General features: G+C 51.0%; 7 protein-coding genes and 2 long non-coding RNA genes across 17 annotated transcripts; 3 read left to right on the forward strand and 6 right to left on the reverse strand.

Moving 5' to 3' along the window:
• Nucleotides 1-37,738: 37,738 nt before the first annotated feature.
• LMNB2 (lamin B2) lies at nucleotides 37,739-86,432 on the reverse strand. The gene is made up of 12 exons (XM_081846207.1): nucleotides 86,054-86,432; nucleotides 84,640-84,776; nucleotides 46,179-46,335; nucleotides 45,055-45,180; nucleotides 44,148-44,318; nucleotides 43,742-43,867; nucleotides 43,157-43,377; nucleotides 42,704-42,992; nucleotides 42,472-42,579; nucleotides 42,041-42,160; nucleotides 41,767-41,871; nucleotides 37,739-41,106 (listed from the first exon to the last, which is right to left on the reverse strand). Exons 1-12 carry the CDS (start codon nucleotides 86,294-86,296, stop codon nucleotides 41,065-41,067), a joined length of 1,845 nt encoding a protein of 614 aa, XP_081702333.1. The 5' UTR covers nucleotides 86,297-86,432; the 3' UTR covers nucleotides 37,739-41,064.
• A 78-nt stretch (nucleotides 86,433-86,510) lies between these two features.
• Nucleotides 86,511-93,759, forward strand: LOC309333115. The gene is made up of 2 exons (XR_014152395.1): nucleotides 86,511-86,587; nucleotides 89,599-93,759. It is a non-coding gene; the product is annotated as an uncharacterized lncRNA (long non-coding RNA).
• Nucleotides 91,206-154,370, reverse strand: LINGO3 (leucine rich repeat and Ig domain containing 3). Of its 3 annotated transcripts, none has more exons than XM_081846214.1 (2): nucleotides 154,350-154,370; nucleotides 91,206-96,372 (listed from the first exon to the last, which is right to left on the reverse strand). In XM_081846214.1, the coding sequence occupies exon 2, from the start codon at nucleotides 96,336-96,338 to the stop codon at nucleotides 94,515-94,517; it is 1,824 nt and encodes a 607-aa protein (XP_081702340.1). In that variant the 5' UTR covers nucleotides 96,339-96,372; nucleotides 154,350-154,370; the 3' UTR covers nucleotides 91,206-94,514. The 3 variants fall into 3 exon arrangements, with proteins under 3 accessions (XP_081702340.1, XP_081702338.1, XP_081702339.1); XM_081846212.1 differs by lacking the exon at nucleotides 154,350-154,370 and adding an exon at nucleotides 118,556-118,676; XM_081846213.1 differs by lacking the exon at nucleotides 154,350-154,370 and adding an exon at nucleotides 104,583-104,858.
• LOC309332780 lies at nucleotides 133,038-135,778 on the reverse strand. The gene is made up of 2 exons (XR_014152332.1): nucleotides 134,484-135,778; nucleotides 133,038-133,589 (listed from the first exon to the last, which is right to left on the reverse strand). It is a non-coding gene; the product is annotated as an uncharacterized lncRNA (long non-coding RNA).
• A 2,042-nt stretch (nucleotides 154,371-156,412) lies between the features above and the next one.
• Nucleotides 156,413-175,526, reverse strand: TMPRSS9 (transmembrane serine protease 9). The gene is made up of 19 exons (XM_081846035.1): nucleotides 174,984-175,526; nucleotides 169,036-169,211; nucleotides 168,415-168,542; nucleotides 167,474-167,541; nucleotides 167,197-167,363; nucleotides 166,365-166,406; nucleotides 165,928-166,041; nucleotides 164,916-165,087; nucleotides 164,130-164,404; nucleotides 162,709-162,845; nucleotides 162,281-162,596; nucleotides 162,013-162,184; nucleotides 160,898-161,169; nucleotides 159,930-160,066; nucleotides 159,257-159,605; nucleotides 158,814-158,930; nucleotides 158,508-158,679; nucleotides 157,700-157,965; nucleotides 156,413-157,461 (listed from the first exon to the last, which is right to left on the reverse strand). Exons 1-19 carry the CDS (start codon nucleotides 175,265-175,267, stop codon nucleotides 156,932-156,934), a joined length of 3,894 nt encoding a protein of 1,297 aa, XP_081702161.1. The 5' UTR covers nucleotides 175,268-175,526; the 3' UTR covers nucleotides 156,413-156,931.
• Nucleotides 175,527-184,069: 8,543 nt separating this feature from the next.
• On the reverse strand, nucleotides 184,070-202,839 carry SPPL2B (signal peptide peptidase like 2B). 3 transcript variants are annotated; one of them, XM_081846210.1, is made up of 15 exons: nucleotides 202,624-202,839; nucleotides 198,928-199,047; nucleotides 197,245-197,427; nucleotides 194,408-194,497; nucleotides 194,077-194,216; nucleotides 193,358-193,500; nucleotides 193,173-193,269; nucleotides 189,602-189,718; nucleotides 189,165-189,246; nucleotides 188,874-188,948; nucleotides 188,555-188,617; nucleotides 187,987-188,086; nucleotides 187,554-187,631; nucleotides 186,410-186,570; nucleotides 184,070-185,513 (listed from the first exon to the last, which is right to left on the reverse strand). In XM_081846210.1, exons 1-15 carry the CDS (start codon nucleotides 202,693-202,695, stop codon nucleotides 185,202-185,204), a joined length of 1,833 nt encoding a protein of 610 aa, XP_081702336.1. In that variant the 5' UTR covers nucleotides 202,696-202,839; the 3' UTR covers nucleotides 184,070-185,201. The 3 variants fall into 3 exon arrangements, 2 of the variants coding, with proteins under 2 accessions (XP_081702336.1, XP_081702337.1); XM_081846211.1 differs by lacking the exon at nucleotides 202,624-202,839 and adding an exon at nucleotides 201,544-201,832; XR_014152348.1 differs by having other exon boundaries at nucleotides 185,378-185,513; nucleotides 186,335-186,570.
• Nucleotides 202,840-203,061: 222 nt separating this feature from the next.
• Nucleotides 203,062-207,294, forward strand: LSM7 (LSM7 homolog, U6 small nuclear RNA and mRNA degradation associated). The gene is made up of 4 exons (XM_081846509.1): nucleotides 203,062-203,231; nucleotides 204,169-204,259; nucleotides 204,525-204,596; nucleotides 206,517-207,294. Exons 1-4 carry the CDS (start codon nucleotides 203,208-203,210, stop codon nucleotides 206,657-206,659), a joined length of 330 nt encoding a protein of 109 aa, XP_081702635.1. The 5' UTR covers nucleotides 203,062-203,207; the 3' UTR covers nucleotides 206,660-207,294.
• Nucleotides 207,295-207,414: 120 nt separating this feature from the next.
• LOC309332902 (kelch-like protein 23) lies at nucleotides 207,415-213,996 on the forward strand. Of its 2 annotated transcripts, XR_014152349.1 has the most exons (4): nucleotides 207,415-209,068; nucleotides 210,086-210,500; nucleotides 212,294-213,046; nucleotides 213,199-213,996. XR_014152349.1 is itself a non-coding variant. In XM_081846238.1 (3 exons), the coding sequence occupies exons 1-3, from the start codon at nucleotides 208,156-208,158 to the stop codon at nucleotides 212,604-212,606; spliced, it is 1,641 nt and encodes a 546-aa protein (XP_081702364.1). In that variant the 5' UTR covers nucleotides 207,415-208,155; the 3' UTR covers nucleotides 212,607-213,996. The 2 variants fall into 2 exon arrangements, 1 of the variants encoding a protein (XP_081702364.1); XM_081846238.1 differs by having other exon boundaries at nucleotides 212,294-213,996.
• A 149-nt stretch (nucleotides 213,997-214,145) lies between these two features.
• ADAMTSL5 (ADAMTS like 5) lies at nucleotides 214,146-242,175 on the reverse strand. Of its 4 annotated transcripts, none has more exons than XM_081846230.1 (12): nucleotides 242,000-242,175; nucleotides 237,086-237,146; nucleotides 228,264-228,400; nucleotides 226,714-226,774; nucleotides 225,522-225,630; nucleotides 223,037-223,164; nucleotides 222,372-222,495; nucleotides 217,706-217,789; nucleotides 216,962-217,125; nucleotides 216,619-216,862; nucleotides 215,472-215,543; nucleotides 214,146-215,184 (listed from the first exon to the last, which is right to left on the reverse strand). In XM_081846230.1, the coding sequence occupies exons 1-12, from the start codon at nucleotides 242,158-242,160 to the stop codon at nucleotides 214,868-214,870; spliced, it is 1,662 nt and encodes a 553-aa protein (XP_081702356.1). In that variant the 5' UTR covers nucleotides 242,161-242,175; the 3' UTR covers nucleotides 214,146-214,867. The 4 variants fall into 4 exon arrangements, with proteins under 4 accessions (XP_081702356.1, XP_081702358.1, XP_081702359.1 ...); XM_081846232.1 differs by lacking the exon at nucleotides 242,000-242,175 and adding an exon at nucleotides 241,157-241,502; XM_081846233.1 differs by lacking the exon at nucleotides 242,000-242,175 and adding an exon at nucleotides 241,157-241,502 and having other exon boundaries at nucleotides 228,264-228,403.
• Between the last annotated feature and the right edge of the window lie 1,618 nt (nucleotides 242,176-243,793).

The following is a 243,793-nucleotide window of genomic DNA, read 5'->3' on the forward strand; positions in this document are numbered from 1 at the left end:
GCAACGTCGTTGTTGGCTTCAGACATTCCAGTGTTCCTGTTCCCGCCCAGCTCCCAGCTTCGGACCTTCCAGTGTTCCTGTTCCCTGCCCGGCCTCCTGCTTCTGCCCTTCCAGCGTTCCTGTTCCCCGCCCGGCTCCCTGTTTCGGACCTCGCTTCTCGCCTTGTGAACTCGGACTATGGTAACGGTACCTTCCCCCCGGGACCAGCACACTCTGGCTGCGGAAGCACCAGCGGCAGTGGCAGAGGCCCATGCAGTATAGGCTCTGGCTGCGAAGGCAGCAGCAGCGGCAGAGGCCCAGGCAGTAGAGGCTCGGGCTGCGGAGGAACCAGCGGCAGGGGCAGAGGCCCAGGCAGTAGAGGCTCGGGCTGCGGAGGCACCAGCGGCAGCGGCAGAGGCCCAGGCGCAGAAGCTCGGGCTGCGGAGGCACCAGAGACAGTCCCAGGCGATGCAGCCTGGGAGGCGGAGGAACCAGTGGTAGCGGCAGAGCCACAAGTGGAAGAAGCTTATGTTGGCGAGGCACCAACGGCAGCTGCAGAGGTCCAGGCGGCAGATCCAGCAAGTGCAGCAGAGGCAGTAGAGGCTCAGGCTCTTCAACCAGCAGCAGCGGCAGAGGCCCAGGTGGTAGAGGCTCTGGTGGCGGATGCACCAGCATCAGAGGGAAGTGTCCAAACGGTAGAGGCTCTGGAGGCGGAGGCACCAGCGGCAGTGGAAGAGGCCCAGGCGGTAGAGGCTTCGGCTGCGGAGGCACCAGCGGCAGCGGCACAGTCCCAGGCAGTAGTGCCTCTGGTGGCGGAGGCAACAGCGACAGTGGCAGAGGCCGAGGTGGTAGAGGCTCTGGCGGCGGAAGCACCATCGGCAGTGTCAGAGGCCCAGGCGGTAGAGGCTCTGGTGGTGGAAGAACCAGCATCAGAGGCAAGGGTCTAAGCGGTAGAGGCTCGGGCTGCAGAGACACCAGCGGCAGCGGCAGAGACCCAGGCGGGAGAGGCTCTGGCGGCGGAGGCAACAGCGGCACCGGCAGAGGCCCAGTTGGTAGAGGCTTGGGCTGCGGAAGCACCAGCGGCAGCGGCAAGGGCCCAGGCGGAAGAGGCTCTGGCGGTGAAGGCACGAGCGGCAGCGGTATAGGCTCAGGCGGTAGAGGCTCAGGCTGCGGACGCACCAGCGGCACCGGCAGAGGCCTAGGCGATAGAGGCTCGGGCTACGAAGGCACCAGCAGCAGCGGTAGAGGCTCTGGCTGTGGAAGCACCAGCGGAGGCAGCAAGTGCCCAGGCGGTAGAGGCTTGGGCTGCAGAGGCACCAGCGGCAGAGGCAAGGGCCCAGGCGGTAGAGGCTCTGGCGGCGGAAGCACCATCGGCAGCGTCAGAGACCCAGGCGGTAGAGGCTCTGGCGGTGTAAGCACCAGCATCAGAGGCAACGGTCCAAGCGGTAGAGGCTCGGGCTGCGGAGACACCAGCGGCAGCGGCAGCGACCCAGGGAGTAGAGGCTTGGGATGCGGAGGCACCAGCGGCAGTGCCAGAGGTCCAGGCGGTAGAGGCTCGGGCTGCGGAGGCACCAGCGGCAGTGGCCGAGGCCCAGGCAGTAGAGGCTAAGGCTCCGGAGGCACCAGTGGCACCGGCAGAGAACCAGGCGGTAGAGGCTCAGGTGGCGGAAACACCAGCAGAGGCAGCAAGCGCCCAGGCGGTAGAGGCTCTGGCGTCAGAGGCAGCAGCGGCAGTGGCAGAGGCCCAGGTGGTAGAGGCTCAGGCTGTGAAAGCGGCAGCAGCAGCGGCAGAGGTTCAGGCAGTAGAGGCTTCGGCGGCGGAAGCACCAGCGACAGCGGCAAAGGGCCTCTGCCGCTGGTCCCTTCGCTGCCAGAGCCTCTACCGCCTGGGCCTCTGCCGGTGCCGCTGGTGCCTCCGCAGCCAGAGCCTCTACCCCCTCGGCCTCTGCCACTGCCGCCTTCGCCGCCAGAGCCTCTACCACGTGGGCACTTGCTGCTGGTGCTTCCGCCGCCAGAGCCTCTACTCCATGGGCCTCTGCCACTGCTGCTGGTGCTTCCGCTTCCAGAACCTCTACTGCCTCGGCTTCTGCTGTTGCCACTGGTGCCTCGGCAGCCTGAGCCTCTACTGCCTTGGCCTCTGCTGCACTTGCTGGATCTGCCGCTGATGCTTCCGCCACCAGAGCCTCTACCCCTTGGACACTTGCCTGTGATGCTGGTGCTTCCGCCGCCAGAGCCTGGGTCTCTGCCGCTGCCGCTGGTCCCTTCACTGCCAGAGCCTCTGTCGCCTGGGCTTCTGCCGGTGCCGCTGGTGCCTCCGCAGCCAGAGCCTCTACCCCCTCGGCCTCTGCCTCTGGTGGCGAAGGCGGCAGCCTGAGCCTCTACTGCCCTGGCCTCTGCTGCACTTGCTGGAACTGCCGCCGCCCAGGCTGCATCGCCTGGACCTCTGCAGCTGCCGTTGGTGCCTCCGCCGCCAGATCCTCTACCACCTGGGCCATTGCCGCTGCCGCTGGTGCTTCCGCTGCCTGAGCCTCTGGGTTCCGTTAGTTCCTCCACAGCCCGAGCCTCTACCGCCTGGGCTTCTGCCGGTGCCGCTGTTGCCTCCGCAGCCTGAGCCTCTACTGCCCTGGCCTCTGCTGCACCTGCTGGAACTGCCGCCGCCCAGGCTGCATCGCCTGGACCTCTGCAGCTGCCGTTGGTGCCTCCGCCGCCAGATCCTCTACCACCTGGGCCATTGCCGCTGCCGCTGGTGCTTCCGCTGCCTGAGCCTCTGGGTTCCGTTAGTTCCTCCACAGCCCGAGCCTCTACCGCCTGGGCTTCTGCCGGTGCCGCTGTTGCCTCCGCAGCCTGAGCCTCTACCGCCTGGGCCCGACCCTCTTCTGCCTTGGCCTCTGCCGCTGGTTTTCTGCTGCCTGAGCCTTTACCGCCTGGGCCTCTACCACTGCAGCTGGCGGCAGAGGGACCAGCAGCAGTGGCAGAGGCCCAGGCGGTAGAGGCTCTGGCTGCGGAAGCACCAGCGGCAGCGGCAAGGGCCCAGACGGTAGACGCTCTGGCGGCGGAGGCACCAGCGGCAGTGGCAGAGGCTCAGGCTGTAGAGGCACCAGCGGCACCTACAGAGGTCCAGGCGGTAGAGGCTCAGGCTGTAGCACCACCAGCGGCAGCGGCAGAGAACCAAGCGGTAGAGGCTCTTGCAGTGGAAGCACCAGCGGCAGCGGCAGAGGCCCAGGCGGTAGAGGCTCTGGCGGTGGAAGCACCAGCATCAGAGGCAAGGGTCCAAGCGGTAGAGGCTTGGGTTGCGGAGGCACCAGCGGCAGTGGCAGAGGCCAAGGCGGTAAAGGGATAGGCTGTGGAGGCACCGGCGGTGCCGGAAGAGACCCAGGCAGTAGAGGCTCGGGCTGCGGAGGCACCAGCGGCAGGGGCAAGCGCCCAGGCGGTAGAGGCTCGGGCCGCGGAGGCACCAGCGGCAGTGGCAAGGGACCCAGGTGGCAGAGGCTCTGGTGCCGTAGGCAGCAGCGGCAGAGGAAAGGGCCCAGGCGGTAGAGGCTATGGCGGTGGAAAACCAGCGGCAGAGGCAGAGGTCCAGGCGATGCTGCCTGGGCGGCGGCAGATCCAGCAAGAGCAGCAGAGGCCAAGGCAGTAGAGGCTAAGGCTCCGGAGGCACCAGCGGCACCGGCAGAGGCTCAGACGGTAGTGGCTCTTGCGGCGGAGGCACCAGCTGCAGTGGAAGAGGCCCAGGCGGTAGAGGCTCGGGCTGCGGAGGCACGAGCGGCAGAGACTCAGGCAGTAGAGCCTCTGGTGGCGGAGGCAACAGCGACAGTGGCAGAGGCCGAGGTGCTAAAGGCTCAGGCTGCAGCGGCACCAGCGGCAGTGGCAGAGGCCCAGGCGGTAGAGGCTCTGGTGGCGGAAGCACCAGCGGCAGCGGTAAGGGCCCAGGCGGTAGAGGATCTGGCGGCGGAGGCAACAGTGACAGCGGCAGAGGTCCAGGCGGTAGAGGCTCTGGCGGCGGAAGCACCAGCATCAGATGCCTAGGCAGTAGAGGCTCTGGCGGCGGAAGCACCAGCATCAGTGGCAAGTGTCCAAGCGGTAGAGGCTCTGGTGGCAGAAGTATCAGCGGCAGCGGCAAGGGCCCAGGCAGTAGAGGCTCGGGCTGCGGAGGCACGAGCGGCAGCGGCAAAGGCACAGGTGGTAGAGGATCTGGCGGCAGAGGCACCAACGGCAGCTGCAGAGGTCCAGATCAAGCAAGTGCAGCAGAGGCCAAGGCAGTAGAGGCTCAGGCTGACGAGGCACCAGTGGCAGCGGCAGAGGCCCAGGCAGTAGAGGCTCTGGAAGTGGAAGTACCAGCAGCAGTGGCAGAGGCCCATGCAGTAGAGGCTCTGGCGGCGGAAGCACCAATGGCCAGTGCCCACACGGTAGGGGCTCTGGCTGCGGAGGCACCAGCGGCAGTGGTAGAGGCCCAGGCAGCAGAGGCTCAGGCTGCGGAGGCACCAGCGGCACTGGCAGAGGCCAAGCTCTGGTGGCGGAAGCACCAGCAGAGACAGCGGTAGAAGCTCGGGCTGCGGAGGCACCAGCGGCAGAGGCAGAGGCCCAGGCGGTAGAGGCTCTCTTGGTGGACGCACCAGCGGCAGCGGCAAAGGCCGAGGTGGAAGAGGCTCTGGCTTCGGAGGCACCAGTGGCACCGGCAGAGGCCCAGGCAGTAGAGGCTGTGGCAGCGAAGGGACCAGCGGCAGCAGCAGAGGCCCAGGCTCAGCATCAGAGTACCAGCATCAGAGTAATATGTCCAAGCAGTAGAGGCTCTGGTGGCGGAAGCGGCAAGGGCCCAGGGAGTAGAGGCTTGGGGGTCGGAGGCACGAATGGCAGCCGCAGAGACCCCGGCAGTAGAGCCTCTGGCGGTGGAGGCACCAGGGGCAGTGGCAGAGGCCCAGGCGGTAGAGGCTCTGGCGGCGGAAGCACCAGCAGCAGTGAGAGAGGCCCAGGCAGTAGAGGCTTCCGCCACCAGAGCCTCTACCGCCTGGGCCTCTGCCGAGGCACCAGCAGCAGCGGCCAAGGACCAGGCGATGCAGCCTGGGAGGCGGAGGAACCAGCGCAACGGTATAGCCAGAGGCGGAAGAAGCTCACTCTTCCAAGGCACCACCGGCAGCTGTAGAGGTCCAGGCGTTGCATGCTGGTCAGCGGCGGAACCAGCAAGAGCGGCAGAGGCCCAGGCAGTAGAGGCTCAGGCTGCCGAGGCACCAGTGGCCATGGCAGAGGCCCTGAAGGTAGAGGCCCAGGCGGTGAAGGCTCAGGCAGCAGAAAACCAGCGGCAGCGGCAGAGGCCCAGGAGGAAGAGGCTCAGGAAAACCAGCGGCAGAGGCCAAGGCGGAAGAGGCTCAGGCGGGGGTGGCACCACCGGCAGAGGTCCAGACAGAAGCAGCTCAGGTGGGGGAGGCACCAGCAGCAGAGACACTCTGGCGGCAGAGGCGGCAGCGGCAGAGGCGCAGGCGGAAGAGGCTCAGGCGGCGGAAAACCAGTGGCAGCAGCAGAGGCCAAGGGGGAAGAGGCTCAGGCGGGTGAGGAACCAGCGGCAGCGGCAGAGGTCCAGACGGAAGAGGCTCGGGCTCCCCAGGAACCAGCAGCAGCGGCAGAGGCCCAGGTGGTAGATGCTCTGGCTGCGGAGGGGGTAGAGACTCTGGTTGCAGAGGCACCAGGGGCACAGGCAGAGGCCCAGGCGGTAGAGGTTCTGGCAGCGAAGGGACCATCAGCAGCGGCAGAGGCCCAGGCTCTGGCGGCGGAAGCACCAGCAAGCGGTAGAGGCTCTGGTGACGGAAGGATCAGCGACAATGGCCCAGGCAGTAGAGGCTCGGGCTGCGGAGGCACGAGCGGCAGCGGCAGAGACCCCGGCAGTAGAGCCTCTGGCGGTCGAGGCACCAGGGGCAGTGGCACAGGCCCAGGCGGTAGAGGCTCTGGCGGCAGAAGCACCAGCGGCAGCGGTAAGGGCCCAGGCTTTAGAGGCTCTGGTGACGGAAGCATCAGCGGCAGCGGCAATGGCCCAGGCAGTAGAGGCTCGGGCTGCGGAGGCACGAGCGGCAGTGGCAGAGACCCCGGCAGTACAGCCTCTGGCGGTCGAGGCACCAGGGGCAGTGGCACAGGCCCAGGCGGTAGAGGCTCTGGCGGCAGAAGCACCAGCAGCAGTGGCAGAGGCCCAGGTTTCCGCCATCAGAGCCTCTACTGCCTGGGCCTCTGCCGAGGCACCAGCGGCAGCGGCAAAGTCCCAGGCGATGTAGCCTGGGAGGCGGAGGAACCAGCGGCAGTGGTATAGCCACAGGTGGAAGAAGCTCACTCTGCCAAGGCACCACCGGCAGCTGCAGAGGTCCAGGCGATGCATCCTGGGCAGCGGCGGAACCAGCATGAGCAGCAGTGGCCCAGGCAGAAGAGGCTCAGGCTGCCGAGGCACCAGCTGCAGTGGTAGAGGCCCAGGCGGTAAAGGCTCAGGCAGCAGAAAACCAGCGACAGCGGCAGAGGCCAAGGCGGAAGAGGCTCAGGCGGGGGTGGCACCAGCGGCAGAGGTCCAGACAGAAGCGGCTCAGGTGGAGGAGGCACCAGCAGCAGAGACACTGTGGCGGCAGAGGCGGCAGCGGCAGAGGCCCAGGCGGAAGAGGCTCAGGCGGCGGAAAACCAGCGGCAGCAGCAGAGGCCAAGGGGGAAGAGGCTCAGGCAGGGGAGGAACCAGCGGCAGGGGCAGAGGTCCAGACGGAAGAGGCTCGGGCTCCCGAGAAACCAGCAGCAGCTGCAGAGGCCCAGGTGGTAGAGGCTCTGGCGGCGGAGGCTCCAGCGGCAGGGGCAAGGGCCCATGTGGTTGGGGCTCCGGCTGCGGAGGCACCAGCAGCAGCGGCAGAGGCCCAGGAGGTAGAGGCTCTGGTGGCAGAAGCACCAGCGGAGGCAGCAAAGGCCCAGGCGGTAGAGGCTCTGGCGGCAGAGGCAGCAGCGATAGTGGCAGAGTCCCATGCGGTAGAGGCTCTGGCTGCAAAGACAGCAGCGGCAGTGGCAGAGGCCGAGATGGTAGAGGCTCTGGCTGCGGAGGCACCAGCGGCAGCGGCAAGGGCCCAAGCTGCAGAGGTCCAGGCAATGCAGCCTGGGCGGCGGCAGATCCAGGAAGTGTAGCAGAGGCCAAGGCAGTAGAGGCTAAGGCTACCGCCTTCGCCGCCAGAGGCAGAGACCGAGGGGGTAGAGGTTCTGGCTGCGGAGGCACCAGCGGCACCGGCAGAGGCCCAGCCGGTAGAGGCTCTAGCAGCGAAGGGACCAGCGGCAACGGCAGAGGTCCAGGCGGTAGAGGCTCAGGCTGCTGAGGCACCAGCGGCACCGACAGAGGTCCAGGCAGTAGAGGCTCAGGCTGTAGAGGCACCAGCGGCACTGGCAGAGGCCTAGGCGGTAGAGACTCGGGCTGCGGAGCCAAGAGCGGCAGCGGCAGAGAACCAAGCGGTAGAGGCTCTGGCAGCGGAAGCACCAGCGGCAGCGTCAGAGGCCCAGGATGTAGAGGCTCTGGCGGTGGAAGCACCAGCATCAGAGGCAAGGGTCCAAGCAGTAGAGGTTCGGGCTGCGGAGTCACCAGCAGCAGTAGAGGCTCTGGCGGCGGAAGCACCAGTGGCAGTGGCAAAGGCCGAGGTGGTAGAGGCTCAGGTGGGGGTGGCACCAGCGGCAGAGGTCCAGACAGAAGCGGCTCAGGTGGAGGAGGCACCAGCAGCAGAGACACTCTGGCGGCTGAGGCGGCAGCGGCAGAGGCCCAGGCGGAAGAGGCTCAGGCGGCGGAAAACCAGCGGCAGCAGCAGAGGCCAAGGGGGAAGAGGCTCAGGCAGGGGAGGAACCAGCGGCAGGGGCAGAGGTCCAGACGGAAGAGGCTCGGGCTCCCGAGAAACCAGCAGCAGCTGCAGAGGCCCAGGTGGTAGAGGCTCTGGCGGCGGAGGCTCCAGCGGCAGGGGCAAGGGCCCATGTGGTTGGGGCTCCGGCTGCGGAGGCACCAGCAGCAGCGGCAGAGGCCCAGGAGGTAGAGGCTCTGGTGGCAGAAGCACCAGCGGAGGCAGCAAAGGCCCAGGCGGTAGAGGCTCTGGCGGCAGAGGCAGCAGCGATAGTGGCAGAGTCCCATGCGGTAGAGGCTCTGGCTGCAAAGACAGCAGCGGCAGTGGCAGAGGCCGAGATGGTAGAGGCTCTGGCTGCGGAGGCACCAGCGGCAGCGGCAAGGGCCCAAGCTGCAGAGGTCCAGGCAATGCAGCCTGGGCGGCGGCAGATCCAGGAAGTGCAGCAGAGGCCAAGGCAGTAGAGGCTAAGGCTACCGCTTTTGCCGCCAGAGGCAGAGACCGAGGGGGTAGAGGTTCTGGCTGCGGAGGCACCAGCGGCACCGGCAGAGGCCCAGCCGGTAGAGGCTCTAGCAGCGAAGGGACCAGCGGCAACGGCAGAGGTCCAGGCGGTAGAGGCTCAGGCTGCTGAGGCACCAGCGGCACCGACAGAGGTCCAGGCAGTAGAGGCTCAGGCTGTAGAGGCACCAGCGGCACTGGCAGAGGCCTAGGTGGTAGAGACTCGGGCTGCGGAGCCAAGAGCGGCAGCGGCAGAGAACCAAGCGGTAGAGGCTCTGGCAGCGGAAGCACCAGCGGCAGCGTCAGAGGCCCAGGATGTAGAGGCTCTGGCGGTGGAAGCACCAGCATCAGAGGCAAGGGTCCAAGCAGTAGAGGTTCGGGCTGCGGAGTCACCAGCAGCAGTAGAGGCTCTGGCGGCGGAAGCACCAGTGGCAGTGGCAAAGGCCGAGGTGGTAGAGGCTCAGGTGGAGGAGGCACCAGCGACAGCGGCAAGGGCCCATGCGGTTGGGGCTCTGGCAGTGAAGGCACCAGCGGCAGCGGCACAGTCCCAGGCAGTAGGGCCTCTGGTGGTGGAGGCAACAGCGACAGTGGCAGAGGCCCAGGCGGTAGTGGCTCGGGCTGCGGAGGCACCAGCGGCTGCGGCAGAGGCCCAAGTGGTAGAGGCTCTGGTGGCGGAAGCACCAGCGGAGGCAGCAAGGGCCCAGGCGATAGAGGCTCTGGCGGTAGAGGCCCATGCGGTAGAGGCTCTGGCTGCAAAGACAGCAGCGGCAGTGGCAGAGGCCGAGATGGTAGAGGCTCTGGCTGCGGAAGCACCAGCGGCAGCGGCAGAGGCCCAGGCTGCAGAGGTCCAGGCAATGCAGCCTGGGCGGTGGCAGATCCAGCAAGTGCAGCAGAGGCCAAGGCAGTAGAGGTTCAGGCTGCCGCCTTCGCCGCCAGAGGCAGAGGCCGAGGGGGTAGAGGCTCTAGCAGCGAAGGGACCAGCGGCAACGGCAGAGGTCCAGGCGGTAGAGGCTCAGGCTGTAGAGGCACCAGCGGCACTGGCAGAGGCCTAGGCAGTAGAGACTCGGGCTGCGGAGCTAACAGTGGCAGAGAACCAAGCGGTAGAGGCTCCGGCAGCGGAAACACCAGCGGCAGCGGCAGAGGGCCAGGATGTAGAGGCTCTGGCGGTGGAAGCACCAGCATCAGAGGCAAGGGTCCAAGCGGTAGAGGTTCGGGCTGCGGAGTCACCAGCGGCAGTAGAGGCTCTGGCGGCGGAAGCACCAGTGGCAGTGGCAAAGGCTGAGGTGGTAGAGGCTCTGGCAGCGAAGGCACCAGCGGCAGACGACCAGGCAGTAGAGGCTCTGGTGGCGGAAACACCAGCAGAGGCAGCAAGGGCCCACGCGGTAGAGGCTCTGGCGGCAGAGGCAGCAGCGGAAAACAAGAGGCAGAGGCAGAGGCCCAATCGGTACAGTCTCAGGTGGGGGAGGTACCAGCGGCAGAGGTCCAGGTGGAAGAGGCTCGGGTGGCAGGCACCCAGCGGCAGTGGCAGTGGCCCAGGCGGAAGAGGCATGGGATGCGGAGGCACCAGCGGCAGTGGAAGAGGCCCAGGCAGTAGAGGCTCAGGCTGTGGAGGCACCAGCAGCAGTGGCTGGGGCCCAGGCAGTAGAGGCTAAGGCTCCGGAGGCACCAGCAGCACCGGCAGAGGCCCAGGTGGTAGAGGCTCTGGTGGCGGAAATACCAGCAGGTGGCAGGCACCCAGCGACAGTGGCAGTGGCCCAGGCGGAAGAGGCATGGGATGCGGAGGCACCAGCGGCAGTGGAAGAGGCCCAGGCAGTACAGGCTCTGGTGGCAGAAGCACCAGTGGCAGCGGTAACGGCCCAAGCGGTACAGGTCTGGCGGTGGAGGCACCAGCGGCAGTGGCAAAGGCCCAGGCGGTAGAGGCTCTGGTGGCGGAAATACCAGCAGAGGCGGCAAGGGCCCAGGCGGTAGAGGCTCTGGCGGCAGAAGCACCAGCGGCTGCTGTAAGGGCCCAGGCGGTAAAAGCTCTGGCGGTGGAGGCAACAGCGGCAGTGGCAGAGTCCCAGGCGGTAGAGGCTCTGGCGGCGGAGGCACCAGCGGCAGTGGCAGAGGCCCAGGCAGTAGAGGCTCAGGCTGCGGAGGCACCAGCGGCAGAGGCCCAGGCAGTAGAGGGTCTGGTGGCGGAAGCACCAGCGTCAGCGGCAAGGGCCCAGGCATTAAAGGCTCTGGCGGCGGAGGCACCAGCGGCAGTGGCAGAGGCCCAGGCGGTAGACGATCAGGCTGCGCAGGCACCAGCGGCACAGACAGAGGCCCAGACGGTAGAGGCTCTGGTGGCGGATGCACCAGCGGCAGTGGCAGAGGCCGAGGCGGTAGAGTCTCAGGCTGTAGAGGCACCAGCGGCACTGAAAGAGTCCAAGCGGTAGAGGTTCAGGCTGCGGAGCCACCAGCGACACTGGCAGAGGCCTAGGCGGTAGAGACTCAGGCTGCGGAGGCACCAACGGAAGCTGCAGAGGTCCAGGCGATGCAGCCTCGGCGGCAGATCCAGCAAGAGGCCAGCATCAGAGGCCTAGGCAGTAGAGGCTCGGGCGGCGGAAGCACCAGCGACAGCGGCAAAGGCCCAGGTGGTAGAGGATCTGGTGGCGGAGGCACCAACGGCAGCTGCAGAGGTCCAGGCAATGCAGCCTGGGCGGCGGCAGATCCAGCAAGTGCAGCAGAGGCCAAGGCAGCTCAGGCTGCGGAGGCTCCAGCGGCACCGGCAGAGGCCCAGGTGGTAGAGGCTCTGGCAGCGAAGGGACCAGCGGCAGCAGTAGAGTCCGAGGCTCTGGCGGCGGAAGCACCAGCATCAGAGGTAAGTGTCCAAGCGGTAGAGGCTCTGGTGGCGGAAGCATCAGCGGCAGTGGCAGAGGCCCAGGCAGTAGAGCCTCTGGCGGTGGAGGCACCAGCGGCAGTGGCAGAGGCCCAGGCGGTAGAGGCTCGGGCGGCGGAAGCACCAGCGACAGCGGCAAAGGCCCAGGTGGTAGAGGATCTGGCGGCGGAGGCACCAACGGCAGCTGCAGAGGTCCAGGCGATGCAGCCTGGGCGGCAGCTGATGCAGGAAGGGCAGCAGAGGCCAAGGCAGTAGAGGCTCTGGAAGCGGAATCACCAGCAGCAGAGGCAAGGGCCCAGGCGGTAGAGGCTCTGGCGGCTGAAGCACCAGCATCAGAGGCAAGTGTCCAAGCGGTAGAGGCTCTGGAGGCGGAGGCACCAGCGGCAGTGGAAGAGGCCCAGGCAGTAGAGGCTCAGGCTGCGGAGGCACCAGCAGCAGTGGCCGAGGCCCAGGCAGTAGAGGCTAAGGCTCCGGAGGCACCAGAGGCACCGGCAGAGGCCCAGGTGGTAGAGGCTCTGGTGGGAGAAACACCAGCAGAGGCAGCAAGGGCCCAGGCGGTAGAGGCTCTGGCGGCAGAAGCATCAGCGGCAGCGGTAAGGGCCCAAGCGGTAAAGGTCTGGCGGCGGAGGCACCAGCAGCAGCGGCATAGGCCCAGGCGGTAGAGGCTCTGGTGGCAGAAAAACCAGCAGAGGCAGCAAGGGCCCAGGCGGTAGGGGCTCTGGCGGCAGAAGCACCAGCGGCTGCGGTAAGGGCCCAGGCGGTAAAGGCTATGGCGGCGGAGGCAACAGCGGCACAGGTAGAGGCCCAGGCATTAGAGGCTCTGGCGGCGGAGACACCAGTGGCAGTGGCAGAGGCCCAGGCAGTAGAGGCTCAGGCTGCAGAGGCGCAAGCGGCAGAGGCCCAGGCAGTAGAGGGTCTGGCGGCGGAAGCACCAGCGTCAGCGGCAAGGGCCCAAGTGTTAGAGGCTCTGGCGGCGGAGGCACCAGCGGCAGTGGCAGAGGCCCAGGCGGTAGAGTCTCAGGCGACGGAAGCACCAGCGGCAGAGGCAAGGATCCAGGCGGTAGAGGATCTGGTGGCCTAGGCACTAGCGGCAGTGGCCGAGGCCCAGGCGGTAGAGGCTAAGGCTCCGGAGGCAACAGCGGCACCGGCAGAAGCCCAGGCGGTAGAGGCTCGAGCTGCGGAGGAACCAACGGCACCCAGAGTCCCAGGCAGTAGAGGCTCTGGCGGCGGAAGCACCAGCATCAGAGGGAAGGGTCCACGCAGTAGAGGCTCTGGCGGCGGAAGCACGAGCAGTAGTGGTAAGGGTCCAGGCGGTAGAGGCTCTGGCGGTGGAAGCACCAGCGACAGCGGCAAGGGCCCAGGCGGTAGAGGCTCTGGTAGCAAAGGAAGCAGTGGCAGTGGCAGAGGCCCATGCGGTAGAGGCTCAGGCTGCGGAGGCACCAACGGCACCCAGAGGCCCAGGCAGTAGAGGCTCTGGCGGCGGAAGCACCAGCGTCAGCGGCAAGGGCCCAGGCGGTAGAGGCTCTGGTAGCAAAGGAAGCAGCGGCAGTGGCAGAGGCCCATGCGGTAGAGGCTCAGGCTGCGGAGGCACCAACGGCACCCAGAGGCCCAGGCAGTAGAGGCTCTGGCGGCGGAAGCACCAACGTCAGCGGCAAGTGCCCAGGCGTTAGTGGCTCTGGTGGCTTAGGCACCAGCTGCAGTAGCAGAGGTCCAGGCGGTAAAGGCTCGGGCGGCAGAAAACCAGCGGCAGCGGCCCAGGCAGAAGAGGCTCAGGAGGCGTAAAACCAGCGGCAGCGGCAGAGGCCCAGGCGGAAGAGGGTCAGGCGTCGGAGGCGTCAGCGGCTGTCGCAGAGGCCCTGAAGGTAGAGGCTCTGGCAGCGGAGGCACCAGCAGCCGTGGCAGAGGCCCAGGCAGTAGAGGCTCTGGCTGCGAAGGCAGCAGCTGCAGCAGCAGAGGCCCAGACGGAAGAGTCTCAGGCGGCGGAAAACCAGCGGCAGCGGCAGAGGCCCAGGCGGAAGAGGCTCAGGCGGAGGAGGCGGCAGGGGCAGAGGCCCAGGCGGAAGAGGCTCAGGCGGCGGAAAACCAGCGGCAGCGGCAGCGGCAGAGGCCAAGGCGGAAGAGGCTCAGGCGGGGGAGGCACCAGCGGCAGAGGCCCAGGCAGAAGAGACACAGTCGGCAGAAAGCCAGCGGCAGAGGCCAAGGCAGAAGAGGCTCAGGCGGGGGAGGCACCAGCGGCAGTCGCAGAGGTCGGGACGGAAGAGGCTCATGTGGAGGAGGCACCAGCGGCAGCGGTAGAGTCCCAGCCAATGCAGCCAGGGAGGCGGAGGAATCAGCAAGAGCGGCATAGGCCCAGGCAGTACAGGCTCAGGCGGCGACAGCACCTGCAGCAGCAACAGAGACCGAGGTGGCAGAGGCTCTGGCGATGGAGGCAACAGCGGCAGCAGCAAAGTCCCAGGCGGTAGAGGCCAAGTCAGAGGCCAAGACAGAGACCCAGGTGGCAGAGGCTCTGGCGCCGGAGGCAGCAGCGGCAGAGGAAAAGGCCCAGAGGCAGAGCCAGAGGCCCAATCGGTACAGGCTCAGGTGGGGGAGGTACCAGCGGCAGCTGCAGAGGTCCAGGCGGAAGAGGCTCAGGCGGCAGACAACCAGCGGTAGCAGCAGAGGCCCAGACAGTAGAGGCTCTGGCGGCGGAGGCACCAGGCGGTAACAGCAAAGGCCCAGGCGGTAGAGGCTCTGGCGGCGGAGGCACCAGTGGCAGAGGCCCAGGCGCGAGAGGCTCAGGTGGCAGAGGCAGCAGCGGTGGAAGCACCAGTGGCAGCGGCAGAGGACCAGGCCGTAGAAGCTCTGACGGCGGAGGCACCAGCAGCATGTACAGAGACCCAGGTAGCAGAGGCTCTGGCAGTGGAGGCACCAGCCACAGTGGCAGAAGTCCAGGCAGTAGAGGCTTAGGCTTTGGAGTCACCAGCAGCACCGGCAGAGGCCCAGGTAGTAGAGGCTCGGGCTGCGGAGGCACCAGCGGCAGCGGCAAGGGCCCAGGCGGTATAGGCTCTGGCAGAGGAGGCACCAGCGGCACCGGCAGAGGCCAAGGCGGAAGAGGCTGAGGCGGGGGAGGAAGCAGTGGCAGAGGTTCAGACAGAAGCGGCTCAGGTGGAGGAGGCACCAGCGGCAGAGACAGTCTGGCGGCAGAGGCGGCAGCGGCAGAGGCCAAGGGGGAAGAGGCTCAGGCGGGGGAGGAACCAGCGGCAGCGACAGAGGTCCAGACGGAAGTGGGTCGGGCTCCCGAGGAACCAGCAGCGGCGGCAGAGGCCCAGGTGGTAGATGCTCTGGCGGCGGAGTAACCAGTGGCAGCGGTAGAGCCACAGGTGGAAGAAGCTCCCTCTGCCAAGGCACCACTGGCAGCTGCAGAGGTCCAGGCGATGCAGCCTGCACAGCAGCGGGACCAGCAAGAGCAGCAGAGGCCCAGGCGGTAGAGGCTCTAGCTGCGGAGGCACCAGCGGCACCGGCAGAAGCCGAGATGGTAGAGGCTTTGGCTGCGGAGGCACCAGCGCCACGGTAGAGTCCCAGGCGGTAAAGGCTCAGGTGGCAGAAAACCAGCGGCAGCGGCAGAGGCCAAGGCGGTAGAGGCTCAGGCGGGGGAGGTACCAGCTGCAGCGGTAGAGTCCCAGCCGATGCAGCCTGGGAGGCGGAGGAACCAGCAAGAGCGGCATAGGCCCAGGCAGTACAGGCTCAGGCGGCGGCACCTGCAGCAGCGACAGAGACCCAGGTGTTGCCTCCGCCACCAGAGGCTCTACTGCCTGGGTCTCTGCCGCTCGTGCCTCCGCAGCCCGAGCCTCTACCGCCTGGGCCTCTTTCACTGCCGCTGGTGCCTCCGCCGCCAGAGCCTCTGCCGCTTGGGCCTCTGCCAGTGCTGCTGGTGCCTCCGCAGCCTGAACCTCTACTGCATGGGCCCTTGCCACTGCCGCTGTTGCCTCCTCAGCCAGAGCCTCTATCACCTCGGCCTCTGCCACTGCCGCTGCTGCCTTCGCCACCAGAGCTTCTACCCCTTGGGCCCCTGCCGCTGTCGCTGGTGTTTCCACCGCCAGAGCCTCTACCGTCTGGGCCCTTACCGCTGCCGCTCGTGCTTCCACCGCCAGAGCCTCTTACTGCCTGGGCCAAGGTGGTAGAGGCCAAGGCGGGAGAGGCTCAGGCGGGGGAGGCACCAGCGGCAACTGCAGAGGTCCAAACGGAAGAGGCTCATGTGGAGGAGGCACCAGCGGCAGCAGCAGAGGCCCAGCCTGGGAGGCGGAGGAAGCAGCAAGAGCGGCATAGGCCCAGGCAGTACAGGCTCAGGCGGCGGCAGCACCTGCAGCAGCAACAGAGACCCAGGTGGCAGAGGCTCTGGCGATGGAGGCAACAGCGGTAGCAGCAAAGTCCCAGGCGGTAGAGGCTCTGGCGGCAGAGGCACCAGCAGCAGTGGCAGAGGCCCCGGCGGTAGAGGCTCTGGCGGGGAAGGAACCAGCGGCAGCGGCTGAAGTCCAGACAGAAGAGGCTCAGGCGGCGGCGCCACCTGCAGCAGCGACAGAGACCCAGGTGGCAGAGGCTCTGGTGACGGAGGCAACAGCAGCAGCAGCAAAGGCCCAGATGGTAGAGGCTCTGGCGGTGGAAGCACCAGCGTCGGCGGCAAGGGCCCAGGCGGTAGACACTCTGGTGGTGGAGGCACCAGCGGCAGCGGCAGAGGCACAGGCGGTAGAGGCTCCGGCTGCGGAAACACCAGCAGCATTGTCCAGGGCCCAGGCAGTACAGGCTCAGGCGGCGGCGGCCCTTGCAGCAGCGACAGGAGGGGGAGACACCAGCGGCACCGGCAGAGGCCCAGGCGGTAGGAGCTCAGGCTGCGGAGGCACCAGCGGCACCGGCAGAGGCCCAGGCGGGAGAGGCAATAGTGCCAGAGGCCAAGGAAGAGGTGGCTCAGGTGGGGGAGGCACCAGCGGAAGCGGCAGAGGTCCAGACGGAAGAGGCTCGGGCTTCCGAGGAACCAGCGGCAGTGGCAGAGGCCCATGCAGTAGAGGCTCGGGCTGCGGAGGCGCCAGCGGCAAGGGCCCAGGCGGTAGAGGCTCAGGCGGTGGAGGCACCAGCGGCACTGGCAGAGGCCCAGACAGTAGAGGCTCTGGCGTCGAAGGCACCAGTGGCAGCAGAAGAGGCCCAAGAGGTAGAGGCTTTGGCGGCGGAAGCACCAGCGGCAGTGGCAAGGGCCCAGGCGGTAGAGGCTCTCGCGGTGGAGTCACCACCGGCAGGGGGAGAAGCCAAGGTGGTAGAGGCTCAGGCTGCGGAGCTACCAGCGGAAGCCGCAGAGACTCAGGCAGTAGAGGCTCTCGAGCAGAGGCAACAGCGGTAGCAGCAAAGTCCCAGGCGGTAGAGGCTCTGGCGGCAGAGGCACCAGCAGCAGTGGCAGAGGCCCCGGCGGTAGAGGCTCTGGCGGGGAAGGAACCAGCGGCAGCGGCTGAAGTCCAGACAGAAGAGGCTCAGGCGGCGGCAGCACCTGCAGCAGCAACAGAGACCCAGGTGGCAGAGGCTCTGGCGATGGAGGCAACAGCGGTAGCAGCAAAGTCCCAGGCGGTAGAGGCTCTGGCGGCAGAGGCACCAGCAGCAGTGGCAGAGGCCCCGGCGGTAGAGGCTCTGGCGGGGAAGGAACCAGCGGCAGCGGCTGAAGTCCAGACAGAAGAGGCTCAGGCGGCGGCGCCACCTGCAGCAGCGACAGAGACCCAGGTGGCAGAGGCTCTGGTGACGGAGGCAACAGCAGCAGCAGCAAAGGCCCAGATGGTAGAGGCTCTGGCGGTGGAAGCACCAGCGTCGGCGGCAAGGGCCCAGGCGGTAGACACTCTGGTGGTGGAGGCACCAGCGGCAGCGGCAGAGGCACAGGCGGTAGAGGCTCCGGCTGCGGAAACACCAGCAGCATTGTCCAGGGCCCAGGCAGTACAGGCTCAGGCGGCGGCGGCCCTTGCAGCAGCGACAGGAGGGGGAGACACCAGCGGCACCGGCAGAGGCCCAGGCGGTAGGAGCTCAGGCTGCGGAGGCACCAGCGGCACCGGCAGAGGCCCAGGCGGGAGAGGCAATAGTGCCAGAGGCCAAGGAAGAGGTGGCTCAGGTGGGGGAGGCACCAGCGGAAGCGGCAGAGGTCCAGACGGAAGAGGCTCGGGCTTCCGAGGAACCAGCGGCAGTGGCAGAGGCCCATGCAGTAGAGGCTCGGGCTGCGGAGGCGCCAGCGGCAAGGGCCCAGGCGGTAGAGGCTCAGGCGGTGGAGGCACCAGCGGCACTGGCAGAGGCCCAGACAGTAGAGGCTCTGGCGTCGAAGGCACCAGTGGCAGCAGAAGAGGCCCAAGAGGTAGAGGCTTTGGCGGCGGAAGCACCAGCGGCAGTGGCAAGGGCCCAGGCGGTAGAGGCTCTCGCGGTGGAGTCACCACCGGCAGGGGGAGAAGCCAAGGTGGTAGAGGCTCAGGCTGCGGAGCTACCAGCGGAAGCCGCAGAGACTCAGGCAGTAGAGGCTCTCGAGGCAGAGGCACCAGCGGCAGCGGCAAGGGCCCAGGCAGTAGAGGCTCTGGCAGCGGAGGATAACCAGCGGCAGTGGCAGAGGCCCAGGCGGTAACGGCTTAGGCTGTGGAGGCACCAGCGGTCCCGGAAGAGACCCAGGCAGTAGAGGCTTGGGCTGCGGAGGCACCAGTGGCAGCGGCAAGGGCCCAAGCGGTATAGGTTCTGGAGGCGGCGGCACCAGCAGGAGCGATAGAGACAAGAGGAACCAATGGCAGCGGCAGAGGTTCAGACGGAAGAGGCTCGGGCTCCCGAGGAACCAGCAGCAGCGGCAGAGGCCCAGGTAGTAGATGCTCTGGCTGCCGAAGCACCAGTGGCCGTGGCAGAGGCCCTGAAGGTAGAGGCTCTGGCGGCGGAGGCACCAGCGGCAGAGGCCCAGGCGGAAGAGACTCAGTCGGTCGAAAACCAGCGGCAGAGGCCAAGGCGGAAGGGGCTCAGGCGGGGGAGGCACCAGCGCCAGCAGCAGAGGTTGGGACGGAAGAGGTTGGGACGGAGGAGGAACCAGCAGCAGAGGTTGGGACGGAAGACGGAAGAGGCAGCGGTAGAGTCCCAGCCAATGCAGCCTGGGAGGCGGAGGAACCAGCAAGAGCGGCATAGGCCTAGGCAGTACAGGCTCAGGCGGCGGCGGCACCTGCAGAAGCGACAGAGACCCAGGTGGCAGAGGCTCTGGCGACGGAGGCAACAGTGGCAGCAGCAAAGTCCCAGGCGGTAGAGGCTTAGGCTGTGGAGGCACCAGCGGTGCCGGAAGAGACCCAGGCAGTAGAGGCTCGGGCTGCGGAGGCACCAGCGGCAGCGGCAAGTGCCCAGGCGGTAGAGGCTCGGGCTGCGGAGGCACCAGCGGCAGCGGCAGAGGCCCAGGCGGAAGAGGCTCTGGCGGCAGAGGCACCAGCAGCAGCGGCAGAGGCCCAGGCGGAAGAGGCTCTGGCGGCGGTGGCACCAGCTGCAGTGGCAAGGGCCAGGCAGTAGAGGCTCTGGCGGCAGAAAACCAGCGGCAACGGAAAGGGCTCAGGCGGTAGAGGCTCAGGCTGCAGAGGCACCAGCAGCAGTGGCAGAGGCCCAGGCAATAGAGGCTCTGGTGGCGGAAGCACGAGTGGCAGAGGAAAGTGCCCAGGTGGTAGAGGCTCTTGCGGCAGAGGCACCAGTGCCAGTGGCCAAGGCCCAATCGGTAGAGGCTCAGGCTGAGGAGTTACTAGCAGCAGCGGCAGAGGCCAAGGCGGAAGAGGCTCAGGTGGGGGAGGTACTAGCGGCAGAGGCCCAGGCTGAAGACGCTCTGGCAGCAGAGGCACCAGTGGCAGCGGCAGAGGCCCAGGCGGAAGAGGCTGTGGCGGCAGATAACCAGCGGCAGCAGCAGAGGCCAAGGGGGAAGCGGCTTAGGCGGGGGAGGCACCAGCAGCAGCGGCAAGGGTCTAGGCAGTAGAGGCTCAGGTGGGGGAGGGACCAGCGGCAGCGGCAGAGGCCCAGGCGGTATAGGCTCAGGCGGCGGAGGCACCAACCGCAGTGGCAGAGGCCCAGGCGGAAGAGGCTCGGGCTGCGGAGGCACCAGCGGCAGGTGGTAGAGGCTCAGGCGGCGGAAAACCAGCGGCAGCGGCAGAGTTCCAGGCGGAAGAGGCTCAGACGGCGGAAAACCAGCGGCAGAGGCAAAGGCGGAAGAGGCTCAGGAGGGGGAGACACCAGCGGCACCGGCAAGGGCCCAGGCAGTAGAAGCTCGGGTTGCGGAGGGACTAGCGGCAGCAGCAGTGGCCCAGACAGTAGAGGCTCAGGCTGTGGTGGCACCAGTGGCAGCGGCAAGGGCCCAGGCAGTAGAAGCTCGGGCTGCGGAGGGACTAGCAGCAGTGGCAGAGGCCCAGGCGGTAGAGGCTCAGGCCCGACCTGAAGAATTTGGAGCAAAAAGCTAAGGAGATAGTACAAGAATACTTGGCTGGTCTAGATGTATTCAAGTCTCCAGGGCCAGATGAACTGCATCCAAGAGTATTAAAAGAACTGGCAGATGTGATATCAGAACCACTGGCAGTCATCTTTGAGAATTTATGGAGAACAGGCGATGTCCCGGTAGACTGGAGGAGGGCAAATGTTGTCCCTATTTTCACAAAGGGGAAAAGAGAGGACCCAAATAATTACCGCCCAGTCAGTCTGACATCCATACTAGGGAAGATTATGGAGCAGATCATTAACCAAACAGTCTGTGAGCACCTAGAAAGGAATGCTGTGATCACCAATATTCAGCATAGATTTCTGAAAAATAAGTCATGTCAGACGAACCTGATCTCATTTTTTGACAGAATTACAAGCCTGGTAGATGAAGGGAACGTAGTGGATGTAGCCTACCTTGATTTCAGCAAGGCATTTGACAAGGTGCCCCATAATATTCTTGTAAATAAGCTGGTAAAATTTCCCTGCCTGTCTCTTTACCACCTAGGCCTGTGACGCTGCCATTGGTGCTTCTACTGCCTGTGCCTATGCCGATGTGGCTGCGCCTGATACCTCTACCTCTTGTGCCTATACTGCTGCCACAGCTGCTGATGCCTCTACTGCCTGTGCCTCTACCACCTGTGCCGCTGCCCCTGCCTCTTGTATTTCCCACGCCTCTGCTTTTACCACCTGTGCCGCAGCCGATGGTGCCTCCATCACCTGTGCATAAGCCAATGCCGCTGCCACTTGTGCCTCTTCCGCCTGTGCCTATGCCTATGCCGATGCAGCTGCCCCTAATACCTCTACCTCTTGTGCCTATACTGCTGCCACAGCCGCTGATGCCTTGACAGCCTGTGCCTCTACCACCTGTGCCACTGCCACTGCCTCTTGTGCTTCCATTGCCTTTGCCTCTACCACCCGTGCCTCTAGCGCCTGTCCGCTACTGCTGCCACCTGTGCCTCTTCCACCTATGTCACTGCCTCTAGCACCTGTGTCTGTGTCTGTGCCTCTGCCGCTGATGCCTCTACCGCCTGTGCCTCTACTACCTAGAATCATAGAATCATAGAGTTGGAAGAGGCCACAAGGGCCATCGAGTCCAACCCCCTGCCAAGCAGGAAACACCATCAGAGCACTCCTGACATATGGTTGTCAAGCCTCTGCTTAAAGACCTCTACAGCTTATGCCTCTGCCACTGCTGCTGCTGCCTCCACAGCCTGTGCCTCTACCAAATGCCTCCACTGCCTGTGCCTTTACGCCTGTGCCGCTGCCGCCTATACCTCTTCCGCCTGAGCTGCTGCCATTGCTGCCAGTGCCTCTGCTGCCTATGCCTCTGCTACTGCCGTTTATGCCTCTGCCACCTTTGCCTTTTCTGCCTGTTTCCATGCCGTTGCTGCTGATGCCTCTACCCAAAGTGCCTATACTGCTGCCACAGCTGCTGATACCTCAACCGCCTGTGATTCTACCGCCTGTGCTGCTGCCCCTGCCTCTTGTATTTCCCCTGGCTGTGACTTTACCACTGGTAGCTCTGCCTCTGCAACTGATGCTTGCTTGTGCCTCTGTGCCTGTGTCCATGCCGCTGCCACCTGTGCTGCTGTCACCTGTGCCGCTTCCACTGCCTCCTGTACCTCTACCGCGTATGCCTCTGCTACTGCCGTTGATGCCTCCACTGCCTGTGCCTCTACCAAATGAGTCCTGTGCCTTTACCACCTGTGCCTCTACCGCCTGAGTTGCTGCCACTGCCACCTGTGCCTCTACCACCTATGCCTCTACCACTGCCTTTGTGCTTCCACTGCCTGTGCCTCTGTCACATGTGCCTCTACTGCCTGTGCCTGTACTGCTGCTGCCTGTGCCTCTACCACCTCTGCCTGTGCCTCTACCGCCTGTGCCGCTGCCACCTATGCTTCTTCAATCAGAGCTACTGCCACTGCCGCCTATACCTCTACCGCCTATGCCTCTGCCAGTGCCATTGATGCCTCCACTACCTCTGTCTCTATGAAATGCTTCCATTGCCTATGCCTCTTCCGCCTGAGTTGCCGCCAATGCCACCTGTACCTCTACCGCTAAGCCTCTGCCACTGCTGTTGATGGCACCACCGCCTGTGCCTCTACCACCTGTGCCTCTACAGCCTGTGCCGCTTCCACTGACGGCTGTACCTCTACCGCCGATGCCTCTGCCAGTGCCGCTGATGTCTCCACTGCCTGTGCCTCTACCGCCTGTGCCACTGCTGCCTATGCCTCTTCCGCTTAAGCTGCTGCCACTGCCGCCTGTGCCTGTGCCTCTGCCACTGCAGTTTGTACTTCCACTGCCTGCGCCTCTACCACCTGTGCCTCTACTGCCTGTGCCGCTGCCGCTGGTACCTCTACCGCCTGTCCCTAAGCCTATGCCCCTGCCACTGGTGCCTCTTCTGCCAGTGCCTGTGCCACTCCTGCTGATGGCTGCTCTACCTGTGCCTAAGCCACTGCCACTGCCACTGCCGCTGGAGCGTCTTCCATTTGTGCTATGCCACTGCTGCTGATGCCTCTACCTCTTGTTCCTATACTGCTGCCACAGCCGCTGATGCCTTGAGCATCTGTGCCTCTAGCAACTGTGTCACTGCCCCTGCCGCTTCTGCTTCTACCGCCTGTGCCTCTACCACCTGTATCTGTTCCTCAGCCGTTGATGCCTCCACCGCTTGTGCCTCTAATGCCTGTGCTGCGTCCACTGCCGTCTGTACCTCTACCACCTATGCCTGTACTGCCTGTGCTGCTGCCTCCTATGCTTCTTCAACCTGAGCTACTGCCACTGCCACCTGTACCTCTACCCCCTATTCCTCTGCCAGTGCTGCTGATGCCTCCACCTCCTGTGCCTCTACCGCCTGTGCCGCTGCCACCTATGCCTCTTCCGCCTGAGCTGCTTCTACTGCCACCTGTGCTTCTGCCGCCTCTGCCTCTGCCGCTTGTACTTCCACCACCTGTGCCTCTGCCACTTATGCCTCTACTGCCTGTGCCTCTACGGCCTGTGCCGTTGCCGCTTGTGCTGCTGCCGCTTGTGCTTCCACCGCCTGTACTGCTGCCCACCTGTTTATCTACTGCCTCTGCATCTGCCTCTCCCACCTCTGCCTCTGCCACTGCCGCTGATGCTTCAACCGCCTGTGCCTCTACTGTCTGTACCGCTGCCGCTGCCATCTTTGCATCTACCGCCTGTGCATCTACCACCTCTCCCACCTTCGTCTCTCCCACCTGTGCTGCTGCTTCTTGTGCTTCCAGCGCCTGTGCCTCTACTATGTTTACTACTGCCACTGCCACTTGTGTATCTGTGCATCTGTCTCTCCCGCCTGTGCCTCTGCCACTGCCACTGATGCGTCCACCGCCTGTACCTCTACCAAATGCCTCCACTGCCTGTGCCTCTGCCGCCTGTGCTGCTGCCGCCTATGTCTCTTCTGTCTGAGCTGCTGCCTCTGCCGCCTCTGCCACTGCCTCTTGTGCTTCCACCACCTGTACCTCTAGTACCTGTGCCTGTACCGCCTGTGCCGCTGCCGCTGCTACCTCTACCGCCTGTGCCTAAGCCTATGCCGCTGCTGCTGCTGCCTCTACCTCCTGTACCTATACTGCTACCACAGCTGCTGATGCCTCCACCGCCTGTGCCTATGCCACTGATGCCTCTACTGCCTAATCCTATTCAGCAGCCGCTGGTGCCTCTACTGATAGTGCTTATACTGCTGCTGCTGCTACTGCCGCTGATGCCTCTACCGCCTGTGCCTGTACTGCTGTTGCCGCTGCTGCTGGTGCCTCTACGGCCTGTGCCTGTACTGCTTCCACTGCCGCTGGTGTCTCTACCCCCTATGCCTATGTCTATGCCACTGCCACTGGTTCCTCTACCACTTGTGGCTATGCTGCGTGTTCCCTTTATGCCTGTGCCTATGCCTATGCTGCTGCCGCTGCCGCTGATGCCTCTACCACCTGTTCCTAAGCCGCTGATGCCTCTACTGCCTAAGCCTATGCAGCAGCTGCTGGTGCCTCTACTAACAGTGCTTATACCGCTGCTACTACCGCTGAGGCCTCTACTGCCTGTGCATATGCCGCTACTGCTGCCGCTGGTGCCTTTACTGCCTGTACCTATATTGCTGCCTCTGCTGCTGGTACCGCCGCTTGTGGTTCCACCACCTGTACCTCTACTGCTTGTACCACTGCCACTTCCGCCTGTGCCTCTACCACCTTTGCTGCTGCCACTGCCACTGCCTCTGCCACCTGTGCCTATGCCTCTACTGCTGGTGCTTTTTATGCCTGTATTTATGCTGCTGCTTTTGCCGCTGCCACTACTGCTTGTGCTTCCTGTTGAATGGTCTCTTTAAATTTGAAGGTTCATTATTGTTCCACAAGATGTGTATTTCTTTAAGAGCAAATAACCTGACCTAGTTTTACAGCTGTGAGGCAGGTACTGTTAAGTTGTGGTGATTAAGCAGTTGGGTATAGTATATAAAGAGCAGCACGTAGTTCTCTCAGTACCCTGGTGGTTGGGTTGGTGGTTGGGCCATGCTTATTGATATATTATAATTAATGTAAAAGGAGTTTTTGTTATTGAAACCTAGCAAAAGTTATTCTTGCGTTCCTTGTAATGTGTAGTCTCCCCAGCACGCCTTCTGCAGTGCAACTAATCTGCAAATAGCCAAAACTTACACCCCCTGTGCCTCTACCTTCTGTGCTGCTGCTACTGCCACTGATTCCTCTACCGCCTGTTCCTCTACTGCTGCTGCTGCTACTGGTGCCTCTACCGCCTGTTCCTATGCCACTACCGCTGGTGCCTTTTATGCCTGTGCCTATCGCTGGTGCTGCCACTGCCTGCGCCTCTACTGCCTGTGCCGCTGCTGCCTATGCCTCTACCACCTCTGCTTCTGCCACTGCCGCTGATGCCTCCACCGCCTGTGCCTCTACCACTGCCGCCTGTACCTCTGCCATTGCCGCTGCCGCCTATGCCTCTACCACGTATGCCTCTGCCACAGCTGCTGATGCCTCCATCGCCTGTGCCTCTACTGCCTGTGCCACTACCGCCTGTGCCGCCTGTGTCGCTGTAGTAGATGAAGCTGGGTGCAGGGCAGGGAGTCGAGTGAAGTCAGGGACAAGCATGCAAGCAGGGAGCCAGGACGGGTCAGGAGGTCAGGCAAGTAAGCAGGACAGGGTTCAGGCAGGAAGTAGCAACCAACAATGTTGCTCCCGCAACTTGGGACTGGCCGGCTTTTATCTGCCCCGAGGCTTAGGGCAGCCCCAATCCTCTGGTGACTCGCCTCTCCTGGCCTGGAGGTGAGCACTCCTCCTGCGGGAAGTTAGTTCCCTCCACCTCTCTGCAGCTCAGGAGAGGCTGGAGGGTTACCGGACCCAGAGGCAACCTCAGCTTCCTCTGATGGGGCTGAGAGTGGAGCACCTGCAGGCAATGGGTCCTCCATCACCTCAGGAGCCAGAGCAGACTCAGCTGGTGCCTGCACCTGAGGATCCAGCACAGGTGAGGACCCTTCAGGCTCATGCCCCAGCCCTGGCTCATCTGGTTCTGGAGACGGGGACTCCTATGCAGGCTGGGATTCCTCAAGTTCAGCATCCAAGTCTGAATCCCAGGCCATTGCACCACCCTTGCCTCTACTGTCTGTGCTGCTGCTGCCTGTGCCGCTACCACTGCTGCCTCTGCCTCTACCGACTGTGCCTCTGCCCCTAGCAATTGTGCCTCTACAGCCTGTGCTGCTGTGCTTCTATTGCCTGTGCCTCTGCCACTGCTGCTGATGCCTCCACGGCATGTGCCTCTACTGCCTGTGCTGCTGCCACTGATGCCTCTATCACCTGTGTCACTGCCACTGCCGCCTCTACCCCCTGTGCCTCTACGGCCACCTTTGCATTTACCACGTCTGCATCTGCCTCTCCCGCCTGTGCCTCTGCCACTGCTGCTGATGCCTCCACCGCCTGTGCCTCTACTGCCAGTGCCACTATCGCTGCCACCTGTGCCTCTACCACCAATGCCAATGCCGCTCATGGTTCTACCGCCTGTACCTCTACTGCCTGTACCGCTTCTGCTTTCACCTGTGCCTCTACCGCCTATGGTGCTGCTGCTGCTGCCTCTACTGCCTGTGCCTTTAATGCTGCTGCTGATGATACCTCTACTGCCTATGCCGCTGCCACGGGTGCCTCTACCGCCTGTACCTCTGCCACTGCCACCTCCACCGCCTGTGCCTATTCTGCAGCCGCTGCTGCCTCTACTGCCTGTGCCTCTACCACCTATGCCACCGCCGCTTGTGCCTATACTGCCTGTGCCTCTGGCACTGCCGCCTGTACCTCTACCATTGCTGCGAATGCCTTTACTGCCTGTGCCTTTATCGCCTGTGCCTCCACCGCCTATGCCTCTACTGCCTGTGCTGCCGCCTGTGCTTCTACCACGTATGCCTCTGCCACAGCTGCTGATGCCTCTACTGCCTGTGCCTGTACTGCTGCCACCTGTGCCTCTACCACCTGTGCCGCTGCCTCTGCCACTGATGCCTCCATCGCCTGTGCCTCTACTGCCTGTGCCACTGCCACCTGTCTCTCCCCTCACAGTTCTTCCTCCAGGAACTTATGAGGACTTCTAGGGCCAGAGGGTGAGGCAAGGCAGGTGGAAGGAGGCCTTGCCTGATGGAGTCTCTCCCCTCCACTGCCTGTGCCTCTACTGCCTGTGCCGCTGCCACTGTGCCTCTGCCACCCCTGCCGCTACCAATGCCTCCTCTGCCTCCTGTGCCTCTATCTGTCCCTCTACCACCTTTGCCGCTGCTACCGCCTGTAGCTCTATCAACTGTGCCTCTGCTGTCTGTGCTGCTGCTGCCTGTACCTGTGCCACTGATGCCTCCACTGCCTGTACCTCTAATGCCTGTACCTCTGCATGTGCTACTGCCACTGATGACTTCATAGCCTGTCCCTCTACCACCTGTGCTGCTGCCATTGCCTCTTGTGCCTCCACCGCATGTGCCACTGCCACCTGTGCCTCTACCTACTGCCTGTGCCACTTTCACTGCCGCTGATGCCTCTACCGCCAATTCCTATGCCGCCGCCGATACCTCTACTGCCTTTGCCTATGCCGCTGGTGCCTTTACCACCTGTACCTATACTGTCTTTGCCGCCTGTGCCTTTGCCACCTGTGCCTATGCCGCTGCCTCTACCTCCTGTGCTTATATTGCTGCCGCTGCCGCCTCTACTGCCTTTAGTATACTGCTGCCGCTACCACTGAAGATATCTAATACGGGAGTCTGTTGCTAGCATGTAATGTGGTTTATCCAGGTACTAAAAGACCTAGATTTGCCCATCCAAATGTATGAAGATAGCCAATCGTGCACTGCATTAGTGAACTTGGAAATAATGAAATCCGCATCAAAACAAATGTGTGGTAATCAATCACAAGATAATACCTCAGGTTACAGACGCTTCAGGTTACAGACGCTTCAGATTACAGACTCCGCTAACCCAGAAATAGTACCTCGGGTTAAGAACTTTGCTTCAGGATGAGAACAGAAATTGCAGCAGGAGGCCCCATTAGCTAAAGTGGTACCTCAGATTAAGAACAGTTTCAGGTTAAGAACGGACCTCCAGAACAAATTAAGTTCTTAACCTGAGGTACCACTGTATTGATTTGTTTACCAAGCTGTTGCCAGGAACATGCCATAATAAATTGATGACAAAACTGGGTTTATGCATATAAGAAACAAAAGGGGTGTCATGGCTTAAAATTAGTCATTGCATGCATATTCACCCCAAAAACGCAAAAAGCACGTGTTTTACGGGTCAAAGAAAGAAGACGAATTAGCTTTGTTTGGGCTTATTTCACTCCTGTCAGGGGTTCAGAAGGAGAGACACAGGAGGGGGAGCAAATGGAGAGTGAGGAGGAGGAGTCCGAGGGGGGTGCAGGCAGTGACAGTGGCCAGAGTTACTCCACAAGCCTCTCTAGCGAATCGGAGGACTCACAGAAGGGAGCGCCGATGGCCAGAGCGAGGGGGGTTCCAGGGGGGAAGCCCCAGGAGGAAGGGGCCAGCGGGGAGTCCCTGAGCAGCAGTTGGAAATCAGGACCAGCTTCTCCACCAGAGCGCAGTGGGGAGGGGGAGTCCCAGGAGTCGGGACCAGTGTCCTCACCACCAGCGGGAGGAGAGGAGTCAGGTTTGGCAACGCCCACATCAGGAAGCGGGGGAACGGTCAGAAGGAAAGTCACCGGCTGGGCGCGCGCGCCAAGTTCAAATGTACAGGAGCGCGGCACAGCGGGGAGCCTGGGAAGGGAGCCAGGTCCTAAAGCCCGCCGGAAGGAAGGGCAAGACTCAGGGGGCTCAGCGTCAGAGGAGTCCAGGAAGGAGGAAACCCCAGAGGGCAGAAGGACCCAGCGAAGGAAAGAACAGCGTAGGAGGTGGAGCCGGGCTAGAATCTTAAACTGGTGTGGGAGGAGCAGTGAGTCAGAGGGGACTTAGCCGATCTAGAGTCAAGACGTGGGTCTGCGCGCCCAGAGCTTTGAAATGGAAACTAAACTTCAATAAAGACTTTTGTATATTACATCCACCGGGCGTTGGTCCTCTGTGAGCTGGGACCTAGAGGCAGTACCTGACAGTAAGTCCCCTCTCTCAAAACTCCACCAATTTTACAACCTCGTGACGTGAGGGAAAGCGGGAGGGGTGAAGATTGGTGCTTCGCGAGCTCACGAATACCAGGCAAATGACTACTGAAGAGAAGATAGCGAGCCTGCAGAACGCAGTGACACAGCTGAACGCAGAAATTTTGGCGTCCAGAAAGAAGGAGCAGGAAGCAGCTGCTGCCTGCCAGGATCTGCGAACCAGGTTAGAAGTGCTGACTACACAAGGGCTACCGGCCACCAGACCAGAAGGGATTGGGCTGGGGAATAGAGGAGGGAGCCTTGTGTCTCATTTCGATGGGGACCTGCAGCAGTATCCTAACTTCAGAGCAGATGTAGTATATGCACTGCAACTGCTTGAGAAAGACTTTAGAAGAGAGGAAGAGAAAGTGGGATTTATAGTATCGCATTTACGGGGAGAGGCTAAATCCTGGCTGCGCAATCTCTGGAGAGATAAGGATCCAGCCCTCCAAAATGCGGTTGCCTTCATTAAAGCCATGGATGCGTGTTTTTTGTCTGAGATTGATGTTGATATCGCTAGGAAACAGATTCACGGACTAAGACAAGGCAGAGCCACTGTAAGGCAATATCACTCACGCTTTTTTGCATTGGTGAATGCACTGGGCTGGGAGAGAGAATCGTCTGCCGTCAGAGACCTGTTCTGGGAGGGGCTGAACGGAGCTGTGAAAGACGAAATTGCAAGGGGGGAGAGACCCCATACCACCAAAGACGTGGTGGAGAGGGCACTCACGATTGGAGTTAGGCTGGAAGGACGCCCTTGGGACAAGGAGGAAGGGCATTGGGGACGCACGCCAGCAAGAGCACCGCCCCCCTTTCCCAAGGAAGCGGCGCGCGCTCGATCCATGCCTCAGCTGGGAGGGGGAGAGGAGCCGATGGAGATAGGTGGTGCTAAGGCTCAGTCCACAGCCGGAGCCCTAACGCCGGGAGCAGTCAAAATGAAGCCTCCTAGAGGGACCAGGAAGTGCTACATCTGCGACAGTGCTCAGCACATGGCGAAAGAGTGTCCCCAGAGGTTTCACAAGCACACTGCAGCCACAGCGACAGTAACAGAAGCAGTTCAGCAAAGTGAACAGCAGCAGGAAAACTCCACTGTCTGGCTGGAAATAGAGCCACTGGGGGCCAGCCAGACAAGTCAGTGAAGCAATCCCCAGGAATCTTACAGCCCACGGATCCCCTCCCACCCAAACCAGTGGTGCAGCTCACCGCATCCCTTCAACTTCCCAATGGGCTCACCGTGGAAATCCCCATTACCATTGATTCGGGAAGCAATGCAGATTTTATAGGCATGGAGTTCGTCCAGCAACATGGCATAGCCCTTCTGCCAGCGACGGTACCTCTGAACGTCATAACGGTGGACGGCAGGGAGCTACTGGGAGGGCAAGTGCTGCAGCAGACGCCGCCAATGGTGATGCGTATTGGTAATCACCGCGAAGTCATCAGCTTCAACGTCACCCGCCTCTCAGACACGCCCATAGTGTTGGGCATGAGTTGGCTGGATAGGCACAGCCCGGCATTGGCATGGTACCAACGCCAACTGACCTTTTGCTCTTCCTACTGCGCAGCACACTGCATCCTAGCTGACCTGGAAGATGAGGGGCACGAGGATGGACCACAGCTAAACTTGGGCATGTTGCAAGCGGTACCCAACAAGTACAAAGAGTTTTTGGAGGTCTTCTGCGAGAAAGAAGCGGACAAGCTGCCACCCCAGAGACCCTACGACTGCAAGATTGACCTCCTGCCGGGGGCGACGCTGCCGACGGGGAAATTATATTCCATGTCTGAGGATGAACTGCAGGAACTCAGGGAGTTCATAGATCACAATTTGAGGCGGGGATTCATCCGGGAGTCCAAGGCGGCGGGGGGCAGTCCTGTGTTTTTTGTAAAGAAGCGGGACATGCCCCAGAAGAGGTTGATCGTGGATTACCGCGTTTTAAATTTGAAAACCAAGCCCTCAGCCTTCCCTATGCCCAAGATCGATGACCTGCTGGCGACGGTAAGGAAGGGTCGTATCTTTACCAAGTTGGATCTGCGCGGAGTGTACAATCTCATTCACGTGCGGGAAGGAGACGAGTGGAAAACGACCATGTTTACGCCGCTGGGCGGAGTTCTTTGCAGATTTCGACTTCAAAATAGAATACATCCCAGGAAACAACAACGTCTTGGCAGACGCGCTGTCCAGGAAACCGCAGTATCTTGAGGCAGAGGCACCAGCGGCGGCCAAGCACATTTTCGCACCAAAGGCGTGGGCATGCGCGTCAGCCACGGTGGACCTGGACGCGGTGCGCCGCGCGCTACAGACGGACTCCTTCGCTCGAGCCAAGATGGAGGAGGTGCGCAGCGGCACGGCGAGGGACGGCGAATTCCAAGTACGCGACGGCCTGCTCCTCCGCAAAGGAGTCCTCTACGTACCAGGAGACAATCTCCGCGCGAAAGTCCTGCAACAGCTGCACGACGCGCCCAGCGCGGGGCACTTCGGCAAGGAGAAGACGGTGGACTTAGTGGCCAGAAACTTTTGGTGGCCTAAGATGCGGGGGGATATCGCGGACTACGTCAACAGGTGCGACACCTGCCAAAGGGCCAAGCCTGTACACCAGCCGCCGGCGGGCCTGCTGGAACCGCTACAGACACCGTTCGAACCATGGGAGAGGGTGGCCCTGGACTTTGTCACGGATCTGCCCAGCTCGAGAGGCAAGACGGCAGTACTCGTGGTAGTAGACTTGTTCACCAAGATGGCCCACTTCATTCCTTGCGCGAAGGTGGCCACGGCCGAGCAGACCGCTAAGCTGTTTATAGACCACGTGTTCAAGGTGCATGGCCTACCACGGTCTATTTTGTCCGACTGGGGGCGCCAGTTCATCTCCAACTTCTGGCAAAAGCTGATGAGCTTCCTGAACGTCAAGGTCAGCCTGGCGTCGGCGAGACACCCGCAGACTAACGGGCAGGCGGAGAGGGTCAACGCCATCATGCAGCAGTACCTGAGATGCTATGCGAACCAGCAGCCCTCGACCTGGGTGGACTATCTACCGTTGGCCGAGTTTGCCTACAACAACACGAAGCACGGGTCCACCGGGGTGACACCGTTTTTCGCCAACAACGGGCGGCATCCCAGAACCTTCCCGGGTTTGGAGAAAGTGCGGGAGGGGGAGCCGCAGGGAGCAGAGGCCGTGGCAGCGGAGTTGCAGGAGATCCACGAGCGGCTCAGGAGGCAGTTAGAGATGGCGAAACAGGCTTACAAACTGCAGGCAGACCGACACAGGAGGGTTGGGGAAGACATCCAGGTGGGAGACTGGGTCTGGTTAGCAGCCCAGGCAGTTCCAGCCAGATCGTTGGCCAAGAAGAAACTAGGGCACAAGCAGCTAGGGCCTTACCAAGTAGAGGCGCAGATCAACCCAGTGGCCTTCCGGTTGACACTCCCGGAGGGGTCCAGAATGCACCCGGTTTTTCATAGATCAGTGTTCACACCCTACAGAGAGCCCCACAGGTTTCAGGAACCAGGGACAGCACCAGGCCCACTCAGGGAAGCGCCCAAGAAGGGGGGGTCACCGAGAGGGGGGCCACTCAATGAAGCCACAGAGATTTTAGACTCAAGGTGGGGGGAGGACGGGATTGAATATCTTCTCGTCACAGAGGACACCCCGGCCAGCGCCAACAGGTGGGTGCCGGACTACACTTTGGAGGAGCAGTGGCTCAAGGAAGAATTCCATACACTTTTCCCGCACAAACCCATGCCGGCGGGCTTTTTCGACGACTGTCTGTTTACACCCACCCTTTCAGCCAGCACTTTCCGGGGTTTCTCTTCAGCTGAGGAATCGGCTCCGGGAGGCAGTTCCCCAGAGGGATTGCTCTCGGGTTTTGGCACGGGGGGATCTTATTGGTGGGAGGACCAACCCGAAGTGGGCTGGCGCAGAGACATGCCGAAGGGACCCTGGGAAGTGGAGTCACCTCAGACGACAGGGGGAGAAGGGGTCTTGGGTGATTTGGGAGCGGCCTCAGATTTCGAACACACCGCCCAGGAGATGGAAGCGGAGGAAATCGCCGTCGACGAGCCCATGGAGGACTTCCTGGACTTATCCCGATGGCTGCACGCCTCAGGGGACGAACTGTATCCTGAACTCACCCCCACAACACTGGAGCACCCGGAACCTGTACCGGAAGAGGGGGAGGGGGGAAGGGGGGCTTCGAGGGGGGATGGATGTCAGGGGTTCAGAAGGAGAGACACAGGAGGGGGAGCAAATGGAGAGTGAGGAGGAGGAGTCCAAGGGGGGTGCAGGCAGTGACAGTGGCCAGAGTTACTCCACAAGCCTCTCTAGCGAATCGGAGGACTCACAGAAGGGAGCGCCGATGGCCAGAGCGAGGGGGGTTCCAGGGGGGAAGCCCCAGGAGGAAGGGGCCAGCGGGGAGTCCCTGAGCAGCAGTTGGAAATCAGGACCAGCTTCTCCACCAGAGCGCAGTGGGGAGGGGGAGTCCCAGGAGTCGGGACCAGTGTCCTCACCACCAGTGGGAGGAGAGGAGTCAGGTTTGGCAACGCCCACATCAGGAAGCGGGGGAACGGTCAGAAGGAAAGTCACCGGCTGGGCGCGCGTGCCAAGTTCAAATGTACAGGAGCGCGGCACAGCGGGGAGCCCGGGAAGGGAGCCAGGTCCTAAAGCCCGCCGGAAGGAAGGGCAAGACTCAGGGGGCTCAGCGTCAGAGGAGTCCAGGAAGGAGGAAACCCCAGAGGGCAGAAGGACCCAGCGAAGGAAAGAACAGCGTAGGAGGTGGAGCCGGGCTAGAATCTTAAACTGGTGTGGGAGGAGCAGTGAGTCAGAGGGGACTTAGCCGATCTAGAGTCAAGACGTGGGTCTGCGCGCCCAGAGCTTTGAAATGGAAACTAAACTTCAATAAAGACTTTTGTCCACCGGGCGTTGGTCCTCTGTGAGCTGGGACCTAGAGGCAGTACCTGACAACTCCATTTCGTGTTTTTTGAGTGTGCATGCATATTCACCCCAAAAACGCAAAACGAAGTGAAGTAAGCCCCCCAAAAAGCAAAATGTGTTTTTGGGTCAACATGCATAGAAAGAAGACAAATAAGCTTTGTTTGAGCTTATTCCACTTCATTTAGCGTTAACACAAAATGAAGTGAAATAAACCAAAAGAAAGCAAACAAGTGTTTTGAGAGGAACAGCCACTTCGTGTCCCTCTCACCAGGAATGAAATGACCCAAGCAGAATTTTCAACCTTTTGCTCTCTTGGCAAACTGTATTCTTTCTGTGGCATCAATGTCAGGAGTCCCGCTTCCCAGCTTGATCACACAGTAAGCGTAGGTGATTAAAAAGGAGGATTTATTACCAAAACGAACAGCTATCTCCAGATGCTCCAACGAAGCGTCTTGCACCATCAGTCTCCTGAATTTGAGGTGTCAACAATTTTGGTCGGCCCTCATGCATTTTTCCTTCATGAAATCCAGCCCTCTTTGGGCACCCCTACTGTAGGCTCTCTGCCGAATGCTTTGCTGGGCAGTCAACTCTAAATGCTCTATCCCTATCCCTAACCCCAACCGTTTACTTAACCCTAACTGACTTCTGGGTTAGCGCAATCGACTAATGGCAGATTCCCTCTGAGCTCCGGAGGGAATCGGCTCCGCAGGATCGGGTCTTGCTGCTGCGGCGACGCGGGGACCCTTAAAAATCACAGGCGATGAAGCCTGTGAGCGTGGTGACTCGGCGGGCACCATTTGCGCCCCCCCAAGCTGCGAAGGAGCCTTTTTAAAGGATCCGGAACAGGGATGGGGTGCTGAGAGTAGACTGCTCCTTCTGGGGTATAAATTCTACGAAAATACCTTCTGGAAGATTCCTCAAGCTCAATATCATATGAGGTGGCCAAATTTTGCACTTTAGTAATCAGGAAGCGTAAATTTCTTCTGTTGAATGGCACACTGCGAAGTTCCCTTGTGTAATCTTTTTTTTTTCTTTTCTGATGTTGTTGATTTTTTTTTGTTTGATCTTGTGGTGTTCAGTGTCACTGGCTTTTGCCGCAATAAAACTTGGTCTGGTTCACAGGAAGAGAGCCCAGAAGTCACATATTCAGTCACCAGATATTGCGCTGCCATGATAGATATTTGACGAAGAATGATCTATGCTACAATTCAATCCTAAACTGAAGGCCCATATTATTAGATCCGCACTTCTGAAGCCCACCCCATATAGCTGCGTTAACTGATCTTTTAATCTTTCTTATAAATTTTTATTCACCCATTATCTATCCTTAATTAAGTATTCTATGTATATGTTTAAATTTATGTTTGGTTCTAGCTCCTATTTATTTAATAATTATTCGCCTGGATTCATACTGTTATGCTATTTATGCATATGTTTTCTCTATGCTGGTCTATGACCGTAATAAAGTACTTGAAAAAAACTGCTCCTTCTGCGGAGTGAAGCCGCACTGCCATTGTCAGAGAGTGCTGAGTTCTTCTTGTGAGTAATCAGACTGTATAGTAACCATCTGTAATTAGTACGGAAATTGGATCTTTATAGAAAATTTTTTTATGAATTAGGCACGATCGGGGAAGGCTTAAACAGGAAGTCCGCCTCCCCGTTTTGTAAATAATTTAAAGCAAAGGACCTGCTAACTAGGGTAGAGAGAACTCTTCTTTTTTGGTCAAAGATTTTAATTTTACGGTTTGGCAGTATAAGGAGGAGGATAAAGAACTAATTTTGGGAGCTGAAGTGTCACCCCCCCGGACCCGGGAGTGCCCCGTGAGAGAGCCTGTTGATTGAGCCTGTCAAATTAGCTGTCAAGACGGAAAAAAAGAACTTTGTTTTTGTTGTTTCTGCTGGTTATACTTGTTACAATTTGAAAATAAGGAAGAGCTGATACAAACTAATTTGACTTTTGGATTTGAGCTGAAAGGAATATCAAGGAACCAAAATCCCTCTAGAGGGGTTTTTGGGACATTACAATAATGGCTGGAGGAGGGAAAATCCAGGCGGAATTGGACAGAGCATTTGTTCTCTTGGGAAAGATACAAGGCCAACTTGATGTTTTGGCTACAAATGTTACAACTCTGGACTTAACAGTAAACAACATAATTGAGTTTGATAAGGATTTGAATCAGGAAGCCTATTCAACTGGGCAAACAGAGAAACTTGAGAGCTTTGAGAATTTGGAAGAGATAGATGTTGTCTTTGAAGAAAAAGGTGGAGGAGCTGTAATTCTGCAGGTGTTAAAGGAGAGCTTGAGGCCTGACATGATGGCAACAAAGGAAGATAAAAATTTGATGTGGAAAGTCGCCCTGAATTGGAGATTGAAAAATGGAAAGATCTCCTTATGTGGAGATCTGAAGACCTAAGTATTACAAATTTGATGGTGGAAGTCGGAGCTTTGGGGACATTTGGTCTTGAAAGGAGTAAGAAACAAGATTTGGAGTACCCCATAGGCTCCACTTTTAAGTATGGAGGTCTGGCTGGAAGAAACATGGATCCTGTTGGGCCGGAGCCTCTCCAAGATTTGGTGTTCAATATTAAGGACTATCAAAAAGACCGGCAGAGAGGAACTGAGAGAGAATTAAGAGCCTCGGATGTGAGATCTCCAGGCTGATAGTAGATTGAGACTGATGGACACTTGTTGGGAACTGAAACCGGGAAAGGGGGGGTGGAGTTTGGGAATCCAAAGGGGACATAATTATAATTTGTTCTGTTTTTATTCTGTTTTGTTATTGATGTGAAAATTGGGAAATTTGTGGAAGGGAATATTGGTCAATCTTAGAAAAATGTTTTAAGAATGAGTATTGATGTATAAGTATTGATGTTTAAGTTTGGATAAGGCAAAACTGGTTTTTAAAATGAACTAAATCAAATGAAAATAAGGTTAGCAAAAATAAATTGAGGAAATGGACTAAAGAGAAAAAGTAAAATAATAATATGTTAAAATAAACTATTAAGTTAAGGTTGAGAAATAAGTAATAAGGATTTGCTGAGCTAACAATTTAAATTGGAATACAGGAAGGGGAGGTGTGAGGAGGTCCGAGAAATAAGGTAAAAGAAAATAAGCAATTGAAATTTTATGTGTTTTTATTTTTGTATGGTTTTTTTTGTTTTTTTTTTATTATTGAAAATACTAATAAACATTTAATAATAAAAAATAAACTTAACCCTAACCCTAGCTCCAGCCCTAGCCCTAATTTTCGTTCTAACCCTAACCCAGGGGTCAGCAAGGTTTACCTCGCCTGGGCTGGTTCACTCCAGCAGAGATCCCTCTGTGTGCTGGATTGCGTATGCATGTGAGCGCACACGCACGCCTGCGATTTCCAGCAGATATTTCTGTTGTCTGAACAGACATGATTTTTGCACTGCAGAAGTGAGTACCCATGCCGCGCTGGTTTGTGCAGCATGCGGGGACTTGCTGAGCGGGTGGCTTGGTTCAGGGGCCTTAGTTACTTACCCCTGCTCTAAACCTACTTAGCCCTAGCCTTTGCCCTAACCCTAAAGCAAACCTTAACCTTAACCATAGCCCTGACCGTAACACTAACACGAACTCTAAACCTCTAAAGCCCTAGCTCCAACCCTATCCCTAACCCTAGCCCTAAACTAACCTTCACCTTGACCCCAACCCTACTGGGCAGCCCTAGCTCCACGTCCAACCAGTGGCGAGCCAGTGTGGTGTAGTGGTTAAGAGCGGTAGTCTCGTAATCTGGTGAACTGGGTTCGCTTCCCCGCTCCTCCCCATGCAGCTGCTTGGTGACCGTGGGCTAGTCACACTTCTCTGAAGTCTCTCAGCCTCACAGAGTGCTTGTTGTGGGGGAGGAAGGGAAAGGATATTGTGAGCCGCTTTGAGACTCCTTAGGGTAGTGATAAAGCGGGATATCAAATCCAAACTCTTCTTCTTCCAACCCTAATGAGAGCCCTAACCCTACCTCACCCTAACTCAAGCTCTAGCCCTGGTCCTCACCCTAACTCTAAGCCTAACCCTAAGCATAAGCCTAAGCCAAAACTATTCAAAGTTTGAAACAAGTTACAATTTCTTCTACTAGTGGCAAAGATGTTGCTGCAGAAATATCATCAATCTGTTAGAGGACTGGGGGAACCCCAAACATTGTTTTCTAAGGGACAAGGGGGTTGTGTTTAAATCCTTGTACTGACAGCATAACAATATTTCTAGTCCTAATCATCTCAATTTCCAGACTGCTGGATCATGTGCTCCCCTTGTTGCTGGATCAGGCTGAAGAACAGTGTGCACAGAACCAGTTTGCATGCAATGCTGCTCTGCTGGCCAGGGATATTCCTACGTGCGCATGGTAAACCCTTGCCATTCAAACCCATCCAAGCTGGACAGAAACCTTTCTTGCTCACCACTCCTTTGTGGAGAAATTGGCTTTTGGTACAGCAGTTTGAAGCCACAAAGACATTTGGTGGCTGTGAGTTAGCCCGTCTCTCGTGAGGCTCAGCTTCCCTAACATCATAACCTATACTAGTAAAACCTTTGCCTCACAGGAGTTTACCACAATGACACCAGGTAAAAATGCAAAACATTTATTGGAGTGTTTCGTACAAAAGGTTTCCAGTCAGAAAAGGTATATTACAAATCCTTGAAAAAGACAGAATTTGGCATGCATATCCATAATAAAGCAAAACAAATTTGAAATGCTAACGTCTAGATCAGTTTCCTCCAAAGGATGGGCAATGCCAACGCCATCTCTTCTGCAGCATGACTCCGAGTCTTTCCTGTCACCATGCAGAACAGCTGCTTCATGAACAAAACCTGCAAGTCAGAAATTCACTCTACAAAAATAAAAGTTATAATAAGGAAATCCTTTCTGAATGAAGAGAGGCAAAGTTTGCAACACTTCTTTAGAGTTTCAAATAGCTTATTGCTTGTGAATTTAGTGTCAATTGACAGGGCATGGGGCAGGCAGGTGTGTTTCGCCCACAGAGCAGTCTGCCCAAGACATCAGGAAGCGGAAACATGCTCAGTCATCCTACTGCTATGGTGATAAGCAAAGACTCACCCCCACCCCCCAGCAAGCAACCCAGAGGTTTTCCACATCTTTTTTAAGGGTTTGCTCTCTAGACTTTAGCATTTCAAGGCAGCATTAAAATTTTCTAATAACCATATGCGAATAACAGCTCAGAGAGAATATAAATTTGCTTTTTCTAAGGGCAACCCCGCCCCCAAATATTCAGTTTGCAGCCCAACACCTCCACAGAGTGGAACAGAGTGGAAACTGAGGCTGGGAGGGAACTGGCCTCTCAGATGGGCTCCCACCTAGAGACAGAAAGTGGGATTTGGGGACCACTGGATTGGTGGGACGAGATCCATCCGGGCTGAACACAGCTCAAAGTGAGGTGAGGGACCTTGTGGGACCCTAGCCAAGGTCGTCCTGATCGTAAAGGCTGGACACTGCTGGGCTCGGCCCTTTGAAGGCTTTTCACAGCGCTCAGCTCCTGGTTCTGGTTCTGCACTCCCTGACACAGCCCGAGGGAGACAGTGCAAGGAGCGGTTGATACTGGCCTTGGTATTTTCACAGCAACTGTTCTGGAACGGCGGTTTGGGGGGGGGGAGACCAAGAGGAGGGTGCTCTCCACAGCCGGTGGCAACCCTAAGTGCATGGCAAACAGCAGCACTTGGGGACTCTGCTCAGGTCCCTGGCTCTGCTTTGCAGAGCAGTCAGGAACCCCCCTCCTCCTCCCCTGGCTCAAGCCAGCACAAGAAGAGCAGCCTGCTTAGCCCAGTAGCACATTTGCACCTTCACATCTTTAGTATTCACAGGAACAAGGAGACTGGCCTTGGAAGAGCAGCTGTGAGCACAGCAGGTGGCCAAGAAGCTTGTAAGCCGGACCTGAGAAACAGAATTCAGAGGGACAAGAGAGCAATGTCTATGGCAAACACCCTCAGCCCCCTGGTCAAGCTGACCAGAAGGAGCGTCATGCGGTAGAGGGGGAGGCAGAAGCCATACTTCCAAAAGGAATGCTTTCCAAAAGTGGCTCCATGAAACAGAGTTCAACTTCTAAATCTAATATGCTTCTCTACCACGTGGCATCATTAAAATACCTGTGGAATATTAGCACCTCTGGGTTTTTTGTTTTTATTTTTAAATATAAAGTAGGACATTTTGTTCCCCAACCCATCCATTCCCACCCAACGTGCTCTGCACCAAAGCCTTGCCCGGCAACCCTCCCCACAAGACCCTATGAACCAGAATATCTGCAGGGCTATATCTCCTCTCTATACACGTGCCACTAAAAGCATCATGGGCTGAGCCAGAGCCCTGGGGTCCCAGGAGTGGGTGGCAGGAGCTCCGACCCCTCACTGCTGCAAGTGGGATATGCTGCTTGCTGGCGCCACTAACTCTGCCCCAGACACAGCCCTGCTTGCCCCTCAAGAGCATCCAGGGCTGCCGGGAGAACATCACACACCACCTTTGGACAGGTGCTGCTCAGCCAAGGCAGCTTCTTTGGTGGAGAACAGCTGTGCCAAGGATTCTGCAAGACCAAGGGTGGGGTGGGGAGAAGCTGAGCTGCCCTAGGAGGGGGTCACTGCCCACCTGCTCCAAATACTTATCACCTACCTGCCCATACCTTGTCCTCTCACTCTGGGAGGTGGTGCAGATCAGGGCAGAGTAAGCAGCGGCAGCATCTTCCGTAAACTCCCGTTCCAAACAAAGCACCCTGGAACTTGCAAGGCTGCCCAATGGGAGGGACCCATTGAGGCATGGGGCAACACTGCTCACAGTGCAACACTGAGCTTGCCTCTGCCCCCTCTGGGCAGTGTGGAGTGAGCTGCAAGGAAGAGGGACTCGGCAGAAGACGTCCCACATCCCCACTCACCACTAGTCTCCAGTGGCAAGACAAGCAGACAAGTCTCTTCTGGTTTTTTACTGCAGAGGATGGAGCAACACAGACCTCCAAGCGGAATCTCAGCATCCGACATGTCTTGTGTCAGGGCTCAACTCTGGATTTTGAGGGCAGAAACAGTTCCCACAAAATCTAGACTTCGTAAGGGCTGGCCTTCAAGTGAGTTGCATCCATTGGATTCAGTGGGCCTTTGACTTAATTTGATACAACCCTGTTTCTAGGGTCATTCTGCAAGGAAGCAGCAATCTTAACCTCACTTACCTGGGAGTAAGCCCCACTGAAATCAACAAGACCTACTTCCGAGTAGACATGGTTAGGACATTGTTCCCTGCTTGAAAGAACTTAGGCAGCAGAACTTAGGCAGAGGAAGTTCTGCAATGACTTCAAACAAGCCTTGCCTTAAATCAGTGCTTCTCACTTCATCTCAGCTTCTGAGACCTCCACGCTCCACAGAGCTGCCCAAACTGTTTCAAGAGTCATTCTGTCTTAGGAGCTCCAGGCCTTCTGAGGCACACCTAGGGTCAATGGCATGAAAATATCATTCATCCTCACATTTGCCACCTGGTTTTATCTGCACAACCACTGGGGTTGCCCCTGAGGGCACAGGCAGGCTTACACCCAGGGTCACCGCCTGACCACCTCCCCCCAGTACAAGAACAGGAGGGCCACAGAAGCAGACTGTCCACTCCAGAGTGACAACTTCAGCCATGCTTTCTCTTCCCTGGAAACTCCTGGAGCCGCATCACTCTTTGGCTTGCAAGTAAGACAACAAAGTAGACCATGGGCATTGCAAAGGGAAAGCAAATCTTCAAAAGATGGTGGCAGTTCTGGCTGATTCAAGTTCTCTCTTTAAGAAGTTTACTAAGGAACCATCTCCAAGAAAGAAAGAAAAAAGGAGTGATCATATGCAATGTATAAAAATAATTTCAGTGACTCTGGGCAGAGCAAAAAAAGGAGAAAAGACGAGCAGAGACGGTTTCCCTTCCTCTCACATGACGGTGCAGCCCCTGGAGGTGGTCCTGGGATCCCCCTGGAGATAGAGAAGGAAGGAGGGGCATCAGGAAGCTCCCCAGGTGGCCCTGGCAGAACCCTCTCTCCTGCCCTGGCTAAAGATCAGAGAGGCAACTTGGATAGAGCTCAGCCTAGCTGTCCTCTTAGCAGCTTTTACCACTTGGGGACCGACCACCCTAGAGAGAGGCAGGGGGTGTGTGCCACAGCCAGTTGGGTGCAGGAAGGAAAGAAGAGCAGCTCCTGGGCACCACCCACAGCAGAGATGAGCAGCTGGGAGTCCCTCCCTCCAAGAATCTACCCTCACAAGCCCTCCCCTTTTCAAAGGGAACGCTCCCTCTGCCACCCCAGGGAGGAAGAGACTCCTGACTTGGCCAATTTCTTCACTTTCCCTTCTTGAGCAGAGTCAACTCCCAACTCCTTTAGTTACCTTTGATAACTAAAAGGCTGGGCCTAAGCTGCTCAGCCTCGCTGTGTGTGTGTGTGTGTGTGTGTGTGAGAGAGAGAGAGAGAGAGGGGGGGAGGGAGGGAGGGAGGGAGAGAGAGAGGGCGCAGCTGCCCCTTGGGAGAGACCAAGGTACCCCATTGTCTCCTTGGAACCACCCCCAAACCATGGCTGCAGTCAGGCCCCAATTGATTCAACCCTTGGTGGGTGGGTGGAAGTGTTTTTTCTTCCAGCTACCTGCTGGTGAAAGAGGTCTTCCTCCCCAAACTCTGCCTCCTCATCTTCCTCCCCGTTGTCCTGCAGCACAGCAGACGACTGAGTCAAACTCCTCACAGCAACTTCCTGAGAAGAAGTAGGAGAAACACAGCTCATGTTGAGTGTAGCAGGTGCTCAGTGAATGCTCAAAGGCAGCTTCTTCCTTGCATCAAAAGCAAGGCAACCTTTTCTTCTCTATTTGGCTTCTCCAGCACCCCACCCACCCACCCACAGTGCCCCCCTTCGGAGGACCTACCTCTCCATCAGAGTTCACCAGGTAGGTACGGACACTGGTCCCGGTGCCCCAACTGGTCTGGTGCTTCCACACAAGGACAGAAGGTGGGCTGTGGGCCACCCCAGCATCAGCTGCCCAGATCTAGCAAGAAAGAGACTCCCTCATTCACAGGCAGGGCACCCTTGATCCTTCACCACGCCAGAGGGAGCAGCTCTCCAAGCTGACCCCAATGGCCAGCCCTTCAAGTGGCAGAGGCATCTGGACTTCCTGCAGGGACCACCCCTCCAGTCGCAGGGAGCCTTTTCTCCACAGGCTGCAGGAAAGAACCAAGGAGGTTCTGCGTCGGGCACGGAAGGTGGGCAGAGTGTGATCAGGTCTCTGGATACTGGGCAACCAATACCCTCCCTCCCAATGGGGAGGCCTTTTCTCCCGAGGAAAGAACCATGACTTACTGTGACCGCCTGCCCAGCCCGGAGGACATATTTTGGGGTAAATTTGTAAGCCACCTCTTCTCCCTCGCCAATCTTTTTCTTCAGCCTCCAGTTCCCAAGAGACTGATCCTGAGGGAGAAGCAGCGGGACTCAGGGAGCAGCAAAACCAGCCCCAGGGCCAGGCCAGCCAAGAAGGGAAGCCTGAAGGCCCCAACAGTGCTTCTGAGCCAAGACCTCTCTTCCCGCAGCCTACCTTGTCAGAGCGGTTCTTCAGCTGAACATACTTCCCCTCTGGGTCCACGTCCTCGATGCTGATGCTGCCCTTGGCAGAAGCCTGCTGGGAAGTCTGGAAGGTGCTGCTACTGCTGGCACTGCTGCTCCTGGTGCCCAACCCGCTGGAGCCACTGCCAGAGAGCTCCTCTGCTATTTCCAGGCGCTTCCGCTTCCCCCGGGAGGAGCGGGTGGCGGAAATGCCGCTGCTGGATGAGGAGGTGGCCCGCGAGACAGTGATACGGGCTGAGGGGCTGGGGGACAGCTTCAGCCTGGCGGGGAAAGGCAGGTGAGGGTCAGCGGGCAAGAGCAGTGAGGGAAGGGCCTGCAGCCCATCCAGCCAAAGAACCAAGCTGCTGGCGCCACTGCCCAACACAGAGGAGCACCCATGTGTGCCCTGCTCCTTCCTCTCTCTCCCTGCTTCCTCCCTCTGTACCTCTCCTCTTCCCCTTCGAGGAGCTTCCGGTAGGCGCTGATCTCCATGTCCAGGGCCAGCTTGACATCCAGGAGCTCCTGGTACTCCATCAGCTGCTGCTGCATCTGGTCCCGCATTTCTGTCATCTCCCTCTCCTTGGCGTCCAGCATCTTCCGGAACTTCTCTCGCTCACCAGCCATCAGATCCTCCAGCTCCCGTATCCGGTCTTCTGCGGTGTTCGCCTGCAGGAGAAAGAATAGCGCTGGCCTGGGACCCAGAGAGAGAAAGCCTCCCGGGTGGAAGGGCACTGTGAAAGGAAAGGGGGGCAAGCACCCCCTCCCTCACCCAGCCCAAGGGCAGGGCCAACCCCACAGGGAAGGCCTGGCTCAGAAACAATCAACTGGAAAGGAACACTTGAACAATCCCATATGAGAAACACTGTCCTGAGCTGAAAGGAGTTACTACAAATAAACACAGGAGCTTCTCCAGGAGGTATAAAAGGGCACACGTAGTACAAGGTAGCTTTGTGAGACCAGGACAGCCCCGGGCAGTCCAGAGCTGAGACTGGAAGGCAGAAGGGGGTGTGAGAGGCTGCCTTTACCTCACCTGCTTCTGCAGCCCTGAAAGCTGGTAGCTGAGGGATTCAATCCTCACGCGGGCCTCCTTCAGCTCCTCCCGAGCAGCACTGGCAGCTTTGTCGTTCTGATCGGAGCAGAGTTTGGCATTCTCCAGCTGAAGGGAGATGGAGGAAAGCGTCAGGCTGCTCCCAGGGCTCTTCTGCCTGGAGATCTGCTGTACAAGGCACTGGGCACTCCCCCCCAGCCCCCAATGCCAAGGAGCACCACAGAGAGCAACAGATTCCAGGAGGAGGGAGCTCCTGAAGCCCCTTGAACAGAGCTGCCCAGAAGCACTCCTGGCCGCTGACGTGGAAGGAGTGCAAGGCCAAATGGACAGCAGCCCCCTCCCACGTCAAGCCTTTCCCAGCCCCCTCAGCATCTGCCTCCTCCCTCACCTTGGCCTGGTAGGTCTGCTCCACCTCCAGCTTGTAGAGCCGGACCTGCTCGTCATGCTGCCGGCGAAGGTCTTCTAGCGTCTGGGAGAGTTTGGACTCGCACTCCTGCTGGCGGCTGCTATCCACCTCCACCAACTGGCGTTCGTGCCGCTTCCGTGTCTCCCGCACCTCCTGGGAGTGGGGAGCAAACCCAGGCCAGGGCTCAGGCTCGCAAGACCCCCTGCAGCAACCAAGGCCCTCAAGGACCACCCCTCAAGGCGTCCAGGAAACACCAGCCCAAACACAACAGGAAGACTGACACACTCACTTTCTCACGCCCATTCGGTGTGGAGAGTGCTGGCAAATGCCTATTCCAGGAAGATTCATAAAATGCAGGGAAACCTCAAGAGGGAATTGGGTGGTAGGAGAGGTCTCCTGCCTCCCAGCCCCAAAGCAGCAGGTCCCAAGGGTGGGCATGACCCACTGCAGACATCCAGGAAATCCAGTCATCGGGTGCCACCGTCCCCAGCTCACATCCAGCCCCAAGATCTGGGCTGGGGAGTGATCTGAGTGCTGGACCAAGCCTGCCCTTTGCACCTCTGAGCTGCCAGTACAGGGTCACACAAGTGCCTCCAGCATAAGAGAGGGACTCGGAGGAAAGGAATGAAGCTCCTTGGGTGCACACCCCTGGTGACCAGAGCAAAAAAAGGCATCAGGGAAAACGCTCCTGGTGGGGACAAATGTGAGGAACAGGTGGCTACTTTTCCCTGGCATGCTCAAAGGGACCCTTCTCCTTCACAGCTCAAACCCAGCAGGACCGTGATGGAGAAGGGGGCCCTGTCTCCTCTCCCTCGCTGCCCACTCACCCCACCCCACCCAATGGCAGCCGCAGCCCAAGCAACCCAGAAGCAGCAGCAGCAGGTTCTACCTCTTCAAAAATGTTCTTCCTGAAGTCAAGCTCCTCTTGCAGACTCTGGCAGCGATTCTCCAGGTCCACCCGCATCAGAGTCTCCTTCTCCAGCTGCTTCTTTGCCACAGCGTGACCATCTTCTGACTGGGAAAGGCAGAGTGTGAAAGGGGAGCAAGTGTCCAAATGTCCAGGGGAGTCGTGCTGGAGATGGGTCCTGCACACTTCCCACTCCCTGCCCAACCTCTTGGCTCAACACGAGACATGGTCAGCCTCAATTCACACATGCAGTTCTAGCAGCTGCATTGGGGCCTAATTCTGACTGTGCCTTTTCCAAGCCCATTCAGAGCCAAGGCCTCCGCAGCCTTCCTGGATGCAACCAAGCAGGGTGGCTGGGGGCTCTGAGAAAGCACTTCGCACAGCACCTTATGCTGTTGGCAGCACTGCCGCAGACTGGCATCCCAATTTAGACATGCAAATACTGGCTATGAGTACTCCTTGTGGAAGGAGTTACACTTCAACCATGTAGGCGGAGGGAGTCCCAGATAGTGTGCCTCCACCCCCAAAACAGACACCAGCAGCCAGCAACTCCTAGAGAAGCCCTGTCCCCGTCCAAGATGAGCCTCATGTGGCACATTAGCACCATCAGAGCAAACAGGAGGACAAATTTCAGCACCTGACAAAGAATAATTTGGTCCAGAGAGGAACAGCTTCCACACAGCTCCTGGAGTGAGAAATGGTGTGGGGGGGGAGGGGGGAGGGGTGAAACCTGCCAACGTGTCCCTTCGGCTACAGGCAGGTGCTGAAACGCCAGCATTTCTTAGGCCTTGTTCAAGTTTGGGACAACCCCAAGGACTCAGCCAAGGATTCCCATGGTTCCAAGTAGGCCATGAGGGAAACAGCCTCTGGCTTCCTCACGCTGCCAGACTACTGGAGCCAAGGAACCTGGTGCCGGGACTTCATTTTGGCATCTTAGCATCAGCAAGAGACTCAAAGCAGCAGGAGCTCAGCCCTTGCACACAGCTGACCCACAGCCAGGCTATTCTGGGATCAGGAAATCGGGAACCAGGGATGAAGATGACTGCAGAAGGCCCCTTCCCTCAGGATGCTCTCTGCCTCTGCTGTGGTAACCCCCCCCCCTTTACCTTGGCCAGCTGTGCACGCAGGTCGGCCACCTCCGCCTCCAGGTTGCGCTTCTCTGTCAGGGTTGCCGTGAGTTCTGCTTCGCTCCGATGGAAGAGGACTTCCAGCTCCTTGATGCGGCCCTGAGATGTGGACCACTCCCCATCTTTCTTTTTGTAGCTAAGGAAGGAAAGAAAGGAAGACTCAAAAGCAGCTTCCGCTGTCATCTGAGTCATAACAAACTTCTGCAAGATCTGGCCCCTCCTCACCCTGGGGCTATGGGCAGAGCACCTCCTCAAAGCATTGCAGCACCAGGTCATTTTGCCTCTAGCAATCAGAGCCGAACTGACAGACAGCAAGCAAGGGAAGTGTTCCTGCATAGCAAACATGTGACCTCTGTGTCTTTCACGTGCATATATACACACACACAAAGGGTGACAGGAAAACTACCTCCTAGATTTGTGGGGAACGGCTACATTTGGAAATTACCGTATTTTTCGCCCTATAGGGCGCACTGGCCCATAGGACGCACCTCGAGGGTTTTTTTTGGGGGGGGGGGGAATGAATAAAAAAAATTTATTCCCCCCTCCAGCCCTTTACAATTGTAAAGGAGGAGTTCAGCCCTTTACATTTGTAAAGGGCTGAACTCCTCAATGCCTTCTTTGCCTCAGTCTTCTCCGATAAAGAAAACAATGCCCGACCTGAAGAATTTGGAGCAAATGATTCAGCAGAGGAAACACAGCCCAGAATAACTAAGGAGATAGTACAAGAATACTTGGCTAGTTTATGACTTCCGGGTTGGCGCCTCCAGGCAATGGCAGAGTTCCTCCAATCGAGAGGAATTTGCTCCGTGGAAATTAGGATCTGACCGCCACGGCGAAAGCGGAGACCCACTGAAATCACAGGCGGGAGAAGCTTGTGAACCTGGGATTTGGCTGGCACCTTTTGCACCTCCCCTACTCGCGGAGAAACCCTGATTTGGGGATCCGGAGCAAAGTGGGGTGAGCGGTGCTTCGAATTGACTGCTTCTTTCACGGAGTGAAGCCGCATCACTGTTGCCGGAGAGCGCTGACTTTTTCCTGTGGACAATTTGACTTTAAACAACTACCCGTGAGTAGAACGGAAAATTGGATCTTTAAATTTATTAATTTGGCATTGAAACGGGAAGGTCTTAAACAGGAAGTCCGCCTTCCTTTTTTTGTAAATAGATTGAAGCAAAGACGTTGCAAGTTAAAAGCCTTGGAAAGTCTTTTGTAAAGGATTAAATCTCCATTGGTTAAAACTATTAAACCCCCCTTGGGGGGGGGAATTTTGGACCTAGCGAGCCTGCAGGAGAGAGTGAAAAATAAAATTACCACTGCTCTGAACCTGGAAACGGGCTGCCAGTAAGATTGACGTCTTGGGAGAGTTCATTGACTGTGATCAGAAAATTGTTGACAGATGGCTAAATAAGAGAAATATATTGTTTCCATTGTTTCCAATTCTGCAAATAAAAAGGAGGAAAAGTAACTGAAAACTAAAACTAACTTTATAGTTTAAATTGGGTTTGAAAGGATTGATACAAGTGGAGACTGTTTCCCTCCAGAGGGAGCTTTTGAAACTGTTACAGGAGTGGAGCTGGGGATTTCCAGCTGCAAGATAAGAACTGTGAGAATCAGAGATTGACCTTGGATTTTAAAAATGTCGACAGAAGGAGCCTTAACGACTGTATTATGTAAGACAAGCTATTTGTTGCAACAGCTCCACAAGAAGACGGATGTTATGTCTACTAAACTTGAGAACTTGGGACAAAAGGTGAGTAATTTGGGACAAAAAGTGATCATCAGTACAGAAATTGTTCAGGATTTGACACAGGAACCTACTTTGACAGGACAAACTGGGGAGAAGACGAAGGAAAAAGTTGTTGTTGTTGAACCTAAAGTAATACAAGTGGGAGCTCCAGCCTTACAGAGGCAAATCGAGGACTATAAGTGGAGGCCTTTTATGAATGAATATAGAAAAAATCAGAATTTGAAGATTGGAGCCCTGCTTGGACTGGAGAAGGAAGGTTGGATACTCTTTCATGCAGGGATTTACTGACCTTTGGGTCCTGAATTTGGGTCAGGAGGAGATTGGAGTGGGGGCCTTTGGATCTGAAGGAGCTATGAAACATGATTTGAGATATTGTATGGACCTTGGTTCTAGCTGTGGAGAGTTGGCTGGCCTGTCGAGAGGGAATGGGGGCATGGTTGGGTCGCCCCCCCCCCGGGACCTGCTCTTCAGTATCTTCAGCATCAAAGAATATGAAGAACTGCAGAAGGGACTTGGAAAAGATTTAAGAGCCTTGGACAAAAGATCTCCAGGTTGATGAACTATGTGGAATTGACGGAAATGACTGGCAGAATCCAAGACCAGGGATAAGAGATGGTGGTAGAAGATTGGGAAAGTTTAAAGTTTATATATAGAAATATTGTAAAATTAATGAGTGTTAGAAAATGGTTGGAATGAAACTTTATGGCTTTAGCAGAAATGTTATAAGGAGTTAAGTATAAGTACTTTAGTATTAATGGAAAAAAGGTTAAAAATATGTTAAGATATTCATAATGATAAAAATAGAGAAAGATAAGTTATGGGAAGATTCGATGTGTTATTTTTTTAATGGATTTTATTTTTCTGTTTTTGTACTTTCTTTTTCTTTTTTTCTTTTCTTTTTCTTTTCTTATTATGATGTGTTGTTTTTGATGTTGTTTAATATGATGTTTTTACTTTTTCTTTTTGTAACCTTTAAAACCTTAATAAATATTATTTTTAAAAAAGGAAATAGAAAGCAGAGAGATGAGAATCAAACAAGCAGACATTGAAGATTGCAACAGACATTTGTTACAGAACGGAGGGGGGGGCATATTGATGAGGTCTTACTTCCAAGGATGACTGTGGAGGGCTCGAGGCAATGACTTCAAGGACACCCTGCCCTGCAGAGATCCCCTAATCCCTTCACCAAGCACCACACGAAACCCAAGTCCCAAAAATAAAGGTGTCTTTTCCCTCCCTGCGCCCCATTCTTTCCATGAGTAGACCGGATAAACAGCCAGTGTATTTTGTGAATGAACATTCTATTTACATGAGGATGCGTTCTAACCAATCAGACCGCGCCGAATGCAGCATCCAGCCAATCAATGTAACGCTTTGGTTCTGCAGAAGCAGCTCAGTTCGAGCTCTTCCACGCCTCATTTGCTCTCTGATAAGTTGTTGACAGCTCCCCGCTGAGAGAACAATGGACTGAGTCTATTGAAACCTCGTAACCTTGTTAATCCAATCAAACTTGATACAGCATAACCAGTTGTCAGGGGTTCAGGGAGAGAGGCGCAGATGAGGGAGGAGACCGAGAGCGAGGGGGAAGGATTCCAGGGTGACGAGGAGGAGGACGACAATGACCCGAGATGGTCCATGAGTCCGTCCAGTGAATCGGAGGACTCCCAAAAGGGAGCCCCCCTGGTCAAGCCAAGGGGGGCCAAAGGGGGAAGCAGTCAGGAGCGACGGACTGTTAACTCGCAAAGGTGCCCTCTACGTGCCGAGCGACGAGCTCCGCGCAAAGGTTCTGCAGCAGTTGCACGACGCTCCCAGTGCGGGCCACTTCGGCAGGGAGAAGACAATGGAACTGGTGGCCAGGGACTTTTGGTGGCCCCAGATGCGAGGAGAGGTAGCGGATTACGTCGCCAGGTGTGACACTTGTCAGAGGTCCAAGCCAGTACACCAGAAGCTGGCGGGGTTACTGGAACCACTGGAAACACCACAGCAACCGTGGGAGAGGGTAGCGCTGGACTTCGTCACTGACCTGCCCAGTTCCAGAGGTAAGACGGCGGTACTGGTGGTGGTGGACTTGTTCACCAAGATGGCGCACTTCATTCCCTGCGCGAAGGTGGCGACGGCGGAACAGACCGCCAAACTCTTCATCGACCACGTGTTCAGGGTGCATGGGCTGCCGCGGTCCATCCTGTCCGATAGGGGGCGCCAGTTTATTTCCAATTTTTGGCAGAAGCTTCTAGGTATCCTGCACGTCAAGATCAACCTAGCGTCGGCAAGACATCCACAAACCAACGGCCAAGCCGAGAGGGTCAACGCGATCATGCAGCAGTACCTGAGATGTTACGCAAATCAGCGACCCGCAGCTTGGGTGGACTACCTGCCGATGGCGGAGTTTGCCTACAAGAACACGAAGCCTGCGTCGACGGGGGTGACGCCGTTCTTCGCGAACAATGGACGTCATCCCAGGACCTTCCCGGGGTTCGTAGCACCGGGAGAGGGGGTGCCGCAAGAGGCCGACCAGTTCGCTGCAGAACTACAGGAGGTGCACGAGGAGCTGCGGAGACATTTGGAGCTAGCCAAACAAGCATATAAGGTGCAGGCAGACAAAGGCAGGAGAGTGGGAGAGGACATCCAGGTGGGGGACTGGGTGTGGTTAGCGGCCCAAGCGATGCCAGCCAAGTCGTTGGCCAAGAAGAAGCTAGGGCACAGGCAGCTAGGACCATACCAGGTGGAGGCTAAGATCAACCCTGTGGCTTTTCGACTGGCCCTCCCCGAAGGTTCCAGAGTCCACCCGGTCTTTCATAGGTCGGTGCTCACTCCCTACAAGGCCCCACACAGGTTTCAGGAGTCTGAAACAGTACCGCAGCCACGCACGGAGTCACCTAGGAGGGAGGGGTCGCCTAGGGTCGAACCACTCAACGAGGTCACAGAAATCCTGGACTCGAGATGGGGGGAAGAAGGAATAGAATACTTTCTAGTCAGAGAGGGTGCCCCAGTCAGTGCCAGTGGTTGGGTGCCGGACTACGCTTTAGACGAACCTCTTTTAAAGGACGAGTTCCATGCCCTTTTCCCACATAGACCCATGCCAGCCGAGTACTTTGATGACTGGCTCTTTACGCCCACATGTTCAGGCAGCACTTTCCACGGCTTTTCTTCAGCCGAAGAAAGAACGCCGGACTCAAACTCGCCCAGGGGATCGTGTTCGGGGGTGGACACAGAACCTTCTTATTGGTGGGACGAGCAACCAGAGGAAGACTGGCGCAAGAAATGGCTGACGGGGCCTTGGCCGGCAGCACCAGACGGAGTAGCAATGGAAGAGGGAGCTGAGAACACTTTGGGTGAAAAACCCGAATTCGAACACACGTACACCGAGCTGCTAGCAGAGGACATTGACGTAGACGAACTGTATCCTGCATCTACCTCCGAGGAGCTGCAGTTCCCACAACCTGCACCTGATGGGCGGGAGGGGGGAAGGGGGGGCTTCGAGGGGGGGATGGATGTCAGGGGTTCAGGGAGAGAGGCGCAGATGAGGGAGGAGACCGAGAGCGAGGGGGAAGGATTCCAGGGTGACGAGGAGGACGACGACAATGACCCGAGATGGTCCATGAGTCCGTCCAGTGAATCGGAGGACTCCCAAAAGGGAGCCCCCCTGGTCAAGCCAAGGGGGGCCAAAGGGGGAAGCAGTCAGGAGCAGGGGAACGAAGGGGGAACCCCCAGTGGGAGTTGGAGATCGGGACCGGCTTCTCCGCCGGAACGGAGTGAAGGGGGTGGAGTTACCAGTGTGTCAGAAGGAGCAGAACAGGAAGCAGAGAGGGGAAGGAGATCGGGGCAAGACGTCCTGCCGGAAGGGGCGGAGAGTAGTACCGAGAGCAGTGTAGCTGTCGAAAGGAAGGTCAGGAGCAACGTACGCGCGCCAAGTTCAAATGTGGAGGCGCGCGGAAGTGAGGAGAGCCCTGGGGAGGAGCCTGGTCCCAAAGCCCGAAGGAGGGGGCAGGAAACGTCAGAGGAATCAGCCTCTGGGGAATCCCGGAGGGAGGGAACACAGGGGGGCAGAAAGACCCTGCGGAAAAGGAAGGAGAGGAAGAGGTGGACCAGTACAAGCCTCTTAAACTGGTGTAGAGGCGGTACTGATTCAGAGGGGACTTCAACGATCTAAGAGTAACAGACGTGGGGCCACGGAGTTCGAGTGTAAAACCAATAATGATCTTCAATAAAACCTTTTGTATATAAACCGGACTGAACTTTGGTCTCTTGTGAGCTGGGACCTCAGGTGGCTCTGACACCAGTCATTTCTGAATGGACAGCTACCATATTTAAAAGCCTAAAAAACACATAGAAATTAATAGAAAATCACTAGTTTCACCAATTCTTTCGCTTCCACCGCCAATCTGCTTTATTATCCAAGGACTTGGAAACCACCTGGTACTCGCCATAATCCCCAAAATGAGAGAACACTTACACACAGGAAAGACCCTATTGATGCCAAATTCACCAGCCAAGCCCTTGCAAACCAAGTTCCTATTGTTTTCTTATTGTAGGTACTTAGAATGTGCTTCTCAATACATATCCTGTATTTGCATGTTTTCCCCTCGTACCCCATATGCTAATCATGTTTAACCCTCTCCTTTTCTGATGTAGTGATGATGTAATAGCGATGATGTTTTTCGAACTGTATCTTGGGAGATAGTGTGAAGTTTTAAAAAGTCCTTGTCACCCCATCCTTGAGGTTCAATCTCCTTTTGAACCTGTTGCTCAGTAAATGTGGATCTTCACCAATTTGCTCCGGTTGTTGGCTGAGCTCCTTCTTTGTTCCGCAGGGACCCACGGGCTCTGCCCGACGAGCTAGATGGCTGAGCAGCCTCGCACCTAGATTTTTCCATAACAGTTTGGCACCCAATGTGGGGCTGCGGTTCTCCTGTGGCTGAAATCTTCATCCGGCACCGGGCCCCTTTTGCCTGGGAAGATCCCTTTGGACCCCCGGCCATCTTCAGGGGCGGTAATCAATTAGCCTTGAGAGGCCAAACCAGGGAGCAATGGGAGATCTGGCTGGCTTATTCATCAATCCCAGGATCACAACAGAAGACGCGCGAGTATAGGTTAAAATCCAGTGCACTGGTGGGAAGGGGGTGGTGATCTCCTGGCAACTGAATTCTCTGCCCTCTTATCTATCGTTCTTCCTCACCTTTCTCTTGGTACAGTTTGTGAGAGAGACCATGGACCACTGCTCAACTCGAGAGGGGAGTTCTGAGCTCCATCTCTTTATCTTAAAACCTCCAGCCTACCGCACCAATCGAGAGCCCAAAAGTAAGACGGAGAGGAATGGCTCAAAAACCCACCTCACCGCAACGGGCATCTCATTGAAAGCAAGGGGCTGGAGCTCTTTTTCTGAACTTCCAGCCAGCTGCCCCATTAGGAGCCTGAAAATAAGACGGAGAGGACCGGCTCAAAAACCCACCTCTCTGCAAACGGGTGTCCTATTGAAAGCAAGGGGCTCGAAGGGACTGCCTTTTCTGTCTGAACCCCAGCCACACCAGTCGTGCCATGTAACGTGTCTCGTGCATGAGCCCGCTTCGGAAAGCAAGGGGGGTATTCCGGATCAAAAAGCCATCCAGGGGTTGCCAGAACTGTGTGATGGCCTGGGATTCCGATTCAGAGGCTGAACCAGAGGAATCCCAGCCTGCACAGGAGTCCCCGCCTCCAGGGCCGGCTGAACTGGGGCAAGGCCTAGATTCTGAGGAGCCTGCACCTGTGTCAGATCCTCAGGAGCAGGCACCAGGTGAAACCATTCTGGCCCCAGAGGTGCTTGAGGACTCAGTGTCTACAGGTGAGCCTCCCCCGGGGCCCAGTAACCCTTCGGCCTCTCCTGAACTGCAGAGGCTTAGGGCAGAGAGGCGAAGGGAACTGGTTGCTCCCAGGAGGAGTGCTCGCCTTAAGGCCAGGGGAGGAGGGGCTCCTGGGGGCCAGGACCACCCCTGGCCTTAGAAGATGATAAAGGTCAGTCAGCCCAGTCCCAGGTTGCGGGAGCAACGTCGTTGTTGGCTTCAGACCTTCCAGTGTTCCTGTTCCCCGCCCGGCTCCCTGTTTCGGACCTCGCCTCTCATCTTGTGAACTCGGACTATGGTGCCGGTACCTTTCCCCCGGGACCAGCACAAACTGGCACCACAAGGCACGGGCGTCCAGTAAGTTCCCTTTTCTTAAGTTTGCGATGATAAGTAGATTACCAGGAGGGATAACTTGGGAGGAACTGAGCAGGACAGGGCAGATTGAGAAAACACCCTGGAAATAAGGAAAAAGGAAAGATGAGTGCCAAAGGTCTGGGGAAGAGGCCAGATAGCTCAGGACTCAAGGGAAACCCTGTGAAACTTGTTAGTTAACGGAGGATAGAAGAATCAGTGAGAAAACCCCATACAGGTTAACTGGAGCCCTTACCGACTGACCCCTTTTCTTTTCCCCTTTCTATCCTAGACACGCATGAATTAAGAAATGGGTACCCAAGCTTCCAAACATGAGTGGGCTCCCTCCAGGAGGAAGGCTTCACGGAAGCCATCCCAATCCCAGAGGGACCCTGACTCCCCTCTTGAATTTGTACTAACTTATTGGAAATTGATACTGGGACATAGACTATTGTCTAAGCAGAAGTTAGAAGATCTATGCAGAGAGTCCTGGCCCACCGGTATAGCCTCCGCGAAACCCGAACTGCACTGGCCACAGGATGGATCCTTTAACAGGGACCGCTTAAATTCCCCAAGAAAGCACTTGATGGAAGAGAAACCTCGCCAACTAGAGTACCTAGCCGCCTTTGAGGCAGTTAGAGGAATACTTCAGGCTCCTCACGAAGCTCCATCACTACAACTATCCTGCTAAAACCAGAACTCCCCCACCACCACGAGGGACTCCCGACCGATGACTCCATTGAACAGGCTCTGATCCCAAGGGGCAGCACCATCAGCCCCTACCAATGACTCAGACAGTGACACTGAACAAAGGGAAGGAGGAGCAGGGGGGCACCAGCAACAAACCAAGGCAAAAAAGGGCGCCACGCCAGAAAACCTTATCCAATGAGAAGAACCAATTGAGTCACCGGGAACCTCTAGCCAGGCAGCGGTTCAGATGCCTCTAAAGGCACTACCAATCCCACCTTTAGAAGCTAGCGGACCTCCTTGAACGGTATATACACACCACCCCTTTTATACTGCAGACCTAGTCACCTGGTCAAACCAAATGCCCTCCTTAAGAGACGACCCAGATAAATGCCACCGGCAAGTGAGCACCATCTTCTCCACTCATAAACCCATGTGGCCAGACGTTCACGTTCTCTTGAACGCTCTCTTTAATGAAGCTGAGAAGGCAGACATCCTAACAAAGGCAAGAGAGGCACTAGAACTCCCAGACTATCAGACAAACCGACCCCAAGGGGTGAAGGCACTCATGACTCAAGTTCTGCGAAATGAGCCAACCTGGGACTACAACACTGAAAATGGGATCTGGTGTTTAGATATCTCCAAAAAAGGCTATATTAGACAGTATAAAAGCTGTTGGGCAGCATACTGTCAATTGGACCAATGTCTACAACACTGAAAATGGGATCTGGTGTTTAGATATCTCCAAAAAAGGCTATATTAGACAGTATAAAAGCTGTTGGGCAGCATACTGTCAATTGGACCAATGTCCAATCCGTCCTACAAGGACGAAATGAACGTCCCTCTGACTATTATACGAGGCTTGTATCAGCTATTAAGACTTGAGGATGAATAGACCCGGAAAACTCCCAACATGAAGTCATAGTGAAGGGTTTCTTCAAAGATCAAGCCAACGCAGATATTAGAAAGGCTCTCAACCTGCAGATTGGCTACGATGGAAAAAGTATAAGCGAGATTCCATCTATCAATAGCAAAATCTATCTTAAACACCCGCGACGAGAGAGAAAGAGCCCAAGCAGGAGAGCGAACATGTGCTAGCCCTGAGCATGGAACCCACTTCCTACTGGGGTAGGGGCACCAGACGATGGAGAGGGACGAGGAGAACCCCCTAGTATACACAGATCCCGAGGCCCTTCCGGAGGGGGTTGCTATCATTGCCAAGAAGAGGGACACATAAAGAAGTTCTGCCCATACCTCAACACAGGAAACTTCCGGGGCAGGAATTTAAATCTCCTCCCCATGAGAGGCAATAATTATGCCTCTTTCCCATACCACTCATACCACTCAGGGATACGGAGGCCATTCGGCTGCACCCTATCACCAACAAGCACCTCAACTCCTCCTTTCGATATAATGATGGGAGGAGAGTTTTATTGACAATTAGTGGGGTATCCCTACTGAACCCAAACCATCTGCCCCATCCGTGCACTATCACCTGAAGACCCTATTTGCACGATTGAGATCAATGGGCTGTTGGAAATTCAAGCCCTTCTCATGAGAAACTGGCAGCAGCCCAGGCACCCGGCTTGATTCCCTTTTGACCTCCCTGGCTGCATTCCCCAGCATACGCAGGCAAGGTCTCGATCGCAGATTCTTCTCAAACGTGAGAAGAACACACTCCTCTTTTTTATGCCTCCCCCAGGCAAGGGAAAGAGATAGAAACGTATTTACATGCTTTTATTTCTGTCTTTGCAGCGTTACAGAAAACCTGACTGCTCTCTCCATACTCCAGCAGTTGTTGAAACAAACACTCCCTGTACATCCTGTACAGCTCATATTACACTCTGAGGTAATTCCGGTGCTGCGCACTGTGAAATGACTGCCCCTCTGTTCCCACAGCAGTCCCAACATTCCCATCATGTTTACACTTCAAGCTAGGACTTTGCAGCTGCATTGCTTCATTATCGTAACATGGGCATCCCTACGAATGGCTGCTGGATACGGGAACCACATACTCAACCCTAGCAAACAGTCAACTTGAACCTGAATTGGAGACCAGGAAGGTTATGGGGCTGGACAGGATACCCTGCATGTGTCCACTCTCCCACCCAGCAAAGGTTACTTTGGGAACCTTACTAGCGGAACACACCTTCCTTCTAACCAGTAGCCTGGTAAACCTCCTTGGCAGAGAATTACTTGACTCAACTTAAATCAACTTGTAATACGCCACCTGCTGTTGGGCAACCCAAATTCCCTCCTAAATGCCATCCAAGCAGGAACCACATTGTACAGCGCTGCTGATCTATGTTCTGCATTCTTCAGTATCCCTCTAGCCCCTGAAAGTCAATTCCTCTTCACCTTCACCTGGGGGCCAAGCCAATTGACCTGGACAAGACTACCCCAAGGGTATGCAGAATCACCCGCTATATTTTCCGCAATATTACACCAAGATCTACAGGATGTACCTCTGCCTGCTGGGTCCACGTATCTATTGTATGTAGATGATATTTTAATATGTTCTACCAGTGAGGAAGCATGCAAATTAGACACTAAACACCTCTTCATTGAGCTAGCATACAAAGGACATAACGTATCCCCCAAGACGTTACAATACTGCAAGCAAGAAATAAAATATCTCGGACATATCCTGGGGGTAGGCACCTGAAGCCTAGTAACCGATAGGATAGAAGCTGTCACCAAGATTCCCCTCCCCAAGACAATTGCAGGGCTTCCTTGGTAAGGCAGGTTTCTGCAGGGTGTGGATTGCTGGCTACAGTGAGATAACCAAGCCCCTGTCCGCTATGACACAACAAGATCATCCTGACGAATTAGTCTGGGGAAGAGAAAGCATACCAGTCCTTTGAACGTCTTAAGAGGGAATTACGATCTGCCCCCGCCTTACGCCTCCCAGATTATCGTATTCCTTTCAATCTATTCATCCACGAGCAAATGGGGGTAGCCTCAGGGGTCCTCACCCAGCCCTTCCAGGATCAGGAAAGACCAGTGGCCTATTACAGCTTACAACTTGGTAATGCGGCAAAGGGGACAGTGAGTTGTTTGAGAGCCATCACTGCTGCTGCAATCCTTCTCCAAAAGGCACAAGAGATTGAAAAAAAGTTTTGATGGAGGAGATTCATAGAGACCAAACGGGCTTTCTCCCGGGAAGACACCTGTCAGATAACGTGAGGAATATAATTTACATTTTGGAAAAGCTAGAAGTGAATATAAATACTAAAGCAGTTTTGATATTTGTAGACGCGGAGAAAGCCTTTGACAATATTTCTTGGAGCTTTATGAGGAAGAATCTTCAGGGGATGGGGGTAGGCCAAGGGTTTGAAAATGGTATAGGTGCAATATATTCTGAGCAAAAAGCTAAACTAATTGTAAACAATGCGGTTACGGAAGAATTTAAGATAGAAAAAGGGACACGTCAGGGGTGCCCAATCTCCCCACTACTTTTTATATCAGTCCTGGAGGCTTTGCTGAACATGATCAGAAGAGACCGGTTGGTTAAAGGTATACAGGTCAGAGCCAAACAGTACAAACTGAGAGCATTTGCAGATGATTTAGTACTTACATTACAAGAGCCAGAATCTAGTACTAAAAGGGTTTTAGAATTAATTCAAGAGTTTGGTCAAGTAGCAGGATTTAAACTGAATAAGTCAAAAACTAAGGTTTTAGGGAAAAATTTAACAGTTATTGAAAAAGAGAGGTTTCAGAATGAGACAGGTTTAACTGTGGTTAAGAAAGTGAAATATTTGGGGATTAACATGACAGCTAAAAATGTGAATTTATTTAAAGATAATTATGAGAAATGTTGGACAGAAGTGAAAAAAGACTTAGAAATCTGGTCAAATTTGAAGCTTTCCTTGTCTGGTCGAATTGCGGCTATAAAGATGAATGTATTGCCTAGAATGTTGTTTTTGTTTCAAACATTGCAAATTGTGGACAAGATGGAATGTTTCAAGAAGTGGCAGAAAGATATTTCTAAATTTGTCTGGCAGGGCAAGAAACCCAGAATAAAATTTAAGATTTTAACTGATGCAAAGGAAAGGGGGGGATTTGCCCTGCCAGACTTTAAACTCTACTATGAATGAGCAGCTTTCTGCTGGTTGAAAGACTGGCTGCTTCTTGAGAACACAGACATTTTGGATTTAGAAGGTTTTAACAATATTTTTGGGTGGCATGCATATTTGTGGTATGACAAGGTTAAAGCTCACAAAGCTTTAAAAAATCATATTGTCAGGAAAGCATTGTATAATGTTTGGATTAAATATAAAGACTTGCTGGAAAATAAAACCCCAAGGTGGTTGTCGCCAATGGAGACAAAGGCTGTGAAAAGACTCAATATGGAGTCCAAATGGCTGAAATATTGGGAAATTCTGGAACAAGAAGGGGACAAACTGAAATTGCAGAGTTTTGAGAAATTAAAAGATACAGTGCGAGACTGGCTTCATTATTACCAAATAATGGAGGCTTACAAGTTGGACAGGGAAATTGGCTTCCAGGTAGAAAAATCAAAATTGGAAACAGAATTGTTAGAACCCAAAATTAAGAATTTGTCAAAAATGTATAACTTGCTGTTGAAATGGAACACGCAGGATGAAACGGTTAAATCAGCTATGATTAAGTGGGCACAAGATATTGGTCATAACATTATGTTTGCTGACTGGGAACAGTTGTGGACCACCGGTATGAAATTTACGGCATGTAATGCCCTAAGAGTAATGTAATGTAATGCTTATTTAACTTATATGCAGAATTCATAATGCGAAAGGTGGGGCTGGATGAATCCCTAGCCGGAATTAAGATTGCCGGAAGAAATATCAACAACCTCAGATATGCAGATGACACGACCTTGATGGCAGAAAGTGAGGAGGAATTAAAGAACCTTTTAATGAGGGTGAAAGAGGAGAGCGCAAAATATGGTCTGAAGCTCAACATCAAAAAAACGAAGATCATGGCCACTGGTCCCATCACCTCCTGGCAAATAGAAGGGGAAGAAATGGAGGTAGTGAGAGATTTTACTTTCTTGGGCTCAATGATGACTGCAGATGGTGACAGCAGCCACGAAATTAAAAGACGCCTGCTTCTTGGGAGAAGGGCAATGACAGGCCTAGACAGCATCTTGAGAAATAGAGACATCACCTTGCCAACAAAGGTTCGTATAGTTAAAGCTATGGTTTTCCCAGTAGTGATGTATGGAAGTGAGAGCTGGACCATAAAGAAGGCTGATCGCCGAAGAATTGATGCTTTTGAATTCTGGTGCTGGAGGAGACTCTTGAGAGTCCCATGGACTGCAAGAAGATCAAACCTCTCCATACTGAAGGAAATCAACCCTGAGTGCTCACTGGAAGGACAGATTGTGAAGCTGAGGCTCCAGTACTTTGGCCACCTCATGAGAAGAGAAGACTCCCTGGAGAAGACCCTGATGTTGGGAAAGATGGAGGGCACAAGGAGAAGGGGACGGCAGAGGACGAGATGGTTGGATAGTGTTTTCGAGGTTACCAGCATGAGTTTGACCAAACTGCGGGAGGCAGTGGAGGACAGAGGTGCCTGGCGTTCTCTGGTCCATGGGGTCACGAAGAGTCGGACACGACTAAACAACAACAATGCCCTAAGAGAGAATATTATGAAAATGATTTATAGGTGGTACATGACCCCAGTCAAGCTCGCAAAAATTTACCACTTGCCTGATAATAAGTGTGGGAAATGTAAAGAAAATGAAGGTACATTCTTTCACCTTTGGTGGACGTGCCCAAGGATTAAGGCTTTCTGGGAAATGATATATAATGAAATGAAAAAGGTATTTAAATATACCTTCCTGAAGAAACCAGAGGCCTTTCTCCTGGGCATGGTCGGCCAATTGGTGCCAAAGAAGGATAGAACATTCTTTATGTATGCTACAACAGCAGCAAGAATACTCATCGCAAAGTATTGGAAGACACAAGATCTACCCACCTTGAAGAATGGCAGATGAAGGTGATAGACTATATGGGACTGGTAGAAATGACTAGCAGAATCCGAGACCAGGGAAGAGAGACGGCGGAAGAAGATTGGAAGAAATTTAAGGACTATCTTGGGAAATATTGCAAAAAAAATTTTTTTTTATAAAATATTTATTAAGGTTTTTTATAAAAGAAATACAAAGATAATAAACAACATTGCTTTGTTTTAACAAAATTTCATAACTTCTTTGGACTTCCTCACGTCTCCCGCTCCCACTTACATCATTAATAAGTTTTTTTTCAAGCAAATTATCATCTTATTTGCAAATTCATAACCACTGAATTCAATATAAGGGAAATATTGCAAAATTAATGAATGTTAGAATGATGTTGGTTTAGAAAATTAAGGGGTTTTTCAGCTGTAATGATTAAGTAAAAAGAAAAGAAAGGTTGAAAATTAAATGAAAATTAAGGGAGAGGATTTGCTGAATTAATAATTAGAAATTGGAATACAAAAAGGGGAGGTATGAGGAGGTCGGGGAAGTAAGTTATAAGAAAATAAGGGAATGAAACTTTACTTGTTTTTAAATAGTTTTTAGTTTTGTATTTTGTTTTTTATATTTGTTATTTTTTGTGTTTGTGTTTTGTTTTTATTACTTTTTTGTATAATGTCTGAAATTTCAATAAATATCTTTTTTTAAAAAAACCACAAAAGGCACAAGAGACAGTATTGGGACACAAGAGCACCGTGCTCCTGAAGGTAGGAGTCTATCAATTGATGAAGATGATCATCCAAATGTCATAGATCGAATGGAGCAAACAGCACGCAGACCTAGTGGTGGGAGGAAAAAATCCTTAAATAAGAGACACGGGGGAATGATTAATGGACTTCAATGTCTGTACACTAATGTGCAAAGCATGGGAAATAAACAAGATGAGCTTGAGCTCTTGGTACAGCAAACTAAATATGACATAATAGGCATCACTGAAACCTGGTGGGGTAAGTCCCACGACTGGAATGTAATGGAGGGATACAATCTATTTCAGAGAAACAGACCAGACAAGAAAGGAGGAGGAGTGGCGTTATATGTCAGGGATGTGTATACCTGTGAAGAGATCCAAGATTTAGAACCTCAAAGCCAAAGTGAGAGCATTTGGGTCAAAATTAAGGGAGAAAAGAATAACAGTGACCTCATTGTGGGAGTTTACTATAGATCCCCAAGCCAAACGGAGGACATAGATGATGCCTTCCTGGAACAGATGGCCAAGCATGCAAAAGGAAGGGAGATAGTAGTAATGGGGGACTTTAATTACCCGGATATTGTTAGGATATTTCCGTTCCACCTTAAAAGGGAGCAGGCTTTGTGAGTCACAGCCTGCGCATTTCCTGTTCACAGGATGTTTATGTTTGCTATTGCTTTCGTTTTCTCTCTCGGTGCCTGAACATGCTAGCAGGCGGTCATGTTTTTCGCTGAATAAACTTGTAAATATGCTCTCCTGCTGTGCAACTTTCGCTGTGTGAATTCTGCTGATAGAGTGTGCATCAGCCCAGGAATGTGGCAATCTATTTCTGGAGCTCGTGTCACTAATCGCTGATACTGTATCTACGGGAGGTCGATGGACGTCCGGAGTCCGGAGTCGGCGTGGAGGCAGTGATGGCCTTTGTCTCCCTGGCAGTATCCCAACAGATATTTGTTGGCTGTCAAACTCAGCCAAGAGCATAAGGTCAAACAGATTCCTCACTGGCCTTGCAGACAACTTCATTGTCCAGAAAGTGGGAGAAGCAACAAGAGGAATAGCCATTTTAGATCTGGTCCTAACCAATGTTGATGACCTGGTTAGTGGGGTAGAAGTGGAAGGATTATTAGGCGCGAGTGATCATGCTCTTCTGAAGTTTACTATACAGCAGAAAGGAGCAGCCAAGCATACTAGGACTCAATTTCTTGACTTTTAAGAAAGCCGACTTCATAAAACTTAGGGAAGTGCTGGGTGAGATCCCATGGACAGTAATACTAAAAGGAAAGGGAGTTCATGATGGCTGGGAGTTTGTTAAGAGGGAGATAGTAAAAGCACAACTTCAGGCAATACCAATGAGACGGCAATACTAAAGAAGCCAGGGTGGCTATCTAAAGAACTTTTAACTGAGTTAAGATTAAAAAAAGGATGTGTACAAAAAAATGGAAAAGGAGGGAAACCACCAAAGAGGAATTCAAACAAATAGCCAGCACGTGTAGACACAAAGTCAGAAAAGCTAAAGCACAGAATGAACTCAGGCTTGCTAGAGAGGTTAAAAGCAACAAAAAAGGCTTTTATGGGTATGTTCATAGCAAAAGGAAGAACAAAGAAACAGTGGGGTCACACAGAGGAGACGATGGTGAAATGCAAACAGGGGACACAGAAAGGGCTGAACTCCTCAATGCCTTCTTTGCCTCAGTCTTCTCCGATAAAGAAAACAATGCCCGACCTGAAGAATTTGGAGCAAATGATTCAGCAGAGGAAACACAGCCCAGAATAACTAAGGAGATAGTACAATAATACTTGGCTAGTCTAGATGTATTCAAGTCTCCAGGACCAGATGAACTGCATCCAAGAGTATTAAAAGAACTGGCAGATGTGATCTCAGAACCACTGGCAGTCATCTTTGAGAATTCCTGGAGAACAGGCGAAGTCCCGGCAGACTGGAGGAGGGCAAATGTTGTCCCTATTTTCACAAAGGGGAAAAGAGAGGACCCAAATAATTACCGCCCAGTCAGTCTGACATCAATACCAGGGAAGATTCTGGAGCAGATGATTAAGCAAACAGTCTGTGAGCACCTAGAAAGGAATGCTGTGATCAGCAATAGTCAGCATGGATTTCTGAAAAATAAGTCATGTCAGACGAACCTGATCTCGTTTTTTGACAGAATTACAAGCCTGGTAGATGAAGGGAACGCAGTGGATGTAGCCTACCTTGATTTCAGCAAGGCATTTGACAAGGTGCCCCATGATATTCTTGTAAAGAAGCTGGTAAAATGCGGTCTTGACTATGCTACCACTCAGTGGATTTGTAACTGGCTGACTGACCGAACCCAAAGGGTGCTCATCAATGGTTCCTCTTCATCCTGGAGAAGAGTGACTAGTGGGGTGCCACAGGGTTCTGTCTTGGGCCCGGTCTTATTCAACATCTTTATCAACGACTTGGATGATGGACTCAAGGGCATCCTGATCAAATTTGCAGATGACACCAAACTGGGAGGGGTGGCTAACACCCCAGAGGACAGGATCACACTTCAAAACGACCTTGACAGATTAGAGAACTGGGCCAAAACAAACAAGGTGAATTTTAACAGGGAGAAATGTAAAGTATTGCACTTGGGCAAAAAAAATGAGAGGCACAAATACAAGATGGGTGACACCTGGCTTGAGAGCAGTACATGTGAAAAGGATCTAGGAGTCTTGGTTGACCACAAACTTGACATGAGCCAACAGTGTGACACAGCAGCTAAAAAAGCCAATGCAATTCTGGGCTGCATCAATAGGAGTATAGCATCTAGATCAAGGGAAGTAATAGTGCCACTGTATTCTGCTCTGGTCAGACCTCACCTGGAGTACTGTGTCCAGTTCTGGGCACCACAGTTCAAGAAGGACACTGACAAACGGGAACGTGTCCAGAGGAGGGCAACCAAAATGGTCAAAGGCCTGGAAACGATGCCTTATGAGGAACGGCTAAGGGAGCTGGGCATGTTTAGCCTGGAGAAGAGGAGGTTAAGGGGTCATATGATAGCCATGTTCAAATATATAAAAGGATGTCACATAGAGAAAGGTTGTTTTCTGCTGCTCCAGAGAAGCGGACACGGAGCAATGGATCCAAACTATAAGAAAGAAGATTCCAGCTAAACATTAGGAAGAACTTCCTGACAGTAAGAGCTGTTCGACAGTGGAATTTGCTGCCAAGGAGTGTGGTGGAGTCTCCTTCTTTGGAGGTCTTGACAACCATATGTCAGGAGTGCTCTGATGGTGTTTCCTGCTTGGCAGGGGGTTGGACTCGATGGCCCTTGTGGTCTCTTCCAACTCTATGATTCTATGATTCAATCCATGTCCCTCATGCTGTCTCCACTCTTCTAACCTTAAGAGGCTGCTACCACTTTTCAAATCCACGTCTAAATCGTTATGAAGCCCTCCTGTTAACCCCATCTAATGTCACCACTAAAAGAATCAATTCCCTAAATCCGGCAACCCTGTTACCTCTGCCAGATGCTGGCACCCCACCCCACTATTGTGCAAAGATAGTCCGACAAGATGAGAAACCCTGAGAAGATTAGACCACCTCCCTCTGGAAAACCTTGATCTCATACTTTACACAGACGGGAGATCCAAGGTAATAAATGGGGAAAGGAAAACCGGATATGCTGTAGTCTCTGACTTTAACGTGCTAGAAGCCAATCCCATAAACCCTCAATAGAGTGCCCAGGCAGCGGAATTAATTGCCCTCATCAGGGCTTGTGAGATTAGTGAAGGACAAAGGGCATCCATTTATACTGATAGTAAATATTGCTTCAGATTAGTACATACTACTGGGAAGATTTGGCTTCAGATAGGCTTCCTGACCGCAGCCGGCTCAGATTTCCCACACAGCCCTAGTGGAGAGATTATTAACAGAGCTAAGGCTCTGAAAAAGCTCAATATGGAGGCCAACTGGCCGAAATATTGGGAGATATTGGAACAAGAAGGAGACAGATTAAAGCTGCAGAGTTTTGAAAAACTAAAAAACAAAGTACGGGATTGGCTTCATTATTATCAAATAATGGAGGTTTATAATTTGGATAAGAAAATTGGGTTTCAGGTGGAAAAATCAAAATTTGAAACAGAATTGTTAGATCCTAAAACTAAGAATCTGCCAAGAATGTATAACTTGCTGTTGAAATGGAATACTCAGGATGAAACGGTGAAATCAGCTATGATTAAATGGGCTCAAGATGTTGGACATAACATTATGATGGCTGACTGGGAACAGTTATGGACCGCAGGTATTATGTCTACGGCATGCAATGCCTTAAGAGAGAATATAATGAAAATGATATACAGGTGGTACATAACACCAGTCAAGCTTGCAAAAATCTATCATTTGCCCGATAATAAATGTTGGAAATGTAAAGAGATTGAAGGTACATTCTTTCACCTTTGGTGGACGTGCCCAAGGATTAAGACCTTCTGGGAGATGATCTATAATGAAATGAAAAAGGTACTTAAATATACCCTTCAGAAGAAACCAGAGGCCTTTCTCCTGGGCATGGTCAGCCAATTGGTGCCAAAGAAGGATAGAACTTTTTTTATGTATGCAACAACAGCAGCAAGAATACTCATTGCAAAATACTGGAAGACACAAGATTTACCCACCCGGGAAGAATGGCAGATGAAAGTGATGGACTATATGGAACTGGCAGAGATGACTGGCAGAATCCGAGACCAAGGTGAAGAGTTGGTGGAAGAAGATTGGGAAAAAAATAAAATTTATTTACAGAAACATTGTAAGATCCAGGAATGTTAGAAGGATGTTGGAATGAAGTAATGTGGTTTTAGCAGAAACGATATAAAAGATTAGGTAAAAATTGATTTTTTTAATTGGTGAAATGAGAATGTAAAATTATAGTATATTAAGATAAATTATTAGGATAAAAACCAAGCTGGAAAGGATTTGCTGAAATATTTAATTGAACTAGAATACAAAAAAGGGAGGTGTGAGGAGGTCAGGGAAACAAGTAAATGAAAGATAAGACATGGAAAGAAGGAAATGTTTTTAATTGTTTTTATTTTTCTGTATTTTTTATTTTCTGCTCTCTTTTTTATTTTTTATTCTTTCTTTTCTTTTCTCATTTTTGTAACTTTTTTTGAAACTTTAATAAATATTATTTAAAAAAATATTTCCATAATAAAGGACAAAAGTGGAAAGGACCTAACAGAAGCAGAAGACATCAAGAAGAGGTGGCAAGAATACACAGAGGAACTATACCAGAAAGAAATGGATGTCTCGTATACCCCAGATAGTGTGGTTGCTGACCTTGAGCCAGACATCCTGGAAAGTGAAGTCAAATGGGCCTTAGAAAGAACTGCTAATAACAAGGCCAGCGGAAGTGATGGTATTCCAGCTGAACTATTTAAAATTTTAAAAGATGATGCTGTTAAGGTGCTACACTCAATATGCCAGCAAGTTTGGAAAACTCAGCAGTGGCCAGAAGATTGGAGAAGATCAGTCTACGTCCCAATCCCAAAGAAGGGCAGTGCCAAAGAATGCTCCAACTACTGCACAATTGCACTCATTTCACACGCTAGCAAGGTTATGCTTAAAATTCTACAAGGAAGGCTCAAGCAGTATGTGGACCGAGAACTCCCAGAAGTGCAAGCTGGATTTAGAAGAGGCAGAGGAACCAGAGACCAAATTGCAAACATGCGCTGGATTATGGAGAAAGCTAGAGAGTTCCAGAAAGACATCTACTTCTGCTTCATTGACTATGCAAAAGCCTTTGACTGTGTCGACCACGGCAAACTATGGCAAGTTCTTAAAGAAATGGGAGTGCCAGATCACCTCATCTGTCTCCTGAGAAATCTCTATGTGGGACAAGAAGCTACAGTTAGAACTGGATATGGAACAACTGAATTGGGAAAGGAGTACGACAAGGCTGTATTTTGCCTCCCTGCTTATTTAACTTATATGCAGAATTCATAATGCGAAAGACTGGGCTGGATGAATCCCTAGCCGGAATTAAGATTGCCGGAAGAAATATCAACAACCTAAGATATGCAGATGACACAACCTTGATGGCAGAAGGTGAGGAGGAATTAAAGAACCTTTTAATGAGGGTGAAAGAGGAGAGCGCAAAATATGGTCTGAAGCTCAACATCAAAAAAACGAAGATCATGGCCACTGGTCCCATCACCTCCTGGCAAATAGAAGGGGAAGAAATGGAGGTAGTGAGAGATTTTACTTTCTTGGGCTCAATGATGACTGCAGATGGTGACAGCAGCCACGAAATTAAAAGAGGCCTGCTTCTCGGGAGAAGGGCAATGACAGGCCTAGACAGCATCTTGAGAAGTAGAGACATCACCTTGCCAACAAAGGTTCGCATAGTTAAAGCCATGGTTTTCCCAGTAGTGATGTATGAAAGTGAGAGCTGGACCATAAAGAAGGCTGATCGCCGAAGAATTGATGCTTTTGAATTCTAGTGCTGGAGGAGACTCTTGAGAGTCCCATGGACTGCAAGAAGATCAAACCTCTCCATACTGAAGGAAATCAACCCTGAGTGCTCACTGGAAGGACAGATTGTGAAGCTGAGGCTCCAGTACTTTGGCCACCTCATGAGAAGAGAAGACTCCCTGGAGAAGACCCTGATGTTGGGAAAGATGGAGGGCACAAGGAGAAGGGGACGGCAGAGGACGAGATGGTTGGATAGTGTTTTCGAGGTTACCAGCATGAGTTTGACCAAACTGCGGGAGACAGTGGAGGACAGAGGTGCCTGGCGTTCTCTGGTCCATGGGGTCACGAAGAGTCGGACACGACTAAACAACAACAAATTTTAAAAAAGAGAGATTATTAACAGCCATCCACATGCCCAAAGCAATAGCAGTTGTCCATTGCAAAGCACCTACAAAGGGGAGGGACCCAGTCTCCAAAGGGAACAGACGAGCAGACAGGGCAGCTCAAATGGCTGCAATACGCCCCCAGGGGATGAAACTGAGTTTCAAGGCATAGAGCTCCCTGTCAACATTGACTTTGAACAAATGTACCAATCAGCTACCAAAGAGGAAAAATCAATGTGGGAATCCATTGGCGTTAGCAAAACGGACGGGATTGGTTCCTCCCGGACGGCAGAGCCGTCATGCCAAAGGCCTGGATTCCAAAATTTGTGAGGGTCCTCCACCAGTGAACCCATTGGGGAAAGGAGAGACTAATAGACTATGTCTAAAGGTGCTGGTATGCTCCAGAAACAGCTACTGTGGCCACAGCGGCTTCAAAGAACTATCTGCCAAAACTTCAACCGCAAACATGAGCCTAGACGGCCCCCAGGAGCCAGACCATGGGCTTTTGTCCCTTTCGAAAGTTTGCAGCTGGATTTCATCGACCTTCCCCAGTGCCAAGGGCTCAAACAAGCTCTAATCATAGTGCATAAGTTCTCTTCCTGGGATTCCCTTGCAGGAAAGCAACTGCTTCAGTAGCCACCAGGGCCCTTTTACAGGACATCATTCCCCGATATGGGGTACCCCATCGACTGGACAGCGACAGAGGAACCCACTTTACAGCAGAAGTAATCCAACAGGTGGCCTGAGCTCTTGGGATAAAGTGGGAGCTCCATACACCCTACCACCCAGCCTCATCAGTGCAAGTAGAGTGCATGAACCAGGAGGTAAAGGTTCAACTGGAAAACCTTTGTAGTACCACCGGACTAAAATGGGTTAATGCGCTCCCACTAGTTCTCCATACTATTCGGAGCGCTCCCACGTGACTTTTGAAACTATCCCCATTTGAATTCTTGTTTGGGAGATCTCCCCTGTGTTTTTTGTTGTTGTTGTTGTTTAGTCGTGTCCGACTCTTCGTGACCCCATGGACCAGAGCACGCCAGGCACTCCTGTTTTCCACTGCCTCCCGCAGTTTGGTCAAACTCATGCTGGTAGAGAACACTGTCCCACCATCTTCTCCTCTGTCGTCCCCTTCTCCTTGTGCCCTCCATATTTCCCAACATCAGGGTCTTGGAATCTTCTCTTCTCATGATCTTCTTGCAGTCCATGGGACTCTCAAGAGTCTCCTTCAGCACCATAATTCAAAAGCATCAATTCTTTGGCAATCAGCCTTCTTTATGGTCCAGCTTTCACTTCCATACATCACTACTGGGAAAACCATAGCTTTTACTATACGGACCTTTGTTGGCAAGGTCTCCCCTGTTTATAACACGCTATTTCCCCTCTCACAACTTGATGTGGGGGAAGCAGAACTTATTAATTATGTTGTTCAGCTTAACAAATGGTTGCAACATCTCCACAAGTATGCTGCTGTAGAGGGACAGAATCTACCAATTGACGTCCCAGAACACTCCTTCCACCCAGGGGACTGGGTAAAGGTGTACCAGAAGCTATTTTGGGAGGGTCCGTTCCAAGTGCTTCTTACCTCACCCACTGCCGTGAAGGTTGGAGAAAAGAACGCACACACCACACGAGGTGCAAGGCAGCCCAACCACCTCAGGAGGTGCAGGAGAGCCAGGGAGAAGACTACACCTGTCACCCCATCTCCTGCTGCAACCTCCTACATAGACGAGGAGAAGGAACAGACCGGACCAGGTTGGGGTCAAGATCGGACCAGATCGGGGTCAGGATTGGGCCCTACAGACCAGACCAGATACCACCTCCGAGCCCAGCTGGACCTCCAAAGTTGTCCCAGATGCAACTGCGATCAAGCTATGCCTCAAACGCCAGTGACCGCTCGCCGCTTCATTTGCTTCATTTGACAGCTGCTTCACCTGACAGCTCGCCGCTTCATTTCCCCGCTTTGTTCTGACAACTCGCCGCTGCATTCTCCTTGCCTTGCCAGCTAATCGAACATGGAACTGATCCTCGGCCTTTTAATCAGATTCAGGGGACAAATCCAATCCTGACTGAATGGGGGACTTTGCCTTCTGTCTCCCTGAATCACGAACTCTGTTGCGCCACTCATTACTACCCAAACTTAGTAGTACCCAGTACTGGGAACTCTTTATACAGGGGTCTGCCATTCTCACCCTTGACCATCAGTATTACCACCTGAGGTGCACCAACGGGACCTATCTACTTTATGGTCAGGGGGAGATCTCCAAACACCCGAATTGGACCGAGGTTGAAACCGGAGGGGCTACCCACGCTTATACAGATTCTCACCACCCATCCGAAAATCTGATCTTTGGCTTCCAATGTCTTTATATGACCCCTGAACTAAGGAAACCTCAGCTGCAAGGACTTTGCCTAAGACGATTCTGTTGCTTATGGAATCTCGGACTTACTCGGGACTGGAAAGGGGCAGAGTACATAGAGGGCTGGTACCACCACATAAGCCCCTCCCACACCCCTGTGTAGGACAATGCTGGCCCTTTCAGGTATGGGGGAATTGCTAAGGACAGACACCTCCTGAACACCACCGACCCATTACACCCAATTGGCACTGCACCTTGACAACTTGGCGCTGATCCTTCTTTCCTAGGGCAAGACCTCCTTTCGTCCTGGGAACAGAACTCCTACATCCAACTTCTTGGTCAGGTGGCTAAGGAAGCTCCCTACCAGAACTGTTGGATCTGCGCTCACGCATCCAGCCACCTCCAACAAAGTCTTCCGCTAGTACCAGTAGCTGTAATGCTGGAACAATACCGCTCTGGAGACATTGCCTCCTGGAACTTAACTGCTTTGAACCTTACTCACCAATACTCACCTAACAGGTCCAACCAAAGGACACCTTTGCCGCCGCTTCACCGGAAAGGGGACCTCCACAGAAACTAGTACCCGTAACATCAACCTTGAGATCCTAGCTACTGGGAAAAGTAACTGTCGCTGACCCAACAGATTCCCAGACCTTTCCAAACCTCACCCTCACCTGGGCTGCCACAGTGGGTCACCCATCCCCATGGAGGCCAGAGCACTTGGACCTTATGCTTTTACAGACTTTTGCGTCTGGTAGAATAGTGTCATTCCTCAGTAGCTTGTTCTGGGTGTGTGGACATAGAGCATATACAGTGGTACCTCGGGTTAAGTACTTTATTCATTCTGGAGGTCCGTTCTTAACCTAAAGCACCGCTTTAGCTAATGGGGCCTCCTGTTGCCAGAGGATTTCTGTTCTCATCCTGAAGCAAGGTTCTTAACCCGAGGTACCAGCATACCTCGATAAGTCCAAACATGTCAGGATCCTGCTTTGTGGGGTACATTGTCCAAGAGAAGGCAGGGTCCTACTGGATAGTGGAAGGATCCTGAGTGAGAAGCAGGGAAGGGAAGACCTCCCAAGGTCAAAGACTGTCCCTTAGAGGGTGTAAGAGAACTTATGGTAATCCTTAAAGAGGAGTCAGGATTGGGAGTAAATCTGGAGAAGTCTGAAATTTTATTTTGGAATGTAAATAAAGAGAAGGAAATTGCAAAAATGAGAAAGATGGATATCAATAGGGGGAAATTAAATACTTGGGGGTAAATATTATTAAAAATATTGCAAGGATTTCAGATGTAAATTACAAAAAAGCGTGGAGGAAGATCAAGAAGGATATAAAATCATGGAAAAATAAGAATTTATATATTCTATGTAGGGTTAGAGCAGTTAAAATCTTTCAGGTACCGAAATTATTATATTTATTTCAAGTAATTACACTATCCATTAGGAAAATATGGTTCAAAACATGGAATAAGGTATTTAAAAATTGGATTTTTGGAAGTAAATGGGTTAGAACCTCAGACATAGTAAATTATTCATCTCAAGAAGAGATGGGATGGGAAATACCGAACTTAAGAATTTTACTATGAAATGTTCCAATTGAAAAATCTAATAAGATATTGGAAATAAGAATGGGATTAAATGGATAAGGCTGGAGAATGAAACAAATGAAGGAATAGGAAGAGACGGGATATTTAATAGAGATATTAAAGTGGCTTTTAAGAAGACAATAGGACCAAGGAAAACTGGATTAGGAATCTGGAAGAACCGGAATATGAAATGCATGCCAACATACTCAAGGTGGATGCTGTTAAAATATATGCAAGGGTCAAAGGTGGAAGAAATTAGAAGATCAGGGATTTTATAAATTAAAAGATATGTTTGATGAAGAAGGGAATTTAATTACAAAAAAATGGTTTTTTTTAGAAAAAATAGGAAAACAATATTGGCTGAAAGTGCAAGAACTTTATGATTTAATAAAAACAGAAAGAGCAGAGGAAACAATGAGGACAGAAATGAAAATAGATATGGTGCTGAACAAAAGACAAATAACGGAGAAAGGGATAGCAGGGGTGTTATATAAACTGATGATAGGCGAGAAAGAATGAAAAGGACAATTCAGATTAAATGGGAGCAGGAAGGTATGAGCCACCAAACAAGGCCCAAGAACTGATGAAGAATATAAATATTAAAATAGAAAAGTATAAAGAATTAAGTAGAAATTTTTTATTAAAATGGTATAGAACTCCGGCACTAATGGTGAATATAGTGAAAGGGTTTAGTCCCAAATGACGGCATTGTGGTCAGGAAAAAGGACTATATTCACACATGAGGTGGGAATGTAATCTGATTACGGAATATTGGCAAAAGATTACAAAGGTATTTTTTTGATTATTTCAAATAAACATAGAAGTTAATAGGGATTTGTTATTTTCGGGAATACTGGGAAATAACAAAGTAAAAAGTAATAAGCAAGAGTTGTACAAGATTATGATTCTAGCTGGAATGGCAGTTATTGCTCTGGGATGGAAAGAAAAGGCCAAATGGAATATGGAAAAATGGAATGATTATGTTTTTGAATACGTACAGTCAGAAATATTTGCACAGATAGTGGCAGAGGATAGATCGGAAAATAAATGCCAAAAAATCACAAATAAATGGGCATTTTACAGGAACTGTAAGGGGGGAAGCCAACCCTAACATACAAGCTCGAATGAACAGATTGTGTACATGGATGAAGAAGGAAGGCCTGACTGGGGGGGGGGGGTTGGAGGATTTTTTTTATTTTTTAAAAAAAATTGATTGATTGAATTGATTTTGTTATGTAAGCCTTTTTTCAGAAACCATATATATTAACGTTATGTAGTTATGCACTGTAGTATGAATTTTGTTTTATATTCTTTGTCTTATAGAATATATATAATAATGTTATGTTACAAAGCAAATTTAATATTACATTACAAGAGCCAGAATCTAGTACGAAAAGAGTTTTAGAATTAATTCAAGAGTTTGGTCAAGTAGCAGGATTTAAATTGAATAAGCTAAAAACTAAGGTAGTGGAGAAAAATCTAACACCTATTGAAAGGGAGAGTTTCAGAACCAGACAGGTTTAACTGTGGTTAAGAAAGTGAAATATTTGGGGATCAATATGACAGCTAAAAATGTGAATTTGTTTAAAGATAATTATGAGAAATGTTGGACAGAAGTGAAAAGGGATTTGGAAATTTGGTCAAATTTGAAGCTTTCCTTGTTGGGGCGAATTGCAGCTATAAAGATGAATGTATTGCCTAGAATGTTATTCTTATTCCAAACATTGCAAATAGTTGATAAGATGGATTGTTTTAAGAAGTGGCAGAAAGATATTTCTAAATTTGTCTGGCAGGGCAAGAAGCCCAGAATAAAATTTAAGATATTAACTGATGTAAAGGAAAGGGATGGATTTGCCCTGCCAGACTTTAAATTATATTATGAAGCAGCAGCTTTCTGCTGGCTGAAAGACTGGCTACTTCTGGAGAATACAGATATTTTGGATCTAGAAGGTTTTAACAATACTTTCGGGTGGCATGCATATTTGTGGTACGACAAGGTTAAAGCCCATAAAGCTTTTAAAAACCATATTGTCAGGAAAGCATTGTATAATGTCTGGGTCAAGTATAAAGATTTGTTGGAAAACAAAACTCCAAGGTGGTTGTCCCCTATGGAGGCAAAGGCTGTAAAAAAAAATTAATATGGAATCTAAATGGCCGAAATACTGGGAGATTTTGGAACAAGAAGGGGATAAATTGAAATTGCAGAGTTATGAGAAATTGAAAGACAAAGTGCGAGACTGGTTTCATTATTATCAAATAATGGAGACTTACAAGTTAGACAGGAAAATAGGTTTCCAGGTGGAAAAAGCAAAATTGGAAACAGAACTGCTAGAACCCAAAACTAAGAATTTGTCAAAAATGTATAACTTGCTGTTGGAATGGAATACACAGGATGAAACAGTTAAATCAGCTATGATCAAGTGGGCGCAAGATATTGGTCATAACATTATGTTTGAGGACTGGGAACGGTTGTGGACCACCGGTATTAAATTTACGGCATGTAATGCCCTAAAAGAAAATATTATGAAAATAATTTATAGGTGGTACATGACCCCAGTCAAGCTTGCAAAAATTTACCACTTGCCTGATAATAAGTGTTGGAAATGTAAAGAGAATGAAGCTACATTCTTTCACCTTTGGTGGACATGCCCAAGGATTAAGGCTTTCTGGGAAATGATTTATAATGAAATGAAAAAGGTACTTAAATATACCTTTTTGAAGAAACCAGAGGCCTTTCTCCTGGGTATGGTAGGCCAATTGGTGTTAAAGAAGGATAGAACATTTTTTATGTATGCTACAACAGCAGCAAGAATACTTATCGCAAAGTATTGGAAGACACAAGATTTACCCACTGTGGAAGAATGGCAGATGAAGGTTATAGACTATATGGGACTGGCAGAAATGACCGGCAGAATCCGAGACCAGGGAAAAGAGACGGCGGAAGAAGATTGCAAGAAATTTAAGGACTATCTTAAGAAACATTGCAGGATTATTGAATGTTAGTGTCAGGGAAGAGTTAGAAGTTTTCAGTTTCTCAGAGGGAGAAAGCATTTCCCCAAGGGGGGAGGGAGAGCAGTGAATCTAATAGAAGGGAGCAAGAGGAACAAGAGGGAGGGACCGGCTGTTCCCAGGCAAGGCAAGGGTTCAGTTCTAGCTCAGATTCAGAGGAGGGGAGATACAGGCCAGCTCTAGCCAGGAGGGTAGAAAAAAGAGCGGGAAAGCGAAGGGAAGGGCGCCTTCGCCATTTTGAGGGTGGCTGGTCACGGAGAAGCAGAGCTCAGAAGGGATTTGAAAGAAGTGACTCTGAGGAATGATATTTAAGAACCGTTTATAAGATTGTTTTGTTAATACGCAATAAAAAGTTATAAAAGAACAAGAAGTGTTTGTGTGGTGATCTGAAGAGGACAACGACCAGGCCTGACAGTTAGAACGATGTTGATTTAGAAATTAAGGGGTTTCTAGCTGTAATGATTATGTAATTAAGACAAGAAAGATAAAAAATTAAACAGAAATTAGGGGAAGGATTTGCTGAATTGGCTTGATTAGAGATTGGAATACAGAGAGGGGAGGTATGAGGAGGTCGGGAAAGTAAGTTATATGACTATAAAGTATTGAAATTATACCTGTTATTTTGGGGATAAATATGACATCTAAAAATTTGAATTTATTTAAAGATAATTATGAGAAAACCTGGACGGAAGTAAAAAAAGACTTAGAAATTTGGTCAAATATGAAGTTTTCCTTGTTGGGTCGAATTTCAGTTATAAAAATGAATGTATTGCCTAGAATGTTGTTTTTGTTCCAAACATTGCAAATAGTGGATAAGATGGATTGTTTCAAGAAATGGCAGAAAGATATCTCTACATTTGTCTGGCAGGGCAAGAAGCCTAGAATAAAATTTAAGATATTAACTGATGCGAAAGAAAGGGGCGGATTTGCCCTGCCAGACCTTAAACTGTACTATGAATCAGCAGGTTTCTGCTGGTTGAAAGAATGGCTACTTCTGGAGAATACTGACATTTTGGACTTAGAAGGTTTTGACAATTCTTTTGGATGGCATGCATACCTGTGGTACGACAAGGCAAAAGTTCACAAGGGTTTTAAAAATCATATTGTCAGGAAAGCATTATATAATGTCTGGATTAGATACAAAGATTTGTTGGAAAGTAAAACCCCAAGGTGGTTGTCGCCAATGGAGGCAAAAGCTGTTAAAAAATTAAACATGGAGGTCAATTGGCCGAGATATTGGGAAATTTTGGAGCAAGAGGGAGATAGATTGAAATTGCAAAGTTTTGAGAAGTTAAAAGGGAAAGTGAGAGACTGGCTTCATTACTATCAGATAATGGAAGTCTTTAAACTAGACAGGAAAGTCGGCTTCCAGGTGGAAAAATCAAAATTAGAAACTGAATTGTTAGAGCCTAGTACTAAGAATTTGTCAAGAATGTATAACTTGCTGTTGAAATGGAACACACAGGATGAAATGGTTAAATCTGCAATGATTAAATGGGCGCAGGATATTGGTCATGACATTTGTTGACTGGGAAAAGTTATGGACTACCGGGATGAAATTCACGGCATGTAATGCCTTGAGAGAAAATATTATGAAAATGATTTATAGGTGGTACATGACCCGTCAAACTTGCAAAAATCTATCATTTGCCCGAGAACAAATGTTGGAAGTGTAAAGAAACAGAAGGAACATTCTTTCACCTTTGGTGGACGTGCCCAAGGATTAAGGCTTTCTGGGAATTGATCTATAATGAACTGAAAAAGGTACTTAAGTACACTTTCCCTAAGAAACCAGAAGCCTTTCTCCTGGGCATAGTCGGCCAATTGATGTCAAAGAAGGATAGAACCTTTTTTATGTATGCTACAACAGCAGCAAGAATACTCATCGCAAAGTATTGGAAGACACAAGACCTACCCACCGTGGAAGAGTGGCAGACGAAAGTGATTGACTATATGGGTTTGGCAGAGATGACGAGCAGAATCCGTGACCAGGGAAGAGCAACGGCGGAAGAAGATTGGACAAAATTTAAAGACTATCTAAAGAAATACTCAAAAATTAGTGAATGCTAGATTGATGTTGAATGAGAAAAAAAGGGGTTAACAGCGATAATGGTTAAGTTAAAGAAAATGAGTGTTATTATAATTAAGTTGAAAGTAAGGGAGGGATTTGTTAATTAATTAATTCGACACGAGAATGCAGAAAGGGGAGGTATGAGGAAGTCGGGAAAGTAAGGAATATGAAATTAAGAGTTTGAAATTATACGTGTTGTATGTCTTTTATTGTTATGTCTTGTTTGTTATGATAAAAAGCTGTGGAAATTTTAATAAAAATGTCAGGGAACTGCCATCGGAGAGAGAGGTGGTGGATAGGCTCCATGAGAATAGAAGAGAATCTGCAGCAGAAGAAGGAACCAGCAGGGGGAGTGCAGGAGTCACAGCGGAGGGGAGGCTCTGGGATACTTCCATTGACGACAGCGAAGAGGTAACAAGACCCCCGTTAGGAACTCCCACCCTGCGCCGGAAACTGTCACGCAGAGAGTCACGAAAGCGCATGTCCGTCAAACAGCTTTTATGTTGGCGTAGGTTCCGTAGACGCCCACTGTCAGATTCTACCAGCGACTAACGGAGTCATGCTTTGGGGAGCTCCGTTAGTGCCTAGGTTGGGATGACCAGCCAAACCCCAGAGGGATCAAGCTTTACGCACAAGCAGCTCATTATCCCATCACAGCAATCTGACAGTCTCTGAAAGCAGCTTGTGCAAGCAGAGGGCATCATGAGCGAACCAGCTGGAACCGGAGGTGCAGGAGCTGGGGCTGGAGCAGGTCCAAGCCTGGAAGACAGGTACAGGGCGTTGGAGGTCCAGCTCGCGCTGCAAACAGCGAGGCTCGAGGAGAGGAGGGCTCAAGATGCGGATAAAGGGAAATCCACCCCACTTGCCAGAAAGGTGCCTGGATTGGTGCAGAAATTTGGGGGGGATCCCAGGAACTATCAAGCCTTTAGGACAGAGATGCAATATGCTCTTAACCTACTGTTTGATGACTTCCCCGATGAGAACTCTAGAGTGGCGTACGTGATCGGCCATCTAGAGGGAGGGGCGAGGGACTGGGTGCGGCCCCTGATGGCAGCCAATAATGAAATCTTAAAGGACACTATGAAGTTTTTTCGCGCCATGGACTTGATGTTTTCCAGTGAGATTGAGCAAGGGGTGGTGCGGAGGCAGTTAATGGCGTGTAAACAGGGGAGCCGATCTGTACGTGAGTACTGGACTGAGTTCAGCATGCTGATTCATAGACTGGGGTGGGACCTTGCGAGTGAACCTATTCAAATACTGTTTGAAGAAGGGCTCTCTCCGGCAGTGAAAGATGAACTTTCCCGGGCGCCCAGGGCGGAGTCTATGGATCATCTGACTAAATCAGCGCTGTCCATAGGAGCGCGCCAGGAGGCAAGGGCTTTGGAAAAGCGGGAAGGAAAAGGGGAACGTTGGAAGGATTTCCGCATTCCAGAGATTCCGGAGCAGCCTTTCCCGCCAGCAGAGCCGATGGAAGTTGGAACAGCGCGCGCAGTTTCAAACACCAGTGAAGGGCGGAAGAAGGAGGGGAAGAGCGCCAAGAGATGTTATCTCTGCCAACAGCCAGGTCACTTTGCCAGAGTCTGTCCGCAAAGGAAGGAATGGCAAGGAATGGCGGGAACTGTTGGGGGGAAGGAGGAAGGAGAAACAAGCAGCGAGCAAGTAAAAGCCAACGCCTGGCTGCCAGCATCAGGGCACCGCAGTCAGGCAGAGGAGAAGTGAATGTGCCCACGCCGGAACCTCCAAGACCAGCGCTTGTGATAGAGGTGTTGCTGGAACTGTCCAATGGACACCCACTAAAGATAAAAGCGCTATTGGATTCAGGCAGCTCCTGTAATTTCATGAGTAAGGAGTTTGCAGCTGAACACCAGATACAGACTATCCCATTAAGTAAGCCTTTGCAGGTTACCACGATTGATGGGAGGGAACTGTTGGGAGGAGAAGTGAGCCAGCAGACTGTTCCAATGGTAATGAGGGTGGCAAGACACACAGAACTGATAGCGTTTAACGTAGCCACTTTGGGAGGAGCTCCCATTATTTTGGGAATGAGCTGGCTAGCACTACACGATCCTCTAGTAGGCTGGCATCAGAGAGTGGTTTCCTTTGGATCAGCACATTGCCTAGAACACTGCAAAGAGGGAGAGGTTCAGGCAGGGGCCAGGGCCACTCTAGCAGGGGTGGAAGTGATGGGCAAGGGCAAGGTGCCACCACAATATGCTGACTTGATTGACGTCTTTAGCGAAAAGGAAGCAGATAGACTGCCCCCGCACAGACCCTTTGACTGTCAAATTAACTTACTCCCAGGAGCACAATTGCCAGTGGGCAAGCTGTATGCAATGTCAGACAGTGAAATGCAGGAGTTAAGGGAGTTCATTGACAAGAATCTCAAGCGAGGTTTCATCAGAGAGTCACGAGCGGTGGGGGGCAGCCCAGTGTTCTTTGTGGACAAAAAACACACGGGCAAGCCCAGGCTTGTATGTGATTTCAGGGCCCTAAATGCAGTGTCAGAACCAGTGACTTTCCCTATGCCTAGAATTGATGACATTCTGACACAGGTGAGAAAAGGGAAAATTTTTACCAAGCTGGACCTTAGGGGGGCATATAACTTGATACGTGTGAGAAAGGGGGATGAGTGGAAGACCACTATGTTCACCCCCTTGGGGGCTTTTGAGTATTTAGTTATGCCTTTCGGATTACAAGCGGGCTCCGCCTGCTTTCAATCATTCATGAATCACGTCCTGGGGCCACTGCTCTACAAGAACTGCGTAGCGTTCTTAGATGACGTCCTGGTGTACTCAGCGAATGAGGAGCAGCATGTGCAAGATGTAAGAGAGGTACTGAGCAAGTTGCGAGAAAATCGGCTGTGGGTGAAACTGGAGAAGTGTCAGTTTCATACCAGGGAGGTGGAATTCCTGGGGTACCGGTTGTCTGACAAGGGGTTGGCCATGGATCCCAGCAAGGTTCAAGCGGTACTGGAATGGAAAACACCAAAGACCAAGAAGGACGTGCAAAGGTTCCTGGGCTTCGGAAACTTCTATAGGAAGTTCATCAAGAACTTTGCCCATTTAACAGCGCCTATCACGGATTGTCTTAGTAGCAAAAAGAAATTTGTTTGGACGGAAGAAGCGCAGCGGGCGTTCGAACGCTTAAAGCAGGCGTTTGCGTCGGAAGAGCAACTGTTGCATGTGGATCTACAACAACCAATGAGAGTGGAGACTGACGCGTCAGACCGAGCGGTGGGGGCCGTTCTTCTCCAGCCGGGAAAAGATACATCTGAATGGAGACCGTGTGCATTCTTCTCGCGGAAGTTGAACAAATCCGAGAGGAACTACACAGTATACGACCGAGAACTGCTCGCCATTCATGAAGCCTTCCGGAAATGGCGGCACTTGCTGATTGGGGCGCAGCACAAGGTTCAAGTCCGAACTGACCACAAAAATCTGGAATATTGGAGAACAGCCCGAGTGCTGAACCAGAGACAAGTACGATGGGCCCAGGAGTTCTCCAAATTCCACTTTGAGATTCGTTACGTGCCCGGCTCCGAGAACGTGAGGGCGGACGCTCTTTCCAGGAAACCTGAGTACTTAGAGGGGGAGGGAGCGCCCGAGGCAAGGCATGTAATCCCTGAAGACCGCTGGGTGTGTGGGGCGGCATTGGTGGGGCAGAGGGAACTGATAGAGGGTACTGAGAACGATGAATACGCCCAAGGGAAACTCAGAGAGCTCCGGAGGGCAGAGGAGAACACAGGGGGGTTTGAAGAAAAGAACGGGGCGTTGTATTACAAAGGGGCACTGTACATACCCGACGGGGAACTGAGGGGCAGAGTACTCAAGCAGTTGCATGACAGCCCCACCGCGGGACATTTTGGACAGCACAAAACCATGTGGTTGGTTACCAGGGAGTTTTGGTGGCCCAAGGTGAGGGAGGACGTACGGGAATATGTCAGGGGTTGCGTCAGGTGCCAGCGAGCAAAAGGAGAGAGGGTGGCGCCAGCGGGGCTATTACAACCCTTACCCACGCCCGAAAGGCCATGGGAGGCAGTATCCATAGATTTTATGACGGACCTGCCAAAATCCAAAGGCAAAACAGCTGTCATGGTGGTGGTAGATCTATTAACCAAGATGTGTCATTTTATAGCTTGTTCACATGCAGTCACAGCGGAGGAAACCGCCAAGTTGTTTGTAGAACATATTTTTAGGTTGCATGGCGCCCCCTTGAGGGTTTTGAGCGACAGAGGGAAACAATTTACTTCCAGGTTCTGGAGGAAACTGATGAGCTTATTACACGTAGAACTCAATTTCTCAACTGCTCGGCACCCAGAAACCAATGGGCAAGCGGAAAGGGCAAATGGGATTTTACAACAATACCTGAGGTGTTATGTAAAAGACAGAGAAAATGATTGGGTGGATAAGTTACCTCTAGCAGAATTTGCCTACAACAACGCGGAGAACGTGTCCACAGGGATGAGTCCCTTTCTGGCAAATTATGGGTGTCACCCCCGGGCATTCCCAGGAGAGGGAGGGGAGAGGTGGAGCGTGCCGGCGGCGGAATATTTTTTTGAAGAGATGGAAGCGATCCACCGTCAGCTTCAACTTAACTTAGAGAAAGCCAAGGAAGAATATAAGAAGCAAGCAGACAAAAATAGGAGGGAAGGTGAAACCATAAGGGTGGGGGACCGGGTGTGGTTATCCACCCAAGGACTACCGTTCAAAGGAGGGTGTAAGAAATTGAGACCCAAAAGATTGGGACCCTTTGAGGTCATACAGCAGGTCAACCCAGTAGCATTCAAACTCAGGCTGCCCAGTCACATGAAGTTACACCCAGTATTTCACAGGTCATTACTGTCGCCGTACCGAGAGGGACGTGAGTGGGGGGAGCATGAGAGAGAGGCCACCCAAACGCCCGTGATAGAAGAGAGAGAGCGCGACATGAACGTGGCAGGAATCATTGATTCCAGGTGGAAGGGGAATCAGGTGGAATATCTGGTAGAATGGGAGGGGGAAGTAGAGTCGGAAAACACTTGGGTACAAGCAGAGGTAGTCAATGACGAGGTTTTAATAGAAACATTTCATCAGCGTTTCCCAAGAAAACCGCAACCCGTGGCACGATTTAGAAGGGAACACTTTGGTACCACCGATGAGGAAGGAGAGTTTGAAGGGTTCCCTGAGTCAGGGGTGGGTGAGGAAGCCGACTCAGACGAAGAAGAGGAAGACGGGGAGAGAGACGGTACGCCGTGGCTAGAAGTGTTTGAATCCTCGGACGACGAGGAGAGCTCCTTCGGGGGCTTTCCGTCCTCACCGCCAGTGGGAGAGGAGGCGGGAGGGGGTGAAGGGGGCCCTGGGGGGGAGGTGGATGTCAGGGAACTGCCATCGGAGAGAGAGGTGGTGGATAGGCTCCATGAGAATAGAAGAGAATCTGCAGCAGAAGAAGGAACCAGCAGGGGGAGTGCAGGAGTCACAGCGGAGGGGAGGCTCTGGGATACTTCCAGTGACGACAGCGAAGAGGTAACAAGACCCCCGTTAGGAACTCCCACCCTGCGCCGGAAACTGTCACGCAGAGAGTCACGAAAGCGCATGTCCGTCAAACAGCTTTTATGTTGGCGTAGGTTCCGTAGACGCCCACTGTCAGATTCTACCAGCGACTAACGGAGTCATGCTTTGGGGAGCTCCGTTAGTGCCTAGGTTGGGATGACCAGCCAAACCCCAGAGGGATCAAGCTTTACGCACAAGCAGCTCATTATCCCATCACAAAAAATTACCTATAAAAAAAGAAATTATACCTGTTATTGTATTTGTTTTGTATGTATGTTTGTTTTATTGTTATTTTTGCTTTCTTTTTTCTTTTTTTTGTTTTACTCTATATAATTTCTTGAAAACTTTAATAAATATCTTTTTTTAAAAAAAGCAAATTTAATAAAACAGGTTAAATTTTTTAAAAAAACAACACAGGTAAAAGATTGTGAGAAGGAAAGCTCTCAGGGGTGAGCTGGGAAGGCCACTCACTTTCTGTGTGAGACAAGAGTTAAGGGTTGATTTTGAGAAAGGACACTGTGATTTCTTTCCCCTTTCTGTTTTGTTCTTATTTAGATTAGGTTCTTTTATATTAATGTATTTTTTAAAACTATTATTAAAATCTTATTTTTTTAAAAAAGGAAGGCAGGATCCCATCAGAGGACTGACTTGGAAGGACCTGGCAAGTAACATGTGCATCATTTTTAAAGTGCATGTTTCTTTGTTTGAAGGGCAGAAAACCTCGTTCTTTCTCCAACCAATATCTGATCTGAGTCCCAGGAAGTGCAAGGCAGAGGGCAAAGTATTTGGAGCCTCATTCCAGGTTTGCAGAAAGCAAGACCTTGATATGCTAAGCATCTGGCAGCTGACCAGAGCAGATTTTCACTTTCAGATGCAGCAGCAAACCACTGAGCGAGCGCAGGATTTTAAAAGCTCACGACCAAAGTCAGCCGGGTCTTTTACTTTCAGTGGGTCTACTCTAAGCAACACTAACCCTGGATAAACCCTAGCGTCCATGCTCCATTGTCTTGCAACTTTAGCTCCAAGCAGAGAATGTTTTATTCAATGTGGATTCCTGGGGGGAAAAAACGGAGATCTGCACCCACTGGGTCCCAACTCTATTCCCCATGTCAGCATGAAGGCTGGCTAACGAACTCACCAAGAGCTTGTGAGAACTTTGGTCCTAACTTCATGTCACACGCAAAAGGTGTGCAGCAAACAGTTCCAGAGAGCCACACCTTCTGCAGGGAAGCAGCTCCTGGAATGGGGGTGTAATTTGGAGCAAAAAACAGTGTATATATGGGGTGGTGGGCTCTTAGCATCCTTTTCTCCAGCCTGCTCCCCCCCCCCCCCGATTCTTTCCGCAATATTTAAGGAAGGGGAATGCTTTCCTGCTGGAAAGCAGGAGGGAGGGAAAGCAGATAGTCTCAAGACCAGCCTTGGGAAGCCTGCAGCCTGGGGTCCAAATTCAGCCCTCCAGCTCTCTCTCTGTGTCCCTTGAGAACCTCTCCCTGGGTGGAAAGCATCCTCTCACGGTGAGAATGCCTTCCCTTCCCTGCACAAAGGGTGGGGGAAGGAGTGTGTGCACATGTGTGTGCAGCAATCTCTGATGTGTGGGTGGCCAGCCCCTCCCACCACAGGCGGCTCCCTCAGAAGGTGGTTCGTGGCCCGAAAAGGGTTTTCCACCCTGCTTCCCTCCCCTGCAGCTGGTGGGCTGGGACAAGCACATCAAAGTACCTTGTGTGCAACACGTGTTCCGGCCCAGACATGCTCACTCCTAAGCATCCTGGCAGCATGGCTTCCCTTACCTCTTGGCAAGCTCATCAAGTTCTGCTCGCAGCTTCCCAATTTCAATCTGCAGCTTGGCCCTCTCTCTGGCCGTCTCATCAAGAACTCTCCGGGCATCCGCCAACTCTGACTCATAGAGGGCCTTGATGCCGGTCACCTGCACAGAGGGGAGAATCAGGTACCCCCACCAGCCTCTGGGGAATATACAGAGCAGCAGAAGGGTGGGTGCCATTTGCCCCCCTCCAAAGCATGGAGAAGAGCCCTCCCCCCAGGCCACAGCAGGAAAGGGGCAAAAGAGGCCAAGGCCACAGCAGAAGAGCAGTGTGGGAGCCACTTTCTCCTCCCAGAGCAGCAACATCTATTATCTTCATCCTCCTGCCCCTATTTCTCCAGAGATGCTTTTTCCTGCTCCTTTCTGAACAGCCTACCTCTCAGCAACTCTGCCATTTTGGGGGGTCCTGCCCATAGAATGATTCAGTGTCATTAGAAGCAACATGAAGCGCTCAGCCAACCACTAAAAAGAAATGTTGCCCTAGCTATAGGATTGGGTCCTTATTTAGCGCTTTGGACGCCTTGGGAAAAGCAGACCAAGCGAGAGTGCTGTCCATATTCCAGTCACTCTGGAAGGGAGGCCAAGGACATCCCTGCGCAGAACTGAAGCTCTGAAATGGCGCAGCTCAAGGCTGCCCCAGGAAACAGGACACTTTGCCACAAGGCTTTGTCCACAGCCAGAGGGGCGGGAAGCCCAGTCTCACCTGCAGGGCCATGGGGTCCCCATCTCTGCTCAAGCAGGAAGCTGGAAGGAAGGCAAGGGAGCAGCTGAGCTAGGGGCATGCAGGCGATGACAAATGCCTCCCAACAAAGGAGGCAGCGGCTTCTTCTTTTCTTGTCCCACTAGGCTTTCCAAACTTTTTGAAGGGACCAGCACAGAAAAGGGGCCTCCCAAGCGCTTTCGACCAGCTCTCTCACCCAAGCCCCGAGGCAGGAGGAGGGAAGAAAAGAGCAAGAGCGGAGCGGAGCAACAAGAGGCAGCAGCTTCTCTGGCGGCAAGAAGCCGGGAGGGAGCGGCTGAGAGGGACCGGCAGCGGGGAGAAACCGACGCGAGGGGAAATCCTGCGATCCCCGAGGACAGCACACATGCACACCCACGCCCCCCCCCCCAATTAGGAAACCACCAGAAGGTTCCGCCCCTTCTGCTCCTGGGACTCCCGGGGTGAGCTAGATGCCCTGGGGCGACCTCGCCAGCAATGGAGAGCCGCCTGGCGTGGCGAAGCGAGGCTGCCGGGGCGGCGGCTCTTCTCGCCCCCACCGCCGGGCTGTCGCGACCCGCTGGATGGCCGAGGTCGCCCTCGCGAGGTGGGCCGCCAGAGGGGCGGGACTCTCTCGCACAACAGCCCGGCCAGGTAGGCCGCCCCTCCTCCCTCCGGGGCGCACCTCTCTCGTGACCACCTCCTCCTTCTCGGAGACGCGCAGCAGCAGCCGGTCGTTCTCGAGCTCGAGGGCGCGCACCCGCTCGATGTAGTGGGCCAGGCGGTCGTTGAGGTGCCGCAGCTCCTCCTTCTCCTGCAGCCGCGAGATGCGCGTCGGCGACAGAGGGGTTCCGGCCGGCGGCGGCGGCGCTCTGGGGGTGCCCGGGGAGGGGGCCGGAGGGGCGGCCGAAGGCGGAGAGGAGGACATGGCGGCGACTCCTCATTCAATCCGCCCGGGACTGGGCAGGAAGGCGAGAGCGAGGGCGGCACAAAATGGCGGGCCCGCGCGCCAAGCTCGGAGGAGTCGCCGCCTCATGCGGTGCACCACGGGAAATCGAGTCCTCCGCCCGGGCCAATCGGAGGCGGCGGCGGAGCTTCGCGGGCCTTGCGCAAAGCACCCTGGGGAACGTAGCCCTCGCAGCCGCCATTTTGCCGCCTGGAGGCGGTTTTGTGTGTTTTCTCCTCGCGCGCTCGCTTCGAAACGCGTTTGTTTGTTTGAGTTTAAGAGACACGCTATGGCGCAATGAAAGGGCTCTGTTGGTGGAGATGAAGTTTCCCGCCTTCCCCGGAAAGAGCGAGCGAGGCTGGCTCCTCCTCCCGTGCCTCTCTTTGGGCGCCCTTCTCCACGTTGTCCCTCAGGCACGGGCTCCGCTGGAGGGGCCTCCTGGTGAGGGAGCTGGCCTGGGGCCGAGGAGAGAATCCGGCGGCCTTTCCTGGGGGAGCCGCTCATAGAATCCCCTGCGGAGCACCGCGGCTCTTCCGCCCAAAGGAGGCTCCGCAGGCGAGGCGGGAATGGCGGCCCCGATCCCGCTTGACCCGTGGAGCTCGCAAGGAGGAGGGAGGGTCTCCCGAGGCCGCGTCTGGCCCAGCGGAGAGAAGGGCAGTAGCTCGCGGGGACGGCGGCGCCTCCGCTTCCTTTTATGTTTTGTTTTTTAGCAAAGTAATAACAATAAATAAATGGAAATGTGCACCCCACCCCCGAGACCATTCCATGGTAATTATTCATCCTCCCAAAATTTCAGCAGTTCTTGCGATGGCCCCTTACCGGTTTAACAGCACAAATTCTACAGACACCTTCCATGGGCTACTTTTAAAATTGCATTTTAACCTGTATTTTAAATTGGTTTGTTTTTTCCTATTATGTTTTTACTGTAATTTTACTGGTGTTAGCCGTCCTGAGCCCGGCTGTGGCCCGGGAGGGCGGGGTATAAATATTATTATTATTATTATTATTATTATTATTATTATTATTATTATATCTCCTCCGCCCTGCGGCTTCTGAATCGCTCAGGCTCACCCACTTTAGCTGGGGGAGGACAGGCGGAGCCGCCTAGCGCTTGGTGGGTGTGACACTGAGGAGCAGAGGGAGCTCCTTGGTCCAGGATCTGCCCTCTTGACAAGGAGTTTGTACAGGTCCGGCTCTGCTTGCCAACCTGCCCTGAAAAGAGACCTAACAATTTAACCCCCGTGTTGCAAACAAGACAATGATACAGTATCAATATACACTCTTTATATAGTATGAAATCACATAAACAGAAAACTTATGAATCTCTGAAAGTCACAAAATATCACTCTTAATGGATTCTCTTGAAAACATAAAACCCTATCTGGTGAAAACTTTCATAAACTAAGCTGTACAGCCTGTTTTCACCAGATAGGAATCTGATACATTGCTTCTTTCAGAGACTTGCATAGTCTTCAAAGACTTTTAGAGACTTATAAGACATGTTTATTTGGTTTTGTTTCTTATTATATAAAGAGTGTATATTGATATATCTTTGCATTTGGTCATCGTGTTGCCTTGGAGATTACTGATTGAAGAGAGACCTGGCAGAGCTGTCATGTCCCCAAGAGGAGTGCTGTGCAAAAGGTCCCTCTGGTCTTGTGCAGAGGACAGCACCCCCAGAGCCCATCCCCACAGTTTTGCCTGCCAAAGCTCCATCTGCTGCTTCAAGACAGCAAAAGGGAGCTGAGTGCGCAGCAAAATTCCACATGGTGCCTGATGGGCACCAACCTGTCACAGGGCCAACCTAGGCCTGTTCCCCCACCCCAAAGTCTGCAAGAGCCGCTTTCTATTTCTCCTGGGCAAGGCAGGCTCATGCCACGGGTTGGCTTGTCTTGGTGTGCAAATTGTGCTTTTCGCAACAGTTTCACAGGCTGCACGGGGGTGGGTGGTTTCTGGTGGGGACCAGGCTCACTGTCCCGCAGTTGGGCTCCTCCATAAGGAAGTAGCCTTCGGTGGCGGCTTCCTGCCATGCTGGGCCAAGCAAAGACATCCGCTTGCCTCTGCTTTCCATGCCAGCATTTGGCCTCCCTGCTTGACATTTGGCTCCACACCTGCTTTTCCTAGGCTATCAGGGGCGAGGGAGCTTTCTTGGGGGGGGGCATCTGCAGCTGGACATCAAAGGTGCCCCCCCCAACTAGTCCAACATTGAGAGTGCCACTGGGGCCAACTAGATGCACACAAGCATAGCGGCGTAGCAGCATCAACTCTCCCCCCACTCAACTTATATAAATCTCTGTAATCTTTGTGCAGTTGCCTTTGGCACCAGATAGCGTCAACCCTTGTGGCCAGGAGGCATTGGTAGCCTTTTGGATTTGCCAAAGCGCAGCTTAAAGCAGTTCTCCAAATTGCTCCTGGTCATTTCTGGCTGTTGGAGAAGCAAATTCTAGCATTTCACCATGTGCTGCAGCATGTGCACAGGACGGGGGCTGCAACATGTGCAAAGGGCAGGGGGGCAGCTGTCCCACCCCATCAAGTACAGTAAAGCAATAGAAATACTTATCTAACTAACCAATCTCCCCTAACAAAAGTCCTCCCAACCAAGTAACAACACCCCCCCCCCCGCAAAAATCCTGACTATGCCCATGTGCTGCAATATATCTGCCCTGAATCCCCCAACATTCAGTTTCACTGGGTGCGGTTTGCAAGGAAGGGAGATGCAGCCCCCTTTCTCCAGCCACATGCCCTGAGGCACTTTCCTGTCCTCCTGGTCCCTCTGCCATCCCTTGCTTTCCTTCTAAGCTAATTTACTCCTGTCTTCAGGCCCCATCCAGGCTTCTCCTCTGCAGTTTGGTGCTTTGGCTTGTACCCACCATTGAAATTAATGGACCATAGTCATGTCCATTATTTCCAATGGGTCTACTCAGAGTAGGGCTAACACTGGCTAAACCTCCTGGCTCAGTGTCTTATCAAAGCTGAATGATGCCAAACCATCACAGCCTCTTGAGCAGCCTTATTTTAAGTTGGAGCACACATTTGTCCAAAGGTCAGGCCAGTGAGGTAACCGTTCAAGGCTGCTAAGGGTGACTGGGGCGGAGTCCTGTATGGAACAGAAGTCGAGGGCTTGCAGCTCCAGCCCAGTGCAAGAGGCAGGCTCTCCTCAGTGCTGGCCCCACTCCTCTCTGGGGAGTGACACAGAGCCTTTGCCCTCTCTGCTTTCTCTGTTGAATGGTCACTGTAAAATGTAAAGGTTCATTATTGTTTCACAAGTTGTGTATATCTTTAAGGGCCAGGGCCAGGGCAAATAACGGGACCTAGTCTTGCAGCTGTGAAACATAGCAGGTGCTGCTGAGTTGTGTTCATCAAGCTGTGTCAGCAATTGGGTCTAGTATATAAGGAGCAGCACCTAGCTCCTCTCCCGTTACCCTGGGGGATGGGTTGGTGGTTGGGTCTGGTTTGTTGTTGATGTATTTAGTGTAACAGGAGTTTTTGGTTTTGTTCTTAAAACCTTGTTAAAGTTATTTTTTAGTTCCTTGTCATGCATGGTCTCCCCAGCAAGCTCTCTGCAGCGCTACTAACCTGCAAATAGCCAACATTCTCCACTTGCTGGCCCCCCGCTTCAGCACCTGACCACGTGCCGTTTTTTGTAAATAGCAGCCTGTCTGGGCAGCAGAGGCTCCTTGAGCCTTGTGGTGGCCGCTGCACACCGAGGCAGCTGGGGTTCTGAGCTTTGGGGCTAAACGACTGTGGGGTGTAGTTGGGTGTGTGAAGGCTGAGCTGGAAGTGATTACCAGACATGAAACCAGAGAGGGCTTCCTGTTTCCATGGCACAAAAGTCAGTACCTGGGTCCTTGACTGACAGCTTCTATGCTTCTGTGCAGCATCTGCATGTGGCTTAAACCATAGATGGGGACTCATTGCGCCCCTTCCCACTGTGAAAATTACCTCCAGTTTGGGATTCTGTGACTAGGGCTGTGTGCTCTGGGCAGCTGCGAAGAAATAATCCTGACTGCGCTGCTGCGAGAGGCCCCTGGGCAGAGCCCAGGGAGGCCAGAGACCCAGCTGCTCCAGTCCCACCTGCCTGTGTTTTCTGAAACCAGCTTTCAGTTGAGCCTTTCTCCCTCGCCCTTGCCAACAGTTGGGACAAAGGCCTCTCTTACTGACTGGGGAGGCAGAGGGAGCAGCTGAAGCCCCTGTCAGACAAGGGGCAACAAAAGGAGCACAAAGTTCATGTGCCTCCTTTTAAAGAGACAGAAGCTTTCATGGGCCAGAGCCCACTTCCTCAGACACACATAGGGCAAGTTGGCATTGGACTCCAGGCCTCTGATATAAGGCCTCTTACATAAGACATTTGTAAGGTGCCCAGACTCTGCTGGCTTCCCTCGTCATCCTCGGGATGGTGCCCTTGCCTCACACAGAAGGCATGGAGGCTCCAGATCCACTGCCATTCAGCAAAGGTTGTGTGTGCGCGCGTGTGCGTGACAGAAGTGGCATCCAAAGAGGGGGGTGCCAGGGGGTATTCACAGGAATGTCTGTTGCAGGGAATTGCATCAGGAACCCACCTCCTTCTCTCCTCTCCACACCCACCCACCCCATAGGCAGGGTCTGATCCTTTCACATAGACATGCAAAAACACACAGCCTGTGTGCTTGGCGGTGGCTGCTATTCTTCTTGTAGAACGTGCTAGCAGAGGAAGTCCTGGTTCAGGTGCTGCAAATCTGCCTAAATAATAAATAGCATTTAGATCTCTCAGCCAGCACAGCTTATACAAGCCCACATGGCTGACTGAGACTCCCACTTCCACAAAGGGGCTCAGATTGTGCAAAGGATTCTGTTCTCATCATCATATAACTGAGAAGAGGCACCAAAGCATAAAACAAACAGGAGACGGAGGTGATTATGTGATACATTGCTGTATTGTACATGCAGTCATACATATTAAAAAGTGTGCACATTCTGTATAAACAAGGTATTCCATGGGGACAGTGAATGACTTTCCCATTCTTGGCTTTTTGAGCATCCACCACCCCAAACTCCAGCAAATTTCATCCACCCTCAAAATCAGTGCTGGGCTCCTTTCCTACTTCTTGGGCGGGGGGAATAGTTTCATGGTTGTGATTTCCCCCTTGCCCCTTCCCTGTGTAAGATCTTACATCTCTGTCCAGTGTTATTCCACCAAAATGGAAGGAAGGGCCAAGTGATTGGGACTGTTGGAGAAGTTGTTTTTGAAGTGAGCAGGGTGCGGTGGAGAGGAGTCCAGAAGATGCAGAGGGGAATGGCGTGGGTACTGACAATAGATTTCTTCATGGCCTCTTAAGTCAGAGATCCAGAGAGCCAAAGGCTACTCAGCCCAAAGCTGACTGCTCCCCCCCCCTTTGTCAAACACATTATTGCAGCTCAAATCTTTGTGGTCTGATGCAAGTGGTCTCTAGACGCCAAGAGCCAACGTTGTGTGGTGTTTAAAGAGCCACAGACTGGGCAGATACAGTTTCAGCCCACTTGGCCAAACTCCACCTCTGAGCCTAGCCTACTTTCGCAGTGTTGGTGAGGATAAAATCGGTGTGGGGAGAAACATGTACACAGCTTGGACCTCCCTGGCCAGGCAATAAATAAATATCATAAATTAATTGGTCTATGGAAACTCATGCCACACTAAATCTTGATCTTTAAGGTGCCTCCAGACACATACAGTCCATGGCTGCTCAGTGCCCTCGGGCCAGCACTGCAAAGGAAGCCACTTTCGGACTCTCCGCTTGGCAGTCCACAAGCCAGGATTTAGCTATGTATTCAGCACTCCTAGTCACACTTGTGTTGGCCCTCAAAATAGCTACATGAATTGGCTGCTGTTGCCATTTTACAGGTGGGTGAGAGGAAGAGGGCCAAATGTTCGAAGGCCAGGCAAACACACCTGAGAGCTTGGAGAGGTCTCTATTGCCAAGAGGTCACGGGGAGCAGGCTGAATTTCCCCTGCAAAATCTTTCTCTAGCCAAGCTTCTGTCTTTTCAGCATGCCCTTCAGTGGCGCACTGTCCCGACCCCAACTTTCACGCCTTTTGCTACCCTTTAGAGCAGACCAGGTGGTGGGAGGAGGAACAGACGGAGCGGAACTGAGTGGCAGCCTTCCCTCTATTTTATTAGCATTGATCCAGCAGCATCTCTGAGGAGTTCTGGCTGACAGACGCCTCCACATCTCTTGCCCTGGAAGGTCCAATCAGCACCATCCCAGCAAGCAAATGCGCACTTCTCCATTGCTGACCTGCCTTGCTCTCTAAAATACTAATTTCCTGTTGTCAGGACGATCCCAGTCTTCCCTGCCAGTTGGTGTTTTCATTGGAAACCAAAGCAGATGCCAGTAAATATGTCAGCCAAAACCTCGTTTAGCAGAAATAATACATTATCATCAACAAGCATAATCTTCTAGCTCATGCGTGGATGGATGTGCAACCACACACACACACACCACTTCCCTTGGCAGGCAGAGCCTCGGAAGTTTCTCCTCTCCTGTGCGGCAGGCAGGGAAGGCGCAAAAGGGACCCTGTTCTTGGGATTTGCTGTAAGGCGCCAGCGGCTCCTGACTGCTCAGGCTTCTTTTGCAGCTGGGATCTGCCAGCCAAGGAGGGGAAGGGGAAGGTGACCCAACTGGAACCTGCCATGGGGCTGTGCCTATTTGGGAGAATCAGCCACATCCATCAGGGCCCTGGGCCAGCCACCTTCTTGCAACCTTGCCCACTTCACAGGAAGGTTGTAGGGATGGCAGAAAGCACTTTGTACACATCCCTAACTGGGGCAGCTCAACCCCTTGCTCTGCCTTGGCCTTGGTCCAGCCACCCTTGGCCTTCCTCAGAGTCCACCTCAAGCCACCAGGACTTGCAGTGGGGTCCTTGGTGGGGCTCAAAGGTGGCAATGGATTCTTTCTGTCCAGAGTGTTCCTTCCCCCACTAAACCAGCTAACACTCCTCCAAGTGGCTTCTAGCCTTATTCAATGAAAAGAAGAGGGCAGCCTACATTTCACTTTACATCTCTCTCTCTCTCTCTCATCTACACACTCAAAGCTTGGCTCTCCCTTGGGGAGAGTGCAGGACAGTGCACAGTGCAGGAGCTCAGCCTTCTTGGGTCCGTGTACTGGGCCCTATCCTAGCCAGCCAAGTGGAAGAAGCAGGTTATTGCTTTGTTGAGGAGGGTCTCGGCACAGAGGGCAGTTGTCTGCCAACATACTCCTCATTATTATTAAAAATGTTAGACAGGGTTCTTACAAGGCACTGCGTCTCCCCCAGCATAATCTCCACCTTGCTGGCTCTGGTCTGGTCTGGCGGGCAAAGGTGGGTTGGTCTCCCTCTTCCCTCCCTGCACAGGGAGTCCTCGGCCGCACAGGAAGATGCCTGTTAGGCGTGCATATAAATGGTTTAAAAACAAGCACTCAGCTCAACAGAGATTTCCAAATATGTCACTTAGAAAAATGAGAGAGAGGCGAGGTTCTTTAAAGCCCAAGAGTAATGCTCCCGTTACTTGAAAGATGCATAGTTGATGAAACAAAGGACAAAAGTCAGCTACAGCAAAAAGACCTGAACAGCCCCCTGTGTTGTTTGCGTGGAGCACGTTGTCCATGGGGGATAGAAGCCCAGAGACAGGGAGAAAAAGAGAGAGGCAGAAGCCCCTGGCCAGGGCTGCCCTTCAGCCTGGGGGAAGTCGCATGCAGTGCAGTGCCTGCCAGTGAACAGTGCAGGCTGTGGCACTGAGTGGAGGAGCTCCCAGCTCACTCGGCATGTGGATGGTGCTAACCAAACCCACCCTGCTAATGATGCCGCTCCCATCCACGTGCGAGCATCAGGACCAGGGCGGTGCTAGGTGGCCAGTTGGTGCTTTCCAGGCGAGCTGGAGCTCTGTCCGGTGCTGCTACCACCCGGCCGAGCCGCATCAGGAGGCTCTGGTGGCAGCAGCAGGCTCTGCCAGGGTGCCAGGGTCTTCCCCACCTTGCTGGGTGCTGGCACTGGGCCAGCCACGATGGGCAATGCTGCCACTAGGTTCATGGCACCCTTGGCAAGTGTGGTGTGACAGAGGTGCCTCAGCACGGTCACTGCTTGCCTGGTCTAAGCCCTTGAAGTTGAACTGAACTGATGGCAGAGGAGGGGCAGCAGCACCCACAGCCCACTTGGTTCTCCTTGCGGGTGCTCCCAGCAGGGCCCCCCTCCCAGCCTGCCAGCAGTTCAGATCATCTTCATGTTGAACTTCCTGGCGCCCCCTTGCCCAGCCGCTGTGGTTGGGCCGTCCACCTTGCGGAAAGAGTACTCCACAGAGAAGTGGTTCTTGTGCTGCCCACGGCCTCGACTCCAGACAAAGAGGAGGAGGAAGCAGAAGAGCACCACGCCCAGGAAGGTGATGCACCCCATGGCAGTGGACACCAGGATAGTCTTGAGGTCAAGTGTGAATTTCAAGAAGACCTGTGTGCTGTTGTGCAAAGTGTCGTTGAAGTCACTGAGGTGCAGGGTCCGGTTTGCATAAAGGGCTCCGTTGGCCAAGTGCCCCTTGATGGTCAGCGTGGCAAAGTATGTGTCGTTGCCACCGGCATTGCTGGCGATGCAGATGTAGGTCCCACTGTCTTGGACCTGTGTGTAGCGGATCTCCAGCGTCCCACTGGGCAAGACGGCAACTCGCCCAGTGCTCCTGGTAGTGATCATCCGATGCTGAGGAGAAACCCAGACGATGGAGGGGGTGGGCTCTCCGTCCGCCCGGCACAGGAAGGACACAGCCTGCCCTTCGTAAGCAGTGATGTGCTGGAGCTTCCGGTCCCTGATTTTTGGCTTTTGGCAGGTGAAGTACTCAAATAGCACAGAGTCTGGGAAGTCGCGCAGGGCGTCACCCTGGATCTCGGGTGGTGAGGAACACATTGGCGGTTGGCCGTTGAAGTTGAGCGTCTTCCGGCGCTGGAGGATCCAGAGGAGGCGGCAGTCGCAGACTAAGGGGTTCCGGTCCACCCTGAGTGTCTCCAGAGTGTTGACAGAGTGGAAGCTGCTTTCCTCCAAAGTGGACAAGAAATTGTTGGAGAGATTGAGAAGGCGGATTTGCCTCAAGCCATACAGCGCCTGGGGCTCTACCAAGACCAACAAGGCACCCACCATGTGGAGCTCTCTGAGCCGGATGAGGTCCCGGAAGGCGCCCTTGGGGACTGTGCTGATGGGGTTGTAGGAGAGGTTCAGGTACATGAGATGCGCCAGGTTCCTCAAGGCAGCTGTTGGGACAGCAGTGATGTTTGTGTATGTGATTGAGAGTGAGGTGAGGTTGAGTCCTTGGAAGCCATTTGGTGATATGTCCTCCAGGAATGGCCAGTTGTCAATTTCTAGCTGCCAGAGGTTGCAAAGCTTTTTGAAGTTTTGGTCTTCCACTGTGGCAATGCTCAGGTGCCTGAGCCGGAGGGCCTGTAGGTTCTGGAGGCGAGAGAGCGACTCTGCGGAGATGTCTGTCAGGTTGCATTTTTCTATTGTCAGCTGCTGCAGGCCCAGGAGGCCAGAGAAGGCCTTCCGAGAGACATAAACCAGGTCATTGTCCCCAAGGTCCAGGATCCTGAGGCTCCTCAGGTCTTGAAATGTGTAGTCCAGGAGGATGACAATCTTATTCTCGCTGATGTCCAGGACGGTGAGGTTGGAGAGCTTGGTGAAGACGCCCGGGGGGAGCAGCTTGAGCTGGTTGCCACGAAGGCGCAAGACCTGCAGGTTCAGGAGGTTGCTGAAGGCACCCGGCTCTACACTGGCGATGATGTTCTCACTGAAGTCCAGCTCCTCCAATAGTGGAAATGGGGACAGGTCCCCCGAGTTCAGGCAGCGGATGCGGTTCTTGTTAAGCTCCAAGATCTTGGTCTCCGTGGGAATCCCCTCAGGGATTGCGGTGAGGCGCTTGCGGTGGCAGCTGACGGACTTGATCTGGGGGATGCAGTCACAGCGTGCTGGGCAAGCCGCCACTGAGGCTGTACTCAGGAGGACACAGTGAAAAACCAAAACCAGAAAACAGCAGCAGCATGTCATGGTGCAGTGCATGGTCCTACGGACATCCTACCATCTTCCCACGCACCTGCAAGAGAGAGGGAGAGGAGGGAGTTACAGACATAGATGCAGCTGCCCGGCAGCTGCACCAAGGCCATTGGCATAGCCAGGATTTTTGTTATGGGAGGCAGGACTTACTTAGGTGGGGCAGGACTTTTCTGGTGGGTGGCAGAACCAATGGGATTGGGCAGTGAAATATTTCTTTTGTTTTACTTGATCTAGGGGGCAGTTGCCCCTCTGCCCCCCTTGGCTACTGAGACACATATCAGCAAACAGGCCATGGAGGAGCAAGGAAAGGCAGGTGAGTTGGTGGGGATGAGACCAAGCTGAGTAATATGAATCATTAAAACTAAAGTGTGCATGAGGCCCAGGCAAGAAGAGAAGAGCCTTCTTTAGCCTACCAGTTTCACTTCCTTTGAGGAAGAAGCCCCTCCCCCCGGGCTCTCTAGAGGGGAGCTGCCCTTGCCCTGTTCTGCAAGTCCCTTTACATATGGGTGTGCCATGGCCTTGGGATGACAGCCACTCTCCCCACAGGCAGAGCAGAGAAGATGGGAGGTGCCTTGGGGCAGAGACCCTCCTTTCCTTTGCTTGTGCCCTGTACAAGCAACCTAGCTTACACACACAGCCGCTGTACGATGCTGGCTTTGCTCTTCTGGAAGAAGCAAAGACTTTGCAGGTGTGTGTGTGTGAGAGAGAGAGACATACCATAATTGGGATGCCCACCTGCGTGTTGAAGAGCCCCCCCCATCTTGCCCCCTCTCCAGAACAGAACCAAGCACTTGCACGTTTACATGTAGCAAAGAGGATTTTCCTTTTCCTGCAGATCACAAAATATCCTTGGCAGATTTCACATTTAAAAAACTGGTGATTGCAGAATCCATTCTTTGTAGATTATGGATTAATAGCAGCAAGAGCAGCAGCAGCAGCAGCAGCAGCTCACCCTTGAGGAATAATAATGCAAAGCCCCCTCTTTAGGCAGCTAAAAATAAATTGGACTCATTTTTTCTTCCCTTTTCAGGGAGGGGAAGCGAAGCAGGAATTTGTTTTGCAGCCATTTAATTTCCTCCTCCCTTTCTTATATAATAACTTAGTGTACACTGAGGTCTTGAGGGTGGGAAGCAGAGGGGACTCAGGTGGTTCTGACTCAAGTGCAGTCCCGGTGGCAGAAGGGAGGACCCCTCCCCAAAGAATCTCACTGAGTTACCCTAGAAAAGTCTCTCTCTTCCTCAGTGGTCCTCTAATGTAAAATCAAAGGGCAGGAACTGATCTCCCAGCACTGCATATTGGCTCCCACACTCTTCAACTTTTACATAAATGATATGGCGCCACACGTAGCACTGGCGCAATCCCCTACCCCATCAATTAGCAATAGGAAAATATATTGTCTGCTGTATGCCAATGATGTGGTGCTCCTATCACTCCCGATTAGGTCTTAACAATCTGCTTAGCATTATTGCAAGCAGGAAGACCTCGCCGTGAATTACCCCAAGACCAAAATTATGCTCTTTGGGAAGCGTAGTCCCAGATTCAAATGGAAAATGGATCAGCAGGATCTGGAGCAAACACACTCCTTCAGATATCTGGGAGTTCTCTTCACTGAGACGCTATCGTGGAAGGGGCACATTGAGGCTACGAAACTCAAAGCGCAGAAACCTTGTGGCCAGTTACTGGAACCTGTGCTGAAAACCTTTGCCAGCAAAGTGGTTTCCCAGATGCTCCATGGAGTAGCAATGTGGGGCATGGACCTAAAGGCTAACAAAGCCTTAGAAGTAGTGCATAACGAATTCCTCAAGAAAGTGTTCTCACTCCCCAACGGGACCCCAGCTGCTGCTCTTCTTCGTGCTGAAGCTGACGTGACAACAATACAGGCTAGAATTGCCTAAATTTGCCTAAATTATGTGAAAAGACTTCAGTCTCTTTCGGAGGAGAGATTCCCTGCTATGTCTTACACAGAACGGGAACAGACCAAATGCTGGAAGGTTGGCATCCAATGCCTCTTGTCCCAATATCAATTACAAATCTTCAGGTGACCACGAAGATGGATAAGAGGCACTTAAGAGACTGTCTCCTTAGGTCCGATGCAGAAAGCAATCTAACCATGATTGCTTCTACCAAGAGCTCACCATGGTTTCCACTTATCAAAACTGAGCATGCCTGAGCCAGATACCTGACAAAGTTCCCACTTGCTGTACTAAGAATCGCTTTTACAGAACTACGATTCCAATCGATGCCCTCGGTGGTGTTGGATGGGTGGTACAGCAAAGTACATTATGAAGAGAGATTCTATCCATGTGGACAACCCTGCGTCGAGGACCTGTGCCATTATTTATTGCAGTGTCTATATACATAGACCCAAGAGACCGATTTATAAAACCTGTTTACGAATGGAAGACATTTGAATAGGTTGGAAAGGGTGAAATGGCTGCTGAGTGACACCAACGACTTTGTTACTTATAAAGCAGCACTTTATGTGCTGGCAGCTAAGGAAGGAACTAGACACAATAGCGATCAACTGCAAAGGGGATTCGGATATTTAATTTGGCACATCTTAGCTGAGAATCTTCTGCTATTCTATTCCATTTAATGCAACAAATAATTTTAGTAGCCATGACCATGGTTTTATTGTATATCAGTGCCCAAATATTTTTATGGTTATTGGTGTGTGTGTGTGTGTGTGTGTGTGTGTGTTTCGTTCTCCTTCTGAATGATGCCATGGCCTATGGCTAATGCAATAAAAAGTTTAATTGGAGATCTCCCAGCAAGAGCATCAGAGATGGGAGAGACTTCTAAGGGGGGGGGTCAAGAAGAGCCCAGGAACATGAGACGGGGTGTGTGTGTCAAGGGCCAGGAGCAACTAGATGTTATGCACTTGCCCCAAGGTGACTGGCTTCCTGCCTCTACCCCCTGATGTGGCTGAAGGATGGTGGGGAAGAGCTTGGTGTTGTGCACTTGGGCCTTAGTTGTTGTCAGACAGTGTGGGGGGTTGTTAACGACTCACAATATCTTTCTCTTTCCTTCATTGCCTGCATTTAAGCTGCCAAATCTCCCTCTACCACCCCACACAACTGTGTTTTCCTAGGAATGGTAAAAAGTGTTGCAAATACAGACTGGCAGCTGGAGAATTCCTCTGCAGATGATTTGGCTGCTAGAGCCATGAATATTAGTCTTTAAAATAAATCTTATGACTAATTTTCTGAGCTCCAACCAGGGTAGTTGCCACAAACACTGCATTTCTGGCCCCATCACCTCTTGGCAAATAGAAGGGGAAGAAATGGAGGCAGTGAGAGATTTTACTTTCTTGGGCTCCATGATCACTGCAGATGGTGACAGCAGTCACGAAATTAAAAGACGCCTGCTTCTTGGGAGAAAAGCAATGACAAACCTAGACAGCATCTTAAAAAGCAGAGACATCACCTTGCCAACAAAGGTCCATATAGTTAAAGCTATGGTTTTCCCAGCAGTGATGTATGGAAGTCAGAGCTGGACCATAAAGAAGGCTGATCGCCGAAGAATGGATGCTTTTGAATTCTGGTGCTGGAGGAGACTCTTGAGAGTCCCATGGACTGCAAGAAGATCAAACCTCTCCATTCTTAATGAAATCAGCCCTGAGTGCTCACTGGAAGGACAGATCCTGAAGCTGAGACTCCAATACTTTGGCCACCTCATGAGAAGAGAAGATTCCCTGGAAAAGACCCTGATGTTGGGAAAGATTGAGAGCACAAGGAGAAGGGGACGACAGAGGACGAGATGGTTGGATAGTGTTCTCGAAGCTACCAGCATGAGTTTGACCAAACTGCAGGAGGCAGTAGATGAGAGGAGTGCCTGGCGTGCTCTGGTCCAGGGGGTCACGAAGAGTCAGATACAACTAAACAACAACAATGGGACAACAAACATACATGCCCAGGTCATTATGGCCAATGAAAGGATCCTGGATCTGCAATTGAATTGAGGTTGGCTGCTGTCCCATGAAACTAATGCTCTGGAGATGCTTTAAAGAGGAATTGCAGGAAGGGGTGTCATAAGCACAGTCCTCCCATCAGAGTACCATACTTAGCTGCCCTTTTGCAGAACAGCCACTTCTTTGGTTAGGAGCCATGGCAGTCAGAACAGGTTCAAAGGCAGATTCAATTTGTTTTGTGGACACATCCTCAGTGACTGCCTTGCATACTTTGCCAGACAGCGAAGATGATCCCAGGGGCCGCCTCAGAAGGACTCAAATCGAAGGATCCCCAAAGGCAAAGCATTATTCTTGAACAAAGGAGGTGTCTATTTGCTTCTCTGGTAATAGGGAAATTCCCCCCCAACCTCATTTCCTCCTCCTTCTCCTCACCCACAGCCTGCTCATCTGTTCTACTCTTGGTTTTGAGCTCTCCAAGCATGTAATATGTTCAAGAGAATTGGTCCTCCGGGGTCAACAACACTTTGCTTCCAACAGAATGTGCTTTTCTGCCTTTTAATTCATATTAACATTTCTCTTGGTGTCCAGGCAAGAAAAGGCCCTTAAGGGCTTCCTGGCCAGCGGGAAGAGGGGCTGGAATTTGAGCGGGGGGGGGCAGTTGGGGAGGCTTCTCAGCCCCACAGGCTCTTCTGCCTTTTATCTGCACCAAGTATCTGGTGGAGGAGGAGCAGGGAGGGAGAAAGCAAGGGAATGCACCTAAGCAAAATTTTCTGTCGCAAAAACAAAGCGAACCCCCCCACTAGGTACAGATGTCCTTCCTGCTTCTTAAGTGCAGCCTTGTGCTTACATTTTGCTGACTTCCTGGAAGGAATCCCAAGGTGGGTCCACCTTTTCCAAGGCAGGGTGAATGTCAGCTAGCTTGATAGGCTAGGCTTAAGTGGAGGAAGAGGATGTGGCTCAGCAGTTACCAGATCTGGAGCGAGCCTCTGTGGGCCCTCCCTCCCTGGGATTCCCTCCCTGTTGAAGCCCTCGTCTCCCATAGGTGTCTACCCTAAAGGTGCAGAGTGAGGACCAGGAAGGCATCCTGCATTTGTCATACAGAGGGGCTCAGATCCCAAATGCTGCCAAGGGGGCTGCACTCCAGGTGGAATGGGCTGTGGTGCCTGAAGGAGCGCACCCCCCCGGGCCCTCATAGCACTTTATCCAGCAAGTGAATGATGGGGGGGGTGTGCCCCCTGGATCTTTGCTGGAAGGAAACAAAAGTGGGCTCAAGTTCTAGAAAGTCACCCTTTGATCACCCCTTCAACTCCTCGATAGGGACTCTCACATTCTTGGCTGAGACTGGAAGCTGTTGCTTTCATTGCCCCCCCCCCCCTTGGAGTTCTGGGACGGGAAGGGTCTTGCCTCTCGCACTATGATTTGGGTTCTGGAGGACCTTGCAAGCAGCAAAAGCCCCTTGGGCAAGCAGTGATGGTTCCTTCCTGGCATTATTCCTGTGGCCACCATCTGGGACCCGGGTGCTGCATTTGTGGAGACACCACCCCCCCTCTCTTGAATCAAAGATGGATGTACAGAATTTGCTTTGCTTCCCCTGCAGCTCCTCCTCCGCTGCCATTTTACAGTACTGTTGCTTCTTATGTATTTAATGTTTCTTTTAATTATTTGGTTTTATATTGCTAGCAGTTTGCTTCTCAAATTCCTCCTCTGTCACTGTAACACACACTCTTCTTAATGGTGCCCTCGGGTCCCATTAAAAAGTATTTAGCTTTTTAGTTCCATTTGTCATACAGCCGAGCAAAGCAGTGAGAAAGAAAACCAGAAGCAGGGAGATGGAGCCAGGCTGCTTCCTGGAGCAGCAAACTTTCCTGTGTCCAAGCGCTCAAGTCTGCTCCTTTCCCCACTGGGAAGCCTCAGAGCAGAGACCCAACCAGGCCCTTGGGCTCCCTGGAAAGCCCCCCCCCCGCCCAAACTGGGGACGGGCTCCTGTCCCCTCCAGCTGCCTCCTCCTCTCATGCACACAATGAGACAGCACCCCATTGACAGCTCCAGCTCTTTGGGGGCGTCCTGTCTCTAGCTCCCTCCACTCCCTCTCTGTCTCCTTAGCCTTCTTTTTGACACACCACAAATACCTCCCTGGTCATATTTAATGGAAAAAGCAACCGCTTTGGGAAAAAGTCCCCCTTTCTTTGGGTAGGACATTCAGCAGCTCACATTACGGCTAAACAAGGCGAGGGAATTGAATTAGGAGGCCGGCTGCTCTGGGAAGGGGCTTTGCGGGCGGCGGGGATTCTTTGCAAAGCCTCCGCTGAGCCTTCATTGATTAAAAGCTAAAAGAGGGGGGTGGTCCGCCTGCCTTCGGCCAGGCTGCTCCTGATCCCGGGGCGGAGGGAGGGGGCCAAACGCCGTGGCGCTTGTCAGGCTTGGCTGCTGGCCCTCCGTGGCCTGGCAACGGACTCAAGAGACCGGCCGTGGCGGCGCTGGAGGACTGGTCTGGGGCGCGAGAGAAGCCTCGGCAGCCTGGGCTACCCTGCGGGGCTGCTGTGAAAGGCGAAGGCGAGCGGCAGCGTGGCTCGCAGCGGAGCCCCTTTGCTTGTGCCCCTTTGCTGCGCTCCTTTGCGGAAGGTCCCCCGGGAGCAGAGCCCGCCGCCTGCGCTGGCCAGGAGGGTGAGCCCAGCTGGCCGGCCGGCCCGAGAGGAGCCTCGCGGGCAGCAGCCGGGCCGGGGACCTGCGGCCAGGAGCGCTGCCTCTTCCCGCGCCCAGCCACCTGTGGGTCCGCCGCCTCGCATCCGCTCACCTTGGTCGCCTCGCATCCGCGGGGGGTTCGCGGCCAGGCCCTGGGGCGGGGGCGCTCCCTGCTTCCACCACTGGCCCCTGAACCCCAAGGCTGGGGCTCATGGCGCGCCCCCCGGCTTGCAGCTCCTCCGCCGCCCTTCCAACGGGGCAGCGGCGCGCAGGGAAGAGCAGGCGCGCTCTCTGTCCCCAGCCCAAGCCGAGGGGGGCTTCTGGCAGCCCCGGGGCGGGCGGCGGAGGGGGGTCGCTGGCTGCAGCCGCCTCGCCTCGCCTCGCCTCCGTTCTCCTCTCGAATCAGACACAGACGGCTGCTGACAGCGAGGAGAAGGGGCGGGGGCGGAGAAGCGCGGCGGGGGCAGCGGGAGGCGGCGGGGGGGGGGGGGCTCGCAAGAGAAGCGCGCCCCGCGGGACTGAACCAGGTGCCTCTCCTCGTGTTATGTACTGAGTTGAATAGGATCCAAACTGCAGCAGTCTGATTGGTCCTAGAACAATAGGCTCCAAAAGGCAGCAGTCTGATTGGTCCTAGAACAATAGGATTCAGAATGCAGCAGTCTGATTGGTCCTAGAACAATGCAGCAGTATGATTGGTTAGCAGGAACCACCCAATCATGCTCCAGATAGAAGTGAATCCACAACCTGATTGGCCTACAGTAGAATCCTGGAATTAGCCAATCATGTGCAGCCCATTGTGTAAATAATGTATATAAAGCAGATACTTTGAGGGGACATTCATTCATTCCTCCTCACCACTATGAGCTGAATAAAGAGCATGAAATCACTTTGCGACTCTGAGTATATTTCACTGGCGACGAAGGTGGGATCCCGCTGAGCTGACTGCCACACACAGCACCGCAGCACCGCCACCTGCCGCACCGCTGCCTCGCACCGTGTATCCAGGCTTCAGCTCCGGGACACAAGGAACTCAGAATGGCAACTGACAGCAGCTTCTCGCCGTTCAACCCAGCATCTGGAGACTGGGAAGCGTACGCCTCCCGTTTCACCTTCCTCCTAGAAGCCAAAGGGGTCACCGATGAAGAAGACGCCAAGAAGAGTATATTTCACCTCGGCTCCCGCAAGGCGACGTGCCCGTCTTGTGCTCTCCGCAAAAGGCGCCAGATCAAAGCGGCGAAGGGTACAGATCCACGCCCCGCCCCCCGCGGAACAGTCGTGCCCCCCACATCACAGGCAGCTCAGAATTAAACTCTGGAACTAACTCCCTCCCACAGGAGGCAGCGAGAGCCACCAATCTGGATGGATAAATTCATGGAGGGGGAAGAGGGTTATCGAGGGCTTCTAGCCACAGTTGTCTCTGCCCTACATCCACAGTTTGAGGCAGCAAAACTTCCAAACACCATTTGCTGGAAACCACAGGAGGGATTCCCTTGCGAGCATCTGGTTGGTCCCTATGAGAACAGGATGCTGGACCAGGTGACCCCTCTTTGGCCTGATCCCGTAAGCGCTTCCGACGTTCTTGTGCCCCAGAAGTGTCACACACACACCCCAATATGGACTCTGCGTTTGTGAGCAGGGGCTGGGCGGTCTGGATTTACCGGGTGATTTTGGAGTAGGTTAGGACGACTCCCACTTGTTGAACAAGAGGAACGGTTCGCAACACACACACACGTTCCAGATTGTGCTGCTGAAAATAAGAAAGTTTCATGGAGTGACGAGTGGAAGGAACAGGGGATTCCGATTGTCAGGCTCTTAATGCTAAATGTATAGTGTTAGTCCTACTCTGAGTAGACCCATTGAAATTAATGGGCACAGCCTGGAGATTGTTTCAGAAAAGAAAACTGAACCATTGCTTCTTCAGGTAGCTGTTCCATGGCTGTGCAAAGCGAAACACAGGATTCCTCTGGGGTGACCCAGAACTTAGCTCAGACATCAGTGCTTCTTCCTTCCTCCTCATCCTGGACCACTTTTCTCCATTTACTGCGAGAAACATGGAAGTTGGGTCCAAGCATGGGCAGGTGCCTGGGGCAGAAGCACCGAGGATGCAGCTGTGGGCTGCTCTGGCCTGGCAGGGGCCTCCACACAAGACAGCTTTGTATTCTGGATTTCTTTTTTTTTTTTTTAAATAATATTTATTAAGGTTTTCCAATTAAGAACAAATTAAAAAACAAAACATCCAATTTATAATCTTTTTCCGTTAACATCTTTCCAGGACTTCCCCTTCCCTCCCCCTCTTGTATTCCAAATCTTGCAAAAAAAAACAAGTAAATTCAACAAGTTCTTATCCCCAGTTTAAACTTATTATCATTGACCCAATTTTTTTTTTAAAAAAAAATATTTTCCCATCCCCTAAGATCGACCTGTTTCCTTCTACGAGTTCCCCCCTTTTAAAATGTAATACAGATAAAAATAAGAAAGATAAAAAATAATTTTACACCCTTTGGATTCCAAATTTCCCTCCCCCCTTTCCCGGTTGCGTTCCCAATGTTCCTCAGCATCTGATGTCTTCCTGGAGTTCCCACTTCTCGCTAGACCGTAGTCCTTTACCAGTCATCTTTAATTTCTAATGTCCAATCATGGAAGGAGTCTATCTCAAAAAGGGGCCCATTTCTTCTATCCAGATTTTTATATCTAGGAGTAAAAACTCCAATTTTATTTCTTTAAGCCTGTCAAATCTGGGTGTCCCAAATGTTCCCACTTCCAACTTTATCCAATTCTTATTATTTTATTATTCTTGTTGATCAGACTCCTCCTTCCTTTTTTTTTTTTTCCTGCTCTCCTGCACAAATGTTCTATTTCCAAAAGCTTCTAGTTCCTCTGCAGAGGCTTGTTATTCAGGAGCAAAACATTACGTCAAGACCCTTTCATTCTTCAATAGATAATTCCATTGTTCTCTTTAGTGTGAAGACCTCTGTAGACAAAATAGTGTTCCATTTCTGCAGTTTCCCAGGAGATAGAAAGTTCTGTTCAAATTTCATGTCAAAAACACTTGTAGTATCCCTCAGCTCCTCTAGATGGATTACAATAACTGAGTTCCCTTCCAGATCACGTCCACCAATCCAAGTAACTTATTAATCCTTATTTAAAACAATTTGTATCCAATTTATAACAAATGTAACCGGCAAAGTCCTCATAACAAAGTCTCTATTTTGTTCTTCCGTTTTGACAGCTCTTTGACAGCTGTCAAAAACTCCGTTTCTCTTCTCCAGGCGCTTTCACAGATCGCTCCCAGGGTTCGGGGGGGGGGTTGCTTTTTAGTTCAAAATTCCACTTTTCTCCTCCAGCTCAGTCTTATATTTTTCCCTCGCGAAGTTAGTAACTTATCAAGGTAAGGTTACTCTCGATCTTAGTTGTCAGATCCTTTGCTTTAGCTCTTCTACAATAGAGGGGGGGCTGACTTCCTTTTTGTGCCTTCCCCGCTCGCTCCGAATTTTGAAAAAATTATCCCCCTTTTTAGTCCATGTTCCAATTACTCATGGGTTGTTCTTTTGAGTCCAGATTTTCAATGGAAGAAGTCAGCGCTCTCCGTCGAATGGCATGCGGCTTCGCTCGGGAAGCGGCGGACTCAAAGCACCACCCCCCCGGCACCCGCTCCGTAGCCTTTAAAAAGGCTCTTTCGCGGGTCGGGGGGCGCAAAGGTGCCACCATGTCCATGGGCTCTGTGCCCATGGTTTTTGAGGGTCCCCGCGTCGCCGGCGCGGTAGAACCCAGCCCCTGCCGAGCAGGCTCCCTCCGGAGCACGGAGGGAGTCTGCCATTCGGCGATGGCGCCAACCTGGAAGTCCGTGTATTCTGGATTTCTGACATCCCACCTGCCATGTAGCATCTTGTTCTCATGCTGTGACAAACCCAGGGAAATCATTTTGATGGGAAATTGAGCCCCAGTTCCTGGGAGGCCCAAACAGCAGCTGCTCCCCATATGGTCCGGACCACTGATGGGTCGATGATCCTTTCCAGTCAAATGTGGTGGGACACATTCCTTGAAGGGATGCCACAGGCCCCTCAAGAGCAGTCATCTTGCAGCACTTCTTAGGTCTCTCCCCATCACACACACCTTTGCCAACTTGATGCTGGCCATCTGCTACACTGGCTGTTTGCACATTAGATCTGAACTCTACAGCAGTAGAAATTTAATAGTTTATTGCAATGAATATACAGAGTAGGTGACGTCTTCTAAAGAGACACATTTCAGGAGGGATCAGCACTAAAACCAGAAGCAGTGGCAGATCAGGGGAATGAATCATAAAGATCTGTCATCTCAAGCACTTTAGCTGAAGCAGCAGCAAGGAGCAAGATTGACAAGGCCAGGCAAGGGAAGGCTCCCTCATTTGTAACCCTGAAATGCTGGGCTTGGCTGCAGCCTGAGGTGGCCTTGAAAACATCAGCACTTGCCCCCTAGAGCCCCGCCCCACAAAGACCTCTGTGCATAGGAGACCAGGAACTCAGAGCAAGACAGTGATGGCTAGGAGGGGTCCTACGATAGTTGCCCTCTGCTTCTGCTGAGTCTGGAAGGGAAGAAATTGAAGGGTGGATCTCTCCCAACACCTCGCCTTGGTGTGCCAACAAACTCTTGGCTGAAGTGGTGATGGCGGAAGCTGGAGTAGAGTTACGGCAGTTCATCCATTATGCAGACACCAGAACTTGGCACATGGCAGGACAGAGGGAAGGCAGAGAGGTCCCTCATTACGCTCTCCTTGTAATGGAGACCATTGGAAGGGAGCCCAGCAGGTTCTTCGGCAGAGAGAACAAGCAGCTCTTGCAACGTGTGCAGAGCAGGGAGCGAGTGTCCACCTAGGCACAGCCGTGCATGCTTGAATCTTTGGGAACAGGAAAGAGTCCAATGTACAAATACCATTATTGTCATCACCCACTGTGCTTTGGCTGGGGCATGGACCAGAATTTAGCACCTTGAGAAACTCAGCGTTTGCATTTCACAAAGAACATTTAGAAATTCACCAATTTCCCAGCCCTCATGACTGTAGAGAAACAAGCCGGAAACTTCAGCTGTGTGAGATCACAAGGTGGATATCCATGTGCATGTGTTTTTGATGCCCAGAAAGCCAAAGCAGCGTCACACCAAGTGGAGTGCAGACTCCTTGGGGGAATGGCAAAGAGCCACCAAAGAACAGCCAAGCCATCCTTGGCCACAGGCACTGAGGCTCACAGTCTTGGAGGCTGTCTCCCCGCTCCCCTCCCAGCCAACCTCAGCAAGTCATGTTCCTTCTCCCTCCTCCCATCAGCAAAAGTCAAGGGGAGATGAGAGGGTCCAAGACCACAATAACAGACTACAAAGTGAGGAAAACATCCTTGTGGACAGGGAATGTTTGAACAGGATACCCCTAACACGCTGAATGATTTTTTTTTCTTCTTTCTGTTTTATTAAATTTGCTTAGTAACATAACATTATTATATATATTCTATAAAACAAAGAATACAGAACAAAATTCATTCATACTACAATGCCTAATTACATAACATTAATATATATGGTTTCTGAAAAAAAGACTTACATAACAAAATCAATTCAAAATACCATCCGGTTTACTTTTTCTTTTTTTCTTTTCATTTTTCTTTCCCCTCCCTCCCCACTCCAGCCCTCCCCACCCCCTGTCAGGCCTTCGTTCTTCATATCTTTATCCTTGTACACAGTCTGTTCATTTGAGCTTGTATGTTAGGGTTGGCTTCCCCTCTTTCTATCCAGTTCCTGTAAAATGCCCATTTATTTGTGATTCTTTGGCATTTACTTTCCCATCTATCTTCTACCACTATCTGTGCGAATATTTCTGACTGTACGTATTCAAAAACATAATCATTCCATTTTTCCATATTCCATTTGGCCTTTTCTTTCAATCCCAAAGCAATAACTGCCATTCCAGCTAGAATCATAATCTTGTACAACTCTTGCTTATTACTCTTTACTTTGTTATTTTCCAGTATTCCCGAAAATAACAAATCCCTATTAACTTCTATGTTTATATGAAATAGTCCAGAAATTACCTTTATAACCTTTTGCCAATATTCCTATATTCCACATGTGTGAATATAGTCCTTTTTCCTGACCACAATGCCAGCATTTGGGACTAAACCCTTTCACTATATACGCCATTTGTGCCAGAGTTCTATACCATTTTAATAAAAAAAATTCTACTTAATTCTTTATACTTTTCTATTTTAATATTGTTTATATTCTTCATCAGTTCTTGAGCCATGTTTGGAAGGATCGTACCTTCCTGCTCCCATTTAATCTGGATTATCCTTATTCTTTCTTTGTCACTTATCATCAGTTTCTCCGTTATTTGTCTTTTATTCAGCACCATATCTATTTTCATTTCTGTCCTCATCGTTTCCTCTATTCTTTCCGTTTTTATTAAATCATAAAGTCCTTGCACTTTCAGGCAATATTGTTTTCCTATTTTTTCTAAAAAAACTTTTTTTGTAATTAAATTCCCTTCTTCATCAAACATATCTTTTAATTTATAAAATCCCTGATCTTCTAATTTCTTCCACCAACCCGGTTCCCTTTGACTCTCCTGCATATATTTTAATGGCATCCACCTTGAGTATGTTGGCATCCATTTTGTTTTCCAATTCTTCCAAATTCCTAACACAGTTTTCCTTGGTCCTATTGTCTTCTTAAAAGCCGTATTAATATCTCTATTAAATATCCCTTCTCTTCCTATTCCTTCATTTATTTCATTCTCCAGCCTTATCCATTTAATCCAATCCTTATATCCAATATCTATTAGATTTTTCAATTGGAATGTTTCATAATAAAATTCTAAATTCGGTATTCCCCATCCCATCTCTTCTTGAGATGAATAATTTACTATGTCTGAGGTTCTAACTCTTTTGCTTCCAAAAATCCAATTTTTAAATACCTTATTCCATGTTTTGAACCATATTTTCCTAATGGGTAGTGTAATTACTTGAAATAAATATAATAATTTCAGTACCAGAAAGATTTTAACTGCTCTAATCCTACCTAGAATTGATAAATTCTTATTTTCCCATGATTTTATGTCCTTCTTGATCTTCCTCCACGCTTCTTTGTAATTTACATCTGGAATCTTAGCATTCTTTTTAATAATATTTACCCCCAAGTATTTAATTTTTTTTCTATTGATATCCATCTTTGTCATTTTTGCAATTTCCTTCTTCTCCTCTATATTTACATCCCAAAATAAAATTTAAGAGTTCTCCAGATTTACTCCCAATCCCGACTCCTCTTTAAAGTCCTTCAAGATTATCATAAATTCTCTTACACCCTCTAAGGGGTTTGTAAATAATAATAAGATATCATCTGCATACATGTTTAACTTTATTTCTTCCTTTCCTTTCTTATATCCTTTTATCCTTACTGAGTTTCGTATTCTATCTGCCAAGTACTCCATACCCAAAACAAATAGTAGTGGTGAGAGTGAACATCCTTGTTTAACTCCTCTTTGGTATCTGAAGAAGTGTGCATGCACACGAAAGCTCATACCAAGAACTGACTTAGTTGGTCTTTAAGGTGCTACTGGAAGGAATTTTTTTGTTTTAACTCCTCTTTGTATATTGAATTGATCTGAACCCCCCTCATTCACTCTGACCACAGCCTTTCCTTCTCTAAACAATTCCTGGATTGCTTCCACAAAGTTCTCTCCTAATCCTACCTCCCGCATAATATTCCATAAGAAGGCCTTATACACATCCAATTTTAAGACCACCAATTTTCCTTTTACCCTGCTTGTTAATTCGTTTAGCACATTTCTTATAGGAGGGCCTATGTATCTTCCTTTAACAAATCCATATTGATCTTCCTTAATTATTTTAGGTAGTACCTTTTCCAGTCGCCTTGCCAGGATCTTTGTAAATATCTTATAGTCTTGATTTAATAGGCTAATTGGTCTGTATGACCCCACCTCTGTAGGGTCCTTTTGCGGTTTTTCAATCACTACTATTTCCGCTAGTTTCCAAGTGTCTGGGGCTTTCCCCCCTTCTAAGATATTATTAAATACTTTTTAAAGTTCTGAGCCCAGGATATCCGTTGTTTCTTTATAACACACTGAATGATGTGCCCCATTTCCAGTCAGATTTCCAGTGGGTCTGAGTAGCCAGGAGAGAACCTGGCAGGGATTGAAGGAGCTTCAGAGCTGCTCTGGGGCACAAAGAGAGAGGCATCTTCCTGTGACACCTCACGCCTGGGCCTTTGATTCTGTGGCCAGGCTACAGCATCAGACGGCAGATTCCAGCAGAGAAATCCAGCAACTGACAAATTAAGTGGGTCTCTCTGCCCCGGGCTTCCCTTCCAAAATAGATTGCCAGTCCCTTTCTGGCTAATGAGGGAAGCACCCTGGGGGTGATTTGCTCTGGAAACCAAGCAGGGCGGGGGAGCTCCTCTGACACATCTGCTGCGGTTTCTGATAACCTCATTACCCAGCTGTTATTAAGGCTCCTCTTGCTTCAGGAGAGCAACCAATGCACACTGGCTTTCTATCTGGTCCCCCAGTGCTTAATAACAACCACCACAAGAGGGTGCCTTGGAAACCACACCAAGCCACAACCAGGAAGCAGAGCTATGGAGATCCCTGCCACCTCTTCCTCCCGCTGATAGACAGGGAACAACTGGCAACTCGTGGCAGCTGCAGCAACCTTCTTGCTCAGCACAGATCCCTAGGCCAACCCTATCCCTTAGGGAAGAGTCTGGTTCAGAAGCAGGTCACCTGCTTTGTATGCAGAAGGTCCTGGGTTCAATCCCCAACAGCACCTCCAGGTGGGGTTTGGAGAAACCCCCTCTCAGAAACCCCAGAGAGTTGGTTGCGCTGAGCTGGGTGGACCAGTAGTTTGGTTCTGTTTCTATGCTCCCTTCAGGCAGTGGCTCCTTGAAGGACATCAGAGGGCAGCATCTGCCTAATTTTACACAACTCTCACCTTTTTTTTGTCAAAAGTAAAAAAAACAAACCGTTTCCAGAATGAGATGTGCTGGAGCTGCAGCCAATGCTGGAAACATTCTCAGCCCTACCTAGAGATGCCGGGGGTTGATGCTCTCCACCCCAACCCTTTGTTCTAGAACCCCAAACATGCACATGCTCAGAAGGCCTTTGTTGCATTCGCTCACAGCTGAGCCTGACTGCAGAAATAGGCTGTCTAGTGAGCATAGATGGTATCTTCATTTTGATAGAGATGCTTCCCCTCCCCTTTCTGATTTAGAAATGGAGGAGGAAGAGAATTAAATTACACTGGCAGCAAGAGGTCCAGAGTTGCTTAGCAATCAGAGGTTGTGGGTCTGTGATGCTAGAGCAACAGGCACCTTCTCCCACCAGGTGAGCACTGGGTGGGTAGAAGGAAGAGGCAGGCATTTTTACCTGGTGCATCACTCTGTGACCAACAAGTTTCTGTGGATGGCCCATTTGAGTGCCTACTGTCCCCTCGGATACTTACAAGGCAAATGCCATGCAATTACACCCCCACCCCTCACCGATATACCCACTAGATTCACAGAAGGCCAGTCTCACACCAGACCCAAATCCCATGCAGTCAGCTTTCTCTATGATCATATCCAGGAACAAACAGGTCATGGAAACCAAACCAAACCTATTATTCCAAACAAAACCAGCCTTGCTGAAAAAACAATTTACAGATAAAACAGCCCCAAATTCATCCAAGCAAAAGGGCAGGTGTTCTGGATGAGCAATGATGCTGTAACTGTTAGAAAATCAGGAGTCTGTGACTCTGATGGACTCTGATGGTGTTTCCTGCTTGGCAGGGGGTTGGACTCGATGGCCCTTGTGGTCTCTTCCAACTCTATGATTCTATGATTCTTGCTTGGTCAGTTTAAAATACTTCTGTTGCCCACAGTGAGGCAAAGAAAGATTAAACTGCAGAGCAGACCCTGCAAGCCTGGATCCAGCCCATGCGTGCCCGGCTGAAAATCGGCTGCCCAGATAAATTTGTGAACATCTTTCAGCTCCTCCATGATAATATGACAGCAACAACTAAAGATAACAATGGCTCTCAGTGAACAATTCACAGTGAGATCAAGTGTTAAACAGGGTTGTATTATTGCCCCAACTCTATTTATTATTTTCATTGCCATGATCCTACACATTGTTGAAGGGAAACTCCTCACCGGGGTAGAAATCATATATCAAACAGATGGACAGCTCTTGAGTAGGCTGAAAACAAAGAGTAAGGTTACCATAACTTCTGTCATAGAGCTTCAATATGCTGATGACAACATAGTGTGTGCACACTCAGAGGATGACCTCCAAACCATCCTAAATATCTTCGCAGACGCTTATGAATCATAAAATCATAGAATCATAGAATCATAGAGTTGGAAGAGACCACAAGGGCCATCAAGTCCAACCCCCTGCCAAGCAGGAAACACCATCACAGCACTCCTGACATATGGTTGTCAAGCCTCTGCTTAAAGACCTCCAAAGAAGGAGACTCCACCACACTCCTTGGCAGCAAATTCCACTGTCGAACAGCTCTTACTGTCAGGAAGTTCTTCCTAATGTTTAGGTGGAATCTTTTTTCTTGTAGTTTGGAACCATTGCTCCGTGTCCGCTTCTCTGGAGCAGCAGAAAACAACCTTTCTCCCTCCTCTATGTGACATCCTTTTATATATTTGAACATGGCTATCATATCACCCCTTAACCTCCTCTTCTCCAGGCTAAACATGCCCAGCTCCCTTAGCCGTTCCTCATAAGGCATCGTTTCCAGGCCTTTGACCATTTTGGTTGCCCTCCTCTGGACACGTTCCAGTTTGTCAGTGTCCTTCTTGAACTGTGGTGCCCAGAACTGGACACAGTACTCCAGGTGAGGTCTGACCAGAGCAGAATATAGTGGCACTATTACTTCCCTTGATCTAGATGCTATACTCCTATCGATGCAGCCCAGAATTGCATTGGCTTTTTTAGCTGCCGCGTCACACTGTTGGCTCATGTCAAGTTTGTGGTCAACCAAGACTCCTAGATCCTTTTCACATGTACTGCTCTCAAGCCAGGTGTCACCCATCTTGTATTTGTGCCTCTCATTTTTTTGTCCAAGTGCATTTCTCCCTGTTAAAATTCATCTTGTTTGTTTGGGCCCAGTTCTCTAATCTGTCAAGGTCGTTTTGAAGTGTGATCCTGTCCTCTGGGGTGTTAGCCACCCCTCCCAGTTTGGTGTCATCTGCAAATTTGATCAGGATGCCCTTGAGTCCATCATCCAAGTCGTTGATAAAGATGTTGAATAAGACTGGGCCCAAGACAGAACCCTGTGGCACCCCACTAGTCACTCTTCTCCAGGATGAAGAGGAACCATTGATGAGCACCCTTTGGGTTCGGTCAGTCAGCCAGTTACAAATCCACTGAGTGGTAGCATAGTCAAGTCCGCATTTTACCAGCTTCTTTACAAGAATATCATGGGGCACCTTGTCAAATGCCTTGCTGAAATCAAGGTAGACTACATCCACTGCGTTCCCTTCATCTACCAGGCTTGTAATTCTGTCAAAAAATGAGATCAGGTTAGTCTAACATGACTTATTTTTCAGAAATCCATGCTGACTATTGGTGATCACAGTATTCCTTTCTAGGTGCTCACAGACTGTTTGCTTAATGATCTGCTCCAGAATCTTCCCTGGTATTGATGTCAGACTGACTGGGCGGTAATTATTTGGGTCCTCTCTTTCCCCCTTTTTGAAAATAGGGACAACATTTGCCCTCCTCCAGTCTGCCGGGACTTCGCCTGTTCTCCAGGAATTCTCAAAGATGAGTGCCAGTGGTTCTGAGATCACATCTGCCAGTTCTTTTAATACTCTTGGATGCAGTTCATCTGGCCTTGGAGACTTGAATACATCTAGACTAGCCAAGTATTCTTGTACTATCTCCTTAGTTATTCTGGGCTGTGTTTCCTCTGCTGAATCATTTGCTCCAAATTCTTCAGGTCGGGCATTGTTTTCTTTATCGGAGAAGACTGAGGCAAAGAAGGCATTGAGGAGTTCAGCCCTTTCTGTATCCCCTGTTTGCATTTCACCATCTTCTCCTCTGAGCTTTTCTGACTTTGTGTCTACACGTGCTGGCTATTTGTTTGAATTTCTCTTTGGTGGTTTCCCCCCTTTTCCATTTTTTGTACACATCCTTTTTTAATCTTAACTCAGTTAAAAGTTCTTTAGATAGCCACCCTGGCTTCTTTAGGCACCTTCCATGTTTCCGTCTCATTGGTATTGCCTGAAGTTGTGCTTTTACTATCTCCCTCTTAACAAACTCCCAGCCATCATGAACTCCCTTTCCTTTTAGTATTACTGTCCATGGGATCTCACCCAGCACTTTCCTAAGTTTTATGAAGTCGGCTTTCTTAAAGTCAAGAAATTGAGTCCTAGTATGCTTAGCTGCTCCTTTCCGCTGTATAGTAAACTTCAGAAGAGCATGATCACTCGCGCCTAATGATCCTTCCACTTCTACCCCACTAACCAGGTCATCAACATTGGTTAGGACCAGTCCTAAAATGGCTGTTCCTCTTGTTGCTTCTCCCACTTTCTGGACAATGAAGTTGTCTGCAAGGCCAGTGAGGAATCTGTTTGACCTTATGCTCTTGGCTGAGTTTGACATCCAGCAAATATCCGGGTAATTGAAGTCCCCCATTACTACTATCTCCCTTCCTTTTGCATGCTTGGCCATCTGTTCCAGGAAGGCATCATCTATGTCCTCCGTTTGGCTTGGGGATCTATAGTAAACTCCCACAATGAGGTCCCTGTTATTCTTCTCTCCCTTAATTTTGACCCAAATGCTCTCACTTTGGCTTTGAGGTTCTAATTCTTGGATCTCTTCACAGGTATACACATCCCTGACATATAACGCCACGCCTCCTCCTTTCTTGTCTGGTCTGTTTCTCTGAAATAGATTGTATCCCTCCATTATTACATTCCAGTCGTGGGACTTATCCCACCAGGTTTCAGTGATGCCTATTATGTCATATTTAGTTTGCTGTACCAAGAGCTCAAGCTCATCTTGTTTATTACCCATGCTTTGCGCATTAGTGTACAGACATTGAAGTCCATTAATCATTCCCCCGTGTCTCTTATTTAAGGAGTTTTTCCTCCCATCACTAGGTCTGCGTGCTGTTTGCTCAATTTGGTCTATGACATTTGGATGATCATCAATTGATAGACTCCTACCTTCAGGAGCTCTGTCTTCCTCCCCCACATTAGTCAGTTTAAAGCCCTCCTGATGAGGTTTCTGAGATTTTTGGCAAAAACATTCCTCCCAACCGTTGTGAGGTGCAGCCCATCTCTTGCCAGAAGTCCATCTTCAAGAAACTGCAGTCCGTGATCTAAGAATCCAAACCGTTCCTGTTTACACCATTTGCGAAGCCAGCTGTTCACTTCCACTATTTTTCTCTCTCTCCCTGGGCCACGTCGTTCAACTGGGAGGACAGATGAGATGACAATTTGTGCATTTAATTGCTTCAATTTCCTGCCCAGAGCCTCATAGTCTCTTTTGATCTTCTGGAGGCTATTGCTTGCAGTGTCATTGGTTCCCACATGAACCAAGAGGAAGGGGTATTTGTCAGTGGGTTTTATGATTCCTTGCAGTCGTTCAGTTACATCTTGGATCTTAGCCCCGGGGAGACAGCACACTTCCCGAGACATTTTGTCAGGCCCACAGATCACTGCTTCTGTTCCCCTCAGTAGGGAATCCCCTATCACCACTACACGCCTCCTCTTAGGTCTGGTCGGGGTTCTTCCATGAGCTGTCCGTTCCAAGGTCGCCTGCACATTCCCTGAGGACTGACTTTGCTGTTCGTCTTCATATACCTGATCGACTGTAATGAGGGAGAGATCCTCAAATGGAGTCTGCTCTTCGTCTTCCATGCTAGGGGAGAGGACCTCAAAGCGATTGTGTATTTCTAAACAATCAGAGTGAACCCTGGGCTTCCTACTTCTTTGAGTCACATTTCTCCATATATCTGGCTCCTGTGTTGGTGAACTAGCCTCCTTCTCAGGGGAGTCCCCTGCCTCCTCCTTGGTGGAGACGGTGTGCTCTGTTGCTTCCAAGAAGAGCTCCAGCTCTCTAATTCTTTGGAGCGTAGCTACACGTTCCTCCAGTTGCTGGACTTTGTCTTTTAAGAGGGCAATCAACATGCAATTGGTGCAGGTAAAGCTGCCTGCAACCTTTGGCAAGATGGCAAACATTGTGCAGGAACCGCAGGCGACTGAAAAGCTTGGCCTGTCGCTCTATATCCAAAAAAACCAAAGTGCTGCACCAACAAGCACAAAACAACCCCTCTGCAGCGCCAGAAATCCAACTCAACGGTGTAACACTGGAAAACGTCAATCACTTCACCTACCTGGGCAGTTACTTTTCCACAAGGGCCGACACTGATGCCAAAATCCAGCATTGCCAGAGCTCTGCAAGTGCAGTTTTCTTCTGATTGAAGTGCAGAGTGCTTGAGGGACATTTGCAGGGAAACCAAAATGCTTATTTACAAACAAAGCTATTGTACTACCAACCTTACTGTATGCTAGTGAAACATGAAACTTATAAACGCCATCTCCAACTTCTTGAAAGATTCCATCAACAGTGTCTCCAAAAAATTTTACACATCACTTGGGAAGACAGGCAAACTAATGCCAGTGTGATGGAAGAAGCAAAGATCACCAGCATCAAAGCAATGATTCTTCAACATCAGCTTCGTTGGACTGGTCATGTTGTTCGGATGCCTGATGATCGTCTTCCAAAGCAACTACTCTATTCTGAACTTAAAAATGGAAAGTAGAATGCTGGTGTTCAACAAAAGAGGTTTAAAGACTCAAGGCAAATCTTAAAACATGTAGAATAAATACCGACAATTGGGAAACACTGGCCTGTGATTGCTCCAGTTGGACAACAGCCTTTACCAAAGGTGTCATAGACTTTGAAGACACTTGAACTCAGGACGAAAGGGAGAAACAGGCTAAGAAGAAGACATGCTTGGCAAACCCACACCGTAATCAACTCCGACCCAGAAACCAATGTCCCCACTGTAGAAGGACGTGTGGATCCAGAATTGGCCTCCACAGTCACTTATGGACTCACTCGGCTATGAGTGATCGCTGAAGAAGTTGCTTTCTCCATGAAAATCGAAAGAAACATTTGCAGATCAGCTTTGTTCATCCAAACAATGCAATCAAAAGCCAGTTTTAGGTAACCCTTTCATCAGGAAAAATGAAATGGTTGCAATAGTAGTGAGCTCTTATTTCTGCTTGCTGTTAAGCAGAAACAACAAACTGGTGGAGGCTTCTGGCCTCTTATCATCATGAGAAGAGACCTTGCCAAGTAAAGGCAGCATCAAAAACTGCCGGGTCAGAGGAAAAGCATTGGCTGCGCCCACTGAAAATATAAAAATCAGGCAGTTCATTGAACTTGTCTTCAACGCACCCAGGTGGGGATGCTTGGAGAAACATAGGCATTCAAGGACCAGGCAGACCTTTCAGCTCCACCCAATGGAAGCCTCCAATTTCCCTCCCTCCTGTCCCCTTTGAAATCTGATGTTGCACACTTTTCGCTTTGAGAGGTTCAACTCCTTTTAGGGAAGGAAGTGCAGGATTGGCACACAGGAAGACTCACCTTTTGTTGCATTCTCCAAGTGGAAGTTTTCATCTTAGGGAAGCAGGATGACAGAAGGGAAGGAAGGAGAGATGTGTTGGGAAGATTTCTGAATTGGTTTTCTTTTAAAAATGAAATCAGAGATGTTTTGCATGTAGGATGCTTCCACGTCTGGGCCACAAAAGATACATGCCTCTTTGCCATCACAAAGTATCATTCTCAGGGTCTGTGAGCTGCCCCCCCCCCCCCCCCGCATCACTAAAAGGAAGATAGCAAAGCCCTCAAATGACTCTACAAGCTGCAGGCAAGAACAGATGTTCTGCCTGGGAGGTTTAACATGCCTGGAACTGATACATAAAATAGGAATGTATTGCCAGGTCAGCAAAGCAGGTTGAGCTCCGTGGAGCGAATGGGCTGAAGCAGCCATGGACAGGCTTGTGAAATGGAGTCTGCATGGAATTATGAGTTAAGGCAGAGGGGCTCTCTGGGTGAATGGAGATCTTGAGCCAAGCCATTCAGGCGGACAGCTGCCTGCTCTGCACCTCCCTGTCATGCAGGATTTGCCCAGCCAGAGCACAGGGCGGAAGAAGCACCACCAGCATGCTCATCACATACCACCCCCAGCCCAGGCGCATGGAGACGTATTTGGTGAATGGGCCTCTTTCTCCACATGCACCCCACTAGCCACCCTAACTGGGTTGTGCAAATTGCCCGATAGCAAATGCAATCAGCTTCCACCACTTATGTGAGAGGAGGAATTTGCTTTGCAAGCCAGCCTGAGCATCCAACACCTCTCTTCTGAAAACACTCACCGCTGAACTGACCAAACATTTTATCCGCTTGACCACATACAGAGGAGCCCTAAAGCCAGATGAGGGAGAGGGTGCCTTTCTTTTTCCTATGCATCACAATCATTTAGAATCATAGAATCATAGGGTTGGAAGAGACCACAAGGGCCATCGAGTCCAACCCCCTGCCAAGCAGGAAACTCCATCAGAGCACTCCTGACATATGGTTGTCAAGCCTCTGCTTAAAGACCTCCAAAGAAGGAGACTCCACCACACTCCTTGGCAGCAAATTCCACTGTCAAACAGCTCTTACTGTCAGGAAGTTCTTTCTAATGTTTAGGTGGAATCTTCTTTCTTGTAGTTTGGAACCATTGCTCCGTGTCCGCTTCTCTGGAGCAGCAGAAAACAACCTTTCTCCCTCCTCTATGTGACATCCTTTTATATATTTGAACATGGCTATCATATCACCCCTTAACCTCCTCTTCTCCAGGCTAAACATGCCCAGCTCCCTTAGCTGTTCTTCATAAGGCATCGTTTCCAGGCCTTTGACCATTTTGGTTTCCCTCCTCTGGACACGTTCCAGTTTGTCAGTGTCCTTCTTGAACTGTGGTGCCCAGAACTGGACACAGTACTCCAGGTGAGGTCTGACCAGAGCAGAATACAGTGGCACTATTACTTCCCTTGATCTAGATGCAATACTCCTATTGATGTAGCCCAGAATTGCATTGGCTTTTATAGCTGCCGCGTCACGCTGTTGGCTCATGTCAAGTTTGTGGTCAACCAAGACTCCTAGATCCTTTTCACATGTACTGCTCTCAAGCCAGGTCTCACCCATCTTGTATTTGTGCCTCTCATTTTTTTTGTCCAAGTGCAATACTTTACATTTCTCCCTGTTAAAATTCATCTTGTTTGTTTTGGCCCAGTTCTCTAATCTGTCAAGGTCGTTTTGAAGTGTGATCCTGTCCTCTGGGGTGTTAGCCACCCCTCCCAGTTTGGTGTCATCTGCAAATTTGATCAGGATGCCCTTGAGTCCATCATCCAAGTCGTTGATAAAGATGTTGAATAAGACTGGGCCCAAGACAGTACCCTTGGAGTTGCAAAACATCCATGGAGGCACAGCTGCTGGCAGGCCTGTGGAAAAGCACGCTGCCTCGACTAACAGTATCAGGAGCTGTAAACTGCTTGCTTATGGAAGCTCCTCCTGGCTCTGCTCTAGGCTCCCTGCCTCACTTGGAGATGGCAGCTAGCAGGCCACCAGCAGCTAATGTTCTTTGGGGACAAGAAAAGAGCTCCTGCACAGGCAGCAGGGGAAGAAACTGCTCCCCCCCCCCGCCATCCCACCATGGCTGCCAGGAAATTGCAAGGATGGCTTGGGGCACCAGGAGTGGCTCCTCTTGCTTGAAGAGAGACCTGGAAATCCAGAATGTGTTTTTGCACCCTGTTCCCTCAGTAATAGCTACCAGTAATAGTTCAGGGCTTAGAGCATTTGCTGTGGGGGTAGCAGGAAGGCTGTTTGTGGGGTGGGCCGTATGAGGCTTGCTGTGGTGTGAACCATTCGTTATCTCAGGCCAGCTCTCTGCCTCCAGGGATTAGGCTTATTCTGGATGGCTGAGACTGGCCATTTGACCTGGGGTGGGCTTTCGGAGACTGGGCCCTGCTGAGTTGTGGGCCTTGGCTGCTGTTGAGTTGCAGTGCTGGGGGTGGGGTGGGCAGGACTCCCTAACCATGGGCCTTTGCAAGGGGAGGACAAAGGCTGCTTCTTTTCACTAACATCCGATGTGTGCAAGGCTGCGCCAGGACCTTTGCCCTGACCTGGATTTGCTGCGCCCCTTTTTGGCTTTTGATGCAGGATCAGGTCAGTGCAGTGAGAGCAGAATCTTGCACTGCAGGAAGAGGGAAAAGGTGGAACCTGGGCAAGAGGCTTGGCCCCCAGTGGCTGCACACCCAAGGCCCAAACTGCAGAGTTTAACAGTTGGACTGGCTGGGACTTCTTGAAGACTCCTCCCCACCCCATGGCAGGAGACCCTTGCCAGGGTCCCGCAATTCTGTGGTGCCGTTAGTTTGAGGTAATGATCAATAATCTTTTTGAAGTAAAATATCTAGGGGTGAATATAACAGCAAAAAATCTGAGTTTATTCAAGGACAATTATGAAAAGTGCTGGTCAGAAATTAAGAGAGATTTAGAAAGTTGGTCAAGACTGAAACTTTCCTTGTTGGGCCGAATTGCTGCTATAAAAATGAATGTACTGCCAAGGATGCTGCTTTTTTTCCAGACTTTACAGATTGTGGATAAAATGGAGTGTTTCGGGAGGTGGCAAAGAGATATCTCTAAATTTGTGTGGCAGGGCAAAAAGCCCAGAATTAAGTTTAAAATATTAACTGATGCTAAAGAAAGAGGGGGGTTTGCCCTGCCAGACTTAAGGTTGTATTATGAATCAGCAGCTTTTTGCTGGCTGAAGGATTGGCTGCTTCTTGAAAACACTGATGTTTTAGATTTGGAAGGATTTAACAATGCCTTTGGATGGCATGCATATCTGTGGTATGACAAGGTTAAGATTTACAAGAATTTCAAGAACCATATTGTAAGGAAAGCAGTGTTTAATGTCTGGACAAAATATAAAGACTTATTAGAAAACAAGACCCCAAGGTGGTTATCACCTATGGAAGCTAAGGCTGTGAAAAGACCCAATATGGAGGCCGAATGGCCGAAATACTGGGAAATACTAGAAAGAGATGGAGACAATTGGAGATTGCAGAGTTTGGAGAAACTAAAAGATAAAGTGCGAGATTGGTTACTGTGATGGGATTATGAGCTACTTGTGCGTAAAAGTTCAGTCCCTCAGATCTTGGGCATGTTTCTCAAGACTCTGTGTACAGCGGAGCCCCTTAAGCATGACTCCCTTAATCGCTGGCAGAATCCGACAGTGGGCGTTTACGGAAACGACTCCAGCATAGAAGCTCCTTAACGGAAACGCGTCGTCTGGACTCTCGGCGCGACAGTTTCCGGCGAGGAGTGGGTGTACCTATAGGAGGTCCTGAAACTTCTCCACTGTTTTCGCTGGAAGATTCCTTGAGCCAGTCTGGCGCCTCACTCTCTCTCTGATCTCCCACACTCCCCCTACTGGTGCCTTCCCCCGCTGCTGAGTCTCTCCTAGTTTCTGAGAGCCTCTCCACCACCTGCCTTTCCGATGGCAGTTCCCTGACATCCACCTCCCCCCCCGGGCCCCCTTCACCCCCTCCCGCCCCCTCCTTTACTGGCGGTGAGGATGGAAAACCCCGGAAAGAACACTCCTCGTCGTCAGAGGATTCAAACACTTCTCTCCACTGACTCCCGTCTCTTCTCCCTGAGTCCCCCTCCTCGTCGGAGTCTATTCCCTCCTCCAGCCCTGATTCCGGGAACCCTTCGAACTCTTCTTCTACATCGGTGGTGCCGAAGTGTTCCCTCCCGAACCGTGCTACGGGCTGAGGTTTCCTTGGGAACCTTTGATGAAACGTTTCTATCAAAACCTCGTCATTGACCCACGTGTTTTCTGATTCCGGTTCCCCTTCCCATACAACCAAATACTCCACCTGATTTCCTTTCCACCTGGAATCAATGATTTCTGCCACCTGCATGTTGCGTTCCCTTTCTTCTATGACTGGTGTTCGAGTGACCTCCCGTTCACGTTCCCCCCACTCCCGCCCTTCTCGGTACGGCGACAGTAAGGACCTATGAAATACTGGGTGCAGTTTCATGTGGTTGGGCAACCTGAGTTTGAATGCTACCGGGTTGACCTGTTGTATGACCTCAAAAGGTCCTAGCCGTTTGGGTCTCAATTTCTTACACCCTCCCTTGAACGGCAGTCCTTGGGTGGACAGCCACACCCGGTCCCCCACCCTTATGGTTTCACCTTCCCTTCTGCTTCTGTCTGCTTGCTTCTTGTAATCTTCCTTGGCCCTCTCTAAGTTAAGTTGGAGTTGTCTGTGGATCGCTTCCATCTCTTCCACAAAGTGTTCCGCTGCTGGGACACTCCATCTTTCCCCTCCTTCTCCTGGGAATGCTCTAGGATGACACCCATAATTAGCCAGGAAGGGACTCATCCCTGTTGACACATTCTCCGCGTTGTTGTAGGCAAATTCTGCCAGGGCCAATCATTTTCTCTGTCATTTACATAACACCTCAGGTATTGTTGTAAAATACCGTTTGCCCTTTCCGCCTGCCCATTTGTTTCTGGGTGTCGGGCAGTCGAAAAATTGACTTCTACGTGCAGTAAGCTCATGAGCTTCCTCCAGAACCTGGAAGTAAATTGTTTCCCCCGGTCTGAGACCACCCTCAAGGGGGCGCCATGCAACCTAAAAATATGCTTTACAAACAACTGGGCGGTTTTTTCTGCTGTGACCGCGTGTGAACAGGCTATAAAATGGCACATCTTAGTTAACAGGTCTACCACCACCATGACAGCTGTCTTCCCTTTGGATTTTGGCAGATCCGTCATAAAATCTATGGATACTGCCTCCCATGGCCTTTCTGGTGTGGGTAAGGGTTCCAATAGCCCCGCTGGTGCCCGCCTCTCCCCTTTTGCTCGTTGGCATCGGTCGCACCCCCTTACATATTCCCGTACGTCTTCCCTCACCTTGGGCCACCAAAACTCCCTGGTAACCAACCACATGGTTTTGTGTTGCCCGAAGTGCCCCGCTGTGGGGCTGTCGTGCAATTGTTTGAGTACCCGGCCCCTCAATTCCCCTTCCGGTATGTACAGTGCCCCCTTGTAATACAACGTTCCGTTCCTTTCCTCAAAACCCCCTGTGTTCTCTCCACCTCCCCGGAGTCCTCTGAGTTTATCTTGGGCATAATCATCGTTCTCGGTTCCCTCTACCAGTTCTCTTTGCCCCACCAATGCCGCCCCACACACCCAGTGGTCCTCGGGAATGATATGTCTCTCCTCTGGCGCTCCCTGTCTGACATTGCATACAGCTTGCCCACTGGCAGTTGTGCTCCTGGGAGTAAGTTAATTTGACAGTCAAAGGGTCTGTGCGGGGGCAGTTTATCTGCTTCTCTTTCGCTGAAGACGTTAACCAAGTTGGCATATTGTCGTGGTACCTCCCCTTTATCTGTTACTTCCATCCCTGCTAGCGTGGCCTGGGCTTCTGCCTGTGCTTCCCCTCCCTTGCAGTGTGCCAGGCAATACGCTGACCCAAATGAGACTACTCTCTGGTGCCATCCCACTAGAGGGTCATGCAGCGCTAGCCAGCTCATTCCCAATATGATGGGCGCTCCTCCCAGGGTAGCCACATTAAACGCTATGACCTCCGTGTGCCTTGCCACCCTCATTATCATGGGAACAGTCTGGAGGTTAACTTCTCCCCCCAACAGCTCCCTCCCATCAATTGTTGTCACCTGCAGAGGGTTACTTAAAGGAACAGTCTGTATCTGGTGTTCCGCTGCAAACTCCTTACTCATAAAATTGCAGGAGCTGCCTGAGTCCAATAGCGCCTTTATCTTTAGCGGATGTCCATTTGGTAGCTCTAGCACCACCTCCACGACAAGCGCTGGTCTTGGGGGTTCAGGCTTGGGCACATTCACTGCTCTTTGGCCCGGTTGCTGTGCCCCGATGCTGGCAACCAGGCGTTGGCTTTTACTTGCTCCTTAACCCCCTCCTCTTCCCCCCCAACAGCTCCCGCCATTCCTTGCCATCCCTTCCTCTGAGGGCAGACTCTGGCAAAGTGACCTGGCTGTTGGCAGAGGAAACACTTCTTGGCGCTCTTTCCCTCTTTCTTCCGCCCTTCGTTGGCGTTTGAAACTCCACGCGCACGCGCCGTTCCAATCTCCATCGGTTCTACTGGCGGTAACTGCTGCCCTGGTATCTCTGGAATGCGGAACTCACTCCAACGTTCCCCTTTCCCTTCCCGCTTTTCCAAGGCTCTTGCCTCTTGGCGCGCTCCGATGGCAAGCGCTGATTTAGTCAATTGGTCCATAGACCTGGGCGCGCGGGAAAGTTCATCCTTCACTGCCGAGGATAACCCTTCTTCGAAAAGCATTTGAATTGGGTCTGCAGACAGGTCCCACCCCAGTTTATGGATCAACATGGTAAACTCAGTCCAATACTCTTGGACAGAGCGATTCCCCTGTTTACACGCCATCAGTTGTCTGCGCACCACCCCCTGCTCAATCTCACTGGAAAACATCAGGTCCATGGCGCGAAAAAATTTCCTCGTGTCCTTTAAAATGTCACTGTTCCCTGCCATCAGGGGCCTCACCCAGTCCTTGGCCCCACCTTCCAGGTGCCCAATGACAAACGCCACCCTCGATTCCTCATCTGGGAAGTCATCAAACTGCAGATTGAGGGCGTATTGCATCTCAGTTCTAAAGTCTTGATAATTTCTGGGATCACCCCCAAACTTTTGCACCAACCCTGGCACCTTCCTGGCAAGTGGGGTGGTTTTGCCCTTGTTTGCATCCTGAGCCCGCCTCTCTTCGAGCCTCGCCGTTTGCAGCGCTAGCTGGAGTTCCAACACCCTGTACCTTTCTTCCAGGCTTGGACCCGCTCCAGCTCCTCCTGCGTCTCCGGCTCCGGTTGGGTTGCTCATGATGCCTTTTGCACAAGCGCTTACAGAGACTGTCGGATTGCTGTGATGGAATTATGAGCTACTTGTGCGTAAAAGTTCAGTCCCTCAGATCTTGGGCATGTTTCTCAAGACTCTGTGTACAGCGGAGCCCCTTAAGCATGACTCCCTTAATCGCTGGCAGAATCCGACAGTGGGCGTTTACGGAAACGACTCCAGCATAGAAGCTCCTTAACGGAAACGCGTCGTCTGGACTCTCGGCGCGACAGTTTCCGGCGAGGAGTGGGTGTACCTATAGGAGGTCCTGAAACTTCTCCACTGTTTTCGCTGGAAGATTCCTTGAGCCAGTCTGGCGCCTCACTCTCTCTCTGATCTCCCACACTCCCCCTACTGGTGCCTTCCCCCGCTGCTGAGTCTCTCCTAGCTTCTGAGAGCCTCTCCACCACCTGCCTTTCCGATGGCAGTTCCCTGACAGTTACATTACGCTCAGATTAAAGAGGCTTTTAAATTGGATAAAAAGCTAGGATTCCAGGTGGAAAAATCGAAATTGGAAACAGAACTGTTAGAACCTAAGACTAAATTACTTTCAAGAATGTATAACTTGCTGCTGAGGTGGAATACACAGGATGAAACGGTTAAATCAGCTATGATAAAGTGGGCACAGGATATTGGGTATAATATCATGTTTGCTGACTGGGAAAAGTTATGGACCACCGATATGAAGTTTACGGCATGTAATGCCTTGAAAGAAAACATTATGAAAATGATATATAGGTGGTACATGACCCCAGTCAAGCTAGCAAAAATATATCACCTGTCAGATAATAAGTGTTGGAAATGTAAGGAAACTGAAGGAACGTTCTTTCACCTCTGGTGGACTTGCCCCAGGGTTAAGGCCTTCTGGGAAATGATATATAATGAGCTGAAAAAGGTATTTAAGTATACCTTCCCTAAGAAACCAGAGGCCTTCCTTTTGGGCATTGTTGGCCAGAGGGTGTTAAAGAATGACAGAACATTATTTATGTATGCAACAACAGCAGCAAGGATACTTGTTGCCAGATATTGGAAAACTCAAGATTTGCCCACGCTGGAAGAATGGCAGATGCAGCTGATGGATTACATGGAGCTAGCAGAAATGACTGGCAGAATCCGAGACCTGGGAGAGGAAGCAGTGGAAGAGGATTGGAAGAAATTTAAGGACTACTTACAAAAACACTGTAAACTATATGAGTGCTAAGAAGGATGAGAGATTTGAAAACAACAGGGCACCATAAAGTTAGTTGAAAAGATTATGAGAATGAGTGAATTTTATGAGAAAAATAAATTTTGAATAAATATCATGTCAAAATTAGGTATTTAAGTTACAGATAGGTAGCCGTGTTGGTCTGCCATAGTCAAAACAAAAAAATTCCTTCCAGTAGCACCTTAAAGACCAACTAAGTCAGTTCTTGGTATGAGCTTTCGTGTGCATGCACACTTCTTCAGATACACTGCGTATCTGAAGAAGTGTGCATGCACACGAAAGCTCATACCAAGAACTGACTTAGTTGGTCTTTAAGGTGCTACTGGAAGGAATTTTTTTGTTTTAGGTATTTAAGACTTAGATAAAAATATTCAAAGTTAGGGACAAAATATTGGAAATGTGTACAATAAGAATGGAAATAAGGTGATAAGTTGCTGGCTAAAGTTTTGTAAATTTGGAACGTAGGAGCGAGAGATGTGAGGAAGTCCAAAAATGAAGAAAAGATGGTTATTACAAGATGTTAAATTTTATGTCTGTTTCTTTTTTGTTTGTTTTCTGTTTATTCTGTCTTTTCTCTTTACTGTATTAACAAAACTCTTAATAAAAAAAATTAAAAAAATAATAATAATCTTTTTGAGCCTGCAGAGTATTCAGTGTTGCAGGCCAAATTAGTAAATGTGCCACGCTTAGTGTGCTGCTTCCTTGACTCAAGCAACAGCAACCAGCTGCCTGTTTCTTGTCATCCGGGTGGTCATAAAGGCCAGGGAGTCCAACTCTAGGGCCTAGGCATAATTTGTACTGGTTTATGTAAAATCACTGCTTTGAGAGTGTAGTTGAACAGCATCTAGAGGACCACAGAGCCATTCCCCCCCCCCCTTGCTCCAATTAGTTCTTACTGGAGTTCATGAAATTTTGGCATGTTTGCTTTCTATCTTTGGAGACTTTGCAGTCAAAAGGTGGGTGATAAATTTTATTTTAGTAATCAAGCAGAGCATTCCAGAAGGAAATGGAGCACAGAAGCTGCTGAGCTTGGCACCCAAATTCACCCCTCCTAAGTACACCCCTTTCTGCCCCTTGGACCCCCTCCTTGCAAGTTGATGGCTCTGTTGGGGGAGGCTCTTCTCCTGACCAGAGGTACCTGCTGAGGCTATATCAGCCATCGCCTATATATGTGTTATCCAGCACAGATAACAATTCTTAGGGAAACTGGCAACATTTTGTTGCATTCTGGGAATAAGAAGCAAACCTCTCTTTAAAGGTGCCCTTGGGCTGCCAAATGTATTTTGGAATGCTTAGCATTAAATATACCCTCCTCCCCTCCCAGAACTCTCAGCCAGTGAAGAATCTCTGAGTGTTGCTTTCCTGAGGGGTGGCCAGCTGACTCCTCCGGGATGTCCTGGCATCCGCTTCTGTGGGCGAAAACTATGCAGTGCATGTAGTTCCAACCTTAGGGGCTCCCAAACACAACTTTCTGGAAACATTGCTGGTCACAGCTGGGAGATGTCAGCCAGTAGCCACCTCTAGCTCTGGGTAGGGAGGCCCTTTTGACCCCACATCCTGGAAGGATGTGCTTGCCCACAAAGGAAAGTAGCCATGGGGCTTGGCTGAGCTGGGGAACATGGCCTGCCAGGGCCAAGATCTCCGTCCAGGTCTCTCAAAGTGGCCACCTTTGTGCTGCCTGCTTCCATCACTCCAGAAGTACCAAGGTGGCATCTGCCTGGAAGGCTTTGTGGTTTTGTGTGTGTGAAGTCTTGCAACAAGCGGAAAGGAGAGCGCTCAGTGTCCTACTCTTGGTCAGAAGGCACAGCTTCTCGGAGAGGCACATGAGCACACACACACACCCTTCCATTAAAGCAGCAACTCAGAAGCAGTGTCTTAAATTGGCTGGGCACTCCTGTCAGAGAGGACCCCACCACTAGCCCTTGCTTAAACCTTCCTCTATTTCCCCCTTTCTGTAATGTGGGTCAGGGTTATGTTACCCCCATATTGCAGAGGGAAGGGCTGAACCCACAGCCACCTAGCGACAGAACCAAGATCAGAACTGGGGGCTTCCTGATGTAGCAGAGCAGAGAAAAACTTAAGGAAGCATTTTTGTAAAAAGCACATGCCTAATTTGAAGGGCTGTTGTGTCTTTGCAGGTTTTCAAAACCCAGCGACAAGTAGGCCACTGGAAGCCTAGTTCTCCTCCCCACCCTTCAAACATCCTGATCAATATGGATCTCTGGTGCCTCAGTGATGGTTCCAGTTTGAAGCTGCAGAGCTTTCTTATCAGAGTGGTGGGGGGAAGAAGCAGTGCCTGGATCCCTCACTCCCAAAAGACGTGTCCTGATTTCAGTCAGCCTTTTCCCATGGCGCTGTCTCCAAAGCATAAATCTGAGGCTGGCTCTTGCATGGATTTATGCAAATCCTCCTCTAACTTCTCAGTCTGCTGCCTTTGTTCCTTACTGGGTGTTGGCAGACATTGGCTGCCTCCCCCACCCCACCCCCAGGCATGGAAAATAAGCACAGAGTTGTCTTACTTTCCTTTGTTTTTATAGTGACTGGATAAAGATTCAGTCTGATATTCAGTCTGGATAAATATTCAGACTGATATTCTTGTAAAGAAGCTGGTAAAATGCGGACTTGACTATGCTACCACTCAGTGGATTTGTAACTGGCTGACTGACCGAACCCAAAGGGTGCTCATCAATGGGTCCTCTTCATCCTGGAGAAGAGTGACTAGTGGGGTGCCACAGGGTTCTGTCTTGGGCCCGGTCTTATTCAACATCTTTATCAATGACTTGGATGATGGACTCAAGGGCATCCTGATCAAATTTGCAGATGACACCAAACTGGGAGGGGTGGCTAACACCCCAGAGGACAGGATCACACTTCAAAACGACCTTGACAGATTAGAGAACTGGGCCAAAACAAACAAGATGAATTTTAACAGGGAGAAATGTAAAGTATTGCACTTGGACAAAAAAAATGAGAGGCACAAATACAAGATGGGTGAGACCTAGCTTGAGAGCAGTACATGTGAAAAGGATCTAGGAGTCTTGGTTGACCACAAACTTGACATGAGCCAACAGTGTGACGCGGCAGCTATAAAAGCCAATGCAATTCTGGGCTACATCAATAGGAGTATTGCATCTAGATCAAGGGAAGTAATAGTGCCACTGTATTCTGCTCTGGTCAGACCTCACCTGGAGTACTGTGTCCAGTTCTGGGCACCACAGTTCAAGAAGGACACTGACAAACTGGAACGTGTCCAGAGGAGGGCAACCAAAATGGTCAAAGGCCTGGAAACGATGCCTTATGAGGAACGGCTAAGGGAGCTGGGCATGTTTAGCCTGGAGAAGAGGAGGTTAAGGGGTGATATGATAGCCATGTTCAAATATATAAAAGGATGTCACATAGAGGAGGGAGAAAGGTTGTTTTCTGCTGCTCCAGAGAAGCGGACACGGAGCAATGGATCCAAACTACAAGAAAGAAGATTCCACCTAAACATTAGGAAGAACTTCCTGACAGTAAGAGCTGTTTGACAGTGGAATTTGCTGCCAAGGAGTGTGGTGGAGTCTCCTTCTTTGGAGGTCTTTAAGCAGAGGCTTGACAACCATATGTCAGGAGTGCTCTGATGGTGTTTCCTGCTTCATCTTGTTTGTTTTGGCCCAGTTCTCTAATCTGTCAAGGTCATTTTGAAGTGTGATCCTGTCCTCTGGGGTGCTAGCCACCCCTCCCAGTTTGGTGTCATCTGCAAATTTGATCAGTATGCCCTTGAGTCCATCAGCCAAGTCGTTGATAAAGATGTTGAATAAGACCGGGCCCAAGACAGAACCCTGTGGCACCCCACTAGTCACTCTTCTCCAGGATGAAGAGGAACCATTGATGAGCACCCTTTGGGTTCGGTCAGTCAGCCAGTTACAAATCCACTGAGTGGTAGCATAGTCAAGACCGCATTTTACCAGCTTCTTTACAAGAATATCATGGGGAACCTTGTCAAATGCCTTGCTGAAATCAAGGTAGGCTACATCCACTGCGTTCCCTTCATCTACCAGGCTTGTAATTCTGTCAAAAAACGAGATCAGGTTAGTCTGACATGACTTATTTTTCAGAAATCCATGCTGACTATTCGTGATCACAGCATTCCTTTCTAGGTGCTCACAGACCTCCTCCAGTTCTTGCAGTCTGCGTAACAGACCTCAGGACGCGGGTAGCACTGTGGTTTAAACCACAGAGCCTAGGACTTGCTGATCAGAAAGTCGGCGGTTCGAATCCCCGCGACGGGGTGAGCTCCCGTTGCTCGGTCCCTGCTCCTGCCAACCTAGCAGTTCGAAAGTACGTCAAAGTGCAAGAAGATAAATAGGTACCGCTCCGACGGCTAGGTAAACGGCATTTCTGTGCGCTGCTCTGGTTCGCCAGAAGCAGCTTAGTCATGCTGGCCACATGACCCGGAAGCTGTATGCCGGCTCCCTCGGGCAATAAATTGAGATGAGCGCCGCAACCCCAGAGTCGGTCACGACTGGACCTAATGGTCAGGGGTCCCTTTACCATTACCTTTACTTTATTTACATATAAACACACACAGAGCACTGGAACACAGTAACACAAACATCCTGTCTCCAATCTCTTCCCACACTGTGGAGTCAAAACATACACCGTCATGTGATAGACAACAATCCCATGACTGCAATCATGAAGCAGGAATTCTAACAAGGTCCTTAGCCCTTGGATGAGAATACCAAGCGTGGGGTGGGGGGCAGACACCGTTCCTTCCACGCTCACTGAATCATGGGTCAGTGAGGGGGGAGGGTTGGCATCCTGAGACTAAGGACCCCACATGCCAAGACAGTGGGAATCCAGGGCCCAGACTTAAGAGGGGCAGAACCGTGACCTCCCTGCCAATTTAGATACAGTGACTGAACTGGAGGCCCCTCGACTGACTTCAGGTCCAGTGTTGGACCATTTCGATCGGATACTCCCTGCTGATGTGGATAGATTCCTCCAAGTTGGTAGGCCCACCACCTGCCTCCTTGATCCGTGCCCATCTTGGCTGATTAGGGAGTGTCCAGATGTTGCGCGGACCCCCCTGGTTGAAATTATCAATTTGTCCCTTGGTACGGGGACATTCCCAGGGGAACTGAAGGAAGCAGTAGTGTGTCCACTTAAAGAAAACTTCATTAGATCCCTTAGACCTATCCAATTACCGCCCAGTTTCAAATCTTCCATATCTGGGTAAGGTAATTGAGAGAGCGGTTGCTGAACAGCTTGGTAGGTTTCTGGAGGAAACATCAGCTTTAGATTCATTTCAGTCCGGATTCCATCCTGGTTTTGGGACCGAGACGGCTCTGGTCGCCCTAACAGACAATTGGATCGAGGCGGGTCAGGACTGCTGATCCTTTTAGATTTGTCAGCAGCCTTTACATGGTCGATCATGATCTTCTGGACCACTGCCTCGCAGACGTGGGGATACAGGGCATAGCCCATAACTGGCTGTGCTCTTTTATCTCTGGTCGGGGACAGAGGGTAGCACTAGGGAGGGAAATGTTGTTGCGTCACTCCTTGGTGTCTGGAGTGCCGCAGGGTGCAATCCTCTCCCCGATGCTTTTTAACATCTTTATGCGCCCCCTTGCCCAGACTGTTCGGAGCTTTGGGCTGGGCTGTCACCAATATGCTGGTGACACTCAGCTCTATCTGCTGATGGATGGCCACACTGACTCGGCCCCAGACACACTGACCAGATGCTTGGAAGCTGTGGCTGGATGGTTTCGTGGGAGCCGATTGAAACTAAATCCTTCGAAGACAGAGGTCCTATGGCTGGGTCGGGATGGCATGGGGATGAGGGACCAACTTCCCTCTCTCTCTTTTTTTTTTTTTTAAATAATATTTATTACTTTTAAACCTTACAAAAGAGAGAAAAGAAAAGAAAAAAAAGAAAAAGAAAAAGAAAGAAAAAACAATACAGTACAATATATAAACAATACACAACACAACATTAACACACTAAACAAAACGAGAGCAAAAACAATTCAAAGAACACACATCATACCATCTCAATACCCTCTCTTTCATTCCCTTGTTTCATCGACCTCCTCTCACCTCCCTTTTTGTATTCCATTTCTATTAATTATTTCAGCAAGTCCTTTCCATCTTTCTCTATTTTCTGTCATATCTTAACATATTTTAGCCTTATTTTCCATTAATACTATAATACTTAATTCCTTATAACATTTCTACTAAAGCCATATAATTTCAGTCCAACATTTTTCTAACACTCATTAATTTTACATTATTTCCATAAATAAACTTTAAACTTTTTCCAATCTTCTTCCACCATCTCTTCTCCCTGGTCTCGGATTCTGCCAGTCATTTCCGTCAATTCCATATAGTCCATCAACCTGGTGATCTTCTGCCCGAGGCTCTTAACTCTTTTCCAAGTCCCTTCTGCAAGTCTTCTTCATATTTATACATGCACTTTACTTTGTCTTCTACTGATCTTGTTCTTACAGTGGTGCCCCGCAAGACGAACGCCTCGCAAGACGGAAAACCCGCTAGACGAAAGGGTTTTCCATTTTGGAGGCGCTTTGCAAAACGAATTTCCCTATGGGCTTCCTTCGCAAGACAAAAGCCCATAGGGAAATCTCCGGGACAGCGGGGAAGCGCAGCGCGTCTTCCCCACTATCCTCGGACCTCCTCCGAAGGCTGGCGGTGGGGCGGAGAGACCTCCTCCCGCCGCCAGCCTTCGGAAGGCTGCTCCGAAGGCTGGCGGCGGGAGGAGGGCTCTCCGCCCCACCGGCAGCCTTCGGAAGGCTGCTCCGAAGGCTGGCGGCGGGAGGAGGGCTCTCCGCCCCACCGGCAGCCTTCGGAAGGCTGCTCCGAAGGCTGGCGGCGGGAGGAAGTCTCTCCGCCCCACCGGCAGCCTTCGGAAGGCTGCTCCGAAGGCTGGCGGCGGGAGGAGGTCTCTCTGCCCCACCGGCAGCCTTCGGAAGGCTGCTCCGAAGGCTGGCGGTGAGGCGGAGAGCCCTCCTCCCGCCGCCAGCCTTGGGATGGCTGCTCCGAAGGCTGGCGGTGGGAGGAGGGTTTTCCTTCCCACCGCCAACTTTCAGAATGCTGTTCTGAATGTTGGCGTGGGGAGGAAAAACCCTCCTCAAACCGCAAGCCCCGGGAACAGAGGAGAAGCGCTGCGCGCCTTCCCCTCTGTTCCCGTACCTGTCCTGAAGGCTTGCGGTGGGGAGAAAAGCCCTTCTCCGCACCGCCAGCCTGGCAAGCGGTCTCCATAGGAACGCATTAATTGATTTTCAATGCATTCCTATGGGAAACCGTGCTTCGCAAGACGAAAAACTCGCAATAAGAAAAAACTTGCGGAACGAATTAATTTCGTCTTGCGAGGCACCACTGTATTTTCCTTCCTTTGATGCTGAAGAGTAGATCTCGGGGAAATTCCCACCTAGCAATGTTTTTATTCCTTCTCGACAGGTCAGCCAAATCTCCATAGTTAAAACTAAGATCCAAAAGATATTTCAGGACGTATTTCAAAGTTCCTCCAAATCTGGAGGTCCCCACAACTCCAGTCTCCTCCTGACCCAAGTCCAGGTCCCAAAGGTCAGTAGATCCCTGCATGAAGGGATCTATCCAACTTTCCTTCTCCAGTCCAAGCAGGGCTCCAATCCTCAAAATATGACTTTCTCTAAATTCAATCATAAAAGGCATCAACTTATAGTCATCAAATTGCATCTGTAAGGCTGGGGCTCTCTCCCTCTGCACTTGTACTACTTTAGGTACAACAACAACTTTCTCCCCTGCCTTCTCCACAATTTGCCATGTCAAAGTAGATCCCTGTATCGATTCCTGAATAGTTTCTGTATTGATATTCACTTTTTGTCCCAAGTTATCAATTTTTATAGTCATCACATCCGTCTTCTTATTGAGCTGTTCCAGTGAATCATTTATCTTACATAATGCAACCACTAAGGCTTCTTCTGTCAACATTCTTAACGATCCAAGGTCAGTACCAGATTCTCACAGTTTTTTATCTTGCAGCTGGAAATTCCCCCAGCTCAGCTCATGTAACAATTTCAAAGGCTTCCTCTAGGGGGAAACAATTTCTATTTGTATCAATCCTTTTAAGCACAGTTCAAGCAATAAAGTTAGTTCAATTTTCGGTTACTTTTACTCCTTTTTAAACGCAGAAGGAGACAATGGAAACAATGTATTTCTCTTATTTAACTAGCTGTCAACGAACGATCTATTCACAGTCAATGAGCATTTCCAAAATGTCAGTCTTACTAGCAGCCCGTTTCCAGGTTCAGGGCGGTGGTAATTTGACTTTCTTCACTCTCTCCTGCAGGCTTACATGATCCAAAATTTCCCCCCTTTTCTCCTGCTTCCAAGGGGGGTTTAATGATTTTAACCGATGGAAGTTTAATCCTTTACGAAAGGCTTTCCAAGACTTTAACTTGCAGCCTCTTTGCTTCAGTCTATTTACAAAAGGGGAAGGCGGACTTCCTGTTTGAAAACTTCCCGTTTCAGTGCCAAATTAAGACGTTTAAAAATCCAATTTTCCGTTCTACTCACGGGTAGTTGTTTTAAGATCAAATTGTCCACAGGAAAAAGTCAGCGCTCTCCGGCAACAGCAATGCGGCTTCACTCCGTGAAAGAAGCAGTCAATTCGAAGCACCGCACCACTCACCCCACGTCTCATGAGACCAGGGCCCTGCAGGATCTGATTTCTTTCTGCAGGGCCTGTAAGACAGAGTTGTTCCGCCTGGCCTTTGGCTTGGAGCCAATTAGATTCCCTCCCTCTCTTTCTTTTTTCCTTTCCTTCTCCTCCTGCAATGAGGCTACATTTTAATATGTTAATGTTTCAATATTTTAATTTTGTTTTTAAGTTGTAATCATTCAACTTGTTTTTATTATTGCTTATAAGCCGCTCTGAGCCCGGCCTTGGCTGGGGAGGGCGGGGTATAAATAATAATAATAATAATAATTAGAAGCCTGGCGAAAGGTGGATTTTGGGGAGCAGCTAAGTCCCCCTTGAGAAAAGAAAGTAAGCTCATTGGTCCTGTTCCAGAGCCACAGGCATGGCTGTGGCCTGCCAGCCTGCCTGCTGAGGGTGCAGCTGTGGGCCAGATGGGCACCTGCATGCAGGCGCAGGGGGGGCTCTGTGTCCCATGGGGACTCCTGCATCTTTTGCATGCTGGAAACTGGCACCTCCTGTTTCAAAGGCTGAGAAAGGAGGTGTCTCTGCCCTCCTCCCACACAGACTGGCAGCTGCCTATTCCCAAAATGGTACGAGTGAGGTGGATGGAACAGTGGAAGCAGCACCTCTAAGGGGTCTTTGGGGCCTCTGCTCAGGTGATGGTGGGAGAGATGCTCTTGAGAGTGGGGGCCCAAAGGCATGGCTGGGTGCTACCAGAGTCGTGGAAAGAAGCCTACATTACACTTATACCGAAAACAGAATCGGAGAAAACACAGCTTAAGAACTACCGTCCCATATCTTTACTTAATGTGGATTACAAAATTTTTGCCGAAATTATGGCTAAAAGATTAAAAAAGGTATTGGTAGAAGAAATTCATAAAGATCAAGCGGGCTTTCTCCCGGGGAGACATTTGTCAGATAACACAAGGAATATAATTAACATTTTAGAAAAATTACAAGTGAATATTAACACTAAAGCAGTTTTGATATTTGTGGACGCGGAGAAAGCCTTTGATAATATTTCTTGGAGTTTCACGAAGAAAAATCTACAGGGAATGGGGGTAGGCCAAGGTTTTGAAAACGGTATAGGTGCAATTTATTCAGAACAAAGAGCTAAATTAATTGTGAACAATGTACTTACAGAAAAGTTTAAGATTGAGAAAGGAACACGACAGAGTTGCCCAATCTCTCCATTGCTTTTTATATCGGTCCTGGAGGTTCTGCTCAATATGATTAGAAAGGACCAATTGGTTAAAGATATACAACACGGAGCTAAACAGTATAAATTGAAAGCTTTTGCTGATGATTCGGTTTTGACATTACAGGAGCCAGAATCCAGTACTAAAAGAGTATTGCAATTAATTCAAGAATTTGGTCAGGTTGCGGCATTTAAGTTGAACAAGCTGAAAACTAAGGTGTTAGAGAAAAATTTAACAGTGATTGAGAAAGAGAGGTTTCAGAAGGAGACAGGATAACATTGGTTAAGAAAGTGAAATACCTAGGTATTTATATGACTGCTAAGAATGTGAATTTATTTAAAGATAATTATGAAAAATGTTGGATGGAAGTGAAAAAAGATTTAGAAATATGGTCAAAATTGAAGTTATCACTGCTGGGCCGAATTGCTGCGATAAAGATGAATGTATTGCCTAGGATGCTGTTTTTGTTTCAAACATTGCAAATTCTGGACAAGATGGACTGTTTCAAGAAATGGCACAGAGATATTTCTAGATTTGTCTGGCAGGGCAAGAAACCTCGAATAAAACTTAAGATTTTAACTGATGCCAAAGAAAGAGGTGGATTTGCCCTGCCAGATCTCAAACTTTATTATGAATCAGCTGCATTTTGCTGGCTGAAACAATGGCTGCTTCTTGAAAACACGGACATTTTGGATTTAGAAGGTTTTAATAATGTTTTTGGATGGCATGCATACTTGTGGTATGACAAGTTCAAAGCACATAAAGCGTTTAAAAACCATATTGTCAGGAAAGCACTGTTTAATGTCTGGATGAGATATAAGGACTTGCTTGAAAATAAAACTCCAAGGTGGCTGTCACCAATGGAGGCTAAGGCTCTGAAAAAACTCAATATGGAGGCAAATTGGCCGAAATATTGGGAAATTTTGGAACAAGAAGGAGATAGATTAAAACTGCAGAGCTTTGACAGATTAAAAAATAAAGTACGAGATTGGCTTCATTATTATCAAATAAGGGAGGTTTATAACTTGGATAAGAAAATTGGCTTTCAGGTGGAAAAATCAAAATTGGAAACAGAATTGTTAGATCCTAAAACTAAGAATTTATCAAGACTGTATAACTTGCTGTTGAAATGGAATACACAAGATGAAATGGTTAAATCTGTTATGATTAAATGGGCACAAGATGTTGGACATAATATTATGATGGCTGACTGGGAAAAGTTATGGACCACAGGCATGAAGTTTACGGCATGTAATGCCTTAAGAGAGAATATAATGAAAATGATTTACAGGTGGTACATGACACCAGTCAAGCTTGCAAAAAATTATCATCTGCCCGATAATAAATGTTGGAAATGTAAAGAGGTTGAAGGTACATTCTTTCACCTTTGGTGGACGTGCCCAAAGATTAAGACCTTTTGGGAGATGATCTATAATGAAATGAAAAAGGTATTTAAATATACCTTCCAGAAGAAACCAGAGGCCTTTCTCTTGGGCATGGTCGGCTAATTGGTGCTAAAGGAGGATAGAACTTTCTTTATGTACGCCACAACAGCAGCAAGAATACTCATTGCAAAGTATTGGAAAATACAAGATCTACCCACCCGGGAAGAATGGCAGGCGAAGGTGATGGAATATATGGAACTGGCTGAGATGACTGGCAGAATCCGGGACCAAGGAGAAGAGTCAGTGGAAGAAGATTGGAAAAAATTTAAAGTTTATCTTCAAAAATATTGTAAAATTAAGGATTGTTAGAAAGATGTTGGAAAAAGAAAATTATGTGGTTTTGGCAGAAATGATATAAAGGATTAAGTAAAAATGAATTGATGAAAGAGAGAACGTAAAATTACAGTGTATTAAAACAAATTATTAAGATAAAAACAAGGTTGGAAGGATTTGCTGAAATAACAATTTGAATTAGAATACAAAAATGGGAGGTGTGAGGAGGTCAAGGAAATAAGTAAAGGAAGAAAGCTATGTAAAGGTTCGATTTGTTCTTTATCTTTTTTAAGTGATTGTGTTTTTTCTGTCTTTTTTATTTTTCTTTTTTCTCTTTTTTTCTTTTTATAACCTTTAAAATTTTGAATAAATATTATTATTATTTTTTAAAAAAGGCATGGCTGGGTGCTAGATGGCTCACGGATTCAGAGAAGTCACCCAGGGGGAGACCCTTGAGGGACACCATTGAATTGGTACTTTGTGCTCTGTGAAGGAAGGAGACTCTTTGCCATTTGGGATTGCGTGCCAAAGCCTGGGTTGCAAAATGGTTGGTTTTTGCTTTAGCAGTGGAGAAAGGATTCTGAGCAACGGTTTGCAAGCACTACGCTGAAAGGAGAGCTTGCAATCTCTATCACATTTGCCCTTCCAACAACCTGGTGAGGTAGACCATTAACCAACATCTCCACTTGGCCCATGAAGAAAAGGAGGCTGCCCCATGCACAGCATCCAGGTCCCACTTGCTCCCGGGAGAGCAGGCTGGGGATCAAAGCCTCTCAGAGAGGAAACAGGGTGAGGTTCACAAGTAACTCAGAGCTCTTTCTCATGGCTAGCAGGGCAACATTAGGGAAATTGCCATGCTGAAGTACAGTGGTACCTTGGGTTACATACGCTTCAGGTTACATACGCTTCAGGTTACAGACTCCACTAACCCAGAAATAGTACCTTGCATAGGCGCCGACTCCATGGGGCCTGAGGGGGCCCGAGCCCCCTCAAAAATTCGTTTGGGGGGGCTCTGCCCCCCCAATAATTTAAGAAAATTATTACCGTATTTTTCCTTCTATAACACACAGGAAGCGGCTGCTTTCCGGCATTCTGCCTCAGGGTCTTACTGCCCACCCTTCTCTGTTTCGTTGCTGTGTTTGCTCAAACGGAACAAAGAGCAGGGAAAGCCCCTCCCCTCCAGGCAGAGGGAAAGCAGAGTGTCTCTGTGCTCCATGCAGGAGGGAGAGAGAGAGAGCGAGAGAAAGCGCGCGAGCTGGCTGGCTTGGGTGGGTAGGTGAGGGAAAACTTTTGCCTTCCTTTCCTCCCTCCTCCTGTTATACCCCTCTCCTGCATTCTTAGCCAGCTGCTTCTCTGCACACCCCTCTCCTGCTCCTTGTCCCTTCTGTGTTTTTCCTTCCCTCCCCACTTAAAATGTGGTTAAAAAGCATGGATCCACATGGATCCTCAGGATCTTTGCATTGGGTCAGCCCAAATTCACCATCAGATCACATAGCATGTCCATGGCTACAGCCTGCCCCCCCCCAAAATCACGCACCCACTGTTGCCTGGGGCTGCAATGGTGCAAAAATGTGGTTAAAAAGCATGGATCCACATGGATCCTAAGGATCTTTGCATTGGGTCAGCCCAAATTCACCATCAGATCACATAGCATGTCCATGGCTACAGCCTGCCCCCCCCCAAAATCACGCACCCACTGTTGCCTGGGGCTGCAATGGTGCAAAAACGTGGTTACAAAACATGGATCCACATGGATCCTCAGGATCTTTGCATTGGGTCAGCCCAAATTCACCATCAGATCACATAGCATGTCCATGGCTACAGCCTGTCCCCCCAAAATCACGCACCCACTGTTGCCTGGGGCTGCAATGGTGCAAAAATGTGGTTAAAAAGCATGGATCCACATGGATCCTAAGGATGTTTGCATTGGGTCAGCCCAAATTCACCATCAGATCACATACCATGTCCATGGCTACAGCCTGCCCCCCCAAAATCACGCACCCACTGTTGCCTGGGGCTGCAATGGTGCAAAAACGTGGTTACAAAACATGGATCCACATGGATCCTCAGGATTTTTGCACTGGGTCACCCCAAATTCACCATCAGATCACATGTCTGTGGCCACAGCATGAAGCACAAAAATGATACATCCACTGTTTCATTCAGAATGTTTTTTTCCCTTGTTTTCCTCCTCTAAAAACGATGTGCATGTTATGGTCAGGTGCGTGTTATAGAGCGAAAAATACGGTAGTTATATTATGCTTTGTAAAATCACAAAATTATGTTGGTATTTTTTATTTTCCTTGTTTGATGATAGTTACCTTTTAAAATACATTCAGTAATGAGTTAAAACAAATAATTATTACGGTAGTAAAAGAGGCGGTGCGAGTAGTTTTGCTCGGTGCGTGCGACTGGCCCAGCCCCTCTTTCCTTTTCCTCTCTTCTGCTCTCCCGCCGGGTGCCTGAGGGAGAGTTACTTAGCGGTTCTGAGGAGCCGCTGTTGTTTCGGCAGGGAAAAAACCGCCGCCCGCGAACCGCCGAGCTCCCTGTCTCTTTCCAGCCTCCCTCTCTCTCTCTCTCTCTCGCTATGGCCAAGGAGGAGGAGAAGCCCTTCAGCCAGTCTATGGCCAAGTTGCGGAGGTTCATCTACAACCCCAACAGCGGCGAGTTCCTGGGGCAAACGGCCAAGAGCTGGGGTGAGGAGGGAGGGCGAGCGAGCGCGCGGGGAAGGGAGGGGAGGGGGCGGCCGGCACGAGGGGCGGTGGGAGGCGAGGCGCAGCGGGCACTTGCCTTGCCCACCACGCATCTCTCTCCTTCTCGGTCTCTCTCCCTCCCTCAGCTGGCGAGGGGGCCACGAGGCGGGCGGCAGCAGCAGCAACGGGCCAGGAGCGGATCTTATAAAACTTCCCGGGGCAGGACCCCGATATGGGCCCCCCCAATATTTTTTATAAGTCGGCGCCCCTGGTACCTTGGGTTAAGAACTTTGCTTCAGGATGAGAACAGAAATTGTGCGGCGGCGGCAGCAGGAGGCCCCATTAGCTAAAGTGGTGCTTCAGGTTAAGAACAGTTTCAGGTTAAGAACGGACCTCCGGAACAAATTAAGTACTTAACCTGAGGTACCACTGTACTGTATTTGTTTTGTCAGAAGAGGTAAACTGCAGATAAACACTTTAAAAATAGCCTTCCATAAAGCTTAGGCAGTCATGGCCAGAAGTCAATTTGATGTTCTCAGCTGAGCCATCCATCCCATCCCTCCCCTCCCCTTCTTTGCAGCACTTTCACCTGATGTGATGCCTTCACTGCTGCTCTAAGCGGAGATTTGAAAGAGATATCGAGTGAATATGAAATCTAGTCTGTTTCCATCTCCCCCACTTCCAAGACACTTACACTCGCTGGTCTCTTCCCAGACTTCTTGTTTTTCAGAATACATTTTTTTAAAAAGACATAATACTTGGACAAAAGCATAGGTCGAGGGAGCTTCTGGGTCATGTGGCCAGCATGACTAAGCCGCTTCTGGCAAACCAGAGCAGCGCACGGAAACGCCGTTTACCTTCCCGCCAGAGCGGTACCTATTTATCTACGTGCACTTTCATAGAATCCTAGAATCATAGAGTTGGAAGAGACCACAAGGGCCATCGAGTCCAACCCCCTGCCAAGCAGGAAACACCATCAGAGCACTCCTGACATATGGTTGTCAAGCCTCTGCTTAAAGACCTCCAAAGAAGGAGACTCCACCACACTCCTTGGCAGCAAATTCCACTGTCAAACAGCTCTTACTGTCAGGAAGTTCTTCCTAATGTTTAGGTGGAATCTTCTTTCTTGTAGTTTGGATCCATTGCTCCGTGTCCGCTTCTCTGGAGCAGCAGAAAACAACCTTTCTCCCTCCTCTATGTGACATCCATCACATAGGAGTCACATCAATACATCAATAGGAGTATTGCATCTAGATCAAGGGAAGTAATAGTGCCACTGTATTCTGCTCTGGTCAGACCTCACCTGGAGTACTGTGATTCTATTCTATGATTCTATGATTCTGTTGCTTGGGTGTCCCATTGCTGAGAAGTTCCCTTTTAATTTGTAAGCCTGGAAAGAGACATATGGTTGTCAAGACTCTGCTTAAAGACCTCCAAAGAAGGAGACTTCTTAATATGGAATCTAAATGGCCAAGATATGGCGAAATTTTAGAGCAAGATAGTGGGAAAATTAAACTACAGAGTTTTGAGAAATTGAAGTCTAAAGTAAGAGATTGGCTTCACTATTACCAAATAATGGAGGTATTTAAACAAGACAGGAAAATTGGCTTCCAGCTGGAGAGATCAAAACTAGAAACAGAACTGTTAGAACCCAATACTAAGAATCTATCAAGAATGTATAACTTGCTGTTGAAGTGGATTACACTAGATGAGACAGTTAAATCAGCTATGATTAAGTGGGCACAAGACTTTGGTTATGACATTATGTTTGCTGACTGGGAACAGTTATTGACCACCGGTATAAAATTCACGGCATGCAATGCCTTAAGAGAAAATATTATGAAAATGATTTACAGGTGGTACATGACCCCGGTCAAGCTTGCAAAAATTGATCATCTGCCCAATAACAAATGCTGGAAATGTAATGTGACTGAAGGTACCTTCTATCACCTTTGGTGGACTTGCCCGAGGATTAAGGCCTTCTGGGAAATGATTTATAATGAAATTAAGAAGGTACTTAAATGTACTTTTCATAAGAAACCAGAGGCATTTCTCCTGGGCATGGTCGGCCAACTGGTGTCAAGGAAGGATAGAACGTTTTTTATGTACGCTACTACAGCAGCAAGGATTCTCTTAGCAAAGTATTGGAAGACACAAGAACTACCTACGCTGGAAGAATGGCAGGCGAAGGTGATCGACTATATGGGTTTGGCGGAGATGACCGGCAGAATCCGTGATCAAGAAAAAGAGACGGTGGAAGAAGATTGGAAGAAATTTAAAGTATATCTTAAGAACTATTGCAAAATTAATGAGGTCTAAAATGTCAGGGGAAAGGAAAATATAGAATTACAGCTGTAACCGATTAAGTTTGAGAATGAAATTAAAATAAGAAAATGTTATTATTGGATTGACGTGAGGAGTTGTTGGAAAAAAGTTTAAAACAGGATGCAGAAAAGGGGAGGTAAGGGGAAGTCCGGGAAGTAAGGTTAATGAAAAAGAGGTTTTGAAATTATACATGTTTATATGTTTTTGTATGTTTCTTTGTGTGTTGTTCTGTTCATAATTTGTGCTGGAAAATCAATAAAAAATTATTATAAAAAAAAACAAAGAAGGAGACTCCACCACACTCCTTGGCAGCAAATTCCATTGTCAAACAGCTCTTACTGTCAGGAAGTTCTTCCTAATGTTTAGGTGGAATCTTTTTTCTTGTAGTTTGGAACCTTTGCTCCGTGTCCGCTTCTCTGGAGCAGCAGAAAACAACCTTTCTCCCTCCTCTCTGTGCCATCCTTTTATATATTTGAACATGGCGTGATATTTGAACAAGGGGTGATATTTGAACAAGGATATTTGTTCAGGATATTTGAACAAGGGGTGATATTTGAACATATCACCCCTTAACCTCCTCTTCTCCAGGCTAAACATGCCCAGCTCCCTTAGCCATTCCTCATAAGGCATCGTTTCCAGGCCTTTGACCATTTTGGTTGCCCTCCTCTGGACACATTCCAGTTTGTCAGTGTCCTTCTTGAACTGTGGTGCCCAGAACTGGACACAGTACTCCAGGTGAGGTCTGACCAGAGCAGAATACAGTGGCACTATTACTTCCCTTGATCTAGATGCTATACTCCTATCGATGCAGCCCAGAATTGCATTGGCTTTTTTAGCTGCCGCGTCACACTGTTGGCTCATGTCAAGTTTGTGGTCAACCAAGACTCCTAGATACTTTTCACATGTACTGCTCTCAAGCCAGGTGTCCCCCATCTTGTATTTGTGCCTCTCATTTTTTTTGCCCAAGTGCAATACTTTACATTTCTCCCTGTTAAAATTCATCTAGTTTGTTTTGGCCCAGTTCTCTAATCTGTCAAGGTCGTTTTGAAGTGTGATCCTGTCCTCTGGGGTGCTAGCCACCCCTCCCAGTTTGGTGTCATCTGCAAATTTGATCAGTATGCCCTTGAGTCCATCAGCCAAGTCGTTGATAAAGATGTTGAATAAGACCGGGCCCAAGACAGAACCCTGTGGCACCCCACTAGTCACTCTTCTCCAGGATGAAGAGGAACCATTGATGAGCACCCTTTGGGTTCGGTCAGTCAGCCAGTTACAAATCCACTGAGTGGTAGCATAGTCAAGACCGCATTTTACCAGCTTCTTTACAAGAATATCATGGGGCACCTTGTCAAATTTTCCAGGATGAAGAGGAACCATTGATGAGCACCCTTTAGTGCTCCTGAAGGTAGGAGTCTATCAATTGATGAAGATGATCATGATTAGGGATACAATCTATTTCAGAGAAACAGACCAGACAAGAAAGGAGGAGGTGTGGCGTTATATGTCAGGGATGTGTATTCCTGTGAAGAGATCCAAGATTTAGAACCTCAAAGCCAAAGTGAGAGCATTTGGGTCAAAATTAAGGGAGAGAAGAATAACAGGGACCTCATTGTGGGAGTTTACTATAGTTCCCCAAGCCAAACGGAGGACATAGATGATGCCTTCCTGGAACAGATGGCCAAGCATGCAAAAGGAAGGGAGATAGTAGTAATGGGGGACTTCAATTACCCGGATATTTGTTGGATGTCAAACTCAGCCAAGAGCATAAGGTCAAACAGATTCCTCACTGGCCTTGCAGACAACTTCGTTGTCCAGAAAGTGGGAGAAGCAACAAGAGGAACAGCCATTTTAGATCTGGTCCTAACCAATGTTGATGACCTGGTTAGTGGGGTAGAAGTGGAAGGATCATTAGGCGCGAGTGATCATGCTCTTCTGAAGTTTACTATACAGCGGAAAGGAGCAGCTAAGCATACTAGGACTCAATTTCTTGACTTTAAGAAAGTCAATTTCTTGACTTTAAGAAAGCCGACTTCATAAAACTTAGGGAAGTGCTGGGTGAGATCCCATGGACAGTAATACTAAAAGGAATTCATGATGGCTAAAGGGAATACTAAAAGGGTTCATGATGGCTGGGAGTTTGTTAAGAGGGAGATAGTAAAAGCACAACTTCAGGCAATACCAATGAGACGGAAACATGGAAGGTGCCTAAAGAAGCCAGGGTGGCTATCTAAAGAACTTTTAACTGAGTTAAGATTAAAAAACGATGTGTACAAAAAATGGAAAAGGGGGGAAACCACCAAAGAGGAATTCAAACAAATAGCCAGCACGTGTAGACACAAAGTCAGAAAAGCTAAAGCACAGAATGAACTCAGGCTTGCTAGAGAAGTTAAAAGCAACAAAAAAGGCTTTTATGGGTATGTTCGTAGCAAAAGGAAGAACAAAGAAACAGTGGGGTCACTCAGAGGAGAAGATGGTGAAATGCAAACAGGGGACACAGAAAGGCCTGAACTCCTCAATGCCTTCTTTGCCTCAGTCTTCTCCAATAAAGAAAACAATGCCCGACCTGAAGAATTTGGAGCAAATGATTCAGCAGAGGAAACACAGCCCAGAATAACTAAGAAGATAGTACAAGAATACTTGGCTAGTCTAGATGTATTCAAGTCTCCAGGGCCAGATGAACTGCATCCAAGAGTATTAAAAGAACTGGCAGATGTGATCACAGAAGCACTGGCAGTCATCTTTGAGAATTCCTTTTTTAAAAATAATAATAATAATATTTATTCAAATTTTAAAGATTACAAAAAGAAAATTAGAAAAAGCAAAAAAATAAAAATAAATAAAATACAGAAAATAAAATACAAACTGTTAAAAAAAAGAAAAAAAAGAAAAAACAGCTGTCTCTCTTGACTTCCGGGTTAGCGCCATCGCTGAATGACGGATTCCCTCCGAGCTCCGGAGGGAATCGGCTTAGCAGGGGTCGGGTCCTGCCGCGGCGGCGACGCGGGGACCCTAAAAAACCACAGGCGCGGAAGGCTGTGGACCTGGTGACTCGGCGGGCACCATTTGCGCCCCCCGACCTGCGAAGGAGCCTTTTTAAAGGCTCCGGAACGGGGGATGGGGAGCGGCGTGGTACTGAGAGTCCTCTGCTTCCCCTGCTGAGTGAAGCCACATGCCATGGACGGACAGCGCTGACTTTTTCCTGGGAACATTCGGACTAAAAGCAACAACCCGTGAGTAATACGGAAATTGGACTTCTAAAAGGCAAAGTTTTATTGAATTTGACACGATCGGGGAAGACGCAAAAAGGAAGTCCGTCTTCCCTTTCTTGTAAACAATCTGGAGCAAGGACTAAATAAGTAAGGTCGAGAGAATATCTCCTTTTTATTGGACTAAACTATTAACTACATGGATTGACAGTATAAGTAATCGTGCTGGAGGATAAGAGCTAACTTTGAGAGCTAAAGTCCCCCCCCCCCGGGATCCGGGAGTGATCCGTGAGAGGAGCCTGCTGAGGAGACATAGAAGACTTTGACAGCTGTCAAATTAGCTGTCAAAGTGGGGAAAAACAGAGAACTTTGTTTCTGATGTTTTTGCTGGTTACATTTGCTACAATATAGTGATAAATTGTTGAAAATAAAGAAGAAATTGAAACAAGTTAACTGGACTGTTGGGCTGGAAGAGTAAGGAATACTTAATAACCAGAATCCCTCTAGAGGGGGTTCAGGGACACTACAAGAATGGAAATAGGCCGGAAAATACTAGCTGATGAGGTTGCCTTTCTCGTGAGAAAATTGGTAGAGCAAAGTCATGTTTTGTCTACAGTCCAGGCAGCTGAACAAGAAAGGAAACTTGAGAAACCTAAGGAAGTGGAGAAAGAGATATTGGTTGAACAGGAGCAGCAGGAAGGAGGGGCTGAAATGCTGCAGAAGGCAAAGGAGAGCCGGAGGCCTGTCAAGATGGATATAAAAGAAAAAAAGGACTGGGTGATGAAAATTTGGATTGAATTGAAGAAGGAGGAATGGAAAGACCTCCTTTTGTGGAGATCTGAAGATTTTGGGACATTTGGACCTAAAAGGATTAAGAAACAAGTTCTGAGTCCCTCCTTTAAATATGGAGGCCCGGCTGGAAGGAACATGGATATCTTTGGGATAGAGCCCTTCCGAGATTTGGTGGTTAATACAAAGGACTATCAAAAAAAACGGCAGATAGGAACTGAGAGAGAATTAAGAGCCTCTGATGTGAGGAATCCAGGCTGATACCAGATGGACTAATAGATAATGATTTAGGGATTGAAACCGGGAAAGGGAGGGTGGGGTCTGGGAATCCGAAGGGTGTACAAATAAATTTTGATTTTTTCTAATGTTTCTTCTTTTTTGCTTTGTTATCAATACAAAGATGGGGAATCCGTGGAAGGGAAACAGGGTCGATCTTAGTAAAAGTCTTTAAGCACAATGACCAATGTTTATAAGTTGAAATTTGATACATAAATTGTATTAAGTATAATTAATAAATCAGGGTTAAAAAATTAGGGATAAGAACATGTTGAACTAATATTCGTACATGGAATACAAGAAAGGGAGGCGAGGGGAAGTCGCGGAAAAAAGTTACTGAAAATCAGGATTATAAATGAGGAATATTCTTTTTTCTTTTTAATTTTTGTCTTTTTTTCTGTCTTTTCTTTTTTTTCTCTTTATATTTTCTCTGGAAGGTTGTTTTTGGTTTTTTGTATATTATGTGAAACTACAATAAATATCATTTAAAAAAAGAAAGAAAGAAAAAACAGCTCGAACCTTTACATAACTTTCTTTCCTTTGCTTATTTCCTTGACCTCCTCACACCTCCCTTTTTCGTATTCTAGTTCAATTGGACATTTCAGCAAATCCTTTCCAGCTTTGTTTTTATCCTAATAATTTATCTTAATATACTGTAATTTTACATTCTCGTCTTTCACCAATTAAAAAAATCAATTTTTACCTAATCCTTTATATCATTTCTGCTAAAACCACATTACTTCATTCCAACATTCTTCTAACATTCCTGGATTTTACAATGTTTCTGTAGATAAACTTTAAATTTTTTCCAATCTTCTTCCACCAACTCTTCACCTTGGTCTCGGATTCTGCCAGTCATCTCCGCCAGTTCCATATAGTCCATCACTTTCATCTGCCATTCTTCCCGGGTGGGTAAATCTTGTGTCTTCCAATACTTTGCGATGAGTATTCTTGCTGCTGTTGTTGCATACATAAAAAAAGTTCTGTCCTTCTTTGGCACCAATTGGCCGACCATGCCCAGGAGAAAGGCCTCTGGTTTCTTCAGAAAGGTATATTTAAATACCTTTTTCATTTCATTATAAATCATCTCCCAGAAGGTCTTAATCCTTGGGCACATCCACCAAAGGTGAAAGAATGTACCTTCAGTCTCTTTACATTTCCAACATTTGTTATCGGGCAAATGATAGATTTTTGCAAGCTTGACTGGTGTTATGTACCACCTGTATATCATTTTCATTATATTCTCTCTTAAGGCATTACATGCCATAAACTTGATACCTATGGTCCATAACTGTTCCCAGTCAGCAATCATAATGTTATGTCCAACATCTTGTGCCCATTTTATCATAGCAGATTTCACCGTTTCATCCTGAGTATTCCATTTCAACAGCAAGTTATACATTCTTGACAAGTTCTTAGTTTTAGGATCTAACAGTTGTTTCCAATTTTGATTTCTCCACCTGAAAACCAATTTTCTTATCCAAATTATAAGCTTCCATTATTTGATAATAATGAAGCCAATCCCGTACTTTGTTTTTTAGTTTTTCAAAACTCTGCAGCTTTAATCTGTCTCCTTCTTGTTCCAATATTTCCCAATATTTCGGCTTCCATATTGAGCTTTTTCAGAGCCTTTGCTTCCATTGGTGACAACCACCTTGGAGTTTTGTTTTCAAGCAAATCCTTAGATCTTGTCCAGACATTAAACAATGCTTTCCTGACAACATGGTTTTTAAACGCTTTATGTGCTTTGGCCTTATCATACCACAAGTATGCATGCCAACCAAATACGTTGCTAAACCCTTCCAAATCCAATACATCAGTGTTTTCAAGAAGTAGCCATTCCTTCAGCCAACAAAATTCGGCTGACTCATAATAAAGCTTAAGGTCTGGCAGGGCAAATCCACCTCTTTCTTTAGCATCAGTTAATATTTTAAATTTTATTTGGGGCTTCTTGCCCTGCCACACAAATCTAGAAATATCTTTCTGCCACTTCTTGAAACATTCCATTTTGTCCAAAATTTGCAATGTTTGAAACAAACAAAAAAAAAACATCCTTGGCAATGCATTCATTTTTATCGCAGCAATTCGGCCTAGCAATGATAACTTCAAATTTGTCCATATTTCTAAATCCTTTTTCACTTCCGTCCAACATTTTTCATAATTATCTTTAAATAAGTTCACATTCTTAGCAGTCATGTAAACCCCTAGGTATTTCACTTTCTTAACCAATGTTAATCCTGTCTCCTTCTGAAACTTCTCTCTCTCAATTGCTGTTAGATTTCTCTCTAAAACCATAGTTTTCAACTTATTCAACTTAAAACCTGCTACCTGACCAAATTCTTGAATCAATTCCAATACTCTTTTAGTACTAGATTCTGGCTCCTGTAATGTCAATACCAAATCATCAGCGAATGCTTTCAATTTGTATTGTTTGGCTCCGACTTGTATACCTTTAACCAATTGGTCCTTTCTAATCATATTTAGCAAAACCTCCAGGACCGATATAAAAAGCAATGGGGAGATTGGGCACCCCTGTCGTGTTCCTTTCCCAATCTTAAACTCTTCTGTAAGTACATTGTTCACAATTAATTTAGCTTTTTGTTCTGAATAGATTGCACCTATACTGTTTTCAAAACCTTGGCCTACCCCCATTCCCTGTAAATTTTTCTTCATGAAACCCCAAGAAATATTGTCAAAGGCTTTCTCCGCGTCCACAAATATCAAAACTGCTTTAGTATTGATCTTCACTTGTAGTTTTTCTAAAATGTTAATTATATTCCTCGTATTGTCAGACAAGAGTCTCCCTGGGAGAAAGCCCGCTTGGTCTTTATGGATTTCTTCTACCAGTACCTTTTTTAGCCTTTTAGCCATAATAACAGCAAAAATTTTGTAATCCACATTGAGCAATGATATAGGGCAGTAGTTCTTAAGCTGTGTCTCTTCAGACTCTGTTTTTGGTATAAGTGTAATATATGCTTCCTTCCACGACCATCTTTGAGAATTCCTGGAGTACAGGCGAAGTCCCGGCAGACTGGAGGAGGGCAAATGTTGTCCCTATTTTCAAAAAGGGGAAAAGAGAGGACCTAAATAATTACCGCCTCGTCAGTCTGACATCAATACCAGGGAAGATTCTGGAGCAGATCATTAAGCAAACAGTCTGTGAGCACCTAGAAAGGAATGCTGTGATCACGAATAGTCAGCATGGATTTCTGAAAAATAAGTCATGTCAGACTAACCTGATCTCGTTTTTTGACAGAATTACAAGCCTGGTAGATGAAGGGAACGCAGTGGATGTAGCCTACCTTGATTTCAGCAAGGCATTTGACAAGGTGCCCCATGATATTCTTATAAAAAAGCTGGTAAAATGAGGTCTTGACTATGCTACCACTCAGTGGATTTGTAACTGGCTGACTGACCGAACCCAAAGGGTGCTCATCAATGGTTCCTCTTCATCTGGAGAAGAGTGACTAGTGGGGTGCCACAGGGTTCTGTCTTGGGTACATGTAAAAAGTACATGTGAAAAGGATCTAGGAGTCTTGGTTGACCACAAACTTGACATGAGCCAACAGTGTGACACAGCAGCTAAAAAAGCCAATGCAATTCTGGGCTGCATCAATAGGAGTATTGCATCTAGATCAAGGGAAGTAATAGTGCCACTGTATTCTGCTCTGGTCAGACCTCACCTGGAGTACTGTGTCCAGTTCTGGGCACCACAGTTCAAGAAGGACACTGACAAACTGGAACGGGTCCAGAGGAGGGCAACCAAAATGGTCAAAGGCCTGGAAACGATGCCTTATGAGGAACGGCTAAGGGAGCTGGGCATGTTTAGCCTGGAGAAGAGGAGGTTAAGGGGTGATATGATAGCCATGTTCAAATATATAAAAGGATGTCACATAGAGGAGGGAGAAAGGTTGTTTTCTGCTGCTCCAGAGAAGCGGACACGGAGCAATGGATCCAAACTACAAGAAAGAAGATTCCACCTAAACATTAGGAAGAACTTCCTGACAGTAAGAGCTGTTTGACAGTGGAATTTGCTGCCAAGGAGTGTGGTGGAGTCTCCTTCTTTGGAGGTCTTTAAGCAGAGGCTTGACAACCATATGTCAGGAGTGCTCTGATGGTGTTTCCTGCTTGGCAGGGGGTTGGACTCGATGGCCCTTGTGGTCTCTTCCAACTCTAGGATTCCATGATTCTAAGAGGCCGTCTCTGTAGCAAAAGCCTAAGGGGGCAAAGGAAGGCTGCTCACGGCACTTCCTTGGAGATCAGACACAACTCAGGCAATCTGCAGTGAGGGCTCTGGAGGGTTCCCCTGCCCCAACTCCGCCATGGGTTCTCCCAATCTCCTCCAGAGCAGCAGCTCTGAGGAAGGGGTGCTGAAGCCATACACAGCATCCTGAACAGCTCTTTGCACACCAAATGCAGCATCTTATCACCACCAGTAACACTCAGGCTTGGAGTCAACAAGCTCTCCTGGAAGAGAAGTGCTTGCTCATTTCAGCTGAATCAGTTTCCAAAGAAGCTGCCAAAATAACCTGGAAAGCTGGACAAGTTGCCAAATGAGAAACAAACCCAAGGCCATCTTCTCACCATTAGAGCTGGTTGGCAGCCCTCAACACTGGAAGGTGCTAGTCCAGGACCACTGGATGTGGAAAGGAAGCCAGAGGAAGCACTTGGCCAGGTAAGGCCATCAAAGAGGCAGGAAACGAAGACCCTGAGCAAGAACAGTGACAGCAGCAGCATCTACCAAAAGGCCAGAAGGCACAAATATTCTCCACTGGGGAACAGGAAACCAAACATCTGTTCCAGCCTTCAGTTAGAATGTGTGGGGGTGGGTAGGTAGGTTGGACGGTATGTATAGATGCAGAATAAAAAAGCAGCCATAAATATCTTTATCAAGGCATCTTAAAATGAAACTTGGAGGGAACCATCTGTGCCCTAATTCACAATTTGCATGCCTCACAGGACTGTCTTGCAGCTCTTTATAACTCACAGGGATTCACAGGGACTCTCACACATGCACCAACCCCTCCAAAAACAACAACTGCTAAGCACACTTGTGGCCTGTTTTATGGCACTTCCTGGTGTACTAACTGTTTTGGGTCCTTCAAAATTCAGTCTTAAATGAAGAAGGGAAGCCACCAGGACCCATGAACATCAGCAATTCAAACTCGACCAGAGGGTCTGATGACTTCCTAGTTCAAGTTATTCTAATTGCAGAAAACGCCACAATCACCAAGAGGCTTGTGGCAGGCAGTTCAGGATGACTGATATACTGCAGGAGAGGGGTTATGGGCTGTATGGGGAGGGGCACGTCCTGCTCCTGTTGGGGGTTATTGTCCACTTTTGGTCGTCGTCGTCCCCCCCCCCCCCCCGCTCTCAGCTCTCACCTGTGGCTCCTGGAAGGTGTCTGCATGTGACAGAGGTCACAATTCCAAGAACGGCCTAGGGAACACAGTGGGACTTAGGGAGGCAAGCAAGCAAGCAAGCAAGCAAGCACCATGTTGATGATCTTGGGAGAGTCTGGATCAGGGCAGATTGTGCCCAGCTGTGACCCCCTCAGTGCACAATTAAAAGAGGTTCCACACAGATTAGAAACTGTTACTGAAGAAAAGTGTGCGCGTGTGTGTGCTCACCCCCCCCCCCCGCACAAGGGGAGAGCTCCCCTTTCACGTCCGCAGCACAGACTTGCTCAAGAGGAGTCCGGAGCAGGACCCAGGAGTTCTGTCTCTCCTCTCCCCTCCCCATCACACCATGCGCATTGGAGCGCACGAGACGCCGCAGAGAACAACCATCTGTGTGCAGGGAGAGAAAAGACCAAGTATTTGCAAGGGGAAGGGGGGGGCACTCAAAGGAGGCAAGAGGGTCCTCGGTCTGAACAAATGGCAGGGAGAATCTGGAAGACCAGAACCGAATGAGGCCAAAGGAGACCCACTTCGGCCAGCATCCTGCATCTCCCCATGGCAAATCCCTGGACACGAGGGCAGCAGAGGCGCGGGCAGGCGGCCCTTTGCGCAGTCGCCTCTCCTCCCATGAGCGTGGCGACGCTGCTCAGGATCGCACCATTGAAAAAGAGCAGGAGAAATGGGCGCCAGATCTGCGTTGCTCGACCAGAGGACCAAGGAGGAGGCCTCACCGAGTCGCGGGGACGCGGAGCCCTCGCAGATCACCGGGGAAAGCAGCTCTCCGAGCACAGGCGAACGAGGAGCCCCGAGTGGTGGCCTCACTTCGAGGAGCGCCTGTTGCTGCGGAAGGAAGGGGCTGCATCCCCCGCCGCCGCCTCGCTTCCTTCCAGGAGACCCCCTCGGGCGCCCGGAGCAGACCAAGACCTGCCCGCCCCCCCCCGCCCGGCCCGGCCCGGCCCTACCTGGGCGGCTGCTCCCCGCCGGCGCCTCCGAGCCCGCCCGGCCTGCCACTCCGCGTCGCGCTCCACGCCCGGCAGCTGCGCGGGGGCGCGCGGCGGCCCGGCTGAGCGCGCCCCGGAGCCGCCGCCGCCGCTCGCTGGCGAGTCCCTCCGAGAGCCCAGGGAAGGGCGGCTTCCCCCAAACACGACGGGGACCGAAAAGAGCACAGCAGAGCGCGCGCCCCGGAGGACTTGCTTGGCGGGGGGGGGGGTCTATGGGGCATCAGTGGCATGCAGAATTCTGCCCGCCCCTCACCCCGTTTGCTCCAGACTTAGCCTCTGGGGAGAAGGAGCCTCGTCGGCAGGAGCCTAAGCCCCGGCCCAGCAGGGGGCGCCCTCGCTCCGTCCTACGGAAAGCGCGTTGGACTAGATGACGCTCGAGGTCGCCTTCCAAGGCTACCATTCTGTGGTTGACCTACGCCCCTGCCTTCCCAGCCCCCCAAGTTGACTTCCTGTGGGCCTGTGCTGAGAAATGGAAGCAAGCTTTAGGTAGAGGGGGCCAAGCTAGGGGGATGAAGAGAAGCCGGGAGAACCAGCCTGAGGCCTGAATTAGCGGGGGGGGGGTGTTTCCCCGTTACTTGATAAATCATTCAGAGATATTTGTGCCTGAGAGTGGGGTCTCCGCAGTGTCCCGCAAATTGCAGGTGTGCCCTGCAATTTAAAATCCATTCTGGGACTCAATCCGGCTCCTGTGGCAGTTTATTTCTTGGGGTCAAATCCCAAAAAAAGCTCAACAACTTGAATCCCCCAAAAGTGTTCAGCAACTTTGGGGTAAAATCGTAAAAAAAGCTCAACAACTGCAAACCTAAAAAAACTCAACAATTTTGGTCTGCCCTCACTCATGTTCACGTAATCAAAAGTTTGGGCACCCCTGCTTTAGGACAACTGGGTCCTAGTCAGCCGCACGCCCGGGCACAGTGCCATGACACCTGGCTTGAGAGCAGTACATGTGAAAAGGATCTAGGAGTCTTGGTTGACCACAAACTTGACATGAGCCAACAGCGTGACGCGGCAGCTAAAAAAGCCAATGCAATTCTGGGCTGCATCAATAGGAGTATTGCATCTAGATCAAGGGAAGTAATAGTGCCACTGTATTCTGCTCTGGTCAGACCTCACCTGGAGTACTGTGTCCAGTTCTGGGCATCACAGTTCAAGAAGGACACTGACAAACTGGAACGTGTCCAGGGGAGGGCAACCAAAATGGTCAAAGGCCTGGAAACGATGCCTTATGAGGAACGGCTAAGGGAGCTGGGCATGTTTAGCCTGGAGAAGAGGAGGTTAAGGGGAGATATGATAGCTATGTTCAAATATATAAAAGGATGTCACATAGAGGAGGGAGAAAGGTTGTTTTCTGCTGTTCCAGAGAAGCGGACACGGAGCAATGGTTCCAAACTACAAGAAAAAAGATTCCACCTAAACATTAGGAAGAACTTCCTGACAGTGAGAGCTGTTTGACAGTGGAATTTGCTGCCAAGGAGTGTGGTGGAGTCTCCTTCTTTGGAGGTCTTTAAGCAGAGGCTTGACAACCATATGTCAGGAGTGCTCTGATGGTGTTTCCTGCTTGGCAGGGGGTTGGACTCGATGGCCCTTGTGGTCTCTTCCAACTCTGTGATTCTATGATTCTATGGATCTTGCAGAACTTGGAGCCGGTGGTGCACGGGGAATGAACCAAGTTAGGTTGGGGGCAGGAGATAGGGCAGGCCTGAACCAAACTGTGCGGAGAAAGAAGCCCTGCCCTCTGAAAACAGACGCTTGGCCACTTCTCCCTGACTTGCTGGATTTCTACAAGAAGGGACCTTTCCCCTCTTGCACAGGGGAGCATTTAGGTGGAGGCCCAGGGAACCTCTTCCAGTTGAGCCCAAGGCCTCGTGCTGCTCGTGAAAGTGGGGGGGGTGTGGTCTCTGTGGATAGCAGGGGAGACATTCCCACCCCATTTCTGCAGATTTTGGGACTGGCTTTGTTTTTAAGGGTAGCTGGGAGAAAGAATCTTTGTTTGCGTAGCACAAAATCCCCAGCACACACCAAACTCCACAAAGGGGTTTGTTTAATTGTCCGTTGCTCTGGCCTCCTCCGAGCGCTTCTCTTGCTCACTTTGCACAGAGAAGGCTTGAGGCCACCCCACATTCAGCCCTTCGGCACAAGGCAGAGGCCCCCACCCAGGGGCCAAGCTAAGGCGGGAAGGGAAGTCGAGGCAGTGTCTCTGGCCAGACTGTCCAAGGGAAACGCTTTCTTCCTGAGGCAAGGATCCCTGTCTGTCCATCCGTCCTTCAGCCTGTGTTCCCAAGAGGCGGCTCGGGGTCACCTGCCCTCCCTTCCACGAGGGCCATGGCCAGAGATCATGGGGTGATAGAGTGGACAGGCCAGGAGAGGAAGGGGGAACCTCCTCCTGCCCTTTTTGTGAAGTCCAAGTGAGGCAGGCGAGCCTCTTTATTCAGAGAAAACATGTTCTAAAAGTGTTTCTGTTGGTTTATAAGGCATAGGGTCTTCCAAAGGAGAGTTGCTTTCCGTCTCCCAGCCAGGCCCCACTTCCCTGCCTCTTCCCTGAGTCACGCCTTGAGGTTCTGCGCAATCCAGCCCCGCACGGCTGTCACTCGGGCGTAGACCCCCGGGAAGTAAGGGCGGGCACAGCCGTAGCCCCAGCTGGTGATGCCCGCCAGGAACCACCTTCCCGAAGCCTCTTTGCAGGCCAGGGGGCCGCCAGCATCACCCTGCAGAGGAGGGAGAAGGCACTGAGTGTCCTTGGGAGCAGGGACGGGGCTCCGGGGCAAGGGGACCCCCCAGGCCCTGCAAACTGCCTTCTCTCCCTCCTCCCCTCTCATAAGCACCCCCAGCTCCAGCCATTTCTGGCCAGCTGTGGGCTTCCCTCCCATCCCACCTGATGCAGCCAGGGCTGAGGGGGAGGTGGTGTGGGCCCTCCGGGAGGGGTGCCCAAGACTCACAGAGCAGCTGTCAACAGACCCCTGCAGGAACCCGGCGCAGACCATCCGGCTGCTGATCTGGACGGGGTAGAAGCGGCGGCAGTCCTGCTCCGCGATGAGGTTGACGGCCGCCTTCTGCAGCTGCCTCGCCATCAGCCCTGCAAGGGAGGGCAGAGTGGAACTGGGCTTCCCGGCAGCGAGAGGGGGCAGGAGACTCACAGCAAGGAAGGCCCAGGGCCCAATCCTGCCCTTTGCCTGTGGGCACCCCATAGAGCCAGCCAGCTGATCTGAGGCTGCTTGGCTGCCTGGGTTTTGAGGGAAGCCAGAGTGGTCCGAGGGCCAGAGCTGCCTCTTTGGGGCGCTCCCCCACCCAGCCAGGAAGAGCTTCCCTCCTACCTCCCTCCTTGGTGGAGCCCCAGCCGGTGATGACGCAGCGGGCGCCCTGGCCGAAGAGGTGGGCGTGGTCTGGCAGGCAGATAGGCTTGACGGTGCTGGTGAAGCTCAGCGGGGAGGCCAGCTCCAGCAGCGCCACATCGTAATCCAGTGTGTAGATGTTGTAGAAGGGGTGCTTGTGGATCTGGAACACCTTCTCCACCCGCCCGTCCAGGCCGCTCAGGAAGGGTGTCCCCAGGATGGCCACCCACATCTTGGGGTCGCTGTAGCTGAGAAGGATGGTGCACCTGGGACCCTTGGCCAGCCCAAGGCCTGCCCCGTCTCCCCAATCTCCAGGGAAAAGGGGGGCAGGGCTGGCCCAAGACATTTTGGCACCTGAGGAGAATCACCCAGTGGCTCCCTCCACTTCCCAGCCAGGAGTAAAGATCTACATCAGGAACAAGGGTGGGAGGAGACCAGCAGCCCCTCCCCTTCACCTTGGTGCATTCCTTGAAGACTGCAGCTGCTGCCCCAATGGATCCTGCCACCTGAGGCAGTTGCCTCATCTCACCTCTTGAATGCACTGGCCTTGCTTGGCGGCTCACAGGAAAGGGGATGCCTGGGATCCAAAGGGAGGGAGGTCTGGCAGTGCCCTCCTGTGCTATGAAAACATTGCTGGCTTGGGGAGGCACAGAGGATAGGGTCCTCTTCTTCACCAGCAAGGAGCTTGTTCCTGGAGCAGGGGAGCAATGGCTGCAGAAAGACCCCCTCCTCCCCGACTCACATGCCACCTCTCCCCACCCCCAGCGCTCATCCCAGCCCCCCAACTCACACATCGAAGCAGTGGGCAGCCGAGAGAAGCCAGCGGTCAGCCACCACCACCGCCCCACACTTGTGCTCCTTCCTCCGCAGCCACAGGCTCGCTTGCCACGGCCACTCCCCTCGTGCTGCGCCACTGCCCCCCACGATCTTGCTGAAGGCCAAAGCTGAGGTTGAGCCACAGTCTAGGTGGGTGGGAAGAGAAGCAGGCTGAGAGGACACCCTTGTGAGCCCCCTGCCACGTTGCTTGCCCCCCACACCGTCTGGTTGGGGGTGAGCAGAGCTAAATGTAGACTAGGGGAGAGGGGAGGTCACTTACTGCAGTTGGCCTCGTCCCTGCCGTTGCTGCAGTCCATGACGCCGTCACATTCGGGGTTCGCTTTCCCAATGCAGACTTTGCCAGAGCACTTGAAGGTGGATGGGGTGCAGGGCACAGCTGGGGGCAGGGAGGGTGGGGAGCAAGTTAATGGGGGAGTTGAGACCCTCCACCCTCTTGGCCTGCACAGGGGTCCCCCAGCTCGCTGGGCACAGCTGTGTGGGCCACAAAAGGGCTGGGCACAGTGACAGGCCCAGCCCAAAGGAGAGGCTTCCCAGTGGGGCAGAGGCCATGTTTAGTCTCTCACAGCAAGAAAGATGACCCCTGCAGTGTCCTGCACCCCCTGCCTTGGAGGGCATCAGCCTTCACCTGGCACCCTGCTGATAATCACAATAATTTATTATTTATATGTTCAGCCTCTGCCCATTTGTGTCCTCGCCATGTACCTGCGAACTGGGTGGCTCTCGGGGTGTTGGTTGGTGGCCTGGTTGTGCTGGGGGTGACCCTGAGGCTGGCCTGGGTGGTCCTTTGACTAGCCAAAGACAGGCTGGGGGAGGAGGCGGCGGCGCTGCCACTGGTTGTGGCCTTGGTTGTGGTGCTGGATGTGGTCGCGGCCTTGGTTGTGGTGCTGGGGCATGGTGAGATAGTTTCCAGGATCCAGGCCTTGAGCTTGGTGATGCGGGCGTAGACACCGGGTCTCCTGGCCTGCGCACAGCCGACCCCCCAACTGACCAGCCCCGCCAGGTAGAACACGCCTGGCGTCTCCTCACAGGCCAGGGCCCCCCCCGAGTCGCCCTGTGGGGAGAGATGGGAGCAACCAGCTCAGCAAGGGCTAACAAAGCTTCCCAGACAGGAGAAGCTCCCTCTGGAGTCTTACAGGGGTCTCTTCTCAACTCCGCCCTCACCAAGTCCCAGAGGCAAAGTGGCCCCTAGTGTGTCTGGAAAAGAGCCCTGGGGCCCCCAAAGAAGGTCCTTTTAACCAGAGTGGCCCACTCTGCAGGGGGAACGTTACACTTCAAAACGGGCCTTCCAATGAGCACCCAGCTCTGTGATCAGGTGCCCTTTGGAAGCTGAGTGGGAATGGGGCGTCCCAGGCTGGCCACCCTCAGTCACCCTCACCTGACAGGAGTCAACCTTCCCGTCCAGGAACCCAGCACAGATCATCTGCTCTGTCAGGGAGAAGTTGTAGAGGACATTGCAGGTTTTCTGGTCAATTATTCCCACAGAGGCTCTCTGGAGGTTCTCTGGCTTGGAGGCTGCAGGGAGGGGAGGAGCGAAGGTCAGGTCAGGGGGCAGAGCAGTGTCCAGTAGCTCCTGGAGGGAAGTTTCCAGGACACCCATGAAAGGAAGAGGGAAGAAATATGGGGGTGGCCATCTTCAAATATCTGAAGGGCTGCCGCATGGAAGGTGGAGGTGCTTGTTTTCTGCAGCTCTGAAGGGCAGGACTCGAACTCACAGGTTCAGCTTGCAGGGAAGGCAATTCTGACTAAACATTAGGAAGAACTTTTTGAAGACATGAGCTATTTGATGGTGGAGCAGATTCCCTTGGAAGGCGGTGGAGGTTTTTGACCAGGGATCTGTCAGGGATGCTTGAGTTGAGATTCTTGCACTGCAAGGGGCTGGACTAGTGGCATGCCTCAGAACCTCTTCCAACTCTACAATTCTGTGAAACAGCCCGGTTAGACTGCTCCTGCACATGGAGGATCCACATACAAAAGTGCATGTGTTGTTTTTAAAGCTGAACGTTCTGGAATATCCCTTCCCTACTAGCTCAGCAGCCTGATTTGCATGCAGAAAGGTTCAGTCGTGGAAGGAAGGGACCCTGAGGGTCATCTAGTGCAATTCTGTGCAATGAAGGAATCTTTTGCCCAATATGCGGCTCAAACCCATGAACCTGAGATTCAGAGTCTCACGCTCCACCCACTGAGCTATTTGTCCTCTGCAGCATCTCCAAGCGGGGTTTGGAAAAGGCTCCCTGCTTGAAACTGCTGCTACCAGTCAGTGTAGACTGCAGGGAGCTAGATGGATCCAACGGCCTGCCTCCTTGGCTCCTGCGCTGCCTGCAAGGGGGAGGGGGAAGTGCTTACCATTGCCTTCCTGGAGGCTCCCCCAGCCGGAGATCATGCACTTCCTGCCCACGGGGAACTTGTGGACGGCCAGAGGGAGGCAGATGGGCTGGATGACCTTGCCGAAGGGGAGGGGGCGCTCCAGCTCCAGGACGGCCACGTCAAAGTCCAGCAGGGCCGGGTTGTAGGAGGGGTGCAGCACCACCTGCCTTACGCTCACCTTCACAGAGCTGCTGTCTGCCGCCGACAGCCAGGTGGTGCCTGCAAAGGCTGTCAGGTACTCCACCTTGGTGCTACCAGCAGGAGCAGAAACGAGACACAGGCGCAGACATACCATTAGTGGCGGCCAGGCCAGGGGCAGGTGGGTGAATGGGGGGGGGCTCATCTCTGGGGGTCACCATGCCCACAAAGGGGTCTCTCCCGCACCCAGCTCCTTCCTCTCCTCCTGAGTCACAACAGCCTGTCAGTCAGTAATCAGCCAGTTCAAAGTTGGAGAGAACTCTTTCTTTGCAAAAACACAACCTCCACAGACTTGGCTGAGCAGGATCCCAGTGGTCTCACTGCATGAAAATCAGTTGCCAAGACTGAAAGTCCCCACAGCTTTCAAGCAATTGGAAATTGCCCACTAAGCCGCCTCCGCCCAACCCAGGACCCTCTTGCTGTGGGTGGAATTTCTCCTGCTTCTGGGGAAATGGGTGGTTTGGTGTCCCCCAGTGCCAACTGATAGTGCGGATTGGTGACATCAATTGCCCTTAAGGTGCCACACTAAGCTACAACCATTACGGCACCTGAGTCCCCATTTGCAGAAGTTCCCAGGATCCATTTCCCAATTTCAGAGAGCGGAGGGCGCTGATTGGAAAGTGGGGCACCCTTCTTCCTCCTTTTAAGCAGAGAGTGGGCAGGCATGGAATCCCAGAACCGTAGAGCTGGAAGGGACCCTGCTCCTCTATGCCAACCCCCTGCAATGTAGGAAGAGGCAACTGTCCCAAACGGGGATCAAACCTGCAACCTTAGTGTTGTCTGGGATTCTTTAGCTGCAGTTCCTACATTGCAGGGGGTTAGCCTGGGTGGCTCCTGGGGGTCCCCTTCGAACTCTACAATTTGGACCTGAGGCAACCACCTTTCTCCCTACTTACTGGTTGAAGCAGTGGGCAGCTGAAAGGAGCCACCGTTCCCCGATGATGGTGGCCCCACAGAAGTGGTGCAGCCCCTCCTTCAGGCTGACCTGCCAGGGGACCTCCCCGCGAGAGGCATCCAGGCCCCCCACAATCTTGATGGGCTTGGAGAAGCTGGGCCGGCGGCCGCACTCTGCACAAAGAAAAAGATGGGTGAGCTTGTGACGGCTGTGCCCCAAGCCCCAGGAGGAGTCCAGTTGGGCCCTGTGCAGGGCAGGGGGCTTTCTACCTTGGGGCCGTGGTACCGTGGCAGCTGGCCTGCCCCCAGCTGTGGTGGGGCTGGGTAGGGGTTTGCCAGTGGTGGTGGTGGTGCCCTTGGTGGACACCAGAGGCAGGAGGGTGGTGGAGGCCATCAAGGGGAGGGTGAGGCCTGGTGGGGCCGTGAACGTGGCCATGGTGTCGTGGATCCAGTTCCGCAGCCTGGTGACCCGGGCATAGACCCCTGGGCGCTTAGCCTCCGCACAGCCAATGCCCCAGCTGACGATTCCGGCCAGGAAGAAGCGGCCTGAGGGCTCCTCACAGACCAGTGGGCCCCCAGAATCCCCCTGTAGGTGAGAAGAGGAGAGAAGAAGGGCACTGTGGCATGCCAGAGGCCTCCTCCCGGAGCTCCCCCTGCAGCCAGACACGTCCTCTCCCAGAGGCTGCTTCTGGCCATACCTGGCAGGAGTCAACCTTGCCCTCCAGGTAGCCGGCACACAGCATCCGGTCGGTGAGGGCGTTGCTGTACAGGCTGGCACATAGTGTCTGGTCCAACAACTCCACCACGGCCTTCTGCAGCAGCTCTGGCTTCACCACTGAGGAGAGAGGGAAGGTGGAGCCCAGTGGCAAGGCCTGAGGGCAATTCAGGTGGACACATCCTGACAGGGACTCCTCCTGCCAGTTCCAGGCACCCTGAGCTCTCCAGGGCAGGGCAGCTGAGGGGCAGGCACTGAACTGAATGGCTATGGGGTTGTTGAATTGCATTCCACACAGGTCCCACTATCAGTATGCACAGCATTCTCACGAAATCATTTGCTAGGTCTGCGTTTGCATAACAAGGCAATGATTTTCATCAGTTCCTATGGGTTCATTTCTAATTTTGACCCAAAAATTATTAGAAAACGCAGGAGGAAATCCTGAAACTTTGCAAAAGGCAAACAAGCAGGAAATGCTCTCTTTAAATCCACACCATGTTTTCTGATGGAATGGCTGCTGTGGACAAGCAAAACAAAAGAAGTCAGGATTCTTTAAGGCTGCTTGTTTCCTTGAAGTACAAAATGCAGCTCTGGCTGTTTGGATATTTGAATCCACAGCTTGTATGGTGAGGTTTTGGTATGAATTTGTCACGTTTGGACAAGGATTTTTTTTACTTTTTTTTTTGTCTGAAGGAGAGTTTGGATAACTGGACCTGTGTGTAATTCTTCTGATGAACTTGCTGCTGCTCTTCTTTTCAAAATGTTGCTGTGCTTTCCCTTATAGTAATTGCAATGTCTGTTCACTCGCTTTTTAAAATGCTGCTGCTATTGCGAGCTCCACATTTCTTGCTGGGAAAGGAGAAGAACAATCTTAAACCAAACCAAATCTGTGCTAAGGGTTGGCTGGTATCTCAGGATTAACAGAGAAAATGGGGGTGCTCAGTTCCTCCTGCCCCAAACAATGTTCCTTTGGGTGAAGCTGGCCAGGGGCAACGAGAGGGAAGAGGAGGTGGGGAAGGGGGTGGAGCAGCAGCAACCTCAACCTTTGTGCAGAAAAGCAACCTTAAGGTCCCCACCTGCCCCCCAGTAGGGAGCAGCACACTGAGGGAACAACTGAGGCTGGAGTGCTCAACCACACCAAGGCTCACCTTTACCTCCCTGCCTGTGGCAAAACTACCCACCGTACAATGCAGTCTGTGAAGCCAAGGAGAGCTCCTCCTCAGATGGATCCCTCAGGGGGACAGTTGCCCAATTCAGTGCAGAGCTCAGCCCCTTTTGCCCCCTGTAGTAGCCCTGCCTGAGCCACACCACCCCCATCTCCACAGGAGCCCGGTGAGGTAGGTTCAGCTGAGCCGTGGCCCCCACTCCTCCTTCCACTTTTGCCTCGCCAAAGGTGGTGCTTACAAAAGTCCTCCTTGAGGTAACCCCAGCCGGAGATGGAGCACTTCTTGCCAGAGGGGAAGATATGGCTGGAGGCCGGCAGGCAGGCGGGCTGGACGTACTTGCCGAAGGGCAAAGGCTCAGAGAGCGCCAGCAGCGCCACATCATAGTCGGCCGTGTCTGTGTCATAGGAGGGGTGCTTGAGGATGTGGCTCACACCAGTCTTCACTGCACTGCTCTCGCTGCCGCTCAGCCAGACGGTGCCTGCATGGGCCGTCCAGGTGCCCGGATCCTGGAACCTGTTGGCAGCAGGAGAGCTTCAGGGCACATCAATGGACTCCTTGCACCCTTCCATCTGCCAATAGACTGATATTGATTCAATGGGGAGATTTTGACATGGGCCACTTTGAACAATGGATAGGAGATGGCAGCTCTGGCAGATACTGTGTGGATAAATACAAATATATCTGGAATGTGTTTATTAAAAGCACCATGACTTGTTATTGTTTGAATAGCCACACTTCCCTCACCGGCACAGGCAGAACCTGCCTTCTTGGCTGCTGGACCCACACTCGGTCTCATCTGCTCTGTCCATCGGAGTCTGTCTTTGCATGCAGGGTGAGCCCCTGTCACACCAAAGGCCTGAGACCCAGCAGCTGCCCCACGTGCCACCCACCCACCTCCAGTCTCTTTCCCTAACCCTGCAAGGTTCTCAGCACCAGAGAGCTGCCCACTTGCCACAACCCAGCAAGGCATGGTGCACTCAGTCTCTTGCGGGAGAAGCAAAGAAATGGGTCCGGCCGGGCTTACTCGTTGAAGCAGTGTGCTGCAGACACCAGCCACTTGGCAGCCAGGATTGTGGCCCCACAGAAGTGCTCGTTGTTCTCCCGCAGGCTGACTTGCCAGGGGAACTCCCCCCGAGTGGCCTCCGACCCCCCGACAATCCGGTTAGCTGCCTGCATGGCCGGCCGAGACCCACAGTCTGCAAGAGACAAGGGGGGGGGGGTCAGCAGTCCCCACTCAGGGGTAGAAATGGTCTGCAGTAACTCCAACATGCCACCAGGTGGCAGCAGAATGGTTAAAAAGAGGCTGCAGGTACAATTATCTGCCCCCAGGTGGCAGCAGTAAGCAGAGGGATTCAGAACCCAGAGAAAGAAAATCCTTCACTGGTGAAACTATGGACTACGGCCACCAGCTTGGACGGCTTTCAAAGCGCTGTTCTTAGGTTCATTGATACAAGGAGGTGCCAGCAGCAGGCAGTAAGAAGCATTCTCCTGGAGGGGGAGTCTGTTTCTGAGATGGCAGCTCCCACCTGCCACTTCCAGTGTTCATCTTAACGCCTTCCTTTTTGCACATTTAATTGTTTAATGCAGGGGTCAGCAACCTAAGGCCCATTGGCCAGAAGCAGCCTGCAGAGGTCGTTTGACAGGTCCACGAGCTGCCCGCTCACATGCTGCGCTAAACTGGCACAGCACGGTGCAGGGACTCGCTTCCACGGTGCCGAAAATTGCATCTGCGTATGTGCAGACGCCGAAAATTGTGGGTGCATGTGCTCATGCACGCGCACGATCCAGCCCACAGAGGGATCTCTGCAGGACCAATCTGGCCCAGGCAAGGTAAACCTTGCTGACCCCTGGTTTAATACAACCACCAAAGAGGCCCCTTTGCTTCACCTTTGAAACCACATGGGGGAAATCCCCGCCAGGATATGGAATGAAGAGAGAGACCCAGGGGAGACCACCCCTGGATGGGAATGTCCCAGCACCCCTAGAAGAAGGAGGGGCAAAGGAGGAAGGAGAGGAAGGAGAAGACTAGGACCCACCGCACTCTGCCTCATCGGAGCCGTCCAGGCAGTCACTCTGGTCATCGCACTCCACGTTCTCACGTGGCACACACTGGCCGCTGTGACAGGTGAAGGCTGTCCCTGGGCAGGTGCCTGCAAGGGTGGTAGCAGGATGAGTCCCAGCCTCTTTCCCCCGAGGCAGCTGCTCTTTGGGGAGGGCCAAGGTCCTCGGGGGAGCCCTGTGGAAGCTGGACCTTGCCTTGCCATGGGAATCCCCAAGCAGGTCCTGAGCACAACAGCCTTTTCTCCTGCCTGCTTAAGATGCCCAGCAACTGGCTGTCTGCTTCCCGCAGAGCCAGCATGGCCAGAAGCCATAGATAGCCCCTTCCTCCCCCTCCCCCATGGCTTTGCAGAGAATAAAACTGTTTTGCTCTCTACCCACGTCCTGAGTTCACAAAATGTTAAAAGAAGCCTACCTGATTTCAGTCCTGATCCTGAAGGGGAGTCGCTGCTCAGCCCTGTGAGAGAGAGAGGGGGGGTGAAGAATGGGGGCTGGTCTCCAAAAGCCCAAATGCTCCCCATGGAGGCCACTCCGGCCCAGAACTGGGACCCCTCCTCTCCTGAAATCCCCAGCAAGTCTCTTGAACCCACAGGGCTCTGGACCCATGCCTAACCCTTAGAGTACGTGGCTCCCTGCCCCCCACCCAAATCCTGGGAGCTGTAATTTAAGGGGGCTGGGGTTGTACCTCCATGAGAGGCAAACTGTAGTTCCTGGGTTCCTTTGGGGGACAACGTGTGCTTAAGGGGAGATTATTGGGTTGTCTTGGTTTTTACTTTTATCATGTATTCTGTGTTTTTAGATTGTAACTTTATCTTGTGCACTGCCCTGAGATCAACAAGTCTAGGGCAGTATACAAACATTTAACAATATCATGATGAGGACAGGTGTGTGTGTGTGTGGACAAAGCCCCTGCATTCATTGCCTACACAGAGTGCAAAGATTTTCTAAGCTCCCTCTGGTCCAGCAAGGCCCAACCTTTTGGCTACCATCCAGTGAGGAACCCTCAGCTCTCCCCTCACCTTCCTGGCTGAGATGCAAAAGCTGCCATCTTGCCCCCAGGGTGAGAAGGTTGCAGTGACTGGCAGGAGGAGTAGGAGGCCCCTATCTGAATTTCTGCACTCAGGCAGGGACTGATCTTGCTTGCATCCTAGCCTACCTCACAGGGGGGTGATGAGAAGAAGGCGAGGCCACCTGCATGCCTGCCCTCCCTACCCCTGGACAATGGGCGAGGGATGATGCCAGGCTACCTGTGAGAGAGGCTGCCCAGATGGTGCCGTAGGAGGGCAGAGTGATTCCTCCATTGCCCAGCGCAGCTGCCAGGCCCCTCTCCAGCGCCTGCTCTTCTGCGTCTGGGCTGAGCGGCTGCGAGGAGAACCATAGGCGGAAGTGGACCAGGATGCTGGCATTGCCCTTCCTGCCAAGTGGAGACACAAGCGCAGGAGGTGGGGGCCAGGCTGCTTCCCCTCACCTGCAGCACCAGGGCAGGGCGGGGCAGGGCAGGACACACTTCATGGCTTAGCCTACCTGTATTGCAAGACGGAGCACCTGTCACAGGTCCCTTCCAGGGCTGAGTTCTGAAAGCTGCTTTTAAACTGAGATGGGACAGAAAAGGGGGGGGGGCAAACGGGTGACTGTCATGAACTGGTTGAACGCAGAGGAATGGTGGGAGGAACCAGCTGGGGGAACCCCCAAGAAAGAAGGCCCAGAGCCTGGGGGGGAAGAGGACGAGGTAGAAGAGGGAGAAGACGAGGAAGAGGTAACAGGGCTTTGTGAGCGGGGAGTCTGTGGCAGAGAGGAGTCCAGAATCGGAGGCAGAAGCTGAAACAGGAGAGGAAGGAGGCCAAGAGGCAGGGAGGAGTCTGGCTGGGAAGTCGGGGGGGTGTCTCCCACTCCTGTGCCAACAAGCTCCCCTCCCCGCTGTTCTCCCAGAACAAGAAGAGGCATGAAGAGGGCAGGGGAGAGGTTGGCTGCATGCAGGTAGAGTCTCTGATTGCTTGGGGGAAACCCTGGGGTGGAGGAGGCTTAGATAGATGTGGGGAGATGGGGACCTTTAGCCTCAGCAACCGCTTCATGGGAGCAAGACCTACCAGAGGTGAGCTGCTGTGTTCATTAGGCCTGACACTTCTGTTTTTGCTAAGAGAGCATGAACTCCAGCTTGCTAAGTGTGATTTACAGCTGGCTCCCCACTGTCAGCGAACCTCCCCCCTGCACGCCCAGCAGGAAAAAGTGGTGATATGGCACCCTGTGCAAGGCCAAAATTTGGCGCCCCCACATGGATCTTATCAGTGATTGATGTTTTCAATTTTGTGTTGCCTCGCCTGCAGCCCCCTAAATCCAGTATTGCTCCTGCCTTGAAGGGATCAAAGCCTGCCATGGCCACCCCAAACCCCCAGCTCCTCCAGTGCTTCATCTGCAGAACCACCCACCCACCCACGCCCCACAGGGGCTCTTCTCTCTGCCCTCACCAGCCTCTCCAGGACGGGCGTCAAGGTGCGGCGATAGTTGGAGCTCGGGCACTGCAGGCTGCTCTCATAACGGAGGCCCTGCAGCTCCACCAGGTGATCTGCCAGGAACTCCTGCTTCACCAGGAAGGCTGCAGAGAGGAAGAGGCACAGGGTGGGTTGGTGTAAAAGCACCAGCGTGGGGGGGGGGGCAGAAGCCAGGACAGAAGCACCCCAATCTGCACCTGTTGGACAGGCTGCCAAGCAGCACATAAACATTACAAAATGAATGAAGTACAGTGGACACTTGGGTTGCGATCCATGCTGGAGGCAAGTTTGCAACCCACAGCATTCGCAACCCGCAGGGTCTGCACATGCGCAGGTTGTGATTCGGCGCTTCTGCGCATGTGCGACTGCCAAAACCCAGAAGTAACCCGCTCCAGTACTTCCGGGTTTCAGCGCGTCCATAACCCAAAAAAACACAACCTGAAGCGTCTGTAACCCGAGGTATGACTGTAATGCTAATGAGATATTGCAATGAATTCAGGTGTAAACGCCTGACAAAGAAGGGAAGCAGGGTACACAAATTTAAGGAAGTAAGGCAAGTTTGAGAAATGAATCAAATTTCCGCAGGGATGGACTCACCCATCAGGATCCCACCACAGCTGGCCGTGATGGCACCCAGGAGGATGGAGACCAGGGTCAGCCTGCAGCGGGTGCTGCCTCCCCCAGCAACAGGGCGGCACTTCTCTCCCCCCAGCACTGGTTTCCCAGCAGGGACTACTGGCGGCTCCATGCTTGTCCTGCAGACTGCAGAAGTTCTACATTGGGGGAAGAAAACGGACTAAAATGGCTTTGGCAAGGGATTCTTGATTTCAAGTATTCAGATTTCTGGAAGATTTGGTTAGACACTGTGTCCCTCCCACTTAGGTCCACCTTCCCCTTCCCGTTTTGGACACATGCCAGTAAGACATGTGGAAAGGATCCTGGGGTCTAAAGTGGACCACATGAGTCCACAGGGTGATGCAGCAGCAAAAAAAAGCCCTAACATTACTCTAGGCTGCATACGCAGAATACAGTGGTACCTCGGGTTAAATACTTTATTCATTCTGGAGGTCCGTACTTAACCTGAAACTGTTCTTAACCTGAAGCACCACTTTAGCTAACAGGGCCTCCTGCTACTGCCGCGCCGCCGGAGCAGTTTCTGTTCTCATCCTTAAGCAAAGTTTTTAACCTGAAGCACTATTTCTGGGTTAGCGGAGTCTGTAACCTGAAGCATATGTAACCCGAGGTACCACTGTAGTGTCCAGATCAAGGGAAGTCCTAGTGCCGCTCTATTCTGCCTTGGTCAGACCACGCCTGGAGTCCTGTGTCCAGTTCTGGGCACTACAATTTAAGAAGGATGTTGACAAGCGGGAAGGTGTGCACAGGGAGGGCAACCAAGATGATCAAGGATCTGGAAACCAGGCCTTATGAGGAATGGTTGGAGGAGCTGGGTATGTTTAGCGTAGAGGGGTCTGAGAGGAGATAGGAGAGCAATCTTCAAATATCTAAAGGGCTGTTCCATGGAAGAGGGAGCAAGTTTGTTTTCTGCTGCTCTGGAAGGGAGGACCTGAACTATTGGCTTCAAGTTACAAGAAAGGGATTCTGACTCAATATCAGAAGATGCGGTGCTGACCTGGTTGCATCTCAATGAGCCGCTTGGCGCTCAGCCCTTCGGTTCAGCCCTTCTCTTGTCCCTGGGAGAATCTGCAGGTGCTGCCTGGGGATGGGGAGCCTTGGGATTGGGGCCCCTGACAAGGCAGCCGAGGAACAATTCTCCTTGAGCCATTTCTTGTGGAAAGCAAAGGAGAAATGGAACGAAAGCCGTCCTGATCATTGGCTGCTGCAGCCGTTACTTGGGGCTGAGAATAATTCCCTTCTTCAGAAACTGTGGGGTTGTTATCCTGCACTTTCATTGTGAAAGGGTTGGGGAAATGCTTCTACTTCTGGGAGGATACTGGGATTTCATGGGGGGGCTGCTTTCAACTAAATGACACAGACAACTGCAGTTTGGGACTAATCCTTGGGAGAGCCTCCAACTCCTAGGGGCTGTGGGGGCTTCAGCCCCCACAATAGAATATTTCAGGGAGCTGGGCCCCCCCAAAGTGGATGGGCATTCCTACTCAGATGGTGTGCACACACTGCATCATGTGGGGAGGGGCTTACCTGGGTCCCCACAATATTTTACTCAAGTTGGCACCCCTGCCTCCAACACATGACAAGCTTGCTGGATCAGGCCAAAGGGGGCCCATCCAGCCACCAGCCACAGCAGCCAAATACCCCGAAAGACCTGGAAGTTCAGATGTTACATAAGGACATCAGAAGAGCCTGGCTGCTGGATCAGGCCAAAGGGGGCCTGTCTAGCCCCGTATCCTGTTCTCACAGTGGCTGACCAGGTGCCCAAAGGGAAATCTGCAAGCAGGAGCCAAGCACAAGAGCAACTCTCCCCTCCTGCGGTTTCAGGAGCCCCCCAGAGCCCTCTTCTCCTCCATGAACTTGTCCAGTTCCTCTTTTAAAGACAGCCAGATTGGTGCCATCCTTGTCTCCTGTGGGAGGGAGTTCCAGAGTTTAACACTACGAGGAGAATGGCCTTTTCTTGAGTGTGAGATTGAGGAGCTGTCGGAAATTTGGAAAGCGGACCCTCCTCACCCACAGCTCCCTGCATCTAAGGGGAGGGACCCAATGTGAGATGGGGGGGGATCAGAAGGAATCAGAGCCCCCAGTGGAAACTTGGGGAAGGCTGGGAGGGCATACCCTCCAATGAAACAACATCTGAAGGCAGCCCTGTTTAGGGAGATTTTTAATGTTTTATTGTGTTTTTAATATACTGTAGGGAGCCGCCCAGAGTTGCTGGGGAAACCCAGACAGATGGGCGGGGTATAAGTAATAAATTATTATTTATTATTATTCTTATTAGGGACATCCTATTCCATAACAACAGCAACAATACCCGCCTATCTGACTGGGCTGCCCCAGCCACACCGAGCGGCTTTCAACATATATAAAAACATAATAAGACATTAAACATTTAAAAAACATCTCTAGACAGGGCTGCCTTCAAATGTTTTCTAAAGGTTGTATTATCTCCTTGGCTCAGGGCTCACATAACTAATCATACCCTCCAACATTTCTCTGTTGAAAATAGGGACGTCCTAAGGAAAAGCGGGATATCCCAGGATCAAATCAGAAACCAGGACGGCGTCTGTATATCTGGAATGTCCCTGGAAAATAGGGGCACTTGGAGGGTCTTTGAGGGCAGGCAAATGGAAGCGCTCAAACATCCTCTGGCACCTGCAAAGTAAGCGCAGAGGATCCCTGGGCACCGTCTGGAACTCTGGTAGTGAAACAGCCCTCTCTGTGTGCAGGCCTCTTGGCCTCCCCCAGGTTTAGCTCCATCAGCGCCAGAAGAAAGGCCTCTCTGATTTCTCTGCCCAGCCCTGCCAGGGATCTCCCCAGAGAACAAAGCCTTTGTGGTTTCTGCTTTGTGAGAAGCGGCAGTTTCGGCCAGAGCAGACTGCTTGGCATGTGAAGGCTGGCCAGAGGGCCGGAGTGGGCAGCCCCGCTCTTGCTTTTGCCTCCATCTTCCAGATCTGCCAGGTGGGGCTGGCGATGCCCCTGCAAGGGGCGCTGGAGGCACTTCTTGGCGTACGCTCCCTGAACTGACTGCCAAACAGCCATGGCCCTCCTGGGTTTGGAAAGCCCTTTGGGCAGCAAAGCATCCCTTCATGAAAACCAACTTGCCACTGCCAGGAGGCATGGGAGGTGTCTCTGCACTCAGACCATTTCAGCCACAGTGCCCCCCACTTCCTTGCACAGAGATCTAACCTCTGCAGAGTGGGAGGGACCAACTCCTAGAAGGAGTTCCCAAGGGTCATGTAGTCCAATCCTCTGCAAGGCAATAATCTTTTGTCTCCGCCTAGTATACCTGAAGGAGCATCTTCAGCCCAGCTCTGAGGGCCTTCTGGCAGTTCCCTCCCTGCGAGAAATGAAGCTACAGGGAACCAGGCAGGGGGCCTTCTCAGTGGTGACACCCGCCCTGTGGAATGCCCTCCCATCAGCTGTCAAAGAAATAAACAACTATCTGACTTTTAGAAGACATATGAAGGCAGCCTTGTTTAGGGAAGCTTTTCATGTTTAATGCTTTGTTGCTTTTATATATATTTTGTTGGGAGCCGCCCAGAGTGGCTGAGGAAACGCAGCCAGATAGGCGGGGTATTATTATTATTATTAATAATACCAACAGTAATTGCTCAACGTGGGGATCAAACCCACAACCCTGAGATTAAGAGTTTAATGCTCTACCAACTGAGCCAACTCTTGTCAATGAAGAATCTGTCCAGCAGATTTGCCGTCAAAGCACAGCAAGGGCCATAATAGCTGAGCTTTGATCGTCAGCAGCAGCTCTAGGAAAGGTTGGCAGAGACCCGCCCTGAAGAGCTGCTGCTGCCAGCCTGTGTGGGCAATATTGAGCCTCATAGCCCAGGGGCCTGGCAGCTTTCCATGTTGAAAAAAAAGATAAGGGGGTCGCTAGTAGTTTAACGTGCAAATGACTGTGCCTGCATGCATCCCCACCAGGTGGGATCCCCTGTCCCAATTCATAATCTACAGTCACACCCCAACTCTGGCCTTTTGCCTCCCCTTGCTAAAATTCCTCCTGGCCAGCTATATGGCTCAGTTGCTTTTGCATCAGCACAGCAAGTTTTGTGGACCCTGATCTGTGCTCAGATTCTTCCCCCACGTCCAGGGGCTTCTTCCTGACCCTTCAGGTACTGAGTCCATTACCTTGATGGACTTTACCCTACTAGGTAAGGTAATAGCTCTGGTCCAAGATGAGTCCAGAGTCAGGGTCACAAGGATGTCAGGAGAGCCCTGCAGGAGCAGCAAGCAGCTGGATCAGCCCCAAAGTGGGGTTGGCTGCTCCAGCACCCTATTTTTACACACAGTGGCCACCCGGTGCCCTCCAAGGGGAAGAAGCCCCCAAGCAAGGCCTGAGCGCAGCAAAAAACCCCATGTGTGGCTTGCAAGAATAGATGGAAGGATATTTTGAACTTTTAGAACACTGTGACGTTCAGGAAGGTTTTTGTTTTTAAGTGGTGGGTCTTGGCAGGAAGAGCTGGATATAAAGTCAACCAGCAAACAAACATTGTTTGCAATGAGGCTGACTAGCTTGGCTGCCCTTTTGGAAACTGTCCTGGACTGGAGCAAAGCACCGTCTTTCTCTGTCTCAAAATGTTAGTTTCCTGATTTGCCATCAAGAACAGTAGAGTCTGACGATCCACCCACTGTTCTCTCTTGCAACCATCCTTCAAGCTTTTGGGAAGGTGAGATCCTTCTAAGGCAACGGAAACAATTCCTGGCTTCTGATGAAACGTCTGAAGGCACCACCAACAGCTGGATCAGGCCACAGGAGGCCCCTCTGTTCCCGCACCGTTTTCACAGTCACTGGCCAACCAGTTACCTCTTCTGGGAAGCCCCCAAGAGCAGTAACTCTCCCCCCAGCTACGATTTCCAGAAACTGGGATTCCACTGGCTTTGGCACTTAAGAGTCCTCCTGGCTAGTAGCCACCAATAGCCTTAGGCCCCATGAATCTGTCTGAGTGTCAGAAGTTGGTGGCCATCGTTGCGTGAAGAAAGACTTCCTTTTGCCTGTCCTGAGTCTCCATGCCAGGCATCGTGTCATGCCAGCGGTTCTCCCAGGGTGTGGCACGAGAGGATGGCAAGTGTGACAGGAAGATTCCAGGCCAATCCAAGAAACGCTGAAACTTTTCTGTGTACGACGGTATCAAAATAATTTTGTTTGGCTCTACAGAGAGAAACAGGACCCATGCCTCTTGTCAAAAGCATTGACTATTCTTCCACAGTTCTCCGCAGCATATTGCTGGAAACAAGAATTTCCAATTCTGACAAATATGCAAGGTCAGAGATGAGAAAGGCTTCTTTGTGTTGACAAGAGGAGAGCTTGCTAGTCTCAAATTAGACCTGATATAAGTGAGATTGCCTAGCCAAAGGAAGCTCACACTGAGTTTGTATTCACACTTAAAGCACACCTGTAAGAGGCTGGTTTATAACTGCATTTGGGGAAAGGTTCTTGTTCTTATGTAGCCACATTGGTTTTTACTTTCTGGATGTGCCATGATCATGTTATAAAGAAGTTGCGTTCTAGGTTATAAATCAAGCACTGCTAGTTGATACGCTGGAAAACAAAACTAAGCAGAAATAATTTCTGTGGCGCAAGCAAATTGTTATTCTGAAAGTGGCCCAGAGAGAAAAGTTTGAGAACCACCAGATTCTGAGGCACTTCTCTCCTGCCTCTGCTTCCTCGCCTTTCCTTTCAGCTGAAAAGCCCCCCAAGGTGGCAACTTTTCCTCGAAGGGGAAATCAACCAGAGGTCCTTGCCGTACATTTCTGTCTCTCTTGGGTGCACCGCCCCTCCCCCCACCCCCATGAGCCTCCGCAGCACCCAAGGGTGGTCTTTAAGGGAGTGAGGCAGGGCGCCCTCAGGTCGGGGACTCACCTGCCTGGCCCAGGGCGGTCGTTTCAGCAGAGCTCACCTGGCTGCAGCCACCGGCCATGCTCCATCCGCTCCCCTCTGTCTCTGGCTCTGGAGGGGAGGTTTTGTTGGGCAGGGAAGGTGAGAGGAGGGGGGGAGGGGGAGGGGGAGGGAGGTGTAGGTGGGGGAGCTTAAAGGTACAGGCCAAAAGGAGCAGAGCAGCAGACCCCAGGTGAGGATCCTTCCCTGGCAGCGCCTGGCCACGTGGGGTGCCATCTGCAGAGCCCAAAGTCCATGGGGCTGCTGCAGCTGCTGCTTCCAAAACATCTTTGTTCTCCCGAGCATTGATTATGGAATTTCCCATGCTCAAGGAGGATGGAGGGACAGTTTTCCCTCAAGGGAAGGCTGAAGATTCTTGAGTGCTTCATTTGGGGATAGGGATGGAGTTTGCGAAGGAGGGTGGGGCGGGGAAGGAGCCACTACAGAAGGTCCCAGTTTCAGTCCCCACTGGCATCTCTAGGTCAGGCTGATAAACCCTGGAGAGCCTCTGCCAGTCAAGGAATCCTAGAACTGTGGAGTTGGAAGGGAGCACCAAAGGTCATCCAGTCCAACCCCCTGTGGGCCCCTGTGCTAGCCGCCTTGTTCACTAGTATAAATCAAGCGGCAATTATCCCCGAGGACTGGCGTTTAGCCATCATTATTCCAATATTCAAGAAAGGAAACAGAACTGAGCCAGCTAACTACAGACCAATCAGTCTATTAAGTATTATTAGCAAACTGTACGCTGCTCATTTATGTGATAAATTAGTGGAGTGGATGGAAAGAGAGCATATTCTATCAGAAGCTCAAGCTGGTTTTAGAGCAAAGCGTTCAACTATAGACCAGGCCCTTATCCTTCAACACCTGGCAGACAAATATTCTAGAAAAGGGGGGTCTTTATATGCAGCTTTTGTGGATTTTAAATCGGCTTTTGATCTAATACCAAGGGACAGACTCTGGGAAAAGCTTGGCGCTACAAATATAGATCAACGCTTATTACGCCTTATCCGTGGTTTATACGAAAACACCAGGGTGAGGGTAAGATGCGATCGGTCGGGCCATCTAACTAAAGAAATTCAAACGCACTATGGGGTTAAACAAGGATGTGTCCTCGCGCCAACGCTATTTAATCTCTAGCAGTTAATATGGCGAAAGAAAATGCCCACCCTCCCAAACTGGCAGGTATGCCCCTCCCGGTGCTTCTGTATGCGGACGACGCAGTCCTACTCTCCTTTTCCTGCGTTGGCTTGAGGAAGCTTTTGAGATCACTTGCTGATTATTGTCAAGCGGAACAACTAACAATAAACTACAGCAAATGTAAAATTATGGTGTTTTCAAAAAAAAGAAGGAAACACAATTGGAGAATTAATGGTCAACCTATTGACCAGGTAGCAACTTTCAAATATCTGGGAATAACTTTTCAGGAAAGGGTCTCGTGGCACCAACAGATGAAAAACGCCATTGCCAACGCAGGAAAGGTCAATAAAGCCCTTACAAGATTTTTTTACGGGAAAGGGGGTAAATACGTTCCGGCGGCCTCCCAGGTTTTTGCTGCAAAACTACTTCCACAACTCACTTATGGATCCCAGGGTTGCAGTTTTAAAAATTTTGCGCCTATGGAGGCATTCCAAACAAAATTCTATCGGTGTTTATTGGGGATCCCCCCCTGTGTATCTAATATAGCTGTCCGCTTAGAAGTTGGACAACCACCCGTTAACGCGCGGTTGTGGATTCTAAAGATACACTACTGGTTAAAACTTATTTTTTCCCCAGCCGGTTGGCTCCTTTAACACTCTTAGACACCTTCCATTCTACCTGGAAAGCTTCCCTGTTTGAAAAGATAAGAAGCTTGGGATTCTCCCCGCAGACCTTGATAGCGGCAGGATATGAGAGAGCCAGAAGTCAAGTGTCCCAACGTATTAGGGACATAGAGCTGCAATGTCATATGGGCAAAATGGATAAACATGCCACAATCAGAGACTTTGGGAGAGGGTTCTCACCCGCAAATTATCTGGCTGATTTACAAATACCTAAGTACAGACACTCCTTTACCTTGGCCAGATTTAACGTTCTGCCCTCTGCCCTGCTGCTAGGCAGATATGAGGGCAAACCATATGAGTCACGTGTTTGCCCATGTGGCTCATCGGAAGTGGAAACAAGTCTGCATGTTTTGCTGCACTGTAGTTACTACGAGGATCTACACCTGACCTTTATTGCCCCAGTTTTACAAAAGCTTAAAAATGGACCAGAACTCCAACGTATGAGAGCCTTGGTAGAAGATAAGGTTCCTGAAATTACGCTCAATGTTGCCAAATTCTGTGTAGCCGCTATTAGGCGCAGGAAACAAGAGCTTTCCAATGTCAATATGCAGGCGAAGGCAAACACTTAACTTTATTTATGCAGTCTAATTTTAAATTGCTGTTATGACCTAATTTGTATTGAAATTGTCCTTGTTTTTTCCGGTGCTATGCTTCGCTGACTAGCTGTACGAGTTAATCTGGTCTGTGACCGTTTAATAAAATTTGATTTGATTTGAGTCCAACCCCCTGCAATGCAGAAATCTTTTGCCCAACATGGGGCTCGAAACCATGGCCCTGAGATTAAGAGACTTACGCTCTACCGACTGAGCTATCTTACCAGCATAGACAATGCTGAGCTAGATGGACCCTGTGGTCTGGCTTGGACCAAGGCAGCATCCTAGGTTCTTGTTTCAACCAGTCTTTTGTTCAGAACCATGATGACTAGAATCTTTCTCGCCTATAATTCTATTTCAGGAGAGTTATTGTCCACTTGATTGCAAAAAACCCTCTTCAAATCTTTGCCTGCTTCATGTGTGGACTGGGGGCTGCCCTGCCCTGCACTTCGTATCAGCACCCACTCACTCACTATATCATCACCTTGTCGTGGGGAGTGGGCTTGCACGTTCCTACGACCCTTGTGAGTGCAGCCGTCAGGAGTCTCATACTCCCAGCAGGGTCACCCAAGGCAGTAAGGTCAAAGGGAAGGAGCTAGATAAAGCATGATCCAAGAAGTCCTCAATGGCAGAACAGGCAGAAGATAACAAGTGGTATGTTACAAAGGTTGTGAAGGCAGATGGAGGCTATAGCAGAGGTCGTCATGATCCTCATGCCATCAGAACAGAGCCTTACTGTGCGTTGGTCAGTGTGCACTGATCTACACACATAAAACAAATTCACACACAGGCATCTTCCAAAAACTCATCCCAAACCCAAACCCCAAAAGTCCCATGGCGATTGGCAAATGGTAACGAGGGCAGGACTGTGAAGTCTGGAAGCCCCAAGTCATGAACCTTAAGGAATGAGACAGTTGAGCAGCTTGGCAGCTTTATCCACAACTGAGCAGCCCTATTTAGGACCAACTCTGCTCCACCCCAAAAAGGGGGATGGGCTAGAAAAGGTGCCCTAAACATAGTCTGCCTCCCTTTTTCCCTGACTGGATTACTGCGCCCAGTGAGGTCACCACCCAGAGGTTATAAAAGACAATTGAACTTTGGAACATGGAATATACAGATAATGAGCATCTCAAACGCAGAACTGCTATCATTGCACGAGAGCTGCAATGTTTTAACATCGATGTTGCAGCCCTTCAAGAAACTCAAAAAGCAGGTGAGGGACAACTGAAGGAAGAAAAAGGAGGGTACACTTTCTTCTAAATACATGGAGCAGGCTTTGCTATCAAAAATGATCTTGTGAAGCTCTTGTCAGAAGTCCCTACCAGCATTAATGAGTGACTTTCAACTCTTTGAATAAAACTCACCAAAAACCAGCAGGCAACTATTCTAAGCGCTTATGCACCAACACTGGATGCTGACGAAAACATTAAAGAAAAAAATTACTCTCAGCTGCATACCATCCTATCCGAGATGCCTAAGGAGGATAAAATTACCCTCCTGGGTGATTTTAATGCAAGAGTTGGACGAGATTTTGATCTGTGGCCTGGGACTATTGGGAAAGAAGGAATTGGCAACAGCAACCAGAACGGAATCTTACTTTTGACAATATGTGCAGCACACAACCTGGTTATTGCCAACACACTCTCTCGACAAACAAATAAATTAAAAACATCATGGAGGCATTCTCAGTCAAACCACTGGCACCTCTTAGACTATTTAATTGTCCAAGCTGAAGATTGCCATGATGTGCTCCTTACCAGGGCTATGATGAATGCTGACAACTGCTAGACAGATCACAGATTAATACACTCCACAATGGCTATCAATATTATACCTCAATACAGGCTTCAAGGAAGGAAACCAAGACGCAAAATGAACACTCAAGCCCTTCAAGATCCCATTAAGCGGGATTGTTTCCACACAACCCATAAAGACCATCTGCTTTCAGATTTCCCAGATAAAATTGAGGAACACCGGACCAAGCTAAAAACATCCATTATTGCAGCCTGTGAACAAACTATTGGTTACCAAACCAAGAAACACCAGGACTGGTTTGATGAGAATGACGATGAGATTGAACACATTATTAACAAGAAAAGGAAGGCCTTTCAGATCTGGCAAAGAGATAGAAACTGTGCCACTAAGGAAAAAAAACCAATGCTAAGGTTGAGGTTCAAAGAACCAGACAACTGAAAAAACACCTGGTGGATAAAAAAGCTCAAGAGTGCTTAACCGACACTCATGATGCACAGTTTCTTTAAAACCAGAAAGACCATCTATGCGCCAATAAATCATGGCATATGCCCCCTATGCCCAGCAGACAGTACCACACTTCTAAAAGATAATGAAACTATTGCACTGCGCTGGAAAGAACATTACCAACATCTCCTTAACCGCAGCTCCCCTGTAGCTGCTGAGGTCCTCTCAAAAATTCTGCAAAAAAAAAAATAGAGATGAGCTTGCAGTATCTCCAAATCTGGGAGAGTTGTGTACAGCTATTAACCAAATGAAAAACAACAAAGCCAGCAGACCTGATGGGATACCTGCCCAAGTCTTCAAAGTGGGTGGAATAGAACTTACACAACAACTTCACATGCTCATCGAAAAAATATGGGAGAAGAGATCCCAGCAGACTTTAGGGATGCCAATATTATCAATCTCTTTAAAAAAAGGAGACAGATTGTGGAAACTATTGAGGCATATCTCTGCGGCTTGCAAAATTTTTGCAAGGATTTTAGCAAACCATCTCTTAACAATATCCGAGGCGACCCTTCCTGAATCCCAAAATGGTTTTAGACCTTCTAGGGGGACAGTGGACATGATTTTCACCACTTGACAGCTTCAAGAAAAATGCAGAGAGCAAAACCAACCCCCATATATGGTGTTTATTGACCTGACTAAGGCCTTCAACACTGTAAATCACACTGTCCTGTGGACTGTCCTTCTGAAAATAAATTTGTGAACATCCTTTGGCTCCTCCATGATATGACAGCCAGATTCACAGATAACAATGACTCTCAAAGTGAACAATTCACAGTAGGATCAGGTTTTAAACAGGGTTGTGTTATCACCCCAGCTCTATTTATTATTTTAATTGCCATGCTCCTACACTTTGTCAAAGGGAAACTCCCCACAAGAATAGAAATCATACCGTATTGGCCCGAATATAAGCCGCACTCGAATATAAGCCACACCTTTAAAATTGGAGGGGGGGATAAAAAAAGGGGGGGACCCAAATATAAGCCGCTCCATTCCTCACTGCTCCTGGCTGCATACTGGGGGTGGGGTGGGGAGTCATGCTGTGTTGCCGGCAGCCTTTCCCTTTCCTCGCTCTCTCCCTTCTCTGGGGGACTACGAACGGGGTGGGAGTTGCTTTGCCGAGCTGCTGACACTGTTTGCCCCGCACTCCTGGCTGCATACTGTAACGTCGTGAATATAAGCTGCACTTTACCTTTTTGCAGTCAGAATTTCAGAAAAAAGTGAGGGTTATATTGAACAGATGAAAAGCTCTTTAACTTGAGTAGGCTGAAAGCAAAGAGCAAGGTTACCATAACTTCTGTCATAGAGCTTCAATATGCTGATGATGATGCATACAGAGAAGACAACCTCCAAACCATCCTAAGTATCTTCGCAGAAGCTTACAAAAAGCTTGGCTCATCGCTCAGCATCCAAAAACCCAACGTGCTGCACCAACAACTACAAAACAACCCCTCTGCAGCACCACAAATCCAACTCAATGGTGTAACGTTGAAAAGTGTCAATCACTTCTCCAATCTGGGCAGTTATATTTCCACAAGGGCTGACATTGAAGCCAAAATCCAGCTTCGCCTAAATTCAGCGAGTACAGCTTTCTCCTGATTAAAGTGCAGAGCGCTTGAGGACCGGGACATTCGCAGGGAAACCAAAATGCTTGTTTACAAAGCTATTGTACTAGCAACCTTACTGTATGCTTATGAAACATGGACCACATATAAGTGCCATCTCCAACTCCTCGAAAGATCCCATCAACAGTGTCTCTGAAAAAATTGACACATCACTTAGGAAGACAGGCAAACTAATGCCAGTGTACTGGAAGAAGCAAAGATCACTAGCAATGATTCTTCAGCGTCAACTTTGCTGGACAGGTCATGTTGTGCGGATACCTGATTATTGTCTTCCAAAGCAACTACTCTATTTCGAACTTAAAAATGGAAAGTGTAATGCTGTAGTGTTCAACAATAAAGGTTTAAAGACTTTCTCATAGCAAATCTTTAAAAAAAAATAATGCAGTAAAAGCATGGATGATTGAGAAACATTAGCCTGCGAGAGCTCCAATTGGAGAACAGCCTTTACCAAAGGTGTCATGGACTTTGAAGACACTCGAACTCAGGACAAAAGGGAGAAACATGTTAAGAGGGAAGCATGCTTGGCAAACCCTCACCATGAACAACTCCTGCCCGGAAACCAATGTCCCCACTGTGGAAGGACCGGTGGATCCAGAACTGGCTTCCACAGTCACTTACAGACTCACTGTTAAAACCATGTTCATTGAAAACAATCTTCCTTGGCTACAAGGATTGCCAAAGTACTGTAGGTCAGCACCCACTGGCTGATCCCCCTTCCTTTCCTTACTATGGCTGGAGCTGAGTCAGGGTCTCCAGCCTCCAGGATGCTGCTATTTTGCAGAGGAATCCAAGCACAACTGGGCACAGTGCAAGCAACCTGAAGCACCTGTCACTTGAGCAGAGCCAATTCCCTTTATCTGTCCTTTAAAGAAACCGCGAAAACCAGTTTGGAAAGTAGAATGCCCTGGGAAGTGTGGGGTGAGCTGCTGATTTGATCAGAAGATGGAGAACCGCCCTGTAATTGGATGGAGAAGGGTCATTGTGAAAAAGATGGTTTTGAGCAAGTAGGCATCAGCTGGTGCAGAGGGAGGAAGATGTGCCCCCCCCCGAAGAGCCTCTTGCTGCCAGAGCAGAGACAGAGGCCACCTGTGTTACCTGCTTATCATTATGGATGAGAACAAGAGATCATTGTCATCCAGCAGCCTTTGATTCTCTGCAGCTGAGATGAGTCACATTCAGGTTCCACCAGTGGAGCCTTTGAACTGGCTGGGATGGGAGCCCCCCCCTCCACCCTCTCTGGGCGCCCTGCCAGGCCACCCATTGTCCATTTCCATTTCCATTTCAGCAAAGGGACCCGGCAGCCCCGAGGAGCCCAGGAGGCTCCCTGAGGAGTTGTAGCACCAATAGCTGAACACTGGGAGCAAGGCAGAAGTGCCCCCCCCCAGAGGGAGGAAGGGCCCCCTGGATGCACTAGGCCAAGATTGGGGGGAAACCTCACAAAAAAGAAAGCCATGCTTCTGCAAATAAGCAATTTCCTGGCATGGGAGAAGTGGTTGAAGGTGCTGCTGTCTGAAGGTGGAACCTTCCGCTGGCAACATAGTCCTCTCCCCAGGGCCAAAGGACGTCACCACATCCTTGTCCAGGAACTCACAAACCTGCAAGCCTGGGTCACAGCTTTCATCTGTGAAGCAAGAGGGAAGCTCTCAGAAGTGCATTTTGGGGTGCGGTGATTTGTTTCTCCAGAAAGCTGTATCAATGCTGGCTCCTTTCCAAATCTCCTGCGGACACCCCCACCTGCAAACAACACTGTGCTCCATGGCTCTGATAAGCAGCTAGGCCTGAAAGAGGAAGTGGAAGATGGCAGACAAGTCCCTAGCTGAGTGTTGCCGTTTCCCCCTCCTTCCTTCTCCTGCAAAACTGGCATTTCTGGTTTCAGGGCTCCCCTGGGCCATGGTGGTACCAGTGGGGCTGCCCTGAACATCCCATTCAAAAGCCAGGCAGTAACCCAAGAAGAGAGCTCAGCTGTGCAGAGCTGCTGCCTAGAGCCAGATTTGAGAGGTGGCGGTGGGACGGGGAGCACAGCGTGTACCAAAGGACAGCTGCAGTCACGTAGCACCCTCCCTGGGACGGACGGGATCTTTCTCCGGGGTTCCCCCTTAAACCTGGGCTGTGGTTGCCACAATAGAATGCCTACTCGCCATTATTGCCCCAGTGAAATTTTTTGTTGTTGAATTCAGGGCTTCCTGAGCAGGAATAAATGGGGCCCAGAGAAGATGCTGCCGTGGGGAATCCCAGCAGAAGAGGCAGCTGCTGGATGAGGCCAAGGGGGGTCCTGCCTCACCCAGCGGCCAACCAGGTGCTTCAATGGGAACCCTGCCAGCAGGATCAGAGCCACTGTTCTCCTGTGACTTCCAGGGATTATTAGGTTGTCTTTGTTCTCATTTTTATTCTGTACTTTGTTTGTTTAAATGGCACTTTTATATTGTGAACAGCCCTGCGATCTACAGGTACAGGTCAATAGACAAATTTGGCCAACAGTTAAAATAAAAAATGCAGCTCCCCTTTGTCAGTCAAGGCAGGGGGGAATTGAGTGGGCAGGGGGGAATTGAGTGGGGAGGGGTCCCAAAGGCCAACGCACTAAGACCACTTGCCCTTGTGGGGAAACTTCACCCCCCTCCCATTTGCAGAGGCCAACGTCCCCTCCCTGCCTGACGCAGGAGAGGGGGCCTCTGCCTGTGTGGCGCCTGGGGGTGTTCCAGCAGCCTAGACCACCCCCTCCACCTCCCTAGGAGATGCTGAGAGGAGCGTCAAGAACCAGAAGACCCCCAGATGGGATGGAGGGGGTGAACAAACAGACTCCGGAGCCCAGACTGTGTCCACGACTGATGCTTTGTCAAGTTTATTCTCCCAACCGGCTTTTGTAAAATAAAAGTCCCATATACGTTATTTATAAAATGGCTTAAATTAAGGCATAATCCTGCAGTGTCTAAGACAAGCGTCCATCATTCTGCACAAGCAAAAGGGGAGGGGAAGGAAGCCCCCCCTCCAGACCCAGGAAGGGGGAGGGGGTGGCTGCAGCCCCCCTGAGATGTGCTCTGCAGAAGCCGGGAGATGTGGCAGAGCTGCTGTGTCTGAGTCCAGAAAACAAAAAAAGGGTCACCAACAACACGCGACGCGATATAATAGGAGGGAGGAGAGATACACAGAAAGACCCACAGAGGGGAAAGGGCCCCCCCAAAAGAGACCCGGATAGGAGGGAGGGGGTGTCCACACAGGATCAGCCCCCTCCTCCCCCAGGGCTGGGCTGCCCTGTTGCCAAAGGTGGGAGAGGGGGGTGTCCCACGCAGAAGATTCCCAGAGCAGCTCCAGAGCGGACCAGCGCCCCCCACAGCACAAGCTCTGAGGTAGTGCCCCCCAAAGGAAGGTGGAGCAGACCCTTCCCAGTGGCCTTTGCAGCCAAAGTGTGCGATGGGAGGGCAAAGGAAGCAAAGCAAATGGCAGAAACCAGAGATCCGGGGGGGGGGGGGAGAGAGAGAGAAGCTCTTTTGGAAGCAACAGAATCCAGCCCAGACACGGCCAGAAAAGAAGCAGGAAGCGGGGTGGGGGTCCCCTCCTATCTTCACCACCCAGTGATCCTAAAGCAACGCCAGCAAATTTCCGTCCCCCCCAAGCTCAAAATACTGCCTATGTTTTCCTAGGAAAAGTTATCTGAATACTATCCCAGCATCATGAAACAGGAAGGGAAAGGCATCTGCTATTTTGCTTTTAAACTATCGCTAAAATTCTAACCGGGACCTTCATTAAGCACCATATTTGGGGAAGGGGGGGATGCCAGAAGAGAAGCGCCTCTCTTCTTCGCACGCAGTTTCCCGGCGCTCGATGGCCAAAGGGACGTGGTGCGCGTCGGTGCTGGGTGCGAAAGGCGGCAGAGTCCGTCTCATAGTTAGTCTCAAGTTAGTCTGTGATGGGGAAGGGAGGGAGGGATGGGGGCGAAAGGGGTCTCCTAGTCAGAGGGGCTCTTGATCCCGTCCTCCCAAGCGCCAGGCTCTTCTATATGGGGCGGCTGTGGGGAAGCCTCTGTGGGCTCAGTCTGTGCAGCTACCGCCTCCTCCTGCTCCTCTCCCAGGAAGGGGACAGAGCCAGACGCCTCTCCTCCGTCATCCGCGGGGCTGCCGCCACCGACCATCTCTTCCACGGGAGTCGGGGTGGCTGGTTGGTCCTTGGCTTCTGGGCGAGACGACAGAGAAGCCTCCTCCTTGGGGGCCGCCGGGCAGCTGACTGGGGAGATCACCAAGGGGGGCTGAAGTAGGTCTTTCTATAAGCAGGAGCAGCCCCACATTACAGGGGAGGGGGGGAGGAGAGAGAGAGAGAGAGAGAGAAGGGTAACTACAACACAGCCGTGCTTTTGTACAGATGCTCCCTTCATCCAGCCCAGGACACCCAGGAGTGTCCAGCTCCCCTCTAGACTGGCCCAAATGGAACCGGGGGGGCTGCCAGGATAGGCCTGAGCTCATGCAGTTCACCCAGGCCAACCCCATCTCCACTTCCAAGCCTGACACCAGCCTTTTGAGGGCATCTGAGGAGTCCAGTGGCTGGATCCTGCCCCAGGCCCACCCAGCTGAGCATTCAGTCCCGCCCCCCAGAGGAAGCCCACCTCCCCCCCCCCCCGTGTGACGGCAGCAACTCTCCCCACATGGGAGCCCTGGGCGGTGGCACTACAGAGGCAGCTGGACTCTGGAAGGCGGAAGGGCTCCTGCTTGCGGGCTTCCCTTGGGGGCGTCCAGCTGGGCTCAGGGGGAGCCCTCAGGCCTGATCCAGCAACACCCATGAACGCCTCTTGCCCCTTTCCAAGACGGCACCCCTCTGCCCCCCGCCCGAGTGACGGAGAAGAACTGTGGAGCTGGAAAGGGACCCTGAGGGTCGTCTAGTCCAACTGCATGCAATGCAGGAATCACAACATGTGGGGAGGAAAGCTGGCCATCTGTGGCTTCTCTGCCCCCCCCCCGTGCCATCCTCCCTCACCCCCAGCCATGAATGGTGGCCTCCTTGGGGGGAGGAGGGAGGTCTGCAAAAGCCACTTCCAAAAAACTCCCTTTTGGGGGGTGGAGGATAATGCCAACAAGAGTTTTACTCAACTTTAATTCTAGTTAGGGGGCTTTTATCCTAACACTGGCCTTTTCTGGAGGAGACTCATATCAAAGTGGTATTCACCGCAAATCCGCTGCCCGTCCAGAACATGGGCAGCTCCTTGCGCCAGAGCGCCACCACGAAGCTGGTGAGGAGTGTGGACGGCACCAGGTACAGCAGCGCCGGCTGCCCCTTCTGCATCAGAGCGAGCGCCACAAATGTCACCAGGAGGCCCAGGCCGTAGGCTGCAGTGGGAGACAGGGGAGAGAAGGCCTGAGAATCCTTTTCAGCTGGCAGTCACCCAGAAAGTGCCCCCCTGTCTTTCTCATCTCATCTCATCTGTGGGTAAATTCTCACATGGGAATAAACACCTCTGCCCCTTCCAGCTCTGCTTCAAGGATTTATGGAACATAATAAATTATAATGGAAAAGGCAGGAAAACTCAGCACAGAGAATCGTTCCTCCTCTCTGCTCTTCAGCCATCTGGGCAGAGGAGCAGTTAGGGCTGGGCAATATTTAGCTTTCAATTTTGTGATGTATCACCAGCTAAATATTGTGACAGACTGATGTGTTATGATGTCTGAAATGAGGATGGAGCTACGGAGAGGCTTCGGCTGGCTTTACAGTTTCTCCCCCATCAGGATTTTTTGCATAGCTATGGTATGCATACACCCACATCATGATTTGTGATATATTGCCAGGTCAAAAATTATGGAACCGATATCACGAGAAGAATGTCAAGCTGATTTTGGATGTTATATCAATTATCACCCAGCCTATAACAGTCACCACCCTTCTCTCCTTCAGAGCCTAATAAAGAAGTCTGATGCTATGGGAACCCCGTTGCTGGGAGAAAACTTGCTGCTAGGGGCAAAACAATGCAGGGATCCTTTCCAGACTGCACTAACACTGTCAGTCCTGTTGCACACGTGGAGATGGGCTGCACCCAGAGGGCTCCCAAGGGACCTGATCCACCCACAAGAGAGCCACTTCTCAGGACAAGAGCTGAAAGGCGGTGCTGTTGCTGAATTTACTGGCAGGCTCTGCAGTTTGAGGCTCTGCACAGCTGCTGCTTTCAGCACAGCTCATGGCAGGAACATGGCACATAAATGAACTCCGCCAGTCCAGGGTGGGGCGAGAGGTAAGAAGAAGGAACTGCTGGGTTTCCCAAGGGTGGAGGAGGAGGCAGGTGTTGGCAAGGATTGGGGGGGGGGGGAGCCAGACATACCAATGGTGCAAGCGACAAAATAGACCCGGGAGGACTGGACCTGGATGTCAAAGCGATGGCAGTAGGCTACCAGGAGCCCTGGGGAGGAAAGAGGAGGGAGCCTGAGGCAAGGGAAGGAGTGACAAGGCCAAGCAGGGACACTCCCTGGAGCCCCCCCCCCAGCATCCTCCAAGTGGGGCAGCAGGGAGGCTGTGTCCCTCTGGCCTGGCCCTCAAAGGTAGACTGCCTCTAGGGGCAGCTGTTCCCTTGAGCTGCCTCAAGGGAGAGGGCAGCATCCCCACTGGGCCAGCCCCAAGGGACCCTGCCCTCTCCTCTGCCAGTCATTCTCTTAGGGCCAGGCTGAGGGGCTCTTCTTTGCCTTCTGCAGGCCGAGTGGGGGCTCAGCCCCAAAGCCACATCGCCCCCCAGCAAGGTGGGAAGGGAGAGGGCCTACCTGGAACCAGAATGTCCCCGAATCCCAGGAGGGAGAAGGGTCGGTCACACAGTGCCAGCGGAGAGAAGTTGAGTCGGGGCACCTTCAACACCATCGGAAGCTGCCGGGGGAAGGGGGTCCATCCATCCAGGTCAACAAGCAGCCCCTCTGCTGCCCCAAACGGGGCCAAAGCTCCCACAAGCCCTTGCCCCACAGAGGAGGGTATCTGGCATTTGAGGCAAGGAGGGGGCGACAGGGGATGGCACAACCCAAAGCCCCCCAGGCAAGGAGAAAGATGGAGGAACCCCAGAAGTGCCTCTTCTCAGGCCTGACCAGAACCCCAAACTGAACCTGCCTGCTCTCCAGGGGGGCTTCCCGACACCTCTTCCCTCATGGCCGAGGAGTCTCTGGGCCATTCTGGGTCTAGATCCGACGGGGTGGGGATATCCTGGACCCACTATGTGTTTGGACCATGACCCCCCCGACCCCTGGGCTTCTCCCAGGTTCATCCTGCATCGCCTCCATTTTGTCCACCAAGAAGAGGCCATCTCCCCCTACCAAAACCCGGGACGCTCTGGCAGCCCCTCACCTTTTCGTGAGTGGCGGAGTCTGTTGGGCCAGCAGCCACTTCCACCATGATGCTCTCTCCTGTCTGGAAGGAAAATGTGAGGAGGGCAAGAGGACAAAAAAAAAGAAAGAGGCCTGGGGGAAGAGGAATGTTTTTGCCTGGTGCCTGAAGACATGCAATGAGGGTATCAGGCGAGCCTCTCTGGGGAAAGAATCCCCATCGGAGAATCGGGAAGGGGCTTCTGATGGCCGCAGCGGAAAGACCCAGCCCAACTCTGACTCCTCCCGATCAGCCCCGCACCCCCATTTGCAATGCCCACCCTGTCAGGCCAATTATGCACCTTCGTCAAGTATGGTGTGATGAAAACGAAGAAGACGTCGTAGACAAAGAGGACCAGGAGGAGCAGCGTGCAGCCCTGGGGGGCAGGAGGGAAAGGGAGGGGTGTCATTCCCAGAGGGTCACTGTTGATTCTGCCTTCCCCCCCTCACCCAGGTTGGCTTTCTTCTGGCTCTTGAGTCGCAGAGTACATTGAGAGGTAGCCTCAGGCCAAGCCAGGAGGCCCATATCAGCCTCCCTCCCCACCGTCCTGGGGATGAGCCCCCCCCCCAAAGCTCCCCCCCCAAGGCCTTACCTTGAAGGTGGGCAAGCGGATGGTCTTGAGCATGTAAAGGCAGAAGGCAACTCCCAGGGCGTCCTGCAGAATCCAGGCCCACCTGGGGGAGGAATGGCCATGGCTCAGGGCAGAGGGCAAATAGCCCTACCCCCTCCAACAGCCGAGGGAGAAGGGTCAAGCCACTTCCCCTTGGGCTCTCTCCGGTCGCCCTTCCTCCCCCCATCCCACTTCCTCTCAAGAAAGAGTCCCCATGGCCAGCTGGGGTGGGGGGTTCTGGACATTCCCTCTGCCCTGCGACACGTCCCATTTCGCCCTGTGCCCAAGAGGACACTGCAGAGCTGGAGAAGGGGAAGAGCAGAGGAGTGCAAAATAGCATGTGGGGGGAGCAAGGGGCTCTTCGAAGGGACAGGTGCCCCCCCCCAAGGGGAGAGCACGAAAAGCACCCAATCACTCACTGGTCCTCATTGCGGAAGACGCCCCAGACCAGGCTGACGGCGACGCAGAAGACAGCCAGGAGCAACATGCGCACTTGGGGGCGCTTGTGGAAGTAGGGCAGGTTGTTGTCGGGGACCCTGAGGACAAGAGGCGGGGTGAGAGGCCTGCACCCCACTTGGCAAGTGGGAGAGGGACCTCGTGTTTTTTTTTATAAATATTTATTGGCGTTTTCAAAATACATATAAAATCAAAAACAAAAATAAACAAAAAATGACAAAAATACAAAAACCCAAAACTTAAAAACAATTAAAAACACATAAAAATTCAAATACTTATTTTCTTTTAACTTGTTTCTCAGACCTCCTCACACCTCCCCTTCTTGTATTCCAATTTAAGTTATTAGCTCAGCAAATCCTTAACTTATTTCTCCATTTTGACTTAATAATTTATTCTAACCTGTTATTATTTTACTTTTCTTCTTTCTTCCATTTCCTCAATTTTACAAACCTTATTTTCATTTAATTTAAACCATTTTAAAAACCAGTTTAAACCTGTCCAAATTTACACATCAATATTTATACCTCATTATTTTTTCTTAAACGTTTTTCCTAAAGTCGACCAAAATTTCCCTTCCACGACTTTCCCAATTTCCATACCAATAACAAAGCAAATTAAGAACAAAACAAACTATATTTATATACCCTTTGGATTCCCAAACTCCACCCACCCTTTTCCCGGTTTCAGTCCCCAACAAAAATCCATCAGTCTCAATATACTGTTTAGCCTGGAGATCTCACGTCCGAGGCTCTCAATTCTCTCTCAGTTCCTCTCTGCCAGTCTTTTTGATAGTCCTTGATGTTAAACTCCAAATCTCGAAGAGGCTCCGGCCCAACAGGATCCATGTTTCTACCAGCCAGACCTCCATATTTAATAGTAAAGCCTATGGGGTACTTCAAATCTTGTTTTATACTCCTTTCAAGTCCAGATGACCCCCAAGCTCCAGCTTCCACCTTAATCAAATTTATAATCCTTCGGTCTTCAGATCTCCACATAAGGAGATCTCTCAGTGCTCCACTCTCCAATTCAGGCCAGGCTTTCCACATGAGATTTTTATTTCCCTTTTTTGTCATCATGTCAGGCTTCAAATTGCAACTCTCCTTTAGCATCTGTAAAATTTCAGCTCCTCCTTCCTTTTCTTCAGGAGCAACATATGTCTCCTGCTCCATATTGTCAAAGCTCTCAATTTTCTCTATTTGTTCAGTTGAATAAGTTTCCTGTTTCAAATCCTTATCAAATTCAACAATGTTATTTACTGTCAAGTCCAGAATTGTAACGTTTGTAGCCAAAACATTGATTTGGCCTTGTAACTTTCCCAAGAGAACAAATGTTCTGTTTAATTCAGCTTGGATTTTCCCTCCTCCAGCCATTCCTGTAATGTCATTAAACCCCTCTAGGGGGATTTTAGTTCCTTAATATTTCTTTCAGCTCAAGTCCAAAAGTCAAGTTATTTTGTATCAACCCTTCCTTATTTTCAACAGATTATAACCAATGTAACCAGCAGAAGCAACAAAAACAAGGTTCTCTTTTCCCGTCTTGACAGCTAACTTGACAGCTGTCAAACTCTTCAGTATTTCATCAGCAGGCTCTCTCGTGGGACGCTCCCGGGTCCGGGGGGGTGAAACTTCAGCCCCCAAAATTAATCTTTCATCCTCCAGTGAAAATTCTTGTAATGTCAAAACTGTGAAGTTAAAATCTTTTACTAAAAAGAAATAAAAGGTTCTCTCGACCTTAGCTAACAGGTCCTTTGCTTTAAGTTGTTTACAAAGAGGGGTGGGTGGACTTCCTTTTTAACCCTTCCCCACTCGTTCCTGATCCAACAAATTTTTCTTTAAAGTTCGAATTTCCGTATTACTCACGGGTTGATGTTTTAGAGTCCGATTGTTCCAAGGAAAAAGTCAGCGCTCTCCGATAATGGCTTGCGGCTTCACTCCGCAGAAGAAGGAGTACTCTCAGCACCGCGCCGCACCCCGTCCCCGTTCCGGAGCCTTTAAAAAGGCTCCTTCACAGTTTGGGGGGGGGGGCAAATGGTGCCTGCCGAGTCACTATGCTCACAGGCTTCTGCGCCTGTGATTTTAAGGGTCCCCGCTTCGCCGCAGCGGCAAGACCCAGTCTCTGCAGAGCCGATTCCCTCCGGAGCTCGGAGGGAATCCGCCATTAATCGATGGCGCCAACCCGGAAGTCTGGGGAGAGGGACCTCTTGGAGCCTCCACCCCAGAGAGCTGCCTAACGCCGAGTCAGGCCTGCTCCATCAAGCGCAGATCTGCCCCCACAGGCTGGCAGCAGCAGGTCTCCAGGGAAGGAGTCTTTGCTCAGCCTGAGTTGGAGATGCTACTACTGGGGAGCCTGGCACCTTCTGCATGCCAAGCAGGTGCTCCATGCCCACGGGCAGAGTCTCCAGGGGAGGAGGTGCTGGGGAAAAGCCTTCCCTGCCCGAGAGCTGCTGTCAGTCAAGGTCACCAAGCCAAGGTCACCAAACTCAGCAGACAATTTTTTTCTATTCTATGGGCTCAGGGATGCTTAAAAAAGACAACCTTCCTTCCTCTTAAGTTGCTCAGTGCCACCCACTCAACCCCCCTCCCCCCACGCTTGGTGTGGAGGCTTTTGAAAACCAAGGGAAAAGGGGTTGGGGGCCAAATCCAGGAGCCCCCACAAACAGGGGCACAGCTCTGTCTGCAGGTATAGGGCAATACACACATTAATAAATAATAATAAATGGCTGCGCTCAGGGTTCATGCCCTTCATTTTTTGTCCTGGGGCAGGACTTTCAGCTCTTCTACGTAGCTCAGAACAGTCCCCACCACTCTCTTTGTCTGACCTGTGCAAGAAAAAGGCAAAACGATCTCAGAGACCCCCGCAGAAGGAAGCAAATACAGCCAGACCTGCCTTGCACCGATTCAAAACCCCACAAGTCAACTGCTCTTGGAAAGGGCATTTGTGCACTTGCAAAACGCAGAGGGTGGGTTTTCTGCCTGATTGCCAGGGGCGAGATCTGATGAGGCACTGTCTTTCATTGCTTTCATCTTTCTGCAGTGGAAGTAAGGACCCTTCTACAACAAGGTCCCTTTTCTTGTCCAGATGAGTCAGCTGAGAGTTGGGAGGGAGCCCAGAGAGCCACAGAAGAGGGGATCCCGCCCTGCCCCACATCTACAAGGAGGAGCAAGAGATCCACGTCTTGCCCATCTAATGCATTTAAGAATTCAGAGCTTGTTTCCTAGATACTGGCTGCTAAACAAGACCAGCAGCAACAAAAACCAACAGCCCACACACATTAATATTTTGCAACCAGGAAAATAAAAATATATTGGAGAGGGAAGGATAAAGCACAGCTGCTCCCAAGTCCCAAAGGAGGAGGGTTTGGGGTTCTGTCCAGCCCCCCACTAGCATTCATGCTCTGATAACATGATTCTTTCCACGGGGGGGGGTGTCTATGGCCAGGCAGGATTTGAACCCAGTCCACTGGCCCCCGCAAGCTTCATGTGCCAGGGCCACTTAGCCAAAGGTGGCAAAGCAAGACTGTCTTCTGCCTCCTACCTGCATTTCCCCAGAGGAAACCTTCGGACAAACGGGGAGAGGCAGCTGTAGAGGCCGATGGAAGCCGCCAGGCAGAAAATCCCAATGATGGCATACACTGCAGGGGGGAAATGGGACAAGGAAAGATGAATGAAGACAAGGGGCTGGAGAGAGGCTGAACAGCACCGAGAAGCCAGTGCAAGTACCTAGGTGGTCATAGAAGTAATAGAGCAGGACGAGCATTGAGCAGCACATGACCACAAAGACGCAGATCATGATGGGGGTGACGTCCACTGTCTCGTCCTCGTGCTTCTCCACTCCGTCATCCCGTTTGTGCTTCATGTACCGCCTGCAAGGGAGACGAGACGAGGTCATCCGAGGCTGGAGGCGCTTGCTGGTACTGCACCACTCATGGAGGGGCCAACCGACAAGAGGGAGGCATCCTACGAGGGCTCAGCAACCCTAAAATGATGCTCAGGGCTGCCAGCCTCTCTCCCCTCCCCCCCCCAGCAAAGCAGGGCCTGTCTCCACGCTTCACGAAATCATTTGCAGCCATGAGATGTGGATGGTAGCCAATGGCTCCATGGGAAACACATGGAGGAGGCAACCTATCAGGCTATTTAAGAAGTCATGAGAGGAACACCTAGCAGTGACTCCCTCCAAGAGCTCAATGATTGGGCATGGATGCAAGGAATCCTACGAATCCTGGATCCTGTGCTGCCTCGACCGCACCAAACAAGTATGTATTCCCAGGGGCTGGTGCCTTGGACTTAGCAGGTGGCAGCTTCTTCAGAGGTCCCCCATGTTTTGATTCCAGAGAGAGCAGCTCTGAACAGCCAAGAATGCAGGATGAGCCCCATGGCACTGCAGGGAGCTGGGCTGGATGACCCTCAGGGGCTTCTACTGGCCCCCTGCCCCAACTCACTTCTTGACATCCCTGCTCCCTGCCCAGTAGCCTCCGACGGCCACCGTCCCCACAGCCATCACGAAGATGATCACCATGTTGTAGTCCAGGACTGGCTCGTTGGGGGCATACATGGCCACCTTGACCGAGGGCCCAAAGCTCTGAGGAAGAGGGAGAGAGAGAAGGGAGCTCAGCTGACCCTAAAAAAGAGTTGCCCCAGGAAAGAGCTACCCTCCGGGGAACAGGACGTCCTCCAGGAAATGCCAGTGTGTGACTGGCCTTGGGGCCCCCAAAAGCAGTGCTGCCCCCAATGCCCCTGTGACCCTGACTGGGAACGCGGACGGGGTCTCACCCTGCCAATATCCAGCATGTCCGCGTAGCTCAGCAGAGCCACTGGGATGTCGATCTCCTCATACTGACTGCGGTTGCCGGCTGGCGGGACCTGGAGGGAATGAGGGGGAAGAGCAAAGTGATGCCACACATGCCCCACCCTCCCAGCCTGCCCATCCCCAAAGCCAAATGGTGTGTCAAACTCAGAAGTGCATGCAGGCCCCAATCCTCCTCTGTTTACCCCAGGCCACCCAGCGCATCAATGGCTGCTGCGCATTTGGGGGCAAAACGCATCACAAGAGCAGCAGCAGGAGGGGGGAGGGCGCCTCCCAGCCCCAGAAGAGGAGATGAACGGCTTCCTTAGAACTCTTAATTGTTCAGAAAAGATTTTGAAGGGGGACATTAATCTCAGAAGAAGGGACGTCATGTAGAAAGCGAAGAAAATTAAAAAGGAAAGTCAGATGAGTAGAACTGCACAGCCAAGGACAAGGCAGAGATGGAGCTGAATGCCCAGGAGGGGGCAGAATGCGTGCCAGGCCAGGGATGGGAGATGCACTTGCAACCTGAAGAAGGGCTTCAGAAAATAAGAAACTAGGCCAAGAATTTGTCTCCTCAGGTATTAAAAAGAAACGATATGGGATGCAGGTAAAGCCTTCATAAGAGGTTTTTATGAAGCACTCAGCCAGTATTGTAACACATGGCCACAATACTACCAAATTGATCCCCTATTCAAGAAGGATAAAATCATTGGATTTGGCAAAGAATAATCAAAATTACAAACAGAATTACTAAAAAATCCCCAAAAAGGTATTATATAAAATATACAATTTGTCATTAGAATGGGAATTAAAAGATGAAGAGGTGAAGGAAGTTATGATTAAGTGGGCCAGAGATAAAGGCCACAGGATCCGATTAGACCAATGGGAGAAATTATGGAGAAATGACATCAAATTCACAGCTTGCTTCACAATCAGAGAAAATATAATGAAAATGATGTATCAGTGGTATTTACCGTATTTTTCGCCCTATAGGGCACACTGGCCCATAGGGCGCACCTCGTTTTTTTGGGGGGGGGGGGAATGAATAAAAGAAACTCTCGCCGGGCTCGCAAGGTTTGCGGATAGCTTCCTGAAGCCTGGAGAGTGAGAGGGGCCGGTGCGCACCGACGCCTCTCGCTCTCCAGGCTTCAGCGAAAGCCTGCATTTGCCCCATAGGACGCACACACATTTCCCCTTCATTTTTGGAGGGGGAAAAGTGCATCCTATAGGGCAAAAAATACGGTAACTCCGGTCAAATTGGCAAAAATTTATAAATCAAAATCTAATTTGTGCTGGAGATGCAAAACAGAAATAGGAACAATGTATCATATGTGGTGGGAGTACATGTATATCAAACAATTTTGGAGTAACATCCAAGAGAAATTTTTAAAAATGCTTAAAATATCATGTAATAAAAAACCAGAGGCGTTCCTCTTGGGAATTATATTGACTGACATTCCTGCTGCTAGGAAAAAACTTTTCTTATATGCAACTGCTGCTGCCAGAATTATTATAGCAAATAATTTGAAGGAAGAAAAAAAAACCTCAATAAGAGAATGGCAAATAAAATTTTGTGAATACATAGAACTGGCAAGACTTACAGCAGTGATAAGAGGACAATCAGATCAAAAACTGATAGATGAGTGGATCTGTGTGAAGGAGTTCTGGTATAATTCTGGTATAAATATATCAATGCACAATGAATGAAATTTATAGAGTAAAGGACAAGGAAGAAATGGACATAAGAGGAGGTAGTTAAAAATAATACTGATAGCACAGCGAAAAGAAGAAAAGAAATAAAGGAAGTCACACACGGGTGGAGGGGAGTCAAGATTTATGTATTCATGTTTAGTTTGTTTTGTAATTTAAGTTGATTTTTTTGTTATTGTATGTTTAATTGTTTTCTTTTTTAGGTATTAAGTAGCTGTATGTATAATAGGTTTGTTTTGTGTTTGTGAGTATTGCATTTACCAATAAAAACTCTATCTATCTATATATATAAAAGCAATTGCAACCTGACTGGGCAGGGGAGGTGAGAAGGGCAGAAGGGATAGTGCAGGGGGTGGGCAGGGGTCCTAGCCACAAGCCTCAGGCCATGGCAGCTAATAGAGCCTCCGGCTTCAGAGGCAGAATGCCTGGGGGCAGCAGAAAGCTGCTGCCTTCGCTCTCATCTGAGGCATGGAAGTAAGAGGGTGCTTGAGTAGATTCTGAGCACAATTCAAAGTGTTGGTGCTGACCTTTCAAGCCCTAAGTGGCCTCAGCCCTGTAGACCTGAAGGAGTATCTCCACCCCCATCATTCAGCCCGGACACTGAGATCTTCTGGGGGTTCCCTCACTGCAATTAAGTGAAGCCACGGGGTGCCAGTGGTTGGATAGTTTCGTGAAGCTACCAGCATGAGTTTGACCAAACTGCGGGAGGCACTGGAAGACAGAAGTGCCTGGCATGCTCTGGTCCAGGGGGTCACGAAGAGTCGGACACGACTAAACGACTAAACAACAACAACAACGGGGAGCCAGGCAGAGGGCCTACTGAGTTGTGGCGCCCACCCTGTAGAACACCCTCCTGTCAGATGTCAAGGAGATAACTACACAACATCTGAAGGCAGCCCTGTATCGGGAAGATTTTAATGTTTTATTGGTTGGGATCCGCCCAGAGTGGCTGGGGAAACTCAACCAGATGGGCGGGTACAAAGAAGAAGAAGAAGAAGAAGAAGAAATGGGTCCCATTAGGGGAAAAGGTGGGAAGAATGCCCTAATTCCCGCCAGGCTGGCAGCAGGAAGAAGTGTCGCCTTCTCTCCCCGCCCCTCCCCGGGGACTCACCAGCCTCTCTCGACTGACGATCAGCAGCCCCCTTGCCCCGTTGATCTGGGCCAGCCGGACTTTCTCATAGAAGGTGCAGTTGCCCCGCATGACCATGGGGATGGTGCTGCTGAAGCCGCCGTCGGGAACGTCTGAAGGAGCACACAGGACGGAGACCGTCTGGTCCTGCAGCTGCAGCAGAGACTGGAGGAGGAAAGGAGGAAGAGGAGAACATGAGGAGAGGAAAACGGAGCCCTCTAAGCTGCTCCTCGCCTTCAGAGGAACAACAAAGGAAGCTCAGAATGCCCAAAATGCAACAAAGCAGCTCCAACAGGCCTGAGCAAAGAAAGGTGATTCACCCCAGGGCCAAAATGATCACGAAGCAGGCGCCAGCTGAGGCCCAAGGGGAGGGTGCTCTGATTCATGGAGTTGGTGCTAGCCTACAAACTCCTAAATGACTTAGGAGCCCAATCCTTGACGGACCAGCTCCTGCCACATCAGGAATCACGTGTGCCAAGATCTGCAAGGGAGAAACTGAATTTGACTGAAATGATCACTACTGTTTTTTGTCCAAAATTAATGCTACTGAACTGTTTTTATGATAGATTGCCAGAAGAATTGGTCCCATATAGGATTTTGGCAGATCGAATTGTCATTGCAACTTAATGGAAAACAATCCTAACTCTTACACTATGTGCTTGGCACCTCTCTGGTATATCACGTATAATTTGAGATTTCAGTGAGGACTAGCATCTTCAGACACTTTCAATATGATTTGGCATTCCTTTATTATGCATGTACAACGGAATCATCATTTTCAAGGCAACCCTCATCCCCAGCCATGCAAATCTTGAACTAGGCTTAATAATCTGATAACATTGTGATAGTCTTCACTTGGACTTTGTTACTTTAACCCGTGGGCAATGGGACTCATCCTACGTGGCTGCTTTGTAGTTTGGTTTCTCACCTTTCAATTTTCATCTCTTGTTATAATTGTTCTCTGACAAAATGAAATAATAATACGTTTACACAAACACACAAAAGGTTTTCAAAGTTATGTGTGGCACTGCATGTGACTCTTAATCTCAGAGTTACCGAGTTGGAAGGGACCTTGAGGGGCTGGCTTTCAACCTGTGTGCTGTGGCACCCTGGGGTGCCTTGAAGGATGGTTAGGGGGGCCTTCCCTCCTTCCTCTGATGCCCTCTTGCATCCCTGTCTCCCAAAAATTGGACAGCTGTTTGCTGCAGCAGCTCTGGCAACAAGTTCCCCAGGTGAATGGTGCCTCTGGGGCTGGCTAGGGGGTGCTTCCTTGTGGGGCGGGGGGGCAGCTCAGAGACCAGGGGCGGCAGCTGTTTCTGCCCAGAGGACTCCCAAGCAGAGGGGGCTGAGGGAACACTCCATAAGGGAGGGTGTTCGATAAAGGGTGAGAGGTTGCCCACTCAACAGGCAAGGGGTGACACAACTGGGCTCCTGAGCCCCACAGGGGTGCTGCAGAAAGAATGTAGTTGGTCAAGGGAACTGTGGACTCAAAAAGGTTGAAAACCTCTGGACTAGATGACTCTTGCAGTCCCTCCCAACTCTGTACTTCTATGACTTTCTGTGACTAATCATTAACTTGACCAAGGATGGGCTAGAGATGTCAACAGTGATGATAAGCACGGCAGGTGCCACCCTGCCAGCTGAGGTGCCGCAGGAGCCACTCACCGCCTTGCCCAGGTCATGGGGCAGATGAGCCCATTGGGAGTTGAAGAGAATGCAGTAGTCCTTCCCCATGGAACTCCCCTTCTCAGAGAAGACGCGGACCATGCCAAACTCACAGGAGACCTGGAAAACAGAGGGAGAAGACTTGCTTCCCATCACTCCGGCAGCATCCGGGCTCACCTCCCATAAGAATGAAAGAAAAGCTTCCAAAGGCCAAAGGGAAACCAAGAAGCAAGATTCAAGCACAAGAGCCCTCTTTTGTGGCTTCCAGCAACTGGGATGAAGAAGCATTTCTGCCTCCAACCCCGGAGGTTGGCTAACAGCCATTTATAACTGTCAGAGCCACCCGAGGTCCCAGCTCACAAGAGACCAAAGTTCAGTCCGTTTTATATACAAAAGGTTTTATTGAAGATCATTCTTGGTTTTACACTTGAACTCCGTGGCTCCACGTCTGTTACTCTCAGATCGTTGAAGTCCCCTCTGAATCAGTACCGCCTCTACACCAGTTTAAGAGGCTTGTACTGGCCCACCTCTTCCTCTCCTTCCTTTTCCGCAGGGTCTTTCTGCCCCCCTGTGTTCCCTCCCTCCGGGATTCCCCAGAGGCTGATTCCTCTGACGTTTCCTGCCCCCTCCTTCGGGCTTTGGGACCAGGCTCCTCCCCAGGGCTCTCCTCACTTCCGCGCGCCTCCACATTTGAACTTGGCGCGCGTACGTTGCTCCTGACCTTCCTTTCAACAGCTACACTGCTCCCGGTACTACTCTCCGCCCCTTCCGGCAGGACGTCTTGCCCCGATCTCCTTCCCCTCTCTGCTCCCTGTTCTGCTCCTTCTGACACACTGGTAACTCCACCCCCTTCACTCCGTTCCGGTGGAGAAGCCGGTCCCGATCTCCAACTCCCACTGGGGGTTCCCCCTTCGTTCCCCTGCTCCTGACTGCTTCCCCCTTTGGCTCCCCTTGGCTTGACCAGGGGGGCTCCCTTTTGGGAGACCTCCGATTCACTGGACGGACTCATGGACCATCTCGGGTCATTGTCGTCCTCTTCCTCGTCACCCTGGAATCCTTCTCCCTCACTCTCGGTCTCCTCCCTCATCTGCGCCTCTCTCCCTGAACCCCTGACAATAACCTTATTCTCCTCCATGAATTTGTCTAATCCTCTTTCAAGGTCATCTAAGTTTGGTGGCCATCACTACCTCCTAGGTAAGGGAGTTCTACAGATGGTGTGAATAAGTCCTGTCTTTCACCTGCCTGAATTTTCCAACATTCAGCTTCATGGGAGGCCCACAAGTCCTAGTGTTACGAGGGAGAAAACTCTCCGCACAGGACTGAATGAAAACCCAAAAGGGGCCAGAACTAGGCAGCAAGAGGAAAGCAAGGGGGTGTTGCACATCACTCCAACTTCCCATCAACTTTGCAGGCTCCCAGGTGCCCACACGATCTGGATGCAGGATGCTTTTGAAACTTCCCACACTGCTGTCCACCAGGATTCATGGGCAGACCCCCCGTCAGCCAACAGGGGGCGTGCAAGGACATCGTGACCGGAGTTGGCAACTTGGGCTGGGAATCTATCTCTCCTTCACTAGGGAAGAACCGGCCACTCAACTGCTGTGGGTGTAAGATTAGAGGGCTCAGGTCTTCGTTTCCATCTGGAGGAAGGGAGAGTCAGAAAGTCACTCCCAAAAGCACCACAAGCGACAAAGCCTGGCTCACCAGAGCTGGATGCTGCAGGGAATCCCTTGAGGGCAAGGCCCCATCCCGCTGGGGTCTTCCAAGGCATGCCGTTTCTGCAGCCACTGCACCCGAGGTGCACGATCCTGTCTCTCAGGGGGCTTCAATACTCCACCCACTGCCTGCTCTCCAACAACCGGGGGGGAAGGGGGCCCTTTGGGATGCGTGACTTTGTGGTGGTTGCTATCACACCCTTCTCTCCTGAGATTCTTTGAGGCGGCTCAGTTCTTCAACCACACCTTACCTGGCGCCAGTTGGGATATCACCAGTTCTCTCCTCACCCTAGCAAAGTATCTACTTGCCAAGAGGGTCACAACAGCAGCTGCAAAGGACTTTGAATGTCCTGAATGAGGTTTTTGTTTTGCAGAAGAGGCTGTTTAACTACAGGTGAGGGCAGTCACTGGCACATGCTGGCACCCCCAAACAGCTGGATGGGGGATCCCTACCAGTTGCTAAATGCAAAAAGGCAAATTAAGTTCATTGCAGCAAAAAGGCCAGCTTTCCCCTCAAGCATCCCCCACAAGATTAAGTCCCACCACCACCTTTCCTGGGAAGGTGCATCCAGGATGGGTGGCCATGGCAGCGTTCTCATGACCCAGGAGGGCCACTAGGCTAGCTAACAATTCACAGGAACAACAATTTTAAACAGAGTGTCTTCCCCCACCCAAGACAAAGATTAGGTGTTTTTATTTTTGCTTTTATCTAGTTTTTAACTTTCTTTGATGCTATTTGGTTCCACTTATATTGTCACAAACCACTGTGGTATAAGTTTATGAAACAACGGTATATAGTTTTAATAAATTATTAAGTAAGAGGGCAAGGGACAAAAATAGGTTCTCTCCTTGCCCAAGGAGCCTCCTTGGGGCGTCTCCTGGAGAAAGCGGCTGTGCTCACCTTCTGCCAGCGCAGAAACAAGATTTTTGGGCTGAGCAACCCATTTGGGCTGACCCTGCAGACCTCTTCCTAGTGCACTGAGGCTGTGACAGCAGCAGCAGCAGCACCATCACCAAGGCACAGGGCACAGGCCAACCTGCATCATTGGGGCAGCAAGTCAGTTCATACACTTGTCAACACCCAAGCACTATGTCCTATTTCTTTCTCTCTCTCTCTGAATATGTTTCACACTTCCCTCCCTCCTGGTCAAAGCATTTGCCAGCAGACTTTTCCACACAGCAACTCCTAAGCCCATTACTGCTGGGGACCTAACAAAAAATGACCCTCAAACCCCAAAAGCTACCTCACCAACAGCAGGGAAGGGCTGCATCCCAATGATGGCATGCTTGCTGTGCATGCAGGATCCAGAATCAGTCCTTCCTGGAGAGCCATTGGCTGCCAGCCTGTGCGGAGGTGATGCTGAGCTGGGGACAAGCAGCCCTCTTTGTTTCAAAGGGAAAGCTCCTGCAGCTCAGCAGGGCAGAGTGCCCTGGCTCCACACCCAAAGACTGAGCACAGCAAACCAGCTTCCTGCACAACTGTTTTCATGGAGTTACAAGGGACCAACCCTCTGCAGCACAGGAATATGACGCTGTCGAAGCGGGGATCAAACCTGCAACCTTGCCGTTATCAGCACCAGGCTCTAAGAAACTTGTGCATTAGCTAGAGGACTAGCGCTCCGCTTTGCTCCAAGGGAAGTGGTGCAGCATGCGAAGCCAATCTCGGGATCCCGGGCCAAGAGATTCCTGCCTTGCAGGGGGTTGGGCTGGAAGACCCTCGGGGGTCTCTAGCGCCCCAGGTGGAAATGGCCCGCTTCCTACGCCTCTGGGGCGCCGCGGAGAGCGAGGCGGCGGAGCCTCGGCCCATTTCGCGGAGGGGGCAACGGAGACGCCCCCCCCCGGGAAGAAGCCCCGCCTCCCACTGTGGAAGAAGGGCAGCCGAAGAGCCGAGCCCCAACCCCGCCTCTCGGACCCGAGGGAGGACTGGAGAGGAGGAGCCCCGCCCCCTGCATGAGAAGAGCCTCCTCTTCCTCCTCCTCACCTGGACCGCCAGGAGCAGCCACGACCCGAGCAGGGCTCTCCGCCCCAGAGGAGCCGCCGCCGCCGCCGCCATCGCCGCCTTTGTCCTCCCTGGAACCCGGGGGGGGGGCGAGAGGGGAAGGAGGAGGTTCTGCTTCCGGTACACACCGGAAGTGAGCGCCCGGTTACCCAGCAACCCGGAAAGGAAGCCGCTCTCTCCCTCGCGCTCTCTTTCTCTGGGCGCATAGGGATGGCGGGAGCGGAGAGTCACACAACCACGTTATAGACAGGGACGTTTAAAAAGCGCCGAAAGGTAACTTGGCGCCCTCAGGGCCGCTCACGAGAGACCCTTCCGACGCTCCAGCCCGGTCTCCGCTCGCGGCGGGCGGCACTTCCGGTCTGGGGCGGAAATAGGCTATCGAAATCCCCGCCTCCCTCTCGCTCTTAGGGCGACAAAGGAGTGGAGTCGGGAGCCCGAGGTCTAGAGTGGCAAGACAGCGCCGGCAGGAAGAGGCGGGGCTCGCGGGTTGGTTTCTTGCCGCTACCATTGGAGGAGCGGTGAGGCGGGGCCTGTTTGAAAGCGGGCGGAAGTGGCGCGGAAGCGGGATGCCTGTGGAAAGCAAGATGGCGGTGAGTAGAGCGGAGGGGATGGGGGGGGAGAGGGAATGTATGCAGATTTATGCAGGCGGCGCAACGACCAGGTGGGCGAATGAGGCGCTGACGTCATGCAGGCCAGGCCCGCCATCATCCAGCGGGCCGGATAGGCTGCGCCTGAAGCGGGAGGCTCCATCGCGGCTCCTCTCCTCGTGCGGGGGAAGAGCAGGTGTCGCAGGCCGAGGCCCGGGGGCTGGAGATCCCGCGTCGTTCGCCTCTCGGGCCCTTGGAAGAGCCGCAGAGTTGGGGGGCCCCCAGGGGTCATCCAGCAGAACCGCCGACGAGGCAGGAATCGCAGCAGCTGAAGAAACGCTGAGAGGCGGCCAGATCCAGACTGTCCTTGAGAACCTCCCAGGAAGTCCTGCCTAAGCCTCTGGAGCAGCAGCAGGCCGGCCTTTCCGATGTGGCCAGTGGCTCTCCAGTCTGAACACCCTGGACTCCTCCTGTGTTCAGAGCAGCCGGGCAAAGCCGGCAGGGTTGTTTGAAGGTCAGGAGGAGGCAAAGTGCGGAGGCGTCTCTTGCCTGGGCCTCCTCCCTTTGGTGCACCCACTTGGTGGGAGTTTCCCAAGGCAGGCAGGATGAGAAGGCTTTAGGCCCTGGCACAATGTGGCAAGGAGGACGGGGAGGAAATCAGAAAGTGTTGGCTTTGGCTCTGGCCCCACTCACTGGCTGGCCAGTCCTGATGAACACCCACTTCCTCTGTCCCAGCTAGCTCAGTACTGTTGACTGGCAGCTGCCCTCCAGCATTTTAAGCAGGGAGCATTCGCGGCCCAACCCGGCGATGCCATGGGGAGGGGGTTAAACCTGAGCCCTCAGTGGGCTAAAATGATGACTGTTTGATTCCCCCAATTTACTTTAAAACAAGCTGGAAACTGAGTTCACCTGAGCCCCCATTTCTCCCACCTTGATTTAGGACAAAGAGAAGAAGAAGAAAGAAAGTATATTGGATCTGTCTAAGTACATTGATAAAACCATCCGTGTGAAGTTCCAGGGTGGCCGGGAAGGTAAGCAGAGTCTCCATAGCACCTCTGCTATTGGGGACCCGACACTGTGCCTGTCACCACCTCTTCATGATTCAGGTCTGAGGACGGATCTGTTCTCCTTTGCGGCCAGATTACATCGCTGTGTGCTTCGTCCCTGGCATTATCCTGCTTGCTAGGGAATCACCACTGTAATATGCAGAATGTAACTGTAACATCACAGCTTTCTGCATTCAGCCTTGGCGTGGGTCCTGACGGCTCCTGACTGTGTTTCCTTGTTTTCCCACAGCTAGCGGTGTCTTGAAAGGATTTGACCCCCTTCTAAACCTGGTGCTGGATGGGACCATTGAGTATATGAGAGGTGCGTTTAAGACCCCATGACCTCCCTGTCAGGAGTTCAGCCTACACCCGACTGGCATGTTCCCTCTCTCCTGGTTGATCATTCGAGAGCTTCATAAGCTTTCTTCAGCCCAAACATCACAGCGACCGATGCCAACAGACATTGGCACACTTATGGATCCGCAGAGTTATTGCAGCATACGCGGGACAGACCTCAGCAATTCAGCATGTTGGCTAATCTAATTTATTTACATATAAACACACACGGAGCATTGCATCATGGCTCCCTCTTTCTCTAGCATCAGACAGCAAAGAGAAAAGAGCAAAGGACAATAGTCCCACTTCACGGAACACAGTAACACAAGCATCCTGTCTTCTTTTTTTTTTTTTTTTTATTAATTTTTTAGAAAAGTTTTTCTTTTACAAATTTAAATAACACATACTTTCCAATATAATACATAAATTCTTTTAGACTTCCCCCAGCTCCCTCCACAATCCTCATGATTTTAAAATTTAATTCACATTTCCTTTATAATTGTATTGCTAGTTAGTGAATCTTTACAGCTCTTTCCCCTCTTACAACACCCTTTCTCCTCACAAAGCCTCTTTAAAACCGACTAGCGTTGTCTGTTCATCACATATATTTTCCAGATAAATCGTAAACTTTCTCCAGTCCTGTATGAACTTGTGATCCTTTTGGTATCTGATTTTTCCTGTCAGTTTGTCTAATTCAGCAAAGTCCATCAATTTCCATCTCCATTCTTCCAATGTTGGTAAATCTTCTTGTTTCCATTTTTGAGCCATTAAAATTCTTGCCGCAGTCACTGCATATTGAAAAAGTTTATAATCACTTCTATTGATCTCGCTTCCTGTAATTCCTAACAAAAAGGCTTCTGGTTTCTTCACAAACGTATATTTAAACATCTTTTTCAACTCATTATATATCATTTCCCAGAAGCCTTTTACTTTCTTACACTCCCACCACATATGATAAAACGACCCTTCCTTCTCCTTACATTTCCAACATTTATTACATGTCTTATACATTTTTGCAAGTTTAACGGGAGTGATATACCATCTATATACCATTTTCATGATATTTTCCTTTATCGTCATACATGCAGTGAATTTCATATTTTCCTTCCATACCTTCTCCCAATCTGTCAGCTGTATATTATAACCAAAATCCTTGGCCCAATGTATCATAACCGATTTAACTTCTTCGTCTTTTGTTTGCCATTCCAATAGCATTTTATACATTTTTGACAAAACCTTATAATCATTATTTATTATCTCTTTCTGAAATCTAGACTCTCCTTCAATATAACAAGCATCCTGTCTTCATCACTTCCCACTCTGTGGAGTCAAAACACACTGTCATGTGATAGACAACAATCCCATGACTGCAATCATGGAGCAGGAATTCTAACACCCCCCACAGCAAGCAGGTGACAGGAAGGGAGCAGGCTCTTCTCCATGAATTTTCCCCATCCTCTGCAGGATCAGGCCACGGTCCTGCTCCCCCTTTTCTGTCATGGCCAACTAGATGCGCCAACAGACAGGAGAACAAAGGCTCCCAACTAACTGGGCTGGTTCTGTGTATCACCCATGGCTAACAATCATCAAGGAGACCTGTCCAGTCACAGGTGGTTCTGTTCTCCACCTGCTCCTACTCAGAGTAGACCCACTGAGATTCAAGGGCCCAGTAATTTCTGTAGTTCTGAGTGGGATACAGCCTAGCGCTGCTGCCACAGCTGATCCCAGGGGGCCCTTGTCTTGCTGAGGGATGTTGAGCCTCAGCTCCTGTCTCTGGCTGCCACCTGGCTCCCGGGTCTGAGTTCCAGACACTGACTTTGGTGCAGAAAAGCACCCCCAAGGCTTGAGAGCAGGATAGCTGGCAGGACCCAGTGTTGTAGCTATTTCTGGGCTTTTTCCTTTGCAGATCCAGATGACCAATACAAGCTCACAGAGGACACCCGTCAGCTGGGACTGGTGGTCTGCCGAGGGACCTCGGTGGTCCTCATCTGTCCCCAGGATGGGATGGAAGCCATTCCCAACCCCTTCATTCAGCAGCAAGACAGCTAAGCCACTCTGGGCTCTTTCTGCAGCTAAAATCTTGAGAGGACTCAGAGGGCCAGCCCCCGCTGACAAGAATGGACTTTCCTGCATGGGGAACATATTTTTGTATGCTATGTTTATACTGGCAAAGGACCTTGTTAACTTATGTAAGGTGGTTGTTACTGCGTTTTAGTTATCCCCCCCCCCATTTTGACACTGTGTCTCACAAGGAAGAAGGCGTTTTGTCAGGAGATGCTCTGAAAACTATTTCAGAAAATAACCTTGTTTTGCTGTGAACTTTTGACTCCAGTCTAGAGCCACTGAAATAGCGTGCTGTGTTTATGTAAAATATTACACAGGAAGATGAGGTTTTTTGTTGTTGTTCCTTTTACCTCTTTGGCAAAGGCCACAGCTGTTCCTACATTGGCTTGCTGTTCTGTTCTCAGAGCTTTGGAGGGGACTGCCCATTTCCCCTTTGGGTTAATGGTGTCTGCCTTCCTTTCTCCAGGATGGTTGTCTGCCCAGGAGGGGTCAAGCGCTTTGCCAAATGTCAAGAACTGTAATGACACCTGTGTCCAACTCCTCTTAATTTCCAGGCGGTGACTCTTTCCTTTTTAGGAGAATTCCTGAAAATCCATGAATAAAAAGCTATCAAAAACTGACCTAGAATTTGTTAGACTCTTCTGCTTTGAAATGTGATACCAAAACTCGGAACGACAAAGCAAGTTTATTTGGGAGAGGATGGGAGCCATCTTTAACCTATCACCAATCTCTTTGAATTGAGTGTAGATGCCTGACGTGCAGCCACAATGAAAATGTAGCAACTACTTCATTCTCTGCTTAAGCAGCACTTCCCTTTACTTGGCTTCTTTAGTTGCAGACGTCAGTAGCACAGCAAGGAGACCTACGAGGAGTGAGTGTGTACCCCAGGAATGAAGACGTCCGAAGAGACTGCTGGATCAGGCCCATCTAGCCCAGCCTCCTGTCTTTGCAGTGGTCAAGCTTCCCTAAGAACACAGGAATCCAGACAAGGCAGCAATGCTTCTGAATACCAGTTGCTGGAAATCACAGGAGGGGAGAGCTGCTCTCTTGCTTGGATCCTGCTTACGGGTTTCCCACCTGGTTGGCCACTATGAGAAGAGGAGGCTGGGATAGATGGACCTGATCCAGCAGCCAGGCTTTTCCAATGCTGCTGTGGAATATCCAGTTTCAGAGGATCCCTAGGTTTTTTGGGGCACCTGTGACATGGTCTGGCAGCCACACTCTTCAGACTTCCTTGTGGAACCCCCAGGTGCAGAGGCAGTCTCTCTTGGTCCCAGCAGGGAAAGAGGGACATTGGGCTTGGCCTGATCCAGCAGCTCTTCTTACATCCTGACGATGCCTCACTAGCTGCCTGGGCAGCTGAGGGAGCCAGAAGGAAGGGATCTATTTTTAGGGGCTGAGTTGCTGCTATATCCGTCTTGGCTGCCTGGCCAAAGCCCTCCTGCGCAGCCCAAAATGTGGCCTGCTTGCACCCAGTGAACATGGCTGGCCTGGAGGGGGTGTCTTCTGGGGCCCAGTCAGGAGGCCACGTGGTCCTGGAGGTGGGCGACAGGCAGTTCCCTGTCGAGCGCTGGGCGTTGGCCCGCTACAGTCGCTACTTCGAGGCCATGTTCTTTGGGGGCACACGAGAGCGCACAGCCCCTCGGATCCGGATCCAGGGCCTGGACCCCACTGCCTTCCAGGCCCTGCTGGCCTTCACACAGACGGGCAGCCTCCTCCTTGACCGCAACAATGTCACAGAGCTGCTGGAGGCAGCTGACTTCCTGCAGCTGGACTGCGCCAAGAGGCTCTGTGAGGCATTTCTGGAGAGGGAGCTGCACGTCTCCAACTGCCTTGGTTTCCTGGCCTACGCGCAATGCTTCTCCTGTGCCCACCTGCAGGCAGCTGCACTCTCTGTGGTGCTCTCACACTGGGCCGAAGTGGCTTCCGGCGAGGAGTTCATGGAGGTCCCTGCAGAGACGCTGCGGGTGCTGCTGCGGAGCGACGATCTCTTTGTGAGCCGCGAGGAGGCAGCATTTGAGGCGCTGCTGCAGTGGGCAACTGCCGACCCTGCTGGGCGGGAAGCAGTCTTCCTGGAGCTGGCAGGCCTCATCCGCGGACCCTTCCTGAGCCTGCCCTTCCTGGAGCGGCTGGTGCGGCGATGCAAGAGCCCCCCAGGGCAGGACACCTCGGGACGGCTGCTGCAAAAGCTGGATGCTTGCCTGCCTGCCAGCTGGAGACGGGCAGGCCTCTCACCTTGTGTGGGGCGCAGCCATGAGGTCCTCTTTGTCCTGGCTGGCAAACACGACCAAGAGCAGCAGGAGCTTTTCCAATTCCAACCGAAGACGGAGGTGTGGCAGACCCGGGCGCCCCTCCGGCGCAAGAACCTCACCCAGTACGCTGTGGCTGCCATCGGTAACTCTTCTGGCTTCTGAGCATGCACAGAGTGCGAGCCAGCCTGCAGGTGGCTGGCATTTTCCCCATGCCATTGAGAGTCTGCTCTCTGCTTTGGTGCCCTCTGGGTTGGTGTGGGCGGGCAGAGGGTACCACCTTGAAGTTTGCGTCTAGTGGAGTGCTAGGTGGGAGAGAGTGCCAGCTGTGGCTACCTGGTGCCAGGAGGTTTGGCTGCACCCTGCACATGCTCAGAGGTTCCCTTTTCTTTAGAATTGCTTCCTGCTTTGCAAGAAGCCTGGGGGGGAGGAAGCTTCTACAAAGTGTACTGCTGTGCCATGGCCTTGCCTGATGTGGGTGGTGCTGCGGTCTAAACCACTCAGCCTCTTGGGCTTGCCAATCAGAAGGTCAGCAGTTCGAATCCCTGTGATGGGGTCCTGTTGCTCTGTCCCAGCTCCTGCCAACCTAGCAGTTCAAAAGCAAGCTGGTGCAAGTAGATACAGTAAATGGGTACCACTGTGGCAGAAAGGTAAACGACATTTCTGTGTGCTCTGGTTTCTGTGACAGCGTCCCGTTGCACCAGAAACAGTTTAGACCCAGAAATAATAATAATGATAATGATGATGCTCCTGTAACTGGGTTACCCCGGCCACTCTGGGTGGCTTCCAACAAAATGCTAAAACACAGAAGTCTCCAAACTCCCTGTCTTGGGCTGCCTTCCAATAGATGTTTATTTCCTGGCCATGTCTCCTTCAGCCTCAATTCGCCCTGTCTCATACCTCTTTGGGGCATCAGGGAACCCCAATGGAAATGGGGGCAGAAATAGCCATTGTCCCCCAGTTCTATGTAAGCAGTTGGTTGTCCCCACCTCATCCATGTTGCTTTTGCTTCACACCGAAACAAATGCAGGATGTGAAATATCACCCCTTGGAGACGAACTGCTTTGCTTTCATCAGGAGGCAATGTGCAGTGGAAGCGAAGCCTCTGTGTGGTGGGTCCATGGTGGAAGGGGAAACGGCATCTCTTGTGCTCTCTCCACAGGCAACTTCCTCTTTGTGACGGGCGGCTACTTCCGCGAGGAGTTCTCCTGGTGCAGCGTGGGCTGGGTGCTGATCTACAACAGCTGGGACGACAACTGGCTGGATGGCCCGGCCATGAAGACGGCACGCCACAGCCACTGTGCTGTGGGGGTGGGCTTCCACCTCTACGTGATGGGTGGCAGCACTGAGGAGGGGGCTGTCACGCCTGAGGTGGAGCGCCTGGCGCCCACAGACTCTTCCTGGGAGAGCACCAGCCCCCTGGCCCACCCCGTGGAGAGGGCCGGGGCGGTTAGTGTGGGGACTCGTGTCTACGTCGTCTGTGGCCTGGACGAGAATGGAGGTGTCTGCCATGCTGTCCAGCGGCTGGACGTGGAAACGGACATCTGGGATGTGGTCTCCTTTTCGCCTCTCCCTAGGTGAGGCGGCTCTGGAGGTTGGGATGTTAGAGGTGTGGGGCACATCCTGCTCCTTCTGGAGTAGTGTGTCCACCTTGGGTCCCCCCCCCCCCCCGCACTCAGCTCCCACCTGTGGCTCCTAGAAGCTTCTCCTAGGCTTCTCCTGCATGTGAAGACAGGCTTTGGTGGGCAGAGCGGACATGACCAAGAGGGGATCCAACGGACAAGCAGGCAATTTCTGCACATGCTGTAGAGAGAAGTGAGGGGCCGGTGGAGCTCGTCCTCCTGGGAAGGAAGCCCATTGGGAAGGAAAACTCTGGACCTCATCCTCCACTGTGTTGTTAATGGGGCAGGAGATCTGGAAAATAATTCACATGTGGCAACCAATGCGCCGTTTTGTTTTCAGATAGTAAATGGGGTAAAGGTAAAGGGACTCCTGACCATTAGGTCCAGTCGTGACCGACTCTGGGGTTGCGGCGCTCATCTCGCTTTACTGGCCGAGGGAGCCGGCGTACAGCTTCCGGGTCATGTGGCCAGCATGACTAAGCCGCTTCTGGCGAACTAGAGCAGCGCACGGAAATGGCGTTTACCTTCCCGCCGGAGCAGTACCTATTTATAACCCACAGTGCCACCCGTGTCCCTAGTAAATGGGGTAGACAAGTCCAAAAAGCCCAGGACACCAATTTTCATGGCCCCCTCGCAGCTGTGGTTGCTCATGTTTAAACTTATCTATCCACGTACTCGTATCTGATACCAAAGAGGCCCATCGGTTGTCAGGTGGGAAAAATATTGGCTTTACAGTGGTACCTCAGGTTACATACGCTTCAGGTTACATACACTTCAGGTTACAGACTCCGCTAACCCAGAAATATTACCTCGGGTTAAGAACTTTGCTTCAGGTTGAGAACAGAAATCGTGCAGCGGTGGCGCAGTGGCAGCAGGGAGGTCCCATTAGCTAAAGTGGTGCTTCAGGTTAAAAACAGTATCAGGCTAAGAACGAACCTCCGGAATGAATTAAGTTCTTAACCCGAGGTAGCACTGTACTGTATTTTCAGCTCTCTGAATGCAATACGTGGAATATCTTCATAACCCTCTACAAATCCAGAGCAGAGCCCCTAAGGTGGTTGGATGGTACAGTACCTGGTATGCTTCCTTCTGGCAATCTGAAAATTCAAAAGAAAAATCTTAACTTTAATAATCGAAATAGAAAATGTTAAGATAACCGAAATAATTGAACAGAAAATAATCAAACTCTGCAGTTGTTGTCCTCTCGCTGATGCCTTCCTCACCTGCCTCTGCCCCAGAGACCTGCAATGGGCGCCTGCGCTTTGGGGCTTTCACCCTGATTGTGACAGCCTCCCCCCCTTGACCCTGAGCCAAGACGGCCTCTTCTGAGCCACGATGCACCTTCAGAACTTGGAGGCACCTGCTGTCTGTCTGCAGATTTGCCAATCATCCCTCACACTGTCCATTCCCCCATTTCTCCATCAAGTTTGGCTCTTCCTCCCCATTCCCAAAGGGAGCCCAGTCTCCTTCTAAATGCAGCAGTAAACTCGCGACTGCCTAGGCTGAGGGATGTCCAGAGCTGCTTTGCACCTGGGACACCTCCAGGCAGGCAAGCCCAAAACGTTTGGGCACCTGAGGCATCTCCCCAAATGGCACACACCCCACTCCCCACCAGAGGCAGGGGAAGATTTGCCTCAGGAGGAGGAGAAGGAAGATCTGCCTTGGGATCAGCTGCCCCCTGGCGGTCATCTCCCCATGCCGCCTGAGGTGTAGGCACCTGCCTGATGCTCTCCTCTCTCCATCCCCAGGTATGACCTCTGTGTTGTGGCTCTGAATGGGGCCATCTACACCGTGGGAGGGGGCGCCTTCCGCTTTGATGTGGACTCGGGAGAGTGGACACCGGTGGAGGAGGAGTGCCTGGCACGACGGTTCTTCACAGGGTGCAGCGCAGCCAATGGCAGGATCTATCTCCTGGCGCAGAGACAGGGCAACACTGCACTCCCCAACATGGTTCTCTTGGACCCTTACCTGGAGATGTGCCAGGAGGTGGACAGCAAGCTCCCCTGCCCACTGCCCATCCACGGGACAGCCTCCGTGCGGAGATTTGACATTTGCGCATGACGTGGTATGCCAACACCCTCCAAGGCAGCAGTGTGGGAGACGGAGAGCGGGAAAAGTCGGCTGCCCTGTTCTTTTTCTCTCCTTCATTTTGGAACGAAAGAGACCGTTTGGGTATCCAGCCATCTGTGGTGAAGCCTCGCCCACCGCAGGAGTGGAGTGCAGATAGCCTGCTGCTGCAGAGGGGGCTCGGTGGGACTGGGCCTCCCCTCTTTGTATGGCGGAGGCAGAGCTGCACACCACCTACTGGCCAGCGCTCATGTTCCTGGCAAAGCTGCCTCTCTGAGCTGATTTCAAATGACAGGGAGAGGAACTTGAACATAATAAGGAAGTAAATGCAAGTTGCCAACCAGCACATTGATGGGATCAATCAGCGAGTTTGGGGGAAATGAGTGAAACGAAGTCAGGATGTTGGAGACGTGTGAGATGGCAGTGATACTGATGTGGCCATCGGGTTTCAGTCCTGATCCAGATTGTGGTGTGTCAGGGCCAAGGTAGGGGTGGGGGCTGCATGGAGGTCATTTTGCAGCAAATCCGCTCCAACTTCTGTTTCCTTGCCTGAAAGCACAGCTGGAGGGGGGGGGAATCTGGGCAGGTGGCCCACGTGGAAGGGAATGTGGTGGAGATGGGGGTCCCCAAAACTGCCCCCATTGTGGGGGTCCCTATGCTCCTCCTACCTGTGAAGATATCCTATTTATTAGTTGCATTTACTGCTCCCCCTCACCTGGACTCGGCTACAGAGCGTTTGCAAGTTCTCCAAGTAAATCATCGGGCTGCCTCACGCTTCGCAATGCACCTCCCCAGGGACCCCGAGGGACTTCTTTTCCAAGCCCCTGCAATGCAGGAATAACAGCAATGGAATCCCTAACAGATGGCCATCCAACCTCTGCTTAAAAACCTCCAAAGGAGGAGAATCTACCTTCTTCTGAGGGCAACAGAGCAGTCAAACAAACCTAAATTTGGCATTGGACTCCTTCCTGCAAAATACAGTACTAACCCCACCATAATTGCTGCACCACAATTGTCCAGGAGAAGGAGCCATAGGCTGCCTGTAGCCTGGATAAATGGAGGATGAGGCAGGATGGTTTGGGGAGTGTGGGGTGAGCTGCCTTCCCCTGAGGCCATGGACACATTAGCACCTTAAAAAGCACCAAGGTCCTTTCCACACACACCCTCTTCTCCCCACTGCTGCATTGTAAGTCGCCCCTTGCTGTCCATATCTACAATCACTGCCCATCTCTCCTGCTCACAAGTTGGCGTCTCTGCATGTGTAAAGACTGTGTCAAATGTTTGCTTTGCTGAAGCTAGTTTGAGGGTGGCTTGGGAAGTTTATGTGTGTCATTAGAGAGCCAGAGTGTTGGATTGGGACCTGTGAGACCCAAGTTCAAATCCTTCTACCTCGCCCATAGAAAGCTCCCTAGGTGGCCTTGGAGGCCAGGCGCTGCCTCTCAGCGGATATCCCAGTGTGGTTTTGCCATGTGCACCATATGTTACGCTCCCAGGAGATATAAACACAATCAATGAATGAATCAATGCAGCATGTCAGACCGTAGAATACCTTTACTGGTTTTGAGGAGCAGAAATGAAGACTGAGCTTACGAGGCCAGAGGGATTCTGTATATGCCCCAGAGTCCTCTTGCAGGCAGCGTCCTCTGAGATCTTGGGCAGAGTCAGCCATGGTGGCGCTGTGGCTTAATGTGTCCGGGAGATGGGTGGAAGTGCGAGTCAGGCCGCCAATGCCCAGGCGATCTTGGCCTCCTGATTTTGGCAAGGGGAAGGAGAGCATAGCCATTGGGGGCAACCCACCGCGCCAGTAGCTGCATCTGTCGTGAATTCTCTTTCAGAGCAGATGAGCGGCTGCCACTGCTTCCTAATGCAGGGAGTTCCACAGCTTAACACAACCCCCTCTGTGAGAAGAAGACCTTTCTTTTGTCCCCCCTGAATCTTCCAATGTTTTCTGCGCAGAGTCGAAACCTGAGCATGGCAGGGAAGGGGATCCTAGGAGCAACTGTTAGGGAGACGCAGAATCCCACCCCCCTGGGACAGAATGAAGGCAAAAGCGCTCGAGCTCAGATCTCCCTGGCCAATCGCGTTGTGAGAGAGGAAGAGTCTCCCTTCCCTTGAATTCGCCCTCGTTCGCAGACGGCAGCTGCGAAAGATCCGTGTGGCGCACCCAGAGGTCCGCAGAGGGTCCGGACTCCCAGCCATTTTCACGGCACTCCGGTAGTAGGACGGTGGACGCGGCAGAGACGGGGACCCCCACCTTAGGGCGGGGTTCCGCCCCGGGAGCAGTGCTTGGGGGCGTCCCTGAGCTGCAGGTCCTCGCGGGGCGTCCAGGGCCTGGCGTAGCCGCCCCGGGGCAGCAACAGGCGGTTGAGGGTGTGCTCGTAGTTGACGTGGCGCCGGGCCATCAGGACGTACTCGCGTTGCTCGGCCAGCAGCGGGCAGTCGCAGGCGTCGGGCACCCAGACGAACTCGCGCCGCACGACAGGGAAGCGGTTGCGGTAGGTGTGCAACACCTGCACATCGTAGCGCATCTCCTGCCCCACCCGGCGCTTGGAGAGGACTCGGGCGCGGAAGACTGCGCAGGCAGGGGAGAAAGGAGGTCAGGAGGGGGGCTCTCCTGCAGCGGCCCTCCGGGGGAAGAGCCCCTCGAGGGAGGGCTCTCCTCATCCAGCTCCCCTCTCCACCCGCAACAACATCCCAAGAACTCAGGACCTTCGGGGATAACAGGAAAGGGGGTGGGGGTTCCTTGGCATGGGACCCTCTACGCTCCTCCCCACCTTGGCCCTGGAGGGAGGAGGGAGACTGCGGCAGTTTGGACTAGATGACCCTTGAGGTTCCCTTCCATGCGGAGGGGCCACGTACCAAAGTCGCTGTTGCAGTAGTGGTGGATGCGCTGGGATTTTCCCCTGGGAGAGTCGCACGCCCCGCACAGCCCTGCAGGATGAGGAGAAAGCATTTTGTGGGGGGAAAGGGGGGCACTGACCGCCTTCTATTTTATGAGTAGTCTTTCCTGCACTTCAACCCAGCCCTCTTTCTCCCTACAAGTGCGGGGCGGCGTCCGGCCGAGAGGTGGTGGCTGGTGGGATTTGGAGAGTTGCATGTGGCCTGGAAACCCAGTTCCAGGTGAGAGGCATGCACACAATCAAGCCCCCCCACCCCCCAAAGAATCCTGGGAACTGTAGTTTGCACAGCACTGAGCTACAGTTCCCAGTACCTGGGGTTCTAGTCAGGGGCTTCTCCTACTCCTCAGGCTTTTCTTTTGGTGGGTTGGGGGGAGAAGAGGTGGCTCTGCCAGGGCTTGGAGGAATCTTCCTGCGACATCAAAGGCTGCCAGAAACCAGCCTGGGCTTTGTGGGTTCTGTGGCAAAATGTTGCACTAATGAACTCACAAGCTGGGGAGCTGCCTGCACAGGCCGAGAGCCAGGAATCCCACCTCAAATTATGGGGTGGGAGCAGCTCAAGGCTCCCAGAGGGCCTGGAGGGTGCGAGCTGCTGAAAGCAGCAGAATCTGTGGAGAAGTTTATTCATTTCATGGCACTTCTATCCACCTCTTCCTCCAAGCAGCTCCAGGAGGCTCCTGTGGCCCTGACCCCCCTTCTCATTTAAATCCCACACCAGCCCTGTGAGGTAGGCAAGACAGAGAGAGGCAGGGACTGGCCCCCAAGGTCACCCAGGGCGCTTGGGTAGCTCAGTCATTCCTCCATTGCTGGGGGTTGGGCTAGATGACCCTTGGGGTCTCTTCCAACTCTACAGTTCTATGATTCTATGAAAACAGGACATTGGAGCTGGAGGAGGGGGAAAGCAAGGGGAGGGCAGACATGGGATCAGGGTCTGCATGGGTGGGTACCTTGGAACAAATGCTACCAAATCCCTCAAATCTCCTAGATTTCCAACAAGAAAATGTTTCTTTCTAAGAGCACTCCAGTCCTGCACCCTGATACTATTGTGGGGGTGAAGGAAGGAGAGATGGACAGAGAATGGGGGGGGGGAGAGAGAGATTTGAGGATACCTGAGCTCCCTGGGGGCACTTTGGCTGGCAAGGGCATTCCCTCCCGCTGAGGCGTCTTCCTGGCGATGTCATTTTGGGAGGGCGGGGCTGGCAGGATGGCTGGGTGCCCCCTTGGTGAGCCATCCCCGACTTCCCTGGTCTGGGGCTGGCGAAGGGGGCTGGCGTCACTCTGGATGGGGTGGAAGTGCTCTTTCGGGAGCCAGAACTGGAACTCAATGCCCGCGTTGGGCTCCTGGAAAAGGACCTGAGGCAAGAAACAGGCATTGGGTGCATGGGCGAGACCCAGTTAATATCCTTTGCACCCAGGTGGAAAACCCCCAAACAATTCCCTGGCCCATCTCACCATGACCAGCAAGTCCTCCTGGGTGGGTCCGGCTGCCTCAAGGCTCTCGTGGGCGTCCGCTGTGCGAGTGTAGCGGACTTGGGTGCCTGCTGCCTCGTACATCCCTGGCCAGTCAATGGCCCAGTCACCGTTGATGACGTAGCGCTGGTTTGCAGTCATTAGAGCTGGGGAGGGGAAGGAAGGACGTTTGGGGGAAGCTTTTGGGGGAGTTTTTGGCTGGCCCTCTCCTCCCCAGCCAACCACCCCAGAACCCCCAAGGGAGCCTCTGGGTGCCTCCAGTTTCAGAGGAGGCGTGGGGAGCTACCACAGGCAGGGCCTGCTTGGGGGTGGCCCCTCAGGGCAATGCCACTGTCCTTGGAGCTCAAGAGGGGTGTTTGTGCAGAAAGTAGCTGTTCGGCAACCGAACTCTCTTGGAAGGTGGTGGGCTCTCCTTCCTTGGAGGCTTTTAAAGAGAAGTTGGGTGTCCATCTGTCAGGGATGCTTTTGCTGCAATTGCTGCATCACAGGGGGTTGGGCTAGATGACCCTTGGGGGCCCCTTGCAATGCTTCTAGGATTCATGAGAGGTTTTTAAATGGAAGATGGGTGGCCACCTGCCAGGGTTCCTGAATGTGTGTCCATTTTGTAAAAGTGTAGTTTCAAAATAGGCAGTTGGTAGGATGCAATTCTTGGGGCCCCCACCACCACAAGGGGTCAGCAACAGGCATGGGGGTGGGAATAGGAACCTGCCCAGCAGCCCCTCCTACCGAGGTAATTGCGGCTGCTGTCTGTCACCTTGATGTGTCTGGCGCCTGCCGGGATCTGAGTGACATTCTGGTAGCCAAAGTAACCTGTGAAGCAATCAGAGGAGAGCAGGTCAAGTGCAGGGGGGAGAGAGAGAGACCACTGGGGAGGGAGGGGGAGGGGGCTGCCCAGGGGGAGGCAGCCAGGGGGTGAAGGGGAACTGCATGTTTTTTTGGGGGGGAGGCTCAGAGTGTGACGTGCAGCGCTGGACAGAGGGCTTCCTCAGACATACTACTTGAAATGTCAGGAGTTGGATGGACACCTGTCAGAGATGCTCTAGCTGAGATTGCTGTCCTGCAGGGGGTTGGGCTGGATGACCCCCAGGGACCCTTCCAATTCTGCTATTCTGTGATCTCATGCTTTTCAGTGAATTCCTGTTGGATCAAAATCTGTGTAGGAAGAGAATTCCCTGGCTGCCAAGATCCAAGTTTGGGGCAAGTTCTCTTTGGTGAGGGGACCCAAGCATAGATTTAAAATCACAAACTACGCAAGTAAGTAAAGCATGGAAATGTGAACTGTGATTCCTTCAAATATCACCTGTCTGATAATAAATGTTGGAAGTGTAAAGAGGCTGAAGGAACATTCTTTCACCTCTGGTGGACTTGCCCTAAAGTGAAAGCCTTCTGGGAAATGATCTACAATGAACTAAAAAAGGTATTTAAATATACCTTTGTTAAGAAACCGGAGGCCTTCCTCTTGGGCATTGTCGGCCAGAAAGTGTTAAAGAAGGACAGAAGCTTCTTTATGTATGCGACTACAGCAGCAAGAATACTCATTGCAAAGTACTGGAAGACACAAGACTTGCCCACACTGGAAGAGTGGCAGACGCAATTGATAGACTATATGGAATTGGCTGAAATGACTGGCAGAATCCGAGACTTGGGAGAAGAAACAATGGAAGAGGACTGGAAGAAGTTTAAAGATTATCTACAAAAGTATTATAAGTTGTATGAATGTTAAGCATTTGCACGATTTAGAAAATATCAGCTCCAGCAAATAGGCTTCGTAAAATAGAAAATTAAGTTATAAGTAAGAAAAGGTCGAAATTTAAGGTAACACTATGTTTAATTTTAAGGTATGAGCAATCGTTAAAAACTATTTTAAATTTAGAAGTATAACATTTGGAAAGTACAAAATAAGGTATGAAACAAGGTTTGCTGACATTCTGATTATAAATAATGCAGGGTAAGGAGATGCGAGGAAGTCCAGTTAGTTATATAAGAAAAGTTGCATTGAATAGTTGGTTATATTTTTCTCTTTTTTCTTTTTTCTTTTTCTATTTCTTTCTTTCTATGTGGTTTCTTGGTGTATTTGTTTTGATTTTTTGGTGTAGGGATCTTGTATTATGTATTTGAAAATTTAATAAAAAATATTCATAAAAAAATAAAAACAAATTATGCCCTTCTCAGTGAGTTCCCAAGTTCCCTTTGGTGAGTTAAAAGTTGATTTACTTACTAACTCTCCAAAGGTCAGATTCATGAAAGTGGCACAGGCAGTAAAAAGTGGTGAAAGTTCCTAAATTGTTACATGGAAAGAAATAAAAGGGAATTTAGGACTTAGAAATATGGTTAAATTTGAAGTTATCATTGTTAGGTCGAATTGCTGCAATAAAAATGAATGTATTGCCAAGGATGTTGTTCTTGTTTCAAACATTGCAAATTATAGACAAGACGGATTGTTTCAAGAAGTGGCAGAGAGATATTTCCAGATTTGTCTGGCAGGGCAAGAAGCCTCGAATAAAATTTAAGATATTAACTGATGCTAAAGAAAGAGGTGGATTTGCCCTGCCAGACCTTAAACTTTACTATGAATCAGCTGCTTTTTGCTGGCTGAAAGAATGGCTGCTTCTTGAAAACACTGATGTGCTGGATTTAGAAGGTTTTAACAATGTATTTGGTTGGCATGCATATTTGTGGTATGATAAGGTAAAAGCACATAAAGCATTTAAAAACCATATTGTTAGAAAAGCATTGTTTAATGTTTGGATAAGATATAAGGATTTGTTAGAAAATAAAACCCCAAGATGGTTGTCACCAATGGAAGCGAAGGCACAGAAAAAACTCAATATGGACGCCAAATGGCCGAAATATTGGGAAATTTTGGAACAAGATGGAGACAGAGTAAAACTGCAGAGCTTTTGAAAAATTAAAAAACAAAGTGCGAGATTGGCTTCAAATAATGGAGGCATATAACTTGGATAAAAAAGTTGGCTTCCAGGTGGAAAAATCAAAATTGGAAACAGAATTGTTAGATCCCAAAATTAAGAATTTGTCAAGAATGTATAACTTGCTGTTGAAATGGAACACTCAGGATGAAACGGTGAAATCTGCTATGATTAAATGGGCACAAGATGTTGGACATAACATAATGATGGCTGACTGGGAACAGTTATGGACCACAGGTATGAAATTTGAGATTGTACTATGAGGCATCTTGCATCTGCTGGACCTGGGAATGGAAGATATTGAAAAATGGAGATGTGTTAGATCTAGAAAGACATGATAATAGATTTGGATGGCATGCATACAGTATTTATGGTATGATAAAGTGAAAGGACATAAAGGCTTTCAGAATCATATAATAAGAAAATCAAATTTTAAAGTATGGGGAGCTTCGGTCCTGGCACAATTAGTATGCAGGTAGGTTGAAAAATCTGTCCTAGTGACTTTCAAGATGGCCACCAACCTGTGAGGCAGGGCAAGGCAGCTGCTCTCACCATTTTATAGTTTTGAGAGCATGTTAGTATAAGTAACCATAGTTAGGACTTTCAGTTCACCACAGGTCGACTTCGTACGTGCGTCCCGCATTCTCCGTGAGACGCACACTCACCAGTGGGGTGAAATGGGGGCTGTAGGGCTTCATGCCCCCCCCCCGAGGGTTCAGGAGGGTTGCTTGAACCTGTAAGGATCAGCTGCGGCATCGAAGGGGGTTCCTAAACCCAGACTGGGAGGAAGGAGACCTCGGATGTTAACAACAGCGATCCTTCCCCCAGGTGAGAAAGCCCGATTCCGGAATGACCAGGCGGGGGAATCTCCACTGAATAACGACAAGCTCAAATACCTGGTTATTGAGACCTTGGAGCATTTAAGGTTAATCTGAAACCAAAGTTAATCCAAAGAATCGAGGTCTTAAACTAAAGAAATAACACTCCATAAAGCTAACTGGAGAACTATTATTTTACGGAACAGTTGAGCTAATTTAAGACAAGCTGAAGAGGAGGTCAATCCCGAAGTAGTTTGGGGGCTGTACCAAAACGAAAACAGGGTAGGAACAATCTAACATTCTATTTGTGGTCAGCATGTGCATAGACTCCAAGATTTTTATGGCAAGAATCAAGAGAGAGTGGAGAACAGTATATGCCCCAGAACTTAGAATATTACCAAGCCTTCTCTCTATATTCCCTTAAAATGATGTATTGGTGGTACTTAACCCCAGTAAAATTAGCAAAAATGTATAGAACAAGTACTGTACCAATATATGCTGGAAATGTAAGGAAAAAGAGGTTACCTTTTATCATATGCGGTGGAATTGTAATCAAGAAATTCTGGGAAATGATATATAATGAAATGAAAAAAATGTTTAAAATAACCTTTCCTAAAAAAACAGAAGCTTTTCTGCTAGGAATTATAGGTACCGAGATCCCAAAAGATCAGAGGAAACTGTGTATGCTACAATGGCCACTTGGTTTTTGCTAGCCCAGAGATGGAAGGAAGAGACAACCCCAACCAAAGAAGAATGGCAAATCAAGTTGATGGATTATGCTGGAATGGCAAAATTAACTGGGAAGCTCAGGAACCAAGAAGACAATAAATTTTAAAAAGAATGGGAAATGTTTATAATGTATATACAAAATCATTGTAAACAGGTTAAAACATTAGCAGGATTCTAAATACACTTATAATGTAATAGAAAGTACAGATAACTTAGGAAGATGAAAAATTGGAAAAGTATTGCTATGCAGTTGAAAGTAGAATTAAGATGGATGGGTGGAATGGGGGAAGTCAGGAGATTCAAAGTAATCTCGATATGTGGAATTTGTATGATCTTTGGATGTAAGTTTATTCTTTTTCTTTCTTTTTTTCTTATTCTATTTCTCTATTTTGGAAATATTATATATATATATGTGTGTGTGTGTGTGTGTGTGTGTGTGTTCCTACACTGTTGGCAGGGGAACTCAAGAGTGGCTTGTGAGAGCTGGAGCAACCAGCTGAAACCTCTTTGCACTTTGAGCTTCTCAGCAGGATGGAGACCCGAGCTCCTCCCAAGGGGAGTGGAAGTGGTCCTAGCTAAGTGTGGACTCTGTGGTATTACTCCCTTCGTGTGTTGATTAGACTTAAGCCTGTTGGTTATAGGAGGCTGGTTACCTCACCATTTTGTCTGCACTTTCCTAGCTGCAAAAAAGGACACCTCTTTTCTTTGTTGTTGCTCTGGGGCAACCACTTCCGTTCTGCTGACTTCAATCCCTGACAAAGTGGCAATCTCTGACAAAGTGGCATGTGCGTTTGCCCAAAGAGGGGAAGGTGCTGGGGAGGGGAGGAGGAGGAGGAGGTGCTTGGGGTGAGGAGGAAGAGCATGAAAAGCCAAAAGCCAAAGCATTCACCCACGGAGAACGTCAAGGCATTGAATCACCAGAGCTGGGAAAGGCTGCCCGGAAGACATGGTGCACCAGGACGCACGACTCGTTCCTGCCTCCGCAGACACCGCAGGCATCCGCCTGAGACTCTGAGCCCAGCAGCCCATCGCAGCCGGCTCTCTGGAAGGGAGACCAAGAGGGGGGAGCATCAGGCACCAGATTGGGGGTGGGGGATTTGATAAATCTGTGCATCTCCAGCAGAAGTCTAGCACAGAGTGGCTGGGGAAACTCAGCCAGATGGGCAGGGTATAAATAATAAATAAATAAAAATTATTATTATTATTATTAATATTGTTACTATTCAGAAAGCAATCAGAGCATAAAATGACCCTGGACGCTGGATACCCCAAAGGGATCCCCCCCAGCTAACATCCCTGTGCACCCCTTATGTGCCCACCTGACTGTCCTGTTACTGGTACCACATAAGACCCATTTTCCACATTAGGGTGGCAGCACCTACACTTTGGAACTCCCTGACTATTGATATCAGGCAGCTGCCTTCCCTGGACTCTTTTGGGATCCTGCTGAGAAACATTCCTGTTTAGACAAGTCTACCTCCATGTTTGGAAAGTTGAAGTGAGTTTCAATCTGCTTTCAGTCTATTCTTGTTTTAGCTTTTGGGGTTCGCCTCAGGCCCTGACCCAAATCTGACAGGACTTACCAAACAACGGCCGCTGATGCAGAGGTCCCGGGAGTCTGGGCTGCAGCGGGTCCCATCCAGGACCCTTCCAAAGGTGTAGTAGAAATTGTGCCCTACAGCCAGGCAGTTCAGGTCGCAGAGGTTGGGGGCTGGCAAAAAGGGAAGAGGAGGAAGGGGGTCAGCCGAGACACAGAGATCCAGCTCCAAGGGCCTTCTGGCGGTTCCCTCACTGTGAGAAGTGAAGTTGCAGAGAACCAGGCAGAGGGCCTTCTTGGTGGTGGCGCCCGCCCTGTGGAACGCCCTCCCATCTGATGTCAAGGAGATACCATATTTTTCGCTCTATAGGACGCACAAAAATGAAGGGGGAAAGTGTGTGCGTCCTATGGAGCGAATGTAGACTTTTGCTGAAGCCTGGAGAGTGAGAGGGGTCGGTGTGCACAGTGGCGTAGCGTGGGGGGTGCAGGGGGGGCCGGCCGCACCGGGCGCAACATCTGGGGGGGGCGCGCTTGCCGCCTCCAGAGTCGCCGAAGAGCCTCGGGGCTCAGCTCCTTTGGGAGGAGGGGTCGGGCTGGGCGACCAGGGGGAGCAGCAGGCGCCAGCAAGGAGGTCCAGAGCCAGAGCCTGGCCAGGATCGGGGCGCAAGAGGGAGAGGAGAGTCGAGCCTGTCCCCCCCCCCCCCGCGAGGACTGCTGCGAAGAGGCGGGAGGGAGAGGAGGCCCCTTGGGAGGAGCGGGCAGGTGCTGGGGCTGCAGCGCCGGGCGGGGGCCGAGTGGTGGGCGCCCCCCTGTGCGGGCATCGCCTCGCCGCCGCCGCGAGCTTGGTTGGGCTGCTGGCCGAGGGGAAGCGCCATACAAGGCCAGGATCCGGGCCCGCCCCGCTCTCCTTATTTGGCACCCGGTTCCGGCTCCCGGGTGGCCTCCTCCCACCCGCTCTCGCTACCAGTGGAAAGAGAAACGGAGGTGCAGCGGAACCCGCAGCCTTTGCAGGCGCCGCCCGGCCGGGGGAGGGGAGCGCGGAGGAGCCCCGTGGGGCCTGGGCCCGGCCAGCCGAGCCTCCCGAATTGCGCCCCGCAGCCAGGATCTTGTGGCGAGGAAGGAGCCCAGTCTGCGTCCTCCTTCCCCACAGAGCTGCCGAGGGAAATCAAGGTTCTCCTGCTAGTTTCTCTTCTTCTCTCCCCCCCACTGTGTTGCAACCGTGCCCCCCCCCCTCGGTGCACATAGCACAATTGTAATCTCTCTCTCACCCCCCCCCCAAGTAAAACTAATGGAGCAAGCCAGCGCCAAAGATTTGTAGAACTGTGAATACCCCAGCCCAGGCAGCAGCAAGAAGAAGCTGGCAGCGGCGGCAGGTTAGGGGTTAGGGGCGCAAATTACTTGCCTTGCCCCGGGTGCTGACAACCCACGCTACGCCGCTGGGTGTGCACCGACCCCTCTCGCTCTCCAGGCTTCGGGAAGCTATCCACAAGCCTGAGGAGCCCGGTGGGAACTCCCTCTGGGCTCCGCAGGCTTGCGGATAGCTGCCTGCAGCCCGAAGCCCGGGGAGCGTGGTGCTGCGCACCCCTGGCTTCAGGCAGCTCTCCGCAGGCCTGTGGAGCCCGCGGGAGTTCCCCCCGGGCTCTGCAGGCTTGCGAACAGCTGCCTACAGCCCGAAGCTGTTCTAGCTCCGCCCTGCGGAGGCCTGAAAGGCTGTCCCCAAAGCTGTGCTCCAAAGGCTTCAGGGATCTTTGAGGTTGGCGGTGGGGGAAAGCAGCGCTTCCCCCCACCGCCAGCCCCACAAGCTTGGGGGCAGCGGCAAGGCTGCGCGCAGCCTTTGCGCTGTTCTCCGACCTGCTCTTGAACGCACCTTGTTTTTGAGAGGGAGAACAAATCCCCCCCCCCCCGTTCTCCCCCTCCTATGGTCTGGTGCATCCTATAGAGCGAAAAATACAGTAACCTATTACATGACTTTCCAAAGACACCTGAAGGCAGACCTGTATCGGAAAGTTTTTTATGTGTTGTGTTTTACTGTGGTTTTATAATTTGTTGGGAGCCACCCAGTAATAATAGTAATAGTTGCTGTTGTTGTTAATGAGTACTATCAGGGGAAAACACCCACTTGCCCCCAATTCATACTCACCAGAGCAATAAAATGAACCGGAATGCAGCTAATTTGCACTTCTATGAATTTTTCAATGCCATTTCTCGACAACCCTCCCCAAACCCAAAATGCATATTTTGTAGGAGGGGAAATGTGAATTAAAATTAATATATTCATGAAAATACCATGTAGAAATACATTGTATAATAGGGGGAATTGCTTGATTGGGTATATATATATATCTTACGAGAAATTTGCACTAAAATCCTGCCAAATTTTTGTGAGGATAGATAGATGTGTGAGTGTTGTGAGATTATGAAATGGAAATGGGAAGATTTGTTCCCCTACTCCTTAAAGGACAGCACAAGAGGGGGAAACCCCAAAACCTCCCCTTGGGCTTTGGGCTGAGATCTCCCCAGGCTGAGCTCACCTCCATGGAAGGGGACCCATTGGTAAGGTGTCTGGCTGCCCAGGACAGGCTTGCCATCGTAGAGGGAGCACTGGACAGCCCGGAAGGGGACGGATCCAGGAAGGCACTCCTGCAAGAGAGGAGGAAAGCCACAGTGTGAAAGGACAATGAGATGCAAGGAAACGGAGATCCAGCCTGAACTCTCTGGCCACTGCCAGAATTGGGGCCCTGATGTCACCCATGGGGGCGGGGCTTGCACAAGAGGGCTGGAAGATCTGGCTTTCAATAATAACTTTCACTTCACCACCCACCGTAGATCCACCTTTGCCTTTCAGCCAACTGCTAGGTGATGCTGGACTTCCTTCCCAGCCCATTGGTGGTTGATAGGCAATGCCAGCCCTTGACCCCCCCCCACAGCATCCCTTGACAGTGGTCCAATGCAGGGACCCTCAAAGCTCTCTGCATTTTTAGGACCCCTGCTCCTTATTTCTGCAGTTGTAGATTGCTTTCAGCTCTTTTTTTACCATTTTGCATTCATTATTTTCATTATGTATTCTATGTTTTGTATACAGTGGTACCTCGGTTCTCAAACGTAACCCGTTCTGGGAGTCCGTTCAACTCCTGAAACTGTTTAAAACCAAGGAGCAGCTTCTGGTTGGCTGCAGGAGCTTCCTGCACTCAAATGGAAGCCTGTCAGATGTTTGGCTTTCAAAAAATTTTTGCAGACTTTACTTCCGGGTTTGCAGCGTTCGGGAATCTATTTGTTTGACAACTAAACTGTTTGAGAACCAAAGTACCACTGTATTTTAATGTTATGTTGTGAACCACCCTGAGATTTACAGGTTTAGGGTGGCATGAAAATAAATAATAAATAGTATTGTAAATAAATTGTAAGCAGCCCTGGGACTTTAGGGTGAAGGGCAGGTAATTAATAATCATTCATCATCAGTAATAACAATGAAGAATAGGGAGCAGGAGTGCAAGGCAAGCTGAAGATTATATTTATTGCTGTGTTGGGAGTCCACCTCCTTCCCTCCACAAAGCTCAAGCGTAATTCTCCCCACCTCTGCATATCATCCTATATCAGTCCAAGGGATACAGAGGCTGGAGACTCTTCCAAATGGCTGATTTGAACCCTGGCTCGACCCTTTAACCTGGACCTGATACAAATGCAACCTCGAACACTTTATTCTTTGACAAGGCAAGTACTCACATCCAGTTCACACACCCGGTACTGCCTAAGAGGCCCCTTGCACATTTCCTCCTCAGGGAACCTGTACGTGAAGAGGAAACACCTCCTTGAGAGACTCATCCTATGCAGAAGGAAGCCCCTTTGGGTGCAGCAGGGCTTACTCCCAGGTAAGCAGCAAGAGGATTGCTGGGCATGCATTCTCAAGGTGCTGGGGCTATATACTGGTGAAATGTTATATTGGCAAAGCATGGCTAAGGCAGTTTCCTGATGAATTCAGCCTTTTGGCTCAAAAGGTGGCACAGAGGTATTTACTTATACGGTCATACTTCATGTTACATTTGCTTCATGTTACGTTCTTTCAGGTTATGTCCCGCGGCGACCCAGAAGTACCGGAAAGGGTTACTTCTGGGTTTCACTGCTCGCGCATGCGCAGAAGCACTCAATCGCGCAGCACACCTGCACAGATATGGCGCTTCAGGTTGCGCTCTTTTCATGTTGCGAATGGGCCTCCGGAAAGGATCCCGTTCGCAACCAGAGGTACCACTGTACATGCTACCAAAAGGCATCTATGAGCCAAGCAAAGAAAAAAAAACACCCTCCCATTTTCCAGGGACAGTCCCAGAATTACAGAAGCCATACTGATTTGATCCCGAAATATCCCAATTTTCTTTTCTCCTCCCTGTCTCGGAGAACAATTAAAAGTGGTGTGTGAAGGTTCAAAAACTGAGTCCTGTTTATCCTGAAAATAAAATCCCTGCACCAAATGAAGGAAACGATGACGCTGGCATACAAAGCCCTTCCTACAATTTTGAAGGAAAAGATCACCAATCCATTTTCAAGTCTTTCATTGCGATGCTTCCGCAGCTAGCCAATTCTTAGAAAATGTGGGGAGTCTTTATTCCTTTATTGTCAATGGAGCCTGGCACTGCCTACTCAGAAGTAAGTCCCACTGTAGTCAATGGAGCTTACTCCCAGGTAACTGGATCAAGACAGTTCAGCCTTACTCTGAGCTCTTGAGTTAATAATTAACTATTGTTGTTTTCTGCTAGGTAACACATGAGTGTTTAACCTTCAAAGGTGGATGCCAGTTTGCCATCTTGGAAGGGTGATGCCGGTTTCTCCAGCTCTGTGAGGATGTAAATGAAGCTCTCCAGGAAAACAGCTCCAGGAGAATTGGATGCTGTCAAGATAGGCAGACATCTGCTTCTAGGTCTGTTGGGATCATTTCATATTTTGTAAAATGCTGAGTCTGTTTCAGTCCACAGGTTCGTTTTGAAGAAAGTTCTGCAAGTAAGTGTCAATTAAACTTATAGGCCTTGTTTTCATTCCAAAAAGGAGTCTATTTCTATGTGTCCAGTTGCTTCAAATGGAGCAATATTAATATCGGCAATATTCCAATGTGGGAGAGCCTCCAGGTTGGCCGCCAGGGGAGACCGAAAGCAACTGCTGTGATTTGAACCCAGGTCTCCCCCACCTGAAGCCCAGCAGGCCAACCACAACCCCTATGCTAGCACCCCCAGGCAGTCACATCCCATGGCCCCCTCCCTGACAAACAGGGCAGGCCAGCTCACCTGATGCATCGTCGTGTCCGAAAGGAGGCTCCGTCCCCGCAGGTACTGGAGCAGGCACTCCAGCTGCCCCAGTGCGTCCATGCCCCGTAGCCCAGCTGGCGTCTCTGGCGGGGCCGGGGGCCCATGTGGTCTGTCCCCTACTTAAAGGAAGATGTCAAAGTCACCAGGCTCTGGCAGGTGCGGGGGCAAGAGGGCAGCTTTGGGTATTACCTTCCCAATTCCCCTAGTCATGAGACGCAACATTTTTGGGAAGCAGCTACGCCTCGTAGGGCCACCATTCAGAAGGTCCTGTCTTGAAGGTCGTCCTTGAAAGTTTTTAAGTAGAGGTTAAGATGCTGTAAGTCCTCAAGCATCCATGGCCATCCAATCTCTGCTTAAAAACCTCCAAGGAAGGAGAGTCCACCACCTTCCATTCCACATCTGAACAGCTCTTACTGCCAAAAATTTCTTCCTGACGTTTTGGTGGAATCTCTTTTTTTGTAACTTAAAGCCATGGGTTCAGGTCCTACCCTCTGAAGCAGAAGAAACCAAGCTTGCTCCATTCTCCATGTGGCAACCCTTGGAGGCAAAACATCCCCAATTCTCTCAACCGTTCCTCATCATGTTTGGTTTCCAGACCCCTGATCATCTTGGCCTCCCTCCTCTGCTCATCTTCCAGCTTGTCAAGGTCCTTCTGGAGTACTGTGTCCAGTGACATCCATCACATAGGAGTCACATCAATACATCAATAGGAGTATTGCATCTAGATCAAGGGAAGTAATAGTGCCACTGTATTCTGCTCTGGTCAGACCTCACCTGGAGTACTGTGTCCAGTTCTGGGCACCACAGTTCAAGAAGGACACTGACAAACTGGAACGTGTCCAGAGGAGGGCAACCAAAATGGCCTGGAAACGATGCCTTATGAAGAACGGCTAAGGGAGCTGGGCATGTTTAGCCTGGAGAAGAGGAGGTTAAGGGGTGATATGATAGCCATGTTCAAATATATAAAAGGATGTCACATAGAGGAGGGAGAAAGGTTGTTTTCTGCTGCTCCAGAGAAGCGGACACGGAGCAATGGCTCCAAACTACAAGAAAGAAGATTTCACCTAAACATTAGGAAGAACTTCCTGACAGTAAGAGCTGTTTGACAGTGGAATTTGCTGCCAAGGAGTGTGGTGGAGTCTCCTTCTTTGGAGGTCTTTAAGCAGAGGCCTGACAACCATATGTCAGGAGTGCTCTGATGGTGTTTCCTGCTTGGCAGGGGGTTGGACTCGATGGCCCTTGTGGTCTCTTCCAACTCTATGATTCTATGATTCTTAAATTGTGGCGCCCAGAACTGGACACAGGACTCCCGGTGTGGCCTGACCAAGGCAGAAGAGAGCGGCACTAGGACTTCCCTTGATCTGGACACTAGACTTCTGCAGATGCATCATTAGTTCTTTTTTCCCTGCTGCATCACATTCTGTGCAACAACAAGGTCCTTTTGTATTGTTTTTATTAAGGATTTTCTTGAGTTACAATAGTACAAACATCATCTCTATTTTCAGATAATAAAGATCATAACCAAGGTCTTTTAGATGTATGGCTTAGTCATTTGGGAATATCCTGAGCAATAAGCCAGAGAAATTGGGGTGGAGGTTAATTGGGGTGGGGGCCCCACCTGCCTCCATGCATCACCCCCTCCTTTTTTTGTGAAGTCTTCCTCACTGCCCAGTGAAAGGGGGGGGGGGCTCTTTCAGCCTTCACAAAACACTCCAGCCATTGTCTTGGTAATTGTCTGTTTCTCATCCTTTCCACTCCTCTGAAGGAAAGTCTGGAGCCTCCTTCCAAAGTCTGCTTTATCTCTTCCCAGACATTTGGAAAGGGCTTTCAGCGCACCATGAAGAAACCTTCCCCACAGTGTGAAGGAGCCAAGCTCTGCCTGAGCATGCAATGCACACACAACACACAGAGGAAAGCTGCTTCCCAAAAGCTCAGGCTGCAGGCAGGAGGGGAGATAAGATCAGCCTTTGCTAAATAGCCCAGATGCAGGAGGGGTTTTTTGGTGGGGGGAGATCCTCCTCTCCATCCTCCTTCCAGCAGTGGAGCCTGGGAAGGCCCCACTCTGTTTACAAAAGGAAGGTCAAGGGAATTAAATGTTTATCATGGCGCTAAGCAAGGAGCAGGACCACAAGGTGGAGGCGTCCCCAGTTGTGGCAGGGTGACCGCAGTGACCACAAGGGAGGAATGACTGAGGATGAAGAAGGGGGTGCATGGGGACAAAAGGAGAGGGTGGGTGGGAGCAGCTGGCCAAGAGCATTGGGGCTGCATCAGAGCAGGTGGGCAGCTAGCTCATATCTTGCACAAAAATCTGCTTTTTTAATTTTTAAAAAACCACCTCTCGGAAATCCCCCAAAGCTCACAGGGATCCTGAGCCTGCCTGTCTTGCTTCAGAAAACAAAGCAGCCCTTTGCACAGACAGATGCAGGCCCCCCTTCTCCAGCAGAGCATCCACGTGGTATGCAGAAGGCTCCAGGCAGGACTGGGAGAGACGCGCCCCCCCCCCCCGAGCCTAAAAAACCTGGAGAGTTGCTGCTGGTCAGTGCAGACAATACTGAACTAGGTGAGCCAAAGTTCTGGCTCGTGATTGAAGGGGCCATTAGAATATTGTTCTCTATATGATCCCCTTTGTGTGAATCTGTGCTTCAGGGACCCATTAGCAGATATGTGTGGTCCATCATGATAACGCTGCTTTGTAAGAAACTAGCAACCGAGATAGACTGCCTCTGGTGCTGGAGGTTCCATAAGGGCCTAAGCAGAGTCAAGCCAAAGGGGGTGCGTTTGGCCCACCCCTGAGAAGGGAGCCCAGAAAACCAGAGGGAGATCTTTGCTCTCCTAATGGGTTTCATGAAATTGATGGTTAAACATCCAGGGAGAGGGAGAAATAAACAGGTTGGTGGCCAGCAGACTGGAAGCTGGGGGGGGCGGCGGCTGAGCATTACTTCCATCACCAAAGCAAGCAAAGGCAGGCCTGGGATGGGATGCTTCAGCTGAGATTCCTGCATTGCAGGGAGTTGGACTAGATTAAGGTTTAGACAGAGCTTGCAGGGCAGCGGCTGAAGAAGGAGGAAAAAGGTTTTTCTTGTGTGTGTGTTTCTTGTGGCTGATTAGCTGCTCTCCCTGTGCAAAGGTCAGAGGGGGCAGGGTTTCTGCTGAGGCAGGTGATTAGCTGTGGGAGGAGCTTGTCAGAGCTTGCAGGGCAGCGGCACGTGCCTAGCGGCGCGCGCAGTTTGATCCATCTTTAGATTTAGGGGAGCTAGTTTCAAACGTTTGTTGGGGGAGACCTAGGGTTTTTTTGGGGGGAGTTATTTGTCCTGTCTGCACGCTTCTTATGATGGAGGACCGCTGTAGCCAGCCCCAACGACACGTTCTCAAGATGGAGAGTGAGGGAACAGTTGCAGTCGCCTGCGGTTCCTGCACAATGTTTGCCATCTTGCCAAAGGTTGCAGGCAGCTTTTTACCTGCAGCAATTGCATGTTGATTGCCCTCTTAAAAGACAAAGTCCAGCAACTGGAGGAACGTGTAGCTACGCTCCAAAGAATTAGAGAGCTGGAGCTCTTCTTGGAAGCAACAGAGCACACCGTCTCCACCAAGGAGGAGACAGGGGACTCCCCTGAGAAGGAGGCTAGTTCACCAACACAGGAGCCAGATATATGGAGAAACGTGACTCAAAGAAGTAGGAAGCCCAGGGTTCGCTCTGATTGTTTAGAAATACACAATCGCTTTGAGGTCCTCTCCCCTAGCATGGAAGACAAAGAGCAGACTCCATTTGAGGATCTCTCCCTCGTTACAGTCGATCAGGTATATGAAGACGAGCAGCAAAGTCAGTCCTCAGGGAATGTGCAGGCGACCTTGGAATGGACAGCTCACGGAAGAACCCCGACCAGACCTAAGAGGAGGCGTGTAGTGGTGATAGGGGATTCCCTACTGAGGGGAACAGAAGCAGTGATCTGTGGGCCTGACAAGATGTCTCGGGAAGTGTGCTGTCTCCCCGGGGCTAAGATCCAAGATGTAACTGAACGACTGCAAGGAATCATAAAACCCACTGACAAATACCCCTTCCTCTTGGTTCATGTGGGAACCAATGACACAGCAAGCAATAGCCTCCAGAAGATCAAGAGAGACTATGAGGCTCTGGGCAGGAAATTGAAGCAATTAAATGCACAAATTGTGATCTCATCTGTCCTCCCAGTTGAACGATGTGGCCCAGGGAGAGAGCGAAAAATAGTGGAAGTGAACAGCTGGCTTCGCAAATGGTGTAAACAGCAACGGTTTGGATTCTTAGATCACGGACTGCAGTTTCTTGAAGATGGACTTCTGGCAAGCGATGGGCTGCACCTCACAACGGTTGGGAGGAATGTTTTTGCCAAAAATCTCAGAAACCTCATCAGGAGGGCTTTAAACTGACTAATGTGGTGGAGGGAGGCAGTGCTCCTGAAGGTAGGAGTCTATCAATTGATGAAGATGATCATCCAAATATCATAGACCGAATGGAGCAAACAGCACGCAAACCTAGTGATGGGAGGAAAAAATCCTTAAATAAGAGACACGGGGGAATGATTAATGGACTTCAATGTCTGTACACTAATGCGCAAAGCATGGGTAATTAACAAGATGAGCTTGAGCTCTTGGTACAGCAAACTAAATATGACATAATAGGCATCACTGAAACCTGGTGGGATAAGTCCCACGACTGGAATGTAATAATGGAGGGATACAATCTATTTCAGAGAAACAGACCAGACAAGAAAGGAGGAGGAGTGGCGTTATATGTCAAGGATGTGTATACCTGTGAAGAGATCCAAGATTTAGAACTTCAAAGCCAAAGTGAGAGCATTTGGGTCAAAATTAAGGGAGAGAAGAATAACAGGGACCTCATTGTGGGAGTTTACTATAGATCCCCAAACCAAACAGAGGACATAGATGATGCCTTCCTGGAACAGATGGCCAAGCATGCAAAAGGAAGGGAGATAGTAGTAATGGGGGACTTCAATTACCCGGATATTTGCTGGATGTCAAACTCAGCCAAGAGCATAAGGTCAAACAGATTCCTCACTGGCTTTGCAGACAACTTCGTTGTCCAGAAAGTGGGAGAAGCAACAAGAGGAACAGCCATTTTAGACCTGGTCCTAACCAATGTTGATGACCTGGTTAGTGGGGTAGAAGTGGAAGGATCATTAGGCGCGAGTGATCATGCTCTTCTGAAGTTTACTATACAGCGGAAAGGAGCAGCCAAGCATACTAGGACTCAATTTCTTGACTTTAAGAAAGCCGACTTCATAAAACTTAGGGAAGTGCTGGGTGAGATCCCATGGACAGTAATACTAAAAGGAAAGGGAGTTCATGATGGCTGGGAGTTTGTTAAGAGGGAGATAGTAAAAGCACAACTTCAGGCAATACCAATGAGACGGAAACATGGAAGGTGCCTAAAGAAGCCAGGGTGGCTATCTAAAGAACTTTTAACTGAGTTATGATTAAAAAAGGATGTGTACAAAAAATGGAAAAGGGGGGAAACCACCAAAGAGGAATTCAAACAAATAGCCAGCACGTGTAGACACAAAGTCAGAAAAGCTAAAGCACAGAATGAACTCAGGCTTGCTAGAGAGGTTAAAAGCAACAAAAAAGGCTTTTATGGGTATGTTCGTAGCAAAAGGAAGAACAAAGAAACAGTGGGGTCACTCAGAGGAGAAGATGGTGAAATGCAAACAGGGGACACAGAAAGGGCTGAACTCCTCAATGCCTTCTTTGCCTCAGTCTTCTCCAATAAAGAAAACAATGCCCGACCTGAAGAATTTGGAGCAAATGATTCAGCAGAGGAAACACAGCCCAGAATAACTAAGGAGATCGTACAAGAATACTTGGCTAGTTTAGATGTATTCAAGTCTCCAGGGCCAGATGAACTGCATCCAAGAGTATTAAAAGAACTGGCAGATGTGATCTCAGAACCACTGGCAGTCATCTTTGAGAATTCCTGGAGAACAGGCGAAGTCCCGGCAGACTGGAGGAGGGCAAATGTTGTCCCTATTTTCAAAAAGGGGAAAAGAGAGGACCCAAATAATTATTGCCCAGTCAGTCTGACATCAATACCAGGGAAGATTCTGGAGCAGATCATTAAGCAAACAGTCTGTGAGCACCTAGAAAGGAATGCTGTGATCACCAATAGTCAGCATGGATTTCTGAAAAATAAGTCATGTCAGACTAACCTGATCTCGTTTTTTGACAGAATTACAAGCATGGTAGATGAAGGGAACTCAGTGGATGTAGCCTACCTTGATTTCAGCAAGGCATTTGACAAGGTGCCCCATGATATTCTTGTAAAGAAGCTGGTAAAATGCAGTCTTGACTATGCTACCACTCAGTGGATTTGTAACTGGCTGTCTGACCGAACCCAAAGGGTGCTCATCAATGGTTCCTCTTCATCCTGGAGAAGAGTGACTAGTGGGGTGCCACAGGGTTCTGTCTTGGGCCCGGTCTTATTCAACATCTTTATCAACGACTTGGATGATGGACTCAAGGGCATACTGATCAAATTTGCAGATGACACCAAACTGGGAGGGGTGGCTAACACCCCAGAGGACAGGATCACACTTCAAAATGACCTTGACAGATTAGAGAACTGGGCCAAAACAAACAAGATGAATTTTAACAGGGAGAAATGTAAAGTATTGCACTTGGGCAAAAAAAATGAGAGGCACAAATACAAGATGGGTGAGACCTGGCTTGAGAGCAGTACATGTGAAAAGGATCTAGGAGTCTTGGTTGACCACAAACTTGACATGAGCCAACAGTGTGAGGCGGCAGCTAAAAAAGCCAATGCAATTCTGGGCTGCATCAATAGGAGTATTGCATCTAGATCAAGGGAAGTAATAGTGCCACTGTATTCTGCTCTGGTCAGACCCCACCTGGAGTACTGTGTCCAGTTCTGGGCACCACAGTTCAAGAAGGACACTGACAAACTGGAACGTGTCCAGAGGAGGGCAACCAAAATGGTCAAAGGCCTGGAAACGATGCCTTATGAGGAATGGCTAAGGGAGCTGGGCATGTTTAGCCTGGAGAAGAGGAGGTTAAGGGGAGATATGATAGCCATGTTCAAATATATAAAAGGATGTCACATAGAGGAGGGAGAAAGGTTGTTTTTTGCTGCTCCAGAGAAGCGGACACGGAGCAATGGTTCCAAACTACAATAAAAAAGATTCCACCTAAACATTAGGAAGAACTTCCTGACAGTAAGAGGTGTTTGACAGTGGAATTTGCTGCCGAGGAGTGTGGTGGAGTCTCCTTCTTTGGAGGTCTTTAAGCAGAGGCTTGACAACCATATGTCAGGAGTGCTCTGATGGTGTTTCCTGCTTGGCAGGGGGTTGGACTCGATGGCCCTTGTGGTCTCTTCCAACTCTATGATTCTATGATTCTATGAAGGTTACCAGATTTTTTTCAATGAATCCAGGGACACTTTTCAACTTCAGTAGATTTTGTATGGGGACTGATTTGTAAATCCGGGGACTGTCCCTGGGAAACAGGGACGTCTGGTAACCTTAGACTAGTTGACTCTCAGGGGTCCCTTCCAACTCTACGATTCTAGGATTCTAAGATTCTTTCTTGTCTTGGATGGAAACTTTCCTTGCAGCCATTGCCCCGCCCTCTCTTACTCCTAGCTCCACCCATCAATGGCCTCTGGCCGCCAGAAAGAGATGTGGCCCCCGGTCCCCTTTGCGTGCTCTCCTCCGTTGGCGTCAAAGATCCCAAGGGAAATTGTAATCTGGCATCATCCTGCTCCCGCCAAGGGTCCTGGGAAAGGGGCCGGGATGATTGCCTTGCCTCTGGACATTTTCAGCCTAATTGCATTAAAACTACAATATTTACAAATTGGATGGTCTCAAGGCTTCCTGTTGATGTCAGAGTCAGCACTCTCCCCTCCCAGAACCCCCCAGAACCCCAACTCTGTTCACTAGGCCTCACTTCCCCACAGCCACCGGTCCCAGCCGCCTCCCAATCTGCTGCCCCAAGCAGGATCCTGAACCTGGGGAAGCAAGGGGGGAGCAGCAGCAGGACCCCTCAAGGAAGCGCAAGGCTGACCATGCAAATGTCACCTCCTCTGCCCAGACGCTGTCTTTTGAAACCGGGAGACTGAACTTCCACCTGCAAATCTTGCTCTCTGCCAAGCTTGGCTGGAGGCCAACCAGTTTAGCCATTGCTTGGGCTGGCTGCCAGTCCAAACAAAGGATGCTGTCAGAATCAGACCCACACAGGCCCATCTGGTCCAGCCTCCTCCCCTCACAGTGGCCTAATACCCCTGAGAACCTAGGAATCCAGATAGACTGCCTCTGGACCTGGAGGTTCTGTGTGGATGTAAGAAGAGCCTGTCTTCTGGATCAGGCCAAAGGGGACCCATCTAGTGCAGCCCCCTGCTCTCACAGTTGCCTGTGGAAAACCTCCAAGGGAGATCCCAGCACCGGAGCAGCTCTCCTGTCCTGCGGTTTCCAGCTGCCTCCAAATATGGAGGAAGAGCAGAGCCTCCCCTCTCCTCCTCCTCCATGAATTTGCCCAGTCCGCTTAAAGCCATTGCTGCCTCCTGGGGGAGGGAGTTCCTCATGTGAATTTTGTGCTGCGTCAGGAAGTTCTACCAAACCAGATTTGGACTCTCATCTTCCCTCCCTCCCCACCACCTTAAAGCTTTGCTTCACACCCCACCTGCTGAAGAGTTATGGAAAGCAACAAATCAGCCTTAACAGCACAACCTGGATCTGCCAGCATGTGGGGGCCAGGGGGGCCCTCTGGGGCTCCCAGTCACCTGCTCTCCAACTTACCTGAACGGTGCACAGGAAGGTCAGCCAGATGAGGAAGACGGTGGTCAGGGGAGAGGTGCTCCTGCAAGAAAGAGAAGGAAATACTCTAACAAGGGCCTATTGCCAGCTTCATTAATGGCTGATCCTGAAATGTAGGATCCCCTCCAAACTGGTGCCAATGTTTTGTGCTAGTTTTGTGCCGTGAACCCCTCATTTTGTGCCACCGCGCCAGCTGAGTAATTGACACTCAAAGCAGAGAGGGGGGTAGGAATACCCCAAAACCCAACGTTGTCTGATTGAAGCTTCTATGGTCCAGAAATCAGGGGAAGGAGAGAGACAGACAGACAGACGGATGGACAGGTCAAGTTGGTGGCCATTGCTACCGCTTGTGGCAGGGAGTTCCACAATTTAACAAAAAAGTCCTTCCTTTTCTCTGTCCCAAATCTTCCAACCCTCAGCTCTGTTGGATGTCCATGATTTCTAGCAGGAGGAGAGAGAGAGGAAAACTGCCACTCTCCCCATTCCAGGCATCATTTATAACTTCCTACCCGGTCACATCTGCCTCATTTTTTATTGAAACTCAAAAGTCTCAAACACTTCAGCCTTTCTTCATTGGTTTAACTGCAGCCTCAGTTTGCAGAGGGCCCCCCCCATGGCCAGGGGACCTCTGGGCATGTGCAGAGGGCCTTTCCCCTTATGGTTTTCCCCCCAAATCAGTCCCCTGGGCAAGGAGAGGAGAACACCAAGCTGCCTGTTCTGGACACCACCTGACGCTGCCAGATATATTTATTCTGACATTTCGATCCTGTGGGTGGATGAGAGGGTGAGAGGCAGCAGCGATAAGGGGCTCACGTGCCCTGGAAAAAGAATAGGGGGGGGAGAGGGAGGGGTCCCCTTGGAGGGTGTCAGTTGCATCCAGGGCCTACAGAAAATTATGAATTATGCAGAAGAGAGGAAACGGCGTGGGGGGGGGGAGAGAGAGAGAGAGAGAGAGTGTTTTCCTCCCTCTCTCTAAACACTACACCGCGCCTGGGCAGCCAACATATGTGGAAGATTCGGGGCAGAGAAAAGGAAGGCTTTCTCAGTTGAAGTGTGGAACTCCCTCCCACAGGAGGCAGCAGTGACCACCGGCCTGGACAGCTTTAAAAGAGGGAGGAAAGGGCTATGGATTTCTACTCGCCAGGATGGCTCGGCTCTGCCTCAACAGATGGAGGCAGCAATGCTTCTGAATCTCAGTTGCTGGAACCCCCAGGAGGGGAGATGGTTGCTCTTGCACTCAGCTCCTGCTTGTGGGTGTCCCAGAAGAGGTCTCTAGTTGGCCACTGTGAGACAGGATGCTGGGCTAGACAGGGGCGGGGTGTGGCTTTGGCCTGATCCAGCAGCCAGGGCCTTTGTATGCCCTCATGGAACCTCCAGGCTCTGAGGCAGTCTACCTGGATTCCTAGTTTCTTAGGGGTATTTGGAGCCCGTGAGAGAAGGATGCTGGGCTGGGTGGGCCCCCTTGGGCCTGATCCAGCAGCCAGCTCCCCTCATGTTCTTAATCAAAGTGGAAAAAAGAAAACCCAGACTCTCCAGAGAATCAAGGGAGAATCAAGGGCACAGGCGGGCAGAACGCCAGGGGTTCCCCCGTCCACCCTGCATGAGCCGTGAGTCACCCAGAGCCATATGTGGGAGTAGAATCATAGAATCGCAGAATCATAGAGTTGGTAGGGAGCCCCAGCAGTCATCTAGTCCAACCCCCTGCCATGCAGAAATCTCAGCTAAAGCATCCGTGACAGATGGCCATCCGACCTTCTGCTTAAAATCTCCAAGGAAGGAGAGTCCCCAACCTCCCAAGGAAAACTGTTCCACTGTCAGACAGCTCTTAGTGACATGAAAGTTTTTCCTGATGTTGAGACAGAATCTTCTTTCTTGCAACTTGAAACCATTGATTCAAAAAATAATTATTGACATTGATTCAGGGCTGGAAACCTCTTATGGACTTTTTGCATGAAAGAGAAAACGAACCTGCAATATTGTGACTTAAAGATTGAAAAAATACTGATTATAGGAGATAGGAAGCTTGGATGTTAAGGAGTGAATACTGCACAGTGGTACCTCAGGTTAAGAACTTAATTTGTTCTGGAGGTCCATTATTAACCTGAAACTGTTCTTAACCTGAGGTACCACTTTAGCTAATGGGGCCTCATGCTGCTGCTGCACGATTTCTGTTCTCATCCTGAAGCAAAGTTCTTAACCCGAGGTACTATTTCTGGGTTAGCAGAGTCCGTAACCTGAAGCGTCTGTAACCAGAGGTACCACTATGATATGCTTAGGTGCAGGACAAAAAACTGTAAGTCTTTATCTTTCTTTATTTCCCCCTCTTCTTTCTCCCCTCTTTTTAAAAAAGGGATTAAGTAATAAAGGGATTAAGTAATAAAGAACACGCAAAAATTGGTTTTAAAAAGAAAGGAAAAATCGGAGACATAATAGGTTGAAATGTATAATATTGAATAAGATTTGAGAGAGGGTAAGGAATTGTTGAATCTGATTGTGTAAAGGGGAACACAGAAAAGGGAGATGCGACGAAGTCAGGAAAGAGGGTTATAAAGATAACAAGTAAAAAACCAGATTTTATTTGTTTTCTTTGTTTTCTTTGTTTTTTGTTTTCCTTTATTCTATCTATGTTTTTTATTGTATTTTTCTGTTTGGATTGTGTTGTTTGTCTTATTATACAAAATCTTAATAAATATCTTTTAAAAAAATAAAAATAAAAAAGTCTCTCTGGATTGGTTCTTTTTTAGATAAAGTATGTAATGTATTACATACTTAGAGTCCCATGGACTGCAAGAAGAACAAACCTCTCCATTCTGAAGGAAATCAGCCCTTAGTGCAGATCGTGAAGCTGAGGCTCCAAGACTTTGGCCCCCTCATGAGAAGAGAAGACTCCCTGGAAAAGACTCTGATGTCGGGAAAGATGGAGGGCAGAAGGAGAAGGGGACGACAGAGGACTAGATGGTGGGACAGTGTTCTCGAAGCTACCAGCATGAGTCTGACCAAACTGCGGAAGGCAGTGGAAGACAGGAGGGCCTGGCGTGCTCTGGTCCAGGGGGTCACGAAGAGGCGGACACGACTAAATGACTAAATGACTAAACGACTAAACAACAACAAAAACACATAATGTATTATAAAAAGATATTTTGTGATGGGTATGATTTTTTGCATATTTTTAGACAAGTATCAACAAAAATACTATTAAAGAAAAAAACAATTAAAAAGGAAATGCTGGGACTGGGCCACCAATTCCTGGAATGGCTCCCTGCAAGTTGAGCCACGCTATCATTCCCCTGATATGAACAAAGCAGGAGGAGTGGATATCAAAGCCGTGGTCCCCTTCCTGCTGTGTCTGCCCTGCCTCACATCCCTTCCTATGCAGGGCAGAGCGAGCGCTTGCTGAGATGCTCCCCCTTCTTTCCAGGCCTTCAGGGCAGGAGCAATTCTTGGGTTGGGATAGATGACCCTTGGATCCCTTCCAACACTACATTTATTTGATTCTACAGGGCAGGGACAGGCGCTCCCTTTCTGAGCACCTGGAGATGCCAGACGGCACTTAAGGCTGCCTGACGCCTCAAAAACGCCGGAGGCAGCAAACAGGGGCGGGGAAAGATCAATCCCATGAAGTTCTGGCGCAGCAGGAGCAAAGCCAGACTCGCTTCCCATTCTCCTGCCTAAGCCTGGGGGGAGAAGCAGCTCTGCTGGAGCCAGCAAAGCTCAGCTTTGGCCCTCTGAGCATTCACAGAGTGGCTTTTCCTCGGCCTATTCTCCAGTGTCTGATAGGCCTACATGGCCCTAACAGCCACCCAGCCACCAGGCCTCCTTCTCTCTGAAATTGAGAAAGTGCAGCTCACAGGAACTCCCTGGGCATGGAATCACAGACGCATAGATCTGGAAAAGACCCCAAGGGTCATCTAGTCCAACCCCCTGCAATGCAGGAATCTCAGCTAAAGCCTCCATCACAGAGGGAGGGTCATTCAACCTCTGCTTTAAAAGCTCCAAGGATGAAGAGTCCACTACCTCCCAAGGAAGACCGTTCCACTCTTGAATAGCTCTTACTTTCAGAAAGTTCTTCCTGTTGTTTAGTCAGAATCTCCTTTCTTGTCACTTGAAGCCATGGGTTCGAGTCCTACCCTCCAGAGCAGGAGGAAACAACCTTGTTCCTTCTTCCAGTGGCAGCCCTTGGGATATTTGAAGATGGCTCTCCTATCTCCTCTCAGTCTCCTCTTTCCGAGACTAAACCCAGCTCCTTCAACCGTTCCTCATCACACTTGGTTTCCAGACCCTTGATCACCTTGGGCACCCTCTTCTGCACGCCTTCCAGCTTGTCAATACCCTCAGGGTCCCATCCAACTCTATGCTTCTATGATTCTGTTAAGGGCTGCAAATCCAGCACAGAAGTCCAGAATCCTAACGGGGGTGGGGGTGGGGGGTGAGGTGGAGGGTGTCCAGTTGTCTTTGTTTGCCTGTAAGCAGCTTAGGAACAGGGCAAAATGCAAGTAAATAACGTCAATGAGAAGTCAGAGAACAGGGCAGCCTGCAAAAAACTGAGCTGGCTGAAGCTCTGTATTGTCTACACTGGCCGGCAGCCAGCAGCGGCTCTCCAAGGTTTCAGGCTCAGGGGTCTCTCCTAACTGGAGCGGCCAGCGGGGATTAAACTAGGGACCCACAGAGAGGTTGAAGTCAGGCACCCAAGGGAGATCCCTAAAACGTCGCCCCCCAAAAGTCTGGGGAGATACCTGCCTTGGCGCTTGCGATGGCCTCGAGGTGCCTTTTCCAGCCCACAACTCCGGGAACGGCAGCCTGTCGGCGACCCCCCTCCCCACAGCACCTTAGCCAGCCAGCCCGGCCCGAGCCTCAGTTTCCCCCGGCTCCCGCGCGCCCCGCCGATGCGCCCCTCACCCGGCGCCGTCGGCAGCGGCGCGCTCCAGGCCCGCGGCTCCTCTTCTCCCCGCCCGCCTGGCGGCGCCGCTGCGTCCCGGGACCTTGGCGGAAAGGGGGCGCCCGGGGGCGCCCGAGGGCCAGGCGGCTGGAGCGAGCGGGTCCCCCGCGCCGAGACGCATCCTTCCTGGGCTGCTTCGTCGGCTGCGAGGGAGCGGGGCCCGGCGGCGGGGCTTGGACGGCGTCCCGGGGAGGGAGGAGAGAGGGAGGGAGGGAAGGAGGGGGACCCCCCCCACTTGCTGCTGCCTCTTCCCCAGAAGTCAAATTCCCCTCCAGCAGGCAAGAAGGGGCGGAATTGAGGGCTCGGAACCCATTTCAAGAGCATGGCTAAAAATACGCCCGCCCCCCCGGCAGCTCAGCCCACGCGCGACACCCCTCTAATATTGCCCCCTTTTATTGGAGGCGCAAACTTTTATTAGGGTCGCCAAGGGTGAATTTCTAGGGGGGGGAGAGAGAGGATTCATATTAACCCCCTCGGTCTCCGGCCTCATTTTCCAGGCCGCCTGCCAAACCCAGGGCGGGGAGGGCCAGGCTATAAATAAAGGCGCACTCTTTGGGGGGGAGGTGTCCAAAAAGCGGAGAAGGGGGGCAGGTAAAGGAGGGGGCAGGACGGTGGGAAGTCGGGGGTCCGTCCACCACACACACACACACACTAAAACTGGGGTGTCCCCCCATGGCAGCGTGGCAGCGTGGTTAGAGTGTCGAACTAGGGTTCAAATCCCCATTCGGTCACGAAGCTCCCTTGGTGTGCCCTCGGGGCCAGTCCCTGCCTAACCTACTTCGCAGGGTTGTTGTGGAGGTTAAATGAGGAGTCGGGGAACCATGTGAGCTACCTTGAGCTCCTTGGAGAAAAAGGGGAGATCTAATTGTAACAAAAATGAGTCAAATATATTTTTTTTGCTTTATGCATGGCATATCTAATCAATATTATAATAGCAATCAAAAGAACCATTAAAGTTAGAAGATAATGAGAATATAATGACTTGACTAAAAAATGGGTTTTGTATCATTCTGCCCCACCTACGGGGCACTTAGATACATTGGATGGGGCACTTTGTTACAAAGCATAAATTGTATTTGCAAAATGTGGAAAAACCACATTTTTTATTGTGAGATATCATAATCAGCCTTACAATATGTTCCTTAAAATCTAAATTACGTATCAAAACTAACAGTGTTTCACACATATCATAGACTTTATGGCAGGTTTTCTTAACAAAACATCAAAACTTATATTAATGTTTCCTCAAACACCTATGCATTAAAAAAAAAACAATTTTGGAAAAACTTTAAAAAGTATGAGAACTCACATTAGGTAGTCAAAAAATAGTAATTTAAACAAAATGCTTATAAAAAATAAGATAATTACTTAACGTTTAGCGTCTATTGCACATTATATCCATTGAAGTCAATAGAAAAAGTATGAAGAGATGGTGTTCGAGATGTGCCCTTTGAGAAATTTGGTTTTGGCAACTGCAAAATAACATCCTTGAAATCAGCTCATGCCTTATCTTCTACAATGGGGAAGACAAACATACAAAATCCTGTTACAGGTAGGTAGCCATGTTGGTCTGCCGTAGTCAAAACAAAATAAAAAAAATCCTTCCAGTAGCACCTTAAAAAGGTAAAGGGACCCTTGGCCATTAGGTCCAGTCGTGACCGACTCTGGGGTTGCAGCGCTCATCTCGCTTTATTGGCCAAGGGAGCTGGTGTACAGCTTCCGGGTCATGTAGCCAGCATGACTAAGCCGCTTCT

Source organism: Podarcis erhardii (genome assembly GCF_964252035.2).
Source record: "Podarcis erhardii genome assembly, chromosome: 18".
In the NCBI taxonomy this organism is placed as follows: Eukaryota; Metazoa; Chordata; class Lepidosauria; order Squamata; family Lacertidae; genus Podarcis; species Podarcis erhardii.

Bases quoted from the DNA above. Each gene is read 5' to 3' on its own strand.
- SPPL2B (XM_081846210.1), bottom strand. From the start codon at position 202,695: ATGGCGGCGGCGGCGGCGGCTCCTCTGGGGCGGAGAGCCCTGCTCGGG. The intron at 188,949-189,164 runs GTAAGGCCTTGG...CCTGCCCCCCAG, and splicing joins TCCGCTTGCCCACCTTCAAG to GGCTGCACGCTGCTCCTCCT. The intron at 188,618-188,873 runs GTGCATAATTGG...TTTTCCTTCCAG, and splicing joins TCACACCATACTTGACGAAG to ACAGGAGAGAGCATCATGGT.
- LINGO3 (XM_081846214.1), bottom strand. From the start codon at position 96,338: ATGCACTGCACCATGACATGCTGCTGCTGTTTTCTGGTTTTGGTTTTT.
- LSM7 (XM_081846509.1), top strand. From the start codon at position 203,208: ATGCCTGTGGAAAGCAAGATGGCG. The intron at 203,232-204,168 runs GTGAGTAGAGCG...ACCTTGATTTAG, and splicing joins CTGTGGAAAGCAAGATGGCG to GACAAAGAGAAGAAGAAGAA. The intron at 204,260-204,524 runs GTAAGCAGAGTC...GTTTTCCCACAG, and splicing joins GTTCCAGGGTGGCCGGGAAG to CTAGCGGTGTCTTGAAAGGA.
- LOC309332902 (XM_081846238.1), top strand. From the start codon at position 208,156: ATGGCTGGCCTGGAGGGGGTGTCTTCTGGGGCCCAGTCAGGAGGCCAC. The intron at 209,069-210,085 runs GTAACTCTTCTG...CTCTCTCCACAG, and splicing joins GTACGCTGTGGCTGCCATCG to GCAACTTCCTCTTTGTGACG. The intron at 210,501-212,293 runs GTGAGGCGGCTC...CTCCATCCCCAG, and splicing joins TCCTTTTCGCCTCTCCCTAG to GTATGACCTCTGTGTTGTGG.
- TMPRSS9 (XM_081846035.1), bottom strand. From the start codon at position 175,267: ATGCTCGGGAGAACAAAGATGTTTTGGAAGCAGCAGCTGCAGCAGCCC. The intron at 166,407-167,196 runs GTAGCCTGGCAT...TCTCTCTCACAG, and splicing joins CTGGGCAGCCTCTCTCACAG to GGCTGAGCAGCGACTCCCCT. The intron at 157,462-157,699 runs GTAGGAGGGAAG...CCTCCCTTGCAG, and splicing joins GGGCTCCACCAAGGAGGGAG to GGCTGATGGCGAGGCAGCTG.
- ADAMTSL5 (XM_081846230.1), bottom strand. From the start codon at position 242,160: ATGCGTCTCGGCGCGGGGGACCCGCTCGCTCCAGCCGCCTGGCCCTCG. The intron at 225,631-226,713 runs GTGAGTACTTGC...CCTCTCTTGCAG, and splicing joins ACCGGGTGTGTGAACTGGAT to GAGTGCCTTCCTGGATCCGT. The intron at 217,126-217,705 runs GTAGGAGGGGCT...TCCCCTCCCCAG, and splicing joins CAGCAGCCGCAATTACCTCG to CTCTAATGACTGCAAACCAG.
- LMNB2 (XM_081846207.1), bottom strand. From the start codon at position 86,296: ATGTCCTCCTCTCCGCCTTCGGCCGCCCCTCCGGCCCCCTCCCCGGGC. The intron at 46,336-84,639 runs GTAAGGGAAGCC...TTCCTTCCTTAG, and splicing joins CTTGATGAGCTTGCCAAGAG to CTACAAAAAGAAAGATGGGG. The intron at 43,868-44,147 runs GTGAGGGAGGAG...ATCTCCCTTCAG, and splicing joins AGCAGACCTACCAGGCCAAG to CTGGAGAATGCCAAACTCTG.